This window comes from Anastrepha obliqua, chromosome 4 (genome assembly GCF_027943255.1).
Source record: "Anastrepha obliqua isolate idAnaObli1 chromosome 4, idAnaObli1_1.0, whole genome shotgun sequence".
In the NCBI taxonomy this organism is placed as follows: Eukaryota; Metazoa; Arthropoda; class Insecta; order Diptera; family Tephritidae; genus Anastrepha; species Anastrepha obliqua.
Genome location: NC_072895.1, coordinates 976518 through 1196634, shown reverse-complemented (window position 1 = coordinate 1196634; position 220117 = coordinate 976518). Strand labels below are relative to the sequence as shown.

General features: G+C 36.0%; 7 protein-coding genes and 2 long non-coding RNA genes across 21 annotated transcripts; 7 read left to right on the top strand and 2 right to left on the bottom strand.

Annotated features, from left to right (window-relative positions):
• The first annotated feature begins 515 nt into the window (after nt 1-515).
• LOC129245321 (inactive serine protease scarface) lies at nt 516-28774 on the top strand. The gene is made up of 7 exons (XM_054883405.1): nt 516-609; nt 7199-7568; nt 19297-19461; nt 25845-26795; nt 26865-27019; nt 27091-27359; nt 27870-28774. The coding sequence occupies exons 2-7, from the start codon at nt 7248-7250 to the stop codon at nt 28166-28168; spliced, it is 2160 nt and encodes a 719-aa protein (XP_054739380.1). The 5' UTR covers nt 516-609; nt 7199-7247; the 3' UTR covers nt 28169-28774.
• A 6229-nt stretch (nt 28775-35003) lies between these two features.
• On the bottom strand, nt 35004-36369 carry LOC129244507 (probable GDP-L-fucose synthase). Its single transcript, XM_054882170.1, has 4 exons — nt 36178-36369; nt 35996-36110; nt 35380-35937; nt 35004-35321 (listed from the first exon to the last, which is right to left on the bottom strand). The coding sequence occupies exons 1-4, from the start codon at nt 36297-36299 to the stop codon at nt 35154-35156; spliced, it is 963 nt and encodes a 320-aa protein (XP_054738145.1). The 5' UTR covers nt 36300-36369; the 3' UTR covers nt 35004-35153.
• Nucleotides 36370-37722: 1353 nt separating this feature from the next.
• LOC129246184 (uncharacterized) lies at nt 37723-68372 on the top strand. Its single transcript, XM_054884770.1, has 14 exons — nt 37723-37778; nt 44919-45404; nt 45590-45697; nt 49368-49465; nt 50436-50594; nt 52793-52924; nt 52981-53217; nt 53340-53468; nt 55040-55169; nt 55411-55533; nt 57058-57147; nt 57240-57363; nt 65214-65521; nt 68212-68372. The coding sequence occupies exons 2-14, from the start codon at nt 44958-44960 to the stop codon at nt 68368-68370; spliced, it is 2244 nt and encodes a 747-aa protein (XP_054740745.1). The 5' UTR covers nt 37723-37778; nt 44919-44957; the 3' UTR covers nt 68371-68372.
• A 2975-nt stretch (nt 68373-71347) lies between these two features.
• Nucleotides 71348-104869, top strand: LOC129246196 (mucin-2). 7 transcript variants are annotated; one of them, XM_054884790.1, is made up of 14 exons: nt 71348-71908; nt 72480-72707; nt 80934-81152; nt 92153-92336; nt 92490-95124; nt 97801-97918; nt 97979-99080; nt 99154-99402; nt 99478-99654; nt 99718-100348; nt 100417-100642; nt 103011-103249; nt 103307-104460; nt 104524-104869. In XM_054884790.1, the coding sequence occupies exons 3-14, from the start codon at nt 81102-81104 to the stop codon at nt 104595-104597; spliced, it is 6840 nt and encodes a 2279-aa protein (XP_054740765.1). In that variant the 5' UTR covers nt 71348-71908; nt 72480-72707; nt 80934-81101; the 3' UTR covers nt 104598-104869. The 7 variants fall into 7 exon arrangements, with proteins under 7 accessions (XP_054740765.1, XP_054740771.1, XP_054740764.1 ...); XM_054884792.1 differs by having other exon boundaries at nt 71364-71381; XM_054884791.1 differs by lacking the exon at nt 71348-71908 and adding an exon at nt 71936-72371.
• Nucleotides 104870-117788: 12919 nt separating this feature from the next.
• LOC129243467 (longitudinals lacking protein, isoforms F/I/K/T) lies at nt 117789-216007 on the top strand. 7 transcript variants are annotated; one of them, XM_054880506.1, is made up of 8 exons: nt 117789-118377; nt 138752-139181; nt 139257-139668; nt 140345-140899; nt 141964-142044; nt 185058-185363; nt 185782-186449; nt 186501-187796. In XM_054880506.1, the coding sequence occupies exons 2-8, from the start codon at nt 139008-139010 to the stop codon at nt 186921-186923; spliced, it is 2619 nt and encodes an 872-aa protein (XP_054736481.1). In that variant the 5' UTR covers nt 117789-118377; nt 138752-139007; the 3' UTR covers nt 186924-187796. The 7 variants fall into 7 exon arrangements, with proteins under 7 accessions (XP_054736481.1, XP_054736480.1, XP_054736482.1 ...); XM_054880505.1 differs by having other exon boundaries at nt 185782-187796; XM_054880507.1 differs by lacking the exons at nt 185058-185363; nt 185782-186449; nt 186501-187796 and adding an exon at nt 214299-216007.
• Nucleotides 126719-129112, bottom strand: LOC129243471 (uncharacterized). Its single transcript, XR_008582319.1, has 3 exons — nt 129051-129112; nt 127007-127123; nt 126719-126922 (listed from the first exon to the last, which is right to left on the bottom strand). It is a non-coding gene; the product is annotated as an uncharacterized LOC129243471 (long non-coding RNA).
• LOC129243469 (longitudinals lacking protein, isoforms J/P/Q/S/Z-like) lies at nt 196600-199482 on the top strand. The gene is made up of 2 exons (XM_054880514.1): nt 196600-196679; nt 196809-199482. The coding sequence occupies exon 2, from the start codon at nt 196865-196867 to the stop codon at nt 198308-198310; it is 1446 nt and encodes a 481-aa protein (XP_054736489.1). The 5' UTR covers nt 196600-196679; nt 196809-196864; the 3' UTR covers nt 198311-199482.
• LOC129243472 (uncharacterized) lies at nt 199578-200127 on the top strand. Its single transcript, XR_008582320.1, has 2 exons — nt 199578-199781; nt 199837-200127. It is a non-coding gene; the product is annotated as an uncharacterized LOC129243472 (long non-coding RNA).
• On the top strand, nt 210304-212079 carry LOC129243470 (uncharacterized). Its single transcript, XM_054880515.1, has 2 exons — nt 210304-211062; nt 211373-212079. The coding sequence occupies exons 1-2, from the start codon at nt 211023-211025 to the stop codon at nt 212029-212031; spliced, it is 699 nt and encodes a 232-aa protein (XP_054736490.1). The 5' UTR covers nt 210304-211022; the 3' UTR covers nt 212032-212079.
• Nucleotides 216008-220117: the final 4110 nt, after the last annotated feature.

The window sequence follows — 220117 nt, the reverse complement described above, 5'->3', positions numbered from 1 at the left end:
TTGCAAATATACGCGTATACTACCTATGTATACCTATGTATATGCGCGTACATAACTACACTACATAATTTGTGGAATTCGCTTGCAAGGCATCCGTAAAACAGATTAATTAATGTAAATGGTTTGCTCAATGGATATTTGTATTTGTATGTAAGAAAATCTTTGAGTCTCTGCCATTGGAATCTCATCAAGAGAGAGCCAATACAGCCACTACAGCCACTGTTACGAGTACGTAATATACAGAGAGCGAGAGGGAGTGCACGGTGGCTTATGAAGTTGTTTACGATTTGTCACCAACAATACTACTTGGAGCGAATGATTTTCGTCGCCTGAATAAGTGGTTTATACCACTCAATGATGTCGTTTTGGCTTAGTCTCCCAACTCTGGCATTTTCGGTGCCGTAAAACTTGTGGCATGTCAAAAGATGATGCAGACTGTGAGCGTTGCTCACCCACAAAAATTCACTGTGGCGTATAAAAGGCTGATCTTACGAAAATATTGATACAAACGAATACAAGTTCTCTAATTGTGCGATTGTGCTATAGTTTAATAAACATTTTCGCTTCAACAAAAAAATAAAAAATAAATAAATAAAAAAATTAAATCAAGTGAGTTCAAAATTTAAAAATTTCAATTCGTTGTTCAAATAATGTACATATTATAATAATTTAATATACATAAATGTACAAAAGACGAATAATTAACGGTCGCAAATGATGTTTAAAATGAATACTGAAAACTGAGCTGAAGTACAAAATAAAATAAAAATAAGAAATAAAACGGATATCAATGTTTCAGTGCAGAAGGTCCGATACAGTTATTAAAATATTTGTAGGCACAATTAGCAAAGCGGGCGGCGCACTCTCTAATTTATTTGAATATCGTTTGCAAAAGGATATCACAAAGGCGATACCGCCATCATATTGACAAAGTGACTGCTCAAGGACTTATTATAAAATACACAAATAAATTGCCTAATTGTTTATAATTAATGTTAAAAAGGTCGTGCGCATGAATTGTTGCACACAAATCATTTATTTCAATTAATATTTACTTATGTACATTTGTATTAAATATGCATGTTTACAAAAGCAAAAAGTGTGGCTAGAAAGTATTTATTTCATAGTGTTTTTGCTGTACATATATATACATACATACGTACATATTCTCTATGAATTTACTCAATTTTGTGTCAAAGTGAAATAAGAAAATTAAATATATTAAATTAAATTACGTAAAATAGGTATGTACGTTAACATGGGAAGCATCCAAGTAATAATCCGTACATATGTATGTAGGTACATCTTGAAATGAGTGCAATACCAGTAGTTGCATATATTTGCCATAGAGGATGGCCCTTATTTCAGCTGAAAGCAACTGGGATCATTTAATTTCACACTCGTTCATACTTATTGGCTAAAACTTGAAATTTCACATATCAAAAAGGGGAAATCTTCCTTAACGTCCTCCCAGCAAACTCAGTTTGAGTCTATAATGAAATATAAACGAATTATTTTTGGAATTATATTCAATTTTGGCCGCCGTAGCTGAATAAGTTGGTGCGTGACTACCATTCGGAAAAACGTAGAACGTATGTAGGTTCGAGTCCTCGTGAAACACGAAATTTAAGAAAAAGTTTTTCTAATAGCGGTCGCCCCTCGGCAGGCAAAGGCAAGCCTTCGAGTGGATTTCTGTCATGAAAAAGCTCCTCACAAAAAAATATCTGCTGTTCGGAGTCGGCTTAAAACTGTAGGTCCCTCCATTTGTAAAACAACATCAAGACGCACGCCATAAATGGGAGGAGGAGCTCGGTCAAACACAAAAAAAAAGGGTGCATGCGCCAATTATATACATATATATTCTATTTTGGAACGTCATTAAACCAAACGATTTTGTCCTTGTGCAGGTAGAGTGCCCAAATCATTTCCGTGTGAACATGAAAAGCTGCAAATAGTATTTTCGATCGTTCTCGCATACGCATTATTAGGTATTCATCTTTTTATTGCTGCGTTTAGGTAGATTGAACAATTTACAGATAACTGTTATATTATCTCACTAGAACGTGACTGTTATTTGATACCGAATGACAAATACCGAATCAGTTAACAAGATCACCTTTTGAGTTGTGTCTTTATTCCGAAACCTTAAAAATTTACATATGAAAAACAGCGCAAATTCGATTGGTGGTGGAAATTGACCAAGTCTAGTTTATACCTCAGCTAAGTTCTATGTTTGTTAGTTGTTTCTCAGGATTAAAATTTTGATATAGACGAAGTTTACGAGCTCGACATACAAATGAAGTGCAAAAATTAGGTATCTCATCATGCCCTCTCGGTTCTACAGAATGCAAACTGAGATTTATAAGATTTTTCAGAAATAAGGGAGTCCTAAATTTAGGCGCAAAAGCTGGCGACGCTGTAATTTCAGAAAGAGTATAAAGACTTATAAGAAGTGCGCTAAGGACAGTTCCAGTTTTGGTTTTGTCAAAAGAATACACACTAACATAGTTAGTATAATAGCAAAACATTGTATAACGGATATACAAATATATATGTAAATGTATGCATGTGTGTGTTATACTTAATATTAATGTGCTGCTTATACGATTCAAAGAGGTTTTCCCTTAAAGCCATCCTAATAGAAATAGAAAGTTGAAACTTTTTGCGAAACTGGAATTTAAAAATTTAAATATTAATTTACCTTAATAAATCAACCTGCGAGTTGTTTATTCCGCCGCCAAACTCACACAAATAAGCACCCCTACATATGTGCACGTATGTGTAATAGCAAAATATATGTGCGTGTGTGTACATAATTATAAAGTGTGAAGTTGATGGCTGTGCTTAACTTTCAAATATAATAACAGATCGTAAACAATCTCTGATTCCTACTCATCTACTCATTTCAAATACATAATCTACATTCAAACGTAAATTTTGCTTTGTCTTGCCAAATGTAGTAACCACTGTGGTGTCCATATTCTTTTGTACGCATGGATACAAAGTTCTACATACCAATGGATTTATGCATAGTTATTTTTAAGTTTGACTTAATAAGAAACCTCACACTTTTTATTCTAGTCTCCAAGTATCTAAGTCTATAAGTATGTGTGACTACTCTTTTGGCATTCAATCTTGTTTTTGCTATTATGAAAATAATGAGGAATTGGCAGAATAGCTGAATTTGATTATTTTTATTTTTATTTTTTTTTTTTTGTTGTATTTAATTAATTCCTCCAAGTTAATTTTTTATTAGCTATTATTATTAAAATACTAAACAAATTCTAGTTGTGGAATTTTTAATTGTTACTTAAAACTATATATCCGTGGATTTTTTACAAAGCCACTTATTTGAATTTAGCAGGTTTTGTTTTAGGTCAATAAACATTTTTTTATAGTTTTCTTCAACCTTTATTAAAATAGATTCTTAAGCTACGGTTATGAATGATTGAGAGTTAAATTTTTTAGTAGAATCCAGTAGCTTATTGCATGGCTGGTAGAAAGAGCTAAGTCCGCTTTAGTTTTTTGTGAAATGCACATGTGTATGTGTGAATGTCTTCAATTCGGGAAACTTATAATGTCCTCGAATCTGTTGATGAGATCAAAGACGTTGGAGTATTTTTTGCCACTTCTTTCATTGCGTCATTCATTCTCCAGACATACCAATTCTATTATGTCAAAGTTATATTCGGTCTTGGGATTTGCAGACGTCACAGTCGAAACTTCTCAGACCCTTACTCGATGAATTTAATGTTTAGCGCGTTTTTTTTTCGATCTAGGTTGGAATATGCTTCTAAATATGCCATGGAGACCTTATCACCAATTTAATATCACAAGAATAGAATGAGTACAAAAGATATTTCTTAAATATGCCTAAAGATCTCTAAAATTGTCTGTCCCATATCCTGCTTATAGTTCCAGCTTGTTGTTAATTGGATTGAAGGCGCTTGAGTGCGGTTCTATCGCTTTATTTTATGTTTAATTTAATTCAAGGTGGCATTGATTGTGCGTTTCTTTTACAACGCACCTTACCCTTTTTAACTCAAGATATTCAAAACGAATTTCGAGTCCTATGCACCTGTTGCTCGGGCTTGTGGCGAATTTAATGAGATTTCGAATTTCATTTCGTTGGATTTTACAATAATTAAAAATCAAGTCTCTTCTTTGTTGCATCATTTAATTCGCTAATATAATCGTATTCTTTTTATTCAAACTGTATTTTAGGTTTGGCTTGTTTTATTTCTTATTTCATTAATATTATTGTGAATATTATATTATCACTAGGGCAAAAGCCAGTAAGAACCTTCGTGTTTCTAAATTAAATGAACAAATAAATAAACATAACTCAGTTCTTGGTTGTTCATAATTCTATTAGGTGTTTGGCCGAGCTCCTCCTTCCATTTTTGGTGTGCGTCTCAACGTTGTTCCACAAATGGAGGGTCGACTTCGAATGGCAGATATTTTGTATGAGAAGCTTTTGCATGGCAAAAATGCACTCGGAGGTTTGCCACTGCCTCCCGAAGGGCGACCGCTATTAGAAAAAACTTTTTCTATCATTTTGGTGTTTCTGCACGGAGATTCGAACCTACGCAATCTCGAAAGGTAGTCACGTACCAACCCATTCGGTTACGGCTGCAGCCATAGTAATAATAAGTATCATTAAAAAAAAGGCAAAACAATAATTCATATTATTATTTTCATATATTCTTTCTTAATTTATGATTTATTAGCACTGTGCAGCAGTAAAAAAAAACAATAATGCAGTATAGCAATAATGAGAGAGGAAGTTGTAGAATATTGGAAGAGCTGTGGAATATTGTAGCACCTATCCTGCTTTGCCCCTGAACCGTCACACTTTTTTTACAGTGTACTGAAGTTGTCCTCATTTCGTCAAAAGTTGATCTAAATTAAATTTGATTTCGCATATTTTTGTGGATCCATTTAATCCAATGTTTCCTACCCACTATTTTTAAAGATCGGAAAAGTGTTTAGTTTGCACGGTCGTTAGAGGGGTAAAATTTTCCACGCAAATACTCGAAAAGCTTCATTAATTTATTTCTAAGTTATGCGTCATTTGACTCTCAAATTGCAACATTGTTGTTGTTGTTTCATGTTCGAAGACAATATTAGTGGTAAATGGAATTTTATAAGAGTTTTTTCCAAGCAATTTAGAGCAACTTGAGACTAAATTAGGAAAACTTTAATACACATTAACAAATTGTGATGCAAAGCGACAACCGCCGCTCGGCAGGCAAGGATAAGTCTCCGAGTGTAAGTCTAAAGCGGAATATACTATAGTCTCCCCATTCGTAGAACAGAACAACACTAAGGCGCGCACAACAAATTTGGCCCAACACCAATTATTCGTATATATACACATATACATATATACATATACATACATAGATATATTGGCGCTTGTATTACATACTCGTATACTATAGTTTCTTACAAATAAATTTCTGTTTGTTTTGTTAGCAAATTTTCTTTTTGTTAATTGTCAATCTCTTGCAAGCTTTTGCATTGTTAGTTTCGTCATATAATATTTCAGTAAAACGAGCAAATATCCAAAGAGCAACCTGAACCTTTTAGATCTCAAGGAAATAAAAAGTTGCTGTCTCGCCCCTGGCTTGTAGCCAGAACTTAAAATTGTAAGCATTAATGTTAATACTCCAAAAGTATCTACATACATAATCATACAGGTACCATACATATGAAACCAACTGATATAGACAGGCATGTGCATTTGTATATGTGGTGACGTATGTGTGATAGTCTATTAACTGACGCTTAACGTTTGATTTATGAGCTTCATTCAAAAGAAAAAATATTGGCAGAAAAAGAAGTTAGCTGCTTGTACATATGTTTATACATATCCATGTATACCTATTTGTATGCCTGTGCTTGTACACAACGGCATATGTTTGTAACTGATAACGTTGAAAACATTTGGAAACTCTTGTTTAACACCAGTCTTGACGTTTGAAGCGTTCACACCTTATTTGATTCTCACCAAGATGTATGTTACCTCCTGCCACTTTTAGCAGTTAATCTGTCACTCTTTTGGTCGTCGCTTGAATTGTTCATGCAAGAAAAAAATTACTAAAAACATAAGTGAGTATGCAATAATAAGAGTGTGGCGGGTATAACTTTAGAAACTTTAAGCAAACATTTTTTTCAAGTTATATTAATTTGTGTTTAGGGCTTCTGGCAGCAAATGGTCTTTATGATGAGTATTTTATTGGCTTGCCTAGGCGCTACTATTTTTTGAAATATAATACTATTACATTTTTGAAGCAGCGTCGGTAATGAAGTGTGTATAGAAGTATTTGGTAATTACAATAGAAATACGTATTCAGTTTTAAAAAAATGAATATGCAGATAATCCAGTTTAGGCATTTAAATACTTTCACAGTCTGCTTTTAGTTTTGTTTGTTTGTAAGAAAGTTGCGCTATTTATTTGTTTTTTCATTCACCTGTCACATATATTAGTAATTTAGTTCTTAACCGACTTAGGAAAAATTTACTAAAAGCCCGTACTACTTTTATAATAAGCTGTTGCCCCCAGCAGTTGCCCCCAGCAGTACTCGCCCACTCGACTTGTCAATCATTAGAGACTCCAACTCTTCACTTTCTACTCTCTATAACTGTTTCTTTCACTCGCCTTGAGGCGGCCAACTTGATATACCTTAAGTATACTTTTATTTACATATAAATTATATTTTTTGTTTAAATTATTATTTTTATTTTAACATTTTATGATTAAATTTATAGTTAATTTAAAATATGGAAGAAAATAAAAAAACACTGTGAAAGAAAATTGTGCTTTACCAAAGCCCCGGTTGTTTACAACTACGAGGGTGTGTTCTTTAGGTAAATAGGTGCTTGTACATGTATAGCTGTTTGGGTAAATAGTAGGGCTGCAAAATCTGAGTCAAGAGAAGATATAAATAATAAAAAAAAGTATATGCAAATAAATTTACTAAAACTTAAGGAGGAGAAAAAATAAACAAATTAATATAGTAAATTTTATCTAAACTTAGAATTTTTATTAACTGATCGATTAAATAATTTTATTCTTATGCTTTTCAATTATTTTGCCTTCGCAAAACATAGTCGTTACTAATTTTCTACATGTTTATTCTCGCATAAAATGGTATTAAGTATAATAACCCACTTATTTATTTTTTATTTACAGTTACTGCAACTCCACTTCAACGGCTTAATCAAGTCAAATAGAATTTGAAATGCTAGCGCATCAACGGCTTTTCTTTGGCCTTTCGGTCACGTTATGCTGTGGACTCACTCTCGCACAATATTCGTCCAACATGTTTCTTAATGGCGAATACCATAACGGCATTAAAGCTAATCCAAGTAAATCGAACGCGATTAATCCTGTATCAAATATTTTCTTGGAGCATGCAATTATAAGTCGGCAAGCATCGCCCTTCCAAGGCCCCACTTATTTACCACCTGAAGAGGTTTTGAAGTGTTCCGCAGGCAAACAGTGCGTTTTGAAGAGCCAGTGCTCCGATGGCTATTTCGCAAACCCAGCGCAAAAGGCTCAAGTAAGTGATGCGGATTTAAATACCTCTGAGTATATATTATTAGTGGGCATCATCATGTACCTGTATTTATGTGCATACTTAAAAGTTTACTTGCATTGAAATTCCCCTCTATCGGTCATGCTATTTGTTTTTAGAGGTTAATAGTTTTGAAAATTATTACTCAATGATTTTTAATCAAAAATGTATTTAAATGCTGCTTTCGCAACAACTTGAAGTATGTCCGTGTTGTGGGTAAACGAAAGACTTCAGCTGCGAACTTGTTCTTTGCATATACATATGTATGTACACACGTTTGTATCGATTTATGAATACATGAATTACACGCTTGTACCTGTACATAAGAGCAAGCTCTTATGCATAATGTAGTTATACTATTTGGTCGCTGTGTAGAATTGAGGCTCAATTGACGCTTGCAGTTATCTGACGTCGGCTAACTCGGCGCACAAGCAACAAGAGCAAAAGCGTAGTGTAGTAAGCATTTTGTGTTTAGTATCCATCCATGATTTGTGCAAGTACATACCTACTTACATGCATGATTAATAAATACAAATGTTCATATGTTCATATGTATGTATGTATGTATGTATGCCCACTTATACAAATATTACTATTCTCCAAGTGTTCATATGTTTTACTTAAATAAAAGTATGTTGGCGGGCATTTTCGTAGGCGCTGATGGCTTTTTTTTAAGTTTTTTCTTTCTTTTTTGATTTTGTTGCGATGCCACTTATGGGAATTGCTTTAAGTGTAGATTCATGGTTTTTTTGAAGCAGGCAATTTGCTTAACAAACGAGCAAACGAAAATAATGTGAACAGGGAAGTCAACGAGAATTAAACTTGACTTTGTAATGAAGCAATTGCCATTGTTGTTAAAAAGTAATTTGCGTTTCTATTATTGCATATCAACAAAAAACCCTGTGCCAACAGGTTGTTAAGTTCAAGCTATGCCTTAAGAAAATCTCAAAGTACAATATATAAATATTTTGTAATTTCATTGCTAATTCAACTGTGTTTTTGATTCACACATTTAATTTGTGTGAAACATTAGCCTTTCCAAAGCACTGTGAGAAATACTTATACATTTTCAGTTTGTGCAACTCGTTCCAATTCATGCATTAGGAAATGCCCACGCTATTCGGATCACCAGTTGATGCTTAGCAAATGGTCTCAATTGCAATAGAAATTTATTTGTGCGATTTTACTGTACGCGGTGTATATTTTTAATGGACGATGACGAATGTTGGGAAATTGAAATGTACGTCTTTCCATTTTGAATGCCTAATATGAGAATGGTAATATACAAAAACTAAATTTTCAATTCAATTCTCATGGCAAACAAGCACTGGCTAAATGTAATTCAGTTTTTCTCACAACTAAACTATCGCAGTTTAAGGCCAGGCGAAAATATAATACATATTTAAATTGGATCATCCGGTTCATAAGGTATCCGCGATTTCCTAGTACTCATTAATAAAATTCGAGTTTACGGAAATCTGCAACATAATGACCTTGAGTAGTTTTCAAATAAAAAATTTCCCATTTTGATAAAGTCAGCGGTCAAAAAAAAAAACAAAAAAATAAATAAATAAAACGAAACAGTATTGATTTATTATGTCATGGCCTTATAAACTTACTTGTTTAGCTATTTTAATCCATATGGAATAAGTTTAACAACATCAAAAGTATAACAAATTATATTTATCAACCAGGTCATAGATGCCATCTGATAACAGACTGCAGAAGAGACAAACTCATTTGGCCCAATTATGACCATAAAGGAACATCCATTCACCGTCTTTGAGTACTCAAAGTAAACTCAATTTCATCAATTGATCCGGTTGGTTAGTTCAGACATGCTCCTTAGAGATATGTGATATCAAAATGCCACTTTTCCGCCATCTAAACTAATTCAAAGCAGATGAAATATCATTGCAAGATTTGGGTTGGGTGTGCTTTCTTTTTTACATGTTTGCCTGAGTCGCTACTCCAATTTGTTTTATGCATCTTAATATTGTCCCTCTCGAATAGTAGTTACACAAAAGCTAATTGCGCCGTATTATCGATTATTTGATATTTCATATTCACAGATAGCATACAATTCGAGACCAGCCGAATGCCTACGCTTTGTGACTTTTTAGCCGATTTTTTATAAATTCCGTTACCTTTAAAAATGAAAAGGCTACAGTCCACAAAAACTTATCTCAACAAAGGATATAAAGAGAAGCTATGCACTATTCCTATATATGTAATATACATATGTATCTATTAGTTTTTATATATTATTATAAAATAAATCCAATATTTTTCCGTATAATGTTTGAGCAAATGGTTTGAAACCGTTTTATGGTCGAACTTTAACTCTTCGGCGAGGGTATGACTACTAACATGCAGCTTCATGATCAACTTCGAGTATTTCTGTACGAATCGACGAAACCAAAACCTCACGTAATTAGCTGTTACAGTATCGGCACCATAAACACCATTCACAATTTGAGCGGCCCGGCTTGCATTTTCGCCTTTCAAAGAAAAACTGTAAACTGCACTGAATTTTCTCTTTGTTGACTTCCATTATTAACACCCCATAACTCACAACAGAATAGAACAAACAAAAAACAGCAAAAGATCTTTTTAGTGTGAAATATCACCTTGGCTATCGATCACTACAGCCATCTACCGGGAAATTGATCGTTTGCTTTTTCACCAAACTAATATATGCAAATGACTAGTTGGTGGTCACATTTACAATGTTTTCCTTAAAATTTAAAAACCCTTCGTTTCTTTGAAAATTTACGCTAATATTATAGAGATGCGATGTAGTCGGACTAATGGGTTATCGCTTTTTAATTGAGGTCGCTGTATGAATTTAAATTATCATAAGTTTTAAATTGAGAGATCAGTTAGGCGCCACATCGACTGACGTGGAAGAGAAGGGCGCACTTCCCTTCTGGGCGAAGTGAATATGAAACATTGTATATTTTTGTAATTTGTATTTGAACGATAAATAATAGAAGTGGAAGACGTAATGACTTCCATGTGAAGCTTATTTTTGAGTATTTTACTCGTCTATGTCACGGAATTGCATATTCAAGGCCTTACAACTCGCGGTCAATATATTGAAATATATAATTAAATAATAAAGCATTGAAATTCATATACCCTAGCGCAATCAAAAGTACCAATATAAAATGCTAAGCAAATATTGTTATTAAAAAACTATTAAAATTCTGAATTGGTTGCTTTTGATCAACGCAGCAAATGTATGAAACCTTTGCATATTTAATTTTAATACCATATTTCCTTCCAAAATAGATGAATTGAAGCGAGCACAATCGCATATGTATACAAGAAGTTGAAAAGAATTTTAAAAGGGTTTTAATTACTCTTTTGCGGATATGTATGTAATTCAGTCCGGACGTTCTTTTATTCCAATATTCTATGTTACATCATGTAAATACAAATATTAGAAGAATACTAACTAATACTAGCCACCATTAGCACCAGTATCGGATACGTTATGCATATATAATATATATATATAAAGCAATATTATATAGCCACGTGTAGTTCGAATACTGAAAAACTTGATGTTACTCTATTAAGCCAGAGAGGCATAAATTCTAGTTAATAAACATTTTAATTAGCGATTTCAAAAGCAAAAGCTTTCAACTCCACACAGCCTCTTGTCATCAGAACTTGCTCGTAATCGGCAGTCGATGGTATACCCGTCTACATAATCACCATCCGACATATGACAAGTGCTTGTCAGACAGCACCAAAATACCAAAACAAGCAGTAATCCGCGCGATATCGCAAAGTTAAAAATGATACCGACTTTGAAGGGTAAAATCAACGCCAACAGTTGACGTTTGAGATTAGTTTGACGGTAAGAACATTTACCGTAACACAAGAACAATATATGCACGTAAGTCAGGTGTATTTAAAGATATATTTTGTGTGTGCTTTTGCATGTGTTTTTCACCATGAATACGCAGAAAGAAAATTTTACATAAATCTAAAATTTACATAAATCTAAAACTTACATAAATTTAACATGAATTTGTTATTACATGGCATAACTAGAAAAACACAATAGGATATTTATATCTCAACGTATGGATAGCGGATACAAATAGAAAACAAATATTTCTTGCAAAGTTTGAATATTTTTTGGATATATTCCTGAAAATATTGCCCATCGAAATACGCAACCTTTCCGCATAAAAAGGTGTTATTTTTCAGACGACGACGATGAAATTTTTGTCGTATTTATTTCTCTGAATACACCACTCAAACGCCTTACATAGTTACTTAGTGATGAGCTTTGTGATAGTTACACCAGGTTTCAAAAGGTCATAATCCAGTGTAGTAGATAAAGCTGCTACCACAAAATGAGGGGAGTGAGTTTCGAACTTTCAATATTTATCTTTTTGCGGTTAGAACTATGTAGAGGATTATTGCTAGCATTAAATTTGCTCTGCTTGTGTCCGCCATGCCGTGATAAGAGAGCTATGTGATCGGTCAGCTAGATAATAGGATTCCAAAGAACTCTCCTGTCTGAGCTGGTATCGAAAGCGTTGTTTAGCGTCACGCCTTCAATGACTTGGGTGACACATGCAGAGCAAACTTGTCGGAAGAACTAAAAGGCCATGGAAATCAACACCTTGCTCCAAAACAGGTTCACAATTTATGGAGAACCTATTGTAAATGTCAAAAGCTTCACCTGTCTAAGAAGCCAAATCACGATGGACGGTGAAGCAATCGTTTTTTGCTTTGATGGCAGATACAAAAAAGCCAAGACAGCCTTTGCAAGTCTCAAAAAGATCTGGTTTTGCAAACCGCTGACAAAGCGCCTCAGCGTACGTTTTTTTAAATTGGAATGTTAAGCACTTTCTATTGTACGCATGCGAAATATTTGCGAACCGATGTCTTAGGGCCATCCTCCATATCTGGTGGCCCGACAAGTGGATATAAAACGAACAACTCCTTGATCGAAGCAGACAAAACCAATAGACATTTATATACCAGAGCGAAAATGGAAATGAATTGGCCATACACTGCGCAAGTCAGCGCCCGACATAGGTAGAAAGGCGCTGGATTCGAATCCACAGTGATCGACCTGCAGGGGACGTCCTAAAAGACCTTGGCGACGACCCTTAATGAGGAATTTTTAGAAATTGACGAGTCTCTCAAATTGAGACGAGAGCGAGAATTAGACAACATTGGCAAACAGTTGCTTCGGCACCGTGTGCCCAAGCCGGCGCGATAGCAACTAATAATAATAATTATTATTATTGCTAGCCACAATGCCATCCAATACTCATCCTGTTTTGCAGCTGGGATAGGTGCGAGCAAGTGAGGAAACGTCACTCGGACTTGCGAGCCATATTCTTGTATTTGGGCCATTTCTTAATGCTTTCAAACTATCTCCGTAGAGTTAAGACCTTCACAATGCTTCTACTAACCAAGGTCTCACCGTGAGTTTCCACAACAATCGACGTGCCCCAATCGCAGATTTTTGGAAAGCTAAAGGCGCAATTTCTCGGCTCGAAAGTCGCTATTTCGACGTACAGGAACACGCTGACTTAGAACAAAGGAATCAGTCCGTAAAATAAGTCAATCACGCAGAGAAAAATATCTCGATACTCATAACCTATAATATAATTGCAAGGCTGCAAGGCTCAAATGTATGTATATATCTACTTACTTATATAATTTTTTCTTTCGAGTCTTGCAATTGCTTCAAAATAAATATTTTTGAATGCAAGCTTTCAGGGAAACGATCAAAGTTTTTCTGAGATATGAGAGTTTCGTTAAAAAGTAAAAATGATTTAGAAAAAAACGATTCAGTAAACCGTTTCATTTACCGCAAATCTATTATTCTGATTTGCTTTTTTCTACATTCAACCAAAATATGTATGTATGTCTTTTGCGGCCACTGAGTAGCAAATAGTTATTTTTACGATTTTCAGATTTTCAATTACCTAATAAATTAACCAGCGAGATGTGTTATGTGTACGGTTATATGTATACATACATACATACATAGTTTTTTATATTTTAATCTATTGTCGCGTTCAATGTTGGCTCGATACCAGCAAATCTTAAGGCTGCTTGTATTGTTTTTGGCCGACGCTTATAAGATTGAAGATATAACAAAATAATGAATGAGACATTTCATTCGATTTACTGAGGATAATTTCGAATCGAATCAACCAGAATGAGAAAATTAAAATATAAGCCCCGCCGATCTGTTTGCACTTCTATCTGTGTACATATGTAGATGTGAATGTAGCTATACACATACATACACATAGATACATAATACTTACTCGTATACTAATGGAATCTAACGTGATTAGCATTTGTGGAATAAAGAAGCAATAGCTTTTTATGAAAAACTGACATGTGCCAACACCAATGGCAATTGAACATTAATCGTTGCTTATTCTATTGAATTTGCGTCAGCGTTTCTGGGCAGCACTGCGGCACAAAATAGTTTCTGGGGTCAATGTGATTGTGGTAACTTATTTACATAACTTGTCAAATATGTAGATGCACAAATAGTAACACACGTACAAAAATACTTGCGTGCATAAACACATATCAACGGATATATTCACCTCTTGCAAATATGATACTCGCATGTACAAATATGTATGTACCTATGTGTATGTATGCATGCTTCACTAGGGCAGTTCAACGATATGGAGGAAAATATTGCTTGAGAATTTTTGGCTCTCATCTCAATTTTAATTAATTCATAAAATGTGCAAAAATTACCAAATAAGTATGGATCGATACCCAAGATTACGTGGATAATTGAGGAAAAGAAAATCCATTACTTTCTCGAACAACTTAAAGTTTATGTTAGTTGCCAAGGTGACATTTCACACTAAAAAAACTCTGTTCCTGTTTTTTGTTTGCTCCATTCTGTTGTAAGTTACAGCGAGTTAAAAATGGAAGTCAACAAAGAGGAAATTCGTGCGTTCTACATTTTTCCTTTGATAAATGCGAAAATGCAAGCCAGGCCGCTCAAATTGTGAATGGTGTTTATGGTGCCGATACTGTAACAGCTAATTACGTGCAATTTTGGTTTCTCGATTCATTCAGGTATTTTTGATGTTAAGGAAAATGTCGATAAAATCACAGAAATACTCGAAGTTGACCATGAAGTTGCCTGTTAGTAGTTGCAGCGCCACCCAGGAGCTAAAGATCGACCACAAAACAGTTTTGAACCATTTGCGCAAAAATTTTTCGCAAACTAATATTTAGTGTAGACTATTAATATCTGTATAAATATAAAGTAAAGTTAAATTTTAATTGTTAATTTTGTTGTAGTTGGGGAAATAGCTGTTAACTTTTAATCTGCCACACTTTCTAATGTTGAAAATGATGCAGAACCTAAGCAATTTATTGGTGTTTTGCTAAGTGTAGGACAGTGGCAAAGTAGGTGTTCAAGGGGTCCTCTCGCGTTGACTTCGTTACATATTGTGCATGTATTGTTCTGCACTAGCTTCAGTTTGGCCGCGTCAGATGGAGTGAGACAGGGTCCCGTCAGTATCCCCACTGCAGGCTTACTCTCTTTCCTGGGAAAAGATAAAATATAGTTTGCTTCTCAGTTCCTAGTTCATCCTTCCTGTTCCGGCAGTGTCGTACGCAGTGTGAGTTTGTCATTACAGTTGGTATTGCTTTAATGGCTGCTTGACTGTCAATGTAAAAGTTTATTTAAGGGTTCGGAAAAGTGTTCTCTGTGGTTAAGTCTGCTGCTTTCGTTGCTGCGTAGATCTCAACTTGGAACACACTGCAGTAGTCCGCTAATTTGTATGACCGCTCATAGCCCAATTCCGAACGGAATACTGTGGCTCCAACACCCTCTTCCATTTTGGAACCGTCTGTGTGTATGTTCGTTATTATTAAAATTAAAAGATACTTACATCCAAAATGACGCCTGGTATATTATTTCCATTTTCTGAATATTTGGATTCGCTTATTTCTAAGGTCATCTAGCATGTCTTTCTGAATGTATGGGTCGCCCTAGTAAAGCAAATACGCTTCTGCCCATATCTAAATGCATAGCAATAGTTTGCCAAATTGCCTGTAAGTACAAATGCAGATGCAAATGCTCGAACAACATTTTGATGCAATTTTGACATCAGTAATTTGTGTGCGTACATACATATGCACATTTATAGATAGGTATATCATGTGTGCTAGAAAATAATGGCGCCAAAAGAACTGAACGCCCAAGTAGCAACTAGGCGTCATAAAACTCAGAATAAATACTACGTCAAAGCCACTGTGTGCCATTAACAAATGCTGCAGAGATTTTTATTGAAATGAACTCAGAGTGGACCTCCAGACTGCAGCCTTCTACTGTTCATTTCATTCCTATAGTTGTAGGAAGGTGAAGGTCTCACAATTACCGTTAGCTATTCTGCTGCATAACGCCATATGCAATGCCATGATTCGTAAGCAAAAGATGATGGGCATATATTCTTTTTTTTTATCGCTTCTATTGCCCAATTGATCCATACTGCGCTTGAACCCATTAAAACCGCTTTCTAGCTCATTCATCCATAACCTCGTTTCCAGGGATATTTCAATAACTTAATACACCGAGCGTTGAATGCCGATATTATTCAACATTATTTTTATTGCCAGCGGTGATGTAAAGTTCGTGAGAAAACTGAAAATTCATTATTCAGTAATCAAACAGATATTTTCCGTAATTAACCCTATTCAAATTGCTTTTTTTTATTGCTGTAACCTATTAACGAATTAGTTCCTCTGTACTTCAGATATAAGCAAACAGAGATGTATGGATGAGCTTAATCGTTTCTGCACGGCGATCGTTATTCCAAACATAAACCATTTATTAAGCAATCAATTTTCAACAATATTTAAAGTTAAATGTATGTAGGTGTTATGTAAACATTTTGTAATAGTGTTTTGTAAATTAATGTTTGGGCTATTTAAATTTCATGGTTTTTTATGCATGTATGAATGTATGTGTACTTTACATCGACTCGGCATCGAGAATTTAAAATTAATTAATTTAGTAATTTTAAACTGACGTATTACGCAGTAAAAATTTTCGGTTTTAAATTTAAATTTGTTTGTTCTGAATATAGGAAACAATCGCAAAATTCTAAAGTCCAAACTCCTCTTAGTCTTTTTATCTTTTAATTTTAATCCAGAGTCTGACCACACTTTTAATGGCTAAGATTTAAATTAATGTTTACGATTTAACGTAAGCTGGTATAAAACAGACTTATACGAATTCAAGTGTATTCATTTATTAATTTAAATTACTGAATTGTTCATAAGTTGTTAAATTTTTGAAGTGAAAACTTCTTTAGAATCGTTGGGAGTGATTTCAGACTCGATGAAACGAAAAAAGCGACACTCTTGGCTACGAAGCGTTATATTATATGTTGATATAAACGTAGCGACGAACTAAATAACTTTTAGGCCAGCGCCGACAGCATGGCGCGATAGCCGAGCGGATAGCAATGTGAGCTTCCGATCCAAAATCCTTGGTTCGAATCACAAGAAAAACATTTTTTTATACAGTTATTTTATTTTATTTTATGATATGTTTATGAGGAGCTTTTTTTCATGGCAGAAATACACTCGGTGTTTTGCCATTGCCTGCTGAGGGGTGAGCGCTATTAGAAAAATAGTTTTCCTTAATTTTGGTGTTTTCACCGAGATTCGAACTGACGTTCTTTCTGTGAATTCTGAATAGTAGTCACGCACCAACCCATTCGGCTACGGCGTTTGTTTAATTTTACTGATGCAAAAATGAGGAAAAATATTTGAATAAAGTTTGCTTACTGTTTACACATTTTCCAAAGGTGACGGAGAACCAAAAAAAAAGTCGATTTTCAAACAAATACGAGTGCATATGTGTAATTGTGTTAGAGTTCCGGTCACGCAGGTTTTGCTGGGGACGCTCATAATAGCAACCGCGTGTGTATTTTTATATTCGTAAATATTTTCATTTTTAAATATTTACCACAATTATGCCGAAAAATAATGCAGAAAAGTGTCGTGAATATCGACAGAAATTTAATAAAGTATACACCAGAAGTATCGCGGATACTTAGAAAAGATTACGATAAAGTTCCAATGATTTTAAGTGGCGAGTTTAACGTAAATTTTGCATTGGACACAGCGGTTCCTTTAATTGACTTTCTCAATACAACATTCAATTTAAAAATGTGTAACAATCGCACTGAATCGACAACACGATCAAAAACAACAATTGACGCGGTATTTGAAAGATATGTTGACAACATCGAAACCAAAGCATTTGTATCATATTTTAGCTATCATAAGCCACTCGTATCATTTGTTGAAATTGAAAACATTGAGGATGAATAATAATAAAATGAAGAAAATAAAATATGAACTTTATAGCAATATTATAATGAACCTATAATTATCCCGCTCCTAATGCTGCTTTCGTCTCATTCTCTCTCAGTTTGTTTTACGGAAGGTTTCACTTCTATCGCGTCTAACCGTTAGACTGGTATTTTTTTATACATGAACCGCCATCAATTTGGTACTTCGTCTACTAAGATATTTACTGGGCATGAGCTCTGAAGTGACACCACCAAAGCAATTTTCTGCGTGCTTTTATATGCGCAGAAAATTTTGTCACAGTTTTTTTGATGATATGCAATATAATGCAATTGATATGTTTTAAATGAAATATAAGAAAAGAAGCGGCCTTCGTCGAGAATTTTTTGCAAGTGACTTGTATGTGACTAAATATTCATTTTATATTTTCTTGATATACACACAATGGCAGGATCCATAGGTTATTAATGCTACTGTTCATTATTAGGTTATTAATGCTACCCTTACTTAAGGGGTATATACCTTGTGAGCCCGAAAAAATGGACGATTGTCATCATTTTTTTTAAATATGTTTTAGAACTTTTATTCAAATGAGGCATATATCATACTGAAGGGTAACTCTCGAAGAGTACATTTTGGTGTTTTTATTTTAAAAAAAGTTATTACTTATTGTTGATATCGCAGCTCTCCCGAAACGCCGTTTTTTAGAAGAGGCTTGCGGTGATCACGGTAGCGCATGAGCAGCTCAACTGAAATCAAAAAAATTAAATGGGTATTGTAGAAAAATGTTTTTAGTGAATCTGAACGGTTCATTTACCCAAAAAAAAAATTTCTCGATATGAAACCCGCTCTGCACCAAAAAAACGATTTTTGAGGGGTTGAAAAATTAAAAAAAAAATTCCAGCGAACTATGGAAATATTTATAAAAAGTGAACCGTTCAGATTCACGAGGTTGTAACTTCGAGTAATTAAAAAAAAATGTATGCAAATCGGTCAAATAGTTTTTCATAAAAAATGATCACCGCGACGGTAATTTTCAAAAAACACGACTTCGAGATAATCGCGTCTAAAGTTTTGCGTGCACTTCATTTATGAATAAGGTCGCGCGCTTCCACGGTGTGTAACTTTCGTTCTAGTGCTCCGATCTTTATAATTTTTTGAATTTATATTTTTAAGATGATGTACTTTTAGAATATGCCATTTTCGATTTTTTAGTCCAACACAAGGTATATAACCCTTGATCACTTAAACACTTTCAGGAGTCGTGAGTTATTCAATGGTTTTCAATTTTCATGAACCATAATTAATTAGAAAAAAAAAATATGTAGCGGGAAAAATATACCCAATATTTTTACTTTTCCAGAACTGTAAATCATCAACACACACGTGCTGTATATATCGTCCACCTGCACCACCAACTACAACTCAACGCCCCTTCGACGTTTGCTCAAAGGATCACGACTGTGTTCCATCTCGCTTCTGCAATAATGGAGAAATTGATTCAGCCGAATATGTACAAAAAACCAAGGTGAGTTTTTTTAGAAATTAGTACAAAAATATTTTACACAATTTATTTTTATTTTTTTCTATCCGGCCTTACCTTATTTTGAAAAAGTGCATTTCTAAAATTAAATGGATGCAAATAAATACATTTGATTTCATAAGTTTCGAAAAACCATCCTTTGTCCGCAAGACATCCGCGTATATCCAATAATTGCTGTTGTAGCTCTACTTTATTTTGTATTTGTACCCAACTGCACATTGTAAGTTGCAAGTGTGTCGGAGAGTAGATATGTAGGTATTTATTTATGTATGTGTGTATGTAGGTCTGTTCGTACTTTTGTACACATGGCATTGTATGTGGTGGCTTGCTACATTACTCGAACTGTACTCGTATCATTGTATACGTATTGCATAATTTCCCCAGCCCTATGTTACAGAGATGTTGTTTTTTCTCCCTTTCCGGTTATTCAGATTTTTGGTTGTTGGTTGTTGTTTCTCTTTCTTACTACTAAGTGCAAATTTAGGTTCAATACAGTTCAACTGCAAAAACCAAAACAAAACACAATGAAGGCAAGACAAATGACCACATATGAGTACGTAACTACATATCCGTACGAGTAATTGCGGCAACTGGCTTTCAGCAACATATCAGTTGCATTACCGTCTTTTGGAGCTCACTTTCTTAGTTATGCAGTCATTGACGCCATGATATATTAAATGAGGTTGATGAAGACTTTGTTGATACCTTCATCGCCTGCTGAATTTTGTTGTCTTGATAAATTTTGGTTAATGTTGTCTTCTTTTTCTTAGCAAAGAGTAGACGATTGGAATAGTAAAGATTATTTCAGGGAATGCGAAAAAGAATATGAGAGCATTTTAAAGCCACAAACTGTTAATGTCGGAAAGGTGTTGTTCTCTTAAAACAAGCACAAATATGTGTGGAAAAGCAGACCTCTAAAATTGAACAAAGTAAGACCTATATTATAATATTAACATTCCTTCATTTACAAAAGTGTGAAGAGGGATAAATTCCAATTTACTGAGAAATTCCGACTATGTATGGCTATTCGCCAAGCTACCGATTGCCATGTCACGAGCCGCCTTTGCCAACATGAGGATTCCGCTTAGGTTGTTGTATGGTATATGCATATGTGTCCATGTGTGTGTGTAAGTGTACGCACGTTAATAAAATATGCGAAAAATGCGTTGCAAGGTCGTTGAAAGCAGCAGCGGGTACCAGCTTGAAAGCATCTCCGACAACTTTGGCAGCGTGAACTACTACGAGTATAAGAGGTCAGCTGTAAACCGCGAAAACGTTTATCACTGTCCGTTCGCACTTGCCCAATCCAAAATTAGCTTGAGTTACATTTTGTGCCTACACAAGAGTATCATTACCCGTATGATGAAAAGGAATTTCGCGTATATTTATACACGATTCTTAAATTCCTTGGCGCTATGTAGCTGAGTCTCAAGTAGAGATGCGCCTGCATTCATTCTGAGTCTTTACTTCCTTCTATCCCTTCTATCAAAATAGAAATAATGACGAATCCGATGTCCAATACTTGTATATTTTATTACAAACTTATGGGGCTTTCCACACGGCTATGGCCAAAGTATTTTCAAATGTTGTTGTTGCACCAAGAAAATAAAAATTGAAAAAGCACAAGTTGACATTACACACCGATATTTGTTGGTTTGGCTTCAGTAATTTTTTGAGATATGTGCAGCTACACAAGAAAGTCCAGTCATGCGCCTAGTTAATGATTTTTTTACCCATACATTTAATTTCGGTATATTATTCGTTTACTAGATAGCGAAGATGATGGCCTAGCCGCTAATGCTTTTTAATTCATTGTGATTGTAGTTCTTTTTTCCAATTTTTAAATTAAAAAAAAAAAAAAATAATAATAATAATAAATAGATAGCGAAGACATGTCCATTATTTATGGAACTCAATTTCATTCGGATTTCAGAGCCTAAACCATTATTGGCGTCCCTACGACGTCAAAATACAGCTCCAAGGTGCTAATTGCTACTCAGTAATGTACGAAACAAAAAAAGGGAGTTTACAAAGCAAAGGAATGAATTATTTCGCATTGTAAATGAACCAAGAAATGAACGAAGAAATAAATCCTAGAAATCCCATAGGAATCACTTAAATATTATGGAACTATCGCAAAGTAGATAAATACAAACATGCAAATGTAATATGACTGGGTATAAATTTGTCAATGCCAATGCATTTGAAATTACAGCTTCAACTTTGCAAGGAAGCCTTCAATTACCTTTTGCGAAGCGTAGCTCACGTGCTATCTTCACCTATAAGAACTACCGCAGTGATCCCAACAGTAAAACTTAGTTACTCTAAAATTTCTAGGGCATCAGCATACTTTATGTAGCCTTTTGTCAAATGCGAATGCGATTTCATAAATCCCACCATGTTCCAAATTGGCCTTGTTTTGTGTGCTGGAGTTTGCTTGCTTAACAAATATTTGACGATCAAACTTGTTGTATTTAATAATAAATTATTAAAATACTTGCATCTTTTTAAGATAGCATGAAATGACATGGAATTCGAGTAACATATTGTAGTTGCCAGTTTTCATGTATCAAATAAACTATTCGAAAATATAATTGAAAATGCGGAATCAGAGTTGCCAAGTACAAAAACTCCGAATTCGAGTAAATTTATTTTCGAATCAAGTTACAGAATAAGGTCTCTTGTCTCTCTCATGAGGGACCAACATTAATCGCTCATCATTACTCCGTCCCAGAAACCCTAATTTTTAATCAAAACCTGTTATTTGATATGCGGACTTAACCACCCACTCTTATGTAAAGTGGAGACGAATTTTAGAATTTTTTTCTCTCCACTAGTGTAACAAACAAAATCTTACAATATACACTCGTATATTTTTAGAATTCTCTAAAATTTCAATTTAATTTACAAAACAATGTTTTTGCGTGTATTCATATTGAGGTCAGTGGTCTACTTGTGGCCCAGTTCTCTACTCGTACAACAGCCCAGTGGATTGGATTCCTATTGTCTATGTGCATAGGCACGTACATACATACATACATGCGTATGTGTGTGTGAACGTAAGAATGCTCTGGATACTAAACACCAAGAAGCATTTTGATTTTAACCTTTTTTCCTGTTTCCGCATTCAAGTTATTGTTCGTCCATTCTCTGCGAATGAGTTGACAACTAATTAATTTAGTTCGTTTTTCAATAAGAAGCATCAAGCACTCTACTACAAATAGATACGCTAAATATACATAATTGTGCATATTTATATACTCGTATACATATGTAGATATGTAAGTGTATTTTTTACGTAATTAAATAGAATTTATTTTCAAGTAATTTTCTTACATCATCCCCAAGAGCAGTAAACCGCAATGTGTATTCGTATCTATCTATTTAAGCAGTGGCTATTCCAAGTAGCTTTGTCTTGAAGCTAAACGTTAAACTTAACTTAAATAAAACTAATAAACTTTTTATAAAAACCAACATTAAACTATACTAATAAACGACGTCACATCTCAAGGTCTAGGTCGTTTCTTGTTTTGTTTGAATGATCGTAGACACCATTCACTCTTCATTGAAGGGTAAAAACCAACTCGCTACATTTATGGCGCCAACTTTGAAGACAATTAAGTACATAAAGGAAATATGTATTATATTGTTGGCGCGACATGTTCGAAAGAAATTAGATACTTGAATTGGAACAATCATGAATAAAGCAGTCGGCATAGAGAAGAACACACAGATGGTATATTATTCTATATACATATGTATGTATGTATATATGTACACATATGCCCTTATATGTAACAAGATGAATCGTACGACTTTTGTTAGGTGTTTGTTGCAGCTTCTAGAGCAAACCTACAGTTGTAGATTATAAGCTTTTCCGTAGCAGAAATTTTAATCCTTGCCGCGAAATGATGGCTTTTAAACAAAACAATTTTTAGCATTTCATGTTGCATGCCCACTATAGCCAACTGAGTGGCAAGTATAGTAAATGGAAAGCTTTCTTGAATTTTTCACTCTTTGAGTTATGACGCTCTTTCAGCAAACGGCATACACTCAGCCACTTACATATACATATATGTGTCGTAGGTAGGCAGGGTGGTTGTCGTAATGGCACACTTAGACCTGTCCTAGATCCATTGTGATACCACCGGAATTTATCCCTACGCTATGGGTTCCTTTCTAACCATTCTGTAGCTTTTATAAACGAGCAAAGCTTCGTTAGTTTTAGATGCGCTTATCCGCTACATCTGTAAGAATGCACTGCCAAGAGTGCGAAGTCTCCTTATGGCTAAACCTTCACACTCACATAGGCAGTGTCTAATTGTTTCGTCTTCTTCCGTGTTAAGACACCTGCTACAAAAATCCCAGTACAAAACGTTTTATATTTTCGAGTAGATTCACTCAAATTCAATTGCACCACTTCTAGACTTGGTTAAAATTAATGGAAAAGCTTAACATGCATTGAGAAAATAAATGGATAAAGTGTGAAAGGTCTTATTAATATCCAGTCGAATGATTAGAAATCCAGTCGAATTCTTTGCCCTATGCTAATTATGCATAGCCAGCCCTTAAGAGGTATTTTCAATAAGTATGTTTATGCACGTGAATCACGTCCTCGAAATATTTTTGATGGTAGAATAAAATGCAATTTCAGGATTTTTGACAAATAGTTAAATTTAGAGAAAGAAAAAATATATATGTTGTATTGGCACTTTCACTTTCCATATGCGCAAATGGGAAGTTTCTTGGGAAAAAGATTTCGAAATAAAAATAAATAAATAATTGACGCGCACCCTTCTGTTAGGTGTCTGGCCGAGCTGCTCCTCCTATTTGTGGTGTGTATCTTGAAGTTGTTCCACAAATAATGGGACCTACAATTTTAAGCCCACTCCGAACGGCAAACGGATTTTATGAGGAGCTTTTTCATGGCAGAAATACTCTCGGATATTTGCCATGACCTACCGAGGGGCGACCGCTATTAGAAAAAAATTGTCGAATCTATGCACTTCCGAATGGTAATTACGCACCAACTCATTCGGCTACAGCGACCAAAATAGGCGTGCATTTTTTTCGCAAGTTTGTAAATGAAAAAAGCTATGCTAAGCTTTAAGTTCACTATTATTTCATCGAATGCATTAATTAGACCTGTTGCTTCCATTTCTGAACATTGATTTTTTTGCTGTTTTAATTTCAGTAATGTGGGTATACCCTTTAGCTATTTATAAACTCGTACGCGTAATATGTACATATGTATGCATGTCACTTCGTCATTTATGTATCGACGTAGAAATTTGCAAGGTTCGCAATGAAAAGTCAAATTACCTGCCAATAGACAGCATCATTACCCTTATTCTCCTCTAAGTACATACTTTTGTGCGCCTGTTTGTACACGTATGCTTGTATGTACAGGTATTTACACAAGTTATTATGCATGTACGGCCCCAAACCGAAAAACCACATTTTAATGAAATTAACATCTTATTGTTATTGCACTTACATACATGAATATGTTGGCATACGTGTATGTTTGTATGTAAATACATATGGAAGTGCATGCTCCCAAGCATCTGACAGATAAGCGTAAATTTTAATATGAGAGTTTTGGTTGTATGAACACATACGTGCACATGTATGTATGATGTATGTCTGTATGCCTGTGTACATACCATTGTAAACCTTCTGAACAACTTCATTAAGCAGCTGGATGTCATTTAGCAATGCCATTAAAAATAACCCCTATTAACAAATTACCTTAAAATGCCTACTTCAATCTTGTCATGTACAGACAGCATACTATGCACAAGCATACAAACATCCATGCACACCTACATACATACCAATACAAATGTATACATCAATTGGCGAGTAAGTTATTGTAAGTAAAAACTTGTCGCAGAACATGACAAAACAAAAAAAAAAAAAAAACAGTAAGAAAATTAAAAGCCTTTCTTGAAGTCATTACTGCATTTGTTATCTGTCCCAAAATGATGGATCATTTATAAAACTCTAAAAAGCAAATCTCTGCGACAAACCGCTCCATGATGCCAAATGTCAAGGAGGTATTTTTATTTCTACATTCATATATACATACATACATACGTCTATGCATATGCATATTGAAGGAATGTGCACAAACTCATGGAGAAGTATGTGTGTGTGCGTGTACATATAAATAAAAGTAAAAATACAGCAAGCAAAATACACAAACATAAAGCCCCTCGATCCCTAAGTACTATAAAAAAAAAAAGGTTTAAGTGACTGATCCCAATTCATGCTATCACTATCCGAAATAATAAGTCTGTAATACCTGCGTTAAACTCTGTTTTTATTGAAAAAAAAAATTATATATACCCATTTCATCATTTCAGAGCAATCGTTGTTATTCTCCTGATATTTGCTGCCGAATACCCTCCACCACACTGACTGATGATGGGTATGTTCTTCGAACTCCGGAGGTGAAGTTCACCATTCCGACAACTGGTAGGCCCTATCAACCCCCATCTACACCACAAAGACCTGATTTACCACGTCCACCGCCAACTCAATTTCAACAACCATCAACTCCACCTCGTCAACCACCGTCTCCACCTCGCCAACCACCAACTCAATTTCAACAACCATCAACTCCACCTCGTCAACCACCATCTCCGCCTCGCCAACCACCAACACAATATAATCAACCATCAACTCCACCTCGTCAACCGTCAACTCAAGCTCGTCAACCACCAACAACACCACAGCGGGAATATTTACCCCCAAGTACACTTCCTACTACATCGCAACCCATAACCCCGCGCAACGAATATATACCTCCTGTACGTACTACACCATCCCGTCAAGTATTCACACAGACCTCGTACCAACCAGCCGCACCACCAAGTGTAACCACTCCACGATCACAGGCCATTCCTACACCACAGAATGCATATCTGCCACCAAGTCCTGCACTCCCGCCATCCGACTACCATATTAGACAACCCTCAAATACAGTTACCCAAACTGTAACAGCGTTGCCTCCAAGAATACCGAAGCCTACGCCCCCACAGCGCGGTGAAGACATCTTGTCACTTCCACTTGATAATCGAAGACATTTATCCAAATGTGCCTCTGCTTTGGAGTGCACACCGGAAAATCTTTGCAATAGCATCGGTGTAATAATAGATCAACCCATAGATGTGACATCGGCCGAATCGGTTTTCCGTGTTCCCCTTACAGACTGCACACTCGAGAATGGTTTGCCGGGCAAATGTTGCCGCGACGCCAATTACGTTGATCCATGGCCAATTAACTTGGCTGGTGTATGTGCAACCAGAAACAAGGTTAGTACACGCATGTAAAAATAATTTCTCGTATAAACTTATATATGTATGTATGTATCTCGCTTTTAGAATACCAAACCGCAGGGTATCCAAGATGTTGACGCAAACTTTGGGGAAATACCATGGCAAGCAATGATTCTGAAAGATTCGTCGAAGACCTTACTCGGCGGTGGAGCTATTATTGGTGACCAAATTGTCTTGACAGCAGCCTCAGTTGTTAAGGGGTAAGCCTAGAGTTTATTTGCGTGCGAAAGAAAATCTTAATAAAATTCAAATTCATATCTTGCTGGGATAGCGTATCACCCAATGACTTGAAAGTTAAAGGTGGGGAATGGGAGCTAGGACGAGATAGTGAACCGCTACCTTTCCAAATCGTCGGGGTTAAGTCTATTGATATACACCCCGAATACAATCCATCAACGGGCTCTAACGACATGGCGGTTTTAGCGTTGGATAAAAGAATAGAGTTTGCGCAACACATTAAGCCTATTTGTGTAACCAACGAGGATCCGAAACCGGGCGAGAAGTGCATCACTACCGGTTGGGGTAAACAAGCAATCAAAAGTAAGTACTTTATAGCAACGTACATAAAAGACTATACTGTCCCAACGGAAACTGTTTATAAAAACACAAAGTCAACAACGAAACAATGAATTTTGAGAGCAAATAATTCGAAGTTCCACGGAAATTCTTTGAATGACAACGTTCAGGATTGATATTTTCTTCTCGAATACAAGGACCGGAGCGCTTTTTGTTTTCTACTGAGTGCTCGCAAAATTCAGTTTCCGTTGAGATTCAAAGCCCCCATATATACGGAATGTATATATGTACAGTGCAACCTCTCCTAACGAACACCTCTGTGAGCGGATATTTTTTTTCTACCCCAAATCTTATGTATCGGAGGAAGTTACCCTCTTTTGAGTGAACACCTCTCTGGCACGGACAAAAACTGACTGACGGTGACTGTCCGCCCATGAAAGGTTTCACTGTATATATGTATAACAAATGTGTACGAGTATATGAGGGTTTATCTTCGTTTTAAATTATTCAATTAAAAACCTCAATTTCTCATAGGTCACGAGGAAGGCGCCATCATGCACGTTTCAAACACAATTCCCCAAGCGCGAGAGAGTTGCGGAGCAGATGAAACCAGTGTCTGCAGTTCCGTGGTCAACGATCCATGCTTATTCGACGTCGGCAGCGCTTTGGCTTGTGGCACAGGCTCTAGCGTTATGCTTAAAGGCATCTATGCTGCAGAGAATGCCTGTGGCGAAGGTCAAACTGTACGATTTTCGAAGCCCGATCTGAAATGGGTCAACGGATTCTTTACACTACAGAATAAGGACAAACTGCTCAAAAAGAGGCGTGTGTAAGGGGGTTTATGTGAAAAGACTTAGAAATGAGTGACATTAGTTTAGCAAATATCAACATTATTTACCAATACCCAGCATCTAGAAGAGCAACTCTCGCATTCCCACCACCAACACCAACACCAACACGAATGCCAAGAGCATTTCATCATCGTTTGCCTTAAGCGTTGTTTTAAAAAAAAATATCTCAATAATTTTAACTCGTTGTAAAGGACGAATGGGTAAAATGTGCAAAATTCGTACTTATTAATGTTGAGTGTAAATTCTTATTTTTGTTTTTCTTTTTCGTTGATTGAAATATTTTTCTTAATTTGTATAAATTAAATATAATATGTATAATTACTATTGTTTTAATATGAAGAGACGAAGTCATAGAAATCACCTATGAAATAAGGAAAATAACGAAAATAATTTTTTTAATGCAGTAAATATATAATATAATGTATGTACATGCCTATTATGTGCCTGATTCCACAACTAAACCTTCTTTCATCATCGAATTAACGTCTTTGTCATTTTATACACATTAAAATGATCAATTTCTCTAATTACAAATAAAAATGACTCCTATAAAAATAAAAATATTTATAACTAATATTGTATGTACTGTATGAGATTATGTAAATTTTATGTAAAATATATGTTAAATGTATTTAAATATATAAACATGTTACATTATATATTAAAAAAGTGTGTACTTTTTATGGTAGGAAGCAATTCGTTGCAAATGGAACTGGTTATTGTTACTGAAGAATTGGCATTCAAAGGAACGGTCTCGCGATCAACTTTACATAGAACGGAGAATTTTGCAATGGTCTCGAATATAAAATGCATATCTGTACTATATTTTATAAGGTCTGTTCATGAAGCAAATCATTCTAACAAATGTTTGTTGTTCATGTATCCAAAAAACTTGCAAAGTGGGGGAAGTGAGAGAACAAAATGGCATTTATTTTGAGGGGAAGTCGATATTTACTGGATGAACTTTTACTTGTATTTGTTTAAAAATAAACAAGTAAATAATTAAAATTTGCGAATTGAGTCAAAATTCCAAATTTGAATAAAAATGGGGATTAAAACATTCTCCCTGTAAGTAAATATATTTTAGATATAATTTATAAAATTTATTTGAAGTCATATATTAAACATGAATCAGCCAATGATATAGAGGTATGCACTTCTGAACCACAGCCTCCAGTCGCCCTTACTACAGATTCCGAATCTCAAGTCGAAAGCGTTGAAGGTATCTTATGCTAATGGAATGTTCTTCATCTGGCGGCGATGAGGTAATTGAAGAAATTATTGGAGACAATATAAAATCATGTTATGTTAAGCTTATTATTTTGCATTTTATTTGCTTATTGATTTTTGATTTTATATTTCTTAGACGTCAATGAATGAGGGAGATTGGAGAGTAAAATTTCCATTCCCATGCAACGTTTTGGGCATTTTCGTTTCGCGAGAGAGAAAAAAGATATAACGTAGAGGAAAAGGAGAGAGAGAGCTATACCTTAAATATATCTTAGGTACACTTTAGGCTATTTTTCTTGAGTTTTTCCTTGTGGTCGCTAATTTGTAGTGTGAAATAACACTGCCTACTTTTTGGCGCTTGTTTGTTGTTATATTTCGTTGGTGCCTACGGTTTGAGGCGTTTTTTTTTTGGTGCCTACTTTTTGGCGCTTATTTCCGTTTCTTGGCTAGTGTTGTGCGTACTATAAAGAGCTATCCATTCCGGCGACGGATTTATTGGTATTGCCTTGCGGTAATTTGTGCCGTTGCTGCGGTGCTGGAATCGCGGCGTTTATGCGGGTGATTAAAGCTCGGAGTAGTGCGCCTTGTTGCCATGGTTTGTGTCCGGCGTTTACTTACACCGGTCGACCCTTCTCCCTTTTTTGTAAATTTTGTCTATTTGTATTCTTTGCAAATGTTGTGAATTTATTTAGATATATATTCCTTCTTTCTTTCTCTCTCTCTCTCTCTCAATCTCTCTCGGGTCTCTCCCTCTTTCTTTGTCTGCCTTCAAAGTTTCACTTCTGAAACTTTTTTTTATTTAATACAAAGTAGCCCAACTGAAAAAATTTTAAATTTTTCTGAGTTTTCCCGCCAACAATTTAAATTTAGCTTGACTAAACTTAAAACGGTGACTAATTACGTTCACAGTTTCAATCTGCTAATGAAATTCCCCTGATGCGCTTAAGCCTGCTATATGCGCCGGTGTAACAAAAATGTGAGCCCAGATATCTGAATCTTAGCCCGACAAGAGCAGGGCAGCTGAGTAGAAGGTGCTGAGATGATTTCACCTCGTCCTCCAAACAGCTTCTGCAGAAAGGACTTGAGAAAATCCCAAGTCTAACCGCATAGACACCCGTTACGGACACACACCAAATTTGAACCGGCTGTCGTGGGAACGATCGTCGACGTCGTGAGCCAGTGTGTGTTACTTGCATATTCCACATGTCACATTATTTATGCTTCGATGTAAAATTTTGAATACTCAAATAGATTACCATTTTGATTGTTTCGTGAGAGATCACTCCGGCAGTCATCGCAGCTGAAGAAACGGCAAACCTTCGAGTGCATTTCCATCATGAAAAATCTTTCCATAAGCATTATTTGTCCTACGGGGGTGGTTATATTTATAGCAACTCTGAGACCCACACCTTAAAGTTTTCAAAATATTCGGGTACACGTAATGCGAACGACCCGCATTTACCTCTCCTAAAAATTTGTTTAAGGAATATGATATGTTGTTAGAACAACAACGCAAACCACGGATTGGAGGACAAACTACATCAAACAACTAACAGAGTACGTATGTGTAAAATATATATTGAACTCAAATGGTCAATGGTCGTTCTGTTTGCATCTAAAAGTAAAATTTTTCAAAAACAAGAAACACCGACAGATCTTTTCCTTGGTCGTGCTTCCAATGCTTTATATTGTATTTGGCTCAAAGTTTGTGATTTATAAACTTAATAAATATTATACATTATGTCCATACATAAGGTTAAGAAATAAAAGAGTTGCCATACGGCTTTAACTTTTAATACACAACCGTTTTGGCTATTAATCTTTGTCAAATAATATCATATTTCACGTCATTTAATCCAAAATTAATGATAACTCTTTTAAAGTTAAGTTTGTCGAAAGCGAAAGTTATTTTTAAATATATCATAAATTTATCCTAAAATGTTTCTACAGAACTGTCAACTTGCAATTTTTGCAAGGGAAAAAGGAAAAGGTATTTAATTTAATTATTAATTAAATTGACATTTTTTAATTATTTTAATATAGTTTTATAAAAATCATTTTACGGCAAGATACGAAGATATTACCGTGGACGATTTGAAAATGTTGCATATTTCATAAAAAAAAAATCAATCCTTCCAAAAATTATGCATTGAATTAATAAAATTTAATGATTTACTTGCATTTTCTTATCACTTTTAAAGCTTTCGTATAACTATTTTGATGAACTTAAATTAATATCCCCACCTTCACTTTTTGTGTGTGTTGGACTTTTTAGAGTGCACCGGTTAGAGTGGAACATTTCCAGAAAAGAACACGTACCTCCCATATATATGCCGAGAAAGAAACAAGAAAGACTATTTGGCACAGTGTGGCATAAATGCAAATTTATTACGGGAAAAGAAAACGCCATAAGCCATATGTCCCAATTAAGAGTAGAATTTTTTCCCTCAAAGTTTAAATAAATACAATTTTTTAATATATCACTTAGTTACTAGAGCTAATAAAAAAAAAAAATATATATATATATAACCTCAAACAAAATTTGTAAACGTTGGTTTGGCCAGCTCAGGTGTCAAGGTGCGGCATTTTAAGTTTTTTCAAAGGAACGATCTTTTAGACTAGAAAATATAGCCATATTGAGAACTGATTTATTCAATGTGTTAAAAATTTGTTTTCAGAATATAGATGGCATTCGTATTAAGTCGAAGGCTATCGGCACCCGTAGTGTTCATTTGGTGTTTGGAGTTGCAATTTTTGTTGAGACTTTTCTGAACGTCAATTTTTACGGTGAAGAATACTTAGACTCAAATTTATATGTCGAAAAGATCGATATGTTGAAGGTATGGGTTGCAATTTAGAGGACGGAGTTCTCATTGCAGTTCTACATCTCGCTCTTAAATGAGGACCCCATCCCCCAAAAGGATCAGCTCGCTATGGCTCTTTATATTCACTTACTTTTTATTTAGTGCCCATGGGCATTCTCATAGGCACCTGCAGATTTCGTAGTCATCTGCACAAGATTGGGATATAGTCCACTGTCCCCTGTTGTTTCTGCGAGCACACCTTCTTCTTGAATGTGAGACATCTCGGCTGGAAGACAAGCACATACGCTCGCCCCAAGCCAGCTCTTTCTTAGGTTTATTAAGAGGACCCGGTGGTATAAAAATTTCAAAAAATCGATTTTTTGTTTTTTTTTTTTGATATTTCGAAAGTATAGTATTTTAAGAATATACTGTGAAATTTTCATGCGGAAATTCCCAATATTATAGGTTCTACAGCCCGTTAACTAGGTAGAGAGCGGTCCGCGCGCTGCTGTACCTCAAGCTTTAAACTCATTTATTTCGAAACGCCTTTTTTCGGCCTGGTGTTGTCAAAAAAAAAAACTTCTCAACCGAATCGTCTAAAATTTTAGTATCTTGTTCATAACATCAACATCGCTTCAGCGCCATTTTTGAATTATTAAAATTAAAAAACAGTTATTGCTTGTAAAAGAATTTAAATAAAAAACCTACAAAAATTAAATATCGATTTTAATTTTTTTATTGTAAAAAAAAATTTCTGAAAATACCCTAAATTTTCGAGCTCTGGAACCCCTCTAGGGACCCCTTAAGGGAATTGCTGTGCTGAGTAGAAAGCAAAAAAGCTCATGCTCAATATTAATTTTTATCTTTACAAATCATACCGGACAACATTGTTTTTCTTGTTCCAAATAAGGTAGCCATATTTAAGGGGAACCATATTTATATTTTTGGGGACTTAAATTTCCCGAATGTTTTCTGGACTAATTTTTGTCAATTTAGTTTTATAACAACTAATGTCACATCTTCACTCGAATCATGTAAGACTAGACTTAGCAGAAATTAATTCTTTTGAAAACAAGCAACAACATTAACTTTAATACTGCGGACTCACCTGCGGACAAACATCATGCCCCTTTATTGCTTAATGTTGAATTTTATGAATTTTCGAGTAGTAACCCTAGCCTCTCTGGAACCATGAACCATAGGAAATAGTATAATAATAAACAAAATTTATTAAGAATTTGCTTTTAATATCTTCTCTTGTGACTTTTCTAGGCCGAATAGCATTTTACTTGACCCCAATTGGAAATGTTTGCTTTCTAGGTTGGATGTTGATTAGTGCTATTCTGCCGTCAAACTCAGTTGCTTGAAATCTTCATCGAAAATGTGCCATAAATTAAAAACCTTTTAATCCTTCATCCTTCCTGCCACTTATGAACTTTAACAACTTAAACTTAAACTCCACAAACAATTTCCAAAATCTAAAAATCAAACTATCAAAATTAAAAAAAAAAAAAACTCAACTTCTTAAATAATTTTCTGTGCAGGAACTAAATTCTTGGGATTGAAGTGAATATTTAGTACAATCCTAAAGCCTTTGGCAATTTCTGAATTCTAGAAGTCCAGCTCTGGAGTGCATTCTAAGGTTCATTTCATTGACGGATGCAGCCCGTTTGCTTGCCGATTCCTTCAAATCTAGTTTCACTCGTGACGCTGCCGACTCATTTTCTCATGTCAACTTTCATTGTTGAATTTTGTCTATTTAAACCTTGCTTCTCTGGACTTCGAGAAAGGCAATAGGGTATAAAAACGTTTACGCAGACAAATAAGGATGAGCTTTCCGTAATTTTTCTCAAAAATTGTCTGCCCATTGTTACTCCTCCCAAACTAATTTTTAATAAATGTTTGTCTTCTAGAGTTTCTTTCGTTGATTTGCAATCACTACTACCCCAGTTCTCAAACGTGGCAAAAATAACGATGTGTGCAAATATAGCCCGATTTCGAAGCATTCTTTTATATCCAAACTTTTCGACGAAATCATAACCGGCATGGATTTGTCACTGGTGCGTATACAGTTTCCAACCGACCTGTCTTTGGTGAATATTGTTTTTCAACTTTTGCTGAAGTATTTCGAATCTACTATTTTTACAGAAACTTTTCTAAAACATTTGATAGTTTCTCACACAATTATATATTAGTAAATTAGCCTCGCTCGGTTTTCCTTCTGCTATCTTTCAATGCTTAAATTCTTATTAATCCAATAGACGAGGTGTGGTAATGATTGGGGGAGAATGATCGGTACCTTTAAATGTATCTTCACGGGTTCCACAAGACAACTCTTTAGGGTAGTAGAGTAGACCTCTTCGATTTATTTAGTAATGATATTATTGCCTGTTTCTCGTTTGACAATTTTCTTCTATATGCCGATGATTCGAAAATACTTTCAGCAATTAGAAATGTAGAGGACGTTCTAGGCTGCAATCGGATATTAATGCGCTCATTCGTTGCTACAGTAACTTTGACATCTCTTTAAATATTGGTTTTAGCGTAATTAAAGGAGGAATCGTTTATCTCTGTTACGATTATTACTGCTACAACAACAAAGAAGATTCACTTTCATAACCCTAGTAGAACTCTACGTAACACTTTCATTTTCCATTTCATCGCCATTTCACGAATTATATGCTCCTCCGCGCGAGAGCAATTTAAGGAAAGATGTTTTCCTTTTAACGTTCGTTTTTTTATTAATCATATTACGATCCCTCTACACAATTTTGGAATGCTTATTATTCCGTTTCATAAGTCTACGTTTTATTAAAAAAATTTAACTGGTCTAGAGAAAATAATAATTGGTTAGTAAGCATAGAGCTTCACAATTAAATTGATCTTATCGAGTTGAGCAAAGCCGTCAGCTTTCGTCCCAGAAATAAATCAAATTACTTTCTTACATTGTCTATATTTTCAATGTACCATTTCACAGAGGTTTTAACGGCATCCTCAAACGCAGTGAATTGGAAATTTGGCAACAGACTGCGTAACTTCCGGTTAGAAGCGGTTTTTTTATATTGACCATCAGCTTTACTGGTATCACAAATTAATTTCCCCTAAAAAAATATTCTCAATATCATATCAGTTGTATGTATATATGCAAAAAACCCATACCTTAAAATCAAACGCTTTTGCGACAGCTTCTGCAGCTTCAAAAATAGTAACTTCATTTTCTTCATCTACACTTAAAATCAGAGGCTCCACACTCTCATAATTGACCAAAGCCCAAATTATTAATTTAGCCAAGTCTAAGGAATATATAAACTGACGTAGGGGTTTTCCGGTCCCGTATACAACAAACTCTTTCCTGTCCTCCGGCAGGCCTTTATTTTCATGAATGAGTTGATGCATACGGTTTATCATGCCTGGAATGACGTGGCTTACTTCTAGTTTAAAGTTATCATGAGGTCCAAAAATATTGCACGGAATAACTGATGTGAACATACAACCATGTTTGTCGTGATATGCGTGATTCTGTACATCGATAAGTCTCTTCGCATATGAGTACCCATAATTCGAAGGATGAGGAGGGCCATTATGAACCATGGTCTCGTCGATAGGGTAACTGGTTTTGTCCGGAAAAATGCATGTAGAAAGGCAAGAAATTACTTTAACGCAACCATGCTCGTATGCATTTTGTAGCACGTTGTCATTTATTTGCAGGTTTTTACGCTAAATTGTTAAATTATCTATTCACAAAGGTTCCTTTAAGGGCTATTTTCATAATTACCAGAAAATCCAGGTTGTTGTTCATATTATGGAAAAGCCCACCCACCATTGCTGCTAAATGCACGACATGAGTAGGTTGTACTCGATCGAAAAGGGCACGAGTGGAGTTGCTATCCCTGAAGTTGGTTATCCATTCAAGTTACTATGCCCAAGTTAGCGGCTTATAAATTTATTTTTTCTTACGTCAAGTCGGCATCTTTAGTTCCAACAAAAATCCATTCCCCTTCCAGTGAGTCTTCGTTTACAATAGTCTTGAGGGCATTTCCCACTAACCCAGTACCGCCTGTTACCAAAACTTTCTTCATTTCCTTTCACTATTTTAATAATAATGGCAAACAAGGCGAATATGCCTTATGAATGACAATCAGCAACAAGAATGAGTGCCAATTGTTATCGATAATTTTTTCAGTGTGACCACTTGCTGGTAATTATTTTTTTAATCGAATTGACTGTTTTGGCTTGTTTTTTATAATAACACATTGTATTATATATACCAGCTTAAATATTGCATTCCAATAGCTTTTTAAAACATATTGTCATGTTAAAACGAATAAATGGGAAACCATTTTCTCAAAATGTGGAATTTTAATGCTAGAGATAAGAAATACGCCTCGCGGCTTACTAATTAATGCTATAAACAGAAGAATAACTGCAAACTCAAAACTCTGCTATTAAGGTGATCGCAGTAGAACTTCTGATTTATTTTTAGTGGCTTCAATATTAAAGTGATCTGTTTTATTTGACTCTTTAATTAATAATAAATTTTAATCAGCTTATTTTGACATTCAAACGACCAAATTGTGAAAACAAAATGCATGTAAATTTGGTTTTTGTACGACTGCTATTACCCTGCGCAAATTCGCTTTGCTAGTATTGCCATACGCACCTATGCAAGAATGACAGAATACAAGGTCTCAGAGAGAAATAGTTTTTGTATGACGTCACACTGATGCAAGAATGCACGAAGAAGAAGAAATTAAATGAATGATAGAATACATTACTATGTTCACAATCACCAATTGCACCTGTGTGACGTCACTCACACAGCAAAGCTGTCAAATTTCTGAGAACGGAAACCGATAAAACGGAAACGATAAAGTAAAGTAAAATAACGTTAAGTAAAGAAATAAAATAAAAAAAATGAATAAATTAATTTGGTCGTTAAATTATAAATATTATTTTTAATAAATTGAGCTCCACCACAGAATTAAAACCAAATCCACAATATAATATTGTTTTATTTATTTGGTCGATCGATATTTCGAATTCTGTCTGAAATAAATAAAATAAAATTAGAGTAGTAAAGTAAGTAAAATAATGTATATTAAAACACATAGGCCGAGCTTCTCCTCCAATTTGTGGCGTGCGTCTTGATGTTGTTCCGCGAATGTAGCAACATACAGATTTAAGCCGACTCCGAACGAGCTTCCAAATTATAGTCACGCACCAACCCGAAATAAAATAAAATAAAGTTAAATAGTACAAAATAAAAAAATAATTTATTTAAATAAAGTAAGAGTAAGTAAGTAATAAAACTTTTCACTGCGACTTAATGAACATTGCTTTTATTGACATCCACTTTCAGAATTATATTTTGCAGGCAAACTTGTGTCGAACGGTGTATGTAATATGTATCCTTGCGGTGAGTCCCTACTTGTGTTAGCCTTAGCAGCGCTATCCTTTTCATATAAATAACAACACTCAACAGACCTAACCTCAGTAGCTGTCGTGTCCTCGCCGTGTGTGCTTATTTAAGTGGAAATTTTTAGTAATTCTTAATTTGGGTACTTAAATTTTACTTCCTCTTTATATTAACTTATAAAAACAAATGAGTTAGTGTGTGAAAATGCGGTTATTTCAATTAAAATTGTGGTGAATTGGATTTTAATGCAGAGCACAATTTTCAAAATCCAATTGCTCAAGATGAGTTTTGTTTTTTACTAGGATCATATCAAATTTTAACAATTCTTCTAGATTGTTTCGTTTAATTTTTAATCCTCCGTGTGTGAAAATTTATTATTCAGTTCTTAATATAAAAAATGATCAAGTGAAAAATACTCAACAACAACGAGATTTTTGTGCATAAATGAAAAAATTTATTTTTAATTGCCGAAGAAGTTGAGAATTCCAGATGCGGCGGCATCTCGACAAAAAATTTCTAAAGAGAATCAAAAGTAACGAAACTATAATAAATTTTTTCGTTAAAACTACTTAGTGCAAAACTGTTAGTGCAAATTTAATTTATTTTATACAATATTATATTTAATTAAGGCAATTGCCATACGAAATCGAGTATCGGGGTATGGTAAATCTAGACTAGTGCCTATTAAATTAATTATATTGTTTATTAAGAAAGCGCTTGTGAATTTGCTATAAGCGGAGACCCAATGTAATTTAATTATTTTCCTTGTTCACTCCGCTCGCAAACATAGGGCCTCGACAATACTCTTCGATTGAGCATGGTTCTGAAGTGTTGTTTTATCGGCATCTGCTTGTGTGCCCAGCATTACATGTCTTGTTAATTCTGTATGACCCTTACTTACTATTCCTTCTTACCGAATCATCCATGAATTTCTTCAATATCCAATGTCGCCGGAATTCTTCTTCTTCTTGATTGGCACTATAATCGCTTAAGGGGTTATACGCAGTTATGAAGCAAATAAAAGACGGGTTGTCAAGGATTTATCCTGAAGAAACTTCAGAATATTTTAATTTGAAAATTTTTGGCGGTTATAAAAGCATCCTTCAAGAACGTAACAAAATTTTTTATTTATGAAAATGTTGATTATAGAGCGCGCTGCAGGCGATTTCTGGAACCTCCTTTAAAAAAAGACGATTTACGGTGTACATCGTAACTCAGGATTGGATTATCTGAAATCAAAAAACCAAACAAATTTTGTTAATATATTAGATTATCTAGTAATTAATCGTTCGGCTAATCAAAATAGTGAATTTTGACAAAATGGCAGCTTTTAAAAAAAATGATTTCGATTTTTACGTTAAAATTTGGCCGTAAATTGATTATAAAATGGAAAATAAGTATCAGATTTACAAAAGGAACGATTAATTACTAGAAAATGTATCTTTAAAGATTAAGTTAAAACGGTTGACCGATCAAACAAGCCGTTTTCGAGATATCGTGTACACCGACTTGAAAAATGCCGTTTTGAAAAAAACACGTTTAAAGTTTCAATACCTACCTTAAAACGTGCCGAGGCATCTCTACATATTTAGGTATAACTCCGAAAGTATTGCTTAGATCTACTTCAAATTTCGTGCGTATACTTTTGAATATATGTACATTACAAAAATGCAATAAAAAAATCGATTTTTTTGAAAGTCATAACTGCGTATAACCCCTTAAGCGATTTTGGATTTGGTTTCTTTCTCGTGCTAAGCGCCGCCGGTTGGAAATACAAAGTGAAGCCAAGTCCTTCCCCACCTGATCTTTCCAACGCAGAGAAGGAATCAGAGTGACTAAATGTTGCTTCTATATAAAAGAGGAATTAATTATTAATTAGGTATATCTCAAATTAACCAGCAAATTTCATTATTAGGAGAATAAGAAAAAATAAGTAAGAAGTTAGATGGCTTAGTTAAGAAACGCAATTATTTTTTGGGAAAAGCGTTGTATTACGGGTCTATAGATTGCTCCAACAGTTATTGTGCTACTATGTAGGTATGTTATGTTATGAGATCCCTAAGCAAAGTGCAAATTAGTATTTCCGAGAACTAAGTAATTGTTTTTGTAGCCCAGTGTAATTTGTAAAACTAGAACCCTTAGCTAAAAATCAACAAAAGCGTTAATTTGTAAATTTATTCAAGTTCTGTTGGACTGTTTAATTTGAAAAGCTAATCAAGAAGGCAGCAATTCTCCGCTGCCTATTCCCCACAAAAACTCATTGTTTGGCTATTGGAGTAATAAAGAGAGAATGAGGGCTTGCAGTAAGTGTATTGACATTGCAAATATTATCAAAGTGATAAACGTAACACTCAATGCATTTTAGTTTTTAATCAAGCAAACTATATATGTTATGGATATAAATAATGACACACCTATGAATGTATGTATGTACAACCGACCCATGAAGAGTCAATAGACAATGTTCGAACCATGTGCACATACATACATATAACATATATGTATGTGTGGGCGACATGTGAGTGCAGTATTTGTCACAATAATCTTTGTTTGGTTGGTTGGCTGCATACATGCATACATATGTATAAATGTGTATTGCTTGCAGCACATAAAAACTCACGTACATACATACATATGTTCACACTCAGAAACGCGACTTTATGTACTCACATAAGTGTGCAAATAGTTTTCCGTTTATATAAAATGGCGTTAGTTTTATTAAAACTTCATCAACATTTTCTCGAGCGCAATGTCCCAGGAGCAGCCATTTAATTAATATTGCCAACGATAAGCCGAGAATATCTGTACATTTCTGTAGGTTGTTTATTTCAAGTTGAGCAACATAATTTGGCTCACCCTTTGTGCTTACAATACTACGTTCTTGATTCAGCAAAGCTTTCAATTTGTGCAATTGAGAAAACTTACATAAATACGAGTACAAGTAGTATACCTACTTCACAGCAATTAATCACACAATATGTGCATACATATCCATATATATAATTATACAGGGTGACCGATAAGTTACTTTGACACTGACAGCTTTTTCCTACTCCAAATGAAGGAAGGAAAGAGTTTCAGTGTAAACAACGATGACAAATATAATATAGCAAATTGAATTCCAAAGTTAGTGCTGTGTTACACAAACTATGAATACGAGTATTACGGCGGCTTTGCAAACAAACAAAAGTAACAGATCTTCAGAAAATTTTACTAATGCTATTTAAGATACAAAGTTATGATTAACGAAATGGGTTTCGACGACCTTTGGTTTTGGCAGGTGGTTACCACTCTCCATAAGGGTGTTGAGGGGCGAACTTAGATTTGGGGACCCATTGTGATAATACTAGTTTATGCTCAAGTTCTTGCTCTAACTCCCAGTTTGTGAATGGGTGCCAATTCCAAGTCTGCTAGACATCTAAAGAATATGAGTTTAGACAGCGATGTCGTATTTGGAAAGAGCGGGGTACCATCTCCACCTCGTTCCTGCAGCCGCGGCAGCCCCCATACGTTTCCCCTGTGTTTTCATTAGGGAGTGCCCGGTGATGATACCAACCACTGTACCAACGGAAATCCGGTCTAGATTCATGAAAGACCTACTTCTGTGCTCATTCCCTCTAAGCCAAACCTGTCTAGTTATCGCACAAGTGTTCTCCAACTACTGTTGTAGACCGAAATGATTCAGAGCTTGCGTGCGGAGAAAGAAGTGCCCACATGTTGCACAGAATTGACTGATTTAAGACCAGTTTTCCTCCTAGCCAGCTCATACGCGATGTGCTTCTGTGTCTAGAAACGCAGAAAACGTTCGTGGAGTCCCGCTTAACTAACTCAGGAAGAAAAGTTTTACATTCAATTGCAACTTTGGAAGAAGTATTATTCCACCGTAGAGATTTTATGATAGTTTAGCTGTTAGAGTATATTGGGATCGGTTGTGCTGATCGGACTCATCTGTCCCTGACCCACAATGTAGCCTCCTTCATAGCTATCCACTCAGTCAGGTAGTCGTGGGCTTAGGTTCAGCTGCAGTAATTCTTAGGGGATGCCACTCTTGACCCTTTAGTCTTAAGCTGTCAGTGAAGATAACCACTGACTCTGGCCCTTAATTTTACCCCGAAATTTATGAAGCAGCTTAAAAATTCCGAGAATTTTCGAATCTTACCAGGGTAGGCATGCATTCAGGCTTATTGCGTTGCAATTAACCCGAAATTTGCCGTAGATATTTATGTGTAGAAGTAGAGTCTTAAGAGTCTTGGTTGGGGTAGAAGACTACGCTCTTGTCCATATTTTGCTTATAGCCATTTTGCATGCATACAGGGCAGTGACCGCTTTTCTTGACTTGTCCTCGATGTTTCGGTTTCAGGTATGTTTACGGTCTAAAATAATCCCAAGGTTTTTTTTTTCTTCGGTCGCAAGTGTGAGTCCGACCACATTTAGTGACGGTGCAGATATTTTATATTTGTTTGTAAATAGCAGCATTTCGGCCCTTCTGGCGTTGACATTCAGTCCACTCCTTCTAGACCAACTAGCCACAATGTAGAGAGCATTTTATAACAGTTCGCTCAGGCCCTGAAGATGCTTATCCACATAAGCGATGACAGCCAGTATTCTTCAAATTTGAGAGTTGAGGGAGTTCCAGAAGCAGCCGAACGAATTCCTCCAATCCAAATCCACCTGAAGTAGTAGTCTTTCAAAGTTCTTTCTATTTCGAGAAAGATGCGTACATTTTTTAAAGGCAAGGTTCCTTTCGTGGCGTTCATTCAAATGTATAGCATTGCATAAAGAGGTCAAGATGCTGTTTGACTTCTGAATGTAATTTGGGGATATCAAATTTTTCGATAACATTTTCCGTAAACAATTTCCTTCAGAGGTTTCTTCAATGATTCCGATGAAGTTCTTCTAGGATTCAGTTTGCTAGATTCAAAATTTTCTTGCGTCTCTCCTCAAGGCAGTCATCTTTGAATTCTACCAAGACTTTAGGACGGACTCTAAGACATTATTTTTTGGAAGCAGACTTAGATATTTTGGTCCAAAGTTTGCCGCTTCATCAATTTTAGGCGATGAGTTAAGTTCACCGATAGAAATAGTCTTTATACCAGAATAGTTCACTTCATAACGTCTTAACGGTAGACTGCGCGTACCGAGAGCAGCATGTTTCCGGTGTGATTCTGACAGTGACGCTTTGTACTTTGTCCACTTTGCCTTCCTCTTTGCCTATATACTTTGTCCTCCTATTTTTGTAATATTAGAAAGTTGGAGCTCTCAAAGATAACTCAAATTAAATATAGAGATGGTCAAAAAGGGAGACTCACTGGGAGCAGTCCAAACAAAAACGGCGAACAAACACACAAACGAAATGTTCCTTTGGTTTGAAAATTTTAATAGTGATTGGAAAAAATTTATTAATGCAGAGTGATAGTAAACACATACAAATTTAATTAGCTAAAAAGAATACTCCAACCGCTTTAATCATATAATGATTGAGTTTTAACACATTTGCCACGCTTCGTTTGTAGGTTTATGCTATTTGTGTTGAACCAACCAGATAAAAACAACTTCAAAACACAAGAAACCCTGTGAAAACGGTATAATTTGACATATAGTTATTACCGTACATACTTATTTTGGGACTTTGTTTTATAATGTAGCGATATTTATGCATATACACTAGAAGCCTTTTTTGCTAAAGTATTTCAGATCCTGCATCCCGCAGTAGAATATGAAAATCGGACGCTAAAAACCAAACAAAATGGAAATAATACAGTTTTGCAAAAACTGGTTGGTGGTTGACTAACAGGCCATACGGCCATGTGAAATCGGAGCATTTTGGTAATTGGTTCTCGAGAAGCCAATCTTCAAGGATTCATACTGTCGAAGTTTCTTATCAGGAGCATTAAATTTAATTTTAGTTCCAGTAATGATACGAATAATAAATGAGCCCGTTAGAATAGATCGTCTGCTATCAAGTGTTTTTAAGTCGATAAACATCGGGAGCGCAAAACGGAAAAACAACTTTCAAAGCTCTCTCAACCCGATTAGAGAGATCTATTTGGTACAGTCTCCAAATAACAGCGGCGTACTCTAATCTCTATGTAACAAAAGCACAATACAATGTTTTGAGAGTGTGTGGGTAGGTAAATGTAGAACAATTTCGACGTACCAATGCTAGCATCAAATATGACCGTCTTATAATGTGGCTAGTGGAATTCAACTTAGTCAAAAGTGACGCCCTAGTCTTTATAAAGGGTTTTTCAATTGTCGCGGGTCGATTTTGGCGCCCTGTGGCATCTATTTTGTTTTGGTGACATCTGTCAAATCTTTTGTTTATTATTTAGTTGCTTATGCCAAATCATCATGGCAAGTTACACGATTGAACAGCAAGTTCAAATGATAAAACTTTATTATCAAAATGAGTGTTCATTAACGCAAACGTTGCGCGCATTGCGCCCATTTTTCGGTAGACGTGGAGGCCCTTCCAATTTCTTATGGCCCATATTGAACCATATGGACCTAGACGACATGTGGTTCCAGCAGGACGGCGCTACGTGCCACACAGCAAACGCCATTTTATTCCATTTCAACATCTACCCGCCCTTATTGAAAAACCCTTTACTAAGTATGCAAAGTATTTCTTGATAAAAAAAAACATTATGCAGAATAAGCCGTTAAAACGAATGGCATAGTCAGTTTTTTAATATAGGTATGTAACTAACCCGACAGGCAAGTCGCCGTAGTCGAACCCGAAGGATTACCTACATGGCCCAACATGACAATTTGGTATTTTTTTACGAATTTACAAATTTCCTAGCAAGTTGTTCAGATGGTAGTAATTTTTTCAAATGAATTTTGATATTATTTTTTATGACCTTCTATAAGCGGACTAAAAATAGTGTCGCAACTTTCACTTCCTTCTATTTGTGGTGTGCGTGTTGATGTTCCGCAAAATGGGGGAAAACCTACTATTTTAAGCCGACTCCGGATGGCAGATGGTTTTATTTAGGAGGAACTTATTCATGGCAGAAACACAGTCGGAAGTTTTCCATTGCCTACCGAAGGGCGACCTCTATTAGAAGAAACTTGTTCTATCATTTTGGTCTTGCATGCACGGAGATTTGAACCAACGCACTTCCGACCAACTCATTCGGCTACGCCGGCAACTACGGCTGTATTTACTACTACTTCTACCACATCAGCGAGCGCGTGCCGACTCTTTTCAAATTTTGAAACAAGTTTATGCCTGAACCCACATTTGCACATACATACATATGTACATGTATACTTTCAGAAGCTAAACACAATTTTGGATTTTTGAGAGAAAGCCAGAATGTCTACAGCTCCCTGTATAACAGACGGCACAAGCATATGCACACGAAAGGATATCGAGATTGCTGTTACCAACACTGAGGGAAGAGAGAGGAAAGTCCTACAAAACGACGAGGCAATAGGGCCATATATTCTCAAAGCTCAAATTAGGGACAATTGTCAATGCTATCCTATATCTATTTCTGATTCAAAACTGATTCATACTCCTTCCAATTCGAACTTGAACCATCATGGACAAAGAAATATATTAATGCAGTCTAACTCAACCAACAACATCCATTTTAAAACGAAGGTTCAACAGAACTTACAAGTGGATAACCACTTGGATAAAATGTCAGTTCGATCAGTCAGTTCAGAGGATGTTTCGACAGCAGTGGAGGGAAAGTGCTGTAGCGCTGCAGCACGTAATCCGGCAATCAAAACTGGACGACGTATTCAATTAATGCAAGTAAGTATACATAAAAAATTGACTTAGAATTCAAGCACCATTTGCCGCCATTCAAACAAACTCATTTAAATTACAGTTTACGAATAGCAACATGTCGCATTGCACAATTTCACATTTTTTTGCTGACTACCCTCTGCGTACTAAATTAATTAATGGGGACTTATTTCTTTGTTTATGCCTTTCAGATGATAATTTTACCATTTATTCCAATACTGGCATTGATTGTTCAAACATCTGTTATTCTCCAAGAAATTCTCGACTACAGGGCAGAAGTGGCCGATATCGAAACTCAGGTGAGCGATGATGTTCCGCATGCTCCTATGCATTCACAAATTTACGTACATTTATTCAGACTACATAACCTAGCGTTCGAATAAGTATGTATGTATTTACAAGTGGAAAATCGAAGGTGGTTGTGCCATTTTTTTTTTCCTGAATGGCGACTTCATCATCTGAACTTACCGAGTCTCTTGCCAATGCCGTCCATGGGCGTGCGCACGCTGTTCGCAAAATATATAAATACGAGTATACTCGTACTTCGTCATAAATAAAATTGTTCTTCTATACTTTTCGTCTCAAGAAAGAAAAAGAACTGGGTACTCCAAACCAAAGTTACAGTTGCGGACATAAAAATCGAAGCAAAAGATCGTAAAGATGATTTGAAATAAGCACAAAAAATTAATATTAAAAATGTGTACTCTTCCTTTTTTTTATAAGATATTTGGTATTTATAATACATAAATCAGAGAAAACTGTATCTTAGTCGCATAAGAAAAGAGTAAAAAAAAACATTATTAATTTTTTGTTTAGCCTCCTTTAGCTTTAACACATTATTACGCCTTTTTATCACACTTTTAAGCAATTTTAGCTGCGTTGCCAACATATGCCGCAGATCCTTTAAAGGTTTGGACAGATACAGGCCAGTCCATTTCGATATTTTTATTTCCCATAAAATAATATAAAACAATTAATAATTAACAACCACGAGACTGCAGTCTAACTTAAAATTTTGGCCCGTTGATGGGGGCAATTGTTTTTTATATTCATTGTGCACATTCAAAGGCATTATACGTACTTATATGTGGAATACATATAATTTTGAGCAAATGGTCGCTGGTCGCAACTCTGCTGTAGTTGGCGCTAGTGGCCCACTTTTGAATAGCAGCGATTGACAGAGTTTGCAGCCCTTGAACATCTTCTGAGAAATAAGAACTAAAATCCTCACCAAACTAACTTTTCTTGTAGTAATTTAGTGGCACCTGTTAAATCTCCGGTTTATTTCCTTTAATCCAAAACCGGTAATTTTGTTTAATCTCTGAAGATGATTTTATCAGAGCAATGATTTTGATAATACGTAGATGATTACAATTACTTTTTTGAATTCAAGTATTCCCGCCAAACTTGGGAGCAGTAAAAACTAGAGCGCTGCTATACATAGTCAGAGTGTGAACGCCCCCAATGAATAATCCTAAATACGTAACAGCGCTTTATTTTACTTTATTAATACTAAAAAGTGCTAGTGATGATTTATTTATAATTTGCCTATGATTTTATATACTAAATAGTACAGAGAGTCACAAATAAAATGGCACCTTATATGTATATAATTGCTTCCTTCTGGGTATTTGGCCGAGCTCTACTTTCTATTTGTGGCGTGCGTCTTGATGTTGTTCCAAAAATGGAATGCCCTACAGTTTTAACCCGAATTCGAACGGCAGATATTTTTTATGTGGAGCTTTTTCTAGCATTTTGGTATTTCATGCGCGGAGATTCGAACCTACGCACTTCCGAATGGTAGTTACTCACCAACCCTTTCGGCTACGGCGCCCGCAAATTGCACCTTACAAGGACAAATTAACTCTTGAATTTACAGAGAAGAATATAAAATATAAAAAGTCCAATAAAAAATAGTAGTATTATAGTTATATTCCGTTTTTTTCGTCCAAATGCGATCTATCAAATTGTATTATGTACATACATGGAGTTCCCGAACATTTTCGAATATCCCGAGCACATACCCGATACTCATTACTTGAAAACTTTTGAGCGTGAGCTCGAACTCATAGAGTTCTTCCGAGAAATTTGAGCGATGCTTATGTTGACTTTTCAGCATTGACTGTCAGCACTTTTTTGAGGTTTTACAAAAGCTCGAAGATTTCGAACAAACAATTGAGTACATGAGCAGTACGGAGTTACTCGCACTGCTCGACACCCGGTCATCTAGAGCTATAGTATATACAAATGTATTTACATGTCTTGGTTACAACCAAAGTGTGAATGATTTTTAGTCCTTGAACAAAGAGCCGCACTGATTGTAAATCACACCTTATTTGATACACTTTGGTTACAACTTAGCGAATTGTCTCTATACTGTTTTTGTATCAGAATAGTGTAACTTTTTCACAAATATCCCCTCAAGGAACTCCTCTGTACTTTCTTTTGTCTTCATTAAACATGCGCAAAGAATGATGGTCCAATAAATACTTATTAAAATTTATAGCTGCTCTTACATAAATACAAACATAAATACATACACATGTACATACATTTATCCATGTACATTTGTAGTTTACATACATACGCTAAGTGCGACTAAGATGAATAACAAACAAATGATGGTCTGTACCTGATAGGTCTGACACTTAAATACTGCAAGGTGCTTTATTGCCTAGACAAATATATGTACATACATATATATTTACGTTATTATCGTAATACATTTCACGTTGATTAAATCGTAGTCAAATTCAAAACATTTAAAAATATAAAAAGTTTATTTTTTAGGTCATACTCCATATGTCATAGCAAAATATTTCCAGGGAGATATTTATGGAATAGAGTTTGGAGATACAGGGTGTCCGGTGGCAGAATTAGGTTTTAAATTTAAAGTTTTTCCCTAACCGCTGAGAGTATGCGCGAGGTTATTTAATCACTAAGTCGCACTGGCACTCGAGGTGTATTTCAAGGCCCATGATTCGTATGCAACTGCTCGTCGTAGATTTTGTTCAAGTTACATTCGACGCTTACGTGATGCCCCAAGTGAAGATTTGATTCGTTCATGGGGGGAAAGGTTCTGCACAACAAGCTAAGTGGCAACCACCACACGAGCAGGACCCAGCCGCATATTGAGGGCAAGTCGTCGCTACAAGTTTGCACGATAATCCGTGTCAGTCCAAGTGCAAGAGCGCGACTGCCCACAGACTTCCAAAAACTATTTTACATCAAATATTGAGTAAGGATCTTAGATTGCGCCCCCTCAAAATTATAATCGTGCACGCGCTTAATCCTAACGATTACAATGTACGTAAAAATTTCTATAAGACAATAATGAAGCGATTTCCTGCAGTAAAACTATATTTTGGATTGATGAAGACCATTCTTATTATTAGGCACCTAAAGGACTAACCCACTATTATATTATATCAACAGCTACTTCACAGTCCAAAAGTGATCGTTTGGTGTGCATTGCCAAGCAGTGGAATAATTGGACCATATTTCTTTGAAAATCGTCGAGGGCAAGCAAAATCCATAGATGTTGTCTCTTAGTGGCGCATGCTGAACAAATATTTTCTGCAAATAATGAGAGAACATCCTTCCTTCGGTACACACACATGGTTTCAGCAAGATTGCATTACGCCGCACATGACCAGAGAGACCACAGCGAAACTACGTGATTTCTTCCCTATCAAACTTGTAAGCCGTCAAAAGTAAAGTCTGTGAAACAAATGACACAAAGGACGGAGGTTAGAATCCAAGGGTGTATCCGTCGTGATGATCAACATTTAAAGGAAATAATTAAAAAAAAGAGCGGATGTCTTCTTTGTAATAGTTACTAAAATAAACTTTAATCGTTAGTAACTATTTTCTAATTTTGTTTTTTATACCTGCTGCCGAACACCCTGTATATCTGTATATGCATGCACTTTCTTATACCTTTTTCACTTTTCTACTCTAAATAAACAGGTAACAATAGCTACAAGCTTGGGGAAAGTGGTGACGCGCTTGCAGCTGGAGCGATCGGAAGTATCTTTTTATATTTTTACAAATGGCAGTAGAGAGCGGTGAGTTTTGTTAAGACTTTGAATTGGAAAACTTTTGTTTGTAATGTGCAATGAATTAACAGTAAATGGGAACTTAGCATATAAATATATTTTTTGGCCCTTATATAATCTGGCGCAATGGATAATATTAAATTCTGTGAACTTATGTCATACTTTTTAGAATAACATTCAACAAATCCTCACATGATATTCGTCACACTTTAGAAATGTCTGTTAAGTACTCCAATTTTGCTTTATTGAACTAAGTAAAATTAATTTTTAGATCCACTGTTAGGAATGTGGCAACTGTGAACCATTTAGCCGCCACTGGAAAGTTGTTTAGCGACGTAATATTGAAATGAAAGACGACCCCGCCCTCGTTGTCAGTCTACCCAACACATTATCCTGCCCTATCTATGTTCGAGATATCCGCGTTATATCCGTAGTACTCTTCTTTGACCAACATTTACATAAGTATATTGCTTGCCTACTTTTTGTTGTAGCTAGAGAGCTTCTTTCAGCTTACAAAAATCTGTGTTTTAGACTTCATCATAGCAATTTTGCTGATAAAGTGTAAAATTAGTGGATTTTAAAGCCATGAAATTTCTTATCTGTAACTCAAAGGTCTATAAAAACAAAATAAACATATTACAGTTTTCTCAACAGTACTTCAAAAAAGTGAGATCGTGAAATGTATCAAACGAAATTTCTGAAGTACATTTCATGCCCTATTAACTATATTGGCACCGTCTCGAACCCATTTAAAGGACTCTGAATTACCCTCAACTATTTTGAAGTAAAGTCTACGCTTTCTGAAATATCAACAACCGAGTATTCTTAAGTATATTTTAAACATTCTAAAATATTTTCGAAGCAATTTACTTAGCTCCTCTGAAGAATTTAGAAAAATATTTTTTCTTTACTAGCAAAATGTTAATTCAAATACTCGTACTTATGTCTGTAAAGCAATTGAAACCGAATCATTTAACAGATCAAACTTAACGCAAAGATTCACTGTAACCGACAACGCATTGAACAATCTAACAACATGGAACGAAGTGAGTGTACCCACATTACCAGACGAAGATGAAGATAATGTTGAAGTAATGCTTAACCAGACAGAGTTCCAAAACCGTTTAAATGAGTTCAGGTAATTAACGTCTTTTCACATGCACCATACATTTTATTAAAAACATTCGATTAAAATTTTTACTTCTAAATCGGACAACGGAACATAACTATTGTCGAAATTTTCGTTTAATATAGTTAGCGGTGGTCAAAATAGCTTTCCAATAAGAAATCGACCATGAAGGTTTTATGTATATTTATTTTGAAGCTATACATTATTCTCAAATTTTTTAATAGTTATAAATAAACCCACCAGAACATCGAATTGAAATATGAATACATTTTTTCGAAGCAGTGAAAGTAATATGAAGTTATAAGCAAAGGGCCTATAAGAGATGTAAATCGGTACTCAGGCCAAAAATAAATAAAAAACTGTCTCAACTTTAAGTAAATCTTACCGCCATTTATTAGAAAGTTTGAATACATTTCCCTTACAGTCGTTTAAAAATTTATTAACCATGAAGTTGGGCTTTTGGGAATATCGTCATATTTATTAATGCACACATTTAACATTGACAACAAAACTTGATTTCTAGTTACCCATAGAGCAAAACCTGCACAGACTTAAATACAATACGCATACGCCCTGCTTTTCTAGTTCAATTAAAATGCATTTTAAAGTGGCTCCTACCATCTTCATCTCATGGAAAAACGCTAAATAGTTTTTCGTTTAATATAGAGATTTTAAAACTCAAAAATAAGAGAGTTACGTTCATTTGTTTTTTTAATGATTTTTTAATAATACAGAATTCTGAGTTTATACTAGGTATTGGCCAGCGGCCGCCGAAGCCGAATGGGTTGGTGCGTGACTACCATTCGGAATTCACAGAGAGAACGTAGGTTCGAATCTCGGTGAAACAGGTGAAAAGAAAAACATTTTTCTAATAGCGGTCGCCCCTCGGCAGGCAATGGCAAACCTCCGAGTGTATTTCTGCCATGGAAAAGCTCCTCATAAAAATATAATATCTGCCGTTCGGAGTCGGCTTGAAACTGTAGGTCCCTCCATTTGTGGAACAACATCAAGACGCACACCACAAATAGGAGGAGGAGCTCGGCCAAACACCCAATTATATATATATATATATATATTGGTCATGGCTTTTGGCTGCAGACATCTATTTGCGGGTGGTATGAGAAACTTTGAAAAACATTTAAAATTAAATTGTGAGTTGATCTAGAAAACTGAGTATGCATTGGCTTATGTATGTATATCAAGCCTCTTTCAAAATATATGATATATGATATATGTATGTACATATAAAAGGAGATAAATTTAAATTGAAATAAAACAACGAAAACTCCATCCGTAAATACCAATTTTGAATGACTCGCTGGAGGACTTCGGTCCTGAATAACTTTAGTGATGTTGGCTTCCAATTCCTCAATCGAAGCTGGTTTATCCACAAAGTATTTATACCCCACAAATAAAAGTCCTTTACACGATCTTGATGGCCAATTCACTGGTCCGAGGCGAGAGATAAATTGCTCACCGAAACGACGACGCAGTAAGTCCATTGTTTCAGGGGCTGTATGACAATTAGCGCCATTTGCCGTCTGGTTGGAACCAATTGTGTTTATGTTATGGAGATCACGGGCTTCAATTTTCGGCAACTAAAGGTCGTTTATCATGGCGCGATAGCGTTTGCCATTCATTGGCGCCAGCCTCGTCTTTGAAGAAATATGGGCCGGTTGTTTTCAATGGCTTCGGATTGCTCTTCAGCCCAAATACGGCAATTTCTGCCGATGGTTTGACGAATAGTGCGTTCGGTAGGACGGTTATGTACACCATAAGTGGCCTGAGCGCGTGATGAACACTTTTCATGGAGCATAGATTTTCATATTATAATACAATTGAACGATTTGTAAACGTTGGTGAGGCATAAATCTTTCCACGATGAAATGTCAATGCATACTGAAAAAATGTGTATTTAGTTTGATAGTAGTCACGCGTGATCTATCAAAAAACCCCTATTGCAAAAAGTACCTCCAATCCGATCACCCTTTATATGTTCCTCCCACTAGGAGCGATAGTATCTCTGCACATATTATTGATGTTTTTTATAGTAGTTCTTTGGTTCTTCTCCAAAATATCGCCTAAAAGTATATTCCATAGTATCAAAGTGTTGCTGATGTGTCCAAAGTTACACATGGTTATTCGCATAATGTAACATAGTACGCATAGTATTTTGTATTGTATAATATTTCTATTACAATATTTAGAGATCGAGTACGATCGGAGCCGGAAGACAGTTCAATAACGGATGTTATGAACTGGTATACAGCGATCAATCGAGCTCTGTTGCATCACCTTACCGAACAAATAAAAGAAACGGATAACAGTGGCGTTTGGCGGTAATGGAAAAAAATTAATAGCAAAGAAATATAATCCTAAAATATCTTTTTATTAGCTATCTCATTGGTTTCAAAAATCTGTTAAAGAGTATTGAGTGCCAAAACATTGCGGCTTCCTTTGGAATCAAATACTATGGACGGGGGCATTTGGGCTTAGATGCGTTTGTTTCCTTTATACGCTACGAATTTTTATCACGTGAGCTTATCAATTCTACTTTGAATTATGTCCCCAGCTTGAGGCCAATGTACTTGAACATAACAAGGACTGATAAATACAAGAAACTAAAAGCAATGTAAGTTTATTAGATTCACTTAGCCCTTCATTAACAATACACAAACACGGTTTACATATGCACATCCCTATATACATACATGCATAAATGTCTGATTAGCTGAAAACTTAATAATTTTATAGGAACGTAAATGTTTTGAAAAATATTCGAAATGCGTCGGATGAACGGAGTGCGATACAATACTATGACGCCATGCACAATTTTACAGATGACTTGCGGATACTTCAAAAGGCTCTGCGATTAAAAATTAAGTAAGTTCGAAAGTGTAAAGAAATTAGCTTCAAAAACAAGCCACTCATCCCATCTTGACTATGCCTTATTGATATTCAGAGTTTAGGCAGACGAGTTCACATTAGGCATGATGAAATTAGCCTTACACAACTTGTTGCAGCACTTGTAGAAGTTCTTTCGTGAAATCAACAGCATTCAAGATTGCTCCCTCAGCAGGAAGCTTTATTTCACTATGCAAAATGTTATCGTACCCTTGCGCGATTTCGACGAACCTTGCACAGTCAAATTAGTTTCACGGCAATAGTTTTGTGAAAAAATAGTCTATGATATAAAACTATTTTGGGCGATGAAATTTATAATAGAGATAGACATGGGTGCCGTTCTGATTCTTCTTGAGTGGCGCGTTAACAGCTTACATGATTTTGGCCGAGTTTAACAAAGCGCGCCAGTCGTTGCCTTCTCGTGCTAACCGGCGCCAGTTGGACGCACCAAGTGAAGCCAGGTCCTTTTCCACCTGATCTTTCCAATGCAGAGGAGGCCTTCCTCTTCTACCACCAGCTTGTACCGCGTCGAATTCTATCAGAGCCGGAGCGTTTGTATCCATTCAGACGGCATGACCCAGCCAACGTAGCCACTGGATCTTTATTCGCTGCGTTATGTCTATGCTGTCGTAAAACTCATACAGCTCCTTGTACCACCGCCTGCGATATTCGCTGTCGCCAATCCAAGTTACGCCCCATCAGATATTGTCATTGTCCAAGCTTCTGCGCTATACTTTAGGGCGGGCATGTTGAGAGCCTTGTAGAGGGTTAGTCTTGTTCGTCCAGAGAGGACTTTACTACTCAATCGTCTACTTAGTAAAAAATAGCACTTGTTGGACGAGAGATTCTCCGTTGGATTTCAAGGCTGACAATGTTATCGGTGTCGTACTGGTCGGAATTAACTTCTATTGAAAGAGCAGTGATACACAACATGTAAAATTATGAGGGATAAACAAGATTTATTAATTCCATTACTATGTTTCCTTGCTGTGGTGGCTGTGAGTAGACATACGATCGCAAGGGGTTAAAGTGAATTTTCCGTGAGATGGTCTTTATGTAAAATATTTGAGTTTTAGCACAGATTGAATTTTCTGAGTAAAAGATGGGTCTTGTGTGTGAAACATTTGACTGTGTGAGTTCGACTTCTTACACCACGAGTAACAGGTATCGAGTTAAGCACTTTGTGACCATCCACAATGCACAATTTGTTCGAAAATTTAAATTTGAGCATAACTCTTATCTTTGGCATAAACACAAATATATTCGGCTGCGGAAAAATACTAGGCAACTTTAGACGAAAAATAAAATTTGAGCCAGTAGGCTTGTGAATTAATTGAATTTGTTAAAAATATCAATAAACTCGATTTCTTTAAACGCACATATTATGGCATGATTTTTGGTTTGGCTTCTCGGGCGCAATTTTCACACTGATATATATGTAGATAGAGTAGTTTTACCATTCACTCTCATACGGCATAAATTCATCCAAATGAACATACATACATTACATCCACACGTATATTGTATGTATTGCTTATATGCCCGAACAGAGAATATGTCGATACAACCCTTTCTGAAGCTGCGAACAAGGAGGCGGTTGGCATTGCTATCCTGGTCGTCGTTCTATGTGTGTCTCCTATTATCATTATTTTGGTTAAGAATGCTGCTGCTACTATACAGGTAAATATCTACATATGCAACATATGCTTGTATGCTACAATGTTACATACAACTGCTATGCAAACAAAATTAGAATAGTAAGCGCGGGTTTACTAACGATATCGAAGTTCAGACTACAAAAGAAATTATTGTTTAACCTGGATGTACAAACCTTATGTAATAGATACCATATGTATGCATGTACATCTTAGTTTTGTATACATTTATAATATATGTATTTACATTTAATATTTCTGAAAAGATGTACGCAGTGAATTTAGCCCAAAAAGCCAGAGAACTGAAAAGAGAAAAACGTAAAAGTGACTCGCTGCTTTTTCAAATGTTGCCGCCGAGTGTTGCAATGCAGCTGAAACAGACCCAACAGGTAAAATATTACTTAAATTCGTAAATATATTAGTAAACTTAGATTACTTTTTTTCAACCATTGGAGGTATGCAAATATACATACATACATATTTGACATATTTGTAGTTTTATGGCCTTTCCAAATGTCAATTGGCCTACTATGAAATTATGAAGATCAATGAGTGAATGAATTTATTTATCAATCATTCAAGTAGATATCTACGCATTTATAGACGCTCATCTAATCTATTATAGTATAATTAATAGTAAAAACTTTGTTCGAAATTGCTTCGGCGTTCATTGGCTAAGGGAAGACAAATGAGGCGAAATTGTCAGGTTCTAACCAACTCAGTTAAAAATGAGAGTTGTGCTTTGACCGAATGCAAAAAAATCAATAACCGTAAACTCTTTCCTGATATAACTGCAGATGTAGTTGCATGCAATACAAATACTTCAGCACCATGAAATGCACCAACAACAATTGATCTCTCCCCAACTAGTGGTTTTAGCAGCTCTCTAGTGGCGTGGCCTCTATTGTGGTCTATTATCTTGACTCTGCGCCACATATGTAAAATCTTTTGAAGAATACAGAAAGTAAGCACTTCCTTGGCTTCTTATCTTGGTATATAGACATCTAAATTCCTTCTATCCCTCTTCGAGAGTAAATAACAATCATGCGTTATTATCACATGCAGATGCTGTACTTTAGCTTATTTTCGCTACAAGCTCTCTATTGACGAGTTCGTTTTTGCTTACGGCTCCAACAAGCCTTTCTGAGTGAAAGGTTCAAATTTTGAACAGCCGCCAAACGATGAGGACTTTAACTCATTCTTCAACCCGAGCAATGCGCTACTGCTTGTCATTTTCAAGCAGACATTCTGGATTTGAGCCGATACGGCCCATAAGTACATTTTTTTTTAAATATCTTCACCCGCGCGATTCCTAGCAAATAGGAGCAAAGACAAGCACTAACTAACTAACTAACTATCTCACCGACTTTTTAATTCCTTGGACTTATCAGGAATGCTACCGTTTACGCCTTCATTAAAAGTTTGGTGATTCCAGTAGAATAGCTGATTTGTTTTTTCTTTGCGATGTCAAAGTGATCTGCTTTTTTTGTGGTTTTGCTTGCTTCATTACATCCAGATTGAAAATTTGATATTCAAACCACCAAATTGCAAAAACAAAATACGTGCAAAAAAACATATAATTTTGTTTGTCAGTTGCACAATATAACTTTGTTTAGGACTCCTTGATCCCCACTAACATATCATTTGAATTCAAGCGCTTACAGTTTCCCCTCCGTCTTGCGTGCTACTAGAATATGGTATCACTTTTAAAAATTAAAGAGAAAAATTTAGTGTCCCGTAAACAAATGACAGAATAACGAAAAATGCCAAAGGCAGTTTGCTGCAAACAACAAATGAATTTTCCTTTGCCCCATTTTACTACATTTTACAATATGCTTTGAAGTAACTATGATACATCGCTCATTATGCGCCAACGTATGCTCATGCAGAATATTATTATTTTTTAAAAACAGGTGCCCGCTGAAATGTACGAAGCTGTAACTGTTTACTTCAGCGACATCGTGGGCTTTACGGAGATAGCTGCAAGATGTACACCATTGGAGGTGTGTGGAAACTGCATATTTATTATTAACGCCCATACATTCCTATCGAATGGATGAAGATTTCGCGCTTAAATTCAAATATTATATTTCAGGTGGTTACCTTCCTTAACTCGATATATCGTGTTTTTGATGAACGCATTGAATGCTATGACGTTTATAAAGTAGAAACAATTGGGGACTCATACATGGTCGCATCCGGACTACCAGTGAAAAATGGTAAGCCGCCTTGTGTTTCAAGTTTGCGTAATCCTATTTGTGACCATTCATTTTTTCACCTAATATGCGTGCACATACTCGTACATAAATATGGTATATATACATATACTTAGTATGTATGAATCTAAATCTAAGTACATACCAAACATTCACACAAATTATTTCTATAAAAATATTAATATCTCCTGAATTTTAAACTCATGAAAAAATACACATCGCATGTTAAACCTTCATCTGATGCATGTCATAACTAAGGCTGCCGGTCCGGTATTTTAATATTGCCGAAATTGAATTAACTATGGAAGTAGGTCGATTCCTACTATCTAGTCCAAAATCTTACTCGTAAAAAAATTGCAGAGTAAACCCCTTAAGCTACAAAGTGTATTAAATCACTTCGGTGTTTGGGTATTATTACTAATTTTCATTTATGCGAAATTCTCTAATGAATGGTTTGCAATTAAACTGAGTCAACTGAGTCCTTATTTTATTCCTTCAAATTTTCTATGTGAAAGTACGAGTATTTAGCCGTTTGCAGCCAATTTTGAACGTTTCAAGATATTGGAAAATCAGAAAAGAAATTATAAAAGTCTCCTTAATTATACGCAAATATTGAGTGACAGCCAAAATGATGCACACGCATTTACTATGGCAAGTTTTAAACGCCCAGCAAGTAGTGCTTAGGAATAAAACAAACGGCAGTGTCAATCCGGATTAGCTAGGCAGTTAATCTGATTAAAATTGTAGTGACACAGCCGCTTGTTACGCGGATTAGTGAACAGCTGATTTGTTTATTGAATAGTTTCGTCAATAGAAAATTAACCGCAGGCAACAAATACGGATATTAGCTGCCCTATTACTAAAAAATAAGTATTATTTAATTAAAATCTTAAATCGCAATTTCTCAAACTGATCCGAAACGTAATTTCGAACGTATTAGTGCAAACTAGCATTGAACCCAGTCTTTCCTGTTCTTCTTTTTAAAAGTTTCATTATTCTTCATTCACAATAGATATTAACTGCCGTTTTTCGCTAATGTAATTCCACTACTCCGCTTAAATTATGAGAATTAAGTCTAGGAGAATTATGATTCGGACTAGTTGCACTTAATTCCTGCGATAATTCAGAATTAAGTCGTTAATCCCGATTAACGCCACCGTCTGTCTATGCTATAACATTAAAAGATCGCGGTAACGTACGGAAAACGTGCGGGTCGTAAAGTATCTGCTGAAGTGTGTGAAATAATATTAAATCTCTATAAGGTAGGTAGGTAGGTAGGGTGGTTGTCGTGAGACACACTTAGACCTTCGGCAGGTCCATTGTGATACCACTGGAGCTTATCCTTACTCTACGTGTTCCCTTTCAAACCATCCGGTTGCTTTAATAAACGAGCAGAGCTTCGTTAGTTTTAGATGCGCTATATCCGCTACATCGGTTAGAAATGCTGTATTGAGGGTGCGCAGCCTTCTCCTAGCTAGGCTTTCACACTCACATAAAAGGTGTCTGACTGTTTCCTCTTCTTCTGTATTTAGACAGCTTCTACAGAAATCGAAGTAAGGTAGTCCTAACCTTCTAGCGTGGCTGCCTATTAAACAATGACCTGTTAATACACCTATCATTTTTCTTATAGATTCCCTGTTGAATCTTAGCAAGATCTTCGATCGACCGCTATTCCAGTTCGGCCATGTCTGTCTGCTTAGTTCGCATGTTGTGAGGTTTTGCCAGATTGTATTTACCTTTTTGATGGTTTCCCTGTCTATAAGTAATTTACAAGTGGCTATAGGTATGGGTATCAGCGCCTTATCTGGTTCGAGATCGAGCGTTGTACCGGCTCTTGCAAGTTCATCCGCCTTACAGTTTCCTGGAATGTCCCTGTGGCCTGGTACCCAGATAAGGTGCACCTTGTAGCACTTAGATACGTCATCTAGTAGTTTAAAACATTCTAGAACTGTTTTTGACGAGTGCGTTTTTGATTCCAGCGCTTTTATTGCTGCTTGACTGTCTGAGTAAATGAAGATTTCATTTGTGGATAATACTCTCGTTTTTATTTCTTTAAGCCCCTCTTTTATGGCAGTGACTTCCGCCTGAAATACACTGCAATGATCAGGTAAGCGAAATGATTGGCGTACTCCGAGTTTGTCGGAGTAGACCCCTCCACCTACTTTATTATCCAGTTTTGAGCCATCTGTGTAGATGTTTAAATCATTTATCTTAACAATGAGCCCGTTATCCCATTCCTCTTTGGAAGGAAATACTGTGACGAAGGATTTATTAAAATTGATGTCCTTGGTCTTACAGAAATCCGTTGTGTTGGGAATGCAGGGGAATTGTTCTAAAATTGAGGAGTGTCCTCTTCGGTTCGTTCTGAGTAGGCCGATTTCTCTTAGTCTGAGAGTTGCTTTGGCAGCTGTTTGCTTACCGTACTGCTCAATTGGTAAAATGTTAAGCATGATATTTAGTGCATCTGTGGGTGTGGTTCTGAGGGCCCCACAGATGCAAAGACTGGCCATTCTTTGTACGTGTGCCATGGTTCTTTTGATGTACAATTTATCTAAAGCTGGCCACCATACTAATATGCCGTATGTTAGGATAGGTCTGACAATTGCCGTGTACAGCCAGTATACGATAGATGGGGAGAGACCCCAACTTAGTCCTATCAGCTGTTTGCAAGAGTATAGTGCTATTGTCGCCCTTTTTACTCTATCTTCGACATTTGCCTTCCATGTTAGCTTTCGGTCTAGTATTAGACCTAGGTAGCGGGCCTCATCGCTAAATGACAGTGCCGTTCCACCTAGAGTCGGAGGAGTTATATTTGGTATTTTGTGTTTCCTGGTGAATAGGATTAGTTCAGTTTTATTGGGGTTGACGCTTAGCCCATTTGCTTTTGACCAGTTTTCAACCTTATTTAGTAAATCCTGCATGACTTCTATGAGTGTATTGGGGAATTTCCCCCTTACTACCATTGCAACATCGTCCGCATATGCTACTACGTGTTGTCCTCTCTCCTCTAGGCTCTTTAGCAATGAGTTTAGTGCCAGCACCCATAGGAGAGGAGACAGCACGCCGCCTTGAGGTGTTCCTCTGCTAACTTTTTTCTTGATCACTGAGGCCCCTAGGGTTGCGATCACAAATCTGCTCAAGAGCATGTTTTTGATGAACTCAACCAGAGCGCCAGAGATCCCGAAATCCGTCAGTGCCTTTATTATGGTATCCGGTAGGATGTTGTTGAATGCGCCCTCGATATCTAGGAAGGCTACCAGTGTGAATTCTTTATTATACATTGACTTCTCGATTTCTGTAACAAGTGAGTTAAGTGCTGTTTCAGTTGATTTCCCTTTACAGTACGCATGTTGTGAGATGCTGAGCTTATTAGGGCTGATGTTAGCCCTAATATGCTCTTCTAAAATTCTTTCTAATGTCTTTAGCAGAAAGGAGGATAGGCTTATTGGCCTGAAATCCTTAGGTGTTGTGTGTGAACTTTTTCCCGCTTTAGGGATAAAGACCACTTTTACCTCTTTCCATGTTGATGGGACACTTTTCAGTTTCAGAGCGGCCTTAAATATGGCCGTCAACCACTCCATGATGTAGTTGAGTGAATGTTGTATTTGGGCCGGGAATAATCCATCTGGGCCCGGTGATTTAAATGGTTTGAACGTGTTCACTGCCCAGGTTATCCTAGTTTCAGTGATTATTTCTTCAATGTCAGAGTTTGGTCTTTCTGTACCATTGTCGATTACTACGTTAGAAGATTCGTTGCAGGGAAAGTGTGTGTCCACCAGCAACTTCAAAGTTTCGTCACTCGAAGTAGTCCAACTCCTGTCCGGTTTTTGGAGGTATCCGGTGGGATTGTATTTTTTTGAGAGGATTTTGCGCAGTCTGGAAGCCTCTGTGGTTCCTTCGATTTCTCCACAGAACGTTCTCCAACCAGATCTTTTCGCTTTCCTAACTTCTTTTTTGTAAATTTTTAGTTTACTGTAGTAGCAGTCCCAGTCTTTACTCTCACGTGTCGCTTTCGCTCTATTAAACTGTTTTCTGCTGTCGTTTCTTAATGTCGACAGGTCTTCTGACCACCAGGGCGGCTTTTTCTTCCCCTTATACCTGATTAAAGGGCAAGCCTTATTTAGTGCAGCTCTACAGACCTCCGTAAGGGTTTGTACGTGTTCGTTCAATGATTCTCTGTCTTGAATAGTAATATTTTGGGAATTTGGAAGTCTTTCCTTAAGTTCCCGTTTGTATATATGCCAGTTGGTCTTTTTCAAGTTCCTGTTGGCGGGTGGAGCCCGTGGGTTGTTTCCCCCAAATTTTATTTCTATGTAGCGATGATCGGAGTAAGAGTGTTCATTCAGAACCCTCCACTGCGTCATCTTTCCGTAAAGGGTTTGACATGCTAGCGTAATATCAAGAACTTCTTGTCTATTGCGCGTAATAAATGTAGGTTCGTTGCCTTTGTTACACACTAAAAGCTTACTACATATAATATAATTAAAGAGAGACTCACCTCGTTCGTTAGTGTCCGAGCTCCCCCATATGGTATGGTGGGCATTGGCATCACCTCCTAGTACTAGTTTGCGGTTGTGAGCTTTGCAGTCATCCACAAGGCTTCTTATTAGCGGCGACGGCAGTGGACCTGTGTCGTCTCCGGCAAAATAGAACGAGGTTAGCCAGGTGTTGCTTCCGCTCACTTCCCAGCTAACCGTCGTAGTATCTGCGTTACTGAAATTTTGAATTAAAAATATATTAAGATGTACTTTTGCCATTATGCATGCTCTTTTAGTACCTTCACCATTAGTCTTGTATACTTTATAACCTGATGTCCTCAGACCGCAAATTTCGCCATTCCGTACCCAGGGTTCCTGGATGAGGACTACGTCCGGCTGATCTTCTGCCAGACGATCCAGGAGGGCAAGGCAGGCTTCTTTACAGTGGTGTAGATTTATCTGTAGAAGATGCATCAGCTGTTAATGTTATGTCTGGATCTTCTTTGCTTTCGCATAAGAGTTCCCTTTCGGAGTACTTACGCTGTTGTGTAGGATACTTACCCTCCCGTTCGAAGTACAACCTCCCTAAGCCCATTTCTGAGCCTGAAGAGGCGTATTCTTCTTCGGTGGGCTGGTCGTCCTCGCTCATTGGCTCGGTTTCGCTCATGGGTTCCAGCTCCCTCATGGGCTTTTCGCTTTCCCCTGTGGCAAGGAACTCAATTGCATCCGTGTCGGTTTTATAAATGTGGAGCTTCACCTTTACAAAACCGTACCTCAGTTGCCCGTCGCATTTCGCTAACGGTTCAATTGAGTTCTCCGTGAGGAGCAGGAGAGCCTGCATGGTGGCGCGCTTCTGCTCTTTCGATTCGTCCGCGCTGTTTTGGTTGGTAATGGTTTTGACGTATCTCCACTCCTGCGTTGGGATATCTGGATTGCAGACCCGGATGAGCTTCATAATCTCTACCGGGTCTTCGACGGTTGAAGGTAACCAAACCCTTGCTCGCGGCCTGGACGGAATATCCTTCCTGTCCACGACCACTAGCTTGGCATTTGGGTACACTTCTCCAACTTTGGAGATGGCCTCTTTGTACAGATGGACCGATCTCTCATCGTCGCACGCTATTATTTTTATCTGGCCTTGGTGCCAGCCCAGGTCTTCACACGCAGGCGGGGGGCCGGGGTTCTCCAGAATGACCTTCAGTGCCACTTTCGTTAGCTCGGCCTCTACCCATTTCCATTGGGCCTTGGGGATCATACCTTCAGGATGGTTCTGGTCCAGGACCCCTATGATGAAGCGGTCTTTTGCAACCTCCGCAAATGATTTTCTGGGCGTCACGCCCATTGGTTTGTGCCTTTTTGCACTTGGCTTGTTCTCCTCCAAGGACCGCTGTCTTTTTGGAGCTGACTGTGTTGGTTTGAAGTCAGGGTTGAAATCAGGAATGATCGCTTTCGCTCTATCAATCGCCTCTTTCAACTCCTGAGACAATTCACCTTCCTTTGGGTGAGTTTCGTGCACCCTCCTTAGGAGCCTGGCTGCATTTCTGCGATCCTGGTAGCTCGCTTTCGCTGGGTCTACCACCCTCACAAGCGGCCATCCTTCGGTACCGGAGCTAGCAGTAGCTGTGCTTCCGGTCGGGACCGTTTTTGGGGGCTGAATCACAGTTGATTGCCGGGCTAGTGCACCCCTACTTGTGCTTGGACCTGTGTCCAGCTCTGGTTGTGTGGCAGCTGGCCTCGCTTTCGCTGAGGCTGTCGCTGTGTGTTTTGATCGACTTAATTGGCCGATGGATGGATTTCTCTTTGAGCCCGGTGCGACCGTTGCTCTTATTGTGGAACTGTTTGTTCCAGTCGGTCTTTTCGAAGGAGGACCGATCTCCTTTTTCTTGTTTATTTTTGAAAAGTCTGTTTGCATATTTTGGACCCACGAGTGTCGGAGAAAGGATGTCCGCCCGTGCATAGCTCCGAACTACACGGGTAAGGCTAGTTATTACGGAGGGCGCCAGGTATCCGTAAGCTCCGTTCGTGACTTGGTTATTTGTTAGAAGGGCCCCAAGCCTGACAGATTCTCGGCACGGGTCGCATCACACCTTAATCCAGCCCTTCACCTCCGACCACGTTAAAAGTACTTTGGGTAGTGCTGTACTATTGAGGAGTATCAAACCCAGCCCATAGTACCCTTAACTTAGCTAAGTACCTCCTGTAAATAGGAAAGCTGTGGTACTTATTACCAGCTGGCACCCTCGGGGAGGGTTCAGTGGAGGATTTTCGCCAGCCCTCTCTATAATAAATCTCTATAAAGCTGAACTAGTTAAATTACTTCCTACACTATTCTACAATTAGATTCGGTTCTAGATAAAGAAATTCATCGTAACCAATCTAAAAGATGTTAAAAGATAAATGGAAAAAAATTATAATAAAATAAATATAAATAATAAAATATAAATAAATAATAATTATTGAAGTGAAAACTTCTTTAGAATCGTTGGGAGTGATTTGAGACTCGATGAAACGAAAAAGCGACACTACGAAGCGTTATATGTTGATATACGTATATGTGTGTGGCTGCGTACTGCTGAGCCACGCTAGTATAGTGAGTATTGTAGTATGTATACTACACTGCCTATTACTTGCTTTGGTGTTTAGCTCAAGCGTCATTTTTTATAAGCAATGCTGTTTAGCACTGCATCATTTTGGCTGTGAGTCGCCCTTTAGTTAGTGTGCTGATTTTTGTACCATACAATATATCGTAAATAGTCACAATGATTTTTCTTTTTATATTGAATAAAAACATATCAATTTGGAATGTCATTATTTGGTTTAAAAATTTAACTACATCATTTTGGCTCTGAGCCACTATCCGTATATATTCTAGAGAATGTAAGCCAACTCTAAGGACCCGGCTCAGTCGGTTCTACGTTACCGATTCATATCCGACCAAGGACTGTCACTCCAGCAGCATTCCCCGTATGTAAATATGGGGAATGTTTATGCTCTTACAATAACAACAACAACAACCCGGCTCATTCATTTTACACACACGTGCATACATAGATATGTATAAATATTACATTAAAACGTACTTTATAATACATACATACATATGTACGCACACTTATACATATGTCGCGAAATATACATAGCAATTGATAGACTTCTACTTGGTGTGCAAATAAAATGAATTTGATGGAAAATTGCTACTTTCTTTTACACGAAAATTGTTATTCACACAGCAACACGCCTTTTCTTTTCCTTTTTTTTTTGTATGTGTGTATGGGCTGACGATAACCAACTGTAATATGCACACGTTTCCGGCTGCACTGGGTACTACGCTATTGCTGGAAAACTATATTTTGTCATTGGGGCGAGGGCGAGCAGGCGAGAAACATGTTTCGGAAATTGCCACAATGGCGCTTGATTTACTAGACGCATCATCTTTTTTCAAAATTCCGCGGTCAACAGGCACTTTGCAAATCCGCTGCGGTATCCACACTGGCCCTGTGGTAGCAGGAATTGTCGGAACCAAAATGCCGCGATATTGTCTTTTTGGAGATACTGTAAACACTGCGTCACGAATGGAGTCTACTGGTGAGTCCCACAAAATTCACATCACGGACGAAATGAATGAAGCACTGCACAGGATTGGTGGCTTTCGTACAGAGCATCGTGGACTTATTGATGTAAAGGTAAATTATAATTCTTTTTTGCCGTTACTAACTACAATTTACATATCTACAACCATGTCTATACTCATTTGCATATGTACGTATGTATGTATGCATCTACATTAGGATGCCCTCATACCATCATATACTATGTAATATGTAAATATTTTATATTTTTCCAGTTTTTCTGAGATGGGTTTTATATGAAGCTTTAAATTACTAAACTTTCTTATATTACCTTCAAACAGATTAATTAAGTTTTTCGGAATTAAAAAGTCGAAATATATGATATTATTTTGTTCTGATTACTAAAATTTGTAAAGTATTAAAAAACAAATGAAGGCGCATTTTTTGGAGGAACGCACATCTAAAATATTGAGCAAATCGCCTAAATGTTCTCGTTGTTATTCCTCGTTAAGTAAAAAGGAAATAAATTGCCCTCTAATAGGTATTTAGCGTGTTTCCTTGGGTTATCCAGCTCAGTATCGGGATCAATTCCCATCGGCATGATCCGGAACTATTTTATAGGTGTTGGCAGCACTGGTATAAAACTTCAGTTTTGTTAGTACAAAGAAGCCATTTGTTACATTTTTCCACAAAAATCGCTTGCGAAACTGCATTCGGGGTACTAAAAATAGTATTCAGACGATTACTTCCTTTCAAGGAAAATACTGACTTGAGCCCAATCGTTCAAAACATTAACATATGTGGATGTATTCTACACAAAATTTACTTTTTGGACCATGACAGCATTGAAGATGACACATTAATAAAAGATGAAGGACCGCTATGTGGTAGGTTTTCAAGAAGATCGGCGTTTTCAATAGCTAAACTGTTATCAATTTGCCGTACTAGTTTACGCCTAATAGCGTAGCATTTTGAAAAACTTCAATCAACATGAAATCTATCTCTAAAATAAACGCTTCTTTAATTTGCTACACCAAAATGGATGAAGCAAATGAACATATGTCGCGCAACGTGGGAAGAGAGCTGCTTTAAATTGCATGTACTGGTGAGGCAGTGCGGCCTAATGACCTATAACCATACTCGCTAGCAGCGAATCTTACTCGATAACTTTGTTGTTACTTTCGCATGCAAATTTTTCGTGAAGTTAATCGAGCATAGAGATAGCGAGCGGGTAATTGGCGGCCGGTTCTACGTTACCGGAATGACTCGTGTTTTTCCCGACCACGGCAGCCTCCCAGTAAACTAGCTCTGTCTAGTGAACAGTATATACCCTACACTGACGGGGCTTGTCTTACTGCTACACCAACAGCAATAGCGAGCGGGGAAATGGCGAATAGAAGAGGCCTTATGTGTCGATGCACTTGTCTGCACTACGAATGTGCAGCTCCACCAAACTATTGATGAAAAACAAAACGAACAGAACGGATTATAAATTGAACCAGATCCCTACCAAGATCATAGCGTTGTAGTTGCATTTGCGTGCAAAATTTTTATCCGGATGAGGATCATTGACCATTGGAACACAGCTACTGTTAACACGTGTTACATAATTATTTACATCGCATGCAGAAAAAGTTGGTAAGTAAAGCGTTTTTCAGTAAGAGCGCTTCAACTTTTTTTTTGAATAAAACGCAAACGGTTTGACTTTTTTAACTTTTTTTTTTTATTATTGAGTTTGAACATATACATTTAGGTATGAAATTCGATTTCTTTTGCATGACCACCGCGTGCACGTTTTACGAAGTCCAATCGTTGAACCCAATTTTCGACCACTCTTTTGCATAAATCGGCCGAAATTCCAGCAATTTCGCGTTCAATATTGGCTCTGAGCTCACAAATCGTCGCCGGCTTGTTACTGTAGACCAATGACTTCACATAACCCCAAAGAAAATAGTCTAGAGGCATCAAATCACACCCGGCGGCCATTCGATCGGCCCATTTCTGGAAATAATGCGCTCATCGAACTTACTCTTCAACAAATCAATTGTAGCGTGTGCTGTGTGGCTTGTGGCCCCGTCCTGTTGAAACCACATGCCGTCTATCGTTTATCATGTCGATTTCCATTCACAGTAACGTGGCGATCGTTCTCGTCAACGAAAAAATATGGGCCAATTACGCCGCCGGCATGTAAACCGCACCAAACAGAGATTTTTTCGGGATGCAACGGTGCCTCATGAATCACGTGTGGATTGCTTTCTGCCCAGTAACGCATATTTTGCTTCTTGACATAGCCATTGAGCCAAAAGTGAGCTTCATCACTGAAGATGAGTTTTTGGAAAATTTATAAATTTTCATAAAAAATTTGCACGATTATTTTCATAAAAAATTTGCACGATTGGCAATCGTTGCTCAAGTATGTAGCGTTCCATGATGAAATGTATACTAATGAAGTTTACAAATGATAAGCGAAAAATAAAAAATATTGCGTCGTTCGCCCTCCTTATCGGAAAAAAGTTGAAGCGCACCTATTGAAAAACGCGATATAATAGAAAACCAAGAGCATGTTCGCGTAGTTCGCGAGCTATGGCTCAGCACAACGTCGAGGTAGAATTAAAATGCATATTTCAATGGCATCTTCAAAAAGCCCAATTTGTACGGTTTTAAGAATATTTATAAACTAAAGGGCACCCTAATGTATGAGTGGGTACATACATATGTATATATGTACATTGATGTGCAAGTAGTACTGATTAACACAAACATATCAACGTAATTATGAAGAGATAACTATTATTTCTTTTAAGGGTAAGGGTCTGATGAGCACGTATTGGCTAACTTGCAAGGATGGGCCAGTGAAGATACGCGGTGAGGAGATCTCCTGGTTTGCTGACATGCAGCCAGTGTTTTTGGAAAAACTGAAATCAGATCCCCTGATAAAAAGCGGTGGAAGTAAGCGGAAATAAGGCATGCGGCACTCTTTTATTAAATAAATTTATAGGTATAAGTATTTGAATGTCTTACTTGCATATGGACTTTGAAATAATAAAATTAACTCTAATATGGTTGCTTGGTAAGAATCAAATGAATGCAAGGAAGTTTTAGCGCTCATAAAGGTATGTGTGAATAATATAAAGTAAATATATGTATGTATGTATAGTTAGCTAAACCGCCATGGGTTTGGACACTTGAAGCATGCTCAATTGAAATTATGTTTCGGATGGTGAGAAAAGATTTAAAAAACTTAAATCTCTTGGTGATGGTTGGTATGCCGATTACTTTCGAGCATTCGTGAGAATTTGAGTACAGATAATTTTATTCGAATTTACCCAAATAACTTCACAAAACATCAACCAGTTATGATAAGAGTATCCAAGTAAAAAGCAACGCGAGTAATAAAAACATTCAAGTAACGAAGAAGTTCATAAAAGAAATCACTACTCATTGCTCCAAAACCATTTGTTTTCGGACCAATTTTTATCAAGACTTGTTGTTGTTGTAGTAGTAGTTCACTAGGCCCTTCCAGTGCGGTGAAATCACCTATCGACAAAGTCTAACACATCTAACGGTAGGCCCAGCAAACGTACTGTTCGACGGGTGGGTCCTGAGGGAGAGAGGAGTGTTAGGTGAGTGGGTATAAGAGAGCATGTGAATAGCTGGTTAGTATCGTGCGGGATACCTTCCCATGCCGGACATATATTGAATATGTCCAGTCTATTCTAGATAACAATGCAATATCCAGAACGTAATTAATGCTCTTCGTTTTCAATGGATGGTGCTTGGCTTTCGATAACGGCATTCGGCGGCGCGAGTATAGGAAGTTGGTAAGAGACGCCCCATGAATGTCGTTTAATGTCTGTCTATATACTCTCCGGTCCAGTAGTTGACTCGTCTGGGAAGGGGCTCAGGCTCTATGTATGCAAGGGTAACATCCTTGCAGAAATTACTTACTGAACAGTTTATTGTGTTCCTTAACCTCATTGTGGTGGTAGTGCAGTAGAGACTTCAGGAGGCATTCCGTGGCTGTCCTGAGAGCAGTATTTTGACAGATGTGAAGCTTTGTCTAGGGCGAATCACTAGTACTAGGAGACCAGACGTGCGTAGCGTAATTTAAAATCGACCGGCAGTCGTTTCGAATGTCGCCAGCAACATGTCATTGTCTTTGACCAAGTTTTACTGGCTAGCGATTTGATGATCTTGACGATTGCCGACCACACAGATAGTTTATCTACCACGTCTTAAGTCCCAGCGAGAGGATCGACTATGGGATATCGTCTAATAGCGTGGAATGGTTGACTGTATTGAAAACCTTCGACAGGGGCCATTAAGCCCGGGATTAATCTGTGTATTTATGGCGGTTATGCTTTGTTCACGACCACCTGCAAAATAAATTCTCGGCTTAACAAAGCTTACGCGTCTCTACGCGTCCGACAAAGTACAACCACCGAAAGTGATAACCACCCTGTCGTTGTGCTCCGTCGGGTTCGATAGGGACCTTACGGTATACAAGAGCTTACTCACACCAGAGTTGAAATTGCAGATCTTTAGGTGCTCAGCCCAGTTAATCCCCTTATGTTGGGTAAGCACTCGCCGATTCTAAAAATTGAGAGGAGCCCCGGGATCGGTCTGGCATAGGTGGTCACGCTAATTTGCTGAAACGGCTGCTTCGGCCGGAAAATTACGAGCCGCGGTGCTCAACAATAAGGATGGTAAAAACGGCGAAGGTATCCTCGGTGAATTCCGCGAAGCCAACCCAATCAGCTTTGTTGACAATAATGTAGAAGTGGTGATTCGCGGAAAAAAATCGACAGGTTTTTCGATCGAGATGGTATGGGTAAATGCTTTGAAGCAAGAGATAACATAGATTGCCAAGTTACGCTATTGATCAAGTCAACGCTAGCAATTGGTGCTCGGATGCTACCGTAGATCCCATCCCTGCAGACACCTGCTTGAGCCTGAGCCGCCTCCCAGGCACGTCAGGAGACACCTCCTTGACTACGCTGGCGAAATCCAGGACAAGACTGACCGTAACCTACTGTGAATGCCGTAATCGGAGTCCAACCACCACCTATTGCAGATGAAGAGCTCCAGCTTCCCCGTGAGACCCGTGTAACACTGGCACAACTACGATCTGGATACTGTAGCAGGTTAAACTCCTACTTATCCAGAATCGACCCCGACATACCAAACACATGTCCGGCATGTGAAGGTACCCCGCACGACACTAACCACCTCTTCACATGCCCTCTCAAACCGACTCATCTAACCCCCCTCTCCCTCTGGACCCAACCTGTCGAAACAGCATGTTTCCTGGGCCTACCCCTAGATGAGTTAGACGAAGACGAACGATGATGTGCCTACACTGACAGGGCTACCTATACTGTTAACAACAACAACACTATTACCTCCTTAAATACTTTTCATAATTTTTCAACATTTTCGCCTTTTGTTTTAGCTCGTTTTGTAAAAGTTGTAAAAGTGTAAAAGTAAGACTTCTGTCAGAACAAAATTTTGTCATTTTTATCGAATTATACCAGGTCTAAGGCTGGCTAACGGCCGCGGCTAACTTCTTCAACTTTTCAACGGACTTGTTTTATCTGTCAATAATTTAATGGAAAAGATATCGTACTTGTAGGATTGTGCAAAGAATTTAATATAGCAATCTGTGTTATTCGACTTTGCGTCGTACCAAGGCAAATAAATTCGCCTTACGCCGAAAGAAGCAAATTGTATTTCTGTTCATCCGTTCACTTGCCTTCTTTTTAAATGTGGTAACATCGACCAGAAATAAACTATGGACATACATAAGTACCTCACAAAGAGCTAAGATTTGTGAAAACTAGAATTCTGAATAAATGAACTTTGAATTGCGGTGAGAAGATTTGTGTCACAGTAAAGAGAGTGTCACGAATTTTCTCCTGATTAAAACTATTTGCTTATTTGTGTATTGACAGGCCCATAAATCTTATTAGTGCAAGTCTGTTGTTGGCTTTATCAAAGCCATTTTATCTTTGTTAGGAGAAATTAAATGCTAATTTCAATTATGAACAAAATTTTTCTAACTTTCATAGTACCAAAGTTTAACACGTCCTTTTGGATTTGTCTACCCACTATATCGCAAAGGACTTAAATTTGATAAAAGACTTCCGTGATGTCTGAATGTGTGTAATGGAACTAAAGCAAGTGTAGTTAAATATATGCAATGTTAAGTGTTTGGATCCACATACTGCTTTCAAATTTGTTTCCAATAATTTAAAAACAAGTCGACATTCTCCAATATGTAAAACCACGATGTATGTGCATATGTATCAGCAATCTCAAACTTTTAGTGTGTTAAAAAAAACGAAATAGTGTTTTTTCTGTTCGTGTAGAAAGTCTGCATTCCTCTATAAATATTGGGATTTTTATGTTAAACCTGCATTTTCAAAATATGATAATAAGTGCAAATAAAAATATTAATTTCATGTGAAAGGAAATACAGAAAATTTTCCGTGAATATGAAAAGTGAGTTTACATAGATATATACTTACATAAGTATTAGGGATACCGTTCTATAAAATTAAACCGTACTCGTTTAATTCGGGTTCCTAAATGATACTGTGTGTGTTGTTTGAAAAAAACAAACAAAATGTGACATCCTAATAGAGCGTTAAATTACAAATATACATTAAATGTGCATTAAAAGCATTGGCATTGGAACCAGCTCTGTGATTTAAAAACTTGAAATATTTTAGCCGGATATTCCAAATTCTATATCTGTGTGTTTATCTGAAACAAAATTTCTAGTATATCATAATACATTTATTCGCCGAAATAAAATTGGCAATGGCAACCCTTGATTTTTCTCTGAGAACCTAATGGTAAAAAAGAGACATTTTTGTTGTATGCAGCGGCGGCTTTTGAACCTGAATATCTGCTCCATTCACACATTCGTACGCGTTACTCACGTATAGGAGGGGAATCTTACGTGAGTGTGCGATTGGTTCATTCGCTCCATTTTTCATACTATAAAATATAAAATAATTTGCCAGCAAGTATCTACTAATTGAAATACCTTTTATATTAATATATATAGCTCATTTAACGATTAACAGCAAATAACAAACTTAAGTTCGTGTCAAATGAGATATTCTCAAACACTAAACGTGAAGAATGGAAGTGAAAACACATCACACAGAATATAATTATGATGAGAAGTGAAAAATATCCATATATCAGTACATACTAATACGAATCAAATAACATAATTGATTAATAATGAAATGCATTGGTACTCGCACTAAATAACGCATAAAAGTAAAAAGTAAGCGAAATTTGAGTATACAAAACGAGAAAATTTGTCTTTTCATTTGCGGTACATATGTACGCATGATGATATATTTGTGTTGTTTTGTATATATGTGTGTATATATACATATGTATTTGTGTTGAAGTTTGTATAGGAGAGCTAACTCTGATCGGTAAAATTTAAAGCTGAATTGATTGGAAAAAATTCTTATACAATATGTGTATACATATGTGCAGAACGAAGTACGAAAGTATATATGAAGCAGTAATGACAAAAGGGCGTTTAAAAATAAAGTGCTAGCTCAGAGAATAAAAGCTCCATCCAACAGTCTCTCAAATTCGTCCTACCGAAGAGAACAAAAGTTCCGAAAGATGCAAAAATTTGTAATCACAGTTAACTCCACAGAAATATATTGCTATATAAAATATACGCAAACGTCTCTATGGATGTATGTATCTTTGAAGTGAAGACTGAATGTGAGGATGTGCGCTAGTGTATGTATATTCAATTCAAAATTGGTTTAATTGAAATTTATAACAAAAATACTATTGTTTCCATCACAGTTACCGAACAACCCGAATTAAAGTCCAGCAAAGGGCTGTCATTGCAGCAGTATACCTCAAAAATGTATGGGAAATATTTTTAATATTGCAACAACAATAACACGTTTCCCAACTGAATAATTAACTTTGCGGGACATATGGAAAAATCGACAAAATAAAGTCGGCGGGTACCAAACGAATCTGCATTGTTTCGCTTAAAAAGGTTGAAAACAGCATTGCAATTACTCATAAACACCAATGTGACACTATTTGGATTCTCATATTAACAGTTTTTCATGCATTATTTCATATTGCTGTTATATATGTAAATAATTGGCGCTTACAGACTTTTTGTGTGTTTGGCTGAGTGCCTCCTCCTATTTGTGCATCTTGATGTTGTTCCACAAATGGAGTTTTGAGCCGACTTCCAACGACAGAAATTTTTTATGAAGAGTTTTTCATGATAAAAATACACTCGGAGGTTTGCCATTGCCTGCCTATTAGAAAAACCTTTCTATTGTTTTGGTGTTTCATGGACGGAGTTTCGAACCTACGCACAACGAATGGCAGTCACGCGCCAATCCATTCGGATACGGCGGCCGCCATACTACTCTTATACTTGATAATAATTTACACGTTTTAATAAATTTCCATGTCGATTTTAAATTCGTTTAATTCACATTTCTGAACTGGCATTAAGTTCCACTTTTGTAAAAATGAAACAAAAGAGATTTGTTGAATTCAATGAAATTATACATTTTAGTAATATTGCATGGACCTGACAACCGTTTGGTTAGGTTAGATTAAGACCAAATAACATAGAACTGACAGACACTGTCTGCCTTGTATAATTATATTCATCCACTGATACTTTATTTGCGGGCCACGAGGTTATACTCACAGTGACTACCCGAGTAATCCGAAAAATTTTCTCGAGAGGCAAAATCTTGATTTCAGAAACACTAAAGTATGTAAAACTTCCGACTGCAACCGAGGGTAGAACTTGGAAGGAAGGACTCGATGTATGAAAATTACTTCAAAAATTACACCCTCCTCGTAAGTAATAACTTCCAAAGAAAAGTGTCGACAATCTTGTTATACGGCCTACTTTCCTGAAAGTGAAGTAAGCGTGGTAAGTGCTTTTGTTCCCACGACAGTCGGTATATATCCGGCTAAGGACTGTTACATCAGCAGCTTTCCCACACATTTATGGGGAACGTTTACGATGTCACAACAACTACAACAAAGCTCTTTAACATCCGATCCTTTAATGAGGGAGATACAATTGCCCGCCTGGTTCACATCCCGTAAACGTCCGGGACGAATGCTCCACTAGAGGAGTACCACCGTAAGATTTCTTCGAGTTCCGAAATGCAGTAAAGCTCCGTACTTATAACATAATCAATAAAAAAACAAAACCAAACGACGTCAAAGTCGCCATTTTGAACTTTGCAAACCACGTGCTGTTGACTCGCCTATGACACATTTTCCATACAAGTCGCAAATGTCCTGGGCTGCTTCGGCAGCTTATTGACTTCGATTAAAAGCAAAGAAAAGCAGGTGTCGAATATGTTGATTTTTGCTTCTTGGGTTTTCCATTCTAAGCCTCAAAACTAATAAAAAATTAAACGACTCAAAAATACAATTAACATAGCTTTGTAGGGCAGAAAGAGTTCTATCGAATGAATACTTATCCTTTGCCAAACAGCAAACAAATCGTTGTAAAATAAAAGAAAATATAAAAACGCTATGAACTTATTCCCCAACCCAATAGAAATTAACCCCAAATTAGTTATGTTGTTTCAAATAAGAATGTTATAATACCCTAGTCACTAGAAGTACGACAGATAAAATTAATGTAAATTTTTGAGCGTTACAATATTTTTACAGCTTAGGAGCCATGCTCATTTAAATTGGGACTTCTCCACACGAATCGTTTCAGGTGTTGAAGGCATTAGGCATTTTTCAAAGAACATTTGCAAACATTGCCAGAGAACTTTGACCGAACAGTTCTTAATTTTTATTCATTCAGAAAAAAATCAAAATAACCTTTGGGATTTACATTATATATATACATATATATAATTGGCGCGTACCCCCTTTTTGGGTGTTTGGCCGAGCTCCTCCTCCTATTTGTGGTGTGCGTCTTGATGTTGTTCCACAAATGGAGGGACCTACAGTTTCAAGCCGACTCCGAACGGCAGATATTTTTATGAGGAGCTTTTTCATGGCAGAAATACACTCGGAGGTTTGCCATTGCCTGCCTAGGGGCGACCGCTATTAGAAAAATATTTTTATTAATTTTGCTTTCACCGAGATTCGAACCAACGATCTCTCTGTGAATTGCGAATGGTAGTCACGCACCAACCATTCGGCTACGGCGGCCGCTTACATTATTCCATTTTACATTATAACGATATTATTTGCAGATAATATTGAAATAAACAAAAACCCAATTTTTCATTAAACGTTTCACTCAGAATATTTTTAAATACTGGTACCAAGGCCCAAATTTTCTGTTGTAAAAAGTGCTTTAAAATATCTAACGACCAACGGAAAATCGATTTTTAAGGTAAAACATTTTGAAAAGAACTGGTAATAAACAAGCAAAGATTCTTTTAAAATCCAGTATTTCTATTAATTAATTGCAAAACGGGTACATTCGACTCAATCACATTAAGCGGCCCGACTACCGGAATAGAGCCGGTTCTACGTACCGGAATGATTTGAGTTTTTCTCGACCAGGGGATGTCGCTCCAATAAACTAGCCCTGTCCAGTGCGCTAAACTTGACCCCTCGTATATCATCATTGGAGCAGCGCAGTGCAGCAAACGAACTATTATTCTTAGAGACCCGAAGTTTATTTCTGCTGTTTTTGCCAAAGACGGCTACCGTTCAGAAATCATAGATTCGAATCTCGGTAAAAGACCAAAATGAAGAAAAAGTTTTTTTAATAGCGGTCGCCTCTTGGCAGGCAATGCCAAACCTCCGAGTGTATTTTTGCCATCAAAAATCTCCTGACTACCAGTGAGAGCTACAATTTGCATCATAAAGATTGCGAGAGAGACTAGGCTTGTTCGAGGCACGCCATAAAAGTGGCAATACTGCTGCACTGATGACAATTTGCAACACTGTTGCAATTGCTCCACTGATTCTTTTCTGATCGGCAAATAAAAAATTGTTGATGCCGATTTATTTGTATTCGCGCGCAACAATTGCCGAATTTTTGACACTTCGAACGTGATGCTTTTGATAATGTTGCCAGAATTTTACATCGAACATGATACTTTCACAAATCATGCAACACTGCGGTTGTGATTGAAGCTCGAACAAGCCCACAGTGGTGGTGGTCTGGTGTTTACAGTTTATCATACTGTGCAACATCGGCTTATCGATGAAGACATCGACCGCAGGGAAAATACTTTACAATGTCGAGGTCTAAGTATCCGGTCACGGAATGTCGAGCTTGAAATATTTAACGATTAGTAGTTGCTGGCTTTAATATGCACCACGATATTTTGGCTGTTCGAAAAAATAGCATTGGTTTACAACAAAAATATTTCAATTATTTTTAAGTTTTCTCAAAGCTAGAGATGGACAGGCTTTGACACGTGAAAACCTCTTTTGTACCTCCAAAAATATTTAAGATGACATAAATCTTAATGTGGACATTTCAACACTCAGAAAGAAGGTAATTGTTTGACAAGGTTTAAAAGGGGTTTCAAAGGGGGCTGATCGGCTCAGTCATCTGGCCTCAATCCCATCGAAAATCTTTGGGCAGATATCAAAAAAGCTGTAGGTAAAGAGAATCCCACAAATATATTAAAGAGCTCTGAAAGACTGTGAGAAGGGCGTAAAAGGCTGCTGGAGTGAATCCGGGTCGTTCCGGTAAAGTAGAACCAACGTCCCTGTATGAACGCGGTCTAATGAAACACTCTTGAAATGGAGTCGCCAGCATTGAAAATAGTGAGTTGCCCAGTTTTACGAGGTATAACCATACTCGCTAGCCGTGAATCTTGTTCGCAAACTTTATGGTTGCTTTCATATGGAAATTTTTCATCAAGCGAGCAGAGAAGTCGCGAATCGAACACTGCTATTATTTTGAACCGAGTTGTATATGAACAAGAATCGAATCGCAAGCTGCCCGAATGTGACTTGCAGGTATTTTGGCCCACTCTCGGAGAATGGCTTTTTTCAACGCCTCGAGACTGGGAACTCTTTTAGTTCGGACCTTACTCTCCAAACTGGCTCAAAGAGAATAATCCATCGGACGCGCGTCTGGTGAATTTGAGAGCCATTGTGTGGACGTTATGAAGTTCGGAACGTTGTTTAACTATTCTTAGTTCACTGGAGCTTTGTGTTTGCCCACGGCTTCAAAGTAACCTCCAGAATACTTTCCCGATAATATTTCGCATTTACCTTGACGCCAAGCGTTGTTTTGACAAGACAGCTCAGGGCGAGACAAAGTGTATTAAACAAAGTGAAATCAATATAGGAAATACTCTATTTCGATTAGTTTATTTGACAATAGTTTTGCTATTGCAATAACCCAATTATCAGCAGCAACTTAATTTTTGTATTTACATATTTAAAATGTATAAAACACTTCATTCATATGGACCGACAACTTTTTGCTGCTTCTAAATTTGTAAAAGTTTTTAAACAAATTAACCTATTAGCAAGCTGTGTTTGCTTTGTAAAGAGCGCCAAAAATATCCCAAGCACTTCTTGCCATGATACAGTTCTTAATGTTAATGAGCTTATTTGATTTAATGTTCAGTGTGTTATTGCAAGAGCCTTCTTGCCATATACGAGCCAGACCACCTTCGCTGACTCCGCTTCTAGAGATTCATCATCAACAGCACTCCATAAGTCCAATGTAATGAGCAAGCTCTTCTGCTAGATAAGCATATATTGTTTTTAGTCCCGGAAATATAAAAGAAAGATTAACATGGTTAAATTCTTAAAGCACGAATTAGGAAATACCTCCAAATGCAGTGTTTCTGCGTTTTTATGCGTTTGACGCCGATACAATTTCTTGTGTTTGGTTGTTGTTTTTGTTGTTGTAGCAGCATAAACATTCCCCATACATACAGTTAGTAACAGAAGTAAGTATACACCGGACACGTTTTCAATTTTCCCTCAATCGATTCCTTCAAACAACCTAAGTGATAACAAAATTGTGTTTTATTTACATGAATGAAATACAAAAATCATATTTAATCCAAATAATGACAAAATTATAGCTTTTTATATTAAACTTTATAAAAATTCATGTCTCAGAAGTAAGTGTACAGTTCATCACATTATTAATTTGTGAAATTAAAAACATAATTAAAATCAAATCCTAGTATTTGGTAGGATAACCATTAGACTTTACAATCGCTTTAAGTCGTGATGGCATTGATTTCACCAAGTTTTCAGTTACAGCTGGTGGTATTTTAATCCATTCCTCTTGAAGGACGTTTTTCAGTTGTTCCTTATTTCTAATCGGAAGTTTGTGTTTTTGTCGCTTTAAATGTTCCCACAAATGTTCGATTGGGTTGGTATCCGAGGAATGTGGCGGTGTTTTCAGCTGTTTTCGCATATTGTATAACAGCCACTCTCGTACAATGTTGGATGTGTGCTTGGGGTCATTATCCTGCTGTAAGATAAACGTTCCTCCAAAGCCTAATTTCGTAGCGCTTTCTTTTAAATTAGTTTTCAAAATATTTAAATACCCATATCGGTCCATAATATTTTCGGTAAATACCAAGTTTCCAACCCTGTTCGCAGCCATACATCCCAAACCATCACAGAGCCCCCTCCATGCTTCACAGTACCGGTCATATTGTTTGGATCCAATTCCACGTTAACTTTTCTCCAAACTTTTTCACGGTCATCAGATCCACAGATACTGAACTTACACTCATCAGAAAATATGACTTGGTTCCAAAACGTTTGGTCATATTTTTCATGATCTTTTGCGAATGAAATCCGTTTACTCCGATTGACACTACTCACGAAGGGCTTTTTCCATACATTGCGCCCATGATAACTAGCACTATGCAAAACCCGGCGAATAGTTTGGGTACTAAATTGTTTTCCAGGCTCATTTTTAACTTCAGATTTCAATTTGGGGGCACTTATTTTGGGGTTTGTCCTTATTTTCCATACGACTAAGCTTTTTTTCTGGGGCTTAAGAACGGCGGACGCATACAACGCTCTTTATTAGTAGTGCTTCCCGCACTTTTATATTTATTCACAATATTTTGAACTGTAGAAAAACTCCGATCTATCAAAAGACCGATTTCTCGCAATGATTTATGTTCCTTGTGATATTTTATAATCAGTTTTTTAAATCATCAGAAAGGATGCCATTACTAAAAATGTCGCAAAAATTAATACAAAACGTACTTTCCTAAATTTTTATACTCACTTTAATTATTTCCTTTTAATAGCATTCACTTTTTTAATCAATACGTAAAAATAAAGTTATGCTAACTGAACAATCGTTTGATGTATACTAACTTTTGTGACATAAATTTCGCTGGCATCAAAGGCAAAGCAAAGCGTGAACAACGGTACCTAAAATTTACAGCTAAATTAAGGCACATATGAAAGCTTAGCGCAGTACACAATTACGATGTGTAAAATATTTTAATTACATATTAAGGAAAGGGTTAGCGTCAAACAATTCCATAAATCAGGCTCCTGTATACTTATTTATGTTACTAACTGTATATATGGGGAATGCTGCTGAAATGGCAGTCATTAGCCGAATATAAATCCGAGTCGTTCCGATTACGTAGAACCGACTGTCGTGGGAACGTTTTGTGACGCCGAGAGGCTACTCTTCCTCTTGTTCAGAACTCACTTCACAAATACACGATTTTTTGCTACTTAGTCTCTATTGGTTTTGTACTATGTGTTTTAAAATCGGTTTGTCGCTTTGTTTGTTTAAATTACAACTGTCTCTTGCTTGCAAATTCTCTACAGTAAAACTTTTCCCTTCAAGTCATCTGACATTTTGTGCTCCCAATTTTCTCTACTTTGCAAGTTTTTGGGAAAGGGGAAGTCAAAAACTTGATAATTTGTGAACATTTTTAATAAATATCAGGTTGTGGAAGAGACTAATTGATTCCATGCTGTTTAAGCTACTTCCAGTCAAGCACCCAAGTGGTAAAAATGCAATATATAAACTTTAAACGGCGGCCGCCGTAGCCAAATGAGTTGGTGCGTGACTACCATTCGGAATTCACCGAGAGAACGTCGGTTCGAATCTCGGTGAAAGACCAAAATTAAGAAAAAGATTTTTCTAATAGCGGTCGCCCATCGGCAGGCAATGGCAAACCTCCGAGGGTATTTCTGCCATGAAAAAGCTCCTCACAAAAAAATATCTGCCGTTCGGAGTCGGCTTGAAACTGTAGGCCCCTCCATATGTGGAACAACATCAAGACGCACACCACAAATTGGAGGAGGAGCTCGCCCAAACACCCAAAAAGGGTGTACGCGCTAATTATGTATGTATGTATGTATGTAAACTTTTATTCACTCATAGTCGTTACGAAAGAATCCATTTCAATGAGAATTGAATAAATAAATAGCAAAATATTTCTACGAAAGGTCAGAATTTATTAATCTCAGAGCAAAACTTGTTAAGTTGTTTTGTCAAAGTATTTTAAAAAATTTTACTAAAGTTGTTCCATTTTTGTTTTAGATTAAAAATGTATAAATTGGCCAGTGGGCCAAGGCCCATATCATCTATGACTCAACAATTATACAGTAATATATTTACCTCGAAGCATTGTCAATGTTTTTATGTGGATGAGGGAACGTTGCATTGTGCGAACCCGCAGCAAGCAACCATCCTCACTTCTTGGACTGTATGGAATCAATGAGACGCAGTGAGGTGAACGTTAGCCACCACCCGAATAAGGTAAATGTACGGATATTTAAAAAAAATTTATTTCATAAAACCACTGCAACCACTATATGTATATCTCTTTAAAAATTAAGAGAACTCTATTCCTTTTGTATATGTATTTGGCTTTATTAGAAATAACCAGCATTCCCTTTATTTCTGCCAGACGATTTCATTATTGTGACTGCAGTAGCGCATTCTGTCAATACAATTTTCCAAGACCTTTTATGTGATTTCTAGCGCTGAACAGTTTGGATTGTGAATTATTTGCATGAACAGTTTTAAAGGGACAGGCGAGAAACTGCAGCTGTCTATGGACTTCGCTCAGAGCACTGATAACTCTTTACCGAATCTATTGCGCAAAATAGGGCTTGTCTTATTGTCTTACCGACCCTAAAATGCGGATATTTAATTTATTTAATATTGCTACTGAGATACAAAACAACAAAAAACATATAATTTAAATTTATCCATGAAATTTGCAAATTTTGCTTTCACGTATATTTTCACTATTTTTCTGTTTCATTCGATTCGATTGAAAAACAATACCACTATTTTGATTTGCTCTCTAGGCTGCAAACCAATTCAATGAATGGAGATTAAAATCACACGTAATTAATTTCGAAAATGTGATTGCTTGATTGTACATAAATATGCAGCCGCTTTCCGAAAAGATTGAAAAATTTAAACTCAAAAATCCTTAGGGTGTTACTGTGTGGAATAAAAATATTCAGTAATATTTTATAGAATATTAAATTTAAGTAACTAATTGCTATATTCAGGGTTTGATTGAAATGAAATGAGTCTTATTTTTTTAAGCAGTTTTATTAAACCTTTTGGCTTATACAACTAATATTCTTCAAAATAAGACCCTTGAGCGTCAATACACCGCTGGTAGCGGTCCTTCCACTGCAGGAAACATTTTTTCCGCCGGAATCGCGTTCAATTCGGCTGTCACAGTTTTTTGGATCACCTCGATGGAGTCGAAACGCCTGCACTTCAGCTTTCTTTTAAGGTGCGGGAAGAAGAAGAAGTCCGGAGGGGACAGGTCTGGGCTGTAGGGAGTGTGGGGAAGCACCGGAACCCCCATCTTGGCCAATGCAGAGGTGCAGAGGCAGGCGGTGTGCGCCGACGCATTGTCGTGATGAAGGGTCCAATTGTTGACGTGGTCGGGCCGAACCGGGCGACGCGGTTTTTCAGCCGAAGGAGCACTTCTTTGTAAAATGCCGCGTTTACAGTGCTTCCTGGAGGTACAAACTCCTTGTGGACGACGCCTCGAGAGTCGAAAAAGATGATCAGCTGCATTTTCGCCACTGCAAAATCCTAACACACTTTTAAAACAGCTTTCACGCGAGTTATGGTTTCTATTTGAAGAAACCTTGAGTTGCGGCTATACCTTTTTTTAATCCTCTCCTTTACTGAATAATACACTTGATGATGTTCAAAAACTTTTATTATTATTTTAAAGTACAGGAGTTTCTGCGACTATTGCCAGTCGCCTTCGCGGTTCAGCCACAACTGCCTTTTCTTAAATCTTTAGGTCTTAAATATAGCCTCGGAATATACATATTTAGATTGTAAATATGTGTGTTTGTGATGCTACTCAGCACCATCCAAATAATCTACTTTTTGTTTAGACTTGCAGCATAGTTGCAATTGTTTTACTGTGTCCTCTTATTTCACTCAAGTATGTTTTGCATACATACATACATATGTATATTTATATTTCTAACTCTAAAATGCTGAGTGGCATTCCTAAGGTTCATTTTACAATCATAAATTTCTATTGGAATATGATTGTTTTCTTTTTCATTAATACTCATTTTACAATCATAAATTCTATTAAAATATGGTTGTTTTCTTTTTCATAATTTTATGTGTGGGAGCGGGGCCATTCCACATAACTCGCGCGGAGCGATGTTGACTGCATCGCTGTTGCCAGCGAACTGGGACCGGTTTCTAGTGGAAGGGGAAGGTCCAACGATCATTTTCCCCCACCAGCCGATTCGGTTGATCGCTCGGCAGACGCTCCGCGCGGGGAGGCTCATTACCTTTCAATCAAACCCTATGTCTTTTGAAACACCATGAACCATAAATGTAACTTTGTCAACCATATTGTATCTCTAATATATTCAAGCTTCCAGTTTTATGTTATATTATGGTATTTTAATTAAAAAACATTAGCATATAAATAATTGTTTTTCAAAATATTGATTGTTTACTCGAAAGAGAAAGCACTTCCATTGTTTATGGAACACAATTTCATTAAATTCATTCAGCTGTCTTCGCAAAAGCGCATCCAGTTAACCCAGTTTTCGCAGATCTTGGTGACGGTTTCCCCGTACAGGAATGGCTTGCTCGATATTGGCCTCAAGTGCCTAAATCGTTAATGGATTGTTCGCGTAACATAGGCGCTTCATTATGTCAAAACCAAAGATCGTCCAAATCTGCGTCTTCGATATCCGGTCACGAAACATCGTTTATCATGCCTCTGTAGCTCTCACCGTTGACCAAAGTAGCGCTTCCAGTAGCTTTTTTAAAGAAAAATTATCCCCCCGGTTTTCCGATCCCCAAATGCGGCATTTCGGCTTATTAACACAGTCACTGAGATGAAAACGCGCTTTTTCAGATTTGATTTTGTTTAATGATAATTTTAACTTTTTTCATAAACACGCTTTTTGGGCTACGTAAAATTGCCATTGAGATATGATACTGACTTTCTGTGAAGATTTCCAGCGGAAAATAACTGTTACTGCGAAAATAACATGATTAAAAATCACTATATGCAGCTTCAATCGTTTTCGCATTAACATCGGCAATTTTGTGTCTTTAGTTCATTCAGCTCAGTTTGTATGCAAAAGTTTTGACAACTGTTGTGAGGTGTTGTTATACGAAATGATACATATAATTCATGTTAAGGTAGCGATGTTAAGACTTCTTCCTTCCATTGTCTTCTATCTAGCTGAGAAATGGGCTACCAGTGGAATTTCATGAAACTGACCTAACATTTTTGTTTTTGCGCAGTATTAATATGATATATAGATGCCGCAGATGTGAAGTGCCAGTTGTAAGAATTCGTTTGTTTTCTTAAAAATTGTTGTTGTGAACAATATATTTGAAAATGAAAGAGTTTCACATCTTATTATCTATGTTTTTTAGCCCTCAATCACATTAGGGTCCGTGTGTAGATCTGTAGAAATTCAAAAACACAATATTCGAAACAGCTGACAAGAAAAACTAAGCTTCGTATTTTCAACACTAATGTTAAATTCGTCCTGCTCTATGGCTGTGAAACTTCGCTAGTATCCGACGATGTAACAAACAAAGTTCAAAGCTTGGGTTCAGTCTTCGCCAAATTCTCCGTATCTGGTAACCCAAAAACTGGATCTCAAATACGGATCTACACAATAGATGTAACCAAAGGCCAACAAATATTGAGATTCGAGAAGAAAATGGCGATGGATAAGGCATACTCTGCACAAACCAGCGTACGAGATCAGCAGAGCTGCTTTGGATTACAATCCACAAGAAGGGCGAAATAGAAGAAGGGTCTCATGTCGACATGTCAGACAGATGACCTTGATCGTATAGGAAAAAACCTGAAATGGGCACAGCTTAAGGCAAACGCTGTAAACCGAAATCAATGGAAATCATTTGTTCTGGCGCTGGCGCTATGCGGCACCCAATGATCGCCGCGATAGCAATTAATCATCATCAATCATATATCTGCTTTTGTAAACGGCAGAGTAGTTTTGGAGACATTGTGGTCTTTAAAAGCGTAGCATTCACCTATGACCTTCGATATCCCGTCCATTTTTGGTTGTAATTAACAAAAATCTACCGAGCTTCATTTTTAGTTGTCTTTCTAGCAAAACGGTACGAATTCTTTACTTGCTCAAAATTTTCGTATGCAGTACGCAGCTCAGCTAAAATCAAAGTAACATTTGTATATCATTGTGAACATCCAGCATGGATACTCTCAGCAAAAAGAAATTTATGAAGTGAAACTTCTTAGGCGTCGATGGACGAGCGAGAATGGATAGTAAAATTTCAAGGCCATGCAACGTGTTGGGTATTTTCGTTCCGCGAGAGCGAAAACAGCTATAACGTAGAGGAAAAGGAGAGAGAGAGCTATACCTTATATATATCTTTGACACACTTTAGGCTATTTTTCCCGAGTTTTTCCGTTTGGTCGCTAATTTGTAGTGAGAAATAACACTGCCTAATTTTGGCGCTTGTTTGTTGGTGCAAACTTGTAGGGAATATATTTTTGGTGCCTACTTTATTTCAATATATATTTACTATATTTCCTTAGTGCCTACTGTTTGGGGCGTTTTTGGTCCCAATTTTTTTGGCTTTTTTTTTTTTTTTGAGCCTATTTTTTGGCGCTTATTTCCGTTTCCTGGCTAGTGCTTGTGCGTACTATAAAGTGCTACCCATTCCGGCGACGGATTTATTGGTATTGCCTTGCGGTAATTTGTGCCGTTGCTGCGGCCCTGGAATCGCTGCGTTTGTGCGGGTAATAAACGTTCGGAGTAGTGCGCGTTGTTGCCATGGTTTGTGTCCGGCGTTTACCTACACCGGTCGACCCTTCTCCGTTTTTTGTAAATTTTGTCTATTTGTATTCTCTGCAAATGTTGTGAATTCATTTTGATATATATTCTTTCTCTCTCTCTCTCTCTCATTCTCTCTCGGGTCTTTCCCTCTTTCTTTGTCTGCTTTAAAAGTTTCACTTCTGTTATGTGTACTACGCTACACGCACTTGTTTTTTTAGAAAAGAGACCAAGATAACCTAATTTTGAACAGAGATATATTTATTAAGGCGAATTCCCAAAAAGTGATTGATTTTCGATTTGATTTTTCTTTTCTTTTGCTGGTTTGAATGTCAAAGGGATCTGATTCGTTTACATTCTGATTGAAATTCGACATTAGTTGAATTTCGACGTCAGTACAAAATTAAAAAATGAACCTTTGCATGCAAAGGAATGCATGTGCAAAAGTGTGTAATAAACCAGGCTCCAATGCATCAGCACCTGCATACATTTGCACACAAAGTTTTGTTAATTTTCTGTTCTAACTTTACTCATTTTTCAAATTCGCCAAAAATAAAGTTACGGTTGTCGGGATGCGTCACTTTCTGTATTCTCTACATCGTCAATAATAGCAAACTTTTGCTGGAGAGCTCCGTGCTAGCCTTTAAAATTGCATACAGTTCCAAAAGTACCATTATTACAAATTATAGTAAATGCAACGCTGTGCAATGTTTTCTTATTCTCGCCTTCTAATGTCATTCTGACGTAAAAATGAACAGGAGAAGAACGAGCAAAGACTGTTTCAGCGAACAACATCTCTGGTATTTTGGCGGAGGCCACGGTTTGTGTCGAAAAAGAGACGAGTAATGACTGAGTTAATTGGTTGAAATGAAAATTGTATAAAAGATATTTGTGGATAAAAATGTTTAATACAAATGTTTTTATTAAATGCGACGTAGGAAAAAAACCGGCATAGGCCGGATCTTGAAACGAAAAAAACTAAACGTTGAAAATTGAACATATAGTGAATAGAAGCGTCGCAGTGCCAAAAATCGAAAGAAGTGAAAGCAGAGAAGCGTGTGTGCGCAGCAGAAACAGTGATGACTAGATACTATTCAGGTATCGATACATTAAATTGAGAATTGGAGTCACGGGCATGTTTTGGCAAATATCAAATAGCGTACAACCTATTTAATATTGTTGAAAATATTGAATATTCCATAGTGAGTTCAATTGGTAAAATTATTTGAGTAGTGATGTATAATTAAAATAAAAAAGCTCAATAATGACTACGAGAACAATTATATTTGTTACTTCGCTGCTTCGGTCGGCGTAACATTGGCATTCATTCGTTTTCGTGCGTTCATCTTGGGCCACTTACGTTCGGCTCGTTTGTAATGCGAGTTTTTGTTGTTGAATTTTCTATATGCGTATTTATGTGAATAGTGTTATCGACATCCCCTTGCATCGTTGCGCCGGTTGTTTGAGCGTCCCTTGGGTTTTTCAATACATATTGGTTGTGCGTTGCGTGCGCCTGATACTGATGCGAGCCTTGATGTATAGAATTTATGAGTACTCGTTTATGAAAAGATTTCTACATACCATGTCTAAATATTCGTAAGACATATACATATGTATATATTCTACCAGCCCCAGTCAACAATCCGACGATGATTAAATATTAACAATTTTACTATATTTAACTTTAGAAATAATTTTTTCAGACCGAGAATTAGTAGCTGGATCAGAACTTCAAAACTATGAAAGGGCATTGTGGTGCGCAACGCTTTCAATTTTTCATGCCCCAAAAATATAATTAAATTTTCATCGACCTGAATATCATTAAGTAAACACATATAGATGTGCATTGAACCACATGTATGTAAGTGTGTAAACGTGTACTAAGAATACAAGTAAATAAGTGTTAAATAATTACATACCGTAGAACATTACAAACGTATTTCCAAATATGGAAATTGCCAAAGAAAATTCAAATTTGCATAAATAGTTTATGCTGGTACTAGTACAAGTCTTGTTGTTTTTTTTTTACTATTATTTAAAGTAATAAAAATTATTGACTCCAATGATTAGTTATGATCAGGATTCGGTTTTTGCTGACCTAATGAATGGAAAATTTCCTCTGAATCATCGTGAAGAAGGCGGGAATTATCTAATGCCCAGGGGTATGTACGGAATTTCTGAAATCATGTCCATCAAGTATCAGTCCTGATGAGGTATTATTTGGAGTTACTTTAAATCTTCTGAGGAGGAATCTGCCTAATTCCGTTAATGTAAAAACAGCTATCGTGGTAGCAGTAGTACCGTCAACAATCCATATATATCTTTTGGTCATCGAGAGTCACTCTGTCGACAGTGCGGGCAGCACTAAGGTTCAGTTCAGTCGTACAGCTGCGATGGAGGCGATGCTTGAGCTGACATCGCTTCAAATAGTTATTCAGCAATCAGCCAAGTGTACCCCGTCGAATATTACCAGGGAAGGCTTCAGTAGAAGAAAAGTGATGTCATGGAATTACTGAGTCTGTAGCTTCGACTTAACCAGCTACCCAGAGGTAACTGTCGTTTCCACGACAGTCGGTTCTACGTTACCGAAACGACCCGGATTTATATCCGGTCAAGGACTGTCACTCCAGCAGCATTCCCCGAATGTAAATATGGGGAATGTTTATGCTGCTACAACAACAACAACAAGGTGATATCACTAAAGCTATCAAAAAAGGTTCAGAATTGAACTCGAGGACAAGGTAAACTGGACTACCTACGTAGACTTGCATTTGAAAGAAAACTCCGGGAATGTACCCTGCACTGGTAGCCAGGTGGTTCATGCCACCAGAAGGCATAGGCTCTGGAATATAGGGCCCATACCCAGCGTTCTGTGTTGAGGGTAGTTTTCCAAACATCTTCAAGCGAAAATGTATGCCGTTTTCTATGAGCAGAGATAAACTTAGACAGAAATATTCGGAATGGAGGAATTGCCATTCTGAGCCACAGTCAGGCGGGCACTCAGGCTATGTCATCCCGTGAGATTAAGTCCTCACTGTTGTTGAGTGTATCCAGAATCTGAATCTACTAGCACAATCGAATTCGGCTAATTTGGGTTCCAGGGCACATAGGTATACCTAAGAACAGTATACTGGTTTACTGATTCTTGTCGTTTGTGCGACCAATCCCAGGAAATATAGCCCTTCTCCTTGAAATACAGTGAATAGCGCGGCCAGAAAAAAAGCCCATACGCTCAATCCAGCCTAGGTCTATCTTGAGTTTAATAGGGAAAGTGGGTCTGGACAAGGTACTGTGATGAATAGAAGGCCCAAAAGACCATAAGGTCGAAGTACAAACCTCGATGTATTCTAATCTATTCTAACGCATTCATTTTCTTCTGAGTTTTATTCTAACGCCGCAGAATACACTAAGGACACTCGTTTAATCGTGCAAATCTATAATTTGTCAGCTTCATGCAGCAATAATTCAATAACAATATTGAATCATGGTCAGCTGAATCAAAATATAAAACTTGTGACGTCAAAAAAAAAAAAATTAACTAAAATGCCGAAAACAAGGTTGAATAGAAAATTATTTGACGTGAGCCAAACTTTCACTTTAAATGATTGGTTGATGGTGCGGATTTTGAGAAAACGTGATGGTAAGTTTCATTAATTTGCTTGTTCATTACACACTTATAGTACAATGTTATATTTTCAGATAGCCAAACAAGCAACGGAAATTCAAATTGTAGAATTAGCAGTCCTTACACCCATTTGTGAACCTGTTATCTATAGTTGCCCTTTTATTCATAATTCCGTTCCGAAGTCACGCAGATTTTCAGTCAACATTTTACAAAATCTTGAAGACAGATCTCGAATTGTGAGTCAGTTGGTCAGCTTTTAAATTTATTTAAAGACTATGAAATTTTTCATGAATCACGTTGACTGAGCAATATCCATAAGGAGTATACGTTTCCACAGTCGGTTCTACGTTACCGAAACAACCGGGCTCATATCCGGCCAAGGACTGTCACTCCAGCAGCATTCCCCGTATGTAGGTAGGGGGAATGTTTATGCTGCTACAACAACAGGAGTATTTATATATAGGTTTATAAATGCAATAAAAATTATTATATTATTTAAAAAAAATTTTGTATTTTTTATTTCTAGACTATGGCCGAAACTATGAACGCCATTCTTAAAGAAAAAGAAAAGTATTTATATTGGCCAGACCCTGCCGAGAGCAGATTACTAAAGAATTTGATGGTCTTATTTCTCCCGAAAACATATATACTCTATAAAAGGTCAAGTTCTTTGTGACCATAAGCTGCGTATTCGTCGCATTGAATTTGGATATCCGGGCAGTGTACATGATGCGCGAATATATAATAACTTGACTCGTCGTCGACCTCTTCTAATAGTCCGGAACCTTGTTGCATTTTCCAAGGCTTTTGATGTTATGCTCCCGTTGATTTCTAAAAGTAGAAAACATCGTCGTCGACCTCTTCTAATAGTCCGGAACCTTGTTGCATTTTCCAAGGCTTTTGATGTTATGCTCCCGTTGATTTCTAAAAGTAGAAAACATTGTCATCATTATCGCTATCGTTCACAATTTATTTAAAGAATTTACTTCAAAATATTCCGGGTGCTCCGAAAAAGCTTTTAATAATTGAATTGTGGATCCGTGGAGCGATGGCCTGCCTTTGTTCTGATCAATTTTTTTTGATGTGTTCGTTAAAAAATTAGTGATCAATCCTAATTAAGAGCGTAAGTGAATATTCTCCCGTAAAGAGAAGAAACAGCAAACAAGGAAACGAACTGAAAATTTGTCTTCACTTGCCCAAACCTGTAGAAGATGGCAAATCAGCTATGTTTCTTTACATATTTTTGTGTCATTCTAAAAAAATTACCATAAATATACTTTATTTTGTTTTTATATTTTACCGTTTCTGGCTATAAACTGCGAATTCCAAACCGTGTTTATAACTGCATATACATACATGGGTATATATAGTTATAAATTTTTGTGTTATCGAACTGAACTACATAAAAGAAATTGTATAATGTGAAGCGTAACTTACTTCCGTTTCCTATCGCTTTTAAACCAAAATAAATTGTCAGCATAAAATCAGACAGAGCTGCATTTTTCTCTTGATGGCGTGAGCAGTTTGGGACCACGGTACACTCCCTGTGTGTTCTGCCTTGGGAATGCCTTCCCGTCTAACTCGCCTCTGGAACTCTGAAACAGCAAGGCTCCTGGGTCAACCGTTATATGTCACTTGATTTTCATACATGGAGCTTGCAGCTATTAAATAAATTAAAAATAGCAAACCCGCTACGGAGTCCACAAAACCTATTCAGCTTGAATTGTTGCGTGAACTGAAATGTAACGGAAAAAGAGAACTTACCATAAGTGTATTCAATCGAAGGGGGATCACTTAGACATTTAAAAAGCAAAACCTTTGTACTTTTCTTTATTGTCCAGATGTGGGGGTGCACCAGGTATATGGAGAAATATAAAATGTTGTAGCAGTAATACAATGTAAAATGGAGCCCTTTGCTTTCTTTTCAATTTTCGTTTTGGGCACTAAGGCAACTGAATATAAGATTTATTCCAAAACAGAACTTTTTGTGGAAATTCAACACTAATAGTCGCCATTTTACAGCATGACACCTCTGCTTACTGCTGTAGGAGCATACTGCTTCAACTATTCATTCACCATTCCATGTTTATCCTCCAGCCTAAATAAAATTGCACGAGTGAACTCTTTGCTGAAAAACCTGGGTCCTTTGGGAGTAGGATATCTCACAAAGGTTTCAACCTATCCATGGCCACTCTCAAATCCGGACAAATGGAAAGCAGGGAGAGTGGTCCCACTATTGATCCTGGGAACTATAGCCAAAGGTGAAAGTCGATGGTGTATCATACCAATCGTTAGCAACCCCATTGGACGAAACTCCAGACTTGTTAAAATACGGGACGTCTGCTGATGTTCAGCTGCAACATTTGACGAGGCTTCCATGCTCCCGGTGCTCCTGCCAGGGTGTTGCCCCTGCATACATAGAGCCTGAGCCACCTGCCAGACGAGTCAGGAAGCATCTCTTCGGTTACACCGACGAGATCCAGGACGAAACATAACTGGACCAGACAGTATTTAGGCGGACGCTAATTTGCCTCATGGGGATCTCTCATCACCATCCTAAATTTGCCTCGTGAGAGCCGCATAACAATTAGGATGTAGTGGGCTGCTACAACAACAGCGAGAGCGAATCCAAAGGCATTCTGGTTAGATTTTTTGTGGGGTGCGGTGAAAGATAGACTTTATTTAGATAATAAGCAAAAAATTCATAAAAGCGAACAAATGTACTGTTTATTTAGCTTTGAAAAATATTGCTTTATATTATTTTTATGATATTTGCTTTTAGTTATAATTATATAAATCTTAAATTTTTTGTATGAATGCTATATTATTTTTATTAGGTGGCCACTAATAACAGCATAGTTACGGAAAGCGCAAAGCATAACAACTTGGCAGGAAGCAGTGGCAGCACTTCGAATTCAGCCGCTTCGAACTTAAATAAGAAACTAAATACGTCTTCTCATAAGCATCATCAGTATCAACATAATACGAAGCACAGCGTTAACAGAAAAGTAGCAAGTTCAAGTAAGCTCAACTTTATATTATTCTGTTTTAAATATTAGTTGATGTTCAACGAGAATAATTAAAACATTCAATTAAAAAAATTCTAAGATCAGTTTTTTTTTCTTCAATTTTATGTAATTAAGTAATAAAAATTGTATGATCTACATTCATTAGGGAATCTTGTTCCATCAAAATCAAATTCATCACTATCCAGTGGAGGAGTTAACTTAAGCTTAAAGGGTTGTTTCCAAAAACCAACAGGGAAAACTATTCATGTAAATACAGCAGTTAAAGAGGGCCCATCTACAACATTGTCAACTTATGCCCCATCATCTATTTCAAGCGAATCTAAAGATACTAATTTCGAGTACGAAGACGAATGGGACATTGGTGGTATTCCAGAGTTGTTGGATGATTTGGACGCAGACATCGAAAAGTCATATACAGCCGCTCAAAATTTGTCCAAAGCAAGTAATTCTGGTGGTGGCAACAGTGATATTGAAGCAAATACAATAATTTTAAAATCAGTAACAAAATCCACAACATCGAATAAAGCAATTGCTAATACTGCCTACTCAGATAATCTTTTGGGGAAGCGAACGTCATTGTCCACAACAGGCGGAAAGTTTACCAGCTTGCCATTGCCAAGGTCGGTGCCTGGATCACTTTCGCATTTTTCGGGGAGCTCGAATGAAAAAAATCCATCTTCAGTTAAAAGTTCACGAGCTGCTCCGATTCCCCCAAACTCCAGTAAATCATCAAGCAAATGTGCGGTTGGAATTGCAGGCAAGACGATAAATAATTCATCGTTATTACCAAATATCGGAAGCAAGTATCAAGAAACAAGCGGGCATAAAAGTTATCAAACACAGCAGTCGACTTTCAAAGAGCACTCAACGGATGGTGGATATATTAACAAAGTTGTTCCTATCCCTAATAAATCCTCATCGCCGCTTTTACCATCGTCTTGTGTATCTGCTCAAGCACCACTCACCTGTAATAGTGATAGCTGCCAAAAGGGTAATACATTAGCGGTATCAACCTTTGCCGGGTTTTCAAAGGGAGGTAATCTTGTCTCGTCATTTACAAATTCTTCCTTACCCACAAGTTCATCTGTGAGTCCTTCGAATCTTTCTACTGCATTAGAAAACGATTCACTATCGAATTTATCAAATTGCTCTGCAAGCGGCATGTCATCGCAATCCAGTGGTACTAGCAGCAATATCAGTAGTGCGGGTGGTGGAGTAGGAGGAGGCCAGGGTGGATCCCAAAGTATTGGAGGTTCTGGTAGTGGTAAATCGAATGCGAAAATGTCAATTGATCATCAAGCGACACTTGACAAGGGACTTAAAATGAAAATAAAACGCACTAAGCCTGGAACCAAGACCTCTGAAGCAAAGCATGAAATTGTCAAAGCCACAGAACAACAGCAACAGCAGAATGGTTCTATAGGTGTTAATAATCCGAGTAATTTGGATGAGAATAACGGACTCAATACTAATTCGCATTCGTCCTCATCTAGTGGTGCTAGCGGCTCAGGAGGCTCTAATCAAAATTCAGGAAGTGGCAGCGGCTCAAGTTCAAATGTAGCCAATATCAGCGGTAGCAATAAAAAACATCTTAGTAATATTTCCACTAGTAATAGCAATAGCCAAGGTAATAGTCACAACAGCATAAACAGTAATAGCCCGGCCTCTGGAAGTGGATCCACCGGCTCCGGGGGTAGCGGACAAGTAACTCCTCAAAGCAATAAGCGTGGTAGTTCAGGTCATAGACGAGAAAAAGCTAAAGAAAAAACAACACATTCCAATCGTCTAATAGCGGAGAAAAATGCTTCAGTGGCCTCTGAAAAAGAAGGCTTAGCTGGTGTTAGCGACAAGGGTATCACATGCCATTGTAACATTGATTCCACAAACGGAAGCGCGACTAGTTCTTGCGCTAATCACACCTGCACTCGTCGATCTGAAAGTGCAAATAATTCATCCATTGCAGTTTTAACACAACGCTTGAGCAATACGGCTGGAAATAGCAGTGCAACATCCGGATCTGTGCCACCTGGTGTATTTACTCCATCAGTTGGTTCACCTGCTGGTGGTGTAGTAACAACAGCTGCTGTTACAGCTACATCTTTACTCTCGGCGACTTCAGCAGCATCGACAACTACACCACAATCCATTGGGAGCACCAATGCACCAAACGCGCCCGGTACTCCTGGTAAAGATTCAACTAACTGTGGCAATATCAAAATCTCTTCACATATTGCGGCGCAATTGGCTGCTGCAGCAGCTTCGACTACTTTTAGTAATAGTGTGTCGATTACGTCTGCGAACAGTCTTAGCGGAAGCAGCGAGAGTAAATCAAATACTTCAATTGTTCCTGTTGCGCAAGCAAAACTTATGGCACCCGGTATGATCTCAGCGACCGTGCACCACACTATCTCTGTTCCCGCGAACTCTTCCTCTAGTACAACAACAGCGTCAGCTAGTAGTACTAGCACATCCAGCAATAATATAGTTGTTGAAGATGGCATAAAATCTCCACCCGCCAAACGGGCAAAACATGGAGACTCTTCCAATGCATCGAGTTCTTCACCCAAAGAAATGGTTGACATATGTATTGGCACCTCAGTTGGAACTATAACAGAACCAGATTGCTTGGGTCCTTGTGAGCCGGGAACTTCCGTAACACTTGAAGGCATCGTTTGGCACGAGACCGAAGGCGGTGTTCTAGTTGTAAATGTTACATGGCGCGGTAAAACATATGTTGGAACTTTGCTTGACTGCACACGGCATGACTGGGCTCCACCTAGGTAAGTTGAAAGAATTGATAATTTAAAAAAATACATAAAAATATTAAAAGTATCGTGCACTTTTTTCGAATAGATCATAGAATCATAAAACTAAGTTTTATTTAAACAATGGCATAGTACCACCATAGCAAATATCAAAACACAGGAGAATATAGCAAGGGGTGTCGCAGGAGGTGTCCGTTCTCACTTGCTTTTCAACTTTGTGTATATATCGAAGCATTCTCAAGTTTCATTGATTACGTAGGCAGACGACTAATGGAAAATGAAAGTTTATCTTTAATATATATATATATAAATTTGGCGCTTACACTCTTTTTGGGCGTTTGGCCGAGCTCCTCCTCCTATTTGTGGCGTGCGTCTTGATGTTGTTCGACAAACGAAGAGACCTACAGTTTCAAGCCCACTTCGTACGGCAGATATTTTTTATGAGGAGCTTTTTCATGGCAGAAATACACTCGGAGGTTGGCATTGCCTGCCGAGGATCGACCGCTATTAGAAAAAACCTTTTCTTCATTTTGGTCTTTCACCTAGAATCGAAGCTACGCTCTCTCTGAATTCCAACCCATTCGGCTACGACGGCCGAGTGTACCAACATAAAAAAAGTTATAATTGAAAGTCGAGTGTACGTAGCCCGCGAAATTTTAAAATTCGCCTTATTTTTTTATATATATTCGTATAGTAGATATGTGAAAAAGTATATAAAAGTAAATATCTTTTTCAAATCTTTTTGCTAAACAATCCATTTACCTAAAACCCCTTCAACGAGTTTTACCTCTGAAATCTTTATATTTTTCTAAATAGTTTTCGAAAGTCTACGTTTAAACGTTACATGAATGCTCGTTGAAAAATATTTACGTAATACCATTAGACTGGGTTGCTTTCTGCCTTCTCTTAAATTTACGCATTGTAATCGTCATTTATATTAATATAATATTTCCAGTCGAAAAAGAAAAAGGTTTTTTGGTTTAATTTTCAAATTTTTAATCAAACATCTTAAAATAAAATAAATATTTAACTAAGGCACAATAAATAAGTTTAAATGATCGTCGGGTGATGAAAATAGTGGCAGGCCGTCGACATCGAAATCGTTGAAAACATCGATAAAGTGAAAGAAAAGTTGATCAATAGCCGCAAATTAACCATTAGAGAGCTAGCAAAGGACTTGAAAATTGCTCACGGGTCCGTTCAGGACATTGTAGTTAATGATTTAGATTAGCGCCGTGTTGTGGCAAAGTTGGTCCCAAAAGTTCCGAGTTTCATGAAAAAAAGAACCTCCATAATATCGCCAAAGACATGATTTCCAACGCTGAAACTGACCTGACATTAATAAAACGCATTATTACTGGAGACGAGACGTGGTCTTATGAGTATGACACGCAATCCAGACCTCAGGCGAGATGATTACGGTTTTTTGACAGAATGAATATTAAAAAGCAGCGAAGCAAACGCACCCAACTGCCATCAAATTCACCTGATGTGGCGCCTCGCCATGTTTTTCTGCTTGATCGAGTCAAAAAACACTACCGTGTATACGTATTAGCAGCCGACAGGAAGTAATGGAAACATCGAAAACGGCTCTGATGGCTCCATGGCAATTCGAAGGCGATAATATCACTTTTGAGGAATACATTTGTGTATTGAATTTTCTGAATATACTCCTATGACTTTTTGATCAATGTGGTATAGCCCCAGCCCCTATCGAAGTATGTGTCTGGAGAAGATTGGAAATTGACTGCTGGAGTCGAAAATTTAGATATACCTACACGTGAAGGAATTTATTTTACCGTATATTGTTTTTTTTTTTTTTTTGTAATAATATATTATATCTTCACTTCACTATTTATTATTTTAAAATAAAATGACAATTTACGAAGCTAACCGATACCTAAACCTAACCTAACTTTGGTGGAAACCTATTATTAAACGCACACACTTGGGTAACACACCAGGTTTCTTGCGTACTAACTTAAAAAATATAAACAACAAAACGTGTTAGCTTAAAAATATGGATAATGTCCGTAATTTAACAAACGTTGAAACTATGCAAATGTAAAAATTTATGGAAAAAACTATAGATATCAGCCAATACCACGAAGATTAGATTAGTTTGTTGTTTTAATTAGTTGCGAGAGAAATCGAAACTTTGGCAGATGAAATATGTACAAAATTGAATGAAAGTGGTGCGATGGACCCAACTTTCAGATCAAGGCTTTCGTATGAACGCTAGCTTATCTGTAGTCGAAACCAATAACCGCATAAGTTCAATCTGATAGCAAAGCAATATTTACACGAAATTCCTACCTCTCTTAACAATATTCAACACTTCTTATAAATTTATACCGGTAGATACATAAAATGCTTTTTCTCGAAATGATTTTGGATTTAAGCAGTTATTGCTTGTGACCATAGTTATATGCTTACCGCACCACCGCTTGTGATTTAGGGGAACCTGTGAAGTTGATATAAAGTATTAATTTAAATTGGCAATAAGTAGATGATTTAAATATTAAGTTGGGCACCTTCATAAGCAGCAAAATATTGAGTTTACAATTTTTAGAATCCCTTTCAAAATACTATAAATGTACATTGGTAAACTGTATCTGTATGATGTGCGATTGTATATATCTAAAGAATAGAAATTGTGGCAATACTCTTCATATGTTTAAAAATTTTCAGGTTCTGTGATTCGCCAACCGAAGAATTAGATTCTCGAACACCGAAAGGACGCGGAAAACGTGGAAGAAGTGCCGCACTTACACCAGACTTGAGTAATTTTACTGAAACACGTAGTTCTGTAAGTATTTACGGCAGACTCACATTCGCGCCTCTAATTAGATTTTAATATGGTTTGTAGATATATTTTTCCCATGCGCAGGTGCATTCAAAATTGAGAAATGGTACAACGAAAGGTGGTCGAGGTGCTTCGCGTACTGCTATTAGTGCTACAAGTACTGCAAGTACCACAACAATAACAAGTAGCTCTTCATCAGGCAACGGGGGTGGAGCCACGCCTAGTACATCACCAACAGCATTTTTACCTCCACGTTCTGAGAAACGAAAATCGAAGGATGAGTCACCATCTCCTATTAATGGGGACTCAGAGTGCACTACGAACGTAGCGAACGCGAGTGGTATTCCGATCTCTGCAAGTGGCGGTGGTCTAGCTACACAGCCTCAGAGCCTCGTCAATCCTGTGACTGGTCTTAATGTACAAATAAGCACGAAGAAATGTAAGACTGCCTCGCCGTGTGCAATTTCGCCGGTATTACTTGAGTGTCCCGAACAGGATTGCAGCAAAAAGTATAAACATGCTAATGGACTTCGATATCATCAATCTCACGCTCACGGTAGTGCTTGTTCTATGGACGAAGATTCTTTGCAATTGCCGGAGGAGCCACCCACACCGACCTCCTCACCAGTGCCGCCTGCACAAAGCACAAGAGCAGTAACCCCAACCGTTGCAGAAGGTGCGGTATTGACTTCTGGAGTAATGGCGATAACGTCACCAGTAACTCCTCCCATAAGTACATCTACGATACCAGCATCCTCTTCGGAATCGTCATCTCTACCAGCCGCGGTTTTACCACCATCATCACAAACCGCAATTCCAGAAACTGCGGATTCCGAAACTGTGGCTGGCGGCGGTTCAGCACCATCGGCTGCTTCAACTATTTCGTCTTCGGCCATGAATGCGTCTGCTTCAGTAACGAATGCATCTCCTAGTTCCACAAGTGCGACCATTGGCGGCATACTAACAGTGTCATCCGCACAAGCACTTTTACCGCAACCACAGCAACAACACCCAGTCGCGGGTGGTAGTATTACCGCAGGCATTTCGGGCCAGCTACTGTCACAACAGCAGCAACAGCAATCTCTGGGAATGTCAAATGCAAGTAATCTGCCCGCACTACTTCCCGAACAGTCACAGACAACAGCTCTTCCGCAGCAAGGTGGATGTGAGTATACAACATTTTTTAACCAAATCAATACAATACTAATACCATGCATGCATTCATATTACTCCTTCAGCAAAATCTGGGGTACTGAGGTTTGGACCGCAAAGCGATGTATCCAATTCCGGAGCTCCACCGTCAATATTAGCTCTTCAGCAGCAGGTATCGCAAGGCACATCTCCGCAGGCGGGCACTTTAGCAGGACAAAGCCCTCAACGAGCAGCAGCACAGCTAACTACAAACTCGGAAAGTTTGCAGCCACCACATCAAACGCCAATAAGTACTTATACCAGTTCATCGACGCCAAGCGGACAAAATTTACAAGGTAGGGTTTTTAATTATATAAGTAAACATGCAAATGTGTGTATTTCAATGAGACAAAAAAAATCTTAAATCGAAGGTATTTCCTTGTCAACAAAAAACTCACCTGTCTTTGCTGCAGTAAAACAGAAAAAGTGTCGAAAGTCACCAGGGCCTGTGGAATATGATGGGGTTGTAACCAGGGATAACGTTCAGAGCCCTGCTTACAGTGACATTTCAGATGACTCCACCCCAGTGGGAGAGCAGGATATCTTAGGTAGTTAACTGTTTTATAAATTCGTAGTTGTGGTTCCTTGCTTTTACACTTTTATACTTGCAGATAAGTCACAACCCAAACTTATAGATTTACCAAACAAAAAACAATCTGATCTAGGTGCTGTGGGTATCGGAAGTGGTTCGCAAACTATTCCACCATTGGGTGGTTATGGAATGTACCAGTTTTACCAACAGCAGCAATATTTGGTACCCCCACCATCTTCCGATCAACAACCATCACAGACACCTAACAAAGGCTTACTGCCCTCCACTCTTGTTCAGCCATCTTTAACGCTTCCTGCATCGCAATCTCAACAACAAGCTTCAATACAATCGTCGCATCTAATGCAACAGCAACAGCCACAACAACAGCAGCAACAGTCTCCCCTTCTAACAGACTATAATAACAAAAGTAAAGATCCACCTTTGGATTTGATTACGAAGTCATCGCAGCAACAGCAAGGTGTTGCACATCAGCAGCAAATGCAATCCCAAGATGGTGCAGGCAACCAAAAAGACACCTCTTCGGGGCAACTCTCACAGCCGGCACCAAATTTAAGCAACGTAGGGCCTCCTAATAATGGTTTGCCACCAGGCATGGGAGCTATGCAATCTCTTGGAACATCTGGGGTTGGACCCGGGGGCTTACCGACACCTACACCCTCCAAACCGCTCTCGCATTTTTACCCATTTAAGTAAGAACTTAATAATAGAATAAGAGCTTTATTATATAATATACAACATTTTCAACTTTTCTGTTTAGTTATATGGCTCCCGGATATCCTTACAACGTGGAACCCAACTATGGACCAGTATCAATTGTGGCTTCTGATGATACGATAAAACTAGGAAATCACGGAAACTTGTCTAGTTCACAACCACAAAATACTGCTCCTCCGCATCCAAATTCTGGCGCCATAAAAGATGAGCGGGTTAAGGAAAGCCCTAGTCCCCATGAATGCTCCAAGCAAATACCTCAGCAGCAACAAGTAAGCCATACTTCTTTTTTGTTTTTGTTTGAGTTGGTTTTGAAATAAGAAGGCTTAAGCCGAAGACCCCAGAAGGTAGGCGCTGGAATTTACGACCCCTGAACCAAACGATCTGTGCCGATGGGTAGTTTTGCAAGCATCTTCTAAGCGGAGATATGTGCAGAGATAAACTTAGACAGGAATATCCGGAATGAACGAATTGCCATTCTAAGTGACAGTCAGGCGGCGCTCATGGCCCTATCGTCCTGTGAGATCAGATCCTCACTGGTACTTGAGTGTATCGAGAAACTTAGCCTAACTGCATCCGGCTAATTTGGGTCCCAGGACACAAGTAGCCGACGTATTGACGAGAGAAGCTGTGGTCTCGCCTTTAATAGGACTCGGGCCGTTCCTTGGCATGGGACAACATACCATCAAGGAGAAGCTCAGGAGTGAAGAGCTAGGGCTAAGGGGGATTTGCTGGCACCAAACTATGGGCCTACGCCAGGGGAAATCCTTACTGAGAGGGTACAACCAAAAGAGGTTTAATCAACTCATAACCCTCCCCAAGGATAATCTGAAAACGGGTTTGGTTGAGGTACTGTGATGAGTAGAGGGTACAAAAGACCATTAGGTCGAAGTGCAAACAAATCGAGGAAACGCCTAACTGTAAAGTTGGTTCGGTAATTTGTGATAATGTACAAAACTGTATATGCATTAGGGATTAGAGTGAAAAGCTTCGGATCATCACGTCTTGCTGTCATGTCGCTATTGAGACAAAGTTTTTCATTATACTGTTCACTAGACAGGGCTAGTTTACTGGGGCGGTAGCCCTTGGCCGGGAAAAACCGGAGTCATTCCGGTAACGTAGAACTGGCTGCCATGGGAATGTTTTTCCTAATAGTGTCCGCCTCGCAGCAGGAAATGGCATGCCTGGGCATGCGGAAATGGCATACCACTGTAAAATCTTCCATTTTTAAGGGCAGCAACAATAATTTCGACCGAAATAAACATTTTATGTATCGTCATCGAGTCATTAAACGGCCTAGGAAACGCTATTTCAACATAGTCATAGCAGAGTGAGAGTGGTTGGAGGTGGCTAGTACTTTGGGTATATGTCTACATCAGCTTGATTATTGATTTCTAACTATTTTTTAAGCATTAGATATCATATGTCATAGACATAGTGCAGTGAATAAAGATCCAGAAGCTTCGGTGGCTAGGTCATGTCGACCGAATGGAGGTTCCAGTTCTGAAAGTATTCGATGTGGTACAAGCTGGTGGTCTCGTTTTTATTGGAAAGATGAGGTGCAGAAGGACTTGTCTTCACTTGGTACGACATAGAAACGACTGGCACGCTTTGTGAAGATTGGTCAAAATCGTTTAAGCGGTTGTCGCGGCAATCAAGTAGAACAATACTCCTCTGCTCGGTTGCATTCGTCTCCTTGTTCTCCCAAATTTATTTCCTACGATCTTTTGGTAGGTTTCAATGCTAATGACCATTTTGGCATTCTAGGGTGGTGTCCTTGCGGCCGATGCCTTCATCAATAAGATGATACTGCACGATGATTGATAGATCTAAACGATATACGCCGAGCCGACACATGAAACCGGTTATCTTAAGAGCTGTCGTCTCGCTCTTGTGTGTTGGAGTAAAATTGGAGGGAATAACTTTTTCTCATGAAAGTTTTCATGATTCGGATGGTGAAGGAATTAGGCACAAGTGTTGGTTGTTGTAGTATAATTTGTGCCGGTTTTTAAACTGCGAATACCACAAAAAGCCATCTTCACCATGGAATTGATTTGTCAATTGAATAGTTTCGGCAAAAGTTCTGCAAAATTTAAAATTAACTCATCGTTGTATAAACTTTTGTTTTATACTTCGTAATACTTCGTTTCTTTTGATTAAAAGACATGATACTTTCAAACTAAAATAAGAGAATTCACTTAGGCAGCAACTCGCTGTGAACTAGTTAAACGGATGAGCGCCAATTAAAGAGGTGGGCGGCCAAGAAAAAACCTTTCCTTTGGTCTCCTCCAACTCACGCTTCTATTAGATTATGGTATAGCCATTGCACTTCGGCTGAGTTGACCTTCGCGATTATTCCTAATGCGAATAACTCGTGCGTGTAATCGAAACCAACCCTGGGCCAGAAGTATTCTATTTCCTGGGCCTACCCTTAGATAATCTAGACGAAAATGACCTGTTATATACCTACACTGACAGGGCTACCTATACTTTTAAAACAACAACAAATTAGATTATTAAAACAACTGATATAGTGACACTATTTGTCGAGGTTGCTAGTATAGAGCACCCCTCTACATATCTATAGCTCAAGAGATCTTCAAAAACTATTTTGTATTAAAATATTGCTATTTTTTTTAGTTGGTTTCGACTAAACTCATAAAAAGCGAACCAATGGCAAAGCAAGAGATAAAGCAAGAGCACAATCCAGGTACCCAACCTCAACAACAGCAACCACCGCAACAGCAACAACAGCCCCAACAACCACATGCATTACATCCGAAAGACTTGCAGGGATTGGGATCATATCCAAATATATATCAACGGCATCCAATGACATTAGCAGCCCAGCACCTATCTCGCGAGGAAGAGCTAAGAAGGTGAACAGTTTCCAAATATAAATAAAAATATTCCAATTAACAATGCTCCCCCTTTAGATACTACATTCTTTCAGACGAGCAACGACGGCAAAGTGCTGTCGCAGCTTTACGAGCAGTACAGGCACAGAATCCTTCCAATAGTGGGCCGCCCGGATCTCTTCAAGCTCAAGTGATGAATCAACATAAAGAAGATAGTGGCTCTTCGTCACAGCACCAGCCACAGATGTCAATCCCGCAACAGCAACAGCATCAACAATCCCAAAAATCAAAATCCCAAACCTGCTCTACTAATGTGAATGCCAACACAGTAGGCAGTAGTAAAGCAACAAATTTGACAAAAGAGGTGTCTAAACAGAAACAAGAAGAAGAAGTAAAAATTAAGCAGGAGGGACAGAAGCCCACAATGGAAACTCAAGGACCACCACCCCCACCTACATCGCAATACTTCCTCCACCCTTCATATATTGCTCCAGCACCCTTTAGTTTCGACCCAAATCATCCCATGTACCGTAATGTGTTAATGTCGGCAGCTGGGCCATACAATGCTGCGCCCTATCATTTACCCATACCCAGATATCACGCACCAGAGGATCTGTCACGGAACACCGGAACAAAAGCATTAGACGCACTTCATCATGCTGCTAGCCAGTATTACACCACGCACAAAATACACGAATTAAGTGAACGTGCATTAAAATCGCCAACAAGTGGTAACAACAGTGGCCCAGGTGGAGCCGTGAAAGTCAGCGTGTCTAGTCCAAATGTGGGCATACAGCAGCAGGCCGTCAATACCGGTGGCGTAAGTGGCCCTGGCAGTGGTACGAATGTGGGACCAAATGCTCCCAATAGCGGCAGCCACTTAACTGCAACAAATCAGTCTTCTGGTGGAAGTGGCATCCCATTGAATCTTCAGCCCCCTCCTACTGGAATGAGTGGTCCTCCAAATAAGTCTGATGTGCTCAACCAAAAGGTGTTAAGTGGGCCGGGAGGACCGGGCAGTAATCTAGCAGGTACACCGATTAATATCGATTCACATAAACAACAGGGTGGCCCAAGTGGGCCGAACAGTGGTGGTAGTATCGGTGGCGCTCCTCCAGGAGGCAACAGTGCCACTGCAGATTCACGCAGCCCGCCACCGCAACGGCATGTTCACACCCACCACCACACTCACGTCGGCTTAGGATACCCCATGTACACTGCACCTTATGGTGGTAAGATTTGAATAAATAAAATTTACGAATTATTGTATTTAATGCAATGTAATTTATATTTAGCTGCAGTGTTGGCAAGTCAGCAAGCTGCTGCCGTAGCTGTGATAAACCCATTCCCTCCTGGACCAACCAAATGAGAATCGCAGAATGAGAAGAATCTCTATAACATGAAAACATAATGAATTTATCTTGGAGGGAAAAGGGACCACAAGAAATTGTACCCTATCGCAAGTGAATTCATAGAATTTATCTTATTCCATTTATATTTAATGAGATAAGATGAAGTTCAATCAAAATTACCTAAACATTAAATACTGCGAGAAACACAGAAAGCTTACAATTGTACACACACACAGATAGAGAAAGTCAGAAGAGTAAAGTAAATTACACTTGTACTTTAAGCATTTAATGGAAGCCCGAATTAAAAACTTCGACGTGCGTTTAATATGTATTGTAGAGTATGCGATTACTTACTAACTTCCTTTAGCTTAAAGGAATGTTTATTGCAGTATAAGAGGTGCACTAGATAACAGACAAGTAGAGATACTGGTTGAAAATAGGAACAGGAAGTAAATTAGTTAACTAATTTAAACAGTTTTTTGAATGAACAAATTAGATTACCAATTTAAATTGTAGAATGCTGCACTTAACTAATTAATAATATCGTAAAATCTATTATATTTAGAAGAGTTATATATAAAACAATACAGACTTATTATTGAAAAATAGTGTAAATGTGCGATAAATCACTTTAACCAAGAAATTGACAATTAGTGTTTAATGTCAGAAAATCAAATATATGTATGTGCATACATATACATACATATGTATACATAAAAAGTAGTTTTCTAAAGCAATGCACGCGAACAATACCATTTGTAATTAAATTATTTCACAATTATCGACATAAATTTTAGATTAAGCTAACGGATATGGTCAGTTTTTTTAGGAATTAAAGCAATGAATTCAAGCGGGGATTCGCATTCGTTGGAATACAACCCAAAGTGGCAAATGATTAAAATTACAAAATTTTTACCAATCGATAACAAATAATATCTAGTTCTAATAAAAGATAAACTGGAACATCTGATGCCACACATCCACCTTTTATTTATGTGCCGTTTTGATCTCATGAGCTTCATGCAGAGCTATCACTGCTAGCATTCGATCTAGTACTTATCCGATTCGTAGAGCTGATCACTATAATTAACTATGGAGCAACAATTCATGCAAACTATAAATGGGAACTTCAGTTGATTAAGTGTTCATTTTTAACATTCCGCCCAACAAACTCCGTAACAGCAAACAACTTCATTTCTAGACTTCTGCAAAGCCCAATTAAATCTGTGGTCGTATGCCAAGCAGCTTAAATTGACTTAAGATAAAATTGAACATGTTTTCTTAATAGCGTTCTAAGGAATTTACTTTTTTTATTTATACCGTTATTCCTTATTTAAATTTATAGAAAAGTGTATGTTAAGATTGTTTACTGGAACAAGCTAGCATAAAAATTAAAGAGCTACTACGTCATACGACCGCAGCATAGAAGAGACGGCACAAATGGAGTTGTTGGTGAAGCAGCGTAAAATAGCACATAATTGTTTGTGGAATGCTATTGAAGTGGTAGTGCTTTCCCGATTATAAGTTCGGGTCGTGTCCGTAGCGTAGGACCGATTATCGATAATCGGGGCTGTGTGTCGCTGGGAATAATAATTTGCACGTGCTGCAGTATATTTGCTTATTGCACATGTGAAGGTGCTGCGTGAAAGGCGCACTTGAATGCACAAAATCAGCCAATTGATTCGCCAAATTTTTCTAACTGAGTCAATGGGCAGTTGTTAAGGGTAGATTGGTTTAAAGCAAGTTTACTGAATTGAGTTACACATTTTTTCCACACTCAGCAAGCAAATGGCACATTTGCACTTTTGTTATCGATCGAAACGTCTTCAATTGTGCGTCCCTGAAAACACCGAAATATCTGACTAAAAGTACTCAGATGTATATTAATATTGATAAATATGGTAGTAAACCTTTACTCGTTTTAGAGCTTACACATAAATTGATAGTGTTAGTTTAGAAATATGTATATCAGATCCACCTTATGTTTTTTGTTCTTGTTTTTTATTTGCATAATGTTAATACAAAAACGCTGTACATTTTAAATACTAACTAGAGAAGCTACACAACGGAGCAAAAGCGTAGGTCTATTTAAGATTATAAAGCGCATAATATAAATCAATGTTTTCCATATGAGCGTGTCATTGTTTTGGTTGCATAACACCGACCCTTCATGTGCTTTCATTTATCACATACAACTCGTTTTTAATTCAAAGTACCCTTATTTTAATTTTCAGTCTCCATCAACCTATAATACCAATGCTTATAAATGTACAATATTGATTAACTCTAAGAACACATTCTACTGTTCGGAAACCTAACTCGATTTGTGTAGTGAATAAATGTTAAGATCACAAAATATATTCTACGGAAATTATGCGCATATAAGTGTATGTCTAAATATTAATAATAATAAGTTATTGTCAAAGAGTTCAAGCACATTTATGGACCTAGGTTTTAAACATATAAATACCCTAAGATTCATTATACACGTTAATCAAAGTAAAGGACAGAAGAAAAAGGCTTCAAACACTAAGTAATTTAAGATTATAATTTTCAAACAAAAACAGAACAAAAACAAAAATTTAAAGTTATTTATTTAAGCAAAGAATCCACAATTCTGCGAAAGTTCATTGATAAGTAAATGAATAATGGTAGAAAATAAGTAACACTATATATTAAAGCAAAACAAAAAAAATATATATATATTTAAAAAGGAAATAAAATTTTTTTATTATAGCCAAAATGTAAGTTGTTTATATTCTTTAGTTGTGCGAAATTGTGATTGCGGCTTACATAAGATCGTCTAACGCTACACATCAGGAATGCAATTGCAAGACTTAACAAAACACGTAACCGATAACTTAATTATTAATTTTTTTTATTTTATTTGTTTTACTTTTATTTATTTCATAAAGGCTAACGCAGTGACCGAGGCAAACATAAATTAATAAAAATTTTATTGCGAAAGTCGGTTGCTTACTGGCCTTTATAGATGACATATTAAATAAACAAATAGATCGACATATTTTTGATGAACAATTATGTTTTCCAACGCCATCTCGCTTGAGAAAAATTAAAGTTGAACGCAAGAGAGATTTTTAAGCAGGTGCAGACCGCCAGTATTCTCAATTTGTAGAAAATACCAGCTCCTTACATCACCCACCGAGTGCACATTTTTGTGCCTTTTGTTGAACTTCACGAAACTCCCGTGTGCATACATTTGAGTGTGCCGATAACCGTTCATTTTAATTTCGAATCAAATAAAACTAGATTCCTTTGTTTCAGCTAAAATTTTACAGGATTGCATTTTTTAGTTATTTGTTACGTCTAGCGGTTAGCACATTTTTCGGTACGTGTTTTCTTTTTGAGCATATTAAATCATAAATAAATCAATATATTTTGGTACTAAACAATCAAATGCAATTTTAGACAGGTGAGTTCTCACATTTCATGTTTGTTGTTGGCAATCCAGCGTCGGGCGTTACAAATTAAGTTTCCAAAGCAAAAATATTAGTTTTTCTTTTGCAAACCAGAAATTGTGTTATAAAACTGCGTTAGTAGCAGCAATCAAAGAGTTTCATACCAAAATATCACGTTTTTTAGTGGTTTAGTAAGTTTGAAAAATTATTAAGAAATATTAAAAATAATTCGGAGATTCCAACCTACGCACTCCCGATTGATAGTCTCGCACCAACCTGTTGTTGTTGTTGTAGCAGCATAAACATTCCCCATACTTACATACGGTGAATGCTGCTGGAGTGATAGTCCCTGGCCGGATATAAATCCGGGTCGTTTCGGTAACGTAGAACCGACTGTCGTAGAACCAACCCGTTCAGTTACGGGGGTTATAACAGAAAGGCATAAAAATGGCGATACCCACAAAAGAACTGCATATATTTTTAACAAATCACATACGCGTATCGGGAAAAAACCCTTCTGGCGTACAAGAATCATTCACGCAAAGCCCTATGAAACAAACGGGCAGGCCCTGAAATACGACCAAACAAGTTGTGGATAGACTTAAAACTGCTGCAAACTCAAATCTATCACTTCAGCTCCGAAAATTCGAGTCCGATTGGAGGTTGAAGGACATGAAGCCCCTTCATCGCAAACTATTAACGGAAGGTTGTATGAAGAAGTCAAACATGGACGGGTGCAAGGTCACCTTAGCAAACTCAATATGAAAAAAAGAATAGAGTCTTACCAAGATCATGTTTTGGATCCACAATAATTGTAGAACAAAATACTTTGAACGGATGAATATATGCTCCGGCTGAAATATTCCTTTGGGAGGGTCTACGTGTAGAGAAAAAAAAAACCACATTTAAGGTTGCTGAATTTTTTATCATAGTTTGTGAATGCATTCGACCAAGTGGACCAGAGAAACTAGTAATGCCAATATTTACTTAGAAGTCCTTAAAAAGGTTGCAATACCTGGAGGAAGAAGGCTGATTGGTAGCTATTTTATGCTATAACAGGATAGTGCTCCGACCAACACCGCAAAAAAAGTAAGGAAATACTTAGGGAACAAAATGTTGACATTTCGAAATGACCACCGGAAAGGTCAGACCTATCCCCTATTGAAAACATTTGGACAATATTAAAACTGCGCATTGGAGATTAAGGGCGAAAAATAAGAAAAGTTTACAATAAAAGTAATTTTAAACTTTAAAATACCAGGTTCTGTGCAAAATAACTTCTGAAATGTAGCAGCCGATTAGATCTGTACTTGTGATTTTCCAGTAAAAATTGTTCAATAAAAAACCAGTAAAGAACAGGGACCAAAAATAACACTTATTCCGAATTTACAAATTGAAAGCGTTGCACGAACTCCTTTGTTGGGTATTTGGTGGTTGTTGTAGCAGCATAAACATTCCCCATACTTACATATTACCGTCACGGTCCTTGGCCGGATATAAATCGGGGTCGTTTCGGTAACGTAGAACCGACCGTCGTGGAAACGTTGGGTATTTGGCCGCTATTTGTGGGGTGAATTTTGGTGTTTTTCCAAATGGAGGGGCTTACAGCTTTATGCCACCTCCAAACGGCAGATGGGTTTTTATGATAAAATGTTTCATGGGAGAAATATAGCCGTTGAAAAATACTTAAGAACGGTGCGATGACAACCACATATGTGCAGCCTTCATCGACTACGGTGCCGTAGCGGTACTTTTTTGCGCTTGAATGTGCAGACGCAGGGAAGAAGCCTTTGGTAACAACATCTCAGCGCCCACGACGAACAGAATTTGCTCGATATCACACACATCTCTTGGGCTCAAAATCACTGGAGTTGTATTTTATTCAGCGATGAAACGAAAATAAATTGAGTTGGTTCAGTTAGTTGGAAGCACGTGCGTGGCCAAAACGTGTACCATTCGACCCCAAGTTCGTCTCACCAATCATTAAGCACGGGGCAGGCTCAATAATAGAGTGGGGCTGTTTTTCCTGGAACGGTGTCGGACCAATTCATCGTATTGAAGGTAATATGGATGCGGTCAAGTGCGTTCAGATACTTCAAAATGTAATGCTGCTTATATGGAAGAAAATTTAACGATGATTTGAAAATTTCAACAAGACAATGATCCAAAGCACACTTCTCGTGCTGCAAAAAAGTTTTTCGAAGACGATTCGAAGACTGTTCTGAATTGGGCTTTTTCGAGTGCCGACTTAAATGCAATAGAACGACTTTTGACGTTGGAACGACTTGTACTCAGTACGCAGAATATGACAAATTTGGATCAGTTATTTGAAAAGGTAATGGCAGCATGGGAATCCATTCCTAATGATGTAGATGTTTAATAATGCCAATGTAAAGGCGCTATGCAGCAGTAATAAAGCAAAACGGACGTTCACGTTCCCACGGCAGTCGGTTCTACGTAACCGGAACGACCCGGATTTATATCCGACCAAGGACTGTCACTTCAGAAGCATTCGTCGAATATGCACGGGGAATGTTTATGATGCTGCAACAACAACCTAACGGATTTTCAACAAAATATTAATTTATACTCTTCCCTCTCGCCTGCATTTTTTATGATTTGACAATTATTTTGCTGCATTCTTAAGTATTTTTCATGAAGTAAAAAATTTATGTGCTTCTTAGATAAAAATACATAGATTTAAAACATTTAAATTTATAAAATAAACCCAATATGCAAAGCATTTAAGTTATTTTATTGAAAAAGTCGCAAAGTATTTTTAAAGGCAGTTTGGTTTGCCATTACCTCCGAGGAGTGACCGCTATTATAAAAAACGTTAGTGTTACGTGCCCGGAGTTTCGAACCCGGGAACTACCAAATGGCAGATACGCACTGATTGACTTCCAAGTCGAAGAACTATACTACATACAATTTTCGGAAGGTTCTTGACGTACTGAATCCGAATATGAACAACCCCAGCAAGTCACGCTTTCCAGATGTGATACTCGGCTTAAAAGTGCAAAAACCCAGATTTTTGGGCTATATTTTTTTAAAGCCTTAACAGAATCTCAAAGAAAAACTCTTTCCTTTTTAAACCCATACTTTATGTTTTCAAGCTTGAAAAATCTTTGAATTTGCAGTGCTTACCACTTCACTGTCACTTGAAACGAATTTAATACTGTAGTCTGGTGCTTAGCTAAACATTTGTGTCGGCCTGGGTAGTAAATACAGGGTGGCTGATGAAAGCCGCTACCAAAAAAAAATTGAATAACTTTTTTTCTTTTTAAGTTATTTGTTCCATTTTTGTTTTAATTTGCAGATTGATCTTTAAAATTTATTAAAATGGATAACTGGGACACGCAAACAAGAATTTGGATAGTCCGCCGCTATCACGCACTGGAGTCCGTAGTTTTGGTACAGAGAGAGTACAGGCGGATGTTTGACGGCGATCCCCCGAGCAGATGGACCATAATGAGACTGGTGAATAATTTTGCTGAGCAAGGAACAGTCGCAAGAAGGCCTTATCATCGAAACCCACCAGTTCGGACGGAGGAAACGATCGCTGCTGTAGCTGCAGCTATACAAAGCAATCCAAGGGTTTCAACAAGAAGCTTATCTGCTCAACTTGGTGTCAGCCGACAGTCTTTGCAAACAATAATGCACAAAGATTTAGACTTATTTCCCTACAAAATTCAAATGGTTAACAAACTGAATGCAGCAGACTTGCCGATTCGCTTGGAATTTTGCCAGAAGATCCTGCAAATGGTGGAAGAAGACCAAAACATGTTAAACTGCCTTTTCATGTCTGATAAGGCCCATTTCGATTTAAACGGCAATGTGAACAAACAAAATTGTCGAATATGGAGTACTTCTAACGGAATTGCATCCTCTTCGCGTGACAGTGTGGTGTGCGGTTTCTTCACGCTGTATTGTCGGGCCTTATTTTTTTGAAGAAAATGGTCACACCGTTACGGTTACTGGAGACCGTTATTTGAAAATGCTGAAAGAATTTTTCTATCCAGAACTACGCCGAAAGAGAATTCCTTTCAACTCTGTGTGGCTTCAACAAGATGGGGCAACGTCTCACATAGCCCAGACTGTTATGACAGAGTTGTGACGAAAATTTCCCAATAAACTGATTTCAAGAAACTCCGAATTTCGTTGGCCCCCCAGGTCGCCTGACCTTACTGCACCTGACTTTTTCTTGTGGGGTTTATGTAAACAAGAAGTTTATAAAACAAAGCCAACAAATTTGGATGAACTAAAACAATCCATTCGGGCAACAATTGCGGCTATTCCTGTCGCAACTCTCAAAGCAGCAATGAACAACTTTTTACTAAGATGCCGCACTTGTGTCAACGAGCATGGGGGCATTTAAATTCAATTATTTTTAAAACTAGTTAAGCTACATTTAATAAAATTTAATGACCTTCAACTTGAAAAAAAATAAATGAATTCCATACACTAAAAAAAAAGTTATTTGAGTTTCTTAATGTAGCAAAATTCATCAGCCACCCTGTAGAACGATCCCGACCCTTAAAGCGAATATCGTTCAAGTCACTCGTCAAATATAGTTAGAAACGAAAAGATCTTGGTAAATTTGATAACAGAAGGCATAAATATTGAGAATGTTTGTTTATTATCGTATATATTACTCGTATTCGGAACCTTCTACCATTTATTCTACCATTTTGTACTTTGGTAACAAAAATGCAAAACAATTTCAGTCAACGATCCAGCAAAAATAAATATGCAGAAGAAATTTAAATTTTTGACTTTTAGAAGTTATTTTTCAAAATAATAGTGCCCTTCGCCGAGAGTAATTTTTTTTGCCTAAATAGCATTGGTTGCGAACCAGAAACTCATCGCAATTACTGGCTGAGGATCGATCTTTGTTTAGGTGTTGTTGTTCTCATCGATTTAAATATTGAATCATGGCAAATTAAAAAAAAAAAGTAATAATAAATAGTGCTAGCTCGTATGTACATACACATATAAGAAAGTAAGTACATATGCATGTATACGCATAGGTATGTATGTAAATTTTGAGAACTGAATCCCCTGAAAAGGCTTATCTGCGATCATCATGAAATTTGTTGCTCCATAGAATTCGACGAGTTGAAAAATAGCACACCGGCACGACCAGTTCGACAAGCTCAGCGCTCAAAATGATGTGGGTATAACTGGATTCTAGTAGACTTACAATTCCTGAAGCTTTTTTTAAACTTTCTAAATTTAAAAGATACATATATATATGTATGTATATGTTTTTACTTTTACGCCAAGCTTGAGAAGTCATCCCAAGAGAGCGGCATGCGCGTCACTTATATTATGTATTTTACAAACACATTCTCATGTGCACAAATATTTGCATATACATATGTATGATCACAGCACCGAACTTATTGGTAAAAGCGCTATCCCACATTGGCCCAAGTCGAGATGCCAATGCTAACCAGGCAATAAGTGTTGTTGGGAATTTCCAATTTTTCTCTTTCAGGTTTTCGTTATTGTCTCCGTTCGTAGCGTTTCGTTTTAACTCAACATGTACATACATACGTCTCTATGTACATATGTATGCGTATAAACAAACTCGCGAATCGTAGCAACGTAGCAATTTCCAATTCGTGGTTCAGTCAGGTTTAGCTCGACTGCTATGGCTTTAAACCTTAAATGATAATTTCATATTTTGATCTCATTCTATGTATACATACTGTGTGTATAAAATATATGCATACTTTACGTCTATTGCCATGAAAAAGCTCCTCTTAAAAATCCAACCATTTGTCGAACAGCGCCAAGACGCCTACCACCCCACCTACATACCTGCATGCATATCTGCTGAAGTTGTCTTAAGTGCATTAAAGGAAATATCAAACAAACAAATTGATGAAGAAGGTATTGAGAGGAGGCGCGCGGTTTGATTGTGCGTAGCCTAGTGTTTAATCTTATGTATGCATTGTATATACGTCATCCATATATATATATTTATACATACATACATTTATATTTATGAGTGACAATTATTCCCTAGACCCTTCCCTACCGAAAAAATGGGTACTAAATCAGACGAATTTAATGAGAAAATCAATTATGCTTAAGGATTTGAGCACTTGAGATTATACATATATTCTATATTGTGTACTCCATTCTACACTACATGCACTACGTGTAGCTATGGGATTCTGTAATGCATACATTTCATATCTAAGTAATCGTGTTACATACATAACCGTAGCTTCAAAGCATACATCAAGGCGTATCAACCAAACTTACGTGCATCCCATTTGGGTACATAAATTTATCTTCGTAAGTATACATATAACAATTGTATGTATTCATAATGCGGATCTTACCTTCAACTTATGTATTCAACCCCCAACGAGTTTCCAATCATCCACCCTTTCCTTCATCGTCGGTCATGAAGCAGAAACATACAATACATATTTAATATTTGGATATTCATGCATACAAACATACAAATGTATATGTGCTCGCCACCCTCATATCCAAAAGGTGCGTGATGTGATCTAAGCAGTAGAAAAGTTCGAGGTTTTAACAGACCCCTCATGCTCTAACCGAATAGTTCATCGTCATCATCAGTTATTTTTTGTTGGCAATATGTATTAATGCCACTGCAGGCGCTATTCGCTTTTCGCCCCTAATAGCCTAGGGTATTTTTCGAGCATGCTTGTATTCATTGGGGTTTATTCGTTTGCAGCTGTCATTGTCAAGCAAAACGTATACAGGCAACATAACGCATGCGTTGGGTTACAAGTCTACAGCAAGGCGCTTTAGTGAGGGGATCTCGCCACAAACTCAAAACTCGATTGCGTTCCCCTTCCAATCGTTTTCCATTACTGTGCTATAACGGTTCAATTTTAAAGCTAACACAGTCGGTGGTGGCTTTTGTTGAAATATGCATTCGGGCGAAACGACTGACGTTGTTCACAATACGAAAACACATACACTCGAAAATTTTCAACCCCCTCACTAAGCAGATCCGAATGCCTGCTCCCATTATTGCTTCTGCTCTGTGTTTGGCTATTGCATAAGGTAAACCAGACCGCTTCTCATTTGCCCTTTATTATCGTTTAATTTTTCTCTTTTTTTTGTGGAAAATCAATAATAGGGGCGGATCACGGTTTTGGTTATTGCATATAAAAAAAATTAGCAAATGTCGTCCTGGTTAGCTCCCTTAGAATAACTGTACCAAAATATTTGTGAAAATGTGATCTTAGTATTGCTTTAGCCGCATATACGAGTATGCATGTATGATAACTTATGTTCCCCTATGTAGATACATACACATGTGTATATGAACACTTGTACTGCTTTAGTAACTTTGCCTAAGTTTGGAAACTACCTATGCCATTTTTTTCAGTGGCTGCTATTGTTTTTGTATCTAGATAGAGTTAGATCGGTGAGCTAATCAAATGTTGTCATTGGATGGTGTTCTGCGAGACCTTTTCTTATGTGTGGCATGCATAAAATGCTAAAAACCTTTCTGTCGGGATAAAGAACTCATCTTGTGCACCACCAGGTCTACTTACTTACATATATGCATATATAATATGTTTGTACATACATATATATAAATGATATAACAAACGCTGATGACTTCAACGTATCTGCTATTTTATTACATTAAGGGGCTTGCTCTTCACGTGATCTGCATACGTATGTTCATGTGTTGTTAATTTCATTTGACGTGTATACACGAGAACGTAGGTTCGAATCTCGGTGAAACACCAAAATCAAGAAAAAGTTTTTTTCTAATAGTGGTCGCCCCTCGGCAGGCAATGGCAAATCTCCGAGTGTATTTCTGCCACTCGGAGTCGGCTTGAAAGTGTAGGTCTCTTCGTTTGTGGAACAACATCAAGACAGGCAACAAACAACAAACAGGAGGAGGAGCTCGGCCAAACACCCAAAAAGGGTGTACGGGCCAATTATGTATGTATGTATGTGTAAACGCACATGCATATGTATGTTTATAATGTTTCATTTGTATTTACCTTAACATAATGTGAAATAAGGAGGGCTAAATGCAGATCTCGATTGCAGGGTTACTATTGTACCATGTATGTATGTATGTATGCATGTATGTACTAAATCAGCGGGTGTTTGATCCATTCGTCAGTTTTCATTCTAATATACATAGTATATTTTATTCGACTACAGTTCAATTATTACTTCTGATGTTATTATCGTAACCAGTCATCTTAAATGAGTCATAAATTGAATTTGTTGACGCACTTATGTACATATATCAGTCATATGGACACATTTACATATGTTTTTTCCTGTAGGCTCTTTCTAGAGGCTGAGCCACTTCCCAGGCGAGTCAGGAGACATCTCTTTGACTATACTGAAGAGATCCAGGATCAAACACGACTACAACTACCGGGTCAGACAGTTTACAGACAGACATTAAACGACATTCATCCGAAGTCTCTTACCATCTTCCTAAACTCCCGAATGCCGTCATCGGAGTCCAATCACTACCCATCGCAGACGAAGAGCTTCAACCCGTGTAAACACAAATATCACGCCAACCAAAAACTGTCTCCTTCGCTGCTTGGGACATTGCAACCGTTTAATATTATTCGGTGTTTAATGTTTCGGTTCGGTGTTTCGAAGCCGAGCAGTACCGAATAGTAATCACGCACCAATTAATTATTGTTGTTGTTATTGCAGCATAAGCATCGCCCACGAATGTTGGGGAACTGGCTACTGGAGTAGCAGTCCTTGGCCGAATATAAATCCGTGTTGTACAGGTAACGCTGAACGGATGTATGTAGAAGCCGACAATTGTCAAAAATTTTAATAAATGCATTTCGTAAACATTTTCTTAATTAAACATACATACATATGTATGTATGTATATATAATACAAAAAACAGTTTGTTTCACCAGTGGTGAAGCGCAAGCATAAGACTGTCCTTCAAAAAGTCAGGATGTGTTAGTTGTGCATACAAATATATTCACTTGTCTAATCGACTTCCCACATACATAAGACCAATACGAATGTACATGCATACATACACATTCATACATATATTAAAGGCGTCTTTTTACTGAAGTTTTTAAACTATCGAAAATTCAAATAAAATTGAGGAAAACCTAAAGCAGCCGACGTTATTCACATGTGCATAATATACACGCTTACATATGTATGTATGCATATATTTACTTGAATATGAGTCGATCTAAAAGGGTAAATTTATCCTGCATTCTCGAGTGTTGTCAGAAAAAGCTATGACAACCTATACATACATATGTACACATGTAAAGTACGCGTATATGTATGTTTTTTCACCTTAATGCGGGTGCGAGATTTCTATTAAAATCTAAATGAGGTTTCGTACCGTTTAGATGACGATCAATATTTTTGATATGTATGTAAGTATGTAGATATATGTATGCTTACATGTACATACATTTATATACATCCATAGTTAAGGGGATAGTATGCACACACACTCGTATATAAGCAACATGATGTAAATAAGAAAAGAGAATAGGTTCGGTTGGAGTTCACTGCCGAGAGAATCTTAACAAAAGGCGAAATATGTGTACGTTAGTGGGAAGGCGAGAATTGCGGTGGTTTGAAAATACATACATTCAACTGACGAAACGATGTTGTTGTTGCTGGTATATATCAACTTCGTGCTTTGATGCTTTCATGCTTTCATGCTTTCATGTAAAGCTGTTGGCTGTTGAAATGAGAGGTTTGATGTTTGGACGGTTCGATGGTTCATGGATGGTTCGACAATATTACGCTCAGCAATGGGCATTAGTAACAATAGAAGCTCTCAGGTATACGTTTGGTCCAGCGGGTGGACGATAGTTGCTTTAATTTTTACAAAGCAACTAAGCAACACCAATATTGTTACTTGAGTACATTCACACACACACCATAAAATACAAACAAAAATTCACTCACATCTGCATACAGACGAAAAAAGCAAATTGCACGTTCGTTAACAAATAAACATATTTATATATGTATACGTACGTATGTTTCAATACGCGTTCACCCAAAATTTATTTGTGTGTAATATCGTACCCAAATCTACAGCTAAAGAAAAACTAAGGAAAATTAATAAATAATCTGACGAAATTCCTAACCACTTGTTCGGCAAAAAGTTTTTTTAGAAAGTGTGAAATCGGGCAGACTTTTTTAATATGATTAAAAGGAAAAGTTAAATTAGTGATAATATTAAAAATAACTGGAGATAATGTCGCACAGTGTGAAAGGCAAAAAATTGCAAAACAATATGAGAAGAGTGAAATGTTTATCAAGTTTGTCAGCTTAAGGCCAACTATACAAGAACAACATTGCTTGGTCATTATCTTTGAAAATTAGTGAGAAAAAGTAAGTTTGACATTATTTTATATGTTTAATAAACAGTTATATACATATTTAAAGTAGTCTCGTACATATTTACAAACATATGCATATAAACTACATATATAAATATATATGAGCATTTAAAAAGCCCATTTATTTAACGGAGAATTTTTCAATTCCTGCTCCATATCAACCTTCTGTTAATAATATTCCAAAATAATATCTAACATTAACTCAATAGTGGTTTCTCTTGGTTCGAAACATACGCTATGTTACGTAATTCCAATCAAATAATTTTTCGACGGGTTTTTCAAGTAGTTATAAAAAAGTTTATATAAATACTGGAAAAATCACAAGTTCATAAAAAAATTTGAAGTATGCAATCCTCAAAAGCGCTTGAAATGTAAAGCAAGAAACAATAACGGAAACTAAAAAACTGTACGCATATGGAACATGGAATTATTTTTGAGCTCATAAGTTAAATATTTATTAAATAAGTATAACTCTACATACATGCATATGTATGTATGTATATATATGCAACGCCTAAGGCTGGTTTGGATGGGAAAGCTCAAACCGATCGTGGGACATCTTCGATGACGCCTATGTTTAAGAGCACATAGAGCCTATCTAAAAACATTGGGATTTTCAGCCGGACGGCTAAACAATAATAATAAAAGCTTGGACGTAGTTTCTTACTTCGTGAAATATATGTATGTAGCTTATCATCTTCATTAACAAAGTGCATACACATATATACTATATTCACATGAATAGTAAAATCGGTGAATATCTTTTAATATAACTTGGATACCCATCCTGATTGGTCAAAACACTACGCCAATATAAAATTGAACAACATTTTAATTATTTCGTAATTTTTAACTTCGATCCTGACTCTCTTGGAAATTAGACAACATTTGCCCAATGAATATTACAAAAAAGAGAATCAGTGAAATGTTTCATTAAAAATTTCATTTGTACATAGTATGTATGTATGTATATACATACATTATTACTATTATATCCATATATCGAACAAATATAGGGCCTGTATCCATCTTCATTTCAAAGATAACGGTCCTGTGAATTTAATTAAGGAACAATGAAATACTTCCCTTACAAAAAGTGTAAATGATTTGCCAAATTTAATTATGCAGTGATTACACTAAAAGCAATAAATTACATCGATTCATTTTTTATTATATTGGAGAGGCTTTCTTATAGTAAAATATATATAATTGGCGCCCTCCACAAATAGAAGGACCTACAGTTTTAAGTCGCTTCCGAACGACAGATGGTTTTTTTGAGGAGTTTTTTCATGGCAGAAATACACTCGGAGGTTTGGCATTGCCTGCCGAGGGGTGACCGCTATTAGAAAACCTTTCTACCATTTAATTTTCCATGCCCGGAAATTCAACCCTGAGCGCGTCCGAATGATAGTCACGCACCAACGCATTCGCCTGTGGCAGCCGCTAGTTACGGTGCTATTATAAGAGCCCGACTAGTTCGCATAACAGTTTTTTATTTTATTGGGTATTTTTATGGCTTACACCCGTACATATTTATGAAAAAAAATGCACAAATGACTGCCATTCTTAGGGGATTGAGACTCAGTTTACCTTTTTGGTTTTTTTGTGACGAATATTTAGCCGGTTTACTGTGTATGGAAAAGATATCAGCCGCAAGACGGACTTTTTATACATCGGGAGTAAAGTAACACCAACAGGTGGAATCATTAAAGACATCTCACAACGTATCAACAAAGCTCGTGCAGCTCGTTCCCAATTGTACCACATATGGTTTTCAAATTCCGTATCAGTCAAAACTAATCTACGATGTTTAATTCCCACGTGAAAACGGTGTTGCTGTGTGGCTGCGAAACCTGGGGGCTTACATCCGTGCTTATCCGAAGGCTCCAAAAATTCACGCCTACCTGCGCAAAATTTTGAAAATCTGGTGGCCTCGTGTTATTTCAAATCAGGAGTTCCTTAATTCGACAAACGAACTCCCAATCGAGCTCATCATCAAACGCAGACGATTTTGGATAGGCCACACTTTGCCCAAAGATACCTGCGAAGTATGCAGGGCTGCTCTATGGTGAAATCCGCAGAGTTTTAGGAACCGTGAAAGACCAAAAACCTCCTGGCGACTCATGGTGGATTCGGACAACCTTGAATTCTTTAAAACAACTTGCTCACACTCGAAATGACTTTAATACTTTTGTTCTGGCCCTACGCTCCAACCGGACTTAAAGGAAGTTGTACATACATACGTATATATATAATACAAATATATGTATATTCTCCTATCGGAAACTAATCAAACTGCATAAATTCACTAATTGAGCTTTAAAAAATATCGATCGGATACTACACGGGGCCATGCTACTAGGGTCTTCTCTAGACATTGCCTCGTCATTGTCGAAGTAACGCTTGCCTATTTATAAAAGAAAGAATTTGAATATTAGTATGTATTATGACTACCATGACTAACAAGCATAAAAATATATGTGGTTAAAGTTTACTCGTATTTATGTTGTCTTCAATCAATAAACAAATTGTATCTAAATTTTATATTCATGTTTGAGTGCGAACAGCATATCAAATCCAGAAATTGAATTTTTCTAATTCGAAAAAGGTGTAGAGAATGCAGCATGTATCGATGTATGTGCATATGCATATTTACTTATATATGTAAATATGTATGCACGTATGTGTGGGCATATGTCATCAAGCTTCATGCATCCACATGTGCGTTTATAGGTGCATGTATGCATGCGGTAGCAACAATAACAGAAATAATTATTTTGTCGCCTATCACCTTTGCGCCCGCCCGCACACGCGCACTTTTTGTAAACTTTACATACATACACACTACTTTCAAGAAGTATTAGTGAGAGCGCGGACAAGTGTACATATGGACAATTTGTTATATGTAAATATGGATGTAATTTCTCGCTCATTCTTGTGACTGTGTGCGTATTGTATTTTTCGAAGATGGAATCGAATTTGAAGTCGAAGCTCGTGCTGGCGTAGCAAACTTTTACAGTTGAAGCAACGTCGTGCATGATTAAAAGCGTTAGGAGTCTTAGCTCCGCAACGGGCGTTGGAAAATTTTTAGTGTTTGGATTCCTAAGAGCTAAAAAGTAAATTTGCTTATAAAGTTTTTGTGCTGCTTTTACATACTACATACATATGTATATGCACATATTTACATACGAACACATGTGTTAATATTCACAATGGCTAACATTATTCACCATAGTTAATTTGTTTTTTTATGATATTAAGAGAATTGTGTGTGCTGGCATTAATAAGGCCTGTGGTAGTTTAAAGTAGAAATTCTTAAAAGCTTTACAATGTTCACCAGCAAATGTTTGAAGCAAAAGTTGAAGCTTATGACGCACACGTGTATGTATACACATGCATGCATACATATGTATATATATGTCTGAATAACCGTACGAATAGGGAATTCAAATTTTGCAATGATAAATTTACAGCATACATGTGTATGTATGTATGTATATGTACAGAATGTACATACAAATATGTTGAATAATGTGTATTAATATGAAATTCCAGTCAGAAATAAAGTATGATCACTTAAAATTAAATTATTAGGTGTGCCAATTTGTACACATACATATGTAAGTGATGACCTATGGTGATTTTATGTATGTGGCTTTACGTGATAGTGTGTGTGTATTTGAAGCGGGGAGCTCTACTTTTTCTCTAATTGGCATATTTACATATGTATATATGTATGCACATAAGTTTACATCGCCTATATGATGAGCCTCAATATGTGCAGTGGGCTAAATGAATGTGTATGTATGTGGGTGGAATGTGAATTTATGCATGTGTGTGAAATAATTAAAAATAAAATAAATGCATTATGCATAAATATTTACACATGCATACACATCCATGTGTTTGGGTATGTATAGCTGCATGTGTGGAAGTTAATGGTTTAGAAAGCAATAAAAACTGCCACTCTCTTAGCGAACATGGATAACGAAGGAAGCTCATCTCACATTCATTTACTGAAGCAAACAATAATATTTTTGATGCATAAAAGAACGCATATGCATACAAATATCCATACATATAAGTATGTTTATATATATATATATGTATGTATATACCTAAGTGTTTATATTGTACAAGCAGCGATCTGATGAGAAATTTCACAAGGTTGTTTGTGCATTACTTTTGGCGAAATGTGGATGATACAGCAAATTCAGTTAACTTTAATATGGGTATAATGCTTTAAAACTTTTGTAATTGTGCACATATTGTGCTGTTCGAAACAATTTTCAAATATGTACATACATATGTATGTATGTACATGCATACGTACAATGTTACATAAGTGCACCCTTTGACGGATGCACTTGTAAAGAGTGTGCTCATATGAGCACACATATGTATATACATACATACATGCATGTGTATAATAATTTTGCTCAACAAAAGCAAAGAGGAAACTTCATAAAGTTTCACTTCGGCAACGTGATCTTAAAATAGAAGTTAATAAGAGATATGAGCATAACAGGGAAATGAGCGAGAGACCTTCACTCTTTAAATTTGAGCAATGGCTGAGACAAACAATTGAACGGCAGCCATTTGTAAATTGTCGGCCACCGGTACGACGGCAGCCATTTTGATTTTTCCGCGTACATTTTCATCATTGCGAGCCCATAATATGTGTGTACATACATACATACATACGTGGCGCTGTACATATACTTACATATGTATGTATGTATGTAAGTAATGTATGCCGTCATTGTCAAGTATCGCACAAAGCAAAATACATACATATGCTCATACATACTTATGTTGATGGCTCTGTTTTTATTAGCACGCATACATATTTACACACATCCATACATATTTGGAAACATACTTTTTCCAAGTCGAGCTCTAGCTTATTTTCTGTATCAAAACAACAAGTTCCATATAAAAGTTCATAAAAAGAAGAGTTGGCCAAACGTCAAACATAGGAACAATTATGATCCTCTCTTGAAGAAAATTCTATTGAATGAAGTAAGGAGAGCTTGTAAGTTCATTTCGGTATGTTCGTTGCATATCACGATTGGAATGGTTGAGAATGAAACCAGTAAATGTCAAAATAACTAGTATACGAATTCAAGCTTTGGTTTGTAGGTATGTATGTATATATGTATGTACATACATATGATTGTTGTCTGAACATAAACTTGTCATATGCCATACTGCCTATGGGAAGATAGAAATGTTTATCGCGATTTCTGTTTTGTTTTCAATGTGTACGTGCTTACGTATATATGTATGAGTGAAATTGCATATGCATTTCCATGTACATATGTATATACATATATACATACATATTATATCCAGTGGTTGGGAGCTCTCTTGAAAGTTCGAAAAATTATCTTCATTCGCTTTCGCAATTCGCGGGCGTAAGTTTTCCTAAATGTTTGGAGTAAATTGCAAAAAACGTTCTTTTTGAATATCTTAGATATGTATGTGATAAACCACAAATGCAAAAAAACAATAGCTCAGTTTATTATCCGGAATATGTTATAATATGGATTTATTTAAGTCTTTTATAACAACACAATATATTTTAAATTCATGTTTTTTAAATTAGTATTTGATTCTCTACTTAATACTAGAAAACAACAAAAAAATAAATTACAACAACAAAAGTTTTAAAACAAAAACAAAATTTAGTGCATATTTTACGCGTAAAAATAAAGTGTACAGATATATATTTTACAAAAATTATATCGATTTAGTATTTTGTTGATTTTCCTTTTGCTTTGATAACGGAAGACAGTCTTCGGGGCATCGACTCAACTAGTTTCTTTGTCACGTCAGATGAAATTTTATCCCACTCTTCCTTTGTAACGAGTTTCAGCATATCCATATTGGCTATTGTCCTTTTCCGGATTTGACGGTCTAAATGCTCCCACAAATGTTCAATAGGGTTTAAGTCCGATGACTGTGGAGAATGATCCAATGTCTTAGGAGTACGATAAAGGAGCCATTCTTTTACTATTTTTGCTGTGTGCTTCGGATCATTATCTTGTTAAAAGATCCAAGATCACTGCAAGTCTAATTTCTGCACACTGGTTAGCAAATTATTTTGTAAAATATTCAGATAATCTGTTTTGTTCATGGTACTTTTAATATAAACCAAATTGCCAACTCCGCTTGTCGCCATACATCCTCACACCATCACCGAAACCCCACCGTGTTTAACTGTGGTTATCAAGTTTTTTTCGGCATACTCACTATTTTTAGTTCTCCAGACTTTAACCGGTTTTTTCTGCCCAAATACCTCGAATTTACTTTCATCGCTAAACAGGACATTATTCCAGAAAAAAACATCCTGATTTTCGTATTTTTTTTTGCATAATCAAGACTTTTTTTTATTAACTGTCGATATTGATGTGTCCCATTTGCGTGCAACGCTTGTCATATTGTGCTGGCACTTACGCTAGTATCTGATGCAGTTGAAACTTCTTGTGATATTTTGACCGTATTTTTAAAGTGATTTTTCTTAACATCATATATTTTTCACAGTATTATGGCTTCTGTTGACAATAGAGCCAATTTCACGAAAGGTTTTACCTTCATTGCGAAGCTTTAGTACTAGTTCTCTAACATCAGTCGAAGTTTGTATACCCATAATTGAAAAAAATAAATAATAGAATTTAATGTATTGTAGACAAAAACTTTTCACTCTGCCGATCGCAACCAATTAAAATACAAGATGAAAAAAGTTTCAATGCCACGAAAAAGGAAGTAAACAACCAAAAATAACGGTATTTTTTACGGTACAACATCGCTAAAATGCTACTGATGGACGTTGTACAGTTTATTTTGACGCTCACAGTATATACATATGTATGGGTTTATAAATATACATACACATTTTTTTTCCGTTAAAGAAAAATTTGTAAATTACAATTATCTGGTTAAATACCAAATAAATAGGAATTAAAAAATATGAGTTGAATTTGGGGTGGATGCTGTTCTTGGCCAGAAGCCTTTTGTCTTACAATTTGTCCTTTTGTTAAGATTCACATTTTTCCGGTGAAATAAAACAACTTTAACGAGGTCGAAGGCTAATTTATTTATTAAAAGCGGCGGTATTGCATTCGAACAAAGGATATCACGCTAAACAGTTGGTTCACGCATGCTCACTTTTACTCACTATAGTACTTATGCATATGTATACTCGTATGTATGTTTATGTTAACATACATATTTAAGCCTAGAAATCGAGTGTTCATTGATTTGAAGTTTTTATCAAGCAAAATAAAACTAGCTTTTTTAAAGTGAAGTGCACAACAAATTTATGTATTTGCAAATCGCTTCAGCGATTTTGAGCGAGTTCAACAAAGCACGCGAATTAAAAGTACTTTCTTCATTTGCCACTGCCAACAACGATTGGGGTATTAAGATATTAATTTTTTTTTTCAATTTCAACTTCTGCTTTTCAGAAGTTGAAGTCTGGAAGTACGAGTTCAATATCGTGGCGACGCTGCGTGCATAGATGCAAAGCTCATCAACTGGAATGTATGAAAACATTTAGAGCGAAGGCTCTTTGTTCTCACACACCAAGTAGGTTCTCCTTTACATGCTAGTTGTGGTATCATATCTGATGGAAGTGGTATCATATGACAAGCATGCCCTCAAAACATAGTTTTAAAAATATGTCATTTATTGGACTCTTTGTTTGTACATGGCTCGTACCAAGCTACATAAATGCACACTATCTTGGGGTGTTTCACTTCAGGAAACGTTTATATGGTAAAAACCTTACTTCAAGACATATGCGCGCGACTAATAGTTGAATTTCACTGCAGATCCTAATGAGCCTTCAAGCGAATTCAACAGAGTGGAACCACGACGATCCGGTCTCTAACTTTAGTCTATTCCCAACGGGGGTTTGATTGCTACTCTGGATATACTTGACCGAAGTCAGGAACTGTGACCTGCGTGAACAGCCACTCCCAAAAAATGGTGTTGTTTAAGTAAGTTGCGCTAATTTCCTTCTCGTATGTATGTAAGTGTGTATCAAGTTGAGCTGTTTGTTTTCATTTGCCGATCGTATCGGCAGAGGGCTTGTGATAGGTAAATTGAAAGCATGCACGAAGTGTACGTCCATGCCTTACATCAGAAAGAGTGACTCTTTGCGAATGTGATTCGAGCCATAACGCTCCATAAATATATTTTATAAAAAGTGATTAGCTGCACAATACTGCCGGCTTCCCCCACTCCCCCTAAGCCAATCAGGAATACTTATTTGTCCTTTAAAAAGCGGTTTTAAATAGGTTTAAAACGGATATTACTTTAGCGCGTATAAATTTACACTTTTTATTGATTTTGGCGGTATCAATTTCTACATTTTGCGTGCTTGTGACAGAATAATTTTCCGTGATGTTGTTTTGTATACAAAATTTAAATATAGTTGTTGTTATAGCAGCATAAACATTATCCATATGCGTACGGGGAATGCTGCTGGAGTGATAGTCCTTGGTTTGTTGTTGTTGGTGCTGTTATACCGACTGTCATGGGAACGATTTCAATATATTATATTTGTTGTTGGTGTTGTAACAGTTCGCCAGGTCTTGCCAGAGCGGTGTACTCACCGATCGACATCGTCGTTATTCATCTAAGGTCACCCTTAGATACTGTTTCGACGTATTGGCACAGACCGTGATTGAGCAAAGTTACTTGGGCCCCACGAGGCAGCTGAAACATTTCATCTGCAATGGGTGATGAATTTGATGTTATATACCGACAATTTCGATGCTGGCTCATGCACAAATAATTTGTTTACAGCCGCTGTAATAGGTAAATTTGACAAAAATTTGTACTAAACAAAGTTTAGTCTTTCTGTGTCCTCCATGCACTTATACAGGGTGTTAACAGATTACGTTAGATTTGTCAGGAGGCAATATTATCGACCAAAAGAAGCAAAAAAGTCTTAATAAACATGGCTCTGCAAACTAACGATTTTGAAAAAATGCAAGTTATTAAGTTTATTTATTATGAACAAATAAAGCAAAAACATAAAGCAAAGTTACAGAAGTTCAATATTCTACTTATATTCTCCACAAAGCTTCTTGTTAAGTTATGCTTAAGCTTTCTCCGTATTATAAAATTTTCTTAATTTTAGGATCGTAAATTGTTGCCAATGTTGACTTTTCCTTACCATTACTTTGGGCTTGGATTGCGACAATTGGCTGCATTCTAAATACAAACAAAAAATAATAGCGCTGACAACCACTGACTTATTTGGGTATAACCTTGCTTGCCTAAAGGGATGTAAATTATCCAAGGTAATTTGTACTGTCCTTGCTGCATTTTTCCCCCATTAGCTAAACAAATGTCTTTGGAAAATCGGGATATTCATCGAAATATTTGAAAAGATCTCTTGTAGAAAGCATTTCTGGTATACACACACGTGCAAATATATACATACAAACATATGGAAATAAATATGGATGCATAAGTGGTAGATAAATATTTTGCAGGTATGTGCGGTCAATTTGAAGAAAATCTCCATATACGTATGTATGAATGTTTATACTTATGCACACTGATGTGCCTACACATGCAGGTACTACTAGCCTAATGTTAGACTAACACGATTATGGACACTATTTTGCGTTTAATCTCCAAAAATGTTTTTTCATGGTAACTTACTAAGATCTTTCAGGTCGCAGTGCTAAATCCCGTCATGATAATAACCTAAAGCGCCCGCCAGTTCTGAAGTACATAATTTTATATACATATGCATGTACACACATATTTACTGCTAGTTTTGAGTTAACTACACAAACAGTAAACCTCGGCGGAACACAAACGTCGCCCATTTACTGAAAGAATGCCATGATCCAAAAAAATGTACATTGTTCTGCAATAAATTCATAGTAATATCTAATTTATTATTAGTACCTCATTAGATGAAATTGAAAACTTTGAAGGCATTTGGTTTTTTTGGTTTTTTGATTCGATATATGTATGTATGTGTATTGGTATACTTCTGTAGCTTTATAGTAAAATGCAAGTCAGATCCTAAGATAATTTCTGAACAAATTTGTTCTAGATCCTGAAGTATATGATACATATGTACATATAATAATTAGTCAATTTTTTTCTTGTAAAGTTTGGCTCCTTTTTTTTATAATTTGAAACCACTTTACATATTCGTAAATCAGTTTAGAATAATAATTAGATAATTTGCTACAAATGTGAATGTTGACAAAAAATATTTAGATCGCTACCTAACGTCTTTGTGTTTAGTGCATACGTATCCATCTCTCTTCCTAATCAAAATGCTGAGTAAACTGACATCGTAGAGTTTTCGCAACTCGGTTACATAAATTTAATTCTTCATAAAAACATTGAAAATGTTTAAGATGCACTCTTAAATAATGTTAAATTTATAAATAAGATCCATTTCGTCTGGATACCGATAATCAGTTCTTAGTTATTTTTCATCTTATGTCACCCTAGTGCATGTTAATGAACACATACATATGTACATATATATGTATGTACATAGTTTTTTTTTTTTTTAGTTTAATTAAAAGAAGTTTCATCCAAAATTAAATGTGCAGCACACACCATTCAAACCATTCATCTTTAAGAAGTTGTAATTAAACTGAACTGTTGACCTGATCATACCGTGAATTGTCCATAGTTGCAATGTAAAGTAGAAAATTTGAAACTGAGACCGCCACAATTTTATGAGATATTGTAAGAGTTACTTATGACTGAAGAAGTGAAAACGTACGAAAATGAACAAACAAAAAAAGGAAAAGAATTTTTTTAGTGTGAAATGTCACCTTGACAACGAGCATAAACTTTAAATTGTTTGATCGATATTATCGGAGATACACTACAGCCATCTACCGAGGAAAAATGGATTTTTTCCCTCCCCCTCCAACCTAATATGTATAAACGTATGTATGTATATGTGTCGCTCCAACTTCTTCAACTCGAAGAACTCTATGCGCTCGGCTACTTTAGTTTCGACGGCGTTCATCTATCGTCTATTTACAAGGTTGTAAATAGTATATGTGCATATGTATGTACCAATGTATGTATATCTATATTTGTGTATTTAAAACCACCCTTACAAGTTTTTTCATTTTGCAAATTCTCGTGAAACTTCAGGGTGAATTCTCCCTTTAAAGATCCCCCAAGTGTGTATACACAAAATTTTGGGACTTTTATATTGATCGACGTTTCATATGAAAGTACATATGCATGCACATATTAATGTAGTATGTGGACACTTAAACTGTAAATGACTGCAAGGGTGTTTGCATATGAATCCCTGAATGTATGGAGGTAGAAACAAAAACATGGGGAGAGGTTTCGGAGGTCAGTATATTGAAAGGGGAAAATATAAGAAAGTGTGGGGTAAACAAGAGAGAAACTAGCCTAGCAGTATGTATCTATACGAAGTACGCAAGTATAAACATACACAGATGTGCATATGTCATGTGCTTATACATATTTCCATTTGTAGTATGACTGTAAACTGTTTAGTGGGTTGATATTTTAGTATATTTGGAGAATGAAGAGTGGGAAATGACTAACTGAGAGAACATACATATGTATATACAGGGTGTCCATGGAATCTTCCCTAATAAACTGACACCCAGATCGCTCGATTTTACGATTTTTCTTCGAAAATAACAACTCAACTAGTGCAGACTTAACTTAAAGAATTGGCAACGAATACTCAACACGTCAATATTTTCTTTTTGTATTTTCTATTACATGTGTTTAACAGTTCACCTCTTATAATTCTACACTAAATACATGATTTTTAAAAATAATTCCGTACATATGTACATACATTTTTAAGAATTATAAAATCGAAGCTATGGCAAGGCCGATTCTCTCATCACTCTCTATTAATGTAAGGCCAAGATCAAACTCTAAGTCTGAAATTTACAGGTTCTTAATTAAGTTGAGCTTTGAAAACCACTTACACAGTCTTTTAAATCTTAAATATTAATTTAAGTTACGTAAAGTCTGGACTATTTGAGCTTTAAGTCGCTCTTTTGTGCCATTTCATTTCTATTGGGTTCACATTATATTCTGTTTGACAAATGGAGGAAAACATATCTGCTTTATCTGTGTGTTCGTCATGCCATTTTATCAGTCTTAAACAAAGTCTTAACTTAATTGTTGTTGCCGATATAATATAGATCATTAACATTTCATTCAGCTTATATTTACTGAATCATTAAGACCCTTCTCGAACCAGCAATCAAACAATGTAAGGTGCTAATTATGAATTTATTTTTTATGCATGGGTTGTTAATTTATCGCTTCACACCGATTTCGTGCTCCCTTATATTAATTTTGACGTATTACATATTACCTCATTTACTTTTCGGGTCACTTGGACCAAAGCGCACTTAACAGAACAGGTGGTACTACCTTTTTTCCAGGCTCTGAAATGTCACACTCTGTAAACAAAGATTGGCACTATAAAATAATTTATACAAATAAATAGGAAAAAATCATATTAGTAGCTCTACTGATACTACCAGTTCAATGTTACAATTGAATGAATTGTTGAAGTTGCAATTTTTTTGTGTCTAACTAATGTGTACGATCACATATTTTAATTAATTCTAAATTTTCTATTAGAATGGTAAAGGTTTTCTGGCAAGAATTGTCTTCTTAAATGATCAAATAATGAATGGTTGGAGGAAATATCTCCCTCCTACCGTCAGGAGAGTTAGGGGTGTAGGCAACACTGATATATTATAAATAATTAAAATCGAAACATGCGAAGAGAATACCTTGATTGAAAATTAGCCTAAGAATTGAAATATTTGAGAATTACGTGATTTCTGGTAACGCCAGGGGAAGTTCCCATTTTTTCTTCTTTCTCTGCGTGTTCACTTTTGTTTCGATTCCACCGCGTACTAAATAAATACATATATTTGTGTGTATGCTGCTTTTACATGAAATAAAGGCAAAGTTGTGCAGCAGTTGGCAACCGGAGGGCGAATATATATTTATATACATACATTAAATTTTACATGTAGATAAAGTAGTTAGTACATAATTGTATACCTGCATACATACATATACAAGTGTAGAGAACGAAAATGCCCCTTACTTCATTTCCTCCCTCATTTGCGATCGTGTTCCTATTACGTACCTGAGTATGTTTTTCATTTGGGGAGAGAATCTATGATTTCCCTTAACATGTTTCGCACGTAGAGCTGAGAAATTGAGGGGCGACGGCGAGGGCAAACTCGTTATTAATGGCGTCGGCTACTGCTGGCCTGTTTACCTCTCGTTTGTCGGCCGTCGCTCGTGATGCGCCAGTTGAGTTTAGACTGTTGGAGGTTTTGTTTGTGTCCGTTTAATTTTTCGCGGTTGTTTTGTGGAAAAAGAAAGTTGAAGTCTGGAAAATGTGAGTTTTTTTGTATAACATTTATATGTTATAAATAAATGAATAAATGTGTGCTGTGTGAGTTTTTGATAAGGAAATATATGTGCTGATAAAAGCTTTTATAGTAACAAAAATAATAAATTCATATCTGTGTATAAGCATAAGTATGCACATAAGTAAATTTACGAATATACATAATGTCGAAAAGTACAACGTGGAGTGTAGAGATGGAAGGAAATGAAGTGAAATTATGCCAACTAATTGATACATTGGCCTATATGCGCGTATACGTATACGTACGCAACCACAAGTTTTTCTGCTTCATTTGGGATATTGAAGGACGTGATTTTGTTATTTTTTGATTATTTACATACCTACAAAATACGCATTTACATATGCACAAATCCTTAAAAAACGTTTATAATTTTGCTAAAGTTCTAAATGCAAGATATTCATGTACTTATATAGACTTGAATAATATACGAAAAAAAGAAGAGAAAAAAAGTTTAGAAAATTTCCTTGAGGAAAGTGCAGAACAGGCGTCACTGGCAAAAGTGAAGCGAAAAACTGCTTAATGATGAGAATAAAAGTTGCAACGGCAACACTGCTGGGGAGGAAAAGTAACGAGCGCAAACTGTACGCTAAGATTTTATACGTCGGGCGGGAAGCCGAAGAATAATTTTGCGCGGTGGTGACAGCAGACGAAGTCGAGTCATGTTGGTTGTTTAATCTATGCTGACTGTTGTTGTGTTGGTCGCATTTGAGTTGTTAACGGTGGTAGTAGTAATTTATCCCCACATTCATATTAACGGCGCTTCCATTTTGTTCGAATTTTTCACCTACTGTTCTAACATGTTATTGTAGTGTGGGAACACAGCTGAAAGTGTCGTACGGGAACACACCTATACCTATCAGTGTGGCCACACTGATTTCATTATTCATTATTCATTTTTATTCACTATTCAACTGAATTTAACGTCGTTATGGATTCGAAGAATTAGATCATTCGAGAAGCGTTCTTGCAACTACAAGACATAAAAATTAGAGTTCTTTTACAAGTTTTGTATTTCATCTTAATCTTGAGTTTTCATAGAAAATAAAGCGTGTTAATTTTAATATATAAGTATATGTGGAGTTTTATTCCCCCACATAATTGGTGACCCCTACAATTTACCAACACGCATCATGGAAACAGGGCAAACAGACGTTGAGAAAACTGGCGATACTGACCCCGTCGTACACAGCGGAGCGTCCAACGAGGAATTTTTCGAGGCAATTAATACTTCCCAGCTACAAACACCCTTGGCCGCACACATTGACCATTTCAAACGATTGGAGCTGCCACCGTTTTGGAGCCAACAAGTCCAATTATGGTTTGCCGCAATCGAGGCGCAGTTCCAGCTCAGGAAGATCACAGCGGACGCAACGAAATACTATGCAGTAGTCGCCCGCCTTGACCAAGACGCGCTTATGATTGTGGAAAACATCGTTGCGAACCCACCCTCATCAGATAAGTATATTGCTTTAAAGGAGGCTCTGGTCAACCATTTTGAAATTCCGCAGGAGCGCCGGTTCAAGATGCTGCTGTCTGGAGTTGAGTTGCGGGAACGACGCCCTACGGAACTGTTGGCAGAAATTAATAGGCTAGGAGGGAACAATCTGGACCCAGCATTCGTCCGCTCGATGTGGCTGGATCGACTTCCTCTACAGATTCAATTAGCACTCACCGCCACTGGTGAACAGGACAATGCTAAGCTCGCACAGACAGCAAACAGGCTTGTGGCAATTCAGCGTGACTCCGAAAACCACTGCGTAATGCCAATCGCCCGAGAGACTGTCGCCAGCAGTGTTATACAGAAGCAACTGGACGAGCTAGCTAAGCAGGTCGAGAAACTATCACAGAAACTTAGCAGATCGACAGTGCGCGAAGACAGCCAGAAACGCTTCAACAGTTCGACAAACGTATCTCGCAGCACCACCGACAATACCTCAACATCCACGTGCTATTATCATCGGAGATTCGGGGAACGTGCCAAAAAGTGCACGCAGCCTTGTGCTTTTCAGGGAAACGCCAGTCGCCCCCAGTAGACACGGCGGATACTGGTGGCAAGTCAATTCCTCGTCGATTATTTGTATACGACCGTACAACAGGTACGAAATTCCTCGTCGATACCGGCGCGGATATTTCGGTTACCCCACCTTCGCGCCAAGACCAAACAACACCAACACAGTTTCGACTTCAAGCTGCAAACGGCAGCAAAATAGAAACGTATGGTGAGAAGGTCATCGTGCTCAACATCGGCTTACAGCGACCGATCCGTTGGATTTTCCGCATCGCTAAGGTGCCTTATCCGATTATAGGTGCAGATCTCATTCACGCTCTCGGGCTAATAGTGGACCTCAAGCGCGGTCACTTAATAGACCCCAACTCAGACTCGCACAGCATAGGATCGTACGCTACGGCTCCGGTCACGGCCATCACAGCACTTACTCAAACCAACAAATTTACAGCCATCCTCAAGGCTTTTCCGGAATTGCTGGGTAATCCTTCCAACCTCACGACATCCAAGCATTCCGTCAAACACTTTATACCAACCACTGGGCCACCGTGCGTACAACGCGTTCGACAGTTATGCCCGGAGCGCCTCAAAGTGGCCAAGAGGGAATTTGAACTAATGGTCGAGTTGGGACATGCCAGACCGTCAAACAGCCCTTGGGCTAGCCCACTGCACATGGCTAAAAAGAAGAACGGGGACTGGAGACCATGCGGCGACTACCGTAGGCTTAACGAGAAAACCATTCCCGATCGGTACCCGATAGCGCTCCTCAATGACTATTCAACAATTTTAGCAGGGAAAGTCATATTCTCCACCATCGCCCTTCGGCGGGCATTCCATCATATCCCGGTGGCAGAGGAAGATATACCAAAAACCGCGGTAATAACCCCGTTTGGTTTATTCGAATTCGTTAGCATGCCTTTCGGACTACGCAACGCAGCACAATCGTTTCAACGTTTCATTAACGAAGCGCTCACTGGACTCGACTTCGTCTATGCATACATCGACGACTTGCTCGTAGCATCGAGTGATGAACAGCAACACATACAACACCTCCGATTAGTATTTCAACGGCTCAGCAAATACGGCCTTTGCATTAATGCGGAAAAGTGTGTGTTGGGAGCTGCTGAAGTAGATTTTTTGGGTTATCGGGTAACAGCGCTCGGGTCAGCACCACTTCCTACCCGAGTCCAAGCACTACGTGACTTTCCCAAGCCTAAAACGATTATTGAACTAAGGAGATTCATCGGAGCAATAAACTTCTACAGGCGGCACATTAGAAATGCCGCTACGACACAGGCGCCTCTCAACGAATTTCTGAAAGATTCAAAGAAGAATGATCGGAGGCCAGTACCATGGACAGCAGAGGCAGACAAAGCGTTCGCATCTATCAAGGATCAACTCGCAACCGCAACTTTACTGGCACACCCTTCACCATCCGCTGAACTTCGTATCACTTGCGACGCATCCAGCACCGCTTTAGGGGCGGTATTAGAGCAAAATAACAATAACGTTTGGCAGCCGCTTGGATTTTTCTCTAAGAAGTTATCACCCGCGCAGATTAACTACAGCACGTATGATAGGGAGTTGACGGCTGTGTACGAGGCCATCAAAAATTTTCGCCATTGGGTCGAAGGCCGCGAGTTCGTTGTGAGAACAGATCACAAACCCCTCATTTTCGCCTTCCGACAGCAATCAGACAAATCATCTCCTCGCCAAATCAGACAGCTGGGATTCATAAGCCAATTCACCACCAACTTCGAGTACATTTCCGGTTCAAACAACAATGTAGCAGACACGTTTTCTCGCGTGGAGACTATGCACATGCCAGCAGTGATCGACTACGACGAACTATCGCACGCCCAGGCTGCGGACGAAGAGTTACAGCACCTGTTGACTCACAATGAAACATCGCTTAAACTGCAATCACTGATTTTTGGTCCTAATAGTCAGACTGTGTTCTGTGACGTCTCAACCAGCAACATCAGACCATTCGTGCCAACATCGCTACGCCGAAAGATCTTTGAAGCCTTACACAACCTCGCACACCCCAGCGGCAGGATAACAGTCAAAATCATAGCTCAACGGTATGTGTGGCCATGCATGAATAAGGATGTAACTCAGTGGGCTCGCGAGTGTGTTCCATGCCAGCGCTCCAAAGTAGGTCGCCACGTACATCCGACTCCTGCCGAATTTCCTAGCCCAGACGAGAGATTCGACCACGTCCATCTGGATTTGGTTGGACCTTTGCCGGAATCTCAGGGGTACAGATACTGCATGACTATGGTCGACCGATTCACGAAATGGCCCGAAGCAGTACCCATTAGAGACATCACGGCAAACACGGTTGCCAATACATTCTACGGTAGCTGGATTGCTCGATACGGATGCCCCAAGCTGCTCACCACTGATCAGGGCACACAATTTGAAAGTGCGCTCTTTACGGCCCTATCTCGCTTAGTGGGTGGAAAGCGCATTCGTACCACGGCATACCACCCTGCAGCAAACGGGTTGGTAGAAAGATGGCACCGCACTCTTAAGGCGTCAATCATGTGCCACCAGATTCCACAGTGGACTCAGGTTCTACCATCGGTACTTTTAGGCCTAAGGACCTGCTATAAAGAAGACCTTAAAGCTTCACCCGCGGAGTACCTCTACGGAACAACCCTCCGAGTGCCAGGTGAGTTTTTTTCAGACGGAGACCCACCAGTGGATTCCCAGTTTTTCCTCGAAGATTTCCGCACACATATGAGAAGAATCAGGCCAGCTCCAACAACACACCACGGTCGACAGAAAACGTTCTATTTCAAAGAGTTGTCCGCGTGCACACACGTATTTTTGAGAGTCGATGCAAACAAACGACCTCTCGAGCCACCGTACTCAGGTCCGCATAAAGTTATCAAGAGATTGGATGAACGGGTCTTCACCATAGAAGTGAATGGCAGAGAAATAAACGTAAACATCGAACGCCTCAAGCCAGCCCATCTAGCCAGCAGCGAAGTTTTCGACTCTACATCCCACCGACGAGTTCTCATCAGACCAGGGAGTTTGCAGCCTTGCACCTCAACGAGCCTACCCGTACAACACTAGGTGGAAACCCGCTCCACGGGTTAATCATGAGCATTAAACTCAACCTTATCGGTTCCCAGATAAGGCTTTCATTTGGGGGGAGTCGTGTGGGAACACAGCTGAAAGTGTCGTACGGGAACACACCTATACCTATCAGTGTGGCCACACTGATTTCATTATTCATTATTCATTTTTATTCACTATTCAACTGAATTTAACGTCGTTATGGATTCGAAGAATTAGATCATTCGAGAAGCGTTCTTGCAACTACAAGACATAAAAATTAGAGTTCTTTTACAAGTTTTGTATTTCATCTTAATCTTGAGTTTTCATAGAAAATAAAGCGTGTTAATTTTAATATATAAGTATATGTGGAGTTTTATTCCCCCACAGTAGTATACACACAAGCAGCTAACCATAAATTTGTCCTTTTGGAGATGGAATATTGTGAGAGTGGCTTCTATTTTTGACATTTCGCATATTTTTTCTACTATTCGTAGAGAAAGTGCAGTTCAATCGCTACAGTAAAATCGCTCTGAAATTAAACCTGCTTGTTGATGTTCGAGCAATAAATACATATGTATGTATGTGCGTATTTTTATATCAAGAATTTAAAAGGTCTGTATTTGCAAACACTTGAGAATTAATGTATAGTATGCCGTAAGTGGGGGGGACGTAATTTTATTTGGCCAAGCATAATCCGTAGACATATGAGTGCATATGAAAGTATTATTGTATTGAAAATATCCGGCAAAATATTATAAACAAAAAATTATTTAAGAGCTTCACAGAAGATATTAAGCGCGTCTTTTTTGTATTCGTACTGAGTTCAGTTCAGACTAGAAATATGCTTTGCCCCAGTTTCAACCGTAAAAACAAAACTCTGGAAATTTTAGATATGAATTTTGTAAAGAAAGAATTAAATATTCCTACAGACACACATAATTTTTTGTATTTACGCTGAAAGTTCGTATATAAGATATTGCCTCGGAAAACAACTGACATTCAAAACTTGGTGGAGATATTAGGGAGGGTTTCCTGAACAACCGTCATAACTCGGAATATTGCGGAAATAATAGTTACAAAATCATTTGACTTGAAAATGCTTCAAAAAATTCTCTATAGCTTAGCAATTATTCCATATTTTCTTTAAAACTTCACTTCAATTCATAAAATATGCAGTCGTACACGTGCTTCACTCGTTTTTATATTTGTATTCAATATATTTCAATGAAAACTTAATTAAATGTGATTCCATTTATCAAATTCATCACTTTCCAAGTTCAAACGAGAATAAGAATTTTTTGATACTGACAATTGTGTTGCCAGACGCCTTTAAATGAAAATAAAAATACGAACAAAAATGAAGTATTTCAATTCAGTCTTGATGGGGATATGGGTTAGCGTGCCGGCACATACACACATGCATATGACGTTTTAATTTAATAGGGCTATTTTTTTTTTTTTTTTTTAAGCTCGGCCGAAAGCTGTCTACGCGACAAAGTTTTAGACAAAAATACTATGGATTTACAAACACCCAAAGGACCCGTGAACGACTTTCGTTCTTCTCAGGCGACTGACGGTACTAACTTTTCGCTAAATTACACAACTCTAACCACAAATTACTTAAATTTTCAGTTTTAGGATGGAGATCAGGATTTGTTTTTAACTTTGTGTTCATAAGCTTCGACTTTATATCGCCATACTAAGAATGCTTATTAAGATATCAATGCATATGTTTGTTTGTACAAACTTGAGCAGAATTTCTCTTGAGGTTTATTTCAAATTCATGGAATGCACTAAAATATTTTATTTTGTTTTTCTCTTTCCAGATACATACCATTGCTATTTTAAGATTGTGGAAAACAGGAAATATAATATTAGGGACTAATTTATCTACTCCAATTAATTCTAAATATTCAGAACCAAGTAAACATTGGAAGGTGGAAGTTGACATCTGTGGGGCGATACTGCTCACCCGATATTATATTCTACCCGATACCCTGAATAGCCCGGCATAAATTAACATTGCTATAACATTGGCGTCATAATTTTCTCCACGTGGCACCATCGCTGTCAGTGGGAACCATGGAGGATGATCAGCAGTTTTGTCTCCGATGGAATAACCACCAGAGTACGCTGATTAGTGTGTTTGACACATTATTAGAGAACCAAACTCTCGTCGACTGTACATTAGCTGCGGAAGGGCAATTCCTAAAAGCTCATAAAGTGGTACTGTCTGCATGCAGTCCATTTTTTGCTGTGAGTAAACATTGTAAATTAGTTGGAACGCAATAACAAATAACATTTTCTACTTTGTTTTTTGGACATATTCAGGATTTGCTTCAACAGCAGTATGATAAGCATCCGATATTCATATTGAAAGATGTGAAATACCAAGAATTGCGTGCCATGATGGACTACATGTACCGTGGAGAAGTGAATATTTCACAGGATCAATTGGCTGCATTGTTAAAAACTGCGGAGTCGCTGCAAATAAAAGGCCTCTCAGACAATCGCAGTGGTAGCACGCCGAAAACAGAACAACATCGTGGTTTAAATGTACATGGAAGTGGTAGTGGCGGTAAACTGAGCGTATATACACTCGAGCAGACGCAACCTAAACGTCCTCGCGTTGGGCCGTCTCCTATGGAGACTACAGATATATCAGGCTCTCGGGAGGGTTCATCTAGTCCATCTAGACGTCGAAAGAAAGCTAGACGCAAGAGTGCCGAAAATGCTATGTCTGGTAAGTAATTTGGGTTCTTCTATATTCTATATATCGGGTGTTTTTTAGCTGCATGAGAACTCTTGATATCGACAGCTGAGAATGTCAAATTATTTTGTCATTTCTGTGCAGTAAGGTTTAGTAAGCCATCGTGAAACGTTTAACACCAGAACAACGGTTCCAAATTGTGGAAATTTACTTTGAAAAAAAAAAAAAAAAAAAAAAGTTGAAGCAGACGTTGACATGTAAATACCTCGTCGTGTTCTACTTTTTGGCCTTTGTCCTTGGACTATGTTGAAAGGATCTTGGTTTATGTGCCTATGAAACATGCAAGAATTTAAGTCAAATTACCACAGTTTGCGACGCTTTTTTGCTGATTGGGCTAATTTAGATTGATTATTCAGATTTCTTTGGAAAAGTAGTTAAAAGTTGGCTTGATCGATTGGACTATGGATCTCTTATCCGCAGCGGATATATGTCGGATATAATTTAAAAATATAAATTTCATGAAATTATCTACCAGATTATAATAAAAAAAATAATTTATGTTTCGTATTATCATATTAAGTTCTCAAGCTCTTAAGAAAACACCCGAAATTTAAGGTATACATTTATACTATAGAATATATTATATTTTATCAGCAGTTGTATTAGCATCGTTAATTTATTTAATAATTTTTTTTTTTTTCATTTACAGCAGACGTTCATGACAATTCCAACTCATCTCAAATTAACCAATCGTCACTTCAGCCACATCAACAACAACCACAAGCCAATGCAAGTCTAACTGGGGTTGGAGCCATAACGGCAGCCACGTCTTCACTTCCAGTCTCAGCATCCGCATTATCGACCGGTACAAGTGGTGTTTTAGCAGCAACTGGTTCAATAGTTAGCACACAAGGAACTACTCAGCAAATGACCACAAACATTACCAAAAAGACTGAAAGCGTTAAAGGAGCAAGCGATGCCATGCATACAGAAAATATACAGGCTGTGGGTGTGGTTGGTACCGGGGACGAACAAAACGTAGAGCATGTTAAGGGTGAAAAATCTAATCATAAACAAAAGCCGTCGACAGCCGGAGTTACTGGTAAAGAAACTGCCGATTTGGTAATCGAACCGAAAAGTGAATATGAAGAAGAAGGCAATGAGGAAACTGTTGAAGATCTGACTCTAGACGACGAGGAAATGGGTATAGAGGATTTAGATCATAATGCCGGTACAAGCCAAGCCGGCGAAGGATCTAGTCAAGGTAAGACAACGTTCGAGTGTTGCATTTTTCTAATAATAATTCTATTATTTTATGGGACATATATGTATGTATGTATATGTACATATCTCTGTATATAAGAGACGTTTCACGTCGACCGACCCAGAGCTGTCCAAAATTCTGAGCAAAACATAAAATACCTCAGAATACTAGCAAACTAATACACTTTTTTTTTACAATTACGAAGTGCCAGAATTAAAAGTGGCGCCAATTTTTGTAATGTATCGTGCAAGGCTTTGAAAGTATTCGATGCGGTATCAGCTGGTGGTAGTAAAGGGAGAGGAAGGCCTCCTCTGCGTTGGAAAGATCAGGTGGAGAAGGGCTTGGCTTCACTTGGTGTGTCCAATTGGCGCCGGTTAGCACGAGAAAGAAACGACTGGCGCGCTTTGTTAAACTCAGCCAAAATTGCGAGAGAACGTGCAAGGCACATTCATTAAAGGTTGTGGCAATAAAACAACAACAATATTTTGTACGTTTGATTGTCAAAGCAAAGTATTGGCAAAGTAGAAAACAAAGAACGAATTCGCCTTGTTTCCTTCTGGTCTGACAGCCACGTGGACACGGCGAAAGAAAAAAATATATCAGCTGATTTACCGATACCGCCTTTGGTAGATTCGCCTTGTTAACGTGGCAATGCGATTTTCAAAATACAAGATGGCGGATTCAACACTCGTGTAACAATTTCAAGCGAATTGAAGGAATTGTGTAAAATAAGTGCGCTATATTGGGTTTGCCATTTTGAATTTTGGAAATCGAACTGCCACTTCGCAATTGACAAATATTTTCTTCATTTATTTGTTCGATATACAGACTAAAATTCTTCACAGACTAATAAGAAAGTTTAGCTTAGTTACTAAGTAATAAAATTTGGGGCTAGAAAATGGAATCTAATGAATTAAAAAGAAAAAAAGTATCGAAAACGCATACTAGAATGACGCATTACAAGTTTATTTCAGTTGCTTAGAATTTTGGCCGCTCGACGTGAATCGTCCCATATGCTTTTTCACAAGCGTGCACTTTTATTTAATTATATGTCTTATTTAAAGGGTATGCACCGTGGCAACATGACAGATCTCAGGACGAGTTATTATTGGCGCCACAAGAGACACAGCAACGGGATCCACAAGGTGAGCTAGAGTAATATTCTATTCAAACCATATTAAAAAGCAAAGAAAGCTAAAAAGAGCACGACAGATAAAATGCCAAAGATTGAATGCAATATTTTAAATATCATCAGTTAAAAAGTATTGTGAAATGACATATTTGAATAATAATTCACAGAAAACAGTAGAATATAGTGCGAAACAAAGAATTGGGCATATAGTGAAAACTTAAAAGCTCCTTTCAGAAAAGGGTTTTTTCTTTTGGTTTTTATTTAGTTTTTTTATTTTTATTTAAATACATATATGTACAGACGTATGTACATATATTTGATTTAATTTTGTAGTTATTTCTCTAGACTCATTGATTTTACTTTTTACTCGATTTATTCTGTCCATAAATAAATAATCGTAATTGATAATTATCTTGAATCACTTAAACAAAATTAGGAACGGTAAACTTACTTTATTAGTCGTGCTCAAAGAAGCTGCTATTGCTGTATGTATAACAGTAAACTCTAAAATAATGAGTAGACATAACAAAATATAAGAAACGTTGCGTTAGAAAAGAGAATTAAAAACAAGCAAATTAATTTTGATTATAATTTAATGGAGCAGCATGCAAGATGCGAAGAAAGGAAGAGGGTGTTGTTTGAAAAGCTACACTGATTAAAAAATGTCTTGCAATACATATACATATTTATATTTTTATTTACATATATCTTTGTTTGGAAAAATTTGGCAAGAACAGCAAAAATGTGCATTGCAGCCCACTTCCACTTTCTCTTTCTTTCTTTATTAGTTAGTTTTGTTAAAACTTAATCATTTTGCAAGTTAAAAATATCTTACTTGTTGTTGTTCTTTAACCCCACCACTGTAATTACTACCACATTTTACTACTATTTTAATATTCATTTGTACTTCTGATTTCATTTTGTTTGACAAATAGTATGATTTTTCTAATTTGTGTTTATTACTAATTTTGTTTATAACAATATTTCATTTTATTTGGTGTTTATGTAGAAATCGATTGTTTTTATGATTAAGAACTCTTTGTTAAGCTATTTTATTTACGGTATTAATTTCATATTTGTTTATACTCATCTACTAAATATGTACATTTGACGATGATCGAAAGAATTTAGACAATATTAGTTTTAATTGTTCTTTAGTTTACCTCAAATATTATTTCCCATTTTTCATTTACGAAATGTTGAAATCTACATATGCATATATATATGCTTAAATAATGAATAAGGATTTTCCATCCATGTAGCAGTTTGTTGTCCGTCTGCTAAAATTTTATTACAAGGGATATATGTTGTACAAAAAGAAACGCAATACATATACATTTTGTGCACACCTCCACCATCCTTTTAATCCGCTTCAACTCATCGCGCTTCTCATACATCATTTATAGTACTATTAACATGAAATGAGTAGTTGGCAACTAAGAAAATGTTACGTTTTTGTTTGAATGGAAGCACTCGAGTTTGGTTTTCAAGGACACATTTATAGGATGTAAAATTTATATTGACAGGAAATGTTTCCATACAATCCGAAATAAATTACTTTGTTTTAATTTATTATTCATTATGTGCTTATGATAGTGAAATGTTTGACATATTCGACATGGTGTACGATTTCCGTGTGTAAATTTGAATTTTGTTTCAACATTTTTTATTTTATGGCGATAAGAGTAAACGGGAAAACGCATGCAATCTGTTCCTGAATATATGTATAATATTCCTGGCAAAAGCCTTTAAACAATTTCAAACTGTAGTTATTTTCGGTTTTAGTTGTATAGTTTTTTATTAAGTTATTTTTTATTTTCGTTGGTTGACGGGTCTGAATTTTTTATTACTTAAGTAAGTGCCAGTTTTAGAAATATGGTAGTCAGATATAAGGGATGAGTTTTCGGGGAGTGTTGCGATCGCACTACATGCGAAGCAATACTTCAAGTTTAATTATTCTTCGCGTCCATCGTTCTTTTGACCGCGCTCTCGAAAATGTGCGACTTTCCTTCCAAGAAAGTTGTATAAATCATATTAATTTGTCTACCGGTGTTTCAAGTGTAAAAATTTTAAGTGATTAGTGAGTGTCAAGAAATCAACATGAATGGAAGCCGTGAAAGGAGTAGACTTGGTTGCAGAGTGGATTGGCTGGAACATGTAGTTGCCATCACTAAAACAGGGATGGCAGCGAGGTACTGCGCGTTTCATGCCATTGGAATCAGTCGTAATTAGCAGTTTATGTAAGCTGTCGCTATGCAGGTGAGTATCCCTTGTGCAACGGTATCGGTTGGACGAGGTGTATATTTAAATGGAATATTAAATAATAATTTCATTTTCGCTATTGCATCACCTTCGCCAAAATTTTTTATAAACTTATTTTCAAATACCTTATACTCCTTCCTTTTCCCTATTGACATATGTCATCTGAATGTTATACGGTTCCTTAAAAGCCTTATGAATATTTAAAGTAAATATATGTATAGATTTTGTCAAGATTATTGGCAACATTAAATCTGTAAGTTTGGTTAAACATTTCTCGAATTATTGCCAGTGGATATAAACATACATACATACGTACATCCGAAAATGATTATTCATTATTCATATAAAGGACGAACGGAAAAGCGTACTTTTCAGACATAAGGAGAAAACAAAAATTCAAATTTCATTTCTTATTTCACATAGATAATTTGAAAATAAATTTGTTAACAATTCCGTTGATTACAAATGAAAATGGCTCTTTCTGTAAAAATGTAGCAGCACAAATATTTCCGTAAATAAATTTGGGGAATGCTGCCGTGACTGCCCAAATCCGGTAACGTAGATGCGACTGACGGGGAGTAATATTTTATATAAACCTCATTAAAGAGTTACTGTTAGTCACTAACTTGAAACTTCCTACAACAGTCGGTTCTTCGTTGCCGGAGTGTATGGATAATGTTTTAGGCTGTTACAAAAAAAAAAATTATAATAATCTTATTTTCGCGTTTTCGAGCTCGATTAAACATATATGTGCTTGTTGCATGTCGCTCATTTGTTGCAAGAATGTCATAATTCAAAAAACCATATAATCGTAAAAAACTAAATAAACCAAATTGTCGAGAAAAAGGGCTAAAAAATTTACGATTTACTATGCCTCACTAAGTAAAAGTAAAGACACTTTTTCATCTAATAAAATTCTGTTCATAGCCGTGAATTTTTTACACAGCATAAAAGAAGAGTTGTGGTCTTTTCTACGTAATATTAGATAACTACGTATATTTATTGGGGCTATATTCCATTTTTCAGCAAATGAGCGATATTTGTTTTCATACAGACAAATCATAGAACAAATCTGGTGCCTTGGATAAATTTGACCTGTGAGGTTGAAAATCAAATGCATATCAAGAATACCATTTACTTGAATCTTTCGAAACTGTCGTTACGTAATACGTGCCTTATGCATGAGTGTGCACAGGATAAGGAAGTTTTCGACAAAACTGAAGGACACAGTAAAACAATATATATTCCAGACTAATTTTCTTATATATAATTGCCAATTAATTATGAAGAATCGGAATACATAAATTAAATCAATCTTTGTTCTAAAGAGAGTTTTTGTTATAATAGTAAATTTCCATTCCGCTTATATCACACACCAGTACAAACACCACACGTCGGATTAAGGTTCTCTTGCTTGTTTTGAATTTGAGCCTTCATCATCTTAATAATATCGCACATGGCAAATTCAACTCGTCTCTTATCGAGTAATTTTATCATAGCTGAAATGCTCATTAATCGTATTTTGCAAATTGTTTACTTAAAACTTTTATTCGTGCCAGCGACTAGCTTTTATGGTGCTGTGAATTCTTCGTCCTTTTTAATTATTTAAAATTTATAGAGTTAAATTAAAAAATTCAATGGAAAATACTACTAAATTTAGACAAGTTAGAAAAAAGAGATGTTTGATATTACTGTTGTGCTTGAGTTCTGTGGAACACTGGGTCTAAATTAGATAAGTTTCAAAGGTTGTTCTTCGATGAAGTTAAAACAAATTGAAAGGAGCACAATTGTGAATATTCTAACTGGCAAAACTACTGGCTCGATGGTTGCGGCAAAAAATCGTTTACTGTTCAACGCAAAGTGTAAGTAGTTTTTATTTTAGTATCATTAGTTGTAGACAGATTATTTTTAAGCGATAACAAAAAATTTTTATGTAAAACTATAAGAGGAGGGGGAGGAATTCTATTCGACTTAGAGACATTTGATTTTATATATTCCTCGTGATTTTACATACATACATATGTGGCGCATACATACATAAGTATTTGGAGAAATTGAATGCCGAAGTTAATACTGCATTGGGATAACTGGTTAGACCAGTGTATTCATAGTCAGAAATAACCTGCCGAAATTCAGATGAATTTGAATGGTCCGCCAGCTATCAGCGTCTTGTATGGTTTTGTCCAAATTGAATTTAATAATTTCTATGGCTTCATAGAGCCATCGCTTCGTACAATATTATTAGAGTACTGTTTTTAATCGAACCTGTATTTGTTTTTAAATCTGTCTTTTGTGTGTGTGTGTGGGTGTGTGTGTGTGTGAACATGTTGTGTTAGGCACGTTTAAATTTGGCCAAGTTCAAGGTCATGGTTGGAGAAAAAGTGTTTTAAGCGCTGTGCGCTCACAACAACGTATCAGATGATTTAACTAAAACTTTGCGCTATTTCTAGTTCTCTCTCAATACTTAATTTTTAATGTACGATGAGAATGCGAACACATACAAACACCACAAACACACGCACGCACACATTTAGTTATATAAACAATTTGCTTATTGGCATATCTATGAACATTACTTTCTAATCGAACTAAAAAGAAAGAGCTTTGCCTATGATCAATCTCCTGGCGCCCACGTTGCTGACTGGGTACTCTTTTCAAAGTTATCTATTTTCTTTTTTATGTGGATTGTTTACATAAATAAGAATAAAAAATATAATATTTGGGTATGTGTTGAGTCCTTGCTTGATATTACTGTAAGTTTTTTTTAATTGTTTCTCTTTTTAAGAAAACGATAAATTTTTGTTTATTACGGTGGAAGTGTGCAGCAATTCGTTATATGTATGAATGTATATGTAGATTTAATTGCAATTTGAGGTGCACGTTAGGCGCAACAGAGTGGCAGCGGTGTAGCGTAGGTTTACTGATTGAATTGTAATTTGAAATTGTGTTATATTTTTTTTTCTGGTTTCTTAGTTAATTTAAAGGTGACTGGGCTTCTTTGCCCGGCGATCTCTCTTTACGCGGAGATCTTGAGCTATTTTCTTTCAAAGTAAATAAATTTCCCTTCCCTTTTAATTTGGTTTGGGGGAAGGAGCAGGAATTGAAAATGAATATGACCAACATCTGCGCTCTTTCTCTTCTTTCTTCTGCAGAATTGCGAGCGTCAAAACTTAAACGCACGAAGTCAAGAAGAGCTAAAAGATCTGATAAAGGGGAAAGCGGTGGTTTCCGTCCGGATTTAGGGACCTCCATTAGAGCGCAGAGGTAAATTAAGTCCCTTTTTATTTAATGCACATATCTCCTCCGAATAATGCGCCTTTTTCTTTCACTTGTTTACGTACTATGTCCAAATCAGGAATGCATCTTCTGCTGGTACTTCTAGTTCCACGGCTACTTGCTCAAGTTTGTCGAAATCACCGTATACATGCGTAAATTGTGGCCGAGTTTATCAGACGTTTTTTACATTGAATCGTCATTTGACAAGCGAATGCAACAAACCAAAAAAGTTTGTTTGTGTTATTTGCGGGCGAGGCTTTCATCACAATTTCAAGCTGACGGATCACTACATGCGCCTACATAGATCCCTCCCACCGAGCTGATTAGTTTAAATTTTGTATTTCTATTTATGTATTTCTCTTATACATACATATGTGAGCTTGTTTGTTGGAGCATAAATACATATTATATATTTACGTACCATCAAATATCTCTGACTTCATAAATTTTATTTTAATGTGTTAAATTTAATAGCTTCATCAGATCATAAAGACAATTATCAACTATCAACTTCAATCATGTAGTTCTGAGGTTATACTTGTACTAACGAGTATAAAGGCCTAAACTCGATTTTTGGAAAGGGCGTAGTGGGCTCATTTTGGCCGTGTATATTTTTTAAAAACCGATTAAGGAATAATAAATGTTTTTTGAGCAAGTTTGTCGTGGTAAAAACATCCTCTTTTGTCAAAAATGCATCGGGCATTGGCCAATAAAACACAAGCTATTGTAGTTATTATAAACTTAAATTTATTGTATCTTCTTCAAAGTACCTTTGGTATGTACTATCTACGCCAACAGATAAAATCATCGAAACATTTTATACGCATTTTCCCGAGTCAACTTTAACTCTCGCCGCTGCTTTTCTTTTATGTTTTCCCTTGACTGAGAACCACTGTCTCATCAAGGTGAGGTGGTAATTTGAGTTTTGGAAAAAAGTTAGTCGGAGTGAAAGTCAGGTGAAAACAGTCATTTGCCGATGATGTGGCTATTTTCGATGGAAATACTTTCTCAAACGCCGCACATCGACTGAATTTTCAGATTTTCACAATTGTTTTAAGCGGGGCTTTTAAATGATCGGTCGTGAGACTTTTTTCTTCTTAACACATTGTGTGCGGGACACGTAAAAATACGTTTTTCGCAAACTGTGGGTAGAGCGCGGGTCACGTAGTTATACGTTTTTATAGATGGGTGGTAGAATAAGGGAAATAAAGATATACGGGTCGGGTTATTAATGTTTGTTGTTACCCTTTCTCATACCTAGTATTACGATGTACAAACATATACAAATCAAAATAATAAATATAAAAAATTTTTAAACGACGTAGCTTTGCATTGGGTTACTGATTCGATACCAACTGAAGAGGATACCAACGCTCAAGAGGCAGGACCATCTACTTCCGGGAAGAGGGCGCCTAAAACCGATCCACCAGGAAGACTGTCAATGGATATGAGGAAACACGTTATCGAGAAAATTGTTGGAACCGGGAAGAAAAAATATGCGCAAAGAATATGTCGTGTGTGTGCGTCTCAAAAAGTGCGAAGTGAAACTTGTTTTATGTGCACATTTTGTGGCGTACCTCTTCATAGAGGTAAATGTTTTGAGCGCTACCACACCTTAACACATTATTAGTTTTCATTATTTACTTCATTTAATTATTTGTTGGTTAAAATTTTCTTTTTTTCGAGTAAACGACCGCATCTTCACAGTATACAGAAAGCAGCTTTATTTATTATAATAACGATAGAGAATACATTCTAAGATAAGAAAATAAAAGTTAAAAAAAGAAATCAGAGCCTTTTTAAATTTATACTGATTTTTAATAACAATAAAATTCGCGCACATTTTTCAATAAATTACCCGCTCCAGCCGTAATGCACTGGCACAAAACGCCCGACCACAATGTGTTAATTGGCGCGATAACCGCTTGTGCGATTTTTGACCGAATTTAACAAAGCGGGCCAGTCGTTCTTGTGCTAACCGGCGTCAGTTGGACACGACAGGTGAAGCCAAGTCCTTTTCCACCTGATCATTCCAACGCAGAGGCTACTACACGCTGGACGATATTATGACCCAGCCAAGCTAGCCTTCTGTGCCTTTATTCGCTGCACTATGTCTGCGTCGTCGTAAAGCTCATACAGCTCCGTCGTTCCATGGCCTGCGATATTGGGCGTTGCCAACGTGCAAATGTTCAAAAATCTTCCGCAGAACCTTTCTGAAATACGTTACGACGGTTGTGAGCCTTGTAGAGTGTTAGTTTTGTTCGTCGCTTGTTGGCAAGAGAGATTCACTGTTGGATTTCCAGGCTGACATTGTTAATGCTGGTTATAAATAAACGAAATCTTTTACAATCTCGAAATTATAACTGTCAACAGTGACGTGGGTGCCGATACGCGAGTGCGCCGACTGTTTGATGACAGGAGGTACTTCGTTTTGTCCTCGTTCACCACCAGACCCATTCGCTTTGCCTCTTTATCTAGTTTGGAGAAGGCAGTACTAACAACGCGGTTGTTAAGGCCAATGATGTCAATATATCATCGGCACCCGCCAACAACTGTACGCTCTTATACAAAATTGTGCCTGAGCGGTAAGCTCGCCAAGCGGCTCGCACGATCTTCTCTAACATCAAGTTGAAGAAGCCACACGTCATTGCGTCACCCTGTCTGAAACGTCGTTTGGTACCAAAGGGCTTGGAGAAGTACTTCCTAATTCTGATGGTGCCGCTGGTATTGAGGAACGTCATACTGCCTAGCCGTATTAGTTTTGCGGGGATACCAAATTCAGGCATCGCGACTTATAGGTAACTCCGTAATTTAAGCACGCTCTGGATGTCAGTCACCAGATCGCCGTCTTTGTTCTTACAGGAACAAACTTTTTAATAGAATATAAAAAGTGGACGAAAACTGTGGGTATGTTCGCCGTACTCAATATTGCGACAGTGCTACTTGTTTGAAGGGCTGAAAGAAGCGTGACCTGGAAACTATTTGACCAATTCGATTCTAACAAGCTGCTTTGTATGGGGTTACAATAGCACATTTATTGTACGCAATATATTCAACAAAATGTGTAGTCTCCATCACCACTAGCTAAAATGGTTGCACATCCTGGAGTCATAATTTGTGTTAATTTCTGGGCAAGTTGGGGAGGTAATTGGGCTCAAAGCTGCAGAATTTGCCTTGATAGCTGTATGACCGTCTATATTTGTTTTCCTTTGAGTTTTTGCTTAACTCTTGCCCAAACATTTGCAATAGGGTTGGCATCAGGCGACTGCGAAGGCCAATCCGATTATTTCCACTCTACACACCTTCGACTTCGATGCTTGGGATTGTTCTCTTCTGGTAAAATCCCAAGTTGGTTGGTTCTTCCAAGCATCTTCGCTGCTGACGGAAATTATGCTTTTTGGTAAATTTTATTCATCAAAACTGCGTTCAACAGTTCGATGAAGTTGCCGACGATAAGCAGTACACCAGGACCGGACCGACTTATAAAACAAAGCGAAAGACTCATCCGTTTGTCCAATTCCGTTCTGCATTTGCTTAGCCCATGCAGGTATTTTTTCAATGCAAGAGAATGAGAACAGCGGCTTTTTCAATGAGTTCCGGAATTTGAGGTCTTCTGTACGTAAACGTCCTCAAATCGTCTCTTTGGATACATTGATGCCACCACTTCTTAAAACTGTTTCAGCTTCACGCAACTATAAGCTCGGCTTTGTGATCTTGTTTTCTTGCTTGGGAGAGATATTTTGTTTTTTGGGCCTCGTCCGGGGAAATTGCATCCGTTGCACCCATTTATTTATGAACGTCTTTGGCTTCTTTAACACATTGTGGTCGGGCGTTTTGTGCCAGTGCTTTACGGCTGGAGCGGGTAATTTATTGAAAAATGTGCGCGAATTTTATTGTTATTAAAAAGCAGTATAAATTTAAAAAGGCTCTGATTTCTTTTTTTAACTTTTATTTTCTTATCTTAGAATGTATTCTCTATCGTTATTATAATAAATAAAGCTACTTTCTGTATACTGTGAATTACGCCACTTAACTAAAACTGAAATAAGAGTTATTTTGAAATTAATTGCTTTTAAATTTGCTCGTATGATGTTTACTGTTAAACACAATTTACCGTTATTATTTTGATTTGTATATGTTTGTACATCGTAATACTAGGTATGAGAAAGGGTAACAACAAACATTAATAACCCGTATATCTTTATTTCCCTTATTCTACCACCCATCTATAAAAACGTATAACTACGTGACCCGCGCTCTACCCACAGTTTGCGAAAAACGTATTTTTACGTGTCCCGCACACAATGTGTTAACTATTTTTGTTGCAGATGCACGTGACATTCTTAGACCTTAGGGCGTGTACATAGGAATTCTGATTAAAATCGTTCTTCTCATACGCGGAACTCATTTTGAAAAAACAATGCACGTTTTCTAATATAAATTTCTTACAAAATTAACAAATTGCGCAACGCATAATACAAAAAAGATACGCTAAGTTACAGCATTTAAATATTTTTATAACGAAACTCCTAAGCTCGAATTTTATTGGTCGCGCTCCCATTAAGGGAGTTGTACATACATACGCATCCATCTCACGGAAGTCTTTTTTTGTTTAACAATTGTCCTGCGAGGACGGACAAGTTTTAAAATTGAAAGAAGGAATATTTAATTCACGTTGGAAGCCTAGTCCAGCGCCCTCATCTTTTATCGGCGACCGAATTTGGTTAGCGGTGCGTGGTTCCAATGACGGCTAAGAGTCCGCATAATACTTTTGAAGTTTTGTTTGGTTTATGTTATGGTTACTTTGGTAAAAAAATAGTTTTTTAATAAGTCAGTGATATTTCATTTGATTTCATTGCATTCAATTTTAACGGGAATTTCCTAAATACATGTATGAAATGGCTTCTACGCAAATTATTCTTAGGTGAAAATGCTTTTCTTTTACAAGCTATGTAGCTATGATAGATTGGAGGTGCGAGAAATATTTGCTCTAATTTGTAGAGACTTGTTGATTATTCTCGTACTTTATCGTAAGAGACTTTCAGTAGTCACTAAATAACACCTGAGGAAATAGTTGACTAACCGGCTATGTTTGCTGTCTCTTTGATATCAAAATCACATTGAGTATTGTTACACATTTACACATGTACATGAACTCTAACCTAAATGCTCCTGGTGAACTAAATCATTGCAAAAAAGTTGATATTTCAATTCCTGTTGCCTGTCGCCCATCGGTCGCGTTCCCAGGTGGTGGATAGGGGAACGCTCGCAGATATGCAGGGGAGGTGGGCAATAAAATACACAGAGTCGCATTTGTCCTACACTTATGCCTTTTTCAGTTCTACTACCAAAGTTCTAAAAAAATATGCAATCGAAAAAATGAAATATGTAGCAGCGTAAACATTCTCCATATTTACATACGGGGAATGCTGCTGACGTGACAGTCTTTGACCGGATATAAATCCGGGCGTTGCGGTCATGTAGCACCGACTGTCGTTGGATCGATATTTAACTTTAATTTAGAGACTGTGTGGCATTGCGTTTGACCTTGGCATACTCTCGTCCTTACTCCACCAAGAACTATTTACTTTTGGAAGATTTTTTAAATCAGAGTTAATGGAATACGTATGATTTTCGTCAAATAGAAATCCATTTTAAATGTAAGTGTCCATACACTAAACAGAATGTGAGCATAAAAAATTAGTAGATAGTTAGAATTAAACCACATGCGCCTTTAGAAAACCATATGTACAAAGAAACTGTGACTAAAATCATATAAAAAAATATGGTCAGCAAATGATGAAACCCTTGAAAAAACCACAACAAAAACAATGTGTTTGCTTAAAGTAAAATATTTATTACATCAAAATTTTTTTCGAGTTTGTATTGCACTAGTTTTTTAAAGTCTGTTAAAAATGGCCGTTTGAAGAAATATGAAAAAGAGATATATGGGATAGTTTTCTGAGAATTGAAAAGAGTCAACAGAAACTTCGGTTCAATTCATTATCTCACGTTAGATTTGAATAGTCTTCAAATACTAAACTTTGTGATTAACGTGATTTTAACAGTACATCAACTTCCGTTATGTATGTGGTTTAGATTTGTAGATAACGAGCAGGCAGTAACAATAGTACGTATTTCCAACTCTAAATATTTGTCTCCAATTATTAGTTAACCTTGGACATAGAGAACAATATAATATGTATATATTTTGTTTTGAGTGGAAGAGTATAGCATGTTTTTTTGTACTCGTACTTTTCGCTGTTAAAAAATGAATTTCGATCTTTGGTTAAGAAAAAACTGCTCTTTCTGGTTTTCCTTGCTATTCACAGACATATAGAAATGCAATAATTTAAACAATGGTCTTAAACATACATAACAAAACGCCCTGTATGATCCACAGATTTGCTTCATCCCGCGTTCGATGTTGCATGCAGCTTGAATAGTTTCCTTGATGTCACTGCTACCAAATCTAGGTAAAAACGTTTAAGAATCTACTACACACATATGAATAACTGTTGAAAACAATTTCAGTACCTTTATTGGTAGCGACGCTTTGCCGACTTGCCCCCACTGCGGAAAAGTCTACTCACACGTTTCCACCATGCAACGTCATTTGAAAAGTGGTTGTGCCTCTGGCAAAGTGAAGCAGTTTTTGTGTAGGATGTGTAGCAATAAATATGCCCGCAGTGACACTTTGTCGCGCCACATCCGCACTGTGCATGCCAAAGACTCGGAAAAGGGTCAACTTCGCGCCTAAGATGGACAGCAATTCGCGCCGATATACATCTATACATAATGTAAATCGATCGATTTTTACATACATACATACTTGTGTAAACTCTTACTACAGGGTGATTTAATTTGTATTGAATAAGTAATAAGACTCGATTATTGATTCCTTTAGTACTATTTTCAAGGTGAAATGTAATGAAACTTGTCAAAAAATACGATTGCATTTGGCAATGGGCCATGTCTGATCATAGTCTATCGTCATCACAACGATAATGGTCAGAAAAATCGCGAGCATAAAGCCACTGGCCCCCAAGTACAATTTAATACATCTCCTGCATTGGTAATATGAGTGTTTTATGTGTTTTTAATACCCTTTTTTGAATAGAGCGCATACCGGAGTACATTTTTTCGGAGTACGGTTTTTCTAATTTCTCAAACCTCTAAAAAACTCATTTGATCTTTGGTGTAGGGAATGTCTGCTCTTTCTGGGTTTCCATTCTACTCACACCTACTTATACATAACTATAGAATTAACTCTATTGTCTTAAACATAATCAAATATAGATTTGCTTCACTCTTCGCTCAAAGTTCCATGCAGTTTCAGTAGTTCCCTTGGTGCAACTGGTAACAAATTGAGGTAATGAACTATTACAAATATATTCATACGTTGCATACCTAACATAGAAAACAATTTCAGCCCTCTCACGGGTATCCGAACTTTGCCTGCTTGTCCTCACTGCGGAAAAGTTTACTCCCGCATGTCTACCATGAACCGACACTTGAAAAGCGCCTGTGGTGGAGGCCAACTGAAACGATTTTCCTGTAGGATATGTTCTAATAGATATGCGCGCAGGGACATCTTGTCCCGACATTTGCGTACTGTTCATGCCAGAGATAAGGATAACGACCAACTTTGGGCTTAATGTGAATTAATGAAGTATGTATCTGAAATGCTGAAGTGCCAAATAATCGTAAATGAATTGTTACATACGGAAATTTTCATGTATTTGAATAAATAGTAGGCGGCATACAAATATCCATACTTACATATATCGCATTGGGTTAAAAATCGAACGCATTTATAATTAAACAATGAAGCATTTACTCGTACTTGCTGCATGCATTTGCAGTGAGGACCATTAAATTGAACTCTATAAGTTGGAACTGTTGTCTTTGGTAAAAAAGGATGATAATAAAATATTTTCGCTGTGTTCAACTTTGTTTCTAACAGCGATTAATGAACTCGTAATGCATACTTGTTAAAAACAATAACAAGAAGTTTCTCCAATTCCAATTTAGCAGTATACAGAGATTGATTTGAAAGGCGCTATGCGGAAGAGGATATCTTCTAAAATGCCATTTGTAAAATATAAAGAAAACTGCGAGAGAAGAAGAGGACTTATAACCAGAGAGTGAATTTCAATCAAATACTGTGTGAATACGACAATAGGGATTCTGTTTTTCACTTCCACTCTTTCATTTCCACCTTTTTTCTAAAGGCCACTTCTTTTCGCCAAACGTTAGCAAGTGGCGAATGGATGAAGCAACTGGCATAAATAAACATATCTTGGCAGCACTGAAATATAGCCGCCTAAAATTACATTTATTTGTAAAATAGTGAGTTACACCAGTCTAATGAGGTGTCACCATACTCGCTAACAGCGAATTTTACTCGACAACTTTCTTGTTGTTTTCACATGCAAATTTTTCCTTAAGTGAGCCGAGGCGAGAAATCACATCCCTAAAACTTGGATGGCAACGTCTCCCGAGAATCCGTTTACTTATGAATTTTATTTCGTATTGCCTCTGAAGTTATTTAAACAACTATGGACATGTTCTCGAGGCTCTTAATAAAAGCGGCAGTGTTGCAGTATTTGTAAACTGGTGTAACCCTGTTGGAAATACTAAGCTGATACTTCTCTGACGTTCGGCAATTATTTTGCATAAATAGGTGAAAGTGGATATTGAAAATGATAAAGAAAAGAATGTGGGAATCGTGCAAACCAAATTTTTATGCCGCCTCTTCAAACGGCTACACAACAATACATGGATATTTGACTCTTGGTACGGCCAAAGTTGGTAGAATTCCCCACCGAAAACGATAAATACATTAAAAACCCTGTAATACAGCGGTTGTGATTCCCACTCTAGGTAGCTCTGTACGAGTAAATACGTAAATGTATGCTCTCAGACTAAAATGCCAGCTTTTGAAGCTCTAAAATTTCAAAAGGGCAGTGAAAGCATGGAATGCGTAATCTGTTTTATTTTCGGCTACTGCTTGGCGATTGGGTACTCACAAAACTTGCAAAGAAAAGGGGGAAATTGAGTGGACTGCATTCCCTTTTAAGGGAAAGTGGAAATATTTTGCTAGACAAGTTTTTACCAGATGTATTCGTACTTCTTAGCTGATTGTAATATACGCAAATAAGAAATTTTCCTATTAGAAGTAAATAAATATTTTTTCCATATATCTATCTTTATTAAATATTACCAATATTCTAATGTTTTCTCTTCGAACACAAAATCTGGAAATCTGGCAACTTTTATGGACGGTCATGGGCATGGGCATGAAGTCAAAAGTTTAATAACTTCTAAATTTTGCTGCTGGATATTTATTACAGGAAAAGTACACAAACATACAAATTTTTGAAATCAATTTCTAAATTTAAAATTCTAAAATATACAATACAGATCAGCATCGTGAGAGTATTTTTTAGAAACAACAAAAAAAATGTACAAGTGTACACGGCTCGTCCATTTTAAACACTTCCATGCTTGAAATTAATCCGGAACATATGACGTTCCCACGACAGTCGGTTCTACGTAACCGGAACAACCCAGATTTATATCCGGCCAAGGACTGTTACTTCCGCAGCATTCCTCGTATATGCATGGGGAGTATTTATGCTGCTACAACAATAACAACCACTACAACAATTCTACCCTCCATTCTTCAAAACCTCTAGATTATTCGTCTACAGGAGTCTCAAAGCATTTTTTAAAAGCCGTCGTTCATTGCTTGTTCATTACATACGTATGTGCATATGTAACGGAATATATTTAATCCCAATATGTTTTCGCGTTTTCTTTTTAACATTCGTTTTTCTTTTCCTACTGATATCGGTGCTATGTTCCACAATACATCCGACTGGATGACGCTATCCATAGTTAACAGCTCAATGCCGCAAGATCACAATAGGCTGCTAACATACTTTCCAACAAATTTAGCATTTTTTTATTTGACCACAAAAACAATTTAGAAACTATATTTTCAAGAACAATTGTGGCACATGTAAGTATTTTCTTAAAATAAGTAGGTCTAAATAACATAATATAACAGTAAAACGGCTTCTCGCTGCGATAACAAAAATGATAGTAAATTCAATTGCTTGGCATTTTAAGGCAAGTAAAAATACAGCTTTATAAATTCATGACTGAAAATAAACATTTGTTCAAAAGGGGCTTAACGATGCTAACTGCTGATTTGTCGGAATACTTTTTCAATTATCTGACTGTCCTAGTGAATTCTTTAAGTGTGACACTTCGTACACAATGCAATGTTTCGACGATGCTGGACTTTATATATATATATATATAATTGGCGCGTACACCCCCATTTTGGGTGTTTGGCCGAGCTCCTCCTCCTATTTGTGGCGTGCGTCTTGATGTTATTCCACAAATGGAGGGACCTACATTTTCAAGCCGACTCCTAACGGCATATATATTTATGAGGAGAGCCATGAAAAAGGCAGAAATACACTCGGAGGTTTTCCATTGCCTGCCGAGGGGCGACCGCCATTAGAAAAATGTTTTTCTTAATCTTGGTGTTTCACCGAGATTCGAACCAACCAGCCGGACTTTTTAATTTGTTTAAAATATAACATGCAGGCAAATTTTAAAAATTCTTGCTTATAATAAAGTTGTTTGAAATAGTTTTTTAAGTTTTTTCATGTTAAGTGAATTTTTTAGATACCCAGCTCAATATGCTTTGTGCGACTTTTTATGTGTGGATAGGTACCCAAGTAAAATCGGCCATTAACAAAAGCAGCAAAACCTGTATCGAAGTTTAAATTATAAATAAATCAAGTTAAGACCAAATGAGTAAAATTTTTAATTATGGATCAGGAAAACGCACTTTTTGAGACAGATGTATGCCTACATACTTACACACATCGTGCAGTAATTGCTCCATTAATGTACAAACGTTCATAAAAGTCCAGTTAGTATGGACTTGTTCGAGCTGCAATCTCAACCGATATGTTGCACGATTTTTAAAGTCTCCCTTTCAAGGCAAATATTTATAGAAAACTCCTTATTCACCTTCCCCCATCTATGCAAAATAAGTGCCGAATATCAGAAAAGTATCAGCTTGGCATTTGGAACTGGGTTGTTGTTGTTGAAGCAGCATAAACACACCCCAAACATATACGGGGAATGTTGCTGAAGTGACAATCCTTGCCGGATATAAATCCGGGCTGAGTTGCTAATGTCGCTTTATTACGTATCTCGAACAAGCCTTATGTATATTAAAATTAAAATGAAAAAATGTGACATCCCAAATCAGTTGAGAGATAACAGCAAGCCCATTTTAGGTGCGTTGAGGTTCAGGAAAGTCTTCGAAAGAGTAGTCCAGGATTTTCTTGTAGGGGACGCGTTTCGCAGTACATTTCACTACACTTCAAAACTTCGTTCTTACTACATATGTACAGACAGGACCATCGGTTTAACAAAAGTAGTTATTTAACACAGTACTTTATTAACCAAAACTAAAACGAAAAATAAAATAAAAAAAAATAAATAACTATTAACCCTGGAGATTTGCAACCCAGAATGTGCATTGTGATTGTAAAATTGTATCTTCAGCCATTGCGATCTTTATTCGTACAGATCAGAAAAGCGCGCTGGCTTTCTAATACATATTGGCATGCCTAATATACTCACTAAAGCAAAATACAACATATAATATTATTCTACATAAATATGTATATGTCAAAAGAATACACACACGCACGCAGCTACACGAGAAACATAAAATTACATATTTCGTACAGTTTCGTTGCTCTAATTTAATTCAAAAGTTAAACTGTTTCCTATTTATTTTATGAGTTTTTCAATAACAGAAAAAAGCATTAAAATATAATCTTTTCCCACCGAAAATTTGAAGAAAAAAAATTCAATTAAAAACTAAACACCAAATTTCAGGATATTTCCCCTCCTTCGCACATTCAACTAATAGCACTATCATCGCCACCAACTCCAATTCAAATACTCGTCCATCCGGCGCTACATTTACGAGACCACCACTATCACCACCACAACAACAATCGTTAACAGCGAATATACTTATAGATAACAAAAATAGTAACGCATTTCAAAATAATCCTCAAGAAAGCCATGACATCACAATTGAAAGCACTGAATCGATATTCTCAGGCAGCATTGCTATAAGTTCACGTTACCAGATTCTCGATAATTCCGAAGAGAACTATGAGTGTCCACAATGCTATCGAACCTATAGGCGCCATGGCACCCTGCGTCGTCATCTGCGTCAAGAGTGTGGTAAGGGTAAAAGCATGGTGTGCTCGGTGTGTGGGCACAGGACAAAACGTGCCGATCATTTACGCCAACATGTGCGGAAAAAGCATCCTGAAATGGCGATGCGCTCTTTGTTTCGGCGGCCAACAAGTGCCGCTGGTAGTAGTAATCATGGCATCCGAACACATGGGTTCGGACATCGCCTACCGCCCCAACAACGCATGCAACAACTCTTGCAGCGATCATTATCACCGCCAATCTTGCCGTATTCTGAAATACACGGCCAGCAGTTGCAAGAGTCGTTAGTTGCAACAAAAGCGCTTCCATTCAATGCGACTTCTACGTCAGATGCAGCCAGTTTTATGGGTGTTGATGTGGTCGATTTGGACGCGGAAGGTGATAATAATGGCGACGACAATAAGAAAAGTGATTCCGACAAGTTAGATTTAGAGCACGACAAAGTCAAACAACAGTCGCGTGCGGATTTATTAGGAGTTACAAACGTGCACAGGGGGAAAGTAGGTATGATAGGCAATAACACCTACCACCAACAGGTGCATCCCCAGGCATTATACCAGTTACGACAACAGTATCAGCAACAGCGGCAACAAAGGGTAGATGCGTTCCAGGTTGAAAATGCGGAATAAGCGCTTAAGTGTTATTTTTTTGGAGCAATAATACTTTGAAAAGATCGATAGTTTTGTAGTGTGGTAAAATTTGTGTGCAATATTTATGCAGATAATTTTGACATAACCTGACCAAAGAGTTTAACTTAGTGACCAAAACAAAAAAAAAGCTAATCTATATCAATTCTAAAGGTTCAAAAGAAGTTTGTGCTTTATAATACTCAGGGTCTCTTCGGAAATGCATCAAGATTAGACCGATGATGCAGCTAATATATTATAAACGTCGACATTTTACTTTTATTTTGGTATATTTAAGACTGCGTTCTTTGTGCGACTTACTGGCAATAAAAGTGTTATTGAATTCGATAGTCGAATGTATATGCGAAACAAGAAATTATAATTTTTTGTTGGATGTAAGGGCGGGAAAAAAATTTAAGAACATGCTTTGTTTTTAAAAATATCCCAATAAAAATCCCTAATAACATCACTTTTGAGACTGTAAAATCATATCACGGTGATATATTTTCTTCTCATTTCCGAATGAACAGAACCGCACCGACCCGCCTTTCATGCAAGGTGTGACATAGCTTTAGCCTAACTTTAAAACCAGTTTTACAACCATTGTTATCCTTTTTTCTTCTCTTATATGTTATTAGAAGGTTGGACCTGTTTATTTTTTCACTTCCCTGCAACTTACACCTTTTTTCTTCCGTCCAGTATCGAGCTCTCTCGCCATATTTATTCTAGCTGTGATGAGTTAGGATTTCGCTTAAGGACATTAAAATATAAATTTTGATTATTTGAAATTTGGGCTTTAAGGAATTGTTCTGCAAAAATCAAAACCAAGAATATTTTCGACTCACTTGCGACATTTTTCAAGCGTCAAAAGCGCGGAGTAAATTTCTTTGTTTCAAGGAATGAGTGACGCTTGGTACAAATATGACAGTTTAGAATATCGTAAGGTTATTATTCTGAATATTCTGCTTGCTTGCGTATTTTGATGCCTTTCCGAAGAGACCTTCATTACACATTCATACATTGATGCTCAAAAATTGACTGGGTATGTTAAGGAAAAAATACTTGTAAAGTTAGGAGTTGCAAAACTCAGTTTTTAATGTTAATTTTTCTAAAACTTTATATTTCATGTTTAATTGCCTAGATATTAAATTTGTTGGTAAGTTATTCAGAACCACGAGACTGGACCAAATAATTAAAAATCCATCTAAATGCTTTTGAGTGGCATGGAACGTGCTTTTGATTTTATAATTAGTTCTAAGGCTTATAACTTTCATAAACACAAAAAACTTGGGTTTACGAGAAGTTTTGTATAAATTAAAAGTATGTCTGTACATGTTGTATCAGTATATGTATGTATATGCAAAAGAAACGAGTAAAATATAAAATAAAAACATTAACAATGAGAGAATTTGTTAAGTGAGTTTTTATCCGAATAAATGTAAATTTTGTGCATCTATATAAAATAGAGTTTTTAATTTGAAGATCGCGTATTGTATGAAGGCCAAGACACGTGTGTTTTTAAAATCCAAATTCTGCATTTTAGCAAACCACGTTTTACGTTATCAATTATGTTTTTTTTTTAAGATATGAGCCGCTTTCGATTCACCACTTCTCTGCTCGGTACAGGATTGCGTTGCTTGTCAAGCGAAAAACTTGTACGATGATCAGCGACTTTGTATAGCCGCTTAGCTCACAAGCGATACGCTTATGCAAGTGCTTCCAAGCATAAGTAGAAATATTTTTTTGTTTTCATTATATTTTGCTTTGAAAATAAAGGGGAATTACATAACATTTTGAGCGGGAATAAGCTCTTACGTAACAGTTTGTCAACATGAAAATAGGGCAGTGCTGCCAAATCATATTCAACGTTGGATTCAAAAGGAATTTTTTGTTTTATTCACTCACTACTTGCTAGGTAGTTGGTGAATCGAAGACAGCTTACTTTTCCTGTAAATACTATGTAATGGCTTAAGTCTATATTGTATATCCGCGTTATAATTTCAAGTAAATTACAAGGTCTACTTCAATAAATGTATGTATTTACTACATATGTGCATACGCCTGTATATATGTATGTATGTATGTTCGTACATAACCAATTATTAATAAATGCGAAGTGTAAAAACAGTATACGATTGTTACAATAGGTGGTAAATAACACGCTGTTTAACCGAAATGTTTCTACATATGCTGGGTATACATATATACATATAAATTACATTTTAAGTTTATGAATTGAAGGCCGCCTAGACCCCTTTGAATATCTTCTAATCTCGTATCATTAATCTTGAATGTGCTATTAATTGGAGCCTAATAATGGGTGTAGATGATCTTCAGCTGGGTTGCTGCGCTCATGTGGGTTCTACTGGAGCTCATTTTCACAACACATGTGACAGTACATTTCCAGTATATGCATATGTATGTATGTATGTATGTACGTTACATGTACATTATTTGCTTTTCCATTATCGCAGTCTTTAAATATAGATATGTATGTGTGTATAATAAATAATATTGATGGAGTGAAAAAGAGGGGGAGGGGAGGGGAAATTAGCCAGCAAGACATTAACACCTTAAAACCATTTCCAATGCGAAATCATCAATTTTTCAGATTTACGGACATTGTACAATATTGCTACAGCAGCGGCAGTCGTCGTCGCAGCAGCTTCTGCAACGAATGCGGTCAACATTCACAACAATAGCAACAGCCAAACAGTGGTGGTTCATAACAAGCAGCGGCACAATATTGGTGTAGATCGAAATGATGGCAATCAAAATCATCACAGTCCAAGTGAAGTTGTTGCCAATAATTCCCAGCACAATCTAAAGATGGCTGGTATAGGATTGGAGGCTGGTCCTTCTGCAGTTCTTCCTTCTTACACGGCTGCTGGTACATTGTCAGACACATCAACTCCTACGCAAACTCCAGTGCCTCCATCTATGCCACTGTCAACTGCCACGAATTTGTTGTGCGAGGTTCTTGAACCGGAAGTGTCCATTCGCACAATGTACAAATGTTGTAGAAGCCATTTTTTTCAGCACTCTCAGCGCCAAGCGCAACACCAACATCAGCATTTGCAAGTTATACCGCCGCATAATATGACAAATACGTCAACAACAACAGCACCATCACCACCAGCATCAATCGCCGATCATGTGTCGACTTGCATGCCTGCCTCATCCACACCCGCAGCACATCATGGCAAGTGTAGTGGTTGTCAAATATCAACTGCTGCTTCAATCCAATTAGCAAATTTAATCGGTACCTCAATGCTCATGCCACAAACAGCAGTGACTGCCACAGCAGTGCAAGATGTCGCATCAAAAGTAAGCGGCACAACGATAAATGTTACAACAGACCACAGTGTTGGAAAAAAATTAGCCGCTACCAGTGTAGACAAGGTGATATGTAGAGGGGGAAATAATGTAGCCGAAAGTGCTAGCAGCGGTGGCATTGCCAATACACGCAACCCGAACAGCTCCTCGAACAAATCGTCGCCTCATTTAGCGTCTGCGACAAAGAAAGCTACCGTTCAGTTTCAGTGCGAGTTCTGTGCGTTTTCTTGTTCTTGGAAATATGATTTGAAGTTACATTTGCGGCAGAAGCACGGAATTCACAACAAGAAAATGTGAATGCGAACTGCGGCCGACAACTGTCAATGAATAATGTGCCAATTACAATCGCCGCATACATCTTATTCTTTCAATTTGGAAATATTGCCCCATCTACCATGTTTTTGCAATGTTTTCCTTTGATCTTCCAATTGTATTTTTGTAGTCTAGCACTAAGCGCGGTTAACTTCAATATTTATTATCGTGTATAGCATTAGCATAAGTTGTATATACCTAAAAAGGAAACTATAGTTTGTATTGCAAAAACCTATGGAAATGACATAATAAAGAGCCTGTGTGATTGAATATATGTATAATTCATAGTATGTGTACAAACAATTTTTACAGATCAAACATATGTACACATTTAAAGGTGTCTGAAAATACCGATACAATGGCATAAACATACATACGGGTTAGTGGATTCAGATTGCCAAGTATTCTGAGCAACATGGTACAAGGCTCATCAAAATATATGTGTGTGCCGCCGATATGGACTCGGGTTTTTGCCGAAAGAATTTAATAAAATAATATACAAGAGAATAATCGGTCGTTTTCTCAACAAAAAAAACGCTCTGATGAAGTTTCGATGTACGAGTTTTTTTCTACGGTTTGATGCCGTATTGGTAATATTAGACTAGAAAGTATATTTACTATATATTTGCAGTAAATAACGTACTGTAGTTTGTTTGTTAATATTCGAAATACTAGTAGTTGAATCTAGAGCTGTCCTTGCAATTCGAAATATATATGTAAGCACTTGTAGGCGTACAGCAGTATTTTATTTCTAAATCTTAACGTATTGATTTTAAACGGTGCTTGATGCTGATTACCGATCAAGCACGTTTTCGTTGCGTACATAAGTAGTACTCGTACCGTTCCGTCGTATGGACTTTGGATGCAGTAATTTACCTTTTGTCGTAGACATCGGTGAGTTGTGAGTAAACTTTGTGCTTTTTTGCTTAATTTTGTCTAAAAAAGAAATTCAACAATTTAAAATGATATTCGATTAAATAAAGTAAAGCAGTGTTTTATAACTGTAAGCGTTTGCCGAATGTGGTTAATTACTTTATATAAATTTTTATTTCCTTTTTGTTTTCATTTCATATAACATAAAAACTCATTACACATCAACTACGCATTTAACCCCCTGTTAAATCGCACACATCCTCCTCGAATTGATATCGTTATTTGCTATGAAATACGATTTGGACTAAACACAGGCCTCAAATACAAATTTAAAACGTCAAAGCAAATTGGCAGAGAAAATTTTGTTAAGAATTCGCATTCACGTTTTTTTTGTACAGTTTGTGGAAAAAGCTATTTGCGCAAGCGTCACTTGCAGCGTCACACGCGCGATGAATGTGTTGGCATCCCACCACGCTTTAACTGTGACCTCTGCCCTTCACGTTTCCGACGTAAGTACCACATGGTACGACATTTGACATCGAAACACGGCATTCTTCCGGATATAGCTCAGCAGACGACAAGCAGTAGCGGAAACCGCACCAGTAATGAAAATAACTATGCCGGCTTCAATACCACCAATGATTGTATTGGTCCATTGCCTGAAAATTTGTCACTGAAAAAAAGTCACTATACGGTAGACAATGCATCACTTAATCGCCATGGAGAAGTTGGTGCCGCTTATGCTCTAAATGTGGGTAAAGCAATGACGACGGATGTTAAGCCAGCATTTGATATAGTTGGAGCTATCGCAACTGTGCCAGCATCAACGACTATAGGCAACAACATCGGCAACAGCAAAACGACAAATTCAATGAAACGCGAAATCGCTCACTCGTTGCCTGGTAGCGTTGATAATAATAAAACTCCCGAACAAATGGCGACGGACGAAGCTTTGAATACATTTGAAGAAGATTGGAAAATGAAACTAGGCATACAGCTTATATCAAATTCATTACTAAAAGAGCGTCTCTTAAATAGCATGCCATATACTTACAACAGTAATTAAGTATTTTCAAACATTCACGAGAAAACTATTATAATATCGTATTAGCGATAAATATTTATTATAGTTTAATGACATATATTTACATATATATTCCTATAGTTCCTACGTGGAGCAGAGGGCATCATAACACATAATACTCATTTATTTATTATTCACTGAGTTATTGTACTTTTTACTTTATTTATTCTAATACCAATTTTGAAGTGCGAAAGTGCATAACATAGTCATATTAATTTCGACATCAAAGAATTTGATTTAATGCATGAAATTAGGAATATAAGAAAAGTTGTGTTCGATAACAAAATTAGACATCACTCCAAATGAAGAACGTAAGCGAAAACTCTCTCCAAAAGAGTGGGGGAAAAACAGAAAGTTAACGAATACAAAATTGTTCATCACTTTCTGGGATTGTTTAAAAAAATGTTGCGTTGTCCAAAAGAATTTTCATTGCCATACTTCATAAATTCTCGTTTTTTGTAGCTAAATTTTCCATTTTTTAATGAGATGCGACAAAATAAACTGCAATTTCAAACTGTGTCAAGGGCAGCAGTTCACAAAATACCAAATTCTACAGAAAATAAATTTAGTTTGTTTACAAGTTCAGTAATTTTATATTAATTTGGCTGACCAAAAAGAACGCCTCTCTTGCATCGCACTCACTTTGCTGTCTCAATTTTTAAGTGATGTAGTTTTTTGGTGTGGACGAACGCATACTGGCAAAACTTAGGAATAAGTATTACTAATGTTTGTCCTATCGAACACGACTGATATGAAACTTTACCAAAAAGTATTATCATTTGTCAACTTTTAGTTCATAAAATCGTATTTTCATTTTACTCATTTACAGTAATTATGTATTTATTATTATCTCAAATGTAGTACGTGCATGTATGTACGTACGATTACAAAAAAATGAAACAATTGGTTCGCGATTTTAGTATTAAAAAAAAAATATATATATATATTATAATTTTTTTTTTTCATTTTATAAGGAAACAAAAAGCCAAATAAATGCTTTTTAGCCAATATTTATATTAACGTATTAACGGTTAACAAGATCTCCAAGGATCAACAGTACTGCGCCTGTGCAGTTGGTCCTACTTAGATTGTAAATTATTTATGACCAAAGGTATAAGGAGCGGGTTAATGCACATTACTTTCCGCGGGTCCGCCTAAGTCACAGCCTATACTAAAAATAAATTTCATATTTGAACTACGTGAATGGCTAAAGAAAATCATCTAATCGGAAATGACATTGGATTTCTAGTCTGGAGCTTTTACACATATATTCATACGAGTATAAACGAAGTTCAGCGGTTCGTGCGTGCAGTTACCATAGTTCGTTAATTAACTTTTAGAAATATTACACAGTTATTTTGTGCTGATAAATTTATTGTATATACAAGTACATATATTGTGAATTTGAGTAACTATTTTTGGTATGCCAAAACAATAAAATAGATGTATATGTGTATGTAAACCAAAAGATCACGAATTTTTCTACCTTGTTAGTTATGTAAGCAAATGAATTTGTGTTGTGACCATTCTAATAGTCTTTTTTAATTAATTTATTCGTATAAAAGATGTAAAAGAGAACTGCGCCAATATTTATTTGGTAAAATCATATACTCTTTATATGTACATATGTATGTATGTATGTATGTATGTATGTATGTGTATAATTGAAGTGTACTCAATGTTTCTAAAATTATCATAATAATAAAATAATTACAATGAAAATATAATTTAAATTTGATGATATGCTTTCAGTTTGATGATATTATAAAAATAAATATTTAAATGCAATATCTGTATTCTTCTTTCAGACATTTCAAATGGTTTGTTTTTCTCCGTTTGTTTTTACTATAATGGTTTTTGGTCCAGTGGTTTGGTTTCAGCTCTTGTTTTTATTTAAAAATGTGTGTATTTCGGTTTTGCCTACCTTAACTAATCAATTTTAAACTAAATCTCTTTTAGATCTGTACCATTCGCCTATAACATCTCCACACCTACTGCTACTACTACCAATACTACTCATACTACGATTTACTATATTTCGATGCGAACGATGGGGTGGATGTAAATATACACACATGCACATATGTGTCATTAACACTCTACTTCAACTATCGCACGTGCAAGTTCCATTTTTGTTTTGGTAGGAAAACTCCAAACAGCTTTTCCCACTGCTAAACTCACCATACATTTTTCAAGTTTTCTACTGTGTTTCCATCAGTGCCTTGTGTCGCATTGCCTCTTGGTGTTTTGTGCTATCGTCATTTGTTTGGTTGTATATTTTAAACATAAAATACATATTTTTAAAATACTTAAAACGGAAATTGTAATTTTTATTCAAATACAAATACAAACATGCAGCTTATATTGAAAGCAAAAAATGGCTGATCATTTACTTATTTTATGTTTTTACGTTTTTCTTTTTGGATTACGGAATTTATAATGCGAAGCACTTATGACCACATATAAATATATTAATATATTCAATGAATTTGGGGGTGGGGTTCGTTTTGAGTTTTTATACAAGTATTTGTTTTCAGTTTTGGGCTCGTCAATTTCGTTTTGCATTTTTATGATTTTCTTTTTACATGTGCAGTTTGATTGTATTAGATGTGTATGTAGATAGGTAACTGTATGCAAATACATATATACATAAAGTACTTATGCCTATTATAATGTTTTTGCTTCTTGTAAATTGGAAGAGATTTGATAACTTTTATACATTTTTTTATTTTATAGAAACGTTTGGACGAAAATATGATTTTGAATTGTTTTGTAGAATTTAGATTCAATGCATTTCTGATAATATAGAAATCCTTTCATCGATAAATGACAATCGTTTAGTTTTGAATATGCATATCTATGTGCATACTCTTATGTACGAGTATATGAAATCATACGGAAATTATCATGTTCTATTTTTGTAAAATGGAAATTTGTCAACCATTTATTTTTTACAATTTGTTTTTTTTTTTTTGTTTTTCCTGAGTAAGCATAGGTTCATTCTGTAGAGATTTTTTGATTTTGTATGCCATATGTATATGTAAGTTTCACTCTTGCTCATAAATTCATCATTGCTCATTTGTTGACTTTGAATTGATTTGAATTAATTGAAAAACAAAATGAGAATCTGTAGAAGGTATATAAAATTGTATCATATTGTCTTCTTCTTCTACTTCTTGTTTTAAAAACTCCACTCAATTCACCTCACTTTACACCACATCAATCACGTCACATCCGTCACTAATACATACACATCCACCGGGCGTTCATCGAATCATTGCCGCATCGCCGACTATTATTGTTTCGAATACAAATGTGTTGCACGGAATCGGTTTGAATATTCAGATTTTCTTTTGACCTGGTATCAGCACTCTTGCGACCAATGTGGTAAATCATATAAAACGCGGAAAAGTTTGAGTCGCCATCGGCGCTTTGAATGTCGATTTACAACAGAGCGGCCCATATTCCAATGCCCTTCGTGCAATTATGCGGCTAAACGTAGTGATAATCTCACCAAACACATTAAGACGCATTTCGCCAAGATGCAAAAGGAATTTCTGCCTTTGGCGGTGAAGATGCAAAACGCCATACAGAGCCAATTAGAGACCGCATAGACAATATAAACTCATATAATTGTTCGACGGCGCATGGATATCGAAACGGATTTGGATTATTGAAGTCAATGCAATGAAAATGTGACGACGTCCAGGAAATATCTTATTTTATTAGCAACACCAGTTTATTCGGGCAATTTAAAAACACACAATTTGGCACATTTAAATTGCGGCGAAACTAGATCGCAGTACTCGCCTTTTGAGGCCATTAGATGATAAGTCAGAATTAGGATAGAAAAGCAACTCTTTTGCCAGACGCTTCTGTATAACAAGGGATTTCTGATCGATAGTTACCATAGCATAATAAAATATATTAAAATACAATTACCTCAATGAACATTTTCCGTTGAAAGCACAAAAAGTCATACATACTAGTTCAAATACTTCTATTTGTATATATTAGAAAGAGGAGTATGCAAAAATACTCAACCGCTTGTCATGTGATTAGGAGTACAGTTTTTCAGTGTCTGGCATTTTAAAGGAAGCTACTTTGTATCTAAACACTAAAATAGTTTTATGAGTATTTTTTATTAATTAACAAAAAAAGTGGTTTTCAATGCTACATATTTTTTTAATATAAGTATTTTCATTAATAACATTTCTAACGTTTTTATAAATCCAATAACAGGAATCAGCTTTTATTAGATTTAGTTCAGAGGTTAAATGTATGTTTTTTAATGTAAAGCTATAACTTAACATATGAATGGAGGAACGCTTCTATGCATTATTAAGCTTTTTATAGGGGTAAGCTGGTCTCATATACATTCCTAGTTAGGTATAAAAATTAATTATTCATTCCACAGTTCAGTTCATAAAAATTAGGTAACGTATATGTATTACTACAGTACGGTTTGTAACTCACAGGAGGGGAATTGTCCAAAAAAAATAAAAAAATTAGATTTTGAGCTTTAGAAGCATCTCAAATAAAGAGTTAAGAGTTTTAAGCTGAGATCTTTTAGTTATTAAGTAATGCGTATAGCTCGGACTAATCTAGTCATGTACTTCAAGTGTCGCGTTCTTACTTACATACTTACAATACTTTAGTAGGCTAGCATTCAAGACTTTATGAGATTATTTCATATTTTCAGGAGTTGTTCGCTATTTGAAACTGTATTTTCTGAATAGCCAACTAGCCGCTTATACTATACATACATTTGAAGGTATATTCTCCGATTTAATATACACTGTTGTGTAGTTGCAGTTACTAAGTGTAAATATGCGAATGGGGGGTGTATTTTTATTAAGCAAATATTTGGAAAAAACTATTCGTCACAGAAATGTAGAACTCCCAAACCAAACTTTAACGGTTTTTTGGCTTTCAACGCTTTATTCAGCTATAAAATTTGCCAACATTCGGCGTGAAGTTCTGGGGCATCATTTCAATATATTCAAAATAAATTTGAAAATCATACTATATGTAATATACATACAGATACGTAAAGATCAAGTATTAAAAATCAAAGAAGTTATGCGCAAATCAGTAGAACATTTGTATTTAGCACGAAAGTATTCGAATAACGAATTCGTCGCTTAGTTCACAATATTTCTGTTGATTCGAAAGTATATAAATTCATATTGTATGTAATTGTTGGAAAACTGTACACGATTTCCGACAGTGTGCTGCTCGACAGGCAAGGGTAAACGCCCTATCGGCTGAACGGCTGTCAAAAAGCTTTTCATAAAGACCATCTGCGCTCGGAGGCTGTATGAAGCTGTAGATGTTTTCCTTATAGAAGCACATAAAGCAAGACTACAAATTGGAGGAAAAGCTTGGGCAAACATCTAACAAAGGATGTGCCCGCTATTTATATAGGAAATAAAACTTGTCTGTTTTTAATTTAGTTTTTTTTTTCAATAAAACGCAACTGGATCCTGTGCAATTGAAATCATCTGGTTCCAATGGAATATTACTACATCCTCTTTTTTACTTTCTATTTATAGTCACTATGACATGGTTAGTTCCATTGATACAGATATGAGCATAATGTGCTCTGAAAAATGGTTGGAGACTTTCAATTGTTGGCTAAAGAAAAGAAATAGATGTCTTAAATATGTTATCTTGCTTGATTTGAGGTTTTCTGAAAAAAAAATCTTTCGGCATAGAAGTTCACGCTTTCCAAAACACAACTGTAAATGCAAAAAATGTTTAAAGATTGTATCAACATAACAACGGAACGGAAGCGTGCTGATATTTGCGAAAAATATTGGATAAGTAAATACCTTTACCCTTGGCGGTCGCCGTAGCCGAAGCGTTTGTGCGCTACTACCATTCCAAGATGATAGAAAAGAGTTTTTCTAATAGCGACGAAAAAGCTTCTCATAAAAAATATCTGCCACAAATAGGAAGTGGAGCTCGACCAAACGCTCACAGAGGGGGCAAGCGCCAATTATAATAAATACCTTTCCAATGATACCTCAGAAGAAAAATCGGTTGAGGTTTGGCTAATTTGTTCAAATTTTCCTTAAGTCTATCTTCCACAAAAGTCAAAAATAGCATACAAAATCTCCGCTTATAAAATTTGTAAACATTCTTTAGCAGATCTTTTAATTTTACATTCTTCTATCATCTGAGGTAATTTTTTGGGAAAAACTAAATTTATTTCTATAAAATGAGGTTTTTGGTAGTATTTTCAAATCGGTCCAGTTCACGTTAAGCTCACGAAAGTCTTAAAATATGAAACACTTTAGTACCGGTTTATTCACTTGAGAGTGAAGTATCTTAATAGGTATATATAAATTTAGTAAAGGAATGTTTAGACCGACTTTCTTTATCAATTTGCGAGTTCCTGTTATTGTTCCACAAATGTAGACCATTTCAGTTTTATGCCACTTAAAAAGGCAGATAGTTTTTATCAGAAGGTTTTTCATGGCTTGAGTCGGTCGACCACCAGTAGAAATAACTATTAAATTTTCTGATAAAATGGGGCAGGTTAACATAAATTCTTCAATTCCATTACAATAAAAGATACAGCATAAATAAGAGTCAAATTTAATTAGTAATCTGATTAGGCTTGTTACTGTGTTAAATACTTAGTAATTGAGCGATTAGTTGTTAGATTATCTGGCACATAAGAAACCAGCCAAAATTAGTTCCTGTCGAAAAAAAAAACAAAGTGGACTGGCTTGTCCAAACACTTTGTCCATATCCTTCCGATAGTAACGTAGTAATAGGAATGCGATTATCTCAGGCGTATAAAATATCCTATAATTTTTGTCTACGCTTGTGCTAACAAATTATAAATATTTAAAAATAGGTAAATTTGATAACCTCGGATCCTTTATGAATTATCAAAAAATTCAAATATTATGACAAAAGTACAATGAAAGCAACAAAACAAACTATTATACAAACAGAAATACCTACAAACAACATACATACAGACATAGCATGTAGAACATAAGTTTTTTTCACTAACCTATTTTTAATGGAACGTGAAACGTATACCTAAGACCTAAGACCACACTAATACCAAAAATTAGTTACAACGCAGAATTAAGAATTAAAATATTACATATGTACATACAACAGAGATGTAAGTATGGAGATGTACAATAGGCTATAGTTGATTCCAACTAACGAGTAACGTACTTAGGTATTTACAAATGTTTTATCTTAAAAAAATCACGTGAAGCTAACTACTAACTACTATATCCGTATATGTAAGGCAAGGTATATACATACTTATACCCTACACCATGTATTATATTTAATATTCGCCAAGCCTACATTCATGCATATATATGTACATATGTACATGCTAACATATAATTTAACAAATAATATCCGTATTTATACTTGCCAACTTATTTATATATACCCTATACATATACAAACTTATTCGGATGATAAATACTATTTTTATACGATAAACTATATTTTTATACTTGAATAAAAAATTGAATGTCCTAACAAAAAGTTGTACTTTTGCTTTTCGACCTGCTCAGTGTTCACACACACATACTCGTACTTAGTATACAAACGAAGAACCAAACTATTGTAGAATTATTCATTTTAATACAATTAACAAATCTTGAAAGCTTCTTTTTGAAGAGACTTTTGCAGGTTATGAAAATCGTTGTGAAAGGGAAATCAGAGGGTGAGAAAAAGAGAGGCAGAGAGAAAGAGAGAGAGAGAATAGTACAGTGAATGGGCAAGCAGGAAGCCAGAGGCAGTCAGGACTAAAAACATACATACATATATTGAATGCAAATCATCTGTTACGCATAATCGCAAATTCATCATCACAAAGAATTGTTCCTAACATGCATATGTATGTACATACATATACGAGTATGTATGCGTATGCTATGAAAGAGAATCTCATCATTTGTCACAACCACCATTACTACCACTACCACCATCATCAGTACTACCAACAAGAACAACAATAACACCAGAATTCAATCCACCAACACAGCCATTTTCACAACGCCATCATCTAATGCTAGTTCGAACGGATATCCTTTCGCACTCAACACCGAAGCTAGACAGACACCAACCAGCCTGTATGTCACGTTTGCTCACACACACATCCAACTGTCTAGGCTGTTTAGACTCCTAAAAACGTAATTGTAAATATTTCATTATTTCTTAATCGATATACTTACATGTTTATATCCATACATACATACATTCACACACATGTAAACATAGAATCGAAAAACTATAATTTAATATGTTAATATAATATATTAATGAAAATTACTCGTTCGTTTCGTTTGTTGGTGCATATTTTTTGTTTGACATTTCGTAACAATGCAATGCTTGAACTTGCTTTTTCGCTAATCAAAAAATCAAGAAACAAACTAATGTTTAAAAGAAGTCGGTAAATTGCTTAAGGATTCTTTCTTAAATACAAACAAATACCATATATACGTTCGAATACAATGGAAAATAAATACAATTTTCAAAGACTCCACTTGCCGTGCCATACATAATATTTATAGAATACTTACATACGTAGATATTACGTTTTTGCAACGCTTTAACACAATAAACCATTTTTCTTGTTATTTATAAAGGCTGCACGACCAGTTCGTCAACGGCATCTAGCCAAACACCGCCACCACCCCAACAGGCTCTAATACGTGACTACTGGTATGAGTTAAAATTTTCGGACTTATTTAAATTTATTAATCCGGATGGACGTTATCAATGCCCAAGATTTAATTGTCTTAAGAGCTACAAGGATGCAAGTTCACTTCAAAGACATATCAGGTGAGCAGACGATTCAAATTTTTTGCTTGTCCAATTATAAATCCCACGGGTTGTGAAATATTCCTGCAGTTATAAAAAAATGTTCAATATTGATTCTACATAAGTAACAGTAAGTAGCACGCAAATCACAAACCCTTTGCTCAAAATGTTCGAAACGGCAATGAATATTTGTTTAGCTAGTGCGGTTTTCTCAGGCTTTAAACTCGTTTAAATTTGAAGAGATCATTTAAATATATTCCTCTATATTTATATTTAAAATTTGTCCCACTTTAAGCTCGTAGGGATATTACGTACACCATTACCTAGGAGGTCCTGGCGTTTCCATGTCAGTCGGTTCTACGTAACTGGAAGGACCCGGATTTATATCGGGCTAAGAACAATCACTTCAGCGAATCTGTTCACTTGGTCGAATCTGTTGTATTAAATCAAATCGATTTACTTTTTGGAATTATATTACCTTATTTTAATAAAAATCGGTATTCATGTTAGCAACTCAAAACTGCTACTTTGTAGGCAAATAAAGGATCAGAAAATTCTGACAGCCATAGCAAATAAGACAAACGCAAGACGCTTATCAAAGGCATTGAAAATACTCTCATGAGCAGCTGTTACTGATTTTCTTTGCCATTTTTCAAAGCCAACCAATTTAGTCCTACATTATTTGTCGTAGTAAGGCTTCCTGCAAAGATCTCAGGTTCTTAAACTGTGGTCGATAGTTTCAATATCGCTGTTGTAAATGGAAAGCCTTCTTCATAATTTGCTGAATTATGCACGCATAGTAGACAATACCTATTGGGAGAGGGAGGGCTTGAAGTTCTTGGAATAAGGATCAATTTATAAATTCCCCTTATGCAGATACATATGACGCAATGACGCTTTTCAACACATATTCCTTAGTTATTACCGGGGTGTTGGTAGCAAGTTGGTTGGTCGGGCCCCTAGGAGGCGAGGTTACGATTTGTGCTAGCAGACTTTCTATGTGTTGGCGCACACACCTTAAGCTGATGAATGTGCGCTGGTATGGAAAATTATTAATAAGAAGTATAAAGGAATACATTTTCACTCAAATCATTAGACTAAGAATAAGATAGCATCAATCGCATACAAAATACAATATTAACTTTCCGAATATGCTTTCTTTCGATAAAATTCCGATGATTGTTTTTATGTTATGTTGTTCCAGATATGAATGTGGTGGACAGAAAAAATTTCGCTGCCTCATGTGCGGTAAAGCATTTTCACAAAGCTCCCACCTAAAGCGACACCTGGAATCCGGTGTTTGTGTCAAGTACTACTTATGAGATAATGTTTTCTTTAAAATCAAATAGAGCTAGTGCATCTATTACGACAACATGTGTAACACCAACAACAAAGTATAGTTGAAATATGTATTCGAAATATGTAAGCCCAACACAACACACGCACTTATGTATACAATGCGAAAGGTTTACCTACAGACATTAGGTACTCGTAGGATTTTAGCCTCAACCTCATCATCAATGCAATTGATAAGGAAAAAAGTATGTGAATCGTAAGAATGCTTACATATTTGAAGTATGCAATACTAAAAGTAACAACAAACAAAAAAACGTAGCAAACAATATGATTGTAGGGTAGATGGGGACACGATAGTACCCATGTTTTTAAACAATTTGATACAAAGGGGAATAAAAACAAAAACCAACAACAAAACGAATTTATTGGATGCCACATCATTTATTTAGATAAAATATTTGATGATATTAAAGTAATTTAGAACAAATATTCAAATTAAGTTGATTCTATATATGTACACGTACATATGTATGCATGTATTTACTTATATAAAAAATACTTATTGTATTGCATGAAGAAGTGTTGAAACAAGTATCAGATTTATATACATACATATACAAATACATATGTGTGTACATATAAGTATAATTAGGTGAAATTGTATTTAATGCGCAAAAGAGGTGTTGTTGTTGCATTAATACAATAATAGTAGAAATAATATTAAATTGGGAATGCAAGTACACATAATAATAATAAAAGAGAAACTTAGGGTTCAAACAACAAAAGTAACAAATTTAGTCAAACTAACCAAACAACACGTAACTTAAATAAGAGTATAAAAGCAAAATGCGCTAAAAACGAAATAAAACCCTTTTAGGTAAATGTTTTTATTGGAATTAAGAAAAGTCAAGCAAAAAAATGTTTAAATGAGAAGTGTAATGAGTTGAGAAACTTGCTGTGTTTATTTGTTGCCAAATATGTACATACCTACATATGCATATATATATGTATATGCATATGGATATATATATGTATATATATAAATATCTAAATATGCGATACATAAATGCATATGTATTCATGTATACATGTGTTTATAGCAAATCTATTGTTATTTTATATATATACACTCACACACACATATATATACAACTTTATATGAAACACAAATATCAGAAGAAAATCAGAATCTTTAAAGACGAACACAATTACATGCGAGTATATAGATAAGTTTTAGACGAGTTATATAGTACTATATACATACATATATTGATGGGTCAAGCGAGTGAGCAAAACAACAAAACTATCAATTATTGTTACATAGATATGTATGTATGTAGATTGGTATTCCCGTTGCCACTTTTATCCCCGATTTTGAAACGATGGCCAATTTCTCGAACACCAGAAGCTACGTATTAACGTGAATGATTTGAACTGTATGTAGTGAACAAATGTTTCCGAAAAATCGCAGGAACAGATACTCTTTTAAATAAGTATTAACTACTCAAACAACTTCTTGAGACTTTGACTACTCCTGCCATCCTATATACCCCACAAACTTCTTATCGAAATATGGATGTAAAATTAACGAATTAACCAAAAAGATACCAAGAAGATTACATGTAATTACCAATCCTGAAAAAGTAAACATTCGCGCTTAATTGCGTAGAAAACAAATGTAAACGAGCCCCCGTCTCTTATCCGCATGACTCCAATCTGTTTTCTGTTACATACAAATATACATACGTATATATTTGTATATGCAAACTATACATATTACAGGACAAATTATCACTTTTCATTTGCCAAAAAAGATTAAGAATACGAATGTTTCTATAGTTTCTTTAGTTTTCTAAAAAGTTTTCAAAAAACGGGCAGTGGACCATGTTTCTTTCCTTTTAATCCCATTCAGGGATGTTCCACCCAGCTCACACACTAAACATGCAACATTATTGGCATGGCATTACAGCAACAAAGAACCGTACAAAGAACTCCCTTAAAATACCTGCACACCACACCCCCGTGCATTTTAAAAAAGCATGTTTGTGTAAATTTGTTACTTTCTATGATAATCTTGACTTGTTTCTTGAATCTCATTCTTCATTTCGCAAAAGTAACTAAAACGAACACCACCACAACCGCCAAAGTGCTTAGATGTGGTATTTATGTATGTATGTACATAGCCTTCAACATCGGACTCAATAAAGGTATGATTGTGTATGCCAATGTGTACACATACTCGTGCATTAGCTACATTTTATTTTGGTCCAGTAAGAACGCAAATATTTACTCACCTTGCCTTGCAATGCTGAATTCAAAAGAGTTTTTGTTTGGCAAAAAATACCGGGACAATTCACCACCTTTTACACGTCATTATTATGTTCTAGCTACTTTTCCATCTGTTACAAGTTGGTTAAACACATCAAACCAATTTGACACTCGGAACAGAATCGAAAAGTAAATGTTATTGTTCTTCCTCCCGTTAACTTTCGTTGAGTTTGTGCGTATTATATGCAGGCATAACCAAGCAGAAATATATTGGACTTACATTAATATACAAATAAATAAAACGAGTAATTAACGAATAAATAAACACTAATATGAAATAGGAAACTTAACTGCTACTAGTGCCATTATAGCCAACCCATAGGATTAGAAATGAATTACCCATGAACTAATTTGTACATTAGAAGTTATTGATGTGTTTAAAACAATGTTTTTTCTATAATGTAATTTCCGAGCGCTAAACGGACTGAGATCCACAGAACGACTCTATATTTTAATCTAACCTCAATTCTTATTAATTAAGTTCATCCCTTCCAATACATTTGGACTTTATTTTAGGACGCGGAAATACTCAGCCGTGCATATAAACATACTAAATATTATATATACATATATGCCTATGTATGTATTAATAACTCAGTATGTTCGTCTGGTTGCTAAGTTATGCGATGGGCATTTTGTTCCCATTATACGAGGAAACCTACGAGTAAGAATCATCTTGGCTATCCCACTAAGTCTTAAAGAATCGCGGAGAACAAGGAAATTGAGTGCTGTGGTGGCATGGATTAGGTTTACCAAACATATTCAAAATTGTAACCTTATAGAAGATTTATTTTAACATATAAATATTCATACATACACACATACTTATAAAGGAGGCTTCATTCAGTACCTTGTTGATTGAACTTTTTTTAATATATTTTGTTAAACACCTGTAACCTGTAACTGAAAAAGAATTAGTTCTGAATTGTGTAAGGAATTTTCGTTTTAGTAGGTGGGACACGCTGCATTCAGTTATTTGAATAGGTTGAAGTCGGGGAGTTTAATATAGAGCAATAGGAATATAGAAAAAGTGATGCCAAAATTAATTACAGTAAGATGGAAAGATGAAAAAAACTTCTGCCATAAGAATCAATGGCTAAACTCTAGTTCCCCCGATTTGACGGAATGAAATATTTCCAGGGGCATACCACGTTCTGGATGGAATGAGGTATACATCTGAACCTTACAATGTTGTATGTGCCATAGTACCGTCATCGCCGTACTACCATTGATAATATAACATAAGTAGTCTACAAAATGTTAAGAATTGTTCATTTTCTAATATTTAATACTCTTAAATAAAGAAAAAATTAAGTAATTTAAGTAATGCATAAATGTAATCAACTGGCACCAGCAACTAATTATGCTTGAGTTTATTTTCAAAGAAACATCCTGAAATTATGTAATGCATGTATGTGTGCGATGATTGCACCCATACATACATATCTATTGAATATATAAAGTGAATGTACCTTTAAGTGCCAAGAAAATAGCCTAATTTTATTTAAAAAAGTTTAATTTCGGCAGGTCCCATCACCTCTATTTTTATAGCAAAATTTACAGTTATTGTTGATGCAAAGCAATCTATATTCTATGCTAATCGAAAAGTCTACATTAATTTAATTTAATTTTTTCTAAAATTGTACCTTTGTGTGTACGGGTCTGTACATTAGTCCGAAAACAAGGAAACGTAACGTCTTGACGTTAAGGCGTGACTTATTCTAATATCTAGTCAATGTATTAGCAAAATACACTTTTAGTGTAAGAGAATCGACTATAGAGTAAAAACAAAAAAGATTATATAAATTGTTGAAATCGTTATACGGGAACCTGCTGCTATTCTCTTTTATCCATAAATACTTATAAGTATACCTAGAAAAATTACTACATATTTTAGCAATGACATAAAAAACAACAAAGAAACAAATACTGGTATACATGCATACTTGTGTATGAATAGCGGAGCTAATGAAAAAAGTTGTTAAAGTGTATGGTAGGGAATTTCATGCCTAATACATTTGAGGAAATGTGTTGAGTGTTGAATTTCACTGTTTAATAAAAGGGATAACACTGGTTAGATTTGAAAAAAATAAAAGAAAAATAAAAATACAATGTGATCGAATAAAATCAAAGCTTGAATGACTATGAGTAGTGAAGCGACGGACAAGAGGCAGAATAAGTTAATGAGTAGAAAAAGTGCATAAAGGTGCATTATTATTTTTACTTTTGATTATCACGAAGAGATTAAACATACAAATTTTGCAGTGTAGAACTTTACGCTACTAGACATTAAAATTTACACAATATACCCACAGGTAACATAACATAACATATGTATACTGCATACGGATTTAGTTATGTTTGTATGTATGTACAATACATACATTAATTTTGAAAGCTATTTGCACTTTTTTGACGCTATTTAGTTTATATTTTATTCAATTTTTTGTTGAAAATATTATATATACTATACTATACTTATCTAGTTTAGGTTAATACGTATTGTATGTTATTTAATTTTATTTTTCTTTTTGCACCTTTTTTTATTTTTCTGTTACAAAGTGATTTTTTTTATGCTACATAGATATATTTGCCTCGTTAAGCTGTTTGTTTTAATACTGGGGGTGTGAAATTGAAACCGAATTGTTGTTGTTGTTGTTATTTTTTAGCATAATGATGAGCGATTCGTCAACTAAGTTAGAAATCTTGTTGGAACAGTTGAAACTATATACAAATAAATGAACAAAATATACTCCAAAGAAAGCAACCAAATACATAGGTATACACATATTTAGTGCATACATATACATAGATATATGTACAAGATGTATATAAATTTATATGTTTATATATATGTATGCATATATTCAGATTGTGTAAATTTATATATACATACATATATATAAATACATGTATACAAGTAAGCTAGGAAAAAAAGAAAAAAAAATATATATACACATATATATATATATATATATATACATACATATGTGTGCATATACATGCATATATATAAGAGAAAACTTGTTAATGAAGTTTGGCCATCGCAAGGCAGAAGAGAAATATATAAATAAATCTTGTTATACATATAAAGTTATTTGTGAGCTTGAAGAAGCGAACATTTTTGCCATATTACCACATTAGACCATATTAAAATAATTGAACATAATGTACTAAGAAAATGAAATGAAACGAACGTGTTTTTTTGTAGGAAATATTAGAAACAATGTAAAATCTACAAGAGGATTTAAAATGAAAACACATACATACATCTATTAACAATGATGCATACATACATACATATACAATACAAGAGATAGGTATATTTATTATAGCAATAGTTGCCCGTCTGTTAAGCGGAATTTAAAATAGAACTTTAACTGTTATTTCGTTTAAGAAAAACGTGGCGTAGCCAAAAATAACCGCAAGAGCAACATGATATTTATATATACATACATACACTAAACGTTTATGATGATATTTGTTAGTACCTAAAAATATTAATACTGTAATAATACTGCGACTATATTTAACTACAAGGACCCTGTATTTATAGTTTTCTCCAGATCGAATTGTAATATTTTACATACATACATACATATATAAAGAACAACTAAGATGTTACGCATAGGCTGAAAATTAAGTTACAATTCCATATTGAGATTCTAATGCCAATTAAAAAAAATTATTCGTTATTTGTTATTTTTGTTAAAAGTTGTAAGCAGTTGTTGTTTTTTGTTTGTTTTGTGAACAAGTTACTCTTTTATGTTTACAAATTTAAAAATTACGTTTGGAATTAATCCATTGCAATAGCCGAAAAATAAGAATAGAAAAATATACATAAATACATAAGCCGAAAACTATGAATATTAAAGCGTTTATATATAGCATAATTTGTTTAATGAGTGAAGATGCCGTTAATATTGAATAAAATATTTAAATTGGTAAGAACGTAATGAACGAAAACTCAAAAAGATGTGTTTTATTTCGAAACCGAAAGACAAAGATTGAATGCTGCCACACAACCAATTGTGTATGTCTCCAAACATATTACTTTAAATCACTAACCAATTACTACTAGCTAACATGACGATGTACGATACATACATATTTTAAACCACTTCAAATGCATTTCTTCTTTTAGATGAGCTGTTACAGAGAGGGGAGCGGGAGCTTGCGGTAGTGAATGTGGTCAATGTAGCTGATTTCTCGTCCGTTCCATTACAGATTCGCACTTCGAAACAGAACCTCTAAGAAGCGTGTATATCTTTTGTGCGCAAACTGTGGAGAATATCAATATGATTGAATATAATAAAATTGCCACAAGACAGTATGAACCGGCCGCTGATGTCGCTTCGCACACTGCGAAGTGTCTTGAACCTGTTAGTGTCGTGGGAAGTGTTTGTGATATTGTAGATAAAAAGGGGACACATAATAGGCAATCTTTATCATTTGGCAACCTGAACCACGCTGGTTTCCAAACTGATTTAAAGCACAAACACGTATCTCCTTTGGCAACATCAGTTTCTGCGATGAATTTCGTTGCTATTGAACAAACTGATAAGCGCGAAGTTGTCTCCTATCAGCGTTTCGGACGTCAAAACTGCAATGATCCACTACAGAACAAATTTAAATGTCACTTGTGTGGCTTTGGATGTGGCATAAAAGAAACACTTCTTAAGCACTTCAGACGAGATCATCCGACTTAAAAACATTTCAGTAAGAGATTGTTTCTTAATAAAATGTTCAAATATAATATATCAAATCAAATGTGTTTTTATTGATGGGTCCCAGCCCCAATCCAGAGTCAGGTCATTTATTGGATTGCAGGTGCAATATTTTGCCATTCCAATAATTGCTATCGTAAACAAACAGTAGACGGTACTACCTGCGACTGTTACTTTTATCATTTCCCTAAATCAGTTTGTCAACTTCAACTCCAATGCCCAATGGGTATTCCCTTCACGTTTTGTTCTGTTAACACATCTAAGCCCTGATCACCTAATAGAAATGGTAAGAATCTATTAAACAAAGGTTTTCTCATATTCTCATATATAATGCTTTTTGTCCGTTAACTTTATTTGGGTTCGCCGCGAACATTTTTTTTTTTTCAATACATTTTCGCCACATTTACATACATACATATACATATGCACATATCTATATATGCGTATACAAACATATTAATGAGTAAGAGCATCGACATATAACGTAGATTTACAAACTTTTTACAGTATGTAATACTCATCTAATCATGATATTTACCTACTTACATGAAATATAATTGGTTTGGTATAGTTTTCTGTTCGAGATAAATAAAAGTGTTGTGTGGCAAAGTGATGCCTTGAAAAAAAAAATAATGTGAATTTCATGAAAAAAGTATGCAACATAAATATAATTTTTTACAACGAATTTTATATATATTTTTTTTTATTGATTACTTTTTATTGTTAGTGACACATTTAAGACGATCCGAAGCACATTTACCGTTACTGACCTATTTGTATCTCATTTCTTTTTACAGATAATTATTGGGGAATTTCCATAAAATCCGTGACATCATTGAATAACATTGGACAAGAGATATTGAAGAAACGTCACAGACATTCAAATGGATCTACAGGCTATATTACGCCTATCAAAGCTCCAAATAGTGACGGTTGTACTGAAGAAACAGACGATTTAATCCATGATGCGGAATCATTTACACATTCGACAATTTCTGATCCGCATATATGTCCACAGTGCGAAAAGATGTACGCATATAAAAAGAATTTGTCGCGTCATCTGAGGTTCGAATGCGGAAAGAAGCCATCGGAACGGTGCCCGCATTGCCCTTACGTAACTCGGTACAGGCACAGCCTGAATACGCACATAAAAACACAGCATCCGGAAGAAGGTTATTCGTCAACAAACGCAGAGGATTGCGTAATCTAACCAAACGAACGTGAAATAATTACAATATATGTAATCTGCCTTTTTCCTGAATAATTTATATGCACACTTACGTGCATCCGAATAAAAACATAGTGCCAAGAATGCACTTAATTATACGTATGTCCTGATCCTCCAACGACGTGATTGTTGTACATTATTTCTTATTTTCAGCTGACGAAAATGGAAAACTGTAATTTTTGATAGGAGAAATTATGTCGTGATATTATAGCGTTTGGAAATAAATAATTACAAAAATATCGAAATGTGTCATTTAATGCCATTGGCCTAAAACAGTTCAAAACCAAATGGACCAGCCGTATAAATTTGATGTTAGTTGTTTTTGTAAACATATCATTTACATACATACATAGACCTCTTAAGATTGGACATACTTATTTACTATTCATACGTTTGTTATCGCTAAGTGTATGCAAAATTGAAAACGATTTACTCATATACATACATACATACATACATAATTGTTTTGATTGCGAACGATTTGCTTGTTTTCGATTTTATTCTTCTAATGCTACAGTTATAGTTTTTATAAAAGATTATGTTAAAAAAATAACGACTTTTGTTGCATTGAATTGATAGTGAAACATGACAAATCGGAACAAACGGATATCACCCCGGAAGAGTTTGAACTCGATGATTGTCTGCTGGAAAGCAACGATATTGTCATTACTCAGAACAAGGATGGATTCGTGTTGCATGTGAAGAAGTTAGGCAATATTACGACCGCGAAGATTGCCCCAACAGATGAAGATCCAGCAGTCGCAACCAATGTTGCTGACCTTAACGCCGACGCCCACATAACCGATGTGCAACATATTACCGATGTCAAACCTACTCTGACCACTTTGACCACCAGTCAAATAAAGCTACCTTCCTCCGAATGTGGTGAGTTATTTAAAATGTACCAATAAACTCTATACAACTAAAACAGTTATTAATGCACAAAGTAATTAACTATAAAAATATATTTAATGTGGCAGCTGTATTAACCGAGTGTCTTCGCGCCTGGTATATTTTGTTTTTCGAAAAACCTCGGTCTGATCTCTACCCAAATTATAGAAAAGGACAATGAAAAAATTCTTGACAGCATTTCTGCTGTAGTTAAAAATTGTAGATGTACGCTACAAATTAGGGAAGAATTTCGACTTAAATTTTGAAAGTTGCACGCCACACTATTATTATTTCAGTTAGGAAAATGTTCTTCATCACATTATATGTATATACAAATACTATGTTTTTTCTACATTCAATTGGCGCTTATTTTAATCCATTTCTAATGTCATTCACCCCCACTTTCCTATAGAGCTAATCAATTTAAAGAAGATTATACCTGCGACAACAACGATTGCTTCTCATCAGCCTGCAGCGACGATTATTCAACCGCATCAATTTAGTCAGCAACCGCATCCATCGCAACATCATCAACAACATGGTCATGGGTTGGACCAACAGCAGCACCAACAACAGCATCAAATACAACAACTGCAATCACATCCTCAAGTACAAAGCATCGTGACGACACATCCCCCACACACCCAGACAATCAACTTGATGGGTCTGCGGAATGTACAAATAGCTGACCAAAAACCAGTTACATCCCGAATTAAGTATTCACGTGGAAAAATTATAACTCCACAGAGTACAACCGCCGCCAGTGTACAGATCGCGGAGACACATGAGGTGGAGCCGCAACACCATCAACAATTGACCGAAGGTACTAAATATGAGATAAGCGAAATCGATCTAAACAATCCATCAGCTTCTGCGGCCATCATCAGTGATTTGGTGAAATATGCCGAGATTGACGATATTGAATTGCCAGACGGTACTAAAATTGGCATAGGGTTTGCACCAACCGAAATTACGGAGCATATACAATCTACAGCCCCGCCTACTACCCAAGTTGGAAGTGTCGATGAAGACTCGCAGCAAGGTGTCCACCATCATCATCATCACGTCCAGCATTTGCAAGTAACTCAAGTACATCAAATGCATCCGCAGACGCATCATACTCAATTACAGTTACAGGAGCAGGATGATGCCACTACGAGCGTTGAAGCTACTATCCTTCCCGATGGCATTACGCTTCATGAACAACCGACCATCACAAAGAGTTACACTATACTAACTACACGGCCCATTAAACAAGAAGGATCGGCAAGCATCGATGGCACCACAACAACCACATATGAACTATCCCTAAGCGATTCATCAATGCATCCTGACGATGGTGAGTCCAAGTATGTGTGCCGTCATTGCGGCAAGAAATACCGTTGGAAATCTACTTTGCGACGACACGAAAACGTCGAATGTGGCGGCAAAGAACCCTGCCACCCTTGCCCGCACTGCTCGTACAAAGCAAAGCAACGTGGAAATCTAGGAGTACATGTGCGAAAGCATCATCCCGATAAACCGGCGTTAGAAAGTAAGCGCGGTCGCAAATAAACAACGATTCCAATGTAAAGAACTTCGGGTTGCTGGAAAAAACGCTGCTAGTACAATTACCGTTTCGGAAAAACTTGGTTTACTTTTTTCTGTACATAATTCTATGAAATAATATCCTATAATGTATGCACATAAATACATATATAATACTTATGTATGTACGTATGTATATGCATACCTGAAATCTGCAATGTGCTATCTGTGTATGTATTGTATTTGATCTTTAATTGGCGAAAATCTGATGATAATTCATTTAATTTTTTATTTACATTTGAATTGTTGAGCACAGTAAAGTTGCAGAATGTTATTATGATGATTTCAGTTTCACTTATTATTTAGAAATCGGTCCGATTTCGGCTTTACGGATTCGTTTAAAATCAATTCGAAACACGCTTTATGTATTGATTTGAAATCAATACGCTTACATATGTAAGCATTAGAAAATGAATGTTTTTGTGGCAATAGGACAGCTTTAATTTGGTGCGTCCAATTTAATATTAATTGTATTATAAGCATAATAACAAAACGAAAATGAATCTGCTCTGAACTAATTTGCATCCATCGATTTGCACGTCTTATTATTATTATTATTATTCGTTGTTTGGTTGACCTCACTTTTTAAACACCAGATAATGCGAACTTTCTCCCCCGTTAGGTAACATTTGGTTGGTTTTTTTTTTTCTTTTTCTTGACTATAACAATTGTGAAACTTTCGTATACTTATCATTGTTAACATACGAGAATGAGTATGTATGTAATTTGGACAAACGTCACTTTGAAAATAATTAACGCGGACAACCAAGAGCACCGGATCCTTGAAGGATTGTGATGTTGTATAATCATTAAACTTGTTCCACTTTTATTTAAATTTTTTACAAAATTTACATACATATATTCTTATATACATACAAAAATAAAGTACCACTAAATATTTAAATGCATTATAAGCAATAAGCAGTTGTAATTAATCTGAAGTATGACTTTTTATTTTCAATTAAAATAATAATATATGTACCGAAATCAAAAATTTGCATACACAGATTTGTATGTACACCATAGATAAATAGGTAGTTTCTTAATTAGTTCTTTCTTAGGATATAAGCTTGATTACGTATCATATTTACGTGTACATGTGTAAATTGTATGTGTACTTTTAAATATTGTATTAGTATTAGTTCAATACTGAAATAAAGTTTTATTAAGAGAAAATAAAGTTTAAAATGTGGGTGGCAACGTACGAGTATGATTTTTACGGGTTCTAAACTAAAGCGCTGAACTGGATATCGTTTTTGTATGATTTTCTCCATGCCCACTCCCACTTCTCATCCTACATTCTTTCCATATTCTTATAAATCATCAATTATCTCCACTTTCAACAACGCCTACCCATTCGAAATTAGGAAATTATTTTTCTAATATATTTTTCTATATTTTCAGGTGAACCTCATGTCATTTGAAGCTTAAGACGGAGACAATGTGTTTAGTCCAACATTAACCGTATATGTAGAAGTAAATGGTTTCCCATGTAGTTTCGCGTGACTGATATAAAGAGTCAAGCTCTTTTTTTAAAACTCTCGTATTGTGCATTAATACTTTGTTTTTTACAGAACTAATATATTTCTCTTTTCTTAAGGTTTGTAAAGACGGAGTTTTGGAGTCGCTTCATCACTTAAAATGCTACACACTAATTTAAAGTCCTGCTGACATAAAAAATACTAAAAAGCTCTTTGTGGATCTGAGAAGGGACTGCATAGGATATCAGCTCTTCTTAAAATATTAATGGTTTTGTTGAAATCTGTAACTTTATATACAAATTGTAAATCACTTACCTAAAATCTGCATATAAAGTCTTAAGCATAAGGAAATAATCGAAGAGAAGGTGTGTTCTTCCAACCAAAGTACCAACCGCTCGTCTTGAGTACTCTGGGTGTATATATGTATGTGTGCGAGTATGTTTCAGTTAGAGTTAATGGCACACAGTGTTCAACTTCACTTTTAAAAAGCCAACCTTGTATTTTATGGGTATCACAGTTTTTAAGCGCACGCATACATGTGTATGTACATGCCCATGTAAATGTGTGTGTATGTAAGTACTAAGGTCCTTGCATGCATACGAATATATGTACAAATATACATGAATTCTCACGCCATGGACAAACGCTATGAGAAAATTGAGTTATTCTAGAATTTATATCAAACTGAGCGATAACATACAATAAATATAGATGTATATTTATTTGTTTTAATATTTCCTATAGCTGTACGTTAAATTTTTGTCGCAATTATTAAGCTGTTATCTTTGTTAAATTTGTATTTTTAAATCTTGAAATAATCTTAATTTTATCTTAGCGCTTCCATTATTTCATACCAAATGCAAGCGTGGCTTGTAAACTTTTTACATATGTATGTATGTAGTTGAAACCAAACAGTAATTACGCTTTAACATTTCAATTTCACTAGAAATGCCTTTTAAACATTATGCGATTCTTTATCGTTTGTAGGGGATCCTTTCGAAATGAAAATATCTTAAATTAAATGTATGTATCATATTTTAAAATATTTTCATACTGCTTTTGCATTTTGTATTTTACCGTCTTCACCTTAATTCATCATAAGTTTGAATTCGATACACATATGTACATATGTGTACGTGTATTTGTTTGTATTTTTATCATTGGATGTGGTACTCATACTCATTCTCGTATTGCTTCATTGGCATTGGCATTTTTTAATTTATAGAAAAAATTATTTACAGTCTCTTTCCTCCTTCCTTTTTCTTATACGAATAGTCGCTTGACGTGTACATGCTTCACTTGGACTAGGTATTGCAGTTAGGTTATATTCTTTTTTTTTTAAACACTACTTTGTGAACTTTTATTTGTGCCAGTCCAATCTTAACGTTATTTTTTCTTTCCTTTTTTCTTTTTTTTATTTTCTCCTTTTTTATTTTCATATGTTTTGACAACAAAAACACGTTAACTTTCACTACTTTGATCACCACTGCAAATGTAACACACTCACCATCAAACTACCAAACCACCAAAACAATTTTCAACTGTAAAACACTACAAATCAATTGGCGGAAATTAATATAATCTCGAAATATATTAAACAACAACAATATGCTCCATGCCATGTGCAGATTTAAGTATTACTCGTATAGCTGGCCTAACATGGAACGAGTGGAACGCACGTTTGGCTATGCCGCTGGTGACACAATTGCGTGAAGGTGCAAACCCGCTAGTTTTCCCCACCGATCTTTCCATTAACACCATGGACAAAGGCAGTTGTTCTATTGGGACGACAACATTGGATTGCAAATCTCCGGCTCCGGACACGTCGAGTGAATTGAGCAGCATTGCAGGTGGTATTGCTACTAATGAAGCGAGTGCACTGCATGTGCCCTTGAATTGTAGTTCAGGGCCCGTTACAAGTGCGGGTGCTGTAGAGAAATCGTGCCCTGTGGGTGCTGCCCCAACTAGTGGGAAAATGAAAAAATTAACTGAAGAAGAAGCCGCCATATTGATGTTGAGAGCAACAGTGGAAAAGTCAACGGCAAACAACAGTGGCAACCTCAGTGATAACAGCTTCAGTGAGGATAATGTAAATGCCAGCAGCAGTGTGATCAGTACAAGTGGCGATTACCACTCGGCACTAAGTGGAGCAGCTGCATTTGCGGATGTTGGGAGCCCCGGGCTTTGCAATATCAATATATTAAGCAATATCAGCGCACTAAACAGTCTAATCGGTGCTGGCGGGAATGGAATTGGTGGAACTGCGGCTAGTAGTCCTGGTAGTGGAATAAGTGGCGGTGGTAGTGGTCATCCGTGCCCAGAATGTGGCCGTGTTTATAAACTTAAGTCATCCCTCCGGAACCACCAAAAGTGGGAATGCGGAAAGGAGCCACAGTTCCAATGCCCATTCTGTGTCTATCGTGCCAAACAGAAAATGCATATCGGTCGCCACATGGAACGAATGCACAAAGAAAAGTTTATAAAACTAGAAGATTTAAAGAGCTTTACCGGAGGCAGTGCCGACGACAGTGGCAGTGCCCCTACTGCTGCTGCCTTGGCGTCCACAGCATCCAGTGAGCTGCGTCAGAACTTTTCTTAGCTTGGAGGAGGCAGTAGTTGTGTAGAAAAAGACAATGCAGAGCCATAAGAAACAACCAATCATAACAATACGCAGGGCTTTACGAATATACCGATTTGTACAACTCTAAATACCCAATTCGTATTTGAGTTGTATATATGTACATATGTACACACATACGTACGTTAAAGTAAACATGTAATCAGAGTGCCAAATTTTTTATTTATTTACTTTTTTATAGTTTTAATTAACGCCTTTTTATGATAATTTAACGATTGAGAGTCGTTAATTTAGTGAAAGCTGTGACCCTGAATTAGATTTCGAACTAAAAAAATTGAATCCTTTGGAATTTAAATTTGCCATTAAAAAATGATATCTTATGTATTATACATACATACATCCTTATTAACGGAAAATCTTCCATAAAACTTTGCCTGTTAAAATATTCTTTTATTTTGCACGTTGTTGACAAAAACAATTTTTTTAAATGTATTATTATAAAGTGACAAATTAAGGCTCAACGTAAATGTTAAAGTTGAAATGGTCTACTTTTGAGGTTTTAAAAGAAATGTGTATTAGCATTTGGGGTTGTTGTTATTGCCGTCACATATACATATAGATATGTATACGCGCACACACATCCATATGTAAATGCATAAAATCTACGAAAGTGTTTTCTTCCCAATGAGTTTTCAGAAAAATGCTCAGGTGTACTCAGGTGCTATAGTCACTGTGATAGTACAAATTGAATTGAATATCAGGTTTATTTACACGTTTCTTCACATGGGGAATCTAGCATTTTTGGTATTATTTTTATATCGAAATTTTGAAAGAATTAAAATAAAATTGTTTACAATCAAAGTTTAAAGTCAATACAGAAACCGATTAAAGCGGGACTAATGCTACAATAGATATAAGTGAGATATATATATGTATATATATAGGATTTGCATACATATATACAGAGTTGAAACATTCCCTAATACTTGTTTAAAAGACAACCTAACTTGTACATACCAACACATACCCAACATTTATAGGTAGTATCATTTGAGACGCATAGGCGCAGGAAATACATATATTATATGTAATTAGATTTAATATATACATACATACACATATACAGCAACAAACTCAGTGAAAACAGCTTCATATTTAAAACTTGATTATTTAAAGAAAGAATTACGAGAAGAAAAAGAAAACTTTGCCACTCCAGTTTTCACATAGAAAGTCAATTTGCTTGTGATATGGTCGATAACTTTCCATCGAAAAAAATGCTGTGTGTAAAAAATCAAGTGGGTAGACAAAAGACAATCGACCAGTGAGTACCAGATTGACTTGCTATAACTTAAGCTCCAATGCATTAAGTTTTATGTAGGGATATATACATACATACATGCATCCATACATACAAACGTATAGGTATAGTTTTAGTGTTAAAACATTTTACCTCAGTTATATCCAGAAGTATATAACCAAAAGGCTATATGCGAGAGTAAAATTATTATTATAATTTTTATTTTATTTTGTTTTTAATTGTGCTCAACTTTTTTTATCCAATTTTTTACTTATGTGTCTGTACAGCTTGAAGTTATTTAAGATGTCGTCCGAAATATTCAACACAATTTAAAAAACAAGAAACAAAGCTTGTTTGGTCTTTCGAAATGGATATGGATCGATTTCGCTTGCGATTTCTCGCTCTTCCAATGTTAAATAATAAATCTAAGTTATATGGGAAGAATATTCACTTTAAAAACAGATTATAAAAGCAAGAATTATATAGGTTGGCCAATGTTATATAGTCATAATTTTTTAATTCAGTCATAAATAATAACAAATAAGCATTTAGGTATATATACATATATATTTGATTTGAACATTCCTGTTATAAATATATGTTAGACACATATGTATAGGTAATTGCAAAGCAAACAGAAAAGAAATTATTTTAGAAGTAATGTTAAAGGATAGAGATGATAAGTTAGAACAGAGATGACAACGAATATATAACTCAGGTACTTAGTTGAAGCGATTTTGAAATGAATTACTTTAAATAACGATTTGGTTTGATGTAGACAGTGTACGATTATTTATACATATGATTTATACATACATACTTTGTGCCAGTGAGAGAAATTGTTTTATTGTAGATGCGATATTTCTAATACTGACCGTTGTCTACGTTCCCAATGTTTTTTTTCGTGGTGTTGTATTGGGAAAGGTCACAGATTTAAGTCATTGCCATTTTGGCAATTTTGGTAGATAGTGATTTCAAGCAGAGCTTGACACTGCCATTAGGCTATTGGCAAAATTTGATGTTGATTGAACACAAAAATGTTACAAATATGGTCACAAAAAATACATTCCGCATTTTAATTTGTATATGCAAATATGTATCACTTGTACTCTTATATGCAAACCTAATATAAAAGGACGATATTTTTTACTTTAATAACTTCGAGTTTAATCAAAAAGCAAAAACAAAAAATATTAAATTGTCGTTAGTTAATTTAACGATAAGCGCAAAATTTAACAAATACCTCAGAAAATGGCATACACCATATGCACATATGTATGTACATACACACATATGTATGTATGTATGCATAAGTAAATAACTCGGAAATATTAGGAAGTGTGTTTTTTACGTTTAAGTCGGCGTGCTAATTATACCGTATCAATCAAGGACAAAACTAGGTTTTTTATTCAGCGGGACAAAGGATCGCTCTAAACAAAATTGAGAAAAAAGCAAAAAAGTAAATAATGAGTATATCCAACTCAAACAATTATATTATATATACAGACACGTTGATTTGCTACAAATGTTCGTGGACATTTTTAAACAAAAATATTGTGGATATTTTATTGGAATTAAATAGTGATTGGCTCTTTAAGATAAATTGGTGTTGGGATAGTTGTGAATGAAGTAATGAAAGAATATAAGAAAAAATAACAAAAGAACTTTAATATGTTAAAAAAAATTTAATTATTGTGAAAAAAATGAAAAACAAAAATTTTCCTTAAATTATGCTAATTATTTACTTCTTGTTTTTTTTATTATTTTATACATTATAGTTTTGCCAAGCAAATCTTCAAAAATAACATACAAAATAATACACTTAGCCAAAATGGAAAGGACGAAATGATTTTAGGCAGAATAATTAATGAAACTATGAAAAATACTCATAATGTTATACAATTAAATAATTTGCAATGCAAATTGAAATTCAGTAAGACGAAAGAAATTTTTTATCGTTGCTCCATATTTTAAGTAAAATTGGCGGTTAGGTTTAAGACAAACGCCACTCAATTGAGAGTACTGAATTTTAATTTGTTTTAGTTTATCTTATAGAATAAAGTTTATTGTATAAATAAGTCCTTTAAACAAATAAATCAGAATGAAAATAAATATTGTATTTCGTAAAAACCAAGATTGAATGAGTTTAAGTATTTCTTTCACAACGATGAAATGTGGCACTTGTCCCTTTTTGTTTTGTTTTTAATTACGTCTTATCGTTTATGTCTGATTATTTAAGTTCATTTTGCAGAATTTTTAGCATAGACTTGTTGACATGTACGTATTTTGTTGTAGCTTATATTTTGAAAGTAAGTACATAAAAACATTTTATTATTTTATTTTGTTTTTCGATAACGTTTATTTGCTCAATTTGACTTAAGCTTGAGTTTATTTGAGAACTTGATTTAACGTACCATAAAAATACCAAAATTATTTGAATATTAACAAACTGCTTTATTCATTATTCTAATACAATTAGCTGTTGTTATACTTGCAGACGGAGTGTTGAAGGTGGCTTCCAAATGTGCAACCATTTCATCATGCCCGCCTGGTACTTCTTTCACCGCTGCTCCTACTATCTACAACTCCGAAGCCCAGACTCAGTCACAATGCGAATCTCGTATCCGTGTCCGCGACTGGCTTATGCTCGCCGATCAGTCTGTACTCCAGAAAGCGATAGATCCCCATTCAGGTATTTATACTATGCTGATCTAATTTGCCTAAGTACTTGTTCATTTACGTTCGTTATCAGATACGCATCTTCAGGTGCGTTAGTAGTACATACCACGTCCGTATCGCACACCGACTTCAAAGGAGACACTACTCAAAATTGTTTCTTTGACAGCAACCTAAAATAGGAATTTCTAAGAACTGTCACGTTCACGTTCTAAGAACTGTCACTGTACATATACGTACATATACATATGTGTTGATTAGGTTAAGATGGCGGCGAAAAACTCAACGCCCAAGTTGTGCTAAGTGCCGTTTTGAGACCGAAGCCCTCGGATGAGTGTGCTAGAACCAATCAATACAGTTGATACGATTGAAGAAATTGTAGAGGGCAAGATTGGGCAAATCCTGCTCTAAAGCTTGGCCTCTACATAGGAGATGTACGACTGTCGTACATTTTCAGCTCTGCAGCTGTTCTTTTAAGCCAATAAGTCAGAAATTTCGAGTGGTGTCACATTTGAGGTATAGGTGTGTTATATATGTATACATATTTACATACCATGGAGGAGTAATAAAGGTGAAGTAATAAGTCTTTCTCTGTTCGTTTTTCGGCATTCTGCTGCCTTAGTTTTGTAATGCTGCTTTTATTCGCTTGACGTGGTGCGTTGCTTCTATGGAAGCATTTATATACATATATTTGGGGGACAATTTGGATTTTATCTTCAAAATATAATTTGCAATGGTGTTACAATGATTTTTTCTTAAATCTTCCATTTGAATTTTTATGAAAAAAATACGTGAAATCTGGGAAATGTAATTTAATTGTGGATATAAAATTAAAGATGACTAATTTGAGCCGTGCGATTTGCACAAAGACGTGAGCTGATGAAGGCGTAGGCTTGCCACATGATATTTTAATGGGTTTACTGCAAAATAATTTCTGGAAGTACCAACTTACACAAACAATTATTATGCCACAGCCATGAAGTAGGCCTTCCAATAAATGTAAAAAATTACATGATGCATATCCGCATAACGTCTTCAACACATTACTTTAATAGTGTGGTATTCTATACCTAAGTTTTAACAATTTATTTTTTATAACTCTTTTTAAAAGTAAAGTTTTTCAAACCCTTTTGTTATTGTTAGATTTTAAGATTAGTTAAAAACAAGGGTAATCCACACAATTGGTTGGCCCTTATCTTTTGAATTAAAAAAAAATAGCTTCATATGCGTCAAATTAATTAATTTATATTAGTTGACTATTATTCATAGTGAGGAATATCCCGAAAAGTAATTTTTACTCTTCTCTACAAAGAAATTCAAGTAATTGCCCCATTAATTGTCAAAAAGAATATATTTTATTTTTCGATTTCTGCTCTTTATCCTTTTTAGAAAATCCAAAGGCACACACTTTCAATAAGGCAGTATCAAATCTTTTATACTGCTCTTATTACTTCGCCTGTATAACTCCACCATGCATACACATACATATGTACATTTATCGATTTCATGAAACTTTTGTTATTAGTTTTTATCTTTAATTTTTTATTCTCTTTACAGTTTTTATTTCGTTTGCTACAACGATCCTCATTATTTTCTTTTTTTCGATTTCTGATCAGATCTCTTTTATTGGTCGCAGTGATCGCTTATATGTGGTCCGTACCCCCTTAGCTATCCTATCGACACTTATTCATGTAACAAGACGACAAAATAATATTACATTCGTACTAACCAAACTTATCTCTCCCCTTCTTTTTCACGCGGCATTTCGAATTTGATTTCAAAACACAATAAATTACATTTTCACTCAAACTAACCGTCAGACAAATCACTAACCACAACTACTAATGCGGCCACTAACACCGTAACATCTGTTGGAATGAGATGTGGAGACACCAGTACGCAAAGCCCATTGGCAGTGTCTGCGGCGATAGTGCCATTAACAGCAACCACCACTGTTGTAGCATCATCAACATCGGCACTCACATCGGCATCTAAGCAACCGACCTTAATGCGAATAGGTAGCATTGGTCGCACCACCATCGCATGCGTTGCACCCGCTGTTAGAGGTGACGATGGAGAGATGAACTTGCTAAATAATGGCAGTATGGGTGTGATATCAGCTGCTGCTTTGGCTGCTGCAGGCGTAGAATTAGAATCAGTGGATGAGAGTATGACCGAGGTGCTGGTGAAAATAGAGAACTCCTCCTCTTCGACTCAAGAAGAAGATGAAGACATGGAAGCAGAGGCGGATGCTGAGGGCGAAGAGGAAGGCGATGGTGATGATGACGGCGAAGGAGAGCAGCAAGACAGCTCTGATGGAAAAGAACCAGATTTCAACTATGATCTCAAATTGTCCAGCCCAATGTCTTGGGCTTTTGATACAGTGAAAATTGAAAATGAGGAAGAATTCGAAGACATACTCTCTGGCGGACATGATACAACCAACACCGAGGACGAGGACGATTTGCTAACTACTGCAGCTGCAACAACAAAACAAGCTGCAGTCGGCTCGCCCAATCAAGTCCCATCAACGTCTTCGGAGCCCTCTGAACAGCCTGTCACACAGAGTGTGTCAAGTCGCTGCGGTAACGTACTTCTTAAGTCTAGCCAAAGAGGTGCCACCAAGCGAAGGACATTGGCCGACAAAAGGGAGTCGATTGTGCCATCAAAACAGCAACAGCAGCAGCTTTTGGAACAACAACAGCACTTGCAACATCTGCAATTGCGACCGACTCAACAGACTTTGCAATTCAAATTAGCTTCTATTCCCGCCACAATCACCTCATTTACAGCAACAACGACAACATCATCAGAAACCAAGCGTAGCAGCAACGGTGGTAACGACCAGACCTGTACTGATAACACAATCGGTAGCGGTGGGAGTGTCGAAGGCGGCGTCGCTAGTGGTGGAACTGAGACAAATGCAAAACTCAACTCGAATTCAAGCAGTACCACCAAAAACTCGGATTTTAAATCGTCCGTTTCCGATGACAAACGATATCGCATCCTTGTACAGAATCAACGCATGAGAAAGGAATCGCTTGAGCACTCTGAAGATATGATTTATAATGCCGATATTGAAAAGCCATGGGTATGTCGCAACTGCAACCGTAACTATAAATGGAAAAATAGTCTTAAATGTCATTTGAAAAATGAATGCGGCCAGCCACCACGCTACTTCTGCAGCAAGCTCTGCGGATACGCCACAAATGTTCACAGCAATCTAAAACGTCACTTAAACACCAAATGTCGTGATCGCATGGACGAAGATCAAAAGACCAATACCAGCACTTACACTCTCGTGTTTCAACAAAACGAATAAGTGAAGGCGGGCGTTTGTGAAAAAAGGAGGAAAATGTATATTTACGAAAGCCGACAACCATAGCTGCTCATATGAATGCTCGCTTTTACTTCTGGGCTATTTGCGATTTGCGGCTAGAAGGGTTTCGCCCATAGTCGCCAAAGTTTATAACTATTCTTGCGTATAAAACTTTTAACTACAAACGTATAGTGCATATATATTAACTTCTCTTAAATTCATTTTATTTATAGTTGCATATGTATGAGTACTTGTGTTTAAATTGAACATTTAAAACTTTAGAATATAGTTTTATATTCAGGTTGCCGCTAGTCAAAGTGAACGGGACATATAAAATATGATTTTATCAACGTTCATATGTAAACACGTAAATATACCAAGATTTATGTATGTATAAGTGCGTTCATTGAAAAAATGTACACATTTAAGTATTCATTTTAGTACGCAAATTTTCGTATGCATACATGTAAAAGTACTTTTTTTTTTGTTTTGTTTTTGTTTTTTGTTTAAACATAGCATGTATATTTTCGGTTATGAGAAAATATTTCTTATAGTCCTGTGTGGTAAAAGTGAAGTGCAAAAGCAAAAGTCATTTATGAAACCTTTTCTAGTCAAATGATGATTCATAGTATTTTAGAAAATTTAATTACATATAGATATTTATTATAGCATACGGAGTTAGTATTGCAATTTATTAGTTGCTGCCATTTTAGTTTAATATTTATTTAATATAAAAAAAATAGTTTTCGAAAACTTATGTGCTAATTTTTTTAGTGTAAAGGAATTCATATTTATAAATATATTAATATATTTTATTTTTATGTATGTCAATGCAAGTTCTTTGAAATATCGCTGACTTCACAGCACATATAAATTATATAATTAAGCTTCTTTAAATAAAACTATTAAAGTTGCAATATTGTAAAAAAAAACACTTTGTAAATGCAATAACTCAATATTACAGAAGCACATACACACATACACACGCGAACACCTAAATAAACTGGCGGAAAAGTAATGTTATACTCAATTCATCGCCATTAAAGTCACTTACATAAATATTTATTTGTAATTTAACTTTAAATGGCTAAAAAAATAGAGCTAAAAATAATAATATTTGAATCTGTACGCCCGAGAATAAAATGACTAATAAAACACATTTGAACCAATTTAAGACGGAATGTAATAAAAGTTGAAATTTTATTGAATATTATCCTTTACAGCGAGTTCCCAAGCAGATGTCTCATGATTCATTACAATTCAACCAAAATATGTTTCCCATATTTACCATAGCACCCGAAGAAAACTCATTTCCAATATCATTACAAAAATATTTTTTTTATCTGCAATACTGCTATAGAATTTTCACTAACCAGTTTTCTCTTTTAGGTACATTTTGGCCTTGCACAATGGCATCGAGGTTCTTCAGTAACACAGCACATGCATACACATATGAAGATATATAAGTTCCTACGTATGAAAGAAAAACATATTCAACTCTATATTTTATAAATATTCTTCTAATATAGGAGGCTAGACTGATCCTGATCTCATCTTTATCACCATCCTCTTGGTTTGGAAATGGACAAGCAAAATGGACGGCACGATATTTTGTATAATATGATCTAATGTTGTTTTGTAGTCTATACGATACTATACTTTTATTTGGTAAAAATATTGATTTGTAAATTTCGAAATCGAATATTTTTTGTGTACTGCATATCTCTCTTCAGTATACATACATATTTATGCATTTTTTGTTTGAGAAGCATTCCCATTTCTTTAAATAGATTTGCTTGTGAATTTTGTTCTCAACCAAAGGATCCTGTTTATTTATGTTTTAAGTAGTATGTATTTAAAAACTTTCCGTTTGCTACATATATGTATATGTACATATATGTTTCTAATGTAAAATATAATAAATTGAAATTAATTAGTTTAAAAAACATACCCGAAAATCATAAACTACTTTTAAAGGCATGCGTGCGTATTCGTACTATATTTATATCAACCGCTATTACGTAATCAAATATATATTCATATGTAGAATATTATAGTGTACTCGTATGCTTTCCGACGTATTTGAAAGGGCAGATTGCAGATCGCATAAGTTTAGGCCCTGGTCTAAGTTAAAGACAGTATTTCCATTTCTGTGTTCAAGATGTGGATTTCTGTAAGGAAATATCAATGCAATTATGTTAAATACACTCACTGTATTCAACAAATACAAGGAGAAACTACTCTGTGTTACGTTCTCTGTCTTTATTGTTTATATGCTGCACATTGTCACTAACTCTTTATATTACCATCGCATTGCACACATGTATATGTATGTTTGTATGTATGCGCATTTAATAACTAAAACATTATAAAATTTTTACAAAGCCAACAAGTGTAGGCACAAATTTTCATAAACAACCTGAGCATTAATTTATTCTAGACAACATCTCTATTTACGAGTACAATTTAAAATTGAGAACATTTGTGCTACATTCACATACATATACATTGTTTTATAAAGCGAGTAGTTTTCTGTAATCTCCAGCCCTAAACCTACACAGATCACATACCGCAAATACTCATATATGTACATCCGGACGCACTCATTCAAAAATCTTTCACCAACTGATTTGGATACAATTTAATAAAAGCAAGTGCCAAAATTCAAAAGAAGTCCATCATCATCTTGCCTAAGCGCGTATGCATATCATCAACACCTTGTCAACACCACCACCACCACCACATATTCGCCAATTATATATGTATGTATGTATGTACTCATATTAGCAATTCGCCCACATGTTAATAGAAAATACCAAGCTCAAGCTCGTGTGGTAAAGCATTTTTATCCGTCCGTCAGTCATTTATTATACAATACATTGCTCAAATACAGATTTTGTGTAATATTTTAATCATTTATCCCTTGACCTGACCATACATAACCCAAATATTAGTATAAAGCAGAAAAAAAGAAAAAAAAACGGATAATAGTAACTAATGTGACTGCAATTCTTTCGAGATTAGCTAATGTTAATGGAATAGACTTTTTTTGACAAAAAAAAAAAAAAATGAACAAAAAAACTAATTTTCTTTTTTCTTTTTATTACTTCTCTTTTTGAATTGTGACATGACTACCCGTACCTTGATCACGTTCGATTTTAATCACTTCATCTACTACCAGATAAAGCTGTCGTGTCGAGTAGATTCATGGGCAGCGGCTCACATCTTCGTCGTAACTTGCATGTGAAAACCAGTCCCCCGAGTAGTCCTGTTTGCACTCCAGTTATAAAGTACGAACCGGCGCCCTCTGCCGATGACAACGAGAGCGACTTGGCTGGCGTGGCTAGTCTTGGAATGGGGTCACAGACAGGTACGATTTCAGTTGGTATTGCCAGCGACAACAGCGCAATTTTAGCAAGCGAAGGTGCAGATGATGACCAACCATGTGATCTTCGCTTGAGTTCTTTTCGGATGAATCTTGTCTCAATGGCGCTGCAACAGGCGGCAGCAGCTGTAATTAGTGGTGGTTCTGTTACGAGCCCTGCGGGAATGCAACAGGCTGCGCTACAATCGATAGCTGCCACGCCTTCAACTCACCTTTCGTCCTTGATTAACTTTCCTCATTCGCACACACCCACACATCCACAGTTACCAACGCAAACATCAGCGCAACCGCGCTCAATTACTCCAACTCGTCGTTACAGCACCAGCACAACTACAGGCGCCACTGCAGTTGGGGTTGGAACCGTAGTAGTGCCTTCAAATAGAGTCGCATCACCACTTAGTGGAAATATGAACACGGGGTCACTTGCGACTACATCTAGCTCTTCTGCTACCTCAGGACCATCTACCTCGGCGGCAGCGGCAGCAGCTGCAGCGGCGGCGAACTCTGCACTTATGCCAGGTGGCAGTGGTAGCGACGAAATTTTAGCAAGCAGTGGGGTTGGGGTGATTAGCAATAGTGGAAGTGCCATTGGCAGTAGTCATATTGCTTCCGTTACAACTGGATCAGGTGGTACTTTTGGCGGCGCTTATACGTGTGAACGCTGTGGCAATTCTTATGCTCGCCCGCATAGCTTAAATCGGCACATGCGTTTCGAATGTGGTGTTGAGCCGAAATTTGAGTGCCCGATTTGCCACAAGAAGTCCAAACACAAACACAATCTCGTATTGCATATGCGCACACACCAACATCGATGATACAATCAACCCCGATATTCGCAATGACCACCGATACTCCGCCAACAACTACATACTTGGAAAGATATGAAAAAAGAGCATCCAAATTTTAAACATCTGTATTGCAGACCATATAGATACAGATGTCATCACCTCGTGAGGCACCATTGTTATCGTAAGCTTCGCCATATTCAGACCAACGCTTTCCTATGCTGATCGCAGTTTCTTCGCGGATTGCGCAGAGCACATTCCAAAGCATTCGAATCTATTATTTACGGAGGCGCAGAACAGTGGTAAACAGTAATCAATAGTTGAGTGAAATAGGATGAGTTAAGATGAAGAAGGCACCAATGTGCGTAATGCGTGAAACAATGAGACATACTTATATATGCAGGTATGTAGGGGGCATATGAGTGGGAGTTCTCCAAGCAGCACATTAACTAATTAGCACGAATGTGATTTAATTCTTTGAAACAGAAAGAAGTCTTGTAATTTTCCAAATGATCTTGAGAACTTAGTCGTTTTTTTTACATTCATTTATTTTTACAATTTTACTATAGCTTAAAGTAATTTTATACGAACATATATACATACTTATGTAAATATGGTATTCTCTACAGCGACATGTACAGTATGTCTGTACTTTCTGAGAATATTGATCAATTAATATTGTAGTTTTTTAAAAAGTCAGCATAGATTCTTGTTGCGTTTATTTTAGCAGTTAGGGTCATCTTTGATGCTAACCAACTGAAGAAGAAGAAGGAAGAGGAGGCACATGAAGTGATATTTGAAGCACAAAGTGATATGGAAAGTGTATGGAGTATATCGATAGAGTTGCGATGGTATTAGGGGATTTCATTTAAATTAGCTTGGACCCGAGCGGAATTTATAAGTTGATTATATATTAAAAAACAAGAAAAAAATTAGAAAACATACAAAAGTAATAGTAATAATAATGATCTCAGTTATATAAAATTACAAAAGAAAACTAAGACGCATTTCAAAAATACGACGAAAACGACATTCACATTGTTGCATAAGTATTTATACAAAATTTTGTACTAATTTTTGAGAAATGTTATAAAACAAAAGAAAACACACAAAACGAGTGTATACATAAATATGATTATCATCAAACCTTTCGGCCAAGCCAATTAAAACAAAATTTGGTCATGCCGGCAAAACAGTGAAAATAAGTTTTGATGTAGTAAATTATGCAAATTCAATTCAGATGTAGTTTGCCAGTTTCTTTTTTTCTTTTTTGGATTTTTTTTTGCACTGTCAAGCTTGTAATAGTAGAGTGAGGTTACCCAGATCACTGGGATGCATGTATGTGATCATAGTTTGGTTTTGTTTTTATATACTGCAGTGCCACATATTCGTATGAACGCATTCTACTGGTGTTGTTGCGCTTTTTGTCCATAAAATTCGCGCGACATGCACTCCCAGAGATTCTCCACCGGATTGAAATTGGGACTGCATGCAGGCCACTTCATGAGCGGTATGTGTACTCTCCAAACCATTAAACCATTTTAACGATTCTTTGCGAGCGTGAATGGCAGCATTATCTTGTTGAAAAAGGCTGTATTCATCCAAAAATGAGTTGAGAGCATCGTCCGACAATTCCGTGTATATTTTAGAATTCATTTTCTTCTTTTTTTTTTGACACAAAGCAAATATTTGCTTTTCGTCCTAATGAAAATGCCGCCCTCACCATGAAGCTGCCACCACCAAAGTTTTCCCACTGCATGTGCTTTTGAGCGAAGCCTAAGCGCGCTTGTCTGTGAAGCGCTCGAATTAAAAAAACAAACTTTTCGTGGCTTCCTTTTTAATTTGGTTTATTTGGCGGCTAGTCAGTTTTTATTGCCTTTCGTGGGCTCTCCAACGCCATAATTTTTGCCTTTTTTTAAAGAGTGCCACACTGTCTCTGATCTTCCGATTATTCGTCCAAACTCTCGATTTAAAGACGCCTCTTATGGTACAGTTTGATTTGGACCCTTTCAGATTCATTCAGATATTTTCCCTTTGGTGTTTGAGAAAAATCTTAAAAAACATATTAAAATAATTTTACACTTGAATAGTTAAAAAAAACTTACTAGTTATTTTTTATTCACTTCAATGTTGTCGGCTTCCTTATTCAGGGGAGCTTAAACGAATATGTTCTTGTATGATATTTAAAAAGCAACGATTTAAGTATTTGGATTTTGCAATCTAAATTTCCGTTAATTTGACAAACAATTTGAGTCGCATTGAGAAAAGAGAGAGAAGGTAGTAAAACTAAAATTAAGAGTGTTTTTTTACGAATATGCGGTACTGTATGTCGGTTTTTGACAAGTGCGTAAATTCAAATTCATAATTTAAATGTTCAATTTTACTCCTTATATTGCTGCAGTGAAATACATACGTATGTACGTACATGCGTACAATTCCAAATAAAATTTCGTATCATAAAGTGATTCTAATTCAGAACTGTAGATGCACATACATATGTATGTACATATGACACGATAATCCATAAGTCGGAATTTCCTTTCTTTACATTTTTCTTTTTTTTATGGTTTTGTAGAGTAGGTTTCAATAAAAATATGTATGTATGTATAGAGAAATATAATGTGCAATAAATACAATAGTTAATCGAGTTTATTTATATAATTAATATGGCACTTATTAGTCATATGTATGCAAAAGCTTGGAATTAGTACGAAAATGCACAGACAATGAGAAGTTAAAATAATTGTGATCTGCGTTTGAAAAACGATTAAATTAACAAATAAAAATAAACCTTATTAAATTTAGTTATACACTTATTAAAATACCTTTCTTAGATAAATAATATAACAATGATTAATAATGAATTCGAAAACATGATAAATCGTATGTGATACTTATTAATATAAAAAACACTCATAATAATTGAAGTGGCCCCGTCTGCCCAATGTGAGTTATTATACCATTAAGATTGGAGAGGCAAGTAAGTAACTTTTAAATGGTTAAACAAAATGTAATAAATATTGGAGTTCAACTGCTAACTGCTCCCACAGCAGTACAGCAGTAGCAGTACGGAAGACCTCATTTCGACCATTTTTAATTGAATTCGAAAATTAATGTCTCAATTTGTAAATGTAAAAAATGAATAAAACCAAAAACTAGTCATTGGTGATGAGCAATGAGCAATGAGTTAGTGTCGATTGAAAAAGAACAATTTGTGCTTATGCTTTTTGTGTTATAAATTATGTGTTTGTATAGTTTTTTTATTTGTAAGTCGATAGGTACATGCATATATACTAGGTGCATTAGACACCTTTGCATTAAATATTTTGTTTTTTTATTTTAATAAATAACTTGGAACGCAAACATGCATACATTACAAGTGAAGAAGCACTATGCCATGCGTTGTTGCAAATGAAGTAAATTGCAAAAAATTAAAAACAAAGATAAATGAATAACCATACATACATACCCAAAGTGATCTGAAATGCAGTCATCATCGGGATGCACTCGTAACCTCTTCAGTCCCAAGCAATACCTGCAAGACTTTTACATAACCGAACTACTTGTAGTTAAATGCCTTAACATTCGCTATCAAACTTAGATATTCTACCTACATTCATTCTGTCCAAGCAAGGGGTTAAACTAGCTTTTGGAAAGTTTCAATAGTAATGGCGTATTCCACTGACATTTAGATGTAAAAATGATGCATTAAATCTTTGCAGGACTCATCTAATTCCGAGTTACTCATTTCGCTGTTACTTGCAAATGTAACCAAGCAGGCCAGGGGATTTTAATTAATAGTCGTATATAGCTCAGATTCTCTAATTTGTGGTGTGCGTCTGGACTTTATGCAAAACACCCAGGGATCTACCTAGCCCGAAAAGCAAAGCTTTCATATGAGATGTTACTGTCATATAAAGGCCATCGTATTTATTGTTGCCCATCACATAGCGACCACTATTCTAAACAAAGTTTTATCATTGTGATATTTGCCTTTCGAGAGAGTAAAATGAATGAATTTCAAATTCGTTTAATATGTAGAAGTTAATGGGTGTTGTGGAAACAGTTCGGAATGAAAGCAAAGTGTGGCAATCGTCACGATATGATTATTAATGTATTGTAAAATTTCACAAATGAAAACATTTTTTGGTCTAACGTCTTGCGAGAATGAAATAGTCCGAATTACGGCACTGACTGAATCGAGAGAGGTCACCTGAAAATAAGTGGAATGATTTTACGAAATATCTTTTATCTTGTGGGAATAAAAGTTCGACTATCCAAATTCTAGAATTTATGTAGATACTACATACGAGTACTTTTGCAGAAGCAAATGTATAGTAGTTTAAAAACTCGAAGTAAAACTACATACATACATATGATTCATGTGCGAGTGTATATGTGTTACATAGATAAATACATTTGGTGAATTATGTAATCGGAAGATATGCGATTGAATTTGAATGTGATATACAAATGATAGTCTATGAATTAAATATATATTTATTGTAAAATTAATACGAATATATGTATGTATATGTATAGTCTTTCAATGTTAAACATATATTTTTTAAAATTTACTGATGATGATTTTATCACAATCAAATAAGTGTCCACTTGATTGATAATTCGGTATTTTTACATTTGACTGATGTACCTCTTGTCCCTCGTCCTTTAATTCCATTAGAATGGAATTTAGTATGTATGTACGTATGTATGCGAGTACATAGTTACGTTTATTTTTATGTTTAAAAGTATATATAAGTACATATATGCTTTACGACATACGTATATACAAACAGTCATACGTAAGCGTGCACTCGTATAATTGATTGTGATACCAAACGTATGCATAAACAAACTTTCCAGCTTTCATTTGCCGATGGGACCAATAAAATTGTTTATACGAAATTACCTGAAGAGGGAAAAAGTTCAAGAGTGGAAATTGTATAAAATAAGAAATGTTTTTATTTTGTCTTTTTACTAAATTTACTTAACACATAAAGAAAGATATCTGAAAAAGAATTTGGTCAGTATTTGAATTAAGATGTTTTTTTTTTGTTTTTTTTTATCTAACAATTAAAAATTTTTATGAGAACTATTGATAAAGGCGATTCAATGTGGCACCTTTTAAATTTGCTTAATGCGTTTTATTGATCAATCATAAATTTTTATTATAATAGTTTTGAAAATAACTAGTCAAATATATGAATGCATTGGTAGTAACAACTCATCTCATACTGTACATCCCACTTACCCCTAACTATTCCATATCATATAATCAAATCATTCTTGATAATTAGAAAAAAGTAGTTTTATTATTTTTATCAATTTTCACATTAATTTAAAACAAAATACTTTTACTTATAAGTTCTAATTCAATCATTGCTCTTTAAGGTTGTGGTTTCTTTTTTTTTATTTAAGAGTTTTACTGTCTAATTATATTCAAATTATATTATATAAGCATTTGTCCGTTGCAGCATTTTTGTATATTTTGACGTTTTGTTAAATACTGGATTTGTTGTTAATAATTCGTATTGCATTTCGTGCAATTCTTAAATCAGTTGAATATTATTCGATCATCACATAGCTTTGGAAGAGATGAGTTGCAGAGTAGTTACATAAGCCTGTGGTCAAAAAATAAAAATTAAGTAATGCTAAGTTCAATATGTGCAATATCGCGAATATCTGTGTGATAAAAATAAACTACTGTATGTGTGTTAAAGTGTGATTTGTATTTTTTCGAAAACGTCAAAAATGTCATTTCATAACCTCTGTTGATTTGTAATATACATACAAACATAGGTAAAGATTTTCAACTTAAAACTGAACTTTCGAAAAGTCTTTTATTTATATATATAATGCATATAAATATAGCAACGTTGTTAAAGTTTTTCAAAGCAAAAAACCAATGGCACAAATTTAAAGTTTAACAAACCACTAAAATATTAGGATATTAAAAAAAAAAAAACGCTTTTGTATTAAACACAAGCCAGCTAAAGTGATTTAATAAAAGTAGTTTTACTTACCAAACATTCGCCTACACCTAACACATACATGCACATACACATATACACATGTATGTTTGTATATTGAATATTGTTTAAGCAAAAATAAAAATAGAAATGTAATTGGATTGGATGACAAAGTTTTCTATAAATGTCACTATTAAACTTTAAGGAAACACTCGTAAAAAGCAAAGATATCCGAAGAGTCAGGCAAAAAGATCAGTATGTGGTAGGAGAAAGCATTATATTTTATAAATAACACATTAATTGTACGTTGTTATGAATTCTGCAGTACATATGCACATATACATACATATGTTTGCATAGGGCGTTAAAATTTTTGTTTTGTAATAACATATTTAACCAAACGAGCTGTGAATTAAACATAGTGAAATAAGGAAACGAATTAAAATATTAGCTATAAAAAGTCGTATGTGATTACACATTTGTGATTGTATTGGAACTAGAAATTTTCGCGCGAATTGAAGTAATCCAGATACGTCTGTAAATCTGTTTTGGAAATATGAATTTAACATACACACACACATCACGATTGCTCATGAGCATCTACTAGATTTGCGTAAAATGAGAAAAAAAGCTTACATACCTACATGCATACATACATAGATACGTATATACGTATACAATGCAGTTAAACAGTGTATTTTTTTAAGTAAATTTTAGGGATCTCGCAAATGCATAAAAATGTGTGTGTTTACTTCTTTATCGATAAATACAAGCCTTTAAAGCGCCTCACGGTTACACTAACAATTATGAAAAAATGAAAACCTTCGCGATATACTTCTGAATTCACATACATACATGCACACATAGGCAGATACGTGCACACACTTGTCTATTTTTATGGATGCATTTGTGTGTTCACACAAGCAACATTTATTAAGTTAAGTTTTTAGACAGCGTATGAGTGGCGCATGAACGGAATAAAAAAGTAAATGTCCATTTGCAAAGTTGTAATGTCCCACCCTTAATAAAAAATGCCTTTCGAAAACTGTGAAATTGCTAATATGCAAAACTTTATATTAACAAGAAAAAAAAGAAAAAAACAAACACGCATTCATACATATATTCCACATAAACGAATTGTTACTTGTCATCTGTATGTATGTACATAGATGTTATTAATTATATTAAATGAAACCGAACAGAAAAAAATCAAATAACAGTTAAATGTGCATGGTGCGATATAATATATTTTACATTTGTATGGAAATAAAAATCACAACACAGCAACAGAAAAGAAACCGTTCCAAAGTTTCTTACATTAACGATGAATTAAGTAGTTTATTGAAAAATTGAAAGTAGACAAATTATAGAGATATATTATATGGGAAATTTGCAGAAAGTAAAACAAAAAACTTCACTGTAATCCAAAACTATTGAAATAAAATATGTATATTAAAATTTATATTTTATTGTTAGTAGCCGCTGAAACGAAAGTAACTATCTAAAAAGTATGCATACTTAAAAAACGAATAAATATAGAGAAATACAAAATGTAGAACGAGTTTTATTTTAAAAAAATGTGCGTGCATGGATAAGAGAAATCAGGAGTTCATATGTGCTCATATATGTATATGATGATACTCGTATTCGCGCGAGGACAACAAAACAGTAAGAACACATTTTGTAAAAACTAACGAATTTATTTTTCTTTTCCAGCAAATTTATATATTTTGATATTTATTCACCAAAATGTGAACTTTGTAGCATTTAATCTAATTGTGGTTTCTTTTCTTTTAGGTCTAATGGATACCATCTTACGAAAAGTGGTATTTTATAATCCACTGAAGCTCTGATGTCGCACCTAATGTCAAAGCCATAGATACATACATATTTATATAATAAGAGTGCATGGATTAGGGGGAGCTACTCCAGGCAAGAAGTTGTTGTTCTTATCTTTATTGTTGCCCGAAGAGCCTTTAGAGTACTAATGAAATACCTACTATTATTATGAATTGTTAATTTAAGCTAATAAATTATTGAATTAAAACAACAAATTAACAAAATATCCATTCAATAAAACACCCGATTCAGGCAATTTATATTATTATTTCAAGCACTGAAAAAATTTACTCTATACTATACATTTTTTTAAGGAATTATATAACAGAAATATTTGATATTTGCCTAACAGTATATACTACGTATAGCTGCTTTTTCTCTAATACATATGCATTTGTATGAATACTTGATTCGGTGCAATATACCGATAAAGCATACTGAAATAAAACGTCCTTAATCCAATTGTTTAGTTGCGCACATGTGATTATTTCCAGACACAATATGTTCTCATCCACAATTTAACCAAACATCATCAATTTCATCACTTGTCAAAGGGTTCACCATAAATGGAATATTTTGTACCTTTAAATGGGTTCATCAGAGCCTAATATATATGTATGTATATATATATATATATGTAAATACAATAAACATGCATACGAGCAAATGTGTGTGTGTAGAAACTCATACGCTTCATACTCATCGTCAGCACACACGTACCTTGGTACATACATATGATAGCCGCTATCACAACAGTTTCGCATACATTTATGGGTAATTAGCTTGAATTTAATTATGTTTAGTTTTTGTTTTGGTTGATTATCTTAATTTATCATATTCGTACTGCAAAACATACATACATTTACTTTCTTCTATACATCGAATCTTCAAAATTTATATTCCTCTTTTCTTCAATAGCAAATTATTATATTATATAAAGATTACCGTACTAAGAAATTAAGTTACGTTTATTTATTTATTTGTTTGTTTCTTTCCAATACGTATGTACACTTTTTAATTTAAATTATTATTTTTTGTTTGTTTTGTCTTCATTTTCTTATATATTTGCATACGAAAACTGCAGACATATACCCAATACTTGGTAGCTTGTTGGGCGTTGATACGAATGTCACTGCGTCTGGCGCTGCGTTCCCGGGCACATCAGCTGCTGGTGGTCGTATCGCCTCCACTTCGGGCAGGAACGAACCGCCGAATGATTTGTATTCGTATCTGAATAATAATAGCAGCGGAGCAGCAGCTTTGCTTCAGCGCGAAAGCTTCATGCAGTGCAGGCACTGCAACCGTTATTATAAATCTCATCAAAAACTGCAAGAGCACGTACGCAAATATTGTCTCAAAGAGAAAAAGTACAAGTGCATATCATGCGAGTACCGATCGCGTCGGAAGGATCATGTTCTGCGTCATGCCAAACGCAAGCACTGCGAGCTGTACGAGGCATCACGCGACAACGAAGAAAGCCTTTATGAGATACGCAATGAGGAGGAAGGGGACGAACAGTCTAGATATGACGATCATATGGTCGACTATGATGGTATATATAGTGGTGATGCTGACGGTGATGTCGAGGGTGATGATGTTAATGCCAACCCCGTTAGTACATTGGTTGATGTTGGGCACTTTAATTTCGGCCTAAGGAGTAGGGATCTAACAATTACAGCTGTACCTATACTACATGACAGTGAAGATGATGACGATGATAACTACGATGACGATGACGAATAAAATCGTCAGAATATATGGGCAATATACTTAAATATTATGAAAGTGGAATTCAAGTGTTTTAAATGTGAATACTACGATATGAAAATGGAGGCATAACTGAACCACAAGAAACTTTTGTACGTGTATATGTATGTATGTATATACATACGTAAGTAAAGGGAAAACTCACGCGCATTCCAATTAAGAGAATACATACATACGCACAATTTCAAAATATATGTACAAAAGTATGTACAGAAATAATTTATATAAAGGGTATTTCAAAAGTGTCGGTAAATGGGTCCTTTTTTATGCCATCTTTGACATTTGTCAAGTAAACTGAATTACAATTTTACACGATAGAACAACGCGTCAAAATTATTGATACGTACTATGGAAATGATCTATCTTTAAGAACGACATCTCGCAAAATTCGTGATTTTTTTGGTGGAAATAATAGTCGGAATGCGTGGAAAATTCAATGATTGGCGACAAAATTGCAAGAAACTGGTTCGGTTGAGAATGAAACACTGACTGGTAGACCAAAAACTGGACGTTCTGTGGAGAATGTAGCGCAAAGTGTTGCTAAACAACCTTCAACATCGATATCTCGATATTCTAAACAATTAGGCATTTATAAATCGACTGTTTGGCAAATTTTACCGGTACAAGTGCTCATGATGGACGTTTAAATGATGCCATTTTTTACATATAATTGTTAAAAACCGTATTTTGAATACAAGTAGGGAAGCCTGAAAGAATCAAAAAATGTTCATGTTTTATTTTAAAACAACATCTCGGCGCGTCTTTTGAAATACCCTTTGTTTTTGGGAAATAGAATTAGAAATGTACAATCTACGCTTGCGAATTTCAAGGCTTAAATTGTGAGAATATTTATATGTTTAGAAAAGGTTATGGATTAAATTTTTTTTGAGTAACTTAGCGAACGAGATGTATTACCGTTTCCCAATTTCGATTTGGTTTTTAGGAATCAGGGATATGTTTTATTTTCCACGCAATATATGTTTCAAATCTAGGAAACACACACACGTTTATACATACATGCATAGGTTAGCGCTGTAGATTAACTTTGGTTGGTAGAACATATTTTACCAACTCATATTTTACCTCAGGAATTTTAGAACTATAACTTGCTTTGTTAGCTGATATCAATCATGTAAATATCAAGTTCTGAAATTTACCAGATTTACCTAAGTCTAAGCGTATTTTACAGGCGACCAAAAACGCACAATTCAACGCATTAATACGAACATCTTCCCACTTAATGCATCAGAATCGTATCTCAACAAATCTTGCCATTTTTTGCTAAATATTTGTTTAATATATACTTATACAATACATATATGTACATATAAGCACATAACAAAATATTATATAAAATTTTGTGATAAAACGATTGTACTAAAGTGCACTTAAGGGACGGGGGGTTCTTAAAATGTAGCGTGATTCAACAACAGAACCATGTTTTTTACACGACTTCCTTCACGTTCCAAATTATGGTACCCGCTTTAGATATACCATATACATACTTACATATATATATTTGTTTATGTATGTATATATTTTTATTAAAATTATATTGAAAAAAATTTAGCGCTTTTATGCTCGGTAAATTAATGAAAAGTGAGTTAAAATCAAAAATAATAATAAATCAAATGTGCGCCCCTCAAACTGGCTGTCACACTTTGTATTATTATACTATACTGTTAAAGACGAATTTATAGGTAAATTATATTAACTCCCGCCTTATTTATAAAACCAACCACGTCGATTTTCAACAAAGATAATTTTCTTCTTACTACAGAATATTGGAGCTTTAAAAAATATCCAACAGTTCTCTCTTTGAAAAGTCACTAAAGCATTTATGTAAACATGTACATGTATGAATGTATGTATTAGTATATATTTTTTTAAGCAGGTATGGGAAAGTTAATAAAAAAAATATTTACATATATATGTATTTATCATTAAGCTTTTTATTCCAATGCAACCAGACCCATTCATTTGTACGGATACTTTTAAAACTTATATGTAATTGGAAACTGTTGAAATAAAGTTGGCAAATAATAAAACAAACCCAAAATGTCTTGAAATTGCGAAACCTAATAAAAAATATAAATATAATAAGATTTAATAAAAAAATTTAAAACTAATCTGAGCATTTTTTAAACACTTTCTTATGTTAAACCAACCATTATGAACTGCTGAAATTGAATAGATTGGAAATTAATATTAATTAAGTTTGTTGTCTTTTGTGGCATTTTTAGGAACATCTGATGGCTATTGGACAATATTGGAGACGGTTCCTTATTCGTTACAAAACACAGCTACAAATGTGGCAGGAACTATTTCCAGTATCGCAAATACGCAACTGACGGGCCACCCACATCAATCTATACAACAGCAAGATGACGGAAATTCCACCGAAACTAATTTGATAGCATCAGCCACAATGGTGGTGGAAATCCCATCTGAGTCAATGAGAAATGCCATTAAATACACCATTCCAGACACGGAACATCAACTCATCCGCGCAGCGGAAAGCTCTATTGGTACTGGTGGCTCTAAGCAAAGGATACACATTGTAAAGGACGTGAGATTGAATCACACTGTAACTGTCGCTCAACAACCCAATATAGCGCCATCCAATGGAGAACAGCCAAACCGACAACACTCGTCACAGCCTAATTTGCAGCAACATTTTACGCTTAATGATTGTTTGAGTACTGGTGTGGTGGTTCAGCAGCATCAGCAACATCATCCACAAAGATCAGCAGCACAATCCGATCAGCAGCAAACAGAGTTTATTAAAATCGAGTCAATTCCGGAGAAAATGATTTTACGGAATGTTATACAATATGATTCTGTAGCAGTTACCTCACCACCCGTGAGTGTAATACCATCGGATACATCACAGGTCATCAACACGATGATGGAGAACGACAAGCAGCAGCGACGCCTACATCTACAAACCCGACAACAGGAAGTGTTACACAATTCGCGGCAACTGGAATTGCTTGATAAAGCAGCCATTGAAGTAGTAAGTAACGCTTTCCAACAACAGGATCATGAGCGAGAGGAGGAACAAAAGTCCCAAAACCATGAACAACAAGAAAAGCTCGTGCCGCTTATGCGATGCCCAACAAAAATCCTGACGTCCACTTCATCGGAAGCTGGTCTTCAACTGCAGTATGTCTGTCATTTGTGTGGCAAGTCATATAAAATAAAAGGTTCATTAAAACGTCACAAGCGTTATGAATGTGGAGTAGCGCCGACAGTGGCATGCATTTTTTGCCCACACAAATGCAAATATAAATCCGACCTGCGTAAACATGTCTCTCAGAAACATGCGGGCCAAAGTAGTGAGGAACTTTTTATAGACAATTGAAATTGAAAAAGTTTTCGGTCACATCGATCGTATACCTAAATACGTGTAAAAAATAATAATGTGATTTGACAATTTTTTTTTTCAGTAGTATGCTGACATGAATAAACATGTTTGTTCTTTCGGTGAAAAAGTTCAAGTGATTACACCCACAAATTGTTATGGTAAAAATACAATACAATCAAATTCGTTTTTATTGATGTTTGAACTTTTGGAACTATTATAAAATGTATAAAAATCATTAAGGCTACGCCGACTGCGAGACTACGATACCAAGATTCCATGGTTGGGTCTCTACGATGGGCTCCTTTTAAATACCAGTCTAATAGTTAAAACGAAAGGGAATAGTTGTGAATATATTATATTAAGATTTTGCATTGGACTGAAAGAACAAGAACATACATATATTAAGGTGCCCCCAAAAATCGAGACTTTTTATAAAAGAAACAATTTTTTAAAAATGTTTTCCAAAATATCGACTGATAGAAGAACCATAAAAAAATATTTGTCATTCGGGGGCGGCTTAAAACTGTAGGACCCTCCATTTATAGAACAACATCAAGACGCGCACCACAAATAGGAAGAGGAGCTTGGCTTAATACCTAAAGGAAGTGTTTTTTTAGAAGAGTTTAAGCATAAAATGTCTGAATAAAAATATTTAAATTTTTTTTAGCGGAATTAAAATATTCAGATTTTTGGTGCTATTTTTGACTTTTTTTTGGGTAATTGGTTGAAGGAACATCTAACCTCTAAGATATTATTGGTAAGGTTTTTTCTCATGCCTTCCCTATTTTTAAAGCTAATCCATGGAATCTCAAATTATCAGTTGATGTTTTGGAACAATTTTTTAAAAAGTAATGTTATCTTTAGTTTTTTTTTTTCATCCAGGCAAAGGTCTAGATATGTTTCATCTGTGGCAATTCCGAACGTTCAACTATGTATTGAAAATTGCAATATGTAGATTGAACTAAAAAATACTGAATGCGCAAACTATATGTACATACATATATATTGTACTATGTGTATGTATTCCCAGTAAAAAATGTCAAGACACTAATCACCTGTTGGTTAGTCTCAATGCGGTCATTTCGTGCTTACACGATAAATGTAAATAATGTAATGTAACAAATTGATTACTGATAAAAATAAAAATTATAATAAGGGAATATAATAGAGATTATAAGTATATGGGTATATAGGTATATAGGTAGGTATACCATCTCAAAATATGCGAAAAGTAAGTGAAGTGTACTGATGTAATACTTTAAAATTCATGAAGCATATCACATGATAACCCTAAAGCGATACAACTCAATGCCAAAACTGTTCCAAAGAGGTATATTTATATTAAAAGTATTGTAGTAATATATAGCAAATAATTCTCAAAATTTAGTATGAACTAAAAAGAATTATCTAGAGATGTGTCGCTTTAGCAGTTAACGTGCGCTATGTGAATGACCATTAGCCCCAAAGCTTAAAGATAAATCCATTTAGATGTTGTCGCGCATATGTTCTCGGATAATAAAAATTAAATGATTTTATGTTATTAGGTAAGGATGATAGTTTAAGAAAAAATTAATAAAATAAAATAAATATATAAATTAAAAGATATTTTCAATTGAAGAAGATTAATCGTGTTCTTGAATATAGTAAACCATTGTATGTATAGATAAAAAGAAATTCGTGATACAAAATCTAACATTTATCTCTCTTTCAGGTTCCAACACCAAGCGTGCTAACAACAAAGCGTCGTGTTGCAAGCGAAAATCCTAAATAGGAAATGATGCCTGTACTTACCTGCATGATTATTTTTGACTTCACAAGAGATGCCTCAAATAAATATTTTACTAAATGTGACTTATCTTATAAAGCATTTATAAATAAATTTTTCAAAAATTTAAACCTGCAGGACTTTTCAAAGTGAGTTAGTATGAGGTTACTCTCTCTAGCGGCCGAAATTTCCTCGATTTACCGATTAAGAAATAAGGAGGGGTTCTTTGAAGGACTAATGATGTAGTTCAGATGGGTAACATTTTTCTTTTATAGCATTTTTTAGTTAGCTCTCTAGCAAATAGTAGTTACTTGTTTCACATAACTGATGTATACAGATAAAATCGACAGCAAGATCATAAAGTTAGAATCACCTCCACTCCACCATTCTATAGTAACTGTGTTCCCCAAATTTGTGTGGTTAGATTCCAGGTAATTTTTTTGCTCTCTAACTACGTGTAGCTTGAAGTATAAAATTTAAGTCCGATTGATTTAGATTTAGCGGGCCTGACATAAGGATGATAATGACAAACATATTTTGCTTAGCGAAATATCGATTTTAAAAATTTTACTTAACAAAGCAAACTATAATAAAATTAAAATAAAAAAAAATCGTATCAGACTTCAAAGAAAATTAATTAATTAAAGTAAGGAAGATATTCGAAATCCCGAGCTGTTTTGCAAAGAAATTCAAAACTGAGCTGAACTCAGTTATAACCTCACCCTGGGTTCACTAAACCAGATTGAAATCAAATTTTATTTTACCGCTTTGAATAGTAAGAGAAAGAAAAATATCCAGAAACCAAAATGGAAAGCCGTCGCATAATTGGATATCTACCCTCAATGTATAATTTTTTATGGGTTAAAAGCTTAGGGGCTTGCCATGTTAGTTTTATTGAAACAAAAGCTCAAACTAAATTTGATTTTTATCAACACTTTGCCATTACCTCAATATACACAGTAACTAAATATGTACATGCATATGTATAGCATACATTGAAAGTGGAATATTTCTTGTATAAATATAACTTAATGCTAATACTTTCAAAAAAAATACGAAATGTATGTATCTATTTATAAGCAAGATGTTTTGCACGTTCATAAAATTGTGTGAAATGTTGAAGAAGTAACTTCGGAAGGTAGTCTTTGTGGAAAAAATAGATGTATATGTATAGATGTATGTATGTACATCTATATATACATATGTATATCTAATTAAATTATGTTTAAGAAAAACACCTTCATGTACATATAACAAAAGCCACATAAATCCAAGATTCAAATTTTGTGCAAAATTTTTAAGCAATCACAATTTTCCAATTAACACTTTATTGTACTAAAATTTAATAATCTATAAAACTGCATGCCAAAAATTCCTCTAGAAACTCTGATTCAAAAAATAGTTATTATTCAGAAAAACAAAACAGTTAAAGTGGTGTTATAGTTCTGTCGCGGGCTTTATAATTATGTAAGTATGTATGCCATCACTTAACTCTACACAAAGTTGCACTCGTTCTTTTTTATCCTAAATAAATAGCGATTTATGGACGCTTTCCTATTGCCAACTCAGTTTTTCATTGAACTTTTTACATTTCACATACATACATTACATATTTATGTACATATATATTTATTATTATATTTGATAATTTTTCATTTTGTTGGTGTTTTGATTTGTTTATGTTTTGGACTAAAACATCATTTCTAATTTGACTGTGTATTTTATGTTTTTCAGATGTCGTATCCTCAGACAATGCTGCAATTACATCGAGTAAATATAATTTACGTCGTCAGACACGACAGGATTCAGCCAATTTAGTGCATGCTGTTTCGTGCAAGGGGAAAATGGTAGCGCCAGAGCTCCAAAGCCAACCGTGCTCAAAACCCGACATCAGCTGCTCCATAGTTGGTTCTCAACAAAGCATTGGGAAAGCAGATTTGCTAGTGACCGATTTAAGTTCTTCTTCTGCGTCTCTATCCTGTGTCAGCGAGGAAAACCCGCCACAAATAATTGCAAACAATCCTACTGCTCTGATCGCACTTCAGCAATTGGCCTCTATTTCTTCGGTTCAGTCCTTGGAGCGCATAATGCCAACACTTCGGAAAAACCTGCTGGTGAATACAGATAGTTTGTATGCAAATCGGTCGGGCAAGTTGCCAAGACAAAGCTCGAAGCGTTTGTCGCAATTCGAAACGAATCGATGCCCGCTCTGCTCGCGTGTTTACCGTTCTCAAGCTTTTCTTAACGAGCACATGCGCAAGGAGCACTCGGTTTTGATATAAGATTCTACTCTGCCAGAGTATGACAACAGCTTTAAAGAACCTCAAAAAAAAAAAAAAAAAAAATTAAGATAAGAATTTGCATTTTGGTGTTCGAACGAGATTGATTTTGGATCGTTCTATTAATCGCTTCTAGCAAACATGCCCACATATTTGAAGGAGGAAGCCCCGAAGTTGAACAGCTTAAGATAAACGTTGTTATGCATGCATACATCAATGTGTATGTAAATAAATACATAAATATGTACACACATATGTTGCTATATATGTATATAATATATAAGTAGAAAAGAACAGAGTCCGGCATAAAAACAAAAATAAAGTTTTACTTAGCAATATTTAATTGCACTTTTATATAATAACTTAACTAAATTTATTATAATTGTGACTCAAAATTGTTAAATTCCTAACGTTAGTAATAAAACCTGAAAATGTACATTTGATAAAAAAATTCATTTTGGTTTGCCTGGAAATATCATTGTTAGGCGATACGCTTATAAAAAGTAAAAACTAAAAAGCAAAAGGATAATTTTCCTAAAGCTAGAAAACAAATTACTATTTTATGCAAGAAGAATTTTAGATTAATACTTAAAACAAAAGCATAAATAAATTATATTTTGAATAATTAAAGTCTTATTAATGTTGATATTA

Coding starts and splice junctions, on each gene's coding strand:
- LOC129243469 (XM_054880514.1), top strand. CDS start 196,865: ATGAGATGTGGAGACACCAGTACGCAAAGCCCATTGGCAGTGTCTGCG.
- LOC129243467 (XM_054880505.1), top strand. CDS start 139,008: ATGGAGGATGATCAGCAGTTTTGTCTCCGATGGAATAACCACCAGAGT. Junction 139,182..139,256: donor CATGCAGTCCATTTTTTGCT/GTGAGTAAACAT, acceptor GGACATATTCAG/GATTTGCTTCAACAGCAGTA. Junction 142,045..185,057: donor ACAGCAACGGGATCCACAAG/GTGAGCTAGAGT, acceptor TTGAATTGATAG/TGAAACATGACAAATCGGAA.
- LOC129243470 (XM_054880515.1), top strand. CDS start 211,023: ATGATAGCCGCTATCACAACAGTTTCGCATACATTTATGG. Junction 211,063..211,372: donor AGTTTCGCATACATTTATGG/GTAATTAGCTTG, acceptor CGAAAACTGCAG/ACATATACCCAATACTTGGT.
- LOC129244507 (XM_054882170.1), bottom strand. CDS start 36,299: ATGAAGAAAGTTTTGGTAACAGGCGGTACTGGGTTAGTGGGAAATGCC. Junction 36,111..36,177: donor ACTAAAGATGCCGACTTGAC/GTAAGAAAAAAT, acceptor AACCAACTTCAG/GGATAGCAACTCCACTCGTG. Junction 35,322..35,379: donor CAAAAGCGTTTGATTTTAAG/GTATGGGTTTTT, acceptor ATATTTTTTTAG/GGGAAATTAATTTGTGATAC.
- LOC129246196 (XM_054884789.1), top strand. CDS start 81,102: ATGGAATCAATGAGACGCAGTGAGGTGAACGTTAGCCACCACCCGAAT. Junction 92,337..92,489: donor CAGAAAAGTAGCAAGTTCAA/GTAAGCTCAACT, acceptor TACATTCATTAG/GGAATCTTGTTCCATCAAAA. Junction 103,250..103,306: donor CGCGAGGAAGAGCTAAGAAG/GTGAACAGTTTC, acceptor CTCCCCCTTTAG/ATACTACATTCTTTCAGACG.
- LOC129246184 (XM_054884770.1), top strand. CDS start 44,958: ATGTCTACAGCTCCCTGTATAACAGACGGCACAAGCATATGCACACGA. Junction 53,218..53,339: donor TACAAGAAACTAAAAGCAAT/GTAAGTTTATTA, acceptor ATAATTTTATAG/GAACGTAAATGTTTTGAAAA. Junction 53,469..55,039: donor GCTCTGCGATTAAAAATTAA/GTAAGTTCGAAA, acceptor ATGCCCGAACAG/AGAATATGTCGATACAACCC.
- LOC129245321 (XM_054883405.1), top strand. CDS start 7,248: ATGCTAGCGCATCAACGGCTTTTCTTTGGCCTTTCGGTCACGTTATGC. Junction 19,462..25,844: donor AATATGTACAAAAAACCAAG/GTGAGTTTTTTT, acceptor TCATCATTTCAG/AGCAATCGTTGTTATTCTCC. Junction 27,360..27,869: donor GGGTAAACAAGCAATCAAAA/GTAAGTACTTTA, acceptor AATTTCTCATAG/GTCACGAGGAAGGCGCCATC.